The 256228-nt window shown below is 33.0% G+C and overlaps 3 protein-coding genes across 3 annotated transcripts; all 3 read right to left on the reverse strand.

Annotated features, from left to right (window-relative positions):
* Window positions 1–79565: 79565 nt before the first annotated feature.
* Window positions 79566–96489, reverse strand: LOC126888018 (uncharacterized). The gene is made up of 3 exons (XM_050656016.1): window positions 96311–96489; window positions 85188–85347; window positions 79566–80295 (listed from the first exon to the last, which is right to left on the reverse strand). Exons 1-3 carry the CDS (start codon window positions 96447–96449, stop codon window positions 80253–80255), a joined length of 342 nt encoding a protein of 113 aa, XP_050511973.1. The 5' UTR covers window positions 96450–96489; the 3' UTR covers window positions 79566–80252.
* Window positions 96490–110109: 13620 nt separating this feature from the next.
* Window positions 110110–169764, reverse strand: LOC126888533 (uncharacterized). Its single transcript, XM_050656878.1, has 6 exons — window positions 169555–169764; window positions 160116–160275; window positions 133978–134230; window positions 122299–122409; window positions 114479–114581; window positions 110110–110114 (listed from the first exon to the last, which is right to left on the reverse strand). Exons 1-6 carry the CDS (start codon window positions 169691–169693, stop codon window positions 110110–110112), a joined length of 771 nt encoding a protein of 256 aa, XP_050512835.1. The 5' UTR covers window positions 169694–169764.
* Window positions 169765–185697: 15933 nt separating this feature from the next.
* LOC126887691 (clavesin-1-like) lies at window positions 185698–220497 on the reverse strand. The gene is made up of 6 exons (XM_050655341.1): window positions 220312–220497; window positions 207623–207782; window positions 201491–201743; window positions 195809–195919; window positions 191305–191407; window positions 185698–187421 (listed from the first exon to the last, which is right to left on the reverse strand). Exons 1-6 carry the CDS (start codon window positions 220448–220450, stop codon window positions 187273–187275), a joined length of 915 nt encoding a protein of 304 aa, XP_050511298.1. The 5' UTR covers window positions 220451–220497; the 3' UTR covers window positions 185698–187272.
* Window positions 220498–256228: the final 35731 nt, after the last annotated feature.

Below are 256228 nucleotides of genomic sequence, written 5' to 3' on the forward strand. Positions count from 1 at the left end.
GAATACGTAGCAAATCAATTAATTAATCAGTAATTAATTTTTAATAAATTCTAAATGCATATTACAACTATCTACAGTTCATGTAGAAGAAGAATTTGAGTCTCGAGGGGAGTCTGACGAAGAAGAAAAGAATGAATATTTAAGCTCAGATGAGGAGTTTGAAGAAGAAGTACAAGATTCGGACACAGAATTTATTTAGTTTATAGTTTTATAATTTTCTACCTATATATTTATAATAATAAATTTGTCATTTCCTATCATATTTGCAAAATCTATTGTATAGTACGTATTATTTTCCTTTAATTAAGGAAAAGTTACTTAAAAAACTATAATATATAACAATTACTCTAACGTTTCGAGGCACAACAACATGGGTATCACCAGGTCACGTGATTTTTCTCGAGCGAACGGACTCACTTCGCTAGAACAGAGGACGCAAACAGCTATCGGTATACGCTCTTTCTCACACTGCTGCTTACCTATAGCGCTTTTCATTTATATGAACCCGTAATTTGTTTGATCACATGGCAGTTGGAAAATTTCACCAAAAAGCTGCCTTTTTTAGAATATTTATTTTTAATATTAAAAAATACCCTGTCAAAATAACAATTGTACCTCCCTGTCCAGAAGGAATATACATAGCTATGCATGTATAGTTGTATATTTTATACTTGTTAATAGTATGTACAGATTCAGATAAAATCTTCTGAAGTTAATATGCATCCCCTGAAAATAATCCTGGGACGCCCATGCAAGTATCTTGCAGAGCTAAAATCGCCCTCAAATCGCCTGGCTTGTTTATTTTCCTAATATTTGAATATTTAAATTTACTTTAAAGTCACGTCAATGATATTTTTTGTAATAACAATTTTTACCCTTTTTTTAACTTTGGGGGGGATTTTTGGGGAAAATAACCGCTACCCTCCAGCCAGACCGGCATTTTTGTATTAGGCTATTATGGAAGAGTCACCTGAAAAATTTTCAGCTTGCCTAAAATACCTACTCAAAAATGTCTCACAGCTCTTGGACCATTACAGCTCAGTAGTACCTCGACACAATTCTAAAACATTAGACCAGGGCGCATCTGTAAAAATATTAGTACATTTAGACGTTGAGAGGTGACTCAAATTTTTTTGTAGAAGTTGCTTGAAAATAACTCAAACAATAATATTTGAGTTATCCTCCCTCTCAAAAAGGTCCGGAACATTGTTTAAATAATCAAAATATCAAAAAATTAAGGAAAAATTCGATTTTTTTCTTCGTTCTTTGATTATAACTTTTAAAGTATTCATTTACAAAAAAACTTGTGCTGACATAAAAGTTGCGTAATTAAATTTCCTATAATATAAAGTTGATTACAAGTTTAAAAAATAGTCACCCTTGTTGCAAAATAGCAATAATTGCAAGAAAACCATACAAAAACAAGTATTCTCATTTTACGTTTTTCAACCATTTATGCTACACTTAGGACCTTCCTATTTCACCCAAAAAAACTTTGTAATACATTAAAACAGTACTGTAAATTTTATTAAGATCGGTTTAATAAATTTTGCAAAATAAATTTTGCAAAATAAATTTTGCAATCCAGCTTTCGCAAAAAAAAATTAATTTTTTCAAAATGTTACAGGACTGAAAATAAAGCAGATAGCAAGTTGAATTTTTTTTGTGTATAGAAGTGTCATCATCATCACTGGCTCGACAGGCCTTTCTGGGTCTTGGCCTGTTCCAGGATTCTTTTCCATTCTGATCTGTTTCGTGCTTTATTTCTCCAGTTTTTTATTTTTAAGTTTATTATAATATCATTTTCTATTTGTTCTAAATATCTCAGCTTCGGTCTTCCTCTTGTTCTTTTTCCTACTGGCATCTGTTTGAATATTTTGTTTTGTATTTCGCCTTCTTCCATTCTTTCTACATGTCCCATCCAACGCAGCCGTTCTATTTTAATAGATGTTTTGATATCAGGATCCTGGTATATTTCGTATAGTACAAAGTTGTACCTTCTTCGCCAAATTCCGTTTTCTTTTGTGCCCTTATATATGTGTCGCAAGATTTTTCTTTCAAAGGTGGCTAGCAATGTTTCCTCTTTTTTAGTGAGTGTCCAGATTTCTGAGCCGTATGTGAATACCGGTCTTATTAAGTTTTGTATATTTTTCATTTTGTTTTCCTTGCGACGTTATCTGATCTTAGTTGCCGAACTAAGCCATGGTAACTTTTATTGGCAATAAATTTTCGCCTCTTCACTTCCTCTGCTACGTTATTATCCGACGTGACTAGGAATCCCAAGTATGTAAAATTTTTTACCCCCTCAATGTTGTATTCTCCTATTGTTATATTTTGTGGCTGCCTTACTTCTGTGTTTTTACTTACCTGCATATATTTTTTTTGTTCTGGTTGATTTTAAGGCCACTGTTTTGTGCAGATCGTTCTATTTGATTGAATGCCTCTATCATTTCTCTTCTTGATCTTGCGATTATGTCAACATCATCTGCAAATGCTAGTATTTGCACGCTTTTATTAATGATTGTTCCTCGAGTATTGACTGTTGTGTCCCTCATTATTTTCTCGAGTACGATGTTGAACAAGATGCATGATAGAGCGTCTCCCTGGCGTAGTCCTTTTTTCACATCTATTGTCCATCTATTGTTTCCGTTAGTTCGTTTTGTATCCGGATTTTACTTTCTACTTTTAGAGATTCTTTTATCAGTTCTATTAGTTGTGTTGGTAGATTAAACTCTTTCATTGCTTTTATTAAGAATTCTCGGTTTATATTGTCATATGCGCTTTCGAAGTCTATGAAGAGATGATGTGTGTCGATGTTATGTTCACTTTGGTATTTGCCAACTATTTTTTCAGCGTGTGGTCTAAGTCTTTCATAAATGACGTTGGACATTGTATGCTGCATTCAGCAGCGTGATTCCACGGTAGTTTCCACATTCTAACTGATTTCCTTTTTTAGAAGGTACGTATAGAAGTGTACCGTACCTTTTATTTGCAATTTGCAAAATTAACATCGATTAACAACCACGGCGGCGCAGGAAATTTTTAAATAAACATTAATTATTGGTGCTACGCGCAGGACAGCGGATAGTTTGCTCTGATTGGCCATTCCAATGACCTTTCATAATGATTGATACATTTTAATTTTTATAACATTTCGATTTAAATAAATAAGTTTGTTTATTGCAAAATGAAAACACGTACTCTATCCTTTGAATTAACATTTTTTTTAGCAAAAACTTTCTTTTTTTATATATTTTAACTTAGAGAATAAAAGTTTATTATTTTTGAACATATTATGCAATTGTTTAAGCAATATTTCACAAACAATAATAAAATTAGTTTGATTTTTGTGGAATTAAAATATTAAAATACAACAAAATATAGAGTAAGAAAATAATATATTAGATAAAGATTGGAAGAAATTTTGGTGGAAATCAACTTGTGTGAATCGAACACCGTTGTCCTGCGCGTAGCACCAAAAATTAAGGTTTATTAAAAAATTTCCTGACGCCGCGGTAATTAATCGATTTTAATTTTGCAAATTGCAAACGAAATGTACAGTACCCTTCTATAAGCAAAAAAATGCAACTTTCTATCTGCTTCATTTTCAGTCCTGCAACATTTAAAAAAAATAAATTTTTTTGCGAAAGCTGGATAGCAAAATTTATTTTGCAAAATCTATTAAACCGATCTTAATGAAATTTACAGTGTTGTTTTACTATATCATAAAGCTTTTTTGGGTAAATAGTGAAGGTCCTAAGTGTAGCATAAATGGTTGAAAAAGGTAAAATGCGAATACTGGTTTTTGTATGTTTTTTTTTCGCAATTATTACTATTTTGCAACAAGGGTGACTATTTTATAAATTTTTAACCAATCCTATATTGTAGAAAATTTAATTATTCAACTTTTATGTTAGTACAACTTTTCTCAGAAATGAATAGTGTTAAAGTTATAATTAAAAAACCAATAAAAAATCCAATTTTTCCTTCATATTTTGACATTTGGATTATTTAAACAATGTTCCGGACCATTTTGAGTGGGAGGATAACTTAAATATTATTATTTGAGCTATTTTCAAGAAATTTCTGTAAAAAAATTTGAGTCACCTCTCAACGTCCATCTCAAAACAGATGCGGCCTGGACTACCTATCGTTCGTCCGTTTGCTGATGCGGCTATTCAAAACTTTTATTCTAAGAGCTAGAGCCGAAAAATCATCGTCATAAGTAATATGGAGTGTGGCATGTGAAACACGTCTATTGTATATTGATAATTATGACCCCTTTCAGGCTGATACCTCACTGGATACATGAAGTAGCAATAAGGGATGAAAGGGGAAAGTTAGTGTAGTCTTTAAAGGTTTTCACCTCCTATTTTGTTAAACCTCCATCGATTTGCATAAAAATTGGTGACTAGTTAGAGCATACCCCAAGAAATAAAAATGATTTGGTGCCAACTTACAGTTTTCCCTAGGGATGGATACCACACCTTCTCAGGGGTGAAAACTATTTTATTAAAAATAACCCCACAAATCGATAGAAGGACAAATTATAAGTAAAATTTGTTATATCATGTTACTAAAATAAATCAATACTTTTTGAGTTATTAAAGATCAAAGATTTGTCTGTTCATATACAATAGCATACCTAAAAGTATAATTACATATGGCAGTGAAGTTTGGCCATTGAAACAAAGAGGGCAGAAAATGTTACTAGTAATATGAATAGGACTTCTGGAGAAGAGCAGCAGGCAAATCAAGAAGAGATCGGATACTGAACGAGATGGAATGATGGGAGTAATACATACAATAATTGATGACATAAAAATAAAACAACTGGTATGGTACGGCCATGTACATAGAATGCCAGATGACAGGATCCCTAAACAGATTTTGGCATGGACATCACAAGGGAGAAGAAAAAGGGGAAGGCCGAGAAGAAGCTGGAGTGAGGGAATTGAAAAAGAATTAGAGGAAAGAGAAATCCCTCCAGGTCTATGGTTAAACAGAGAAGAATGTCGGTTAGGAGTCGGAAGGCGTCGGAGAACGCTGTAAACCGATAGTAGTAGTAGAAGATTTGTCTGTATAAGAGCACATGCGTGAAGTTACGGATGATAAAAAGAACATATTAATGAACTGTATGTTACTAAAATATTATTTTTATATTATTTCGATATTATAAATTTAGCAAAAGTATATTCGAATATGTCAAATGTACCCATTTTTGGACACCCCCAGTTTCTGGACATATTCAGTTTATATTGATAGAAAAAATTCAATTAAATATCGAGATAATATAAAAATTAATAATATTTTACTAACATACAATTAATTAATATGTTCTTTTATCATCCGTAACTTCACGCATATGCTCTTAAATAGACAAATCTTTGATCTTTAATAACTCAAAAAGTATTGATTTATTTTCATAACATGATGTAACAAATTTTACTTAAAATTTGTCTCTCTCTCGATTTGTGGGGTTATTTTTAATAAAATTGTTTTTACCCGCTGGAAGGGGTGGTATTCACCACCAGGGTAAAAGTGCAAGTTGGCACCAAATCAGTTTTATTTCTTGAGGTATGCTCTAACTAGTCACCAATTTTCATGCAAATCGATGGAAGTTTAACAAAATAGGAGCTGAAAACCTTTAATGACTGCACTAACTTTCCCCTTTCATCCGTTATTCCTACTTCCTGTATCCACTGAGGTGTCAGCCTGAAAGGTGTCATATTTGTGAATATACAATCGACACATTTCACAGGAAAAACTCCATATTACTTATGACGATGATTTTTCGGCTCTAGCTCTCCGTCTATTTCACATCATGAATGATAATGCTCATCCAAATGTCGCACGCCCAAATCGCTAAGGAAGGTATCGATGTGTTGCCTTGGCTAGCAGAAAGCAGAATCTCCCCACCTGAATCCTATCGAGGATGTATGGGAGATTCGTCAAGGAATATTCTAACGTGCTATGTACTAAGAGTATAAGTCATAAAAAAGATTTTTCGGGATTCTTCTATATTTTAAATTATATAATTAATAAGGTATTACCAAAGTAGAAAGTAAAATAGTTAATTACTAATTTATTAATCGTATTTCGTCACCATTTTCATATTTAGTTGTAATAGTTATTTCATCAGTGGTAAAAAAGACTTTGAAAAGTCCTAATAAAAAATTTTTGACTTATACTCTTAATACATAGCACTCTAGAATTATTACTCCACATATGGGTAACATATATAGGTACATGCCGCGCGCTGTTTTGTTTCGGAGAACGTCTGATAGAAGAATGGGCAAAAGTACCTCAACAATCTTATTTTGTCTATAAGAGACAGATCTGATGTAGAGCCGTAATATGCCAGCGTGGACGCCATACTGTATATTTATTTAGATTTTTTTTATATAACGACCATATATTTCGGATTACCTTATTTTTTTAATCGTACTTCTCGATATTTTTGATATTTCTGAAAGGTATTCTCGTTATTTTTGACATTTGAACACATTTTGTTGTACACACTAAATACTAGGTACTGATCACTATAAATCGACTACTATTTATTTAAAACAATTAAAGAAGAAATTATGTCTCTTTTTAAAAATATCCCTAGACTTTTCCGATGTGCCCATATTTTGTTAATACAATCTAGAATCTCACAAGATTTGGCATAAAAATAATCTGCTATAACGAGCACCGTCTTTAAAGTTGGCATCTCATATTTTTCTCACCCATATTCAGACTTTTTATATCAAGCTGATATAAGAAACGTCAGACTCAATAATTTAGATCCAAAATGTCGACAAATCGCGTTTATTTTTCTGAGAAGGTGTATTAGTCCAGTGAGCAGTGATCATTTTAGGATTGAAAAGCCACACTTACGAATTAAAAACTTTTTATTAGTTATAACTAGAGCTCGGGAAATACACATTTAAAAAACCCTAAAATATGCATGCAAATATGCTCAAAAAACAGTTGAAATATAATTCATTGAAATATTCTTTTATGCATTTATTCCATATAAATAAAAAACGAGTAATCCGTTGTTTTGAAGGTATTTAATTATTTATTTTATACTAAAGTCAAAAAATATTTACTGAAATTTCTATTCCCTACATGACAATCTATATTCATTTAGTCTTTATATTTATCATCATCATCCTTTATTATATTATTATTACAATTAAAACTATACATTATTAAAAATTATTCTAAATTTTCTACAGAAAAACTGTGAATAATTGTTTATACACGGAAAAACTTCTTTCTACTTCACACATAAAGTTAAAGGAGCAAACTTAAAATATTGTATAATTGAAGGTTCTACCAGTAAAATTAAATTATCAGTAGTAATTGCAAAAGAGCTCTGAAATTATTGAATTTTTCCCGAGTGACACTTTGACAGTTTTAATTATAACAAAGTGTCACGAGAGCAAAAATTCTATATTAATTTCAGAGATCGAGTGCAATTTGTTGCGATTATTTCATGAACAAAATTGTTCAGAACCAAAATTTTATTGTAATTTATTTATGTAAATACCATTAAACACACAGTTTTTATAAATATTTGACGATTGAAAGTCATCACTTTAATAATTTTTAAAACATTAATTGTCATTAATGTCACTGAATGTATTTTTTCGTAGCAACGAAGGGCATCTGACGTAATATACTTAACGACGGGAGATTATCAAAAATTATCGATTTAATTCAGATTTATGTAGCTTTCTATCGGTCAGAATCTCCTATGCATGAAATAATCAGTAGTAATTGCACAAGAGCTCTGAAATTATTGAATTTTTCCCGAGTGATACTTTGACAGTTTAATTATATCAAACAGAAATAAATTAATAAAAAACATTTTAATTATATATTAACAGAAATTATATCAAAGTGTCACGACAGCAAAAATTCTATATTAATTTCAGAGGTCGAGTGCAATTTGTTGCGATTATTTCATGAATAAAACTGTTCAAAACCAAAATTTTATTGTAATTTATTTATGTAAGTACCATTAAACACACAGTTTTTATAAATATTTGACGATTGAAAGACATCACTTTTATAATTTTTAAAACATTAATTGTCATTAATGTCACTGAATGTATTTTTTCGTAGCAACGAAAGGCATCTGACGTAATATACTTAACGACGGGAGATTATCAAAAATTATCGATTTAATTCAGATTTCTGTAGCTTTCTATCGGTCAGAATCTCCTATGCATGAAATAATCAGTAGTAATTGCACAAGAGCTCTGAAATTATTGAATTTTTCCCGAGTGATACTTTGACAGTTTAATTATATCAAACAGAAATAAATTAATAAAAAAACATTTTAATTATATATTAACAGAAATTATATCAAAGTGTCACGACAGCAAAAATTCTATATTAATTTCAGAGGTCGAGTGCAATTTGTTGCGATTATTTCATGAATAAAACTGTTCAAAACCAAAATTTTATTGTAATTTATTTATGTAAGTACCATTAAACACACAGTTTTTATAAATATTTGACGATTGAAAGACATCACTTTTATAATTTTTAAAACATTAATTGTCATTAATGTCACTGAATGTATTTTTTTGTAGCAACGAAAGGCATCTGACGTAATATACTTAACGACGGGAGATTATCAAAAATTATCGATTTAATTCAGATTTCTGTAGCTTTCTATTGGTCAGAATCTCCTATGAATGAAATAATCAGTAGTAATTGCACAAGAGCTCTGAAATTCTATATTAATTTCAGAGGTCGCGTGCAACTAGTTGCGATTATTTCATGAATAAAACTGTTCAAAACCAAAATTTTATTGTAATTTATTTATGTAAGTACCATTAAACACACAGTTGTTATAAATATTTGACGATTGAAAGTCATCACTTTTGTAATTTTTAAAACATTAATTGTCATTAATGTCACTGAATGTATTTTTTCGTAGCAACGAAGGGCATCTGACGTAATATACTTAACGACGGGAGATTATCAAAAATTATCGATTTAATTCAGATTTCTGTAGCTTTCTATTGGTCAGAATCTCCTATGAATGAAATAATCAGCAGTAATTGCACAAGAGCTCTGAAATTGTATATTAATTTCAGAGGTCGCGTGCAACTAGTTGCGATTATTTCATGAATAAAACTGTTCAAAACCAAAATTTTATTGTAATTTATTTATGTAAGTACCATTAAACACACAGTTGTTATAAATATTTGACGATTGAAAGTCATCACTTTTATAATTTTTAAAACATTAATTGTCATTAATGTCACTGAATGTATTTTTTCGTAGCAACGAAGGGCATCTGACGTAATATACTTAACGACGGGAGATTATCAAAAATTATCGATTTAATTCAGATTTCTGTAGCTTTCTATTGGTCAGAATCTCCTATGAATGAAATAATCTTTACAATTCCCCATCTTAATAATATTAAATTTAAATTATATTCCCTTCTTATCTTAATAATATTATTTTTAATTTTGATATCGCTCATTTCTCTTTAACACCGTGCAGAATTTTTGACACACTTTATTGGTTTCCCAAGGGTGTTAATTTTTTCATTTAATGAATTAATTTCTATACTTTGGTCTAATGAAAATGTTTCGCTTTTCTTATCTAGTAATTGGTTCATTAATATTTACAAAATTGGTTTGGATATGTGTCAAATTATTTTTTAATAACGGTTTTTTTAAACATTCACACATTTTTATAGCAGCTGAGATATCTAGATCTAAACTACCAATGACGTCACTAATTCCCTCAAAATTATCGGTTATGAAATATACAGAATTTAACCATGCTCCCCATCTATTTTAATCACAGGTTCGGGTGGTAAAGGCACATTAGGAAAATGATCTTTATACACCTGTACTCGCAGAAGGGCTTTTAAAATATTCTTGTCCATTGAAAATTTTGGCATTACACCTTCTGCTACTCTATTTAGTGTGTGCTAAACAAATAAATTTGAAAAAATATTTTTAAATGCTCTCCACCTTTGGTCATATTATGGTGCAGCATCACTTAATAATAACAAAAATTTATTGTAGAGTCCCCTTCGTCCCCTTTATTCGTCGTCTCCTTGCCTTATAAATTGTAAAATGCAAAGATTAAGGATATTAACAGAAAGTGGTTCCACGAGAATTTTCAGATTTGTTCTTTAGTTGTGAGATTTCTCATTTCTCTTTAAAATATTTTTTGTTAGCATCGTTTGAGGTAAAAAAGTCTGATAACATGCAATTTTAATAAATGCATATGCACTTATAAACTTTATTCAAAATATGCAAATATGCACTTAGTATGCATTTTGCATATTTCCCGAGCTCTAGTTATATAACGAGTTCCATATCGGACAATATTTTTCAGAAGTCCTGGAATTATTGTATTTTATCATACAGATAAGCAAAAAATACTATAAAGTGATTGAAACAACTTGTAGCATTCTTGTAGTTAGATACAAATAGAGAAGCAGAATAGATGTAGAAAGGGAAAGATTAGAGCACAGTGTGAAAGCTATAACATTGTCGGAAAATTTAAGAATCAGCTGGCATATGCAAAAAAAAGATATGGAAAACGTATTCTTTTTCTTTTCTTATAAAATCAATTTCGCTTGTTCATTGGCGCGTTGTGGCCTCTATGAAAGATTGTCAATCCATCCCTTCCACCAACGTCCGATAGTTCTATTGCTTTTGCTATTTAGTCTGAACTCGTTTACACCTTGTAAATTATATTTTGGTGTGTCCTGAACATCAGTACTTTTGTTCCAATGAGATTTTAGTTTATTAATTCCATCCCTAAGGGAGAATCAGGAAGTTCTGCAAAATAAGCTTCCTCAGCTGTTATATACTCATCATTTTGTAGCATTAAGTGGCAAATACCTAAACGTAACAAAGAATAGACGAAAAGCCCAGCACGTTGCCGGCGACATTTTGTAACAATAAATATGCCCCAAACACGGTGGCGACAGTTTGTAGCAGTCCCAAGAAAGGGCGCTATCTTTGTAGCATTAATTGATTAGAAAGAAAAAGAGCTCGACACGTTAAATGCCAAATTAAACAAAATATAGAAATATCATTGGTGCTAGGTACTTAACTTTTTGATATACCTCGGTAGCTGCTTAGTCTTCAGAGACCTAGGGGTGTGGATTCTTAATAGATGTTAAATAAAATTGAAACTCAATTGCTCGGGGGGCGCCATAAATAAAAAAAATATCATATATGTTTACTTATAAAAAAATATTAAACTAAGAATGCCTGTTATTTGAAATATCTGTACTTACCGTAAGCTACTTTCATGTGTGATTACTTTTATAAGCACGATAGAGATTGGTAAAGAAAATCTAATAATTAAACATAATTCTTACTTTATTGAAACAAATAAAAATTTAGCAAAGTTGTTATCAACAAAAAAATAAAGTCTCATTGATTCGCGAGAAACGATAAAAAAATAGCACAAGTGCCTTGATGTGTTCTTTATCCATAGTCCATCCATGTGGCAGTTACGGTGTTAAACATTGCCTTGATGTTACGGCACATTTGTTGTCACGCACATAACGACACTCAATTTTACAGACAAAGTACAGGTATTAATTATATTAGAGATGAAATTCCATTGTTCGTTTATTGTATGCAAACTTGGATACTATTATTATTATTACTGTTATTAATTAAATTTAATTTAAATAAACGAAGAACTTTTCGACAAAAGAAAACCAAAATATGTGTTCAATTCATCACTAAAAACACAAAATACGGTCGAGAATTTACCACAGAAGCCATTTGAGCCTACTTCGACTCTGGAACAAAAACTTAAAGAAACTGTACTAAATACAAACAACTAATTTTCTCCATTGAACTATTTTCAACAATTTTCTCCGTCAGCAAGGCAAGGCCTGCTGACGGAAAAGCACAAACTTCTTATTCTAGCTTTCTAGAACTGATCGCTCTTCTCGACTACTTAGAACTCCTGTAACACCCAAAACTCACTCCATCTCCATCTCCCCATTCTTCTATCCTACTACCGGTTTTATCAATCAAAAAAATTCGCCAATTTCCACTTTTATCTCAAAACGAATAGAAAAGGTTTAAGCGAACTTCAACCACGCTTTCAAAGGTAATAACTCATTCCTCGTCAAATAGGATTCACTCGCGAAATTCTGATATTCATATCTCAGCTCAATACATTCTCACGTTTTTCGCTGATCCAGCTTCTCTACAAGTATTATACTTCTTTAACAAGTATTATACAGTGCTAGTCAAAAGTCCGTACCCCCCTCGTATCTTTTGAACGGTTATACCTATAATAGTGAAATTTGGAGGGAGGAAATAAACGGACGTAAGCTTCTTAACTAGTTATGACAGGTGACGTAATAGTGACAGATGACGTTACAGAGCCACTGTGACCGATAATTTTAAATAGGACCTTACGGCAAGTGATACCTCGTTTGGAAGGTATTTAAAATATCTATTCAGTTATACTAATTTTTTTGGGTTTAGGTTAATTTTGATTTTGGTGAATAAATTAAATAAATATAATATTGTAGCTTCGAATTTAATTAATAAAAATTCAAATGTCCGCCTATGGATTTTTTGTCAATAAAGTTGACGTTTTTTAATTCTCTAGTAGTTTTTACGTCAACGTCAACCTGTTTGACAAGTAATCATAGGCGGAATTTTGAATTTTTATTAATTAAATGCGAAACTACAATTTTATATTTATTTCATTTTTTCATCAAAATTAGCTTAAACTCAAATAAAATTAGTATGACTGAATAGGTATTTTCAATACCTTTCAAACGAGGTATCACTTGCCATAAGGTCCCATTTAAAATTTTCGTTCACAGTGGCTCTGTAACGTCATCTGTCACTATTATGTCACCTGTCATAACTAGTTAAGAAGCCTACGTCTGTTTATTTTCTCCCTCCAAATTTCACTATTATAGGTATAACCGTTCAAAAGATACGAGGGGGGGTACGGACTTTTGACTAGCACTGTATAAACAACACTCAGAGCCTCTTATCTCACAACGGTATGCACTACTTAAACAAACCAACTCCAAAGCATCATATTCTCGTCGCCAGAAATCAATTATAGAAACATTTACGATTGTAATTCCCTTGATAAAAAAACCGACAACCCATTTCACGACAGAATAACGGCTAACAAAACATGATACTTTTAAAACCTGCGTTCTCCGGAATAAGAAACTTAAAAAATATTCATATGAATCGAGGACGAATAACGCAATACTACAGATTCATGAGAAATGAATCACACATTTCCACGCAATAAACAAATACAATTTCTGAAACGGATTTACCTTTACCTTACAGGGTGAAGCAACAGTATCAGGAATTCGAAAACGTTAATGCACTTTGCACCCGTTACAATTTGATGAAAAACGCTTTCCACGCATAATTTTTTTAGGTATTGAAACAATAAATGGAAGTCGCTAGGAATCAAATCTGATTAATACTGTGGATGCTCTCACAATTCGAACTTTAATTCATATATTTCAGTCATTGGTAAAAATACTCATATAACGGTGCATTATCCTGATGAGACAGGATTTTTTTCTTTTGCAAACCGAGTCTGTTTTTACGATTTTTTCCATCAGCTGGACTAAATGGTTACCATATTATCCAGAATTTATTTTTTTATCAGTTTGAAAGTAATCCACAAAAAATCCTCTTACATCCCAAAAACTGATGCTAAAATCTTCTTGGTCGATTTCTGGACACAAACTCGTTTTGGAGCCGAAAAACCAGATTCTACCACTTTAACCTTTTGTTTTGATTCAGGATCATGGCGATAGACCATGTCTCATCCATTGTGATGAATCGATGCACAAAATTTACTTTATCCTTTCGAAAACGGCCCTAAATATTGCTAAGAAAGTGGCATTCGAATGTGTTTGTCGTCAGTTGTTAGCAAATGCGGCACCCATTGTGACCACAGCTTTTTGAAACCCAATACTTCGGCCAAAATATTGCTTACGCTACCGAATGAAATGCCTAGAGATGACACTAAATCCTTTTCAGTTACTCGAGGAGTTTCCAATTCCATATCATGTGTTTTTTCTACGATTTCTGGTGGTCTTGCTGGTTTTGGGCGTCTTTGACGTGGATCGTCTTCAAGGCTCGAACGACCACGTTTAAATTGAACAACTCACTTTCTACAGTAATAATTGAAGGCGGAAGTCCTTATACACTTTTAACCTTTGTTCATAAATTTCCTTTGCCTTTAAACCTTCCAAAAATAAAAAAGGACCAGGGCGCATCTGTAAAAATATTGGTACATTTGGACATTGAGAGGTGACTCAAATTGTTTTGCAGAAATTGCTTGAAAATTACTCAAATAATAATATTTGAGTTATCCTCCCTCTTAAAAAGATCTGGAACATTGTTTAAATAATTAAAATGTCAAAAAATGAAGGAAAAATTCGATTTTTTTCTTCGTTTTTTTTATTATGACTTTAAAAGTATTAATTTCCGAAAAAAGTTGTACTGACATAAAAGTTGCGAAATTACATTTCCTACAATATAGAATTGGCTAAAAATTTAAAAAATAGTTAATTTTGTTGCAAAATAGCAATAATTGCGAAAAAAAACATACTAAAACAAGTATTCGCATTTTACGTTTTTCAACCATTTATGCTACACTTAGGACCTTTATATTTCACCCAGAAAAACTTTATGACACAGTAAAACAATACTGTAAATTTCATTAAGATCGGTTCAATAAATTTTGCAAAATAAACTTTGTAATCCAGCTTTCGCAAAAAAATTCATTTTTTCAAAATGTTACAGGACTGAAAATAAAGCAGGTAGCAAGTTGAAATTTCTTTTGCGTAGAGAAGTGTATTGTACCTTTCATATAAAATTTGCGAAACTAAAATCGATTAACTAACACGGTGTCAGGAATTTTTTTAAATAAACATTAATTATTGGTGCTACGCGCAGGACAGCGGATAGTTTGCTCTGATTGGGCATTCCAATGACCTTTGATAATGATTGATACATTTGATTTTTTATTACATTTCGATATAAATAAATAAATTTGTTTATCGCAAAATAAAAGCACATACTCTATCCTTTGAAATAACACTTTTTTTAGCAATAACTTTCTTGGTTCATATATTTTAACTTAGAGAATAAAATTTTATTATTTTCAAACATAATGCAATTGTTTAAACAATATTTCACAAACAATAATAAAATTAGTTTGATTTTTGTGGTATTAAAATATTAAAATACAACAAAATATAGAGTAAGAAAATAATATATTAGATAAAGATTGGAAGAAATTTTGGTGGAAATCAACTTGTGTGAATCGAACACCGGTGTCCGGCGCGTAGCACCAAAAATTAATGCTTATTTAAAAAATTTCCTGACGCCGTGGTAATTAATAGATTTTAATTTTGCACATTGCAAATGAAAAGATACAGTACACTTCTATAATAAAAAAAATCAACTTGCTATCTGCTTTACTTTTAGTCCTGCAACATTTAAAAAAAATGAATTTTTTGCGAAAGCTGGATTGCAAAATTTACTTTACAAAATCTATTGAACCGATCTTAATTAAATTTACAGTGTTGTTTTACTGTACCATAAAGTTTTTCTGAGTAAAATATGAAGGTCCTAAGTGTAGCAGAAATGGTTGAAAAACGTAAAATGCGCGAGTACGTGTTTTTGTATGGTTTTTTTCGCAATTATTGCTATTTTGCAACAAGGGTGACTATTTTTTAAATTTTTAACCAATTCTTTATTGTATAAAATTTAATTACGCAACTTTTATGTTAGTACAACTTTTCTCGAAAATGAATAGTTTTAAAGTTATAATTAAAAAACCAATAAAGAAAATCGAATTTTTCCTTCATATTTTGACATTTTGATTATTTAAACAATGTTCCGGACCATTTTGAGTGGAAGGATAACTCAAATATTATTATTTGAGATATTTTCAAGCAATTTCTGCAAAAAAATTTGAGTCACCTCTCAACGTCCATCTCAAAACATATGCGCCCTGGACTAAAATTCAATCACTGCACGATACTTGATTATTTCCATTGTAAAAAAATACTGTGACACATCAATACTAAATGGCTTTTAAAAAAATAATGCATTGGCAGATTTAAATAAAACTACACATACGTTCATATGAAGAGTGTATGCAACCGCAAGACTTATTGAACAACCTAGTATATTGGTATGCGGAATAAAAAAATGTATCTAGTCTGCAATTCAAAAAAATTCACAAAATGCGCTGGTCAGTTGCGCGTATGGTTTGTAACGTGTCCATTTTTGCAGTACCTATAGTAAAAGTAGAAACACACCTTAATTGGGCATACTATACAGTTTTTTATGCCGAATTCGTATTTCATTGTGGTAGGTTAATTTAATTTACCAATGTATTTGAACAGTAATAAAGAAAGATTTTTCCTTTTAAAATAGTTTTTTTTGGTACGGAGAAATTCAGTGCCATACATATTTCTATTTAAAATAAGAATTTTACATTTTGTCAAATAGTTTGGCAAGGGCGTGTGCAAAGGACCCCACCAAGTATGGTCGGGGAATTCTGTCGTGTGAGAACGTTTGGCCAGGGCGTGTGTAGACGGTTTTTTTGTAACAATATTTTTTATTCCAATTTAGGCGGAACTAATATAATTAAATACAGGGTGTAACAAAAATGCAGGTCATAAATTAAACCACATATTCTGGGACCAAAAGTAGCTCGACTGAACCTAACTTACCTTAGTACAAATGTGCACATAAAAAAGTTACAGGCCTTTGAAGTTACAAAATGAAAATCAATTTATTCCCATATATCGAAAACTATTAGATTTTTTATTGAAAATGGGCATGCGCTATTCTTATAGTAGGGACATCTCAAAAAATAATAATAGTGAAATTTGTGCAGTGCACCCATAAAAATTTTATGGGGGTTTTTTACCTTAAACCCCCCAAACTTTTGTGTACGTTCCAATTAAATTATTACTGCGGTACCGTTAGTTAAACACAATGTTTTTAAAACATTTTTGCCTTTTAGTATTTTTTCGATAAGGCAGTTTTTATCGAGATGCGGCTTCTTTTTTAATATGTTTACATAAAAATTGTATGGGAGTTTTGTTCCCCTAACGTCCGAAATGTTTGTGTACGTTCCAATTAAATTATTATTGTGGTACCATTAGTTAAACACAATATTTCTAAAACTTTTTTGTCCCTTAGTATTTTTTCGACAAACGATTTTTTATCGAGATATTAATATGTCTCAAAATATACCTAAAAATGTAAATTCATAATAAATTTTCATATTTTTACCCTGGTCCCTATAATCTTACTTACCATGTAAAAATTTGTGATGGATTTTTTAAATATTGTTCAAAATATCCCGATAAAAACTGATTTATCGAAAAATTACAAAGTGACAAAAATTTTTAAAAACATTGGATGCACAAAAATCTCTAATAGTTTTCAATATACTAGTCCTGTCGCCAGTGGGGGTACAACGGGCTCCTTAATTCAGATGGACGTATCCAAGTTCTTTTTATGTATTTTGACCAGTAGAACACGAATTTTCTGGGTAACAGTTGATCCGGATGTCGATAAGATTGTTATAAACAAAGAACTTGAGGTATCACATAACAGCGATTTTTCGCAAGACTGAACATTTGTTTGTATTTTTTTGGGTTATTCTAAGCAAAGAATGTTTTTACAAGTTTTTTCGTAGGATACATAGTTTTCGACATAAACGCGGTTGAACTTTCAAAAAAACGAAAAATTGCAATTTTTGAACCCAATAACTTTTGATTGAAAAATAAATTAGTAATTCTACTTACCGCATTTGAAAGTTCAAATCAAATTCTAACGGTTTTGATTACTTTAATTGCTGAAAATTAATTTTTTTATTATTAAACAAAGCTATAAACACATAGTGCTTGAATGATATTTTCAATGCATTTCTCATTTGAAATCAAACGAGTAGTCGCGCATACACACAATTTCTACGTAGATTACGTACATTAAAACGCATGCATTGGGCACGGGAAACACTATGTGTTTATAGCTTTGTTTAACAATAAACAAATCAATTCTTAGCAATGAAAATGATCGAAACCGATAGAAATTGACTTGAACTTTCAAATACAGTAAGCAGAATTGCCATTGTGTTTTTTAATCAACAGTTATTCGGGTTCAAAAATTGCACTTTTTCGATTTTTTGAAGGTTCAACTGCGTTTATATCGAAAACTATGCATCTTCCGAAAAAACTTGTAAGAACATTTTTTGCTGAGAATTGCTCAAAAAATACAAAGAAAGGTTTTGTTTGGCGAAAAATTGCTGTTATGTAATTCCTCAAGTTCTTTGTTTATAACAATCTTATCGACATCCGAATCAACTGTTACCCAAAAAATTCGCGTTCTACGGGTCAAAAACATAAAAAATCCATCTGAATTAAAGAGGCCGTTGTACCCCCCCTGGCGACAGGACTATACTGGAAAAAATCGATTTTTATTTTCTAACTTCAAGAGGCTTTAACTTTTTTTATGTACATATTATGTACTAAGGTAAGTTTGGTTCAATCGAAATATTTTTGGTCTCAGCACGTGATTTAATTTATGACCTGTATTTTTGTTATACCCTGTATATGTTTGATTAATAAAAAAAATTTGACAACCCTAAAAATAAACTTATGTTAAACTGACTGGTCTATGGCCGGAGGGCTTTACGGGAATAAAAATTGTTAGATATAACAACCCCGCCAGGATAATCTCTACGATATTATTTTAAAAATATATGGTAAAACGCCCGTTGAGAATTTTTCTAAAAGATTATGTTTATTTTTCGTAAAAGAAGGATCAAGAAGTGATTGATATAATAAAAATAAAGTAACAAGAAAATCTTATTATATTTTACATAGGTAGTAGGTACATAAAGCGAATATGGAATGAATGTATAATATTTTTAATAAAACGTGATTAGGTTTGGTTGTACAGTTGTTGTATAGAAAATATACCATAACCTTAACACACAAAAAATTAGACACTCTATTATTTGTAAAAATTAATATTTTTATTAAAAAAAAGAGCACTAGTTTTGATGTGACGTTCGTTTCTAATATATCTTTTCTATTACCATGAATGTTCTCAACTTATTGACTCATCATCATTTAATCTTCACTTATCCACTGCTGTTCATAGATCTCCCTCATAATTTTCCATCTATTTAATTCTTGTGCCTCTTGCATCCAATTCCCATGACAATGTTTTAGATCATCAGTCCAACATGTTGGTGGACGACCTCTGCTTCGGTAGGCATCATTACTTGGTCGTAATTCCAGTATCCGCTTTGTCCATCTGTTATCTGTCATTCGAGTTACGTGACCTGCCAAGTTTCATTTTAGTGTTGCTATTCTCTCCACTGCATCCGCCACTCCTGATCTCCATCATAGCTGGGGTTTGGGATCTTGTCTCGCAATGAAACGCCCGACAAATCACACTCCATCGCCCTTTGAGCCACCCGGATCTTTTGTAGTGTTCTCCTTGTCATGGTCAATGTTTGCGTTTCGTCAACACTGGCAAAACACACCGAAGGGTTTGTCTTTTAAGACATATTTGTATGTGAAAATGTGAAATTGTAGTTCAACTTGCCGAAGGCTGCCGAAGCCAGTCTTATATGACGGAGAAGCTCAACGGCTTGCTTATTTTCTCCTACGCGAATCTCATGACCTTGGTATTTATAAGTCATTTTTTATAAGCCATTACCTATAGTATTACCCTATATAAATAATTTATTGACTATAGTTTAATAAAAAACTTGAAAATGAACCAAAAAACAAGTTTACCAGAAAACAAACAAACCATTATTAAATCCTATATATATTATCTTATAGCATATAGGCCTGGATCTTGCGTACCAAAAAAAGTTTATTAATAGCAAGCTGAAAATTTGTTAATAGCTTAACGGTGTCTGGTCAGACAAACTTTGATGTATGGGAACAGTGGAACAGGAAGTTTTATTTTTGGAACATATTACAGGTTTCGAACGTCAAATTACGAAAACGTCTTATGTATTTTGTCGGACAGAACTTTCAATTAATTTGTTACCCTTTCATTAAACTCTTGTGCAAAAATCAGACTGCTATTTATCACCAACATAATTCCTGTCATTTGACATGTTTTACTTGTCGGACTTATTAAAATGCCTAATATATTTGTCGCACAAACATTTTTTCATATATTATATTTGCTATTGAATAAACTTAAAAGCAACCTGCTAGTTTTCACAATCATAAACTTGTCAGCATGAAACGTTCTACAATTAAAATCACATTCCATAATTAAAATTTCCGCTGTTCCAGTGTTCCCATGCATCAAAGTTTGTCCGACTAGACACCGGAAAGTTGTTACCAAATTTTCAGCTTGGTATTAATTAACTTTTTTTGGTACGCAGGATCCAGGCCTAATATAAATGGTAAACCCGATATACCTAAGCAGTCTTAGGCATCAAAGAAAATATGCAACAGTAAGTGTGCTGTAGAATATATATGAAGATATGGGAATGCGATAGTGTAAAAATAGTTATGACAATTTGTACTCTATACACTATGTATTGTTATATTTCTATTTGATATGAAAATTAAAATTTGATAATTATAGACAAAATTCAATTTAATATAAAATATTTTCAATTTTCTCAACCACGGGCATATAAATTTAGAACAACCTGTATACAACAAATTGTTATATTTAATTTTAAGAAGTGATTAAATAAGACTCAAGTGAAATCGATAATAGGTAATTATGTTTGTTCGCGGAAGGATCGATCATTAGCCGATGCTAAATAAGACTAAGTGGAAATAGAGAATAGGTCATTAAAATTTGTATATAGTAGAAAGTAATTTTAGAATGGGAATTAACTATTTTCTTTGAAATCCATTAAGCATATTTAGAAAGTTTAAAAATTGGTTTTGAGGAATACTGCGAATGAGAGTTGGTGGTGGAATTTTGATTTGTGAATCTGGAAGGGATATTCAGAAAGTAGGGGAATGAATGACAAATAGTGGCAGAATGTTTTGAGCTGTGGAGAAGTGAAGTCGAGTAGTAGACGGTAGTGTTCGAGGAGTGAGATAGCCGGTGTAGTTCCGTGAGTGTGGAGTATCTATCGTGGAACGAGAAGTAGGCCAGGTCGAGAGTAAAAGAACCTCCTTGAGCCCAGAGTGTCCCGGTAGCTGATAGCAGTTTCGAAAAAGGTAGAACACAGCATCACGACAAAAGCAGGAACGAGAGCTATTCGAGCTAGTTTTTCAAAGGAGAACATCACTGGAAGCCAGGACGAGGTTTGATCGCAGCCAAGGATAGCAGGAAAGGGTTTTGTGTGAGGACATTTTCAGTTCACCAGGAAAAGGTCAGTCTCATTTGTTTGGACATGAATGTATGGGTTTTTCGTATTAAATTCCACATAAAAATTGAATAACATAATCAATAATATCAGAAAAGCTTCATCAAACTTAAATAGAGTTGTTCCTAATAACTCCTAATAGTTAAATGTTAATAAAAACTTTCAATTGAAAACCAAAAGGAAATAAGATTCCCATTTGTAAATGTTATGTTTAAGAATAATAAGAAATAGCAAATATTAAGCATTGATTGCCTTTTAAATAAAATAAAAAATATTTTGATTATAATTGTAACCCATATGTGTATTTTTTTTACTCTTTTCTTTTCTATCCCGATTAGGAACCATTAAGAAATATTTAGAAGCCACGGAAGTAAGTAATTAATTTATAATTCGCCCTGAGATTGAAAACATATTGATATGTGATTTGGTTAATTAATTGGATTAGCATTAATACATTGATTAAATTAAGTAACATATAAGAATATTATCTCATATCAATAATCAAGATCACATCAACTGTCGTCCAACGTGGAAAGCATTGTTAAGTATTTCTAGTGGCAAATTTGAAGGATAGAAAGAGTAAAGCCGGTATTTGAAAATTTATATGCCTGTGGTAAAAAGTGAGATACTTACATTTGATAACATAAAATTTTAGATCTCTTTAGGTACAAATTTTACATAACTGATTTAATATTTTATTTTACGATATTTACATTTGATATATTTATTGACAATTTATAATATTTGGGTGAGAAAAAGTCGTCTTGGTAACATACTAGTAAAATTTCATATTTGGCGGGGACAGTACTTCTTGAAAACAAATGTCTGTGACAAGAAGCCAAAGCAAAGACAACAAAAAACAAAAAGAACATTCAAATCAAGAGAATAATTCAGACCAAGAAGACATTTTAGACACGACAATCATGGCATCAGAACAGCAAGAATTATCAGGAATAGATAAACTATTACAACTGATGCAACTCCAGTCACAAAAAATGGATGAAGCAAAAAGGACAATGGATAAAAATCAGGAAGAAACATCAAAGAAAATGGATGAATCACAAAAAAAAATGGATAAAGTGGATCAAAAAATAGAAGAAAACAACAGAAATATAGAGAGTATTAAGAAGGAAATGGTTAAAAAATAGAAGAGATTGCAGAAAAGAGCGAGAAACAGGAGTTAGAGATTAAAGAAATCAAAATCAAAATAAAGGAGGTAACGAATCGCCAGAAAAAGGAAATAGAAAATTTGGAAAATAAGTTGGAAAATGCTATTCAAGTAGACAGAGAAGAAGTGGAAAAAAGAATCACAGAAATAGAAAAACAAGTCACCGAAAACAGGACGCAACAGAATGTCGGAGAAAGAAGAGAAATGGTTATACATAGCACAGATGACGTGAAGATAAGGTTTGGCGGGGATGTAAGAAGATTACACCCAGTGCCGTTCATAAATAGCCTGAAAAAGAAAATACAACACATCGGAAATTTCGAAACAGCAAAAGAAACTATCAGAAACCATCTCAAATATGAAGCAAGCCTATGGTTCGATAGTAAAGAAGAAGAATTCGGCAATTGGCAACAATTTGAACAAAAATTTTTGAATTATTTCTGGGGAAAGGTCCAACAATTGGAAATTAACAAGGAATTGCAAAATGGGAAATACAATGATAGGATGGGTGTATCAGAAAGGACATATACTTTACAAATTTACAATAATGCAAAGCATTTACAATATAATTACTCATCGGAACAATTAGTCGAACTGATTGCAAGACATTTCGAGGAAACGCTGGAAGACCATATCACATTGCAAAATTACAAAGACATAGATAGTTTATGCCAATTCCTACAAATAAGAGAATCACGTCTAAGAGAAAGAAAATCAAGAAAGTCGCGAGAAGATTACAGGCCCCGAGAAACACAAGATTACAGAGATAGAAATCAAAATAGGAGGGACTATACAAGACGAGATTTTAATCCCAGAAGGGAAAACGAAAATAGAGACAACGGAAGAGGAAATTATGAACAAAGAAATAGGCAATGGAATGAGGACAGAAATCGAGAATACCAGAATAGAAACACCACACGCTCAAATCAAGAAAACAGAAATAATGGTAGACAAAATGAACAGGGATATCGAGAAAACCGAAACAGATCCGACAGACCAAGAGAAAATAGAAGAGAAGTAAATAATACCCAGACAGATGAATATGACGGAGAGAGACATTATGACGAAAATATAAACAACGATGAGCAACCGGCGTCTTTTCACGACGGCGCTCACTAAAAACCAAAAATCAAACAGGAATCTTTTGTCACCCCAAGGAGTTTATTAAATTGGCAGGAAACAACGAAAAGAAAAATGGAGTTAATTTAAAATTTGTGGATGGATTTATCAACGAGAAACCAATTAAAATTATGATAGACACTGGATCTGAAATAACATTGGTCAACAGAAAACTAATAGAAGAAGTTAACTTAACAAATTTAATTTATAAAATACCTAGGGTAAATTTAGTGGGCGCAAACAAACGGACATTGGCAACTATAAATGAAGGCATACGAGTAATGGTACGACTGGGCAAGAATATGTATGCACTACAATGTGTAATAATGCCGAACATGTCACATGACATGATAGTAGGAGTGGACGAATTGGCAGAAAAACATGTAGTGATAGATTTTAAAAATAATACGATGAAACTAACAGAAGAAAAAGAAAAAGAACAGGACAAGGAACATGAGAAACAAAATACGGACGAATCAGGTAAAGAACAAACAGTGGAAATGAATTTGGCAGCGAAGCAAGGACAAAGAAGAAAAAGGAGAAAAGGTCAGAAAAAGATAAAAGAAAATGAAACCTGTGGCTCCTCAAAAGAAGAGTTGAGCCCAGAAGAAGAAAATTTGAGAGTATCAGAAACAAAGGAAACCTGGGATTCCTCAAAAGAAGAGACGGGCTCAGGAGAAGAAGAAATAAAGCTAAAAAATGAAAGTGAAAAGAATATGATTGAAACAGTGGTATTTGAAGAGGAGGTATATGCAAACGAGGATGCAGAATGCACGGTAAACATGTGTGAAGAATCTGAAAAAAAAGACAGAAAATTGATATGTGGAGAAGGGAAAGAAAAAGAATTGCGGTTGATGTTAAGAAACTACGAAAATTTGATCAATGAGGAAAACAGAGTGGCTAAAAAGTACGAACATTCATTTGAGGTGAAAAACTTGGGAAATTTTCGATCAAAGACTTACCCGATTCCATACAAGTATCGACAAGAGGTGAAAGAAGAAATAAATAAAATGTTGGAAGATCAAATCATCGAAAGATGTGATTCACCGTATGTTAACCCGATTGTGATAGTAAAGAAAAGCAGTGGAGAATTGAGATTATGTTTAGATGCCAGGAATATCAACCAACACACTGTATCACAATATGAATCACCTCTAAACATCGAGGCCATTTTTGGAAGAATCACCGGGTCACACATATTTTCGAAAATTGACTTAAAACACAGTTTTTGGTTGATACCGTTAGCTGAAAAGTGTAGAAACTACACCGCTTTTTCTATTGATGGTATTGTCTACCGGTTTAAGGTAGTGCCGTTTGGATTGCAGAGTGCTTGTGCTGCACTCGTCCGAGCTCTACATACCATTTTGAATCGCCACGAAGATTTCATAGTTCATTATATCGATGATTTATTAATTTTTTCACAAGATACTCAGAGTCATCTGAAACACATAGAAATAATTCTGGAAGAATTGGACACAGCGGGATTGAAATTAAACATTGAAAAATGTCAATTTATTTGGGTTTTCAATTGGACACCAAAACAGTAAGATTATCCGAAGACAGAGTCAAGCTCATAGATGAATACCCAAGACCAAGGAATTTGAAAACATTGAGAGGTTTTCTTGGCACGATTAATTATTTTAAAAAACTGATTCCCGATTTGAGCCAAAAGGAAATCCCTCTGATAAAGTTGCTTAAAAAAGGAATAAAATGGAATTGGAAAGAAGAACAGGAGGAAGCTTTCGAAACATTAAAACGAGAATTCGCAAAAGGAACGAAAATATACCACCCCATTTACAATTTACCTTTTATACTCCGAACTGATGCGTCCATACAAAAATTTGCAGGAGTTCTGTCTCAAATACAAAATGACCAAGAAGTGCCGATATGTTTTATATCGCAAGTGACATAGACATTGGCCGAAAAGATAATAAAGGAATTACATGAGGACAATGGGCATATCGGTAGCAGAAAAGTTTGGCTCGTTTTTAGGGAAAATTACATCAGCCGACAGGATTACCGCATTGCAAAGGAAATTACCCAGAAGTGCGATGTATGTCAAAAATATAAGAGTCGGAATTTCAAAAACGAAAATGTTGCCAAAAATATTGAAGCCCGAAACAAACTAGACATTGTAGCAATAGATATGTTAAGTGATCTAATTATGACCACTAAAATGAACAAACATATTCTGGTAATGGTGGATGTGTTTTCAAAATACGTAAAATTATATAGTTGCCGCACCACAAAGGGGGAGGAGATATTAAGAAAAATCGACAATTTTATAGCCATAGTAGGAACACCAAAAAAGATTCTACTGGACAATGCAACGTATTTCCGAAATGATCGTTTCAAGGGACAACTTCGAGAACGAGGAATAGAGACAAATTTTGTCAGCATCAGGCATCCACAGAGTAATCCTTCGGAACGATTCATACAGGAAGTGACGAAATTTCTTCGCATTGCAACAGATGGTCAACATCGCCACTGGGACAGGAAAATGGCGGAAATAGAAAGGTATCTAAATACAATTCCGAGCACAGTAACAAAAGAGACCCCAGAATACATCATGAAGGGTGTATTGCCGATAAGGCCATGGGAAGACCAAGAGCCAAAAGAATATCAACTGGTGATTGAAACCGTACAGAGAAGATTACGGCGAAGTAACGAAAAATATATCCAAAGACAGGAACAAAATAGAAAAAGAAGACCAGTGACTTTCCAAAAGGGTGAAAAAGTACTCGTGAGGGCATTACGAGTATCAAATCTTCCTGGGGGCATTTGCGCAAAGTTGATGCCTGTTTTCGAAGGCCCGTATATCGTGAATAATGAAAATGGGATAAATAGTTATGAGTTGAGGCACAGGAACTCGGAAAAGATCCGAGGAATTTATAATATTCACGATGTATACAAATATCACGAATAAAAGACAGAATTACATGAAGTAGATAGTAAGTTAGGATATAAGACGTAGATTAAAGTAAGGAAATATACAGGGAGTTGGTTTTGCCCCGAGAAAATTTATTTAAAAATGCAGATAAATTTTATCGAATACAAGGCGGGGATTTGTTATATTTCTATTTGATATGAAAATTAAAATTTGATAATTATAGACAAAATTCAATTTAATATAAAATATTTTCAATTTTCTCAACCACGGGCATATAAATTTAGAACAACCTGTATACAACAAATTGTTATATTTAATTTTAAGAAGTGATTAAATAAGACTCAAGTGAAATCGATAATAGGTAATTATGTTTGTTCGCGGAAGGATCGATCATTAGCCGATGCTAAATAAGACTAAGTGGAAATAGAGAATAGGTCATTAAAATTTGTATATAGTAGAAAGTAATTTTAGAATGGGAATTAACTATTTTCTTTGAAATCCATTAAGCATATTTAGAAAGTTTAAAAATTGGTTTTGAGGAATACTGCGAATGAGAGTTGGTGGTGGAATTTTGATTTGTGAATCTGGAAGGGATATTTAGAAAGTAGGGGAATGAATGACAAATAGTGGCAGAATGTTTTGAGCTGTGGAGAAGTGAAGTCGAGTAGTAGACGGTAGTGTTCGAGGAGTGAGATAGCCGGTGTAGTTCCGTGAGTGTGGAGTATCTATCGTGGAACGAGAAGTAGGCCAGGTCGAGAGTAAAAGAACCTCCTTGAGCCCAGAGTGTCCCGGTAGCTGATAGCAGTTTCGAAAAAGGTAGAACACAGCATCACGACAAAAGCAGGAACGAGAGCTATTCGAGCTAGTTTTTCAAAGGAGAACATCACTGGAAGCCAGGACGAGGTTTGATCGCAGCCAAGGATAGCAGGAAAGGGTTTTGTGTGAGGACATTTTCAGTTCACCAGGAAAAGGTCAGTCTCATTTGTTTGGACATGAATGTATGGGTTTTTCGTATTAAATTCCACATAAAAAATTGAATAACATAATCAATAATATCAGAAAAGCTTCATCAAACTTAAATAGAGTTGTTCCTAATAACTCCTAATAGTTAAATGTTAATAAAAACTTTCAATTGAAAACCAAAAGGAAATAAGATTCCCATTTGTAAATGTTATGTTTAAGAATAATAAGAAATAGCAAATATTAAGCATTGATTGCCTTTTAAATAAAATAAAAAATATTTTGATTATAATTGTAACCCATATGTGTATTTTTTTTACTCTTTTCTTTTCTATCCCGATTAGGAACCATTAAGAAATATTTAGAAGCCACGGAAGTAAGTAATTAATTTATAATTCGCCCTGAGATTGAAAACATATTGATATGTGATTTGGTTAATTAATTGGATTAGCATTAATACATTGATTAAATTAAGTAACATATAAGAATATTATCTCATATCAATAATCAAGATCACATCAGTATATATAGGTATATACTATTTTTAACACTTTTTCTGTTTTGTAGTTTAAAAAGAGACAGATCTATGGAAAGAAAAATGCTGACTATTAACCTAATAGACAGGAAAAGAAGCAAATGGATCGGTAACAAAACAAAAGTGAGTGATGTCTCAACGCAAGTAGCAAAGCAATGGAAGTTCGCCGGGCATTGGAAGTTCGCTTATCTTAAGTTAAAATTGATTTGATGTAATTAAATGAAGTATCTATATAGCCGTCCCAGAAACGCAACTAACTCGTATTGACAACATCATTTAAAGTTATCTAATTAATAAAAATATATAATAAATGTCGGAATTGTCAATATGAATGAGTTAGATAAAATAAAATTAGTGGAAGAATTTTTTACCAAGTAACAAAAAAAAATTGTTTAATTTGGCTACCGATGATACTGTGATGATTCTGCGTTGTGGTACCATCAGTCTTTCAGTGTGTCATTAATGATGTAATATATGATTTTAAGAATGTAGAGAATCATATTATAGCATGACATTTTAATTATAACTGACAGTTCTCAGAATCGTAATCGTAATTTGGTATTAAAACAAATCAATTGTGTTTATTCCATTTATAAAAAGGTATGTTCTTTGATTTGTGTAGTTTTGTAAATTGTACAGATTATAGTCGTAGAGATAATACATAAATAATTTTGCGTTCGATTACAGCGCCATCTATCAACAACTAGAATAAATGTTATAAATGATTTTAATAACGGACGTATCTTTTTTCTGTCATTTCCAACTTAATGTGTTAGAAAGAAATCGAAAAACTGTGACGCACTGAAAGATGCCTATGAGAAGGAGAATATCACCGGAGATCAACCTTCTTGGTTTATTTCTGGACCATGTGTATCACCGGTGATACCATGCAGAGTAGATTTGAAATGACCATTAATACCTTTGGTATATAAAATCGAGCAAACAGAGTGTGCTGATGGGATGTAAGTGAACCTAATAGCATGTCGGACAAGTGGCATCAGGGTTGATTCATTTTAGTCAAGTTGCAAAAGTAATAGGAAAATAGCCAGATTTGAGGACTATTATTAAAACAATCACGCATTGTTTGCTGAATATACTATTATAAAAAGTTACCTACAAAAAAATTTATATTTTAATAGATAAAAAATATTATCCTAGTGTCTTCTTTGAAAATATTCTAAACATATAGCCGGAGCATTTGGGCAACTATTTAGTCTATGCTATGATGCCGCCCCAGTATAAAAATTCCCGGATTCCTGTTCAAAAATGCACCTTTACACAAGTTAGAAGGGTACCAGGCGAAAAATAAGAAAACTATACTTTTCTGGTTCTTTAATATACCAGGTGAATCACCGATGATCACAAGCAAATCCTGCCTAAAAGTTGTTCCGGTAGGATATTTAAGTCGTCCAGAGCGACACCTACGAATCGGAGAATTAATTTATAACCGCAGTGTGCTTAGTACCAGACATAAGTTTATTTAAGTTTATGCCGGTATAACAGCGACTGAAGCTGATGTATCACCGGTGATTCATATAGGAGCCAAATTGTTAAAATTTTATACTTTTAGAACGATTTACAAAATGGAAATATACAGTATGTCCACGGTTGGGGTGCCCAAGAGGAAAACCTTTTTTATTTTCAATTTTAGCGAAAAATGTCATTCTTGATAAAAAGTTTTGCTTGTTCTAAAATGCCATAAAATGAAATAAAATTCAAGTTTTTCAAATCCTGCTTAATTTTCTTGCCAATTTTATGTAAATCCTTATAAATTTTTGCACTAAGTCCGAAATCGTAACAATAATCTAGTGTTGACAAGCCACAATGTAGCTTAGTAACTGTCAACTCCGATAAATACTTTGCGAATTGTAATTTTTTTCGACCATGTTAGGCGTTTAATAAAGAATTTATCTTGTGATAAATTTCATTATTAAAATTGGATTAATAATTATTTAATTAATAAATAATTTGATGATTCAAGGAGAACCACAAAGTCTGGCTTTATAATCCAGAGAAGCGAAAGGGTTGTTCTCCCAAGTTATTATTGTTATAATTTCGAACTTAGTGCAAAAATTTATATGGATTTACATAAAATTGACAATAAAATTAAGCAGGATTTGAAAAAAATTTATTTCATTTTATGGGGTTTTAGAACAAGCAAAACTTTTTATCAAGAATGACATTTTTCGCTAAAATTGAAAATAAAAAAGTTTTTCCTCTTGGGCACCCCATCCGTGGACACACTGTACATATACGTCAAAATCTTATTTTGAAGTAAAATTGTGGCTTATTTGCAATCAAAATATTACTTTGCACTTAGGTGCTAGAAGAAAATAGCTCCAGAACAATATAAAGGGATATATCGCGGAGCATCACCAAGCCACAAGCCCTTAACTCTGGCCGTACTGCTCCAACAAATGCCGATCAGCGTATTCTTCTATTAGACTAAAATCCAATATAATTCTGCTTCCTAGTACTCAAATCTGAGTAAACTGACATACGGAAGACAGCTTAATTAAGACACTACCATCAGTTGAAATTACGTTAATTTTTTTAGGGTCATTAGAACTTCCTGGATACACAAAATGCAGTTTTGATGACTCTAAAAAGAAGAAACATAATGTCAACTGATAGTGGTGCCCCCTAAATCAAACTAGATCATAATTCTGTCTTTCCTTACATGTTGACGGCCATTTAAAAATTAAACTTTTAAGAGATAGGTAAGTTTTAAGGAAAGAGGTAAGTTTTAACAGATTTTTCAAAGTTCTCTGTTTCTGAAATAACGAATTTATTCCACACTTTTTCATTATACTTAACTAAGTACATAATTTTGGTTGTTAAATTAATAGAAATGAAAATTTGAAGAATACATGTCGTTACAAAAGCGCTTAGGAGACCTTCCAAATAAGGTATCTCTCTTGGACTCGGTCTGTATTAAAAAAATAGTCGCTTACGTCATTACGCCATTACGTCGACTAGTCGATGACGTAATATCCAGCACATATGCGATAGTACCTTTAAAAAATAAATGATTTTTTACCATGAAAATTAATTAATTAGAGTTACTTCATACAATAGATCGAATTTTTTCGACGACATGATTACAGACCTGGTATGCAAATTATGTTAAAATCCTTAACAGAACCCCTATTTGATCAAGAAATTCGACTCCTCTCCAAACCTGTACAGGGATTATATTTACGTATGAATTTCATATCTACATCGACCCCATTCTGCTATGAAACACAAAAGGAAGATTAGTGCTTGAGAACTGTCACATTTTTATGTTAGTGATTTCATTCCGAATACATGAGCGCATCATTCGAGATTTTACAAAACATAAAACAAAAATACCTATTTAGACATGTTACAAATTATATGAAAAATAGCTCAAACTTTTGTTTATTTTATTAACCAATGTTTTGTTTATTATTTTTTTGACGTGAAAACTTCTTTAGGGACGTTGTGCGATTTTTGGATAGGGGAAAAACATTGAACTCGCGACCGTCATTGCGACCGTCATCGCTTATGCTATATACTATTTATGTGTATGTATATGTAAATTGTATATAAGTATTAAAATTTAAACATAATATGTAAAACCTATTTTAGGATGGGAAAAAAGGATTTATTTCGCTACCGTCATCTCGTCGACGAAATAAAGTTTGTACGTATATTTATTGAAGTGAAAAGTTCTTTAGGGACGTTGTGCAGTTTTTGGATGGGAAAATGTATTAAATTGGAGACCGTCATCGCTTCGAAGAAATAAATTTTTGAAGTGAAAACTTCTTGAGGGACGTTTTGCACTTTTTGGATGGGGAAAACTATTAAATTAGCGACCTTCATCGCTTCGACGAAATAAATATTTGAAGTGAAAACTTCTTTAGCGATGTTGTGCACTTTTTAGATGGAAAAAAAGTATTAAATTAGTGACCGTCATCGCGACCGTCATCGCTTCGATTAACTTGATTTTGGAAGTGAAAACTTATTTAGGGACGTTGTGCACTTTTTGGATGGAAAAAGTATTAAATTTGCGACCGTCGTCGCTTCGATGAAACAAATTTTTGAAGTGAAAACTTATTGAGGGACGTTGTGCAATTTTTGGATGGGGAAATTGTAAAATTTGCGAACGTCATCGCTTCTGCGAAATAAATTTTTGAATTGAAAACTTCTTTAGGGACGCTGTGCACTTCTTGGATGGGGAAAAAGTATTGAATTTGTGACCGTCGTCATCACTTCGCTGAAATAAATTTTGTACGTATATAAATTACGTGTATGTATACATAAATAGCATAGGTCATACGCATCGCCTATATGATATAAGTATAGCACTTCTTTTTGGATGGAGAAAAAGCACTCAGCTCATAATTTATTTACTATAAGAAGTTTTCACTTCTGTCGGCACTCCCACGCATGCCTTCATTTTTTTTATCAAAATTTTTCTGTTGATTTTCTTTGTGTTTTAGTTTGTACCTATTTTCCAATATTAAAATATGAAAACTTTGAATTATTCATGTCTGTTGTTGGTTTGACCCATACGCCCATACGTGATCGCCATTTTCGTGCAAAAGCTCCGTATGTCCTGGTTTAGTTAGTATTTAAAGTTATTTTTAGCATTTTGAATACCTACAATAAAGATTTTTATACCGTTTTGTAGCTTTTTCCAAACTCTTTAAGTGAGTATTTATATCACATTCATGTTTTATAAAATTTATAAAATATATATAAACGAATGATAGTTGAAGGCAACGTAGAGGGAAGAAGATCCAGAGGAAGATCTCCATTATGATGGTCGGACCAAATAAGGGACTGGTTACTCGTTCTCCGAAGCAAAACAACACGCACAGGAGAGAGAGGATTCGATAGAAATAGTCAAACGACTTACATGACGCCACTACATCCTTACGAAGGAGAACAGATAGAGGAGAAGGCATTACTTACTTTATTTTTTCGTGTGCGGAAAACTATAGTTTCTGAGCTTATTATTAGACTGTGTCGAATGCTATAGTCGGCTGACTGCCCACAAGTCATCGACACTGCATCTATGCAGGACGTTTGGGCAGGCAGTAGATGTTCCATGTTCTGTATTGCTCAACAGTCACATTTGTTGTCATTCCTATTCAACGTAATATAGTCTAAGATATGATGGAACCGATCTGTTTATTCTGTCCCCCTCAGGTATACAATTTTTCGTACCTTGATCAAGTTGAGCGATTCTCTCTCAGTATTTGATCTTCTTAAGAGTTTCTCGTCTCTCACGCTACCTTTCCATGGTATGCGAAACGTTCTTCACAATGTCCACAACTCGAGGTCCATCAACTTTGGAAGATATTTTCAACGTCCATGTCTCCATGCCGTATAACAATATGGACCATACATAGCACTTAACCATGCTGTATCGGAGACTGAAGGAAGGATTGTGGTTAGAAAGTAGCGGTTTGATGTTACGATAGAATTGCAAATATTTCGAACAGTTTTGTAATCCTCCCTAATTTTATAAATAATTATACAAATTACACTGTTCATATTTTATTCTTTTTTTAATTTTTTCTTATTATCAGACTATTTGTCAACAAATGAAATAGTTTCACGAAATAAAAAAGAATATATATGCACGCCACTGGCATTGGTTTTCTACCGAATTCGTTATATTTTATAGCGCTCTTAAAATGTTTTGTTTTCGCTCTAAAAATGTAGACTCATGATATATGTCGCTATATGGAATATATCCATATCCTTATACATTGTAATATAAAATTACCTCAATAAAATGCATTATGCCGAAAATAGGGGTGAGTTCCTTTGTCAGCATGTTATATTTTAGTACAAGGGGTATGGTATAATTGACAGGTTTTATTTTTTCGGTTTGCTTTTGTAACATTAGTTTTGACTGGATTAACAAGGCATTTTTGCAAATGATGCTTGATTAGTTGATACGGGCGGCAAGTTTTAAAGATCAAATCCTTGCGCGGTTTTGTGTTATGTATTGTAAAATTAAAATAAATTGTAGATTTTTTTTAGTGGTGTAGATATTAATCTTTCAGTCAGACGCAATCAAAGTGTAGTGTAATTTGTAGTATGTGTTGAGTAAATGTCTTGTTACTTAGTAAAGTCAACTTTATTGTATTTACAAAGAGACGCTTATTGTATCCGAAAGTCTGCGGACCCTCAGGTAAATATCGATCCCACAAGCATTGAAATTTTTTCAATTATACGTGCCCTAAGATCCAAAAAGGATTGTCAAGCTAATTATGATGATGATGATTATACCTCTAGCCACTCGTTGAGTACAATATTTGTTTTGCAACATTGAAGTGGCGAAACATCTGAAGTGGCGAAACTTTGCATTATTTATTATTCTTAACACATTTCATAAGGACTATCATTGAAGAAAATGGAACTTCGCAGATACTATACGAGACGCTCAGAACAACAGTGGCCTAAGCCACAAATTGAGCATTTTTAGATTAATATACATACCAATAAAAGCATCAGCATTATCACTTTAACCGCACGGGCGATTTTTTACGGCGCGATAATTTACGGCGCCCATTGTTTGGACTACCTCCTCCACCAATTTTAGATGAAATCATTTCATTTTGAAATCATTCAGCCCTTTATAAATAATAACTATAAGTATAGTTTTCAAAATAATCTTGAAAAGTGGGGAAAATGGTGGATTTGTACTAACAAAAGTAAATGTAAATCATATGTGCTTACTTTGGGCGAGGTGAAAAGTTTAAAACTATAACAAAGCATGTACAGGAGCATTGCCACAGTGCCTATGTGGAACAATTACAGCGCCAAATTATAAGTGGTTCTTGCAAGAGGAAGGCAACTGACGATTTATCCGAGAAGCCTTCAAAAATCATTCGGAAGGAGCTTCAAAATGACCTGCCTGCAGCGATTAAAACAACGGACGTTGCATTGATAAGGACCCAGCTAACAGTGTCCGTATATATAACGTCAAACAAACGTCAACCTTTTGGGAGAAGTTACGACAAAAGTTACATCAAATTTTACCTAAAATATACGTATAAAAGACACAGCGGTGTTACGTAACAAATTTACGTTATTTCTATGTAAGCTTTTTAACGTCACAAAAACGTCACTTTTTAGGAGAATTTTCGGTATAAATGATATTTATATAAATAGGGCTTAAAATTATTGTGTAAATAAAACCACATACATGATTCTGACACATTTATTAAATATTTGAAATAAACATTTATTATATATTTGACTTTAATGTGAGAGAGACAAACGTATTAATAGCTAGAGCTACTTTATATTACAATACATAAACATACCCTTGAAGAACAAAATAAATCCTGTGCTTGAAGTAATCTTCATTCGTAAACTGCACACTTTCATATAAGGACTAGGCTGCTTCCCCATTTTTAGAAGATATTTCCATACATTTCGTTTTTCAACTAAACTGTCATTGAATAGAATTCTATTTTGTTTATCCTATTTAGGAAAAGAATGAAACGATAAATTACTATTAGGTACGCTTTATCCAAGAATCACATTGAGGCACGGCACACAACAATAATCGATTTTTTTGACAAAACTCCATACTCCATAAAAACAAACACGATTTTAATCACGGAAATGTAAGGTTAGGTATTCATGAAAGGTTCGAAATAAATACGCAATGGCGCTGCAATCTCAAACGAGATCTTATACGTGTCTATACCTACCAAAAAGCCACGTGTTAGAGACGAATAAATTCATACGCATTAAAACCTACCAAAGAGCCACGTTTCAGAAACGAATAAATTCATACGTATAATATACGTATTAAAATTTCGTATCAGTAACGTCATTTTTTGATAGATGTTACGTAACAATACAAAAAAACCTAAATTTAATGTTATTGTAACAGCTTGCTAGCTGGGGAGGAATCTCTACAACCCCCGACGAAAACTGTTTCCAACATTGCCGACTAGTATTGGACAAACTATTGACATTCTGGCGAACATGAACATTTAGATATCTAAAGGTGAACATTTTTTACTCTTTAAAGATTCAACTGATGAAATTATGGTATTTGCTTGTCAAATAGATATTGAGTTTATCGGAAGAGTCAAAAGATTGTATTTATATAGCACATTTAACTACTGCCCAAAATTTTTTTGACAGTTTTTTAATATACACAGGTATTATAACTTCCACTATATCCCATTAATTTTTTCGTTACTACCCAACAAACGTAGTGAAACATATCAAAAGTTACTTAATATTGTTAAAGAAATTTGTAACAACAAAATAACGTTGCATTAGTCATTAGACGTTATTTGTGAAATTGTTGTCGACTTTGAAAAAGGTATCCATATGGCTGTAGAACAAGTTTGGCCTTTAACTCAAGTAATAGGCTGCCGATTTCATCTTTTGCAAGCATGGTATAGAAAAATTCAACAAATTGGTCTAACAGCTGTGTACAAAGATGAAAGTTCCGTCGCCGGACAATGGCTAAGAATGACTTTTGCGCTTACCTTTCTAAATCCTGTTGAAGTGAGTGATTGCTTTGTATTTGATTTGATCTCTATTGCACCTTCGGGCGATGAAAAAATTCAGATGTATTGCGATTATTTAATAGATTATTTCATTCATAGGAGATTCTAACCAATAGAAAGCTACAGAAATAAAAACTAAACTGATAATTTTTGATAATGTCCCGTCGTCAAGTATATTACGCCAGATGCCCTTCGTTGCTATGAAAAAATACATTCAGTGACATTAATAACAATTAATCTTTAAAAAATTATAAAAGTGATTTCTTTCAACTTTCAACCGTCAAATGATGATTTTCCGTGATGATTTTCCGTGATGAACCGTCAAATGATGATTTTTCAAGTGATGACTTTCAACCGTCAAATATTTATAACAACTGTGTGTTTAATTGTACTAATTTGCACTTACATAAATATGTAAATTACAATAAAATTTTGGTTTTGAACAGTTTTGTTCATGAAATAATCGCAACAAATTGCACTCGATCTCTAAAATTATTATCGAATTTTCGCCCTCGTGACACTTTGATATAATTTCACTCCCCTTCGGGTCGTGAAATAAAACTCTCAAAGTGTCACTCGGGAAAAATTCGATAATTTTAGAGCTCTTGTGCAATTACTACTGATAATTACATATCTGAGGAGTCACTATTCCCTTTCATACACTTTAACGATTCGTTTTACAAGTCTCATCCAAACATTTTTGTTTTTGTTGATAAACTTAAACAGTTTCAGATTGAGACATATGTAAAAATAAAGAGTGTACATTTGAATGCCACAATTATTTACAGCAAAGTTAGAAATAGTAAAAAATTTATTACAAAAATGATCGATTTATATGTTAAAACGAAATAAGTCGTTTGCATTTCATTAAATGTATCTCATTTCACTGTGCTGTTTCATGACGACTTTTTTTGTGTCGTTTGAGAATGCGGAGAGGTTATAGTCTGTCTAACATGTAGGGATTAAGTAATGTAATATATAATAATTTTTTCTACAACCACTACTCAAAGTGCACTTTTCTGCACGGTTTTATGTTAGCAAACTTGATATTTTCTCACAGTATAAGATATTTGACATTAGTGTGCAGAAAAGTGACGTTTCTGTGCCGCAAAGTGACGTTTCTGTGCCGCAAAGTTCTTTTCTGCACAGTTGACTACCTCATTCTGAGTAACGTTATATTCTGTTTACATCCGTGGACTAGCGCATTCTGAGTAACGTTATATTCTGTTTACATCCGTGGTTAAACTTTAGACAAATATATAACTTATAAGACAATTATTATATTTAACTATAGCATAGAAACTAAATTATGGATGTTACAACTGTTTTATTTTACAATTTTATTCTTATTAAACATTTTATAATTATCAAATAACCAATAAGGATTTAGCAACCTGTGCAAGAGACGTCGAATGAAGTAGGTTTTGTGTATATCCGTGACTGCATAAATATGATGTCAATAATGTGTAATAATTGTTTAAATTTAAACAAATTAAGGCAGTGCATTAATTTTTTAACTGATTTCTGTGCAATTTATTTAGGTATAAGGAATTTAAATTGATTAGTAGGTATTAATTAAATACAGTTTAAAATTTATCACATAGGTACTATTATAATTAATCGTCGTTTGGAAATTGTGATTTTTATTTTTAGGAAAAACTGTGCTTGTAGAAAAAGTATAGTGTGAAACACGTGCAGAAAGGTAATTTCTCACTCGTTTGAATTGCGGCACTCGCTTGCGCTCGTACCGCAACTTTTCAAACTCGTGAGAAATTAGTACCTTTCTGCACTTGTTGCACAATATACTATTAATGTACAGATACACTAATTTTAACTTTATGTAATATGTCAGAAATTAATCAATACCTAACAAGATGTTATTATTTATTGAACCCCTCATAATAGTATATTAAGTATGGAGAACGGTAAGGGTTTTATACCGATCGAAGACAATTGTTTGGAGGAGGAGCGGGCGACGACTCCAATTATTGTCTGAGATCGGTTACCCTTAACGTTCGACATGCTTTTAACGTTTTTTGCACGATTGATACCATTATAAATTATAAAATTAAACATTTTCGTCATATTGACTAGTTTCATTCATTTTATCAAGATAGATACTTTGGTTTTTAGGTAGTAACTAGGGTGCAGAACAACAATGGAGAATTGAATTTTTATTTAGTTGTCAATAATTTTAAGTACAATTTTGATCATTATAAATTAAAATATGAGCGAAAGTGAATTTGAAGAAATTGAACGGGCTTGGGAAGGAGGGTGTTCCGCAATTATTCCCGAAAAATCCAAAATTCGTTATCAAAATACCTACCAAAGTTTTAAAAAATGGTGCGAAGGCAAGAATTTAAGTATCGAAGAAAAGACTCTATTGGCATATTTCGTTCAAAGACATATGCAGTTGAAAGCTCCTGGAAGCCTCGGGGCAGAATATTCAATGATTAAATCCACCGTTTTTCTTTATGATAGCATTGATATTTCCAAGTTTTCAACTTTGATCGCGTATTTGAAGAGAAAAAATGTTGGCTATAGGCCTAATAAAGCGAGCATTTTTACACGGGAGCAATTTGAAAAATTTCTGATGGAAGCACCGGATGAAGAATTTCTAGTTCACAAATAATTTAACAAATTGTACCATAAGTTTCAATATTAATAAATAATTCGTTAGTTTTCTTTATTCTTTCAAAAAATAAATTAAAATTAAAAGATTTTTTAACTCGACCGTAAGTGAATTACTTACCGTCGAGTTGGAGTACTTACCGTCGAGTTGCTAGTAAATGTCACCTACTGACGTAAAATCTGTCACGGTAAACAGTCAAAAATGATAAATCGTGCAAAAAATAATTTACCGAGGACCAAATTTACATATGCAGTGTCAGGTAGAAACAAAGTCGCAATTTACTCGGTATTTTGAGCGTAATCTTTCTTGGGACCGAATTTACCTATTCCCATTCATAAATAGTGAATAATGAGCATGTTATTAAATGGTCCTAGAAAAAAAAAAAGATTTGTCTTTGGGATGTTCCAAATAAACGAATATTACATCGCTTATATCTAAAATTGCTTAAATCCTAAATACTATCTTTAGCGACAGCTTTCTATGAATTGGAGTCATAAATTTGAAGTGTACTCAGCATATAATAATTTAATTGCATGGGGTTTCCGGTCTGTGGCTAAATTCAACTTCATAATTTTCTTCGTATTGGTACCCGAAATAATCGCATGGGTGGATAAATATTCTCATTCTTGAAACACACAATACCGGTTAGCATATGAATGGCGAGATTTTTTCCGACCAATTACACACACGAGTTCTGGACTAGGTGGAAAACTTGAAACTCAACAATCCCCTGCTTTTAGTTGGGGTAATATATCAAAATTCGTCAAATTACTGCAGAAACATTTTTTTTTATTTAATACCATGTTAAAATTTTAATTTTTTTTATCGACGCCAACGTTTCAAATATAGTGTGAGTACAAATATATTTTAAGTGCAATTTTAGTCAATTGTAATTTTAATAAATATTTTTTAGAATATTAGCTGTCATTTTCTGAAACACTACTATTTAATGAAAATAAAACACAAATTAATCACTCTTGAAAAACAAATTAAAAAATAAAGTTGATAATATAAAAAAGTTTATTAATCGTCACTTTTATGTTGATCTTCAAAGAGTGTAGAACTCCTGAATTTAAACTGTTATTAATTTAAAAATAAAACGATATAAAAAAAATATTTTTAAGAAACGCTTTTCTTTAGTTACGAGTGACTAAATTTAAACATATCATACAAAAAACAACCAAAAAGCAAAAAAAAAAAATTAAAAAATTTACACATTTGACAAAGAAAAGCGTGGCGCGTCTTCATCGAATAAACGGTTTTCGCACCACGCTTTTCTTTAACAAAAATGTGTGAGATTTTCTCAATTTTTTTTATTTTTTCTCTTTCGTTGATTTTTTTATATCTTTCATTTTAGTCACTCGTAACTAAATAAAAGCGTTTCTTACAAATATTTTGTTCAAGTTTTAGTCTTACACTTTTCAAACATTAAAATATATCGTCATGTTTATTAAAAGATGTATAAAACATATTATGATGTACAAACATTAAAAGTAGCCGGAATCGGCAAAAAATTTGAAACTTTATTGTTTATTTATGAAGCATAACGTAGACAATTAACGTAAAAGTGAAAATATTTATAGTTCATATAATTAGCTACAATCTGTAAAAGTTTCAAGTTTCTTCATTGTAAAAAGCATGAGAATTTAAGCATTTTCCGTAAAAATCTTTTTTTTATTTGAACAATTAAGAAACAAAAAAAATTTTTATTGACTTTTCGTGTATTGTTCCCGCGAATGCATATGTCTGCAAATTTTTAGTCATTTGTATTGAAGAAAAGGCAGTCAAATTAACGTTCAAAGATTTGACCCAAACGATTGAACTAAAGAAAAGCGTTTAATTAATTAATACGACAACACGAATTCTAATGTTAATTGTAGCACAAAACGTCTCTACTGCGGTAGTTTTCCAAGACTACGATAAAAACACGAACTTTTTGAATTCGAGTTTTGGTAATTGAAATTTGACACGAATAAACGCCGATTTATATACAAGGTGTCCCAAAAGTAGCGGAACGGTCGAATATTTCGCGAACTAAACATCGAATCGAAAAACTGAAAAATACGTTTTCAATAATTTTAAAAAACCTATCCAATGACACTAAACACCAACCCCCACTACACTCTCTGGAGGTGGCGTGGGGGGTAACTTTAAAATCTCAAATAGAAACACCCAGTTTTTCTTGCAGATTTGTATTCGTTACGTAAAATTAAGCAACTTTTATTCAAAGCATTTTTTCGAACTGTGGATAGATGGTGCTATAATTTAGAAAAACGATTTATCCTGATACCATAGGTAAATTATAGAAACGGTCTAATATCTCGAGAAATACACTTCCAAATGAGAAACTAAAAAACAAGTTTTTAATATTTTTCGAAAACCTATCGAATAACACCAAACATGACCCTCCAACCCACCCCCTGGAGGTGGGGTGGGGGGTAACTTTAAAATCTTAAATAGCAACCCCAGTTTTTATTGCACGTTCGGATTCGTCATGAAAAATTAAGCAACATCTATTTGAAACATTTTTTTAAATTGTTGATAGATGGCGCTTTAATTGGAAAAATACGATTTATTAGCGCCATCTATCAGCAATTTTAAAAAATGTTTCGAATAAATGTTGCTTAATTTTTCATGACGAATCCAAATCTGTAATAAAAAGTGGGGATTGCTATTTAAGATTTTAAAGTTACCCCCCACCCCACCTCCAGGGGTAGGTTGGAGGGTTATGTTTGGTGCTATTCGATAGGTTTTTGAAAAATATTAAATACGTGTTTTTTCGTCTTTTATTTGGAAGTGTATTCCTGGAGATATTAGACCGTTTTTATAATTTACCTATGTTATCAGGATAAATCGTTTCTCCCAATTATAGCGCCATCTATCCACAGTTCGAAAAAATGTCTCGAATAAAAGTTGCTTACTTTTACGTAAGGTATCCAAATATGCAATAAAAACTGGGGGTTTCTATTTAAGATTTTAAAGTTACCCCCACTCTACCTCTAGGGGGTGGAGTGAGGGCTTATGTTTAGTGTCATTTGATAGATTTTTGAAAATTATTGTACACGTATTTTTCAGTTTTTCGATCCGATGTTTATTTTGCGAAATATTCGACCGTTCCGCTACTTTTGGGACACCCTATATAAACAAATATATGAGCATTCAAAATTTGAAACTTTATTGTTTATTTATGAAGCATAACGTAAACAATTAACGTAAAAAGTGAAATTATGTGTAGTTCATATCATTAGCTATACAATCCGTAAATGTTTCAAGTTTTTACATTGTAAAAAATAAGAGAATTTAAGCGTTTTCCATTAAAATCGTTTTTTTTTTATTTAAAAAATTAATAAACATACAAAAATAATTTTTATTGACTATTTGTCTATGGTTCCCGCGAATGCATATGTCTGCAAATTTTCATTTATTTGCATTGAAGAAAAGCCAGTCAAATTAACGTCTAAAAATTTGATGCAAACTATTGAAGTAAAGAAAAGCGTTTAACAAGAAAAATACCTTAAAGTTTTAATGTGATACAAACCACACAAAACTGAGAAGTTTTGTAGAATTTAACTTTACATTTTTTACAGATTTCATAAAGTCGAATTTGTTTAAATCACTAGAGGATTTGCGAGAAATCACCATATTACAAACCAGTTTTTTTGTCTTACTGACAAAGAAAGTATTTGACAGAGTAAGACTCAAAGATGTAATCCATCTCTTGTACAGTTGAGTCCGCGAATATTTACCCGTGCTTCATCATTTAAAGCATACGATATAAGTCGATGATAAGTCGGAAATTAAAATTTACTAAACGCAACAGCAAGTCACTTACTGTCACTTGCTGTTACGTTTAGTAAATTTCAATATCCGACTTATCATCGACTTATTTCGTATGCTTTAAATGATGACGCACGGGTAAAGATTCGCGGACTCAACTGTATAATAGAGAGGTTCCTGTAGATATCATAAAAACCATTGAAAACATCTACCAAAACAACAAAGGGAACCTATAAGTATGGCATTGTGCATTGTGTTTACCTCCATGTACGAATGTCGTTTTTCCATAAAATTATGCTGCAAAATCTTAATGTGTATGTTAAAACAACATACAAATTAATGCGGCAATAAACAAATATAAAAATCTCTGATAAGTCAGAATATAAACTGATCTCTGTGATGCCTTTTGATCATGTGATTGCAGAGTTTTTATTCACTTTATCAATGCTATTCCAATTTCAGAGCTTCCACGTTGACCATTAATCTCTGTCCAAGTATAACATTGCGCATTATTTGGAGGTGCCGCTTCATAGATTGTAAAGTTGTAAACACTAAATTTAAAAGAATAGTATAGTTGTGACACATCTGAGGGTGATATTTGCAATATACTTTATAAATCTTACTGTTAAAGTGTAAAATATCGTACTCTTTTTATAGTCTAAACAGTTCTGAATCATAAACTAACGATACGCAATAAAAGTGCAATTTTCTGACAGCCAAAAGTGACTAAGTTGACAGTCAATTTTGTATGTAACAAAAAATTGTCTTATGCACATAGTCATTATAGACGAGTTTTGTTTGACGGTTGTATTATGTTTAAACGACTTGGTCAATTTTTCTGGTAAAACTAACAACGGTTCTTAGTGACTTAGTCAAGTTAACTCAAAACTGACAAAATTTGACTTACCGACTATTATATCGACTATATACAAAGTGTAAGGAACAACTAACAAGAACACAATTCGGATTTCGTGATGCTCTGGGAACAAGGGAAGCCATTTTTGCTGTACAAGTGCTATTTCAGAGATACAGGGATCTAAATTGTGATATACACGTATGCTTTATAGATTACCAGAAAGCCTTTTACCGAGTAAAACATGACAAATTAATAACTCTATTGCAAGAAATTGGAATTGACAACAAAGATCTGAGAATTATCAGAACATTTATTACAATCCAACGGCCAAAATCAAAATAGAAAACCCGTTGACTGATACAATTGCAATAGAACGAGGAATACGACAGGGTATTTTATCTCCACTACTATTCAATATTTATTCTGAATGGGTATTTAAGGAAACTTTAGACGGTTGTGGGAAGGGAGTATTAATAAATGGTGAATGGTTGAATAACATTAGATATGCAGATGACCCCATAGTTTTTACCGATAATCTGAATGATTTACAGATATTAACAAATCGTATAACAGAAGTCAGCAACAGATACGGACTAGCTTTAAACATAAAGAAGACCAAATTAATGACAATTAGTAAAAAACTAGGGCCGACGTAGCGCAGGCGGTAGTATGCATGCCTCGCATGCTGGTAGGCCGGGGTTCAAATCACACTGTTGACAAGGACAACTAGACATTTTTAAATGTCTATAGGCCCCAGGTCGATTCAGCCTGAATAAAATGAGTACCTTGGGTAAAACCAGGGGTAATAATAGGCGGTTGAAGCATAGCACCGGCCTGTTACCTTCCTTGTATACCGTAGGCCCTAGTTATAGCAGACTACCCTGCTATAATCCCAAAGCAGCGTTAGCGGTATAAAACGGGAGACTATTATTATTAGTAAAAAACCAATACTAAACGCTCAACTTATAATCAACCAACAGAATATCGAAAGAGTTGAGCAATATACATATCTGGGCACATATCTGAATTTAAATAGCCAATGGGACCACTCAACAGAAATTAAACAGCGAATGATAAAAGCGAAAGCAGCATACGTTAGAATGAGACCAATTTTCAACAATCGAGGCATATCATTAAAAACAAAATACCGTCTGTTGAAATGCTACATATTCACAGTTCTGCTCTACGGAATGGAAGCGTGGACACTAACTGTTGCATCTATGAATCGGCTCAAAGCTTTTTAAATGTGGTGTTATAGGCGCATCTTACGTATATCCTGGGTTGACCGAATTACTAATCTGGAAGTCCTGCGTAGAATGGGAAAAGAGTGTGAAATTCTCATAACCATCAAAACAAAAAAGTTGGAATATCTAAGACATGTAATGAGAAATTAAGAACGTTACGGTCTTCTCCAACTGAGTCTCCAAGGGAAGGTAAATGGTTAAAGAGGACCGAGAACATGACGCAAAATTTACGAAAGTGGTATAACACGACTACCACTAAACTGTTCCGTGCTGCGGTAAACAAAGTCAAGATAGCCATGATGATCGCCAACATCCGGAACGGATAGGCACTTTAAGAAGAAGAAGAAGAAGAAGAATAAGAAGAAGATCAACTACGAAACGATTCTTCAGAAAATGGTGGAGGTTCTAAAAAATCTTTATAAACGGAATTACAAAAAAACGAGTAGGTATTATTGATAACTCAAAAATAGTAAAAAATGTTGAAAGTACTTGAAAGTAGAACAACTGGATGAACTTGCTGCAATTCTAATATTGAAACAATACTGAATGTATTCCTTACACTGACATGCGGTACGGGATACCGCCAGAAAACTTTATGTCAAAGTAGCTGAAAGACTAAACCATAGTAAAATTGCAGCAGTTGGGAGTACAACACTTGAAGGTACACAGATAATGTTCTAATAGAAATATTTTATGAAACACGCTTTACAACAAAATATATTTTCGGTGCGGGGTATTTCATACCGCATGTCAGTGGTTAAGGGTAATTTTATTCAGCGATGTATACGTATTCTCATTTTATATTTTGGAATTTAATACTAAATTACTAGCGAAAAATACTAATTTTTGTAGTTTATAAAAATTAAATTTTTTAAAAGACATTATATTTTATCTATTTCTCAAAAATTCTTAATTTTAAAAATCTCAAATATTTGTTGAAGTTTAGTCTATTCGTAGTCCAGTCGGATTAGACGAATAACAGGCCTAATCTTGCATTAGGAGCTGCCCCAAATTTTATTTTTTTAATCTTTAGGGGGGGCCAATAGTAGTGTAAATTTAAAATCTCGACTGAATTCCGCCATTGCGTTAGCCGCCATCTTGATTTTAAACGAGAACTGTTTTTGCTCAATATCTCCGCCATTTTCAACTTTTCGACAAAAAGTATAACAATCAAAATTGTTAAAAATATAATTTTCTATCATTTCTATTTATACAATTTTTTCGTGCCATCGATATTTTCCGAGTTATAGCGGAAAATAGTGACAGTTATATGACAGATAATTATTGAATTATCTCGTTTATTGTTAGTTTTACGAGAAAAATGTTCATATACAAAAATAGAGAGAATCGAATTCTACACATTTTTAGTTTCTTTGATTTTTTTGCTTAAGTTAATATTTAAGGTAGTATGTATGCGATAATGGCACGAGCGTAAGACCTAATTGATTTTGTAGCAATTGTTTTTGTTCAATATCTACGCCATTTTCAACTTAAATTATTTAGAACATGATTTCCTACAATTTCTTTTTAACAATTATTTTCATGCGGTTGATATTTTCCGAGTTAAGTGGGAAAATATTAAAAAGTGGTGGGGGGACCATAATTACTGAATTGAATCTTTTTTCCGAGCTGTCCCAAATTTTATAATTCTATCCTTTAGGGGAGATCAATAGTAGTGTAAATTTAAAATCTCGACTGAATTCCGCGGTTGTATTAGCCGCCATATTGATTTTACAGAAGAACCGTTGTTGCTTAATATCTCCACCATTTTCAACTTTTGTCTTTTTCAACACGAACTAAAATTGTTGGAAACGCAATTTCCTACAACTTCTTTTTCATAATTTTTTTATGCGATAAATATTCTGCGAGTTAGGGAGGAAAATAGTGAAAGAGGAGGGGAAGCATAATTATTGAATTGTCTCATTTATTATTAACTTTACGACATAATTGTACATAAACAAAAATAAAGAGAATTATATTTTATACCATTTTTGAAACTTCCAATGAAACACCAACCAAACTAAGTACATAAAAGACATAAATAATAACTTATATGCATTAAGTTCACTTAATTTTATTAACTAGCGGGTTTTATTTGTTGAATTTGTCTGTCGATAATTAAGTTTCATGTCAGCTAACATATTTTAATATTTAAACAATTTTTTTTAAATTTTGGACCCCGTTGGGGGGAATTTTCCCATTGCCCCCCGCCTCTTAGACCCGCCACTGGTTCTCTCGAGAAATTGTAGTAAATCGTAATTGCAACAATTTCAGTCCTTATTCTTTTTGTCGAAAAGTTGAAAATGGGGAAGATATTTAACAAAAACAATTGCTTTAAAATCAATCGGGTCTTACGCTCGCGCCTTTACCGCATACGTACTACCTTAAATATTGATTTTATTAAAAAAATTAAACAGATCAAAATTATACAAAATTTATTTCTCTTCATTTTTGTAAAGGTTGAAATTTGTTGTAAAAGTAATCATAAACGAGATAATTCAATAAATCCATAATTATGCTTTAACTGTCACTGTTTCCCCCATAACTCGGAAAATATGGACTCCACGAAAAAAATTATAATAAACGAAATTATAGAACATCGTATTTTCAACAATTTCAGTTTATACATTTTTTGTCCAAAAATTGAAAATGGCGGAGATATTGAGCAAAAACGGTTCTCGTTTAAAATCAAGATGGCGGCTAACGCAACAGTTAAATTCAGTCGATATTTTAAATTTATACTACTATTGACTCCCCCTAAAGATTAGAAAAATACAATTTGGGGCAGCTCCTAATGCAAGGTCAAATGGTATCCCGACTGGGCTATCGATAAAAAAAATTTATTTTTATAAAAACTCTCTCAAATAAACAAATTTATTATTCAATCTATGCACCCCAACCACATTCAATTCTATCATATCCCAATGCCCAGTTCACCTATTTTAGAATTCCCTCGTCGAACGAGCGAAAGCGTACAAAACGTACGGAAACGGGGTCAAGAACAATACCGTAAGCTTCTTGCAAACCCCTCCGGTTATACATGATGGGAGAAGTACACAAAGCTACAACAATACTCCCGGACAAGTTGTACGTAAGCTGGATAGAACCTGTGGAAACTACTTTTTCCGCTCCCTACGCCAGTTTAATAGCCCCTGGACAAGAATACACTTGTTCGACGAGTGGATCTGACTAATGAATAACTTGGAATGTTTCAATAGCGACAGCAGAAATCAGGAAATGGAGAGGAATTCTTTAGTAATCGAAAATTAGATTTACGGTGAACAATAAGATGTGGGCAAATTTGGAAATTTAATATGAGGCCTGTGTTGATTAACGTACTCATACAGGGTAAACTATTTTTTCTGCAGCCGTTCTGAATATAAAACTTTCGGTATGATTTATTAAATCGAAAGTACCAATTTACACAACTCGTACCGAAAGTAGCTACTTTCGGGACTAATTTTTTCACTTTCGGGACGATTTTGGTAGCTAGTTAACGGCTTTGAAAATAACGTCAACTTTTTTTATGACAACGCTTGTCATTTCAGATTCGTGTGTGTGAAAATGGCCGCAACCAAATTATCTCAAAAAATAGTTAAAGTACTGACACGTCTAACATTAATTTCAATACTGCCATTTCTGTTAATATTCCTAACAATATCAATGTAAATAATTGTTATAATTGTGTTATTATTATTCATAAGTAGATTTTTCTCATGCTGAATTCACGAGAGTAACTTTAAAGTGTTTAATAAAAGTTCATAAATAAAGTTCATCGATATATTCTTTTTAACATACAACACGGCTGCAGGAAAAATATTGTACGTAACACGATGCAAAAGTGATTTTTTACCAGAATCGCAGGATTCCAGGCCTCGCCAACGGCTCGCCCTGGAAACTTTCTACTTGTCTCGTAAAATATCACTTTCGGAACTTGTTACGTAAATTACTATTATCAGATAATGAAGTATTCATATTTTTAATTAAAATAGTTTTAGTATTACGTTATAAACGCAACTTATCAAATATATTTTCTTGCTTATATTTATGATCTCTCTCTCTCTCTCTTTCTCCCTCTCTCTCTCTCTCTTTCTCTTTCTCTCTCTCTCTCTCTCTCTGTCTCTCTCTCTCTCTCTCTCTCTCTCTCTCTCTCTCTCTCTCTCTCTCTCTCTCTCTCTCTCTCTCTCTCTCTCTCTGCCAGTGCTCCCTTTTTATTTGTCTCACTAAAGTATTCGCTTTGTATCTGATTCGTTTGTAGTGGTTGTATGCCTGTGGTGTTTGTTTTATTCTGTTATTTTCTTCTCTTCACATTTTATCTTCACTTCCTCTCCAAACCACGGGGTTTTCTTCCTTAATATGTGAGTATTCGTTACTTTTCTCTCTCCAAGTGATTCTGTTGCAGGGTTGATTATGTTATCTTTGAGTTTTTGCCAGCTTTCATCGATGTTATCGTTTTCTAATATTCCATATAAGTATTCCGTGGATTCCGTATTTAGTGCTTTCACTTTGATTTTTGTTTGTGTTGGTGCTGCCCACTTGGGTGTGAAGTATTTCAGAATGATTTCTATTTTAAGTAATACTAGGCTATGGTCGCTACCAACATATATCTTCTGAGTTGAGGCATCTTACGTCGATTATTTTTGATGGGTGTATATCTCTGTTGGTTACAACATAATCTATCACAGATCTTTGTCGATGGGTGTTATTGAATGTATATTTGTGGTCAAAAAATGTGTTGTTTATTCGTGTTGTTTATTAAAAATTCGTTATTCGTGAAGAAGTTTTGTAATTCGTTATAAAAGATTTCCCTTATTTCATTCTTGTTATTTTCTGGGCCGTATACTCCGATGATGTTCAGGTTTTCCTTTTCCATTCTACTTTTTGCTGTGACAATTATTTCCGATATATTATATTGACACTATTTGATGTGATTTTGGTATTTTTGATGTACTAGTAATGTTACACCTTCTTTTGCTCTGTTTTTTTTTGTGACTCCACTGTAAATTAGTATATATCCGCCTAATCTTGATTGTCCTTTTCCTTCCTTTTTTGTTTCCTGTAGAGCGCATATATCTATTTGTTCTCTTTTACTACTTGGGTGATTTCTTGATCTCTAGTGTTAAGTGATCTGATGTTCCATGTGGTAATTCTCATCAATGTTTTTCTGTTGTCCTTATTTCTCACCATGGTCGTCTTTATATGATCAATCCGGTTCCGAGGCTTCACATTGTTTCTTTGAGCAGTATTCGTTTTTCCGATTGGTAGGTTGCTCACCTTGCCAATCAACCCTCCACATTTTATCCGGGCTTGGGACCGGCTGTGGTAACCGCAGAGCTACTCGGTCCACCCTGCAATTACCCCAGGTAGTGGTTCAGAATACTCCAAAAATTAATATAATTGATGATTATCAAAAATGGATTTAGATCAAATAGAGCCACTATAGATAACATATATTTTTACTAAGAACAATTCAAGAGAAAGCTTATGAATACGACATAGAACTATATATTATGTATATAGACTTTAAACAAGCTTTTGATAGGGTAAAAAGAGACAAAATGCTGGAAGACCTCCGTAATCCAGGTAGGTATATATATATATCAAAAAATATACCTATTAGCCTCATAAAAATGACGTTGCATGGTTCGAAAGCCGCAGTTACAGTAGATGGAGAACTGTCTCCCCTGTTTGACATCAACATGGGGATGAGACAGAGAGACGTACTTTCAACCATGCTGTTCAACCGAAAAACACCTGAGAATGAAAATGATGTAGAAATATAAAACTATACTATTGAACGTGTGGATGCCTTCACATATCTGTGCACAGAAATCAATCAGAAGAATTCCGTAAGTAGAGAAATAAATGCACGTATTTCCAGTGGAAATCGTACATACTATGCTAGAGATGACATCGAGATTATTAGACAAAAGTACCAAAATGACTATCTGCAGAACCTTTATTAGACCTGTAGTACTTTGTGAAACCTGGGTAATGACCAGAGCCTATTTTACTTAAAATCGGGCCCGAGGAACTACACAATTTTCGGGCCCCTAAATAGGATTTAATAATATTAATAATTTTTTGAAAGAATTATGTATTTAATAGAAATATAGTTGCATCAGAAATTTAAATTTTTATTTACAATAAATAAAATTTATATTTAAACAATTTAAACATTGTTTAGCTCTCTATCTCGGCTATCAAAATAAATACAGATTTGAAGTCTTGCACAGTTATACAGGTTGAAGGTTCACATTTTTTAAGATACTCAACTAAAATTCAAATTTTCATCACTGCCTACTGCGAATCCACAAACAGGGTAAATTTTCTATATTTTGCTTCGCGTTAGAGATATCGGAAAAAGTTATTTGAAAAAGAACTTCCAAATATTATTCTAACCCCACATACCAAATTGCATGACAAAATTCACACTTTTAGTTTTTTCAGTATTTGTAGTCAGGGGCCTAAATTCATCTCAGCTGTTCCGAGATGCAACTCGGGCCAGACTTTTTTAAGTTTAGGGTCCTGACTACAAAATAATGAAAAAATTAAAATTGCGAATTTTCTACTAAAATTTGGTATGCAGGGTTAAAGTTAAAATAATATTTGGAACAACTTTTTCCAATGTCTCAAACGCGAAGCAAAATATTGAAAATAACCCTGCTTGTGGAGTGGCAGTAGGCTGCGTTTAAAATTTAAATTTCAGCTGACTGAGTGTCTCAAAAAATGTGAACGTTCAACCTGTATGACTATCCAAAACTTCAAATCTGTGTTTATTTTTATAGCCAAAATATAGGGCTGTCTTCATGTTAGATGCTACACACTCTATGTATATTATGCCATTTCCTTTTGTAAATAATTGGGTTGTTAAATCATAAAAGGTTAGACCGTTATTGGACAAAAATATAATGGTTGCTATTATTCGCTGAAAAAAGTCTCTCCAATGTTCCTTTTCTTTTAAATAACTTTTTTCCATTAATGTTAAAATTTGTCCTGCTCTACTACTTCTCTTGACTAACGTACCAATTGATGAAATATGTTCAGGAGATCACTCATGTTGAATAACTGAAATTCCAGATTTAAATGTTTTGGCCAATCCCCTAGGAAAAGAGTTATTGACATTGTCGTTTTCTATAAGAGATGACGGAGATGTACTTGCGACAGGTGAAGTCGCTTGAAAATCAACTGTGGAGTTATCATTTATCATTTTCTGTTCATAAAGTGAAAGAATTTTGAAAATTTATTTTGTTAATGCAATAAAATTTTTTTTGATGATCTTTCCGGGCCCCATTGAATTGCGGCCCCGAGGCAGGTGCCTTATGGGCCTAATGATAAAATAGGCACTGGTAATGACGAAAGAAGCTGAAGCCTAACTCAGGACATTCGAGAGAAAGATACTGAGAAAATATATGGCCCGGTGCAAGAGGAAGACGGCACATGGAGAGTCAGGAGAAACGAAGAGGTTAATGAACTGTATAAAGGGTATGATATTGTAAAATTTGTGAAAAGTCAAAGACCATCATGACTGGGATATGTTAAGCGACAAGAAGATATTATGAAAATGACAAAGAAGATTAAAGTGGAAGCCGGTACGAAGGCGAAAAAAATGTAGGCCCAGGACGAGATGGTTGGATGACGTGGAGTACGAACGGAAAACCACGAATATAAGACAATGGGGAAGAAGGGCACAAGAGAGACATTAATGGAAGGACATGGAAGGAAAGACCCATCAAGGGTTATGATCCCAAAAGAAGAAGGAAAAAGAGGAAGATTTTATGCGTGGTTTTCTCCATAATTTGTTGTAGCATTAGTTTTATACTAATTATAATATTTTTTAACATTCAAATGAAAATTAATTCGTTTCGGTGTAGAAAATATGTTTAAAAATGCAATTTTATCTTTTCTGAACATACAGTTTTAATATCAAGGTTAGTTATTTTTACTGAATTTAATGTATAAAATACGTTCTTTTTAGTATGTCCCTATTAAATCTACGATTTGTTGTTTCCATCAACAGTACCTTTAAAACGGGTAATAACTCACGAAAGTTGGTCATGAAAGTTGCAGAAGTCCGATTTTTATGATATCGTATAAGAGAACCTTTATTGCCGTTACCATATCCCATAAAATGAAAAGACAAACGAGCAATTAAATCAGAAACTAGAAGCAGTAAAAGACGAAAGCATCTTGAAGCTATAATACCGTCGTCTTTGTATCACGGAGAAATTTTTGTGTTAAAACTTGGGTATATCGGTGTTTGATTAAAAAAGACAATGATGTAAATATAGATAAATACAAAATTTGGTTTACAAGGATATTTTTGTGGTAGGGTTATTGATAGAGCATAAAAAGTTGTACAAGAAGAACACTGTAACTCAAAATCGCCAAAAATGTTTGTTACAACGTTATTATATACAGGGGTCGAATTATTATTTTGCTTCTGTTTTTCAATGAGATTTTGATAATTGTTATACATAAACCTCAAAAGATTTTTGTCTTTGCAGGTGAATACAATGTTGATTATATAAAAACCATTCAGTAGGGCAGAATCCATGAAAAAGATGCCATAAGCCCATGGAGCACCTAAGATAAAATTATAGCCTTAATTTATGACTAACAAATTCGAGACTCCTTGGTACTCCTTGGTTTTTCAAATCAACTCTTACTGCTCGTTTTAGTTGACTTGAACTAGGAATAGTCAACTTTAACTGAGAATCAACTTGAACTGTAACTTTATAATATTTGTAAAAAAAAACATGTAAAAATAAAGAATAAATATTACCTGCTTGTTTAAAATGCATGTGCGCTGAGCGTTTGACATTGGAAAACACCCTAAAAACTAGTTCAGCCGAAATCCACGAGAGGTCGTCGTTGTGACTTAACATCGCGAATATAAGTACAACAAACATAGGGCTTTACATGGATTGTCATTTGCTTCGAGCTTCTGTCACATTTTGTATAATCCAAATATATTGGTGTTATAAACGGATTATACAATATATGGCAAAAGCTCGAAACAAATGACAATCGATGAAAAGTCCTATTGTAACTGTCTGAAGCCATTGTTGTTTCTTTTGTTTTCTCCATGTATACCTATTGCTTTTCCTGTTTCCTCATTCTTTATGCCTAGTCTAGCATTTAAATAGCCTATTATTAATAATAATTTTTACAATCACCATTACATACCATTAATTTTAAGAAAACATTTTTCTGATGAATTTACATTAAGATTCATTTATATAAGGGATTCATTCCCCATGTTATAAATATTACAATGGTATACATTTTCAGAGTATAATCCTATAAGTATAAAATTGCAATCGTATTTACATCAATCGCACTGTCTTCGGTATATGTATATTATTTATTTATTTATTTATTTATTATTTATTTACGGACCGAAGTCCATTAGTACATGATACAATTAAAATTTTTTACAATTAAAATGTCACACAAATTAGAAAAATAAGATCTAGTAGATACAAAATTGGTAAATACATAACAAACAATAATAAAGAATAAACTTACTTGCTCTCATTCAACAATTGAGAGCTAGAACATTTTGAAATTGACAAATACAACTTATCCTAGAACAAAGACAATAACAGTAGTTGACAAATCAGTCTTGAAATTAGAACATTAAGTTAAGTATAAATATAATTGTGTGGAAAACGCAGTAAAGTCGTTCACAAAGAAATCAATTTGCGGAGATAATGTGTTTGCTAATTTAAGAGTTTTAGAGAGATAGGAACTTGAACTATAATTTGTGCGGTTAATGACCTCGTGGAAGGTGGTCACAGAACGGGTGGTTCTTGAAGGTACATGTAGACCAATTTTATTTAAAAGTGGGATACAGAATTTATGACCATGAATTAAGTTATATAAGAAGCAAAGATCTTTATGTTGACGACGACTCTGTAATGAGTCAAGTCGAATAATTTGCAGTAAAGACTCATAACTTTGTCCAGTGAGATGCATCTTATAAGCATAATAACGTAAGAATTTACGCTGAACTTGTTCGATTTTATTAATATGACAGTTATATTGAGGTGACCAAACACATGATGCATAATCTAAATGTGGTCTAACCAAAGAACAATAAAGAAATTTTAAAGAAGGACCAGTCGTAAAGTCATAGCTGCATCTTTTAACAAAGCCAAGCATCTTTAATGACTTAGAAACCATGCTATTAATGTGTAGGTTGAAATTTAAGTTAGTATCAAGAATAACACCCAGATCTATAACTGAGTCAACTAATTGTAACCTAGTGTCCCGTATAAAGTAAGAATTATTCTCAAAGTGTCTTAGTCGAGTAAAAGTTATAGCATGGCATTTGTTTGCATTTAAGTCCATACCATTAAGTGAGCACCATTCCACAAGACCATTAAGATCTGATTGCAAATTGTAGTGATCCAAATCAGAGGTAATTATGTGAAATAATTTAAGGTCATCAGCAAATAGAAGAAATTGAGCAAAATTGAAGCTTTTATTTATGTCATTTATAAATAAATTAAAAAGGATAGGTCCTAAGTGGGAGCCTTGAGGTACACCCGATGTAACTATAATTTCATTAGAGAAATAATTCTTAATACGAACTATCTGCCTTCTATCCTATCCTATTATAGTACCTATAATAATTTAAAAATTAAAATATTTATTGTGATTATTTACAAATTCAGATACCATTTGATCTAGATTTATTAGATTGTAAAATTTAACTGAATTAGTATTCAATAGTCTTGTTTTCCAATAGTGTTGCTTGTATTCTTTTAGAACATACTCCAAAGAAAAATTGGTTCCTTATGGTAGATTTTAGATATGCTTGAAAATTGCAATTTATTGCTGTCTTCTGTATAATTCTAGTAGAAATTATTGCACTAATTTTCCTTCTATTTGCTTTCTGCTTTGAAATCTGTAAATTTCAGCAATTTCCAAAGGAACAGGATTGTAAAAATTGTCCCTTTGTGTAAAAACTTTGTTGTTTATCTTATCTATCGTCTGCTGGTTATATGCATATTTAATAAATTGTTGGTCACAAAATTGGAGACGAAAAAAAAATTTGATATTTCATCCAATAATGAAAACGTTTCGTATATGAATCGATACACATCATCACTTTTCATCTAAATGTAAATCAATAAGCTTACGATTATAAAGAAAGTTTCAAAGAATAATTTACAAGAATTTTTAGTTATCAATCTGATGAACGTAAAACATAAAAAGTTCAACTCTGGAACCATGGACTTAATAATAATTTCAGTATTTTTTTTTTGTTGAAGAAAAAAGAGAACCAATTTAGATTGTTTTGGAAGTTATTTAGAATAATGTAAAAAATATAAAAGTAAAATAGTTCAATAAATGAACGTGAAATACGGTGATACCGTGGAATTTTCCGTATCACCACCGAATTGTATGAAAATTTGTATTTAGCCTCCTATTTGTATTTGTATTCTTCTTAGCCCCTTTTACTTTTGGACTTGAGTTTCAAATTCTGTTAGTTGCACTAACAGCATTTAAACATTGCTGTTTTTGTACTTGAGTGATGACAGCCACCTTCTCGGAGGTGAAAAAAATTCGTCCAAAATAAGTCCAGAAATAGATAAACTGACTAATTTTACGCAAATTTTGATCCAATCTTTTAAAATTGACCAATTATTCTACCGTTCTGCTTTCATCTAATTCATAATTTCTAATACTGCAAAAGTCCATAAAAGCTTTCCAAACAAATTTCTTACTGTACACAGTATTTCAGAGTGTATTGGACTCGATAGTTTTGTTTATATTCCCATCATTATTGCAACCAAATCGTGACATGTTAAATTTATATTAGTTTATGTGAAAGATCAAAATTGACATGCGCATCTGTAGCAACGAAGTGAAAACAGCCTATGCGATCTGTTATCAGTGTAATGTTGCTGTAATTGGTTATTTTTATTCTTCTTATTCTTATGCCACTCCTATCGAAAATTGGAAATCGTCAAGGTTATCCTGACCTTGTTTACAGCTGACCTAAAAAGTTCATTATTGGTGCAGCCAAACCACTCTCTCAAATTCCGCAACCATTACATTCTTCTACGTCTAAACGGTTTCCATTTTCCTTCTATTTGTCCTTGAATTATATTTTAAAGTAATGCGTATTTATAACCACTCATCAGGTGACCCAAATATTCGAGTTTTCTTTGTTTTATCGTTAACAAAATGTACGGGTCTTTTCCTATCCTTCGCATTACTTCAAGGTTTGTGATTCTTTCAACCCAACTTATCTTCAGCATTCGACGGTAGCACCACATCTCGAAACTTTCAATATTTTTTATGTTGTTCTGTTTAAGAGTCCAGACCTCTACGCCGTATAATAGCGAGTTAAATACGTAGCCTCTTAGCATTCTTAATCGTAGAGGGATGCTTACATCCATGTTGCAGAAGAATTGACTCATCTTAATGAGGTGGTCCTGACAATTTCGATACGTCTTTTTATTTCAGTGTTTTGGTGTCCAGATTCGTTTATTAAAGCTCCCAAGTATTTGTAACTTGACATATATATTATATATCGGGTGTTCTACAGCATTCGCCGTTTCCCGCATCCTATTCGCCATGCTTTTCGGTCACGAATATCTTCCTCGTTGAGTTGTCTACTGTTCATTGCGTTCTCTACATCTTTTAACCATGTTCTTTTCGGTCTGCCTCTTTTTCTTCTCTCGGGTGGTGCATACTGGATTATTTTCTTGGGCCATCTTGTTGGTCCCATTCTCTGGACGTGCCCGTACCATATCAATCTTTTTTGTTCTATTCTGTCTATAATATCATTTTCTACTTCCATTCTTTCTTTTATTTCTTCGTTTGGGATATGCTGCAGTTTAGATATTCTGCAGCTTCTTCTAAGCGCGTCCATTTCTAAAGCTTGTAGTCGTTTATTTTGTCGGTCTTTGACTTCTCACACTTCCGAGTTGTACAGGACAATTCCTTCCACGATAGTTTGGTAGATTTTTTCTTTGTCTGATATTTGTAACTTGATACTTAATTCAATTTGAATGCCGTCTATACTAATATGTGCTGGTTCTTTCATGTTTTTACTGAAGACCATATATACTTGGTTTTTTTGATATTGATATTTATGTCATAATTGTTGCAAGCAATATTTATGTTTGTAAGTAATCGTTGTAATTCTTCTACTTTTCTTGCAACTAGTACAGTGTCGTGTATCGAATATCATTTACAACCTCTCCACATTTTTATTCACATGACCTCAAATAGAGTGATGAGCACGCTAATAACTGGCAAAATAGCGCAAAAGATGGAAAACGTAATACATTACGAACATAAACAAAAAAAGAGATGAAACTAGTACAGGTAGAAATCATCTTTATAAACGTATAAAGTAACATTACATTGCATAGTTTCCCACCTTTAGAAGTCTGTAACATGGGTATTTTATAAAATTCTATTATCATTCTATTATCATACTCCTCTGATACCTCTAAAGGTGGAAAACTATGTAATGTAATGTTAATTTTGTACGTTTATTACGATAATTTTCACCTCCACTAGTTTCATCTCTTTTTGTTTCGCAATGTATTATGTTTTCCATCTTTTGCGTTATTTTGCCGGTTATTAGCGTGCTTATCACTGTATATAAATTGCATTGGATTTATAAGTAAGCAAAACATTTTCTTAATAACAATTTTTGATGTTCTTAAAATAAAGGTACTTTACTCTATAACGAAATTCATATTTTTGACATAAGCACCTCGTATAAAATTGACAAAATTTGATATCTGATGGTTAGGTTTTAGATTTTAAAATGTAAAACATTTTCAATTTCTTTGTAACACGAACATGCAGCGGCTGTATAATACTCTGGATAAATCGGAGAGCACAGGAAGAGTCTATACCGGTTTCGGAGATTTTTTCCTCCTCATCAGGAGTCCCATATCCTCTTCTCTCCAATTTCCCCAGGTATCATACTTTGGGCCTTTCCTATTTAAAATTCTCTCATCTTAATTTCCTCGGCATCCTGTATGATTTAAAATTTTTGAAAATCTCGGGAGGTTGTAACCAAAGAAAGTATTCCACCTGTTGTCAATCTGGTGGTATGGAGACGATATTTATTGTCGTTTTCTGTGCTACTTCGATTGATAACTTATTTTGTTTTAGATTTTAGACTATGCAGAATAACTTTTAACTAGACTGTGCATTTTATGAAGAATAACTTTTTCCTAAAATTGATAATAAAAAAGTTTTTCATATGGATCCTAGTTATGCAAACATACTGTATAAAAGCTCACATTTTTTTTTAATTTTCAAATTGTTATGCCATATTCGGATTCAGCATAATCAAAAACAAAATAGAAACATATTTGATCGAAATAAAAAGGTAATTTTAACTATTTATAATGGGAAATAAGACACAATATTATTAAAAAATGATTTTTATTAACTTTTTATATAGGGTGTTCCAAAAGTAGTGGAACGGTCTAATATTTCGCGAACTGAAACATCGGATCGAAAAACTGAAAAATACGTGTTCAATCATTTTCAAAAATCTATCCAATGACACCAAACACCAACCCCCACTACACCCCCTGGAGGTGGGGTGGGGGGTAACTTTAAAATCTCAAATGGAAGCCCTAGTTTTTCTTTCAGATTTGGATTCGTTACGTAAAAGTAAGCACCTTTTATTTAAGAAACTTTTTCGAACTGTGGATAGATGGCGCTATAATTGGGAAAAACGATTTATCCTGATACCATAGGTAAATTATAGAAATGGTCTAATATCTCGAAAAATACACTTCCAAATGAGAAACCAAAAAACAGGTTTTTAATATTTTTCGAAAACCTATCGATAAATACCAAAGATGACTCTCCAACCCACCCCCTGGAGACGGAGTGGGGGGTAAATTTAAAATCTTAAATAACAACTCCCACTTTTTATTGCAGATTAGAATTCGTCATGAAAAATTAAGCAACATTTATTCGAAACATTTTTTAAAATTGCTGATAGATGGCGCTAATAAATCGTATTTTTCCAATTAAAGCGCCATCTATCAACAATGCTAAAAAATGTTTCGAATAAATGTTGCTTAGTTTTTCATGACGAATCCGAATATGTAAGAAAAAGTGGGGGTTGCTATTTAAGATTTTAAAGTTACCCCCCACCCCACCTCCAGGGGGTGGGTTGTAGGGTCATGTTTAGTGTTATTCGATAGGTTTTAGAAAAGTATTAAAAACTGTTTTTTGGTTTCTCATTTGGAAGTGTATTTCTCGAGATATTAGACCGTTTCTATAATTTACCTATGGTATCAGGATAAATCGTTTTTCTCAATTATAGCGCTGTCTATCCACAGTTCGAAAAAATGTTTTGAATAAAAGTTGCTTACTTTTACGTAAAAAAGGCAAATCTGCAAGAAAAACTAGGGATTTCCATTTGAGATTTTAAAGTTACACTCCACCCCACCTCCAGGGGGTGTAGTGGGGGTTGGTGTTTGATGTCATTGGATAGATTTTTGAAAATGATTGAACACGTATTTTTCAGTTTTTCGATACGATGTTTAGTTCGCGAAATATTCGATAGTTCCCCTACTTTTCGGACACCCTGTATAAATGAGTCAAACTAAATAAAATATTAGAATAATTTTTTTTACTAAGCAACAACATTTTTGTTTATGTTAGTAGTGTTTTGTATTTTGACAACGGCACCCGATTTGGGCGTCGAAACGTTAATAAAAATCTATTTTTAATAATATTGTGGCTTATTTCCCATTATAAATAGTTAAAATTGTAAAAATGCCACAAGAAAATAGCTTCAAAACAACAAAAAGGTGAACTTAACGATATTTTTAAAATTATTTATACAAACCAATTGTTATTGTTTAAACAATTAATAAACAATTGGCGGCTAAATCTGTAAGTAGATCTTTTTACTTTAACATGCATACAGTAACTGTCATCCTACTAGATACATAGGAACATTGAGCTATTACAGTCCTGGACCCTTCACTTGTTGCAATGTTTATTTTTATGTCTAGTGACGTTTACAACGTTAGAAAATGTATAAAAACTAAATATTAACACAGAAACTTGACAAATAATGGATCAGCTGTATGTGACGTTTATTGTTGTCATTTTGTTAAAGTTGTAAAAGTTCTAAAGTATTGTAATATTCTTGGTGTTTGAATGAAGTTATTTTACAGCAGAGTTACAATATTATTATTAATTAATGTATTTTTGTATGGAAAAACAATTATTTTGAATAGTTTCTTGACAGTAACAACAGGACAGGGATGAAAGTCACATCTAAGTACGGACCGGATTAGCCCATACGCATAACAATTAGGTACCTACCCATGTATCTAATAGCGTGGCACTTTCTGTATAAACTATCAAAAGAAGTTTTAGAAAAGTATAAGCTTGTTTGAATTTTCCCGAAACAATGCATGTTTTCGTTCTACATAATATGTAATATACATAATGTATTATATTGACTCCCCTATTTGTTCTTCAGTAAAAACCAACATTTTTTGACTTTTGAAAAACATCGTATATTTGTGATAATAAAATTGGAATTAATCATTTTAGGTTAGGATCTTGGGTTCAACGCATTTCAAACAGAGAAGTCTTAAACAGAGTAGGTCAAGGCGAAGGTGACTTAATGAAGATGATAAAAAAGAGAAAACTTGAATATCTGGGGCATATAATGAGAAGTAGCAGATACAGGATGCTGCAGTTAATACTCAATGGAAAGATCGACGGAAAAAGCGGAATTGGTCGAAAGAAATATTCATGGCTCCCAAACCTTCGTCAATGGACTGGCTTATCAGCAGATCAATTGTTACATGCCGCACAAGATCGAGAAGGATATCGGCAAATTGTTATGGAAGCTACCTACGCCTAAAAATTTGGGCACGGTACTTAAAGAAGAAGATTTTAGGTTGTAGACCATACAAGAAAAACTTTTGTTGTTAAAATTATACAATTTTTCCCATGTCTATGTGTATGTATGTGACACTTTCAATAATAAGAAAATCTTTTATCGAACAAAGAACATATTAATATAAAGAAAAGAATGCCGGAACAAAACGTTCCCTCCCCCCCCCCAATCTTGTCATGATATCTTCCATAATCTACCGGATATATGAATACCATAAGTTTTTCTCTTTCCGGATATTAATAATCTACGAAAGAATGCATTAAGATAAAACTGCCTCCCCTAAATGTACGACAAAAACAATAAAGAAGGTCACAACTGACGTGACATTTATAACTATGAGTCCGACATGTTGCTTTCATCCTTTGTTTCCAGTCGTGTGGTCCAATTGGGGGAAGCTTAGAAGGACTTGAGGACACTAAACCAGTAACGACTCGTAAGGGATTTCTATTATATATTTTACATTATTATATCATTAATAATTATAAAAATTATCCAAAAATTTTAGTAATATCATATTGTATTCTAGTTGCTCGTTTGAGTTTTAATTTTATGACATTTTAGTTTAGTATAGTTTAGCCTATTGTATTTTTAACACTAGAAACTGGGAGGGGCCAATTTGGCCCCTGTTGTGATTTGAAGTTATTGTAGTTTTTTTTATTTAAGGCAATAATAATTTCATATTTTATGACTTTTAATATTTTGGTATAAAGACTTATTTAACAAAAAAAATATTGTTTACTAAATTTATTAAATGGTTTTTCTAACAAATCTGCCATAGAAGTCTAAAATGGCCAGATTGGCAATGTGTAAGTTATGATCGTTTTCTGGGAAATTCGACGAGCCCTTCTTTCAAATTCCTGTCGGATGGGTAAAATTATATTTAAGTATGTTTATAGTAAATGGTTACTCTTATACTGGTACTGATCATCTACGTAGTAAAGATAAAATTGTTGGTGAACACAAGTGAACACAAAGATACAATTGTGGGTGTAGAGGACCAAATGATGCGTCTTTATACTACAAAAGTCACTTCAAGACGATGGCCTATGTACGTGTTTTATAATACTCTTAACTTGGAAGCAATAAATGTATGGATTATTTATAAAGAAATAACTGAAAATAGACTCAGTCTTTGTAAGTTTATTCTTCGGCTGTGTGAAGAATTATGGATCCCATACCTTGCCTCCCGAAATCTGGAACTACGCCTAGCAACACCAGGTCTACCAACAACTATCAGTGTTACTATCCAAAAACGCAAAAATATCAGTTGAGATTATTTTGTAAAGGAAATCATACTTCCAATCACTGCCGCGGCTGTAACAAGGCAATGTGTGGCAAATATCAAAAACTGCAAACTGTATGGTGTTCCGAATGTTTTTGATAGGCAGCGAATATGTTAAAAATAAAAGTAAAAAAAAATCAGACTTTATCGTCTAGAGTAGATTTAATTTCTTTAAACTGAGTTTTAATTGATTAAAGAACGTGGGGCCAAAATGATCCCTTCCGGCTTTCTAGGTAGGTAAGCTAAGCCCGACTTTCTAGTGTTAAACAAGATTCTAGAGCAACAGGATATCCTTGCTATTCACCGTTAAAGTTACACTGACCATGGCTGAACGAAGATGAATGAATTTAAAATACCTTTAGTATTTTAGGTAGAAACCTCTGATTTTGAGTGATATGGATGAGATTAAGAATGCAAGAAATCAAGGATTTATCGATTTAGCGAAGAACAAATCAATCAAACAAGAAGAATAACATAGCTTAGATCAATAGGTGGTACGGATATTATGAAAACATAGATTCAAACAGTTTATCCGTGAGAAACCTGTTAGGTGCGGATCCAAGTTGTGAATGAAGAGTTTTAGGCTAGTTTGTCGTCCAGTTTAATACATATCAGGGATCATCTACCACTATTCAAGACAAATAAAAAATTCTTGGTTTGGGAGCCAGTGTTGTCGACAATCTGTTGATGCCTTTGAATATAAGGCTTCCAAATTAATATTTATGATAGGTATGTTGACAGCTACTTTACCAAACTACTGCTTTTGAAAAAACTAACGTCAAGGTTAGCTATGAGCTCTGGGCGCGGATAATTAGATGGAGGTGGCTCAAGACAAAGAAGAGTGAAGGCATGTTGTTGAGACGGCTTAAACCCACGAAAAGTTGTACCACCACGGAGCAAGTAAGTGAGTAAATAAACATCAAGGGAATGTAGAGAAAGCGGTACAATAAGAAAAAAACCATTTAGTTAAAGATTATGATATTATTGGTAATAATACCTTGACAAAAAAACAGAGGTGACCTTGATTCTGGTACTGAAGAGGAGAGTTACATAGTAGTATAATTGTTTTTAACTAACATTATAAAACAGAGTATTTATAGAGTACTGATCTACTGCACTCAAGACACGGTTGAATATACCATCTTATCGACTATATTTATGATAAGATGGTATCCTAGGCACTCTGACTCACTTTTCAGATGGAGAAAAAGACCTGTCGAAATTGCGATGGCGGTGCTGAAAGGCAAACGGTTAAGCAATGAGTGGAGGAATTCCCGATCAGATCCTAGACTTTCAGGCCGTCTGATTTTTTAGTGGTGCCAAGGAGTCGATTAAATATATTTATCAACTAATATTAATTTGTAAAAAAAATAATTATTATTATTTACAATGTATTGTCACTTTTATTTATATACAAAAACTGTGATGTAGCCATACGCTAATAGTCCAAGTAATAAATCTTAAAATAGGACAAAACGTCACAATTTTTACAGAATGGATCAATTTGGTTGAAAATTTGAGAATAAGTAGTGGATAGTCCAAGGATAAAAATCTATATGATGCCGAATGGCGCTTTTACCATGGGGATGATTGCCACCCCACTTGGGGGTGCAATTTTTTATTGTATTTTGACCGCAAAAGTTGGAGAAAACATTTATTCTAAGCAAAAAACGTTGTATACCTACATTTTTTTTGATAAAATTAATAGTTTTCGATTTATTCGAAATCGAGAGTGTTACTTTTATATCGAACAAATCAATGTTTCTAATAAGTTTTTTAAAAAAATAAACAGAACGGTTTTTTTGAATTTTCTTTAAGACCAATAGTAATTGAGCTATACTTTATTATTAGCAGCTCTTTTTCGTCAAATGCTATATATTTTAGTTTCAAAGTCAAAAGACAAGAAAACTTTGCATTTTTCGGCGATAACTTGTTCAAACTAATTTAAAGTATTTAAAAATATCTATCTACAGAAATAAAAAAAGTCTCTAGCTTAAAAATTAAGTGACAGAATGAAAAGAATATCACTCCCTTTTTTTAACCGAAAAAGTGATCGGAAGCAACCCCTAATCACCACCCCAATTAGAATTAGTCATTGACCTTATTTGGTCTTCTTTAGTTATGTATTTGTAATAGGTTCTATAAGTTTGATTGGCTTAGAATAATTAGTTTTAAAAAAAATGAAGTTAAAAGCGAATAACGAATTTTTGTAGTTTGGAAAGAAATGGCATTTTCTTCAGAATATAAAGATTAACATCAGAGATACAAAAAAATGTTTAAATATAAAATTGTAGCCTATTTAATTCCCAAGAATGTGCTTTGCAAAAAATTTTTCTACGGCACAAACTAAGTGAGCTATTGTCAATTAAAACTTGTAATGACATGCAAAAACCACCTTTACCAACTCTTTCAGTCACTTGTTTTTGCGACTAAGGATTTTAAAAAGATTTAATATTAACCTTCCGATGACCAACCTTTTTTTGTTACATAGATGACCAAGGGGGGAAAATGACCCCAGGTCAAAAATGTCAAGAATTACAATTAACAAAAAATTAAGTTTTTTTTATATTTTTTTTTTATTTTTTTATGGCATGGACTTTATGTCATTCAGCCAGTCACAACATATGTGTAGTGTGTATGTTAAGTGTCTTGTTACTTTGCAAAGTCGATGTAATTAGCGTAAAACTACTTGGAATTACACATAATAGACGGTATTTTACTAAACATCAACTTCAGAATATATTTTCTATTCGTAAAATATTGGGAATTTTTTTATTTCAAAATATGAGGATATCTAGAATGATACTAAAGTCAAATAAAAAATTAATGACTTAAAAATAGAAAATACTTTTGAATTTATTAAAGAAAAACATACGCTGGGGTCACAACTTCTCCCGCTTGGTCATCCGAAGGTTAATAGGATTATAGATCTTGTAAAAACCTACAAAATTATTTTCTATCAAACTTTCTGAGATAAAAATGAAAAAAGTTACTATTAAAAAATTAACATATTTTTTGAAAAAAAAAAGAGAAATCCAATTGGAAGCATAATAATGTAAGTTAGCGGTGTTTTTAGTCATTGGCCTTATTTATTCTTCTTTTTTTAAATATTATTAATAGATTCTAGAAGTTTGACTCGCTTAGAATGATTAGTTTTAAAAAAAAACTGGAGTTAAAAGCGAATAACGAATTTTTGTAGTTTGGTAAAAAATGCCATTCTCTTGAGAATAAAAAGATTAGCATCAGAGATGCGAAAAAATGTTTTAATATGAAACTTTACGCTATTTAATTCCCAAGAACTTGGTTTGAAAACATTTTTTCTACGGCAAAAATTGAGTGAATCGTAAATGAGTATATCGAAAATAATTGATCGATATAAAACTAATACTTTCGATAGCGAATAACTCGAAAACAATTAATTTTACCAAAAAAATATATAGAACATTTTTTACTTAGAATTATTGATCTTATCAACTTTTTCGGTCAAAATATAATACAAAATTTCCACCCACGAGATGGGGTGGCAACCACCCCCATGGTAAAAACGACTTTGGGCATCATATAGATTTTGATTCTTGGACTATCCACTACTTATTCTCAAATTTTCAAACAAATCAATCTATTCTGTAAAAAATGAGAGGTGAAAAGCTTCGGTTCTTGGATTATAAATATAAATCTACTATACGAACAAACAAACTCGTGCTGCTTGTCACAAAAAATTTAATTTTTGTTAAAATAAATATAATGTAGTACTACATCCAAAAAATATTTTCATGAGTATCAGACGAACTAGATATATTTCCTTTAATTGTTGTAATAAGTAAAAACAAAAATCTTTTGGTTCTTAATTTTTGATGTTTTAATTTTTTTTTACTTTCATACTTTAATGTAAGTATCAATTAAAATTTCAATAGCTTTATCATAATGGGTTTTATTATGATACAGACTTCCATTGTGATACAGACTTTCAGCCAACAGAATGGAGAGATGACATTCTGTATCGAAGGTGGCACAGGCGCAATGAGCAATGTCAATTAAAATACATACCTTTTGACAGTTCAAAATATTTAAACAAACTGACAAATTTAAAAATTAAATCTCTCTAAGAAAACGACTGAAGACGATAGCGATATTTAAAATTAAACACCACCTGAAATAAATATATATATTTATTTAAAACAAATGAATATTTTTATAAATAAATTTAAATATATTTAGTTTGTTGTAAATGATCGTAAAAAAAGTAATTTATATTAATCGCTTTTAATTGTCATCATGATGCTCGTATTCTATATGACATTCGCTGCTAAGCGGCTCTTGTTGTATCCCTCATACTCGCATCATAGTGTCCATCTTAAATGCTCGTTGCACAATAGACTATATTAGTCTCAGCCATTGATTATGCTGCCGGGCTTTTAAAAGAGGACATATATTGTACGTCAATTTTTGTTTAAAATGAGATAGTCCCCCTGGTCTACACCAGTCGAGATGAAATCTTTATTGTGCTCAAATATTGTATGTCCTCTTAGAACGGTTTGCTAGTGACTAAAGTAGCATTAAAGACATGTCCATTAACAACACCATAAACTTAGAGCACAAATGTTGTATGTACAATAATACAATACTTGTCACACAAAATGCTGTTCACAAAATTCAAACCAAACGACTCTTTTATTGTATGTCCAAAGATCGTGTCCATATTATTGGAGGTCGTCAAATTATTATAGTATGTGTTGCATGCGTCTGCGTATGTACTACTTGTACTACTAATACTATTTTAAACCTGATTTTATGATATATTCACAATTGCAGTATGGAAATAATATATTGCATATCCATGTTTTACTTAACATTTATTATTGTATGTCCATGCAGCGGGTTACTTTTAGCTTGTTAAATGTGGTTAACATTTAACCCTAACAGAAATAGAAGTGAATAAGATATAAAAGAAAGGTGTAACACGAACTTAGCTGTATGTAATTTAGTTACTTTTAAAGTATGTACGCCGTACGGTTTGTCATGGGTAACGCAAACTTTTAAATTGATTTTACCGAAAACATCAATTTTGGACATACAATATTTTTGTCCTTTTAGCCATCGATATTTTTAGCAAACTCTCTCCCAAACTTTCGAGAAAAAGTTTCGAACCTATCTGAGTTAACACATTGGCTGCCACCATAAGAGTGTTAGGTACGTTCACCAGGTGCCAAAGTGAAAAATGCTTACAAAACAATATTTATTCATACAAATGGTTAATAATACAATGTAAGTTTACATTCTTACAAATTTTTTTGAAAAAAATAGCAAGATCACGGGTGATCCTAATGGCACTGCACTAACATATTACACACGTATGTGCCACTAGTATCACCGGTGATCGTGAACAACTTAATGCTTTTTAGTGAAACATGTCACACAGTAAAATTTTTCACAAACATTACAAAATGTAGAAACAAGTTTGGGTTTCTTTTGAGCTTCTTTGCTGCCTTTTGTTGCAACTGTTTCAGTGTAACATTGGTTACAACGTTTTCTCTTCTTCCTATTGTTTGTAGTTTTGGCGTCAACTGTAACAAGCATATGCTTTACAGTAGTAATAGGCTCAGGCATCGGACTGTAATTGACTAAACTTAGGATTAGCATTTCCCGAAATGAGATAACTTGTTGTTTTGGTGTGTTGAAGGAATTATATATTATCAAACTATTGATGACAGCCGTATTCAATAAAACTTCAATTGCAGCTTTATGGTACCAGCGAACACTTTTTCTCAGAGGTGAGAAATAGCTTGCGAGTTGATCTGAGACATCAACACCATCTTTTCCTTTGTTGTGGTCTATAATTGCTTCAGGTTTAATTATAGCTACACCATCTTTCTTATGTTCACCTGTCTCTTTCATGTCGATTCCATGTCTGGTCGTCAAGAAGAGGACATCACGTTTATCGTGCCATTTGCCTATTACAATGCCATCACGATGTTCCTTTCCAATTATCTCTCCTTTTTTTAATTTTGCGGAAAGTATATCTTCTGGAATATATTTTCTATTTTTACGTAGTGTCCCTAATAAGTGACTATTAGTATCTAATAATTGTTTTGCTAAAGGCACAGACGTATAGTAATTATCTGTTATTAAAACTCTTCCTTTTTGTAGATAGTCGTTTGCTAAATCTAGTACAATTTTTCCCGATAAATCCTGCCCTTTATTAGCCATTTTTCCGGTATACATAATCATTTTTAGAGTATAACCTATAACGGCCACTGATGGGGCCAACTATATGGTGTAGTACCCTCAGCCTACACTGAGGGGAACATGCCAAAGAATACCATCAGGGCCAGCCCTGTCTCTCGTAAGAGGCGAGAAATGGGCCTGAACGAAAGGTGCTTAGGCCGTCGTTTGAGGTGTCGAGTTCGTAGAAACGAGTGCAGGGCGCGATCCACTTGCTGCTTGCAGTAAGGGTAACGTGGCCGTCGTTTGAGGTGTCGCCAGGCGGGAGGGGCCTGATAGTATCCGAGACGAGCCATTAGTCGCACTGACCAACGGTCTACGTACTTAGTATCCGAGACGAGCCTGACGGGGGACCACTCTACTTTCGTTCTGTATAACCTCGCCAATGGTTAGGCGCAGTCCGGGAACGACAAACCCTACTGTGACTTTGGGTTAGGCAAACAGCAAACCCTGGAGGCGCTGGTAAGGCGTTTTAGCATACCCTGCGACTCTCAGGTTAGGCGACATGCAAACCCCACTGATGCTTATAGGTTAGGTCACATGTTCTTAAACGCTGGATCCAAGGGCCAGCGTGGACACAGCAAACCCAGAAGCGTGGAGAGAGTGGTACAGGAGTAGGCTCCTGGAACGGTTATCCTGTCAAACGTGCTATGCCGGTGGACCATTCCACCAAGATGTCGACCTGTTCTACCGGATAGGACTTCATCTAATAGCGACACAGGTACTACGGGGAAGGGGAGCCCCACGTGTTCGGCCAGCGTGCCCCTTCACTGGAGACGGACTCGTAGGGGCAGTAGTCTTGCTTGATAGGACAGTTTCTTCTCCTGATGCGGAGACACTCTCGGCGCGCACCTTTCCTCCCAAATGGGTGTTTGCTGAAGACTCCGTATCGGGGAGACCCCAGACTTCACCACCTGGGGGGGGGATGTCTCGTTATCCATTTGTGTTGACACGACATCCTTAGTAGGGCAGGGGGTTGATGGGTCTCCTTGGCTTCCATCGACTTCTAATCCCACACTGACGCGCAGGTGCGTCCTTCTAACGAGGGACGCGTGCGACGGTGCCGCTCACAGACCGGAAGATCGTCTGTACATAGTCCATAGTTCCTCCTGGAAAGGCCATCCAAGGCGTAGCGCCGCACTCCAATTCCTGCCACTTGGAGCACTTGCCACGGCATTTAGCAACGAGGAATGGTGTAACGGGACATCCGGGGAGGAGTGGTCGGTATTGCGGGCAAGTTGCGAGTACGGGAGGAGGCCGCATCTGTCTCCACAAAGACTTTCGAACGTTTACGGGGAGTCCTTACGGGACCAAAAGCCTCTTTTGGTTTTGGGGGGGATTACCATCCCCCCCAAACCCCCCTGGTGCGGTCGTAACTATGACTCTCTCATGGTGGCCGTTTCAAGCCATAGCGGTGACGCTTTGAAGGTATATATTGTTTGAAAAGTAGTCTTCCTCGAAAGGGAATCATACTTTCATCAACAACGAGTATTGAGCCAGGATTACATTGTTGGGCAAAACGTAATTGTGTCATTTCAAATAATTTTCTAATTTTATGGCAACGATCGTTTGGTAAAGCAGCCGTGTTATCAGCAAAATGCAAGAATCTCAAAAGAAGCTGAAATCTGTTTCTAGTCATTACAGAAGAAATAAAAGTAAAATTATACAATGGTGACTTACTCCAATAATCAGCAATTTTGGGAAGCTTGACAACTCCCATATACATAACACAACCCAAAAATTTTAAAATTTCTTCTTTATTGGTAGGTTGCCATGCATGAATTCTGGATGATCTGCTATAACGTTGTGCATTTTTTACTTGCGCAGCATTTCTGTTAGTCTCCTCTATAATAAGTTGTAAAATTTCATCATCGATCAGTTTCCTGTATACATGAAAAGGAGTTAGTTCGGTTCTATTGTGAGGATACCTATCATCATAGACATATGATTCATTACCAGGAAACTGTATATCGAGACGTAAATGAGTACAGTCAACTTCGTACCATTCATCGTCATTATTTTGCTGGTCGTTAGATTTTACCGATTGTCGTGCATTTTCATCTAATAAGCTTGAATCACTGTTAGATTCATCTTCTATATCAGATTCTTCTTCGTCACTCGGGTTGTACTCTGAACCGGATAACACACATTCATCAGAATCCTCCTCTAACAATTTGAGCAACTCCGCCTCTGTCAACTTTTTATTTTTATTTGGCAGACGCTGCATTTTACTTGTACTTGGTAAATTATCCATGATCTGAAAGACAAATTCCAATTAAAAAAAGTAACTTTACTATCACCATTTTTCATTAATTAAATGTAAGCAAAAACATTTGAGGTTATGTAAAATAAATACTGTAATATTTTGTTTATCCTTACAAATATTCAAGCAACAAGATTTTAAAACGAATAAACTACATATACTTACTTCATATAATTTCAAATTCACCAAAAAAACTGCTAATTCCGTAGAAAAACTTGATAATGAATGCCACTAATCGTTTTTACAACGCCTTATTATCAACTGACGTTACAAGCTATTTACGACATTATCGCGTCTAACAAAATAACATATGGGTTCCTAGTGTGCCACAGTAAAACTAGTTGAGCGTCCTCACAGTGCCGACCGTTATAATAATTCTGAAAGTTAAATACGCACAAGTAACACCGGTGATCCTAATGGCACAATTGTAATCTGTTAGTTAGGATCGCCGGTGATCCTTGTGGCAGCCAATGTGTTAAGGTTATTTTATTTGAAAGTAGAACATTTGGATTATACTCTGGGCTAATTAGTAAAATTCATGGAAAAGTTATTTACCACCAATTTTATTGCTGGAATCGAATTATAAGATCCTATATATTAATAATATAGGTATGCAAAGTCCGCAGATAGTGTGCTACTTTTTGTATAAACAAAATGGCGCCGACAAATCGCATTTTTTTCAATTATTGCTCTATAACTCCGAAGATTTTAACTTTACAACAAAAACACTCAAATAAAAATTCACCGCAATTAAATTTTGCATAGACATATGTTTTTCGCGATTTGCTCCGACGAAAATTTTCCTCGGAAAATGCGGGTTTTCCTAACAAAAACTCTAATTTTCAAATAAAGTTTTAGGTAAGTAATTATTAATCAATAATTAAATAACTTAGTGACATTAAAGCTTTCTTGGTATAGATTGTAATTTCAGAAGCGGGTGAAAATTAAACGAATATTTTAGCAACAATTCAATTGTTAATTAACAATTTACGATCGCAATAATAACCAAAATAATCATGATACATTGATCAAACTTATAAAGATTATAAAGAATCGAATTATAAGATCCTATATATTATTAATATAGGTATGCAAGTCCGCAGTGTGCTACTTTTTTATAAACAAAATGGCGCCGACAAATCGTATTTTTTTGCTTCTATAACTATTGCTCTATAACTCCGAAGATTTTAACTTTACACCAAAAACACTCAAACAAAAATTCACCCCAATTTAATTCTACATAGAGGCATGTTTTTCCCGATTTGCTCCGACGAAAATTTTCCTCGGATAATGTGGGTTTTCCCAACAAAATCTCTAATTTTCAAATAAATTTTTTGGGGCAGTAATTATTTATCAATAATTATATAGCTTGGTAAAATAAAAGCTTTCTTGGTATAGATTATAAATTCAGAAGCCGGTGAAAATGAAATGAATATTTTAGCAACAATTCAATTGTTAATTAACAATTTACAGTCGCAACATCAACCAAAATAATCATGAGACATTGATCAAACTTAGAAAGATTATAAAGGTGTGATGCCTATTTAATATTTTGTCGACAAAATATAATTTTTTCATTTATTTGCATAATCTTGAAATATTTAAAAAAAATTGTTATAAACAAATTAACATTTTTCAGAAATTGTTTATTATATTCTAATTTTAAAAAATAATTAAAATGCGTATTTCATAGGTCTTGAAAATGAATGCTTTAAAAAATTTTTCCAACCATTTGCAAAAAAGTTATGAAACAGCAAAGTAAATATACGATTTCTCCGCTGTTTATAATTTGTTTTAATTGTTTCAAAGCTTAAAAGTGAGTCTATGGTACAATCTAATTACTCACAAAGAATGTCAAAAATTGGTGCAATTGTTATATTTTAATCAAAGATTACAAATACTTTTTTTTGTAATTTTTAGAGCAAAAGTAGTCCTGATACAGAGTCGGAGCTAAAATGTTCACTCGAAGCGACTGACACGCAGCATACATTATTTATTAAAAGTGTAGGTCACGCAGCCGATCGTCGCTCCGAGTGAACATTTTAGCTACAGTACTGTATTAGTCGACTTTCGCGCGTGTAAATTACAAAAAAATATATTTATAATCTTTAATTAAAATATAACCATTAAACTGATAATCGATATTTTTTGTAAATAATTAGCTTGTACTTTAAACTCACCTTTACGCTTTGAAAGAGTTAAAAACAATTATAAACACCGTGATAATCGTATGTTTATTTTGCTGTTTCATAACTTTTTTGCAAATGGTTGCAAAAAATTTTAAAGCATTCATTTCCAAGATATTTGAAATGCGCATTTTAGCAATTTTTTAAAATTATAATATAATAAAAACTTTCTGAGAAACGTTAATTTGTTTATAACTATTTTTTTAAACATTTAAAGATTATGCAAAAAAATAAAAAATTTATATTTTGTCGACAAAATATTAAATAGGCATCTCATCTTTATAAGATTTTAAAGTATGATCAGTGTATCATAATTATTTTGGTTATTACTGCGACCGTGAATTATTAATTAACAATTTAATTGTTGCTAAAATATTCGTTTAATTTTAACCAGCTTCTGGAACTATAATCTAAACCAAGAAGTGTTTTAAGTCACCAAATTATTTAATTATTGATAGATAATTACTTATCTAAAACTTTATTTGAAAATTAAAGAATTTGTTGGGAAAACTCGCATTTTCCGAGAAAAATTTTCGTCGTAACAGATCGGAAAAAACAGGTCTCTATGCAGAATTTAATCATGGTTAATTTTTATTTTGGTTTTTGTTGTAAAGATAAAATGTTCGGAGTTATAGAGCTATAATTGAAAAAAACACGATTTTCGGGCGCCAATTTGTTTATAAAAAAAGTAGCACACTATCTGAGGACTTTGCATATCTATTTTATTAATATATTATAGGATCCTATAATTCGATTCCAGCAATAAAATTGCTGGTAAATAACTTTTCCCAAAAATGGCCTATTCTCCGATAATCAGCCCAGACTATTACTAAATTTAAATAACGTTTTCATTTGACGGTTTATTAGAAATTAATACTTAAACAATAAGATTCGTTAGGTTTATAAAATAACAGTTATAAATACAATCAACGAGATTCGTCAAATCTAGTGTAAAACTTTATTGATTTTATAGTCCACGTGGTGAGACCGCTCCCGTCTGAAAAAAATTTCTGATTCGGTTTCTTTGTGGATTCCTATTCAAAAATGTCCCCTTTAAACAAATCTGAAGGGTGCCGGGCGGAATTTTTGGGCAGAAATTGTTTAAACAATTTTTTTAAACAAATACAAAAGATCATGTTTTTTGCTCTACAATATATATTTTTAGATTTTTTGGGTCAATATAAACAAGAAAGGTATCTTGTAATTTTTCTCAGAAATTGATAGTTTTGGAGTTATAGGCGATTTAATATCTGAAAAAGGCGAAAATACGCATTTTCGAGGCTTAAAAACTCATATTTAAATTAGTATTTTTGAGGTTGCCAGATACTTAGATTGAAGACTGAACATTCAGCTTCAATATTCTGGAGAGTGATCGCGTCTAACTTTAATTTATACCGTTGTTTTTTAATTGTTAAATATGCGTGTTTATCCGATTTTTTTGCTGGTGCGGCGCTCTCCAAAATTCTCCTATTTTCCTCCGAAAAATATTTTTCCTAGATTCTTTTGGACATTCTAAATAAAATAAGTTTCTTGAAATTTCTCTCAAAAGTTAATACACTGAGCGGCACAAAAAATGGCCATCCCACAAAATGGGTAATTTTTGATGTCGTGAATTTTCTAAATCTGTTATCCGATTCAAGTGATATTTTTATAGTGATATTAAGTGATATTAAAGTGATATTTTTAACATTTTATAGCCTTAGTCTTTAACAATGTTGCTGTAATAAAATTATTGCTAGACAGGTAAATGATCATTGTATACCGCGTGTACCAATCAAACTGTGTTTTATTCCCAAAGTTCACCACACCCTGTGTAATATTCTAGCATTTATAAAATATTGAAATTAAAACCCCACTATAGCCGCAGGTTTTCTTAACATTCTGTTTTTGATTCATTTGCTTATGTTGGATAATAAAAAAGTTAGGTACTTTAACAACTAGCCATGTTCTTCATTAATACAGGGTGTTTCTAAATAAGTGCGACAAACTTTAAGGGGCAAATCTGCATAAAAAAATAATGGCCGTTTGCTTTATAAACACATGTCGGCAAACGCTTCGTTTCCAAAATACTGGATGTTGAATTATTTTCTTACAAATTGACGATTTATTTATTGCTCTAAAACCGGTTGAGACATGTAAATAAAATTTGGTAGGTTTTAAGATACAGTTATTGCACATTTTTTGACATGCAATTAAGGATTTTATATTCTCCATTGGCGCGCATACGGGTAGTATGACGGCTAATATTACCCGCATGCACGCCAATGGTGAATATAAAATTCTTAGCTTTATGTCAAAAAATGTGCAATAACTGTTTCTTAAAACCTACCAAAGTTCATTTTCATATCTCAACCGGTTTTAGAGCAATAAATAAATCGTCAGTTTGTAAGAAAATAATTCAACATCCAGTATGTCGGAAATGAAGCATTTGCCGACATGTGTTTATAAAGCAAATTGCCATTATTTTTTTTATACAGATTTGCCCCTTAATGTTTCTCTCACTTATTTAGAAACACCCTATATTAATGAAGAACATGGCTAGTTGTTAAAGTACCTAACTTTTTTATTATCCAACATAAGCAAATGAATCAAAAAACAGAATGTTAAGAAAACCTGCGGCTATAGTTGGGTTTTAATTTCAATATTTTATAAATGCAAGAATATTACACAGGCTGTGGTGAACTCTGAGAATAAGACACAGTTTGGTTGGTACACCCGGTATACAATGATCATTTACCTGTCTAGCAATAATTTTATTACAGCGATATTGTTAAAGAATAAGGCTATAAAATGTTAAAAAAATCACTTAAATCGGACAACAGATTTAGAAAATTCACGACATCAAAAATTACCCATTTTGTGAAGTGGCCACGTTTTGTGCCGCTCAGTGTAGTTTTTAAGTTATAAGCGATTTAATATCCGAAAAATGACAAAAAAACGCGTTTTCGGATTTTAAATCGCTTATAACTTTAAAATTATTAACTTTTGAGAAAAATGTCAAGAAATTTATTTTATTTAGAATGTCCCAAAGAATCTAGAAAAAATATTTTTCGGACGAAAATAGGAGATTTTTGAAACGGAGCGCGCCGCACCGGCAAAACAATCGGATAAACACGCATATTTAACATTTAAAAAACAACGGTATAAAATAAAGTTAGACGCGATTACTCTTCAGAATCTGGAAGCTGAATATTTAGTCTTCAATTCAAGTATCTGGCAACCTCAAAAATACTAATGTGAATATGAGTTTTTAAGCCTCGAAATTGCGTATTTTCGCATTTTTCAGATTTTAAATCGCCTATAACTCGAAAACTATCAATTTTTGAGAAAATTTACAAGATACCTTTCTTGTTCAGAATTACCGAGAAAACTTAAAAATATATGTTTCGGAGCAAAAAGACGTGATCTTTTGTATTTGTTTAAAAAAAAATTTTTAAACAATTTCTGCCCAAAAATTCCTCCCGGCACCCTTCAGATTTGTTTAAAGGGGACATTTTTTAATAGGAATCCACAAAGAAACCGAATCAGAAATTTTTCCAGACGGGAGCGGTCTCACCACATGGACTATTAGTCGAATCCAGCATATTTAAACCGCTTTTTAGGTTTCAAAACACGTACTTTTTTTCTATAAAATACATTCAATCAACTTTTTGCACCGGCACTGTGTCTAGGAGACCTTAGAGAGCAGAACAATAGGGATAACGATGATTGTTGGTCTTCAAGGACTCTCGAAACTTGATGGAACATTTTCTTGAGGCGTTAATGACCGATTTCTACGGTCGAATCAAATCTGTCAAACTTGCACAATCATACCGGCTCTCGATTATTTCGGCAAACGCCGTTATTTTAGTCATTATTTTTAAGTACCTTCGAGATATGTTTTTTCCAGATGGATTAAGCTCTTGAAAGATGACGGAAACATGCTATTTGTCCCTGTTGATGGGGAGAATGGTTTCTTAAAAGCATGTTCCGTTAATGATTAACGTTAAACATTAATTGGAAGGATAGGAGCCAACAGGACAACGTGGAATCGATTAGTAGGTCGTATAAAGTAAATGTAATTATTTTTTTAATTTTATTTTCAATCGCACTACTGATATTTCTTCAGTGAGTAAACAATCTCAATAAACATTCTCAATAAACTTAAAAAGAAGTTAAAACTTCGTGTGTAAAGTGGTATATTTTATTTTAAAAATTTTAAAGTTCATCCCAATAAATTACATATTTTACAGAACGTTTTGGGTCTAATCAGACCATCATCGTTAAAACTTAGAAGTAAGCATTTCCAGGTTTAAATGAATAAATAATTACAATTGATAAAAAAGAACTTTTTTATAATAAAACGTTTTTATTATTTATAGGAGATAATATAGAATAATTTGACTATATAAAATGCTTAAAATTCCAAAAATTACACTATAATAAAAAAGTACTTTTCGTACTTCCGGGCCTAAAGTGACAACTTCACTCCCTTGTGACAGGTACTAAAGTGTCACATTTAATCCCTCCGGGATTAAATATTGACGAAACTCCCGGAACGATTAAATCACAAACAAACGAATTTAAGGGATATTTTATTGAAAAATATAATTAATTAGAATGGTAATTAACGTTAATATTCAAATTAATATTGTGACAGTTCGTCATATTGACCAGTCTTATTGATTTCTTAAAATTTCTGAATATAAACAAATTTCCAAATTTACCTTAAGCATTAAATATTTATCATCCGGAGCCTCCCGTAAGAACTGATCTACCTGCTCAGACGTGAGAATTCTTGACTTCTTTGGCTTAAATCCCTCATTTCTTCTCTCCAAAAAAGCTAATAATTTTGGAAATTTACTTATATCAATATCTTCTCTAATGTTAATAACCGATTTCAGCATTGAGTAATGTGCCCAGAGAGTTGAGGCACAAACCGCTTTTGATTTATCATCGAAGTAGACTAACAGCGCATTTTCAGTAGGTTGTCTCACATTTTTTAAGCGGCACCACTTTTTAAAAGCATCGTACTGCTGCTCGTATAGTTTTCTAGATTTCGGTGGTAACAATTCTTCACCTACTTCGGCTGCTCTTTTATCAATATCAGATACACCTTCTTCACTCATGATACCAATAATTATCAATAACAATGTTTCTTTACAATGACACTAGTAATGACAATGTTTCTAAATTATAACTGTCACAACGCAATGTTACTATGGTAACTTATTTTAAAGACAGTTTATTAAATGAGTTGAAGAGAGAAAAAACTGATTGAAATTATTGAAATAATTAATAAAATCATACCGGAAGTACGAAAAGTATCGTATATACCTTGCGACTGAAGTACATTTAATCCTTCAGGTAAATTATGGCCCTCCCTGCGGTCGGGCCATAAACTTTACCTTCAGGATTAAATGTACTACTTCAGTCCCGCGGTATATAATGTACTATTTTATATTCATACGGTTTTGTTATTAAATAGGACACAACATTTTTCGAAAGTATATAATATCAATTTTTAGTAGGTGTATTAACTGTTAAAATTATAATTCCAAAATTACACTTGTATACCAAAGTACTTTTTATAATACCACGGTTGTTTAAAATGGTATATATAATATTTGTATATAATAATTAACTTATAAAATATGGATTTTAATTATATGAACTTTTAATTATTTATTAAAAAAATTAAAAAAAGATACGCATCAGCCGCGTTCGAACTAGGGAACTCTCGATCTGCATTCTAATGCCACTGACCCACCATCAATTTGTAGATATCGATATGTTAACGTACTTTAAAATATCATTGCATTAGTCACATTTTTAAAATAGTTTAAAAAAAAATCGATTTATCGATACAGGGTGATTGATTAGTGTGGTAAAGCTCCGTAGATCCATTATAGTAATAGATAGCAATAAATGTTAATAACAAAAATTGTAGCCAACTTTGATTACAGATTGATAATCAAAAATGGTAAATTATCAGTTTAGATAATTCAGTCATGGCTTACCTAAAATTTACCTAAGCAAAAAAATTTTGTTACCGGAATAATAACAATCGACATCAATACATGGACCTACAAACTGATACAAGAATCTTGAAAATCGGAGTACAAAAAAAATGTTATAAATTGTCAAATTTAATCAAAAATTTTGGGTTAGGATATCTTAGTTTTATTTTCTCAATCACTATCAATTTTCTTAAAATTGCCGTAATATCCCAGAAGTTCGTCATTTTTCAATTTTTCTGGGCGTATAGAGTCGTCTACTTTTAATGTCTCTAGTTTGTCAAATCTCCATTTGTACTCTAAAATTTTCTTCCTCCATAAACCTAAAAGATAAATTCTCGGTAAAACCAAATCTTTATTATCTACTATATTTAAATCATTCACTTTAAAAACCACATATTATCCATATTTTGTCAAAAATATCATTTTCATAAAGTTCTTACCAGCCTGTACTATTTTGTGAAAAAATCACACTAATAATATATCCCCGAAGGTGTGAAATTAATTAGTCTCCCGTAGGCGTTGAGTGTAAGTACAAAGCTACAATCATTTCTCCCGTATCTATTGCGTATAAATATCCGCATATCTAATGTTGTTAATTGGCGTTCCATTTACCTTTATTCCTGCTGTTTCTCCCTCAAGAGCTCTTTTCATAATTTCTTCAGAGTGTGCATTGAATAGTAGTGGTGACAATACACACCCCTGTCGCACTGCTTTTTTAATTTCGAACTCTTCTGATGTGTGTTCGTTAATGCGTATGTGTGCTTGCTGTTTATAATATAGATTTGTTATAATTCGAAGGTCATTTTATTGTAATTGTTTTGCTTTGAGTACGTTCATTAGCTTTTTGTGACGGAATTTATCGAAAGCCTTGTTGTAATCTATGAAACAGCGGGAAAAGAACTACAACAAGAAAACACGAAAAAATTAGACTAGTGATATCAAAAACAAAGCAAAAAATAGAAGAACATATAACGACATACATAGTACACATTGGGTGCGTTCGGACGACCATAGCGGCTGGCTGTCAGCAGAAATCGGCTGAGTGGTTGAATCCAGCCGTGATAGGGAAAGCTTAGTAAATCTCTCAGCGGCTGGCTTCCAGCGGTGACGTCTGACAGCTACTGCTGGCTCAGCTGTCCAGCCGCTGTGGTCGTCCGAACGCACCCATTTTATCCAGAGAATACACATAATAAAAGAAGATGATCCGGCCAGTCAGTAATCTTAAATGTTAGCCAAGAAATGCATAAGCACATAACACTCCAAAAGGAGAGATGGAACTAGAGAGGGAGTCCACAAACTACAGGTGAATCAGAGAGCTATGGAATTGATAATGCTCAACATTAAGCTCCACTACCACAAATCCCGTAAAGAAGTAAGAAGACAATCAAAAGTAACAAAGGTAATCCCAAAGATAGTACATTCTTTCACGGTTTTTGCTGTAAATTTTAAAGAACCGCTTGGATTGACTGATGACTTGAACCGACTAATTCTAAGCAACTTTTGTTCTATGGAGTTTTTTCACCAAATTATCTTTCCGAGTTATTTGCAAGTGAATATGTTCATTTTTCAACAAATAACCACGTTTTTAGACGGGTCTTCCCAAATACCTCAAAACGTAAGCATTTTGTCGAAAAAATATTCTTAGCAAAACTGTAGCCTATAAAAAAGTCAAAAAACGGTGTATATATAAGGTCTCTATACCTAGCAAAAGCAGAGTTATAGCTAATGAAAAATAGGTTATATATTCGAAAAATCGAAAAATTCCAAATAGAACAATTCAATGTGAAATGTCCAAATAAAGAAGCATTCTTGGGAAAACACATTTCAATTTTTTTAAAATGTTTTAAAAAAGCTTTATTTCTGTTTCTATAAAAAAAATTTCTAGCGTCAAATGTAAGCAAGTTACGCTCAAAAACAGGAAGATCACCCCCCAATTAGCAACTTAAATGAAATTAATCGTTACCGCTTCACAAGTTACTGTAATTATGTTGTGTTTATATGATCTGTAAGTTTTCTCGATTAAAAGTGCTCATTTTTGAAAAAAATTGGTTTTAAACTAAAATTTTTAAAAATTTTAATTTTGAAAAAATACTTTTTTTCAAAGTAACTTACAAATTGTTAGAAATACCAAAAATCTTTAGACAATAAAAATTGTCGGCTTTGCTTTTCTGAATATATTTTTTTGAAGATATTCTTCTTTAGCGGCGAATCGATTGAGGGTAAAATTTGATTGATCCCCGCGCATGCGCACACCGACAGTATTGTATTAGTGGTTATACGGGCTCTGATTGGGTGTTGAAATTTTGAAATGATCTGTCAATAATTGTTCAATATGGAGGTTATCGGTAAACAAAAATATTGTATAATATTAGTTTTTTATTGATCTGTGGACAGAAATAAAATCAAATTTATAATTATAGTGACTTATTAAATAGTTTTGAAAAGCCGCAGGTACGTAATTCTAAATGTTTCAGTTGGAAATACCTAATAGTTTCAATACCTATCTATTTGGAAAATGTAAACAAAATAATGTAGTTACCTATTAGTAGGCAATGCTTTAATTTACATAATCTGATTACGAACAAACTTTCTACAAATCTTCATCTCATATATCGTTTTCTTAATTTATATTTTGTTGTATTTTATTTCGACAAAAATCAAACTAATAATTTTATTAAATTCATATGAATTTATGGTGTAAAAGTTTAGTTTGTGTATATTCCCACATGACGTACACGCGAATTTGGTGCAGTTTGAAATGTCGTCAACTTACGTACGGCGCGGTAGACGTGAAGTGGGTTCGAGCCCCAAGCAAGTTATTATTTTTTTATTTTTTTTATAGATTTTATGATTGTAAGTATATTATTATATAATTTTTGAAGATATTCTTCTTTTTTGAAAGTGGTAGATAAGAAAGTTTGATTTTTAAATAAAATAAGTACAAATAACCTTTTAAGTATATTTACTTCGTTTAAATTACCTATTATACAGGGTGTCCCGAAAAGATTGGTCATAAATTATACCACAGATTCTGGGGTCAAAAATAGGTTGATTGAACCTCACTTACCTATATACAATAGTGCACACAAAAAAAGTTACAGCCCTTTGAAGTTACAAAATGAAAATCGATTTTTTTTCGTATATCGAAAACTCTCAGAGATTTTTTATTGAAAATTGACATGTGGCATTTTTACGACAGCAATATCTTTAAAAAAAAATTAAGTAAAATTTGTGCACCCCATACAAATTTTATGGGGGTTTTGTTCCCTTAAACCCCCCCAAACTTTTGTGTACGTTCAATTAAATTATTATTGTGGCACTATTAGTTAAACACATTGTTTTTAAAACTTTTTTGCCTCTTAGTACTTTTTCGATAAGTCAGTGTTTATCGAGATATTTTGAATATTTGTCGAATCCACCACATATTTGTATATGGTTAAGTACGGTTATAGAGACCTGTTAATAATCTGAAAATTTATTTATAATTTACATTTTTAGGTATATTTTGAAAAAGAAGCTACATCTCGATAAAAGGTGACTTATGAACAAAAGACTAAGAGACAAAAGTTTTAAAAACACTGTGTTTAACTAATGGTACCACAATAATAGTTTAATTGGAACGTACACAAACATTAGGGGGGTTTAAAGGAACAAAACCCCCATAAAATTTTTACGTAAATATATTGAAAAAGAAGCCGCATCTCAATAAAAACTGGCTTATCGAAAAAATACTAAGAGCCAAAAAAGTTTTAAAAACGTTGTGTTTAACTAATGGTACCACAATAATGAATTAATTGGAACGTACACAAAAGTTTGGGGGGGTTTAAGGGAACAAAATCCCCATAAATTTTTTATGGGGTGGACAAATTTCACTATAATTTTGTTTTAAGATGTTCCTGACATAAGAATTATACATGTCCATTTTCAATAAAAAATCTCTAATAGTTTTCGATATATTGAAAAAAATCGATTTTCATTTTGTAACTTCAAAGGGCTGTAACTTTTTTTGTGAGCACATTTGTACTAAGGTAAGTTAGGTTCAATCGAACTATTTTTGACCCCAGAATGTGTGGTATAATTTATGACCATTCTTTTCGGGACACCCTGTATAATAGAAGAATATCTTCTTACGTGCGTACAAAGTACACACACATTCTTTTTTTTGTTTTTCTGTAAGACAAAAATTACTTAAGATTCAGTGTTTTCAAATTTGCATACAGCTCGTTCAAGCCCTTTTAACTACAGCTCTTTCAAAAATAAGGACTTTGAACCGATGAAACTTACAGATGATATGATCAATATATACGCGAGTAAAAAACTTGTGAAGTGGTAACAATTAAGTTTATTTGAAATGCTAACTAGGAGGTGATTTTTCCGATTTCCTACCAAAAAAAGGGACCAACTTTATTTTGAGCGTAACTTGTTTACTCTTGATGCTAAAATTAAAAAAAAAACAAAAATAAGCATTTTTTTAAACATTTAAAAAAGTTAAAATGAGTTTTCCCCAAAAAAGTTCTTTGTTTTTTGGTTATGGCAAACCTATAATGAACCTATAATGAATATAAATAATATGAACTTATTTTTCATTAGCTATAACTCTGCTTCTACTAGGTATAGTGACCTAATATGTACACCATGTTTTTCACTTTTTTATGTGCTATATTTTTGATACGAACTTTTTTTTCGACCAAATACCCACTTTTTGAGTTATTTGCGAAAAACCGTCTGAAAACGTGGTTATTTTGTAGAAAAATTAACATATTCACTCGCAAATAACTCAAAAGTATTACCTTGGTGAAAAAACTTTATAAAACAAAAGTTGCTTAGAATTAGTCATTTTATCCATTTCCGGACTTATTTCGAACATATATTTTTCACCCCCAAAAGGGGGTGAAATTCACCGCCAGGGCAAAAGCACACATCGGCACATTATTACTTTTTTTCTTTGACTTGTTAGCTATGTGTATACCAAATTACATGTCAATCCCAGCAGTTCTTTAAAATTTAGAGGTTTTGCAATACTTTACCTTAAAGAATGTACTAAGACCGCCATGTTAAAATTCATTGCTGTTGCTGATGATGAAAGCGATAGAAATTACAACTCCAGGAAAAGCAATACCAAACGAAACAAACTAAACTTTAAATTGTTATTATTAAACTTTTGTGAGTTTTTTAATTGTTAACCAAAAATAGTACAACTGGATTAACTTACGTTAGTTGATATGCAGTTTCCATATCTGGACTACAGGGATTACACTTTTGATAAAGATCCGGTATTAAATTTTGTACGGTGTAGTACATATCCAAGTTCTGCTTAGTTTTCTCAATACTAAATTTACAGTTTGTAAGAAAAAATTCTATTGCATTATCACCTAAAAGATTTTCATTTATGAGATGAATATTGCAGAGAATAAATATAACTACATAAAAGAATCATTCTTAGGTTATAAGGATACAATAGTTTGAAAATTATTTAATAAAATAATTCACTGTAAAATGAAATTAGGGGGCATTTTATATTTCAGTTTGTTTAGACAGTACCATGAACTCTTGACCACTTGACCGGTACAACTTAGTCAAAAATTTGGCAACATAACTTTCCTCTCGTAAGTCCCTCGAGCAAGAGTGTAGTAATGCAAGCACATGTCTAGCGTGTAACTAAATATGATTATGTAGAAATGACATTGGTTAAATAAAATTTAACGACGCGACTGAAAACGTAGCCTAAACTTCTATAAAGTATAATTTTCTTGTATAATTTTGTAATATTCTGTGAAGAAAATAAAAAGGAAAAGATTCCTCTCATTGGCTGTATACCATAATAAAAAACTTACTAAGGAAGTAAAACTTCACTTGTAGATAAATGGTATACAGTCGAACCCGCTTATTGGAATAGCCTTTGTACCAGGCAAAAATATTCTTATAACCAGGATATTCTAATAACCGATCATTGGTGGCTAGTCGAAATAAGTGTATCGAATATACGTAATAATCAGCCCTATTCTGTAACTTTTAACAAATCGAATAGAAATGACCAAGTCGAATCGTAATTACCCAAAATCGGAATGTTTGATATCTATCGCGTCATTTTTGTGTTTGGATTGGTATTCTGTAACTCATATCGTAATCGAAATCTCTGGCTTCTATTTCACGCGGTTCTGAGGAGACGGCAACCGCGCATTAACCAGTGTTCTGTGACCTGTTTGTTACTCGAAATATGACACCGTTGCCATATCCTCAATGTTTTCATACTTTCTTCATACTATCCTCAAGTTTTGAAAAGTAAATAAAATATTAGTGTAAGTACTGGATGCAAAAAGCTCAAAAGAGGATAAATGGTTTTAAATTAGAGTTAATTAAAATTGATATAAAAAAGAAGATAAACTGATAAATAAAAAGATAAGGGAAACTGAATATAAGAAGTATAAATGCTTTTAACGCTCGGTTTCATAATCAGTTAAAGTGGACTTTAAATTTTAAGTTGGTACCTTTATCAATGCAATTCATACTGGTAAATGTCAACTTTAAAGTGAACTTTAGTTAGTGTTCACTTTAAGTTGATTATGAAACCGGGCATTTTAAATCAAAGATATTTAAGTTGATGATATTAATTCATAATTATTAATAAATTATTTAAAATTGATATTACTAATAATATGCAATCTTTAAGATTCGACTCCAGCTGAAATAACTGCTAAACAACTTTTCCCAAAAATGGCAGCTTTTCTATGATTTGTTTAGACTATGAGCGTTAACTGATAAATATACAAGTAGGTATACTGGTATAATATACAAATATATATATTTATCAATCAACGCATAAGAAGTCTATTAATTGAAATTGTACAAGAAATAAAAGCAAAAAAGTATGGCAACACTGCGAGCGGCAAACATTCAGATGTCACATAGCAAATAAATAAGGTTAGGAGGTCCAATTCATACTCCTACAACATGTCTAAATTAAATATATAATTATCTAAACAAATAAAACCACAGACTAAAAATGAAGCAGCTAAAAAAAAAGGTAGAAATACTGTAACTAATTATAAATAAGTAGTAATCAATTATTTTTATATATAAAATATAAACGTCAGATCAAAACAAAATGCGCTTGCGTCAACCACAATTCCGATAATCGAAATCTCATCTCGACAGGGTAAATGCTGTCGAAATGATTTCTATTCACATTACGATTGTAGAGATTCCGAAGTAGTTATGGAATACGGATTTGGACTATTTCTATTCGACTTAACCACTTCTATTCGATTTTACTGACTTCTATCATCGAAATGAGTTACAGAATAGGCTTGAATATTATTTACATACTGTGCCAATGTGTAGTTTTACATACTATGCCAATATGTAGTTTTACATACTATGCCAATATGTATATCATATATATACCTACATAATCAGTATATGTAAATGTTTTTAGGTCTTTTTACGTCAATAATACAGTAGTGTAACTACTACTTATCTATGTATGTGTTAAATACCAAATTACATTATATTATGTATGTGAATGAATACAGTAGCAGTAGGTAGTTAATATAAAATGTATGCAATATGTAGATATGTAAATATTTTCTTATTAAAATGCATATAACAAAATTACTTATTTTTTCTCTTGAGAAATTATCGGTAATTATAGCTTTTTCGTTGTTAATCCGTGTGGTCATCCTTAATCCATTGGTTGAATGGAACTTTTATTGGCGGCAAGAAATGGATGAATTTAACAAAGCCATAATTCACATCTTGCAAACAAGTAGGTAAATACTCTCTGGGTGAATTCTAAATAAACTGCTTCTAACAATTTTATAGCAGGCAACAGTGCCTTTGTGTAGACAAATAAAAATTACTTTATGACCCATGCATTTTTCGGCTAAAGATCGAATTGGTAGGTACTCGTAACAAAGTAATAAATATTTATTACCCTAAAATTATCTAATCCAGCACTACAGGCCCTTGACGACTGACCATAATACCAAACATAATTTAAATTTTTAGTAAATTGTAAAAAAAGTATTCGTTGACCTGCAAAATATGCTAATAAGCGGTATTATCTAATTAGAACCTATTCCAATAAAAGGATAAATTTATTATGGAGTAAATGGAAACGTTTCGGGAACTCGAATTTATATTCCATAAACCGGGATAATCCCATAACAGGGATTCTAATAAGCGGGTTCGACTGTATAGGGTGAGGCAGATAACTGGCCTATTAGAAATATCTCGAGAACTAAAGGCAACAGAATCACGAAAATTGGAATAAAGGGGTTTTGAATGATCTATTATGGGGGATGATCTATTAAATAAAAATATTTTCATCTCTTTGCAACTTCCGGTTATACCGGAAGTTGCTTATAACTTCGTTTTTTTAAATGGGACACCCTGTATATTTTTACATTTTTGGATTCTCTTCGATGTCTTTTTTCTTAAAATATGAGGTTTAGTAATATTATACAGGGTATTTTAAAAGATAATTAGGTTTTTTATTAATTCGTAGCAACATTCACACCCTGTAGAATTGTAGTAGGTTGACATCTAAAACTCTACTTACGTTCAAATGATTTTTAATATACTCTACTATTGTTAAGAATCATTAGTATAGCTAAATTTTTAATTTTATTATACAGGGTTGGTCGAAACTCGGAATGAGTATTTTCTGAGTTTTCTTAAATAGAATACCCTGTATTTTTGTATTGTAGTGAAATGATATTTTATAGTACTGTAACAAAAGAGAAATCTTGGACGACCGCCGTATAACAGTAAACACCTCGAGAATGACGTCATCGAATGATCTAGGCCTCGGCGGAAAGGAGGAGGGACTTCTCGAACGTACGATCCGTAGGCGGAACACGCTGATAGCTGGAGATGGGCGTCGATTGTTCCAGAATAACAACTGGGTATAAATACGAGCATATTTGTAAATACAGTTTAGTCTTAAGCTAAAGTTTGTAAAGTAAACTTGTATAAATATAAATAAAGTCGTATATAAATACGAACCGCTAGTTTTATTGTAATTATAAGTAATTACAATAGTCACGTTACAGTTGGTGTCGGTGTTCGGTTAACTTAGTGCGATATAAATAAGTGAATTACAGAGAGACTTTAAAAGACTTTTGAACTTTATTCGTCGGGAATAACCGGAGTGCGTTAATTGTTCGGTATTCGGAAAGACTTTAAAATACTTTTGGACTTTATTCGTCGGGAATAGTTAAAGTGCGTTGATTGTTCGGTATTCGGAAAGACTGTTAAAAGACATTTTGGAAAGTACGTGTGTGCCGACCAAAGATGTTGCTACAAGAACTTACAGTAAAACAGCTCCGTGAACAGCTAGAGGAACGGGATCTGGACAGCAGTGGGCTCAAGATAGTCCTACAAGCACGACTCGAGGATGTCCTCACGAAGAACGGAGAAGACCCAAAGACGTTCCACTTCCAGTCAGCAGAACAAGTAATCTTATCGAAATTAAAAACTGTTTCTGAAACGATCGATGAAACTTCTAGAAGAAGCGACGAGAAACTTGAAGAAGTTAGTAGAAAAAGCGACGAGAAATTCGAAAATGTTGCTAAAAGATTCGATGAGACTTCTCAAATAATTAAAGACGTATGTAGTCAAAACAATGAGAAATTCGAAAGTGTTTCTCAAAAGATTGATGAAACTTTTAAAGAGGTCTGTAGGCAAAACAACGAAAAACTTGAAGAAGTTTGTAAACAGAACAATGAGAAATTTGAAGAAGTTTCTAGAACATTCGATAAGATACAGAAAAGTGTAGACGACAATAAAGAAATGTTAGAAGAGAAGATCAAACAACTAGAGACTATGGTAACCAATACGAATGTTCTACCTTCAGTTAATGCAGTAGTTTTGGCCGTAGAAGAGAAGATCAAAGAATTAGAGAGCATGATAATCGACACAAAAGTGCAACCGTCAGTTAATGCAGTAGCTTTAGATCCTGTAGTGAAAGATGAACTACCGAGAGACGAAATGTTGCATAATATGAGATTCAAATTACCACCATTTGATGGAAAGTCCTCTTGGTCCATATACCTTAGAAAATTCGAAGCTATTGCGACCGCCAATCATTGGACCGAACAGGAAAAGGCTGTTTCCTTGACTGCTGCTTTACGATGTGATGCTGCAGATATATTAAGGTCAATTCCCAAGGGTCAAGAAAATTGTTACCAGACCTTGTTCACTCGTCTAGAAAAACGCTATGGAGATGCCCATCTACAACAAGTATACAAAGCACAACTGCGAAGTAGAAGTCAACGAGCAAGTGAGAATCTGCAAGAATTTGAAGCAGATGTGGCTCGTGTGGTGCGGTTGGCTTATCCAGAGGTGCCAGACAGCGTTTTAGAAGAAATTGCAGTAGATGCCTTCGTCAATGGGCTAAAAGATAATGAACTACAGAAAGCTTTACGACTAGCAAGGCCGAAAGTTTTAGATGAAGCACTTGCTATTGCATTGGAACACGAAACGGCTAGTCAAACTTCACGAGGCCATAGAGTAAGAACCATTGAAGAAAGTGACGAACACAACGATGAACGTCTGGAGGAAATGATACGGAGAGTATTAAGTAATCAGATGCCAAAGAGACGCGAGCCTAGATGTTGGAATTGTGGAGACGTAGGCCACATTCGTCGTAATTGTAAGAAGATCGTACAGCCGTCGGAAAACTAGAGCGGGTCGACACCAAGGGGCAACTGCCGACCTCGAGAACTAGAGCCCCCATAGTAACTGTCAACCTTACGTCCTCCGGTGGAATCCACAACTTATACATCGAAGGTCGTATCAGTAATAGATGTAGATCAGTTTTGGTGGATACAGGTGCAACGAGAACTATCGCACGTCCAGATGTAGTACGAGACCATAATAAATTATCACCTGCAACAGTAAAGCTTAGAACAGCGACTGGTGAGCTAATTAATACATATGGCGAGGCTAATATGTCAGTATCCATTGGCCAGACCACAGTTGAACATCAAGTATTAATTGCCGAGATCTCCGACGAATTCATATTAGGGATGGACGTACTAAGGAAAGTGGGGGCAATATTGGATGTTCAAAATGGAGTTCTCAAGATCAATGGTGAAGAGTTGCCCTTTCACGACGACAAAGAAGATGTCATCCGCTTACTTACTACATGCGACGTAACCATACCCGGTAATAGTGAGAAAATTCTGATGACCATGCTTGATGGACACTGCCGAGAGGGAAGTTTAAGGATGGTCGAAGATGTGGATAATGTCGAGTTCCTAACGGCGAAAACTTTGGTAAAAGTTCGAGATGTGATCCCTGTAAGAGTTATGAATTTAAGGGAAACTGCTATCAAGTTAAATAGAGGAGCTTTGATCGGGCAGTGTGTTCCCGTGGCTTCAATTTGCTCTGTGAATACCAATGAGAAATCATCGAAGGCGAAGTATCCAAAGGAGCTTGTTGAGATGATCATTGAAAGATGCCAAGATCTTGATCATGAACGAACGGAAAAAGTGACATCTATGCTGATAGAGTATCAAGATGTTTTTGCTATTGACACGAAGGATAAGGGAAAAACAAGCATAGTAACGCATAAAATAAATACCGGAGACGCTCAGCCAATCAGACAACGGCCTAGACGACTTCCATTTGCGAAAAGAGATGAAGCCGAAGAGATTATCAAGGATATGGACAAACAAGGGGTAATTGAACCATCGAACAGTCCATGGACATCACCAGTAGTTCTGGTAAAGAAGAAAGATGGTTCAACGCGTTTTTGTATCGACTACCGCCAGCTCAATGCGGTAACAAAAAAAGATAGTTATCCTTTGCCCAGAATAGACGATACATTGGATACTCTCTCCGGTTCTCGTTGGTTTTCCACACTCGATTTAAAAAGTGGATATTGCCAAGTAGACATGGAGCCAGCCGATCGGGAGAAAACCGCATTTTCGATAGGATCAGGGCTTTGGCAGTTTACGGCTATGCCGTTTGGTTTATGTAATGCCCCTGCCACATTTGAAAGATTAATGGAGGCAGTTTTAAGAGGTCTAACATGGAAAACATGTCTGGTTTACTTGGATGATGTAATTGTGGTTGGAAGGTCCTTTGATGAACATGCCAAGAATCTAATAGAAGTCTTTCAACGATTGAGGGCAGCGAACTTGAAGTTAAGTCCGAAGAAATGTCACATGTTTCGACGAGAAGTTAAGTATTTGGGACATATTGTATCGAGTAATGGTGTAACAGCTGATCCTGAAAAGATTGAAGCAATTAAAGATTGGCCAGTACCAAAAGATAAACATGAAATTAGAAGTTTCCTTGGCCTATGTACATATTACCGACGATTTGTCAAAGGATTTGCCAATATCTCCAAGCCCCTAACAAAGTTGACGGAGGAGGGCAAAGAATATACATGGAGTGAGGAGTGTCAAAAAGCTTTCGAACAACTACAAAGGGCTCTGATCTGTGCACCGATATTAAGCTACCCGGGACAGGCAGGAAAATTTGTTTTGGATACCGATGCTAGCAACAGTGCCATAGGAGCTGTTCTCTCACAAATCCAGGATGGACAGGAAAAAGTCATCGCTTATTTCAGCAAAGTCCTGTCGAAACCAGAAAGAAACTATTGCGTTACCAGAAGAGAACTGCTGGGTGTAGTGAAGGCTTGCGAACATTTCCATAAATACTTGTACGGCAGAAAGTTCCTTCTTCGAACAGATCACGCTGCTCTAAAATGGCTCATACAATTCCGTAATCCAGAGGGCCAGATGGCAAGATGGTTAGAACGACTGCAAGAATATGATTATGAGATAGAACACAGGGCCGGAAGAGTTCATTCAAATGCTGATGCCCTTTCGAGACGACCATGCAGTGCAAATTGTAATCACTGTGCCAAATTAGAGGAACGATTTTGCCCCGTGAGACGAACCACCGTAGTTAATGAGCAATGGCAGCTCCAACAGTTACAAAACGCCCAAGAAGATGATCCATGTATAAAAAGAGTATTGGATTGGATGCAGCAAGGTGAAAGACCTAGTTGGCAGAACATTAGTGCATGTAGTCCAGAAGTCAAGGCCTACTGGAGCCAATGGAATTGCCTGGTACTAAAAGATGATCTTCTGTACAGAACCTTTGAGAACGATGATGGTACAGAATCTAAGCTGCAGTTGATTGTACCTAAAAGTAAAGTGTCAGAAGTATTGCGTCAGTTGCATGACGGTACATCAGGTGGACACTTTGGTATTACGAAGACTCTGCAAAAGGTTCGAGAACGGTTCTATTGGGTGAACTGTAAAGATGATGTAAGAAGATGGTGCCGGAAATGTGAACTGTGTGCATCCGGTAATGGTCCAGTTGGTAAAAAGAGAGCACCCATGAGACAGTACAATGTTGGAAGTCCTATGGAAAGAGTAGCAATCGACATTGCAGGTCCATTTCCAGAAACCGATGCTGGAAATAAATACATTCTGGTAGCCATGGACAATTTTACGAAATGGACCGAGGCCTATGCATTACCGAATCAAGAAGCTGCTACCGTTGCAGAGGTACTTGTTAAATAATTCTTCAGCCGATTTGGTGTTCCCTTGGAGATCCACTCCGACCAAGGGCGAAACTTTGAGTCAGCTCTTTTCCAAAACGTTTGTAAATTGATTGGTGCCAATAAGACCAGAACAACACCCCTGCATCCTCAATCAGATGGAATGGTCGAGAGGATGAACCGAACGATGGGTAAACACTTGTCCAAAGTTGTATCTGAACATCAGCGAGATTGGGACCAACACATTCATTTATTCCTGATGGCCTACCGCTCGGCCGTGAATGAAACTACAGGTCAAACACCAACCTGCCTGATGTTGGGTCGTGAAGTTCGGTTGCCCTGTGACCTAGAGTTTGGCTGCAGACCTTCCGAGGAATATGTTGCAGGCGAAGAATACGTAGAACGCCTGAAGTTACGAATGAACAACATTCATGAACTTGCCCGACAACACATCCAGATAGCCAGTGACAGAATGAAAGATCAATATGATTCTCGCTGCAAGAATGGAAGCTTCGAAGTAGGTGATCTTGTCTGGCTTTATAATCCACAACGTCGTCGAGGCCTGCGTCCTAAACTGCAAAGACAATGGGAAGGTCCGTATGAAGTTAAGAAGAAAATAAATGACGTAATATACAGAATTAAGAAGTTACCAAACGGTAAACCAAAAGTTATTCACATAAATCGTCTTGCACCATATGCTGGCTCAAATGAAACAGAGGAAGCCCGAGTCCTCCAACAGGAGATGAAAGATGCACCACAGCCAAGTTTTAAGGAATTTATGTCAAATTACGCAGAAAGAAAGAGTGCTAGATTCGGCGTGACCACAGAAGTTCAGCAAGATCTGTTTGGTGTTCCAGAAAACGTCTCTCTAGCCCACTGTGTTGCATGAACCCGAAGATGTCATACCCTTCAAAGACAGTAGACTGCTATTTCTTCTTGAAGGGTGTATGCAGAGCTGGAGAGTCGTGTAGATTCCGCCATCCTGGGCCTTCATCTAGAGTTGCTGATCGGGACGCTCAGATCTTAAGAGGGGAGCAGTGTAACAAAAGAGAAATCTTGGACGACCGCCGTATAACAGTAAACACCTCGAGAATGACGTCATCGAATGATCTAGGCCTCGGCGGAAAAGAGTAGGGACTTCTCGAACGTACGATCCGTAGGCGGAACACGCTGATAGCTAGAGATGGGCGTCGATTGTTCCAGAATAACAACTGGGTATAAATACGAGCATATTTGTAAATACAGTTTAGTCTTAAGCTAAAGTTTGTAAAGTAAACTTGTATAAATATAAATAAAGTCGTATATAAATACGAACCGCTAGTTTTATTGTAATTATAAGTAATTACAATAGTCACGTTACAGTACTTTTTTATTTCTTAAGCATTCCCTATACCTAACTGCTTTAATTTGTGGGTTATTGGTGATTTAAGCTAAACATTAATTGCAACAAAAAATACGTAAAATTTTATTAGTTTGGCCGTGAAAATACTCAATTCCAAATAATTTTTCAGAAATAAATATATATTAATCCAGACTGGTCCTTAAAATTACCAATAATGGTTTAGCTATCAAAATACCTACGTAGTTAAGATTGTTGGTGCGATTAACAATTAAGCAGAAATTAAAGCAGTTAGGTATAGGGAATGCTTAAGAAATAAAAAAGTACCATAAAATATCATTTCATTACAATACTGAAATACAGGGTGTTCTATTTAAGAAAACTCAGAAAATACTCATTCCGAGTTTCGACCAATCCTGTATACTAAAATTAAAAATTTAGCTATACTAATGATTCTTCACAATAGTAGAGTATATTAAAAATCATTTGAACGTAAGTAGAGTTTTAGATGTCAAACTACTACAATTCTACAGGGTGTTAATTTTGCTACGAAATTAATAAAAAAACATAATTATCTTTTAAAATACCCTGTATAATATTACAAAACCTCATATTTTAAGAAAGAATACATCGAAGAGAATCCAAAAATGTAAAAATATACAGGGTGTCCCATTTAAAAAAACGAAGTGATAAGCAACTTCCGGTATAACCGGAAGTTGCAAAGAGATGAAAATATTTTCATTTAATAGATCATCCTTCAAAACCCCTTTATTCCAATTTTCATTATTCTTTTGCCTTTAGTTCTCGAGATATTTCTAATAGGCCCTTTATTTGTCTCACCCTGTATAAATTTATTAAAATTTTTTTATCTAAAATGATCCAAACTGGATAAAAGTGGGTACATCTATAGTACAAAAGTCACACAAACGTTTTCGGACCAATCGGTCTATCATCAGGTGGTAGAAACTTTAGATCCAAAGTAGTTGGAACTAGCTACATAGTTAGTTCAAAAGACCTTAATGTTGCAATAATTATGCCATTTCGGCTACAACAATGTCGACAATAAGTCGATGTTTAAAGAATTAAAAAAATGCAGCGGTATTATAATGTGGTCTTCATCTTGCCTTCAAACTGGAGTTTTCTACATAATTCTTCTTGGACACCCTGTATAAATGTTTATGTCAATGTTAATATTACGGAATAGAGAATTAAATTACCTTTCAAATAAGCTGACACACCACCCCTAATCCCTATTTAAAAATAAGGAGTGGGGGAAGTGGAAGGGAGGGAGTTGACAAATGACAGATGTTTGTACCGTAAAAATGTGTTTCCTTTAGATCAAAATTTGACCTGTTTTTTATTTTCCTAAAATCTAATAAATACTTTCAAATATCAAGGTGGATTCTTTTATTTGGCCCACTCTGTATATTATAACAAGACAAATTATGACAATTTTACTATATCTAAAACTTACTTGGTATTTCTGGAAGGTGTTTCTGTGTTTTTAACCATTCTCTTATAATTAAAATATCTTTTATTATATCATTTTTAGTCTTTCCCCATTCTTTCCTTATTAAATCTTTATCAACCTGAAGCAGTTCGTTGGTATCCATTTAAAGTCATTTAAATTTCTAAACTATATTGAACAATACAGTTACATTTACAGCTTAATATTAATAAACAAAAATATTTTAGGGGGTCTTTATATGCCATTTGATTATAAAAGTCAACAATATATATTATAATATTAAAAAAAATATATAGGGTGTCCCAAAAGTAGCGGAACGGTCGAATATTTCGCGAACTAAACATCGGATCAAAAAACTGAAAAATACGTGTTCAATCATTTTCAAAAATCTATCCACTGACACTAAACACCAATCCCCACTACACCCCCTGGAGGTGGAGTGGAGGGTAACTTTAAAATCTCAAATGGAAACCCCCAGCTTTTCATGCAAATTTGGATTCGTTACGTAAAAGTAGGCAACTTTTATTCAAGAAATTTTTTCGAACTGTAGATAGATGGCGCTATAATTGGGAAAAACGATTTATCCTAATACCATAGGTAAATTATAGAAAGGGTCTAATATCTCACAAAATACACTTCCAAATGAGAAACAAAAAAACAGATTTTTAATCTTTTTCGAAAACCTATCCAATAACACCAAACATGACCCTTCAACCCATCCCCTGAAAGTGGGGTGGGGGGTAACTTTAAAATCTTAAATAGCAACCCCCACTTTTTATTTCAGATTCGGATTCGCCATAAAAAATTAAGCAACAATTATTTGAAACATTTTTTAAAATTTCTGATAGATGGCGCTAATAAATCGAATTTTTCCAATTAAAGCGCCATCTATTAACAATTCTAAAAAATGTTTAGAATAAATGTTGCTTAATTTTTCGTGACGGATCCGAATCTGTAATAAAAAATGGGGGTTGCTATTTAAGATTTTAAAGTTACCCCCACCCCACATTCAGGGGGTGGGTTAGAGGGTCATGTTTGGTGTTATTCGATAGGTTTTCGAAAAAGATTAAAAATATGTTTTTTAGTTTCTCATTTGGAAGTGTATTTCGTGAGATATTAGACCGTTTCTATAATTTACCTATGGTATGAGGATAAATGGTTTTTCCCAATTGTAGCGCCATCTATCCGTAGTTCGAAAAAATGTCTTTAATAAAAGTTGCTTACTTTTATGTAACAAATTAAAATCTGCAAGAAAAACTGGGGGTTTCCATTTGAGATTTTAAAGTTACCCACCACCCCACCTCTAGGGGGTGTAGTGGGGGTTGGTGTTTGGTGTCATTGGATAGATTTTTGAAAATGATTGAACACGTATTTTTCAGTTTTTCGATCCGATGTTTAGTTCGCGAAATATTCGACCGTTCCACTACTTTTGGGACACCCTGTATTTAAGATATTTTTACAGTTTTGTTGTGGTAATTTGGTAGTTTTTATTTATTTTGATGATCGTTAGACTACTTTGCAAAGGTTATACTTTTATAAAAAAAATATAATTATATTTTAGTATTACTTGAACGATGTAGATCTATTTACAGGAAATCTGGGTAGAATATTATTAATATAATTCAAACAGTAGAACAATAAAAATCTTTTTTTAATAGGCTTTTTAATAATTGTCGTTTTTTTAATAAGCTGTTTTTAATAGGCTGCTTTCCTAATTTTATTACAGCTGTTTCGACAGAGTGTATTTCTCAAGTGATGTATTTTACTATGTGTCTGTACTTTAAATCTCGAACTGGTCAAGTCAGCTGTCAACTGGCTCAGGTTGGCCATTGAGAAGTGTATCTGTATTTTCTAATTTATTAATTTCCAAAGATTCTAATAAATATAGCTTTATACCTTTATTTTGAATATGAAAAATTCGATTCTTCTTCTTTAAGTGATGTCTCCGCGACGGAGGTCGACAATCATAATTCTTCTTCTTCTTCAAGTGCCGTCTCCTAATCGGAGGTTGGATATCATCACCACTATCTTTACTCTATCCACCGCTGCTCTAAAGAGTTCTATAGAACTGCATCTAAACCAGTCCCTTAAATTCTTTAACCATGACACTCTCCTTCTTCCTATACTCCTTCCGCCTCTTGTCTTTCCCTGTATTATCAGTCTTAGCATTTCATATCGCGGTCCCCTCATTACGTGTCCCAGATATTGTAACTTTCTTATTTTTATTGTGTTTATTATTTCGCATTCTTTACCCATTTCTCGCAGTACTTCCGTGTTCGTTTTCCTCTGTGTCCATGCTATTCTAAGCATTCTTCTGTAACACCACATTTCAAATGACTGTAGCTTATTTATGTGTTCTTGCTTTAATGTCCAGCTTTCAAGTCCATATTGTAGTATCGAGAACACGTAGCATCTCAAAGCTCTTGCTCTCAGTTCTAAGCTAAGGTCTTTGTTGCAGAGAACTGTTTTCATTTTTACAAACGCATTTCTTGCTATTTCTATCCTGGTCCTTATTTCTGTTGTTTGATCATTTTTCTCTGAAATCCAGGTTCCTAGGTATTTGTATTTATCAACCCTTTCTATCGGTACATTTCCCAAATGTATGCTTGTTTGTATGTTTGTTTTCTTAGTTATTATCATGTATTTGGTCTTTTTTATATTCATTTTTAGTCCATATTCTTTACAGAAATTGTTTGTTTTGTTCAGTAGTAGTTGGAGTTGTTCAGCAGAGCTTGCTATAATTACGGTGTCATCTGCATATCTTATGTTGTTAATAGATCTTCCGTTAATTACTATTCCTTCACTTTGAGATAGCAATGCTTCTTCAAAAATGGCTTCACTATATGCATTAAAGAGTAATGGAGACATAATACATCCCTGCCGAACTCCTCTCCTGATTTCAATTTCTGGACTGGGTTCGTTATCTATTACAATTTGTGCTCTTTGATTCCAGTAAAGGTTTGTTATTATTCGTAAGTCCCTTTTGTCTATGTTTTTTGTCTTTAGAATTTGGACTAATTTTTCATGTCTTACTTTGTCAAAAGCCTTCTCAAAATCAACGTAACAAACATGCACATCCACATTCATGTCCATGCATCTTTGAGCTAACACATTAAAAGCAAATAACGCCTCTCTGGTTCCTAGTCCGTTTCTGAACCCAAACTGACTATCATCTATTCCTTCTTCTAGTTTTTTGTTTATACGACCATGTATTATTTTCAAGAATAATTTGAGAATGTGACTTATTAATGATATTGTTCTGTATTCACTGCAATCTTTAGCGTTTGTATTTTTAGGGATAGCACAAAAGCTTGAGAGTAACCATTGTTTTGGTATGTTTCCTGTTTTGTACACTGTGTTAAACAAGTCTATGATAATGTCTAAGGTTTCATCATTTATATATTTTAAGCTTTCTACTGGGATTTGGTCTGGACCTACTGCTTTACCATTTTTGCTGTTTTTTAATGCCGATTTAATTTCTTCTTTTAATATCTTCAAAACCGTATCATCTTCTACTTCGACTTCCATCTGCTCTGTTCTATTGTCTTTGAACAATTCATTTATGTATTCTGTCCATCTCTTTAATTTTTCGTTAGTACTCAACACAAGTTTCCCATCTGTATCTTTTAGTATTCCCGGTTTTCTTTTTCTGTTGATCTGCGTTAATTCCTTAATTTTTTTATGTGTGTTAAAATTATCATATCTTTTCTGGTGTTCTTCTATTTCTGCGCATTGTTCTTTTAACCACTGTTCTTTAGCCTGTTTAATTTTGGATTTTATTTGTTTATCCACATTTTTGAACATCTGATTATCTTTGTTTTTATGCTGACGTCTTTCTTCCATTAAATCTAAGATTTCCTCCGTCATCCATTGTTTCTTTTTGTATCTGGTTGGTGTAAGAATTTCTTTTTGACATTTATCTATTTCTGTCTTTATTAATAACCATTTTGTCTCTGTTTCAGTATTTTGCTGGATTTGTTCTTTAACATTCATTAAACGGTTATTAATTTCATCTCTCAGGCGTTGTTTTATGAGTGGGTTTCTTAGTTTACTTGTATCGATTTTTACATCTGTTGTTCTGCGTTTTATTATTTTCATTTTGAGCCTAATTTTGGTCACTACTGGGTTGTGATCTGATCCTATGTCGGCACCTGGATAGGTTTTTGAAGATATAATTGCGTTCTTGTATCTTTGTCTAATCAATACATAATCTATTTGGTTTCTTACAATTCTCCCTTCTTGATCTGCTGGTGACTTCCAGGTATATAGTCTTCTCTTTGGTATTTTAAACAATGTATTAGTTATGACAAAATTATTGTTTTGGCAAAATTCGATAAGCCTGTCACCTCTTTCGTTTCTGTTGCCCAGACCATATCCTCCTGTACATTCTTCTACTTTTTCGTCTCCAACCTTTGCGTTAAAATCTCCCATTATAATTGTAACATCCTGCGTTTTAATGGATTTTAAAATATTGTCTAGGTCTTCGTAGAAAGTTTCAATATCGCTCTCTGGTTTGTCCGCAGTCGGAGCATAAACTTGTATTATGTTTAATTTGGGTTTATTCTGATTTAATTGTAAGAGGATAATTCTGTTGGAGTATGGAATGAAATTTACTACACCTTTGTCCATGTGTTTGTTTAGTATTATCCCGACACCATATCTGTGTGAACCGTCTTGCAATCATAATAGCTATTCGAATTTTAGAGACGGCTGCTCTGAAAATTTCATTTGACGTATCATTCTCTCAGGTTGCGCAGCCATGATATTCTACGTCTCCTTATGCTTCTTTTTCCTTGGATCATTCCCTGCATAATCAATTGGAGCAAGTTGTAGGTACCTCTCTCCATGTGTAATATGTCCGACCTATTCCAATTTTCTTATTTTGATGGTATTTAAGATTTCTATTTCTTTATTAATAGGTCTGGATCCCGCGTATGCAAAAAAAGTTGATTAATAGCAAGCTGAAAATTTGTTAGTAGCTTAAGGGTGTCTAGACGGATAAACTTTGATATATGGGAACACTGGAACAAGGGCAGTTTTAATTGTGGAACAGGTTAAAAATTTGGAACGGTCACACCACGAAAACGGCACATTTATTTTGTCCGACAGAACAGACTTAAACTCTCCGAACAGAGGTTAAACTCTCATGCAAAAATCAGACTGCTACTTATCACCAAATGGACGTTTTAATGAGTGGAACATGTAGAATATGTCAAATGACAGAAATTATGACAGGTGATAAATAGCAGTCTGATTTTTGCTTGAGAGTTTAATCTCTGTTCGGAGAGTTTAAGTCTGTTCTGTCGGACAAAATAAATGTGCCGTTTTCGTGGTATGACCGTTCCAAATTTTTAACCTGTTCCACAATTAAAACTGCCCCTGTTCCAGTGTTCCCATATATCAAAGTTTATCCGTCTAGACAACCTTAAGCTATTAACAAATTTTCAGCTTGCTATTAATCAACTTCTTTTTCATACGCGGGATCCAGACCTATAATCATTTTTAGAACATCTTTGTTTGTGACGTGTTCTGTCCACGATATTTTCAGAATTCTTCTGTACACTCACAGCTAGAATGATTCTAGGTTTGTCGTTGTTGCCGCATTCAAGGTCCAAGCTTCCATTCTATAAAACAAAGTCGAGAAAACGTAGCACCTAGCCAGCCTAACTCTTAGCTCCAACTTCAAATTTCTTGTGCAGATCATTTTTCTCATTCTGTCAAAATTTGCTCTAACCTTTTCTATTCTGATTTTGATTTCCTGTAAGTAATAACCTGTGGTGATTACTTACAAAACTACTCATACAAACCAGATCAAATAGACCGGCGCAACAACACTTTATTGACGATATAGAACATGTGAATAGATTCACGTACCTAGGAATGGATCTGGTCGCAAGCAATGAAGAAGAGCTGGAAATAAGTAGAAGGCTTGTGCTGGCAAATAAAGCCTATTTCGCGATGGGCCACATATTCAAATCGCGAGACGTACACCGGAAAACAAAACTCCTCCGGACTATAAAACAATAATCAGGCCCATAGTAAATTATGGCTGTGAAATCTGGGTGGTGACACAGAAATCTGCCAATGCATTAGATGTGTTTGAAAGAAAAATATTACGTAGGATACTGGGCCCAATAAGTGAAAATAACAACTGGAGAATTAGATATAATAGAGAAATATACAAGCAATATAGCGAATCAACTGTAGCACAGTACACTAAACTTCAAAGATTACGGTGAGCAGGGCACGTGGTTCGCATGCATGAGAATAGAATCCCCAGAAAATTGCTAAATGCAAGAATGCAGGGAAAAAGACCTGTTGGAAGATCTAAAAAGAGATGGGAAGAAGAAGTCGATGAGGATGCCAGGAACTTCCTCGGAACGCGTTCATGGAAAAGAACAGCGGTAAATCGAAATGATTGGAGAAGATTGTTGAAGGAGGCCAAGAGGTAGTGCCATTGGATGGATGGAATCACCTGATCATTGTTCCAAGGTGTGAATATTGGTCGACTCGTTGGACATTGTATCCTAATATAAAGATATTCTCGTTATTTCTTTGAGTTTTCGATACTCTTATAAACTTTGTCTTCTTGATGTTCATTGTAAGACCGCATTATAGTCCAAACTCCGCTATTCTGGTCACCATTTGAAGATTCACGATATTTTTGGCTAAGATGACAGTGTCATCCGCATATCTCATATTGTTAATGAGTACTCCATTTACCTTTATTTCAGCTGTTTCACCTTCAAGAGCTTTTTTCAAGATCTCTTGTGAGTAGACATTAAAAAGAATTAACGACAACACGCATCCCTGGCAAAAAATTTGGCAATTTTTGTTGATATTTTGACTGTATATGACAGAAGCTAGGTACTGGGTTTTTTCTGTGCTAGTGGGAAGACTAATTTTAGGGCTATGCAGTTTTTGGTTAAAACGCATTTCTACATTAAACACTAAAGGCTGTATGACACTATGCATTTTCTTGTATCATTTCTAATATCGTTTCTGATATCGTTTCTTGTATACATTTTCTTGTATCATTTCTTGTACGTACATTTGTGCCCTGTATGACACTATGCAAGTTCTTGTATCGAAAATTGTATGAAATTCGGCAAGTGATTATCATCGGCAAGTGAATAAATTATCATCTTTAATTTAGTGTTTCACCAAGGGCGATAGATCCTGATGCTGAGCCGAAGGGTTTCTATACATAAGCACATGCAAAAGAGTGTATATTTTAAAAATCTGACTATTTGAGAGGGGTGTAAGGAAATGGGTGAGCCACAAGGTTTCACAAAACACAAGCGAATATTTCGAGAAATACACCTCAGATCGAAAAACTAAAAAATACGTGTTCAATATATTTCAAAAAGGGCCTAGCCGGGTAAGATGATGAAAAGTGCCCCCAACTCGATTCGAATTCCATATAGGTCACCGTTTAGCATAATATATAGTGAAACTAACTTTCTGAAATTTTTAGCCCCCTAGGTGGTCATGTGACCCACCTAGAGCCTAATTAGGCTTTTTAGGTTTTTATTTTTATCTCAGCCGCATCGAGAACTAGCGAAAAACTTTAAATAAAAAAGTTGTAAGCTTTGAAAAGTTCTATCCAAAAAATTTTATTTTTTTAATTTTTGGCGGGAAATTTAAATTTTAGGACGATTTTAAAATTTTAAATGATTATAAAAAAATAACTAAAATATTCGTTTTCACGAAAAAAATATGTAACGTGTATTTTTGCATAACATTTCACCCAGACTTTTTTCAAATTTTTAAAATTGGTGAAACGCACCTTTAAAAATAAAAAACCGCATATTTTCGGTTTTTTTCCGTTTTTTGATATAATTTTATACATCTTTTTCAAAAAAGGTATACCGTCACTAGAATAGGTAAAAAACTGAAAAATAATTGGAGTTTGCTTAATAAAAATTTTTTGTAATGCCATCCATTTTCAAGATACAGAGCGTTGAAGAAAACAAAATTTTACACATTTTTTAAGATTTTGCCGAAACTACTGGCAACATTGTAATAAAATTTGGCAAGTTTTAAGAGGTAGTTGTTCTGCACTTTTTGACATACAATTAAGAATTTTATATTTATCATTGGCGCGCATACGGGTAATGGTCTGAACTTTTTAAAGAAAAAAGATAGTACGCCACTGACATATTTCATATTAACAATCCTTTTTGAATAGTCTAAATAAAAAATTTGTAATATTTAAAAAGTTCCGTGCGAAAAAAATTTTTATTTTAATTTTTGGCGGGAAATTTAAATTTTAGAACGATTTTAAAATTTTAAATGTGTATAAAAAATAACTAAGACATTGGTTTTCACGAAAAAAATATATAACGTGTATTTTTGCATAATATTTCACCCTGAATTTTTTCAAATTTTTAAAATTGGTGAAACCCACCTTTAAAAATAAAAAAACCGGTTTTTTCGTTTTTTTTTTTTCGTTTTTTGATACAATTTTATACATATTTTTCAAAAAAGGTAACTTCGTCACTGGAGTAGGTAAAAAATTTCAAAATAATTGGGGTTTGCAATAAAAATTTTTTGTAACGCCATCCATTTTCAAGATACAGGGCGTTGAAGAAAACAAAATTCTACACATTTTTTACGATTTTGCCGAAACTACTGGCAACATTGAAATAAAACTTGGTGGAATTTAAGAGGTAGTTATTGTGTATGTTTTGACATACAATTAAGGATTTGATATTCATCATTGGCGCGCTTAGGGGTAATGGTCTGAATTTTTCAAAGAAAAAAAGATAGTACGCCACTGACATATTTCAAAATAACAATCATTTTTGAATTCCTCATTCAATTTGCGATAAAAAGCTATCTTATCATTTTTTCATACGAGGCGCCGTTTTGCTGCAAAAAATAAAATATCTTAACGCTTCCAAAGTATTCGAATTAGTTTTTATAATAATGGATGTATGAGTTTATGTATGTAGATGTAGAAACTACTAATAGAAGTTCGAATACTTTGTAAGGGTTAAGATGTTTTATTTTTTGAATAAAAATGGCGCATCGTATGAAAAAAGCGGAAGATAGATTTTTTGTCACAAATTGAACGAGGAATTCAAAAAGGATTGTTAATTTGAAATATCTCAGTGGCGTACTATCTTTTTTTTTTAAAAGTTCAGACCATTACCCGTATACGCGCCAATGATAAATATGAAATTCATAATTGTATGTCAAAAAGTGTAGAACAACTACCTCTTAAAACTTGCCAAATTTTATTACAATGTTACCAGTAGTTTCGGCAAAATCGTAAAAAATGTGTAAAATTTTGTTTTCTTCAACGCCCTGTATCTTGAATATGGATGGCATTACAAAAAATTTTTATTAAGAAAACCCCAATTATTTTCAGTTTTTTACCTATTCTAGTGACGGTATTACCTTTTTTGAAAAATATGTATAAAATTGTATCAAAAAACGAAAAAAAAAAACGAAAAAATGCGGTTTTTTGTATTTTTAAAGGTGCGTTTCACCAATTTTAAAAATTTGAAAAAATTCTGGGTGAAATATTATGCAAAAATACACGTTATATATTTTTTTCGTGAAAACGAATGTCTTAGTTATTTTTTTATAATCATTTAAAATTTTAAAATCGTCCTAAAATTTAAATTTCCCGCCAAAAATTAAAAAAATAAATTTTTTTGGATAGAACTTTTTAAAGCTTACATCTTTTTTATTTAAAGTTTTTCGCTAGTTCTCGATGCGGCTGAGATAAAAAATAAAAACCTAAAATGCCTAATTAGGCTCTAGGTGGGTCACATGACCACCTAGGGGGCTAAAATTTTCAGAAAGTTAGTTTCACTATATATGCTAAATGGTGACCTATATGGAATTCGAATCGCGTTGGGGGCACTTTTCATCATCTTACCCGGCTAGGCCCTTTATCGAATGATACCAAACACGACCCTCCATAGTGAGGGGTGGGGGTAAATTTAAAATTTGAAATAGGAATCCCGCGATATTTCGCGAAATGAACATCGTATCGAAAAACTGAGAAGTACACGTATATAATATTTTTGAAAGTTTATCGACTGACACCAAACACAACCCGCTCTGGAGATGGGGTGGAGGGTTAATTTAAAATCTTAAATAGGAGCCCCTATTTTTTATTGCAGATTTGAATTCCATACTTAAAAATAAATAACTTTTCTTCACGACATTTGTTTCAAATTATGGATAGATGGCGCTACAATCGGAAAAAACAATTGTTGGAAATGGAAAATTAAATTAAAAATTGGAAAGTCCCTACTAAAATGGAAAACCTAACTAAACTCTTTTTAGTTGTAGGACCTAATCTGCACAACCCAATAATAGGTCCCCATAACTCTTTAATAATGCAAATTTAGTATCCTTACCCCCCTTACTATAATAGCTAGGTTATAAGTATGAATGTTTTTAATAACTATATTTCTATATAGCTGTATTAACTTAAATATGTTAATAAATAAGTAAAGAAGTTCATTCGACGGATGTTACAGAAATAGGAATGATTTCATAGATTGATCAGCGAAAATATAGGAAGAGATAAATTACGAATGTAAAGTTATTATAATGTAAATAGCCAACACCGAAATGTAGGCTATTATGTTCAAAATAAGAGAGCTAAAAGGAACTACAACGTTAACGTGATTTTATGGTCTCATATGGTCAATGGACCTCTAAATATGAAAAAACCGCGGGGTGCTACTATTTTAATGGGTGCGTTTTTAAAAAAGTGGTGAATTAGTCCCTAGGCACAGGGTGAATTAGGGTGAGTTCTGTGCACTTTTGGTACAAACACTTCTACTGTCTACAGGAAAATTAGTCCAGGTTAAATTTCCTATTGAAATTTTTTACAAAAATATATTCAAAAGAAAAGCAAAAAAAAACGCGAGAGAAAAAAAAAAATTTTTTTTCCATAACTTTTTTTCACAGGGATATAGGTATAGGCGTTGCTCCAGCAAAAAATAAGTTCCATTATTTCACTTTAAAATGAAGTTTGGTAGAAGTCTCTAGGATATATAGTTTCCGAAATAGGATATTTCAAATTTCGTCTCGCACAGCATTTTTGGGCCATTTTCCCCATTATTTCGCATAGGTACATTTTTCTGTGACTTTTTTCTACGCATTTCTAAGTATATGCAATGGTATATTTAGTAGAAAGAGAAGTCAATTACCTTTAAAATAGTCTATTGTGTAAGGTTATACGGCCCTTTTTAAGCAAGTTATTTTTTTTTTCAATATTTTATAGTTTTAATGATTTTTGATATTTTTAATGAATATTTTTTAAATTTCTTATTATGTATTTTTTTCATGTACATTTAGGTATATACATTGTGGAATAAAAAAAGCTTATTTTCTTTACTTTAAAATGGTGTATTGCAAAAAATTATTGGACTATTTTTAAACAAGATATTCATAGGATATTCAATGGTATCCGCAATTTGAGAAAAATTTTAATTTTTTTTATTTTTTTTTAAGTAAAAGAATATAATTGCACATTAAAACATAATTTCTAATTCAATTAACTTTTAATAATAACACTTTTCGACATTGTGAAATATAAAGAAAGGTACTTTACTCTTGAGCGAAATTAATATTTTTAACATACCTGGTACACTATTGATAAAATTTTACATCTGATGATTGCATCTTAGATTTTAGACTATGCAAAGCATTTTATAAAGAATAATTTTTTTCATAAAGCTAAGAATAAAATAGTTTTCCATGGTTCCAACTTTGTGGGACCTATTGCATGTGTATTTGTATATGTCACATTTTGAAGAAGCATATCTTGTTTAAAAATATTCCTAGAGTTTTTTACAATACACCATTTTAAAATAAAGAAAACAAGTTTTCTTTTTTATTTGACAATGTATATACTTAAATATACAATAAAAAAAGTTATAATGAGAAATTTTAAAATAATCGTAAAATATATCAAAAATCATTAAATGTATAAAATTTTGAACAACCATATTATATTATAAAATGTTATACAAAAATCATTAAATGTATAAAATTTTGAACAACCATATTATATCTTGCTTAAAACTAGTCATAAAGCCTTCTATAATAGACCATTTTAAGGCAATTGCCTTTTCTTCCTGTTAAAAATGTAACATTGCTTATACCTAAAGCTACGTATAAAAAAGTTACAGAACAATGTTTGAGAAGTATCAAGGAAAATGGGTCAAACTCGCTGTGACGAAGTTTGAAAAATCATATCTTGGAAACTATAAAACACAGAGACTTCTACCAAACGTCATTTTAAAGAGAAAGGATGGAGGTCATTTTTCGATGGAAATATTTCTATACCTATATCACTGTGGAAAAAAGTTATGTAACAAAATTGCTTTCTTTCATGTTTTTTTCTTGCTTTTCGTTTGAATATATTTTAGTAAAAAAAACATTTTTGACTTTAAAATATGATATTTCTGTGTTTTTTTTCTGTGATGCAATGCCAATATACACATATCCCCGTGGAAAAAGTTATGGGGCAAAAACAAAATTGCTATCGATAATTGCTAATTGATATAGTGTTTATTCTTGATTTTCTTGTGAATATATTTTTGTAAAAAAATATATTTGATTTTAATATGTGATGTTTCGATAGTAAAGGACATCGCACACATCTTATGGAAAATATAATGTCACTCAAATTCAATAAAATTTATACGAATAGATTCGTTTTAAATTAACGGTCAAATCTTATCATTGCGCCAACTCTTAATTATGATTAATTACGGCGCAAATTGCAATTAAAGTTTATCGAAATCACATTTTTGGAGTCAGTAAAACTGTCAGTTACAATCACTATTGCTCTGGGTGCTATTTAAAAGAGCTTAAACCCCGCTGGGCCTAAGCGGATTACTGAAACTAATCCGCTGATTTATGGAGTACCGACAATTTGGGTATTATAAAATATTTTTTCTCTCTCTAACTTATGTACGTATCCATTTGATTTCAGATTTATTTATATCAATTTCTGCTCTTATTATTGAAAATATGGAGTTGGCGCAATGATAAGATTTGACTGTTAGTTTAAAACGAATCTATTCGTATAAATTTTATTGAATTTGAGTGACATTATATTTTCCATAAGATGTGTGCGATGTCCTTTAACCTATAACAATTTTCCTGTAGACGTGTTTGTACCAAAGTGCATAGAACTCACCTTAATTCGCCCTGTATCTAGGGACTAAGTCACCCCTTTCTCAAAAACGCAGCCCTTTAAATGATAGCACTCCGCGGTTTTTGTCATGTTTAGAGATCCATTGACTATATGAAACAATAAAACCCCGTTAACGTTGTAGTTCCTTTCTAAAATACATAACCAATAGCCTCATCAATAGTATCAATAAAATAAAATAAAAATTGAAGCTCTTGGAGCCTATTATTGTTCTGGACTCAATAGAGTCTAGAACACTAGCGATACGCTGACTAAATGGATTAGTAGAGTCAATATTATTTTTAACTTATATAGTCGAGGAAATGAAGCTGGAAAAATGGCAAAACCTCGCAATTTTTTCGTCCAGCATCGATTTGTACAAAAATTTGGGATTAGGCTCATTTCACCCTTTAGTTCATTTTCTATATTGAGCCGTTGTACGCTTTTGGTTTTTTAAGGGTGAAAACCACCGCTAATTGTAAAAAATTATAAAATAACATTTTAAACTTTAATATTTTCAAAATTTGCTTCTTATTAGTTACATAATGATTGTTTTGTGCTTTAAGATATAATATCACAATATTTCAACCCTTAAAACCACCCTTGTTGGAGCTATATATGAAAAGTTTACTTATCCTAAAAGAATAATTTAGTCTTGAATCACTTTAAATAAAAATTTGGCGTTAGGATCATCTTACCCTGTACTTCATATTCTATATCATGCTTAATGGTGTTGATTATTTTTAGGGGTGTAAACTACCCTTATTGTCAAAAATTATATAAAAACATTGTAAACTTTAATATAGGTAAAATTTGGTTTTGACTGGTTAAATAATGATAGTTTTATGCTTTAGGCTACGGCTCCACGGGCGAGAAATTGACGCTAGCAGAAGCAGTAAAATGAAGAGTGATAAATGAAACCAACAGCGATAATACTGGGCGGCTCCAGGATGCTGTAAACTATCGCTCAAGATCGGTAAAAGACGCGTCGTCAAGGTCATGTCGCAGATGGATAAGTCCAGACCTATTTTTACAGTAATTTACAGGGGCGGAGGTAAATTGAGTCCCATAAATATATCTAAATTAAGAAGGGTCAAAATATTTAGATGGTCAAATTGAATCCCGGACATCGTAATCCTTCTAATTACCTTTTAATAGCTTTTAATTTGTAAGTATTTTATTGGTTACGCATTTATGATAATCAAATATAAAATGTAATACATACAGTGCGCTCGAATAAGTGTTACCCCCTAATTAACTTATTTATTTTTAGCACATAAGCAAAACACTGGGAAAGGTCGATTTTTAAAATAATCATAGTACATTATAGCATCAATGTTTCGAACTTTAAGCGATGCCTCTTCAGGTACAGGCATAACTTTGATTTTTTTTAAATGGGAAAGTACATCATGTGACATCTCATTTAAAAGCTTTTGAAATACTGATTACAAAAATAGATAATACTTTAATCCTATTTGAGATCGTACTCGCAAAATTTTGATCAAAATATTTTTAAACGCATTCATTATTTTCAAATCCGGAGAAAACCAATAAGTATTTTTGAAAAATTTAAACACAGAATGAAAGATTACATTAATACGGAGGGCTGAAAGTCCTTAGAATAAACAAGAAGTTTCATTTGAATGATATATTTGAAATTAAAAATCAGACTATATTTTCTCTTTTTTTTACCCCTGTGACTTATTAAAATATACATTATAGAAGTTATCAGGGGCTTTTGACCCTCGATAATACTGTAATATTTAATTCTGCGTTTAAATTTTTCAAAAATATTTATTAGTCTTCTCAGGATTGGAAAAAAAAATGAATGCATTTAAAAAGAATTCGATCAAAATTTTGCACCTACGCTTTCAAAAAGGATTAAATTATTATACATTTTTGTAATCAGTATTTCAAAAGCTTTAAAATGAGGTGTCACATGATGTACTTTCCTATTTAAAAAAAGTCAAATTTATGCCTGTCACCTGAAGAAGGATCGCGTAAAGTTCGAAACATTGATGATATAATATACTCTGATTATTTTAAAATTCGACTTGTCCGAGCGTTTTGCCTACATGCTAAAAATAAATAAGTTAATAAGGAAGTGTAACACTATAGAGCTCGATCTATCTGTATACGATACAGTTCTTTCATCATTTCAAACAATTCTTCTTTTTTATCAGTTATCAATATAATCGAGATGAATGTAGTATACCTTTTTTAACCCCTCTTACCAAAAAACCCCCGCTTACCAAATTTCGTGTTATTATCCCATGTCTGTTAGGAAATATTCAAGAATAAAATAAAACAAAAATAATGAATAACCATTTTCAATTTCGTTGCAAAACGAAAATACAGCCGAATCATATTCTAGTCCAATCAGAGAGTGCTGCAAGCACCTCTACCGGTTTCGAAACTTATTAATCTCTCATCAGGAGGCACATATGCTGCTCTCTCTGATCCAACCAAAACAAACCCCAGAGTGCAGTCCCGGATTGCATCGAACGAAATGGCATAGATGCCCTAGCGGCAACTGCTAGCAAAAAGACTAAGTGTTCACTCTAATGGCATATAAAACAACATAATGCTATTCTACACCCCACCAGAATGAAAACAATGGGAACCTTCTCTGGTTACACCTCCGAGGCTTCTACAATTTGCAAGCCGCATGGCTTGGAGGTGTAACCAGAGAAGGTTCCCATTGTTTTCATTCTGGTGGGGTGTAGAATAGCATTATGTTGTTTTATATACCATTAGAGTGAAAACTTAGTCTCCTTAATAAAATAAAAGTTTAACGTTGACATCCTGTATTTCAGTTATTATCAACTACCGATACTAAGGTAAGTTTACTAATCGACCTACATATTTTAATGTAAGGAATCTAAAGTTAACCTATAGCCCATTCTTTACCAAACACCCTGTATATTATCTACCTTTAAGTAGATTTGGCAAATATGCAAATTGGATATTTTCTATACAAAACAACGCAAAGATGTAAAATTTTGCATATTTTACAAAAGTGTGCCCATATAACTTTGATGTATAATGAAATTTCAGTTGTAACTATAGATACTCATTAAATAAATCAACAAATAGCTCAAAATCCCCAATATTTAATTTTGTTTTAAAATCTCTAGATATTATAAATTTGTCCTTGAATATAAGGGTAGAAAACCTACCAGTTTATACCTAAATTTTATATAGGGATTGTCACTTCTAAAAATTCCTTTTGTTGTATGATTAACACGTGCCGTTGCAATTGTTAAAAAAATAGTGCATCCATCGCAGGCCCTTTATCGCCGACTCTGCATGGAACCACTACAAACCAAGATTTGGCAAGATGCAGCGCTATGCATGTCGTTCTCGTGGAGCCAAGATTTTAAAGCTGTGCTGCTGCCGTATTTTTCCGGCTACTGCTAGCGTCAATTTCTCGGCCGTGGAGCCGTACGCTTAGGATATAATATCATAATATTTCAGCCCTTAAAAACCATCCTTAATAACATTGCAATTTTTATAAGTAGACAATTTAATAGATCTATGCAGAAAAAAAGTAGAATTAAAGAATTACAAAAACATTTATTTACACAAAAACACGAATTTAGAAATATATAAATGGAAATATATAAATATATATATATATATATACATTGAAAATGCTCTATAATGGGACTATTCGAATTTTCCGAAAAAAAATAGTTTTATGAACATAGCTCCTTCATTTTTGGCGATAAAATTTTTTTCAATAATATTTTTATAGGATTTTTGAAGAATAATAAGACTGTGTAAATTAAATTCCGTAAGATCCCTTAATTTTTAATTGAGGTGGGTTTAAAGGGCTCGAATAAGGGGATGTTTGCTCGTAAATAAATGTTTTAAACAGCTATATCTCGCTAACTATTCAATATAATGAAAATCTATGCATACGTGAATTTTACCTATTAAAAAAGCTACAATTTAGTAGTCAATCATTTTTTCGTATCTCCGGTATTTTCGGAGATATTTTGAAGAAAATGATAAAAAATGCAAAATTGCAAAAAATCTATTTTTCTTAAACTAATTTTTTTTTAAATTAGGCTTTTTAAATAAATCAAACTTCTTGGGTGTATTGATAATATAAATATAAAAGGAATTACAAAAAGGCGAAGACCAATTTTTAGTTACACGGGTAGTTAGGGGGTTGTTTTCACTGTTTTTTTCGCAGAGAAAAACAGGTATAGACTTTTTCTTTGATCATAAGTTGCTCAATTTTTATGATAGAAACTTTTTATTATTTTTTTTGAAAGATCTTATTATATGCTTGAAAAAATATCATGGAAGTTTTTCTGGAAAAATGCAAAGTTTTCCCGTTATTTGGCTTTGATTACTTCAAATTATGCATTTGACGAAAAAAGCTAACCTTTAACATGCTGTATCTCGGTTTGTATTGGTCGTAAAAATATTATACACAAACAATTTCGTTTGTGTGACTAAAAGATACAATTTTAATATCTACAGTCTTTTTGACTAAATGCATGTTTTTCGAGTTATTCTCAAAAAACCCTCTAAAAAAGTCGATTTTTCCGTTGAAAAACTGTTACTTTCAACCACGAATAACTCGAAAAATATTAGTTTTACGAAGAAAATGTAAAAAACATTTTTTTCTTAAAATTACATCGATTTACATGGTTAAAATGTAATGAAAAATTCCCACCCTCGAGATGGGGTGGCAACTACCCCCAAGCTTGGACTATTTCCTACCTTCTGTGAAAATTTCAAGTAAATCCATGCTGGACGAAAAAATTGCGAGCCAAAATGCTTCATTTCCTCGACTAATAATATTTTATTATTATATGGAAAGGAATGGTAAGGAGGCGCCATAAAATTATTATAATTGAAAATTGGGTCGAAAAACGCTGTTTGCTCTGCTGTTTGTTTTAGCTGTTTAACCGATAATGTTTATATCAAACAGTAAGGTTTACTGAAATATGCTTTTATTTGTAGGTTTTTTATTTATTACTTACCCTGCAGCTCTTTAATAGATTTTTGTTGACCACCATAGTCACAAGGAAGAAGTTCAATAGGTATATGTTTTGTTATTTCATCCATGGATTGATAACTGTGGACCTTAAATACAATTATGTCGTTAGCACAGTATATATCTACAGTGCTAGTCAAAAGTCCGTAACCTACTCGTATATTCTGAACGGTTACACCTACCATAATAGTGAAATTTGGAGGGAGGAAATAAACGGACCTAAGTTTCTCAAATAATCATAGCAGGTGACGTAATAGTGACAGATGACGTTACAGAGCCACTGTGACCGATAATTTTAAATGGGACTTATGGCGAGTGATACCTCGTTTGAAAGGTATTCAAAATACCTATTCAGTCATACTAATTTTTTTGGGTTTAAGTTGATTTTGATTTTGGCAAATAAATTAATAAGTATAATATTGTAGTTTCGCATTTAATTAATAAAAATTGAAATGTCCGCCTATGATTTTTTTTTCAAGAAAATGGACGTTATTCTCTAGTAGTTTTTAAGTCAATGTCAACCTACACACACCGGCAAAATTAGCCGAACACCTTAAAAATGGGACATGTTTGATGTCACGAATTTCCTAAACCAGTGGTCCGATTTGAGTGATTCTTTTAGTATGTTATAACCTTATTATTTAAGAATATAGTTGTAGTAATATTGTTGCTAGACAGCTACATATCACTGTATACCGGGTGTAACAATAATACTGTGTTTTTTTCTTAAAGTTTGGAACACCCTGTGGACTATTCTAGCATATATAAAATACTGAAATTAAAACTCGAATAAAGCCTTAGGCTTTCTTAACATTTTCTTTTTTGATTTATTTGCTTGTGTTGGAAAATAAAAAAGTTATGGGCTTTAACATCTAGCCATGTTTTTCATCGATAAATCCTCATAGTAGGGGAGGAAAGGATGCTAAATTTGCAGTTACTCGAGTGTTATGGGGACCTATTGGATTGTGAATAGTATGTGCTAAAACCAGAAAAAGGTTAAGTTAAGTTTTCCATATATTGGGGGACTTTTCATTTTTGAATTTATTTTCCATTTGAAACAATCGTTTTTTCCGATTATTGCGCGATCCATCCATAATTCAAAAAAATGTGTCGAATAAAAGTTGCTTATTTTTACGTAAAGAATCCAAATCTGCAATAAAAATTGGGGGCTCCTATTTAAGATTTTAAATTAAATTCCCCACCCAACCTCCGTGGGGGAACGTGTTTGGTGCCATTCGATAGATTTTTCAAAAATATTGAATACGTGTATTTTGCAGTTTTTCGATCTGATGTTCAGCTAGTTCAGCTGAAATCCACGGAAGGTCGTCATTGTGACATCGCTTATTAATTTATTTATTTAATACATCTATTGAATTACGGCTTGTTTATTAAACTAAGCAGATAATGATGGTAGGGGAGCCCAAGCGGGGATTTTTTCAGTTACTCGAGCGCGTTAGATTATCACATGGGGAGAAACCTTGTACCCTGTAAATGTACCTATACCATATATTGGTTCTTAACACCGGAGAATTCATTAAGGGGGACCGAGAAAAAATCTATTCTTAGAAATTTAAAAAATCTATTCGCTTGAGGGGTAAATTAAAAATTTTAAATGCGATATTTCGCGAAATGAAAGGTCGTAAAACTGCAAAATACACGTATTCAATATTTTTCAAAAATCTGTCGAATGGCACCAAACACGTCCCCCCACAGAGGTAGGGTGGGGGGTTACTTTAAAATCTTAAATAGGAGCCCCTAATTTTTATTGAAGATTTGGATTCCTGACGTAAAAATAAGCAACTTTTATTCGCAACATTTTTTTAAATTATGGATAAATGACGCTATAATCGGAAAAAAACGATTGTTTCAAATGGAAAATAAATTAAAAAATGAAAAGTCCCCCAATATATGGAAAACTTAACTTAACCTTTTTCTGGTTTTAGTACATACTATTCATAATCCATTAGGTCTCCATAACGCTCGAGTAACTGCAAATTTAGCATACTTTCCTCCCCTAATATGAGGATTTATCGATGAAAAACATGGCTAGTTGTTCAAGCCCATAACTTTTTATTTTCCAACATAAGCAAATGAATCAAAAAAGAAAATGTTAAGAAAGCCTAAGGCTATAATTGAGTTTTAATTTCAATATTTTATATATGCTAGAATATTCCACAGGGTGTTCGAAACTTTAAGAAAAAAACACAGTATTATTGTTACACCCGGTATAAAATGATATTTAGCTGTCTAGCAACAATATTATTACAATGATATTCTTAAATAATAAGGCTATAACATACTAAAAGAATCACTCAAATAGGGCCACTGGTTTAGGAAATTTGTGACATCAAACATGTCCCATTTTTAAGGTGTTCGGCTAATTTTGCCGGTGTGTGTATTTGAAAAGTAATCGTAGGCGGAATTTTGAATTTTTATTAAATTAAAAGCGAAACTACAATTTTATATTTATTTCATCTATTCATCAAAACTAACTTATACTCAAACAAAATTAGTATTATGACTGAATAGGTGTTTTCAATGCCTTTCAAACGAGGTATCACTTGCCATAAGGTCTCATTTAAAAGTATATGTCCCAGTGACGCTGAAAAGTCATCTGTCACTATTACGTCGCCGATCATAACTAGTTAAGAAGCTTACGTCCGTTTATTTCCTTCCTTCAAATTTCACTATTATAGGTATAACCGTTCAAAATAGACGAGGGGGGGTACGGACTTTTGACTAGCACTGTATATGAAGGAATACTCAAATAGTTATAACTTATAGTTCAGAGAAATAAGGAAAAAAATAGCCTGTTGGTGACACAACCCCCTCCAGGCCGAAACTAAATTTTTTGAGTAATATGGACATCTATAATAATAACCTATATATTTCCTGCAGCCGATTTTGATGATATACATAGTTATAAACAAATGAAGATCAAAAAACGGTAAATTTTCGCTTTTTTCGTCTATTACTAAGAAAATAGGCATTTTAAACAAATTTGAGAGTAAGAAACTCATAAACGGTATAAAAAACTTCAATATGGCGTTCGCTTAATATGTCTATCCTTATTGGTTGCTTAGAAAATTGCAAAATAAATCATAAATTTTGAATTTTTATAAATATTTATAACTTATGTAAAAATTAACTTAGAACCTTCTTATTAAACGGAATGCTGTGATTTATGGTGCTTAATTCATACCCTAAATTTCGAAGAAATTGGTCAAATAGTTTAAAAGTTATTTAATTTGTTTATCTCAAATTTATTTTTTTTGCAACACTGTAAGTCAGAAAATGATGAAGCTACAGTAATACTTTGGATAGTTTATGGAAGAATGAAATTTACAATATTAATTTAATTAAAAAAAGTTACAAAAAATAATTATAAATATTGCAAAATTATTTTGCAAAAACATGTGAATTAAATAAATGGGGGGGCTAACTTTGTCCCTAATTGTCCTAGGACAGTTGTTTTTCTTTCTAAATGTGTATAAAAATTCAGTCTTTCTAAATATGAAAAAATAATTTTTCTACAGGTAACGGTTAAAAAGTTATCCTAATTGTTTTTAAGTAAGCAAAAAATCAACATGTTTTTTCAAAATAATTTTACACTGTTTAAAATTTTTTTTTGTCATTTATTTTTAATAATGGTAATAGTATAAATGTTCTTGTTTCATAAACTGTCCGAAGTATGATTGTAGCCTCATAATTTTCTGACTTGTAGTGTTGCAAAAAAAATGAATTTGGGATAAACAAATTAAATAACTTTTAAACTATTTGACCAATTGCTTTGAAATTTAAAATATAATTTAAGTACAAGAAGTGTCAGCATTCCGTGTAATAAGAAGGTTCTAAGTTAATTTTTACATAAGTTATGAATATTTTTAAAAACTGTAAATTTATGATTTATTTTGCAATTTTCCAAGCAACCAATAAGAATGGACATATTCAGCGAACGCCATATTGAAGTTTTTTATACGATTTATGAGTTTCTTACACTCAAATTTGTTTAAATTGCTTAACTTTTTGATAATAGACGAAAAAAGCGAAAATTTAGCGTTTTTTGATCTTCATTTGTTTATAACTATGTATATCATCAAAATCGGCTGCAGGAAACATATAGGTTAATAATATAGATGTCCATACTACTCAAAAAATTTGGTTTGGGCCTGGAGGGGATGTGTCACGAGAAAAATCTTATTTCTCTGGACTATTAAATTATTTGATATTTTTAAAGAATACGAAACTTACGAGTTAGACTCTTACTTGTTACGTAATGTCGACATGAACCGGCCATACTACAGTAATTAATTTTTTGTATTTGTGACCTCTTTATAGAGAACATTGTACACGTGATAAGCACCAAGAGATATGAATAATTAAATACATAATTCGACATTTATTACATTATTGTCAGTAAGAAGTTTATAAATGGGATAATATCAGTAAAGTCTTGCCCAGGTATTGATGTTGCATCCGATCAGGGACATGAAAATATGACTAAAAAAACGGTAACAACGTGATTACACTAAAGTTAATATTAACAAATTACAAGAACCAGATACTGCTTAACTCTCTCATATATAATTTTAAGGAATTTTTTTTTTAGAAAAATTATTTTATTGCGTAATATTAAAACTTAACATTAGAAAATATTATTGTAAGTGTAAAAACATGAATTTTTTTTCTTAAAACCTAAAAATAGTCCGTCCACTCTAGTGGTCATGTACAAAGCACGATGGACACAGCGGCTCGTTGCAGCTTTTGCAGATGTATTTTGTTTTTTTTTGCAAGGTTTAAGGTGACATCTTCGAGCATTTGGTATATCAATTTGCTAGTTGTGGTCAGTGCTCCAAATTACTTTGTCTAATTTCAGGGGGTGCATGATGATTCGATTTCTTCTTCTTCAAAATGGGAGATGGTGTACCAGACGAAGGTATACCCCGTTTGTTCTCGTTCTGTGTTCCCAGATTTATTAATACTCTGACAATACTTGCTTTAAATTCAAGCAGATATTTTTTTGGATTTCCGTTTTTCTTGTACAAAATCCATGCATTTACAACAAGATCATCCACAAAATGCATAAAAACTCTTATGTACCAGCGTTTGTTTCTTCTCCTTAGAGGATACAGGGCTAACAACTGGTCAATCAGGTCTACTCCTCCCATGATTTTGTTATAAAATTGAACAGAAAATGGTCTGTTTACTTCTATAACAGTCTTAGTAGATTTACACCAGGGTTTTGTTTTATTCTGAGGTTCTATTCCAGCACAATTAGAAACAATGTAAAGATTCTTGTTGTCTAGCCATTTAAAAACAATTATATTGCCACCATCAGTACTTGCAACGGATGAAGTTAAAGAATAAAATGTATTTATTTCTACTAAAATAATATAAGTTAAGTACATAAAAAATGCCCTCGAAAATCCCTAAATAAATAATAAATTTTTGAAAAGAAAATAACAAAAAATATGTGAACAAGAAACCTACTACCCCTCTGAAAATTATACTCATAAAACATATCACAAGGGTGGAATTCTAAGTTACATATTGCATGATATCCACTTTAGTGGACATGACTTCAAGGTGATATTTTCAGTGAGTTTTTCAATTATTTTGAAATTATAACAAAGGCTAATTTATAAGAAAAATATTTTTTCTGCAGCCGTCCCGAAAATAAAACTTTCGGTATGATCTATTAAATCGAAAGTAACATTTTACACAACTCGTACCGAAAGTAGCGAATTTCGGGACTAATTTTTTCAATTTCGGGACGCTTTTTTTACTTTCGGGACGATTTTGGGTAGCTAGGTAACGGCTTTGGTAATAAAATCAACTTTGTATTTTATTATGACAACGCTTGTCATTTAAGATTCGTGTGTGTTTTCATTTAAATTAATATCTCAAAAAATAGTAAAAGCACTGACACGTCTAACGCTAATTTTAATGCTGCAACTTCTGTTAATGTGCCTAACAATATCAATGTAAATAATTGTTATAATTGTGTTATTAATATTTATAAGTAGATGTTTCTAATGTTGAATTCACGATAGTAACTTTAAAGTGTTTAACAAGTTTATCTATATAAATATTCTTTTTAACATACAAAACGGCTGCAGAAAAAATATTGTACATAAGACGATCCAAAAGTGATTTTACAAGACTCGCAGGATTCCAGGCTACTCGTTTCGTAAAATATCACTTTGGAACTGATTACGCAAATTACTATTGTTACCTTTTTTGCTTTTCCATAGAAACTACGGCCACTTATTTCAGGAAATTCACAGGTGGCCATCGCGGTCAGGTGATTTATTTATAGATACTAACATAAACAAACTTTGATTTTCAAAATAAATATTTTAGATGGCGGTAGTAGTTACTTGATTAGAGTCCACTGAAAGGGATTTCGTGCATTTTGCACAAGTTTCATAGAATTAAAATATATTTTTTGGAGTTAAAAAATATGTCCACTGCATAACTCATAAGCGGGTTAAATTTCAACTCAGTTAATTGGTCCAAAAATTAACGATCTCAAATAAAAAGTAAACACAGTAGCAGTTCCACATGTGCAATGGCCAACAATTAAATAAATAATAGTAAACACTTGAAACGAAACTTCTTCTTCTTCTTCTTTTTCTTTTTTTTAATAGGACTGTGTCCTGTTTCTTCTATTACAGTCTCTGCTGCGATCCGGAGCTCCAGCTCTCGTACCATCGTTTTTTGGGTCTTCCTATGGGTCGCTTGGTATTGGGCTTCTGTGTCTTCGCCCATTTCGCCATAATTTCAGGGTCCATCCGATCTACGTGGTAGTATCAACAATCCATTACCTGTTCGATTATATTGTCGTCCACTACCAATTTACATCTAATTGGGTTCTTGGATATTACCATCGATTGGGTTTTCTCTGTGGATAGTGTCAGATTATACTTTTTGACGGTTATTTAAAATTTTTGTAGTAGGCGTTGCAAGTCATCTTCGTTTTCGGCTATTAAGATTGCATCATCTGCGAAGCAAAGTATTCTCATGGTTCGGTTACCCGTTTTGTATCACTGATTCATTTTGTTAACACCACCTATAACTTTATCCATTATTAAATTAAATAGGCATATACTGAGGCTCTCCTCTTGTCTAATGTCGACATTGATTTTGATTTTTTCCGTGAACCCGTGTGTGGTTTTTATTCGTCTTTTGTTGGATCTATGGAGCTCTTTGATTGTGTTTCTATATTTCTGACTTATATTTTTCTTTCCTAGGATAGTGGGCACGTCGTTCAGTCGTTCTCTGTCGAATACCTATTTCAGATCTACAAAGCATATGAACATGGGTTTGTCGAATTCTATGGTTTTTTCAACTAATTTTCGCATGATGAAAATAGCGTCTATTGTAGATCTGTTTTTTCGGAAACCCTGTTGTTCTTCCGATACACCAACTTTATTGTATATTTTTGGGATAGAATTTTGTCAGAAGTTGTGATGTAGAAATGATTAGTGTAATTTCTCGGTAGTCCGTAGGATCTGTCTTTACGCCTTTCTTGTAGATGGATATTGTTATACTCTCCATCCATTCCTCTGGTATTGTCATGTTGTTTACAATCTTTTGGAATAATGTTATCTCTTCTACTATTTTTGTACCCCCTTATTTAATTAATTCATTTGGTATATTGTCCGGACCTGGTGATTTTCTATTTTTTGAAATTTTGATTGCCTCGTGTAATTCTTCTTGGGGGATGTAATGAAAACGAAACTTATCATTTCTAATATAACTGATTATACCATATAAAATAAAATATACTGTATTACTACTTACCCTGTCAGATAATTTTTTGGACAATAAGGACTTAAATAAAATTAATGCATTATGAAATAATGTAGGAGCTTTATAAAAATACAATGCGTGCATGCGAGAGCTGTGTATTTTCTGAAAAAAAAAATCATAAAAAAATCATTCTGTTATAAGATTCACTAAATAAAATCAAGTAATTTTATTTTCTACTGCTTTGTAATAAACCACAATTTAAGTTTGAAATTAAATTTGTCTGATGTTTTCGAACCACTTCGGAAATCGTTATCAAAATACAAAACATTAATAAGTTTAATAATAACGATTTTGAAACGTATTAGATAGGAAATTACGTAGATATTTTTTAAGTCATGTATAAATCCAATGATAATACATGCGACAAAATGACAGTTGATGCAACAAAAACAACTAGAATGCTTAGATCGTCTCAAATGGAACTTACTGAGAAAACATTATACTTCTTGTCGCTCGTCTGTCAAGCCAAATTCCTCAGGAGAGCAAAAACACGAATTTTAATTATTTAAAATAAGGAATAATCGTCCAGGAGCATCGGTATGGCGTCTATCCTTAAAATAGTGGCTCTTATTTTTATCCCTATCAGTTCGAATTTCATTATCTTAATTTAATCCCCCCATTTTTAACCTTATCTACAGTTGTGTCATAATTCGTCTAAAAATTTCTTAATGTTTAAAATAATGAATAAATAAATACTAACTGTTCAGGAGCATCGGTATGGCATTTATTCATACAATTATGGGTGCTTGGTTTCATCCCTATTGGTTAGAATTTCATTATCTTAATTTAATCCCCTCATTTTCAACCCTATCTACAGTTCCATCATTCTTCATCTCAAAATTTTTCTCTATACAAAAAAATAGGTATTAAATGAGGAGACAGCGTCCAGGGGCATGTATGCCGTTTAGTATTACAGCGATGGCTTTTATTTTCATCCCTATTGGCCCGAATTTCATTATCTTAATTGAATCCCCCGGGGGACATGAAAGGAGCCTCCACGTAGATTGTGATCACTTGTGAATACAATCGGGCGTCCCCTGGAAACGAGTAATGTCGGCTAATCCTTTCAACACCGGTGCACCAACAACACAGATGCAATCAAAATCAAAACGGTCTTTATCAAGGCCATTTTTGATGACGACCTCAATTAATATTGAAGGACTATCAGCAGGTAAAGAAGACCTATTATCTAATATGTGCAGAGAACATGGTGTCGATGTTCTACTGGTTCAAGAAACCCATAGAGGTACTGCAAGCCGCAGACCAAGGATTCGGGGTATGAAGCTCATACTGGAGAGACCACACGACCAATATGATAGCGCAGTCTTCGTCAGACCAGATATCGACGTAGCATCCACATCTCTAACAGATCAAAATGACATCGAGATCCTCACAGTGGAGATAAACTCCTGTACAGTAACGTCAATCTACAAACCACCAAACGCTGACTTTGCTTTTGAGGAACCGAATAACTTTCAATCACAGCAAATCAAATTCGTACTGGGTGACTTCAACTGTCACAGTGTCGCGTGGGGTTACAACGAAACAGATTCCAATGGCGAAGAACTAGAAAAATGGGCTGAAAGCATGAACCTAAAACTTATTCACGATCCAAAGCAGCCTGCGTCGTTCAACAGCGGAAGATGGCGCAGAGGTTACAACCCAGACAATATATTTGTCAGCGACAGAATTGGAGACCAGGTGACAAAAATCGTTGGAAGCGCCCTCCCAAAGACACAGCACAGACCAATAATTTGTCTTTCCAACGCGGCAATCAGATACGAAATTGTTCTTTTCAAGAGAAGGTTCAACTTTACTAAAGCAAAATGGGAAAAATTCTCTGAAACATTGGATCAAGAAGTTTCCCAGCTAGAACCTTGCCCTGATTCATACGATAAATTTGTAGAAATCGTAAAGCAAGTATCACGGAAATTTATCCCTAGAGGTTGTCGAACTGAGTACATAGCGGAGCTCAATGAGGAATCTAAACCCCTACTTAAAAGATACGAACAGCTATATGAAGAAGACCCTTTCTCGGAAGCGACAATACAGGCTGGGGAGGAAATGTTAAATGCGATATCCGCCAACAGGACGGAAAGGTGGTGCAAGCTGGTCACGAGTCTGGACATGAAACAAAACAGCAGACGTGCCTGGAAGCTGATTCGGAATCTTGGCAACGATCCCGCTGCTCCGGCAGTCAACATGACAGAAGTCACACCCGATCAGATAGCCCATCATCTTCTAATGAACGGTAAGACGACATCAAGAAAGAACAAGGTGAGAGCTCAACGGAATATCGGCGAAGAAAGAGATGTTCTAGGTACCTCTTTTTGTCTAGAGGAGATGAGAGGCGCGATACATCAAATGAAAGATAATAAAGCGGCTGGCCTGGACGACATTCAAACAGAGCAAATAAAGAACTTTGGACTAAAAACCGTAGAGTGGCTCGTAAAAATGATGAATTACTGCATCCGTACATTACAAATCCCCAAAATCTGGAGAAAAGCTAGAGTGGTAGCCCTCTTAAAACCAGGGAAGGATCTGGCGGATACAAAGAGTTTTAGACCTTTATCTCTCTTGTGCCACCTTTTCAAGGCCTTTGAAAGAATGATACTGAACCGGATCGCAGAATATGTGGAGACTAAAATTATTCCAGAACAAGCAGGATTCAGGCCCGGAAAGTGCTGCTGCAGCCAAATTCTTAATCTCACCCAACATATTGAAGATGGTTTTGAACGGAAGGAAATAACAGGAGTAGCGTTCATAGACCTAACTGCCGCCTATGATACAGTTAACCATCAACGGCTACTCGCAAAACTCTACGAAACTACAAAGGATTTCCGACTAACAAGGTTAGTGAAATGTCTCCTCCAGAATAGACGCTTCTACGTAACGCTCCAGTCCAAGAACAGTCGGTGGAGGGACCAAAAAATGGGCTACCACAGGGAAGTGTCCTCGCGCCGATTCTATACAACATATACACCAACGACCAACCCATACACCAACAAACAAGGCAATTTATTTACGCTGATGATACAGCGGTGGCAGCTCAGGGAAGAACCTTCAATGAAGTCGAAGTGAAACTGACAGATGCCCTGGGAGACTTAGCTCTATACTATGATAAAAACCATCTGAAACCCAATCCCACAAAAACCCAGGTATGTGCTTTCCACCTGAGAAACAAGCATGTCCGAAGGTCGCTGGAGGTGGAATGGCGTGGTCAGATGCTGGAACACAACAAGACGCCAAAATACCTTGGCGTCCGTCTGGATAGAACTCTGTCTTACCGATACCACTGTCAAGATGTCAAGAAGAAAGTAAGTGCCAGAAATAATATCATCCGCAAGCTAACTAATACAAAATGGGGAGCACAACCACACACTCTCCGCACTTCTGCCTTGGCATTATGTTTTTCGGCCGCGGAGTTTGGAGCACCAGTATGGGCAAACTCCGCTCACGCAAACAACGTCGACGTGGCTCTTAATGAAACGGTCCGTATAATATCGGGTTGCCTGAAACCGCCACCTATCGAAGAGGTATACTTGAATCCCCCATGTTCAACCCTATTTACAGTTGCGTCATTATTCATCTGTAACAAGTTCTAAAATGGCACATATTTTAATAACGACTCAACTTCCCTGTAGTGGCTCAGCACATAGTTACAGTTCTGTCGCTTTTGTATCATCTGTACACATTATTTTACAACTTGACAAAAATGTAAGCAATAAACGGGAATAGACAAAATTCGCAGTTACGTCATTCTTGTTCCGGACCGGCGATGTAGTGCCTATCTGTTTCGGATGTTAGTGACCATCATGGAAATCTGTACTTCGGACATTGCTGCACTGAAAACATTTGTGATTGTTGTATTGAACCACGTACGTAGATTTTTTAGCCAGAAAATCCTTCGCCTTGCTGGTCCACGTTTTCCTTCTACTTTTCACTAGTTACAGCAGTTCTAGGTTTACTAGTTACCGCAGATAACAATGTCAGCGAAGAAGTTAAGACAAGAATACACATTGTAAAACATATTATAATGGACTAATTAAACATCTAAGATCTAACAACATCACGAGAAAAACCAAATGCAAAGTATACAAAACTCTGATAAAACCGGTCCTTATATATGGAGCAGAGACATGAACACTGTCGAAAAGTGAAGAGAACTTCTTATGAGGTACGTTTGAACGCAAAATCCTTAGACATACATATAATATAAAAGGGGGTAAAAAAAATGGCGTATGGCGCAAAAGATATAATTTTGAACTATAATACGCATCTTACAACGAACCCGGCGTCATAACATCCATAAAGATCGGACGTCTGCGCTGGATGGGCCATGTTGAACGGATGTTGAAGACTGAAACACCAAATGACATAATGAGGCAGACACCAGTAGGGCGAAGATCAAAGGGAAGAGCCAACCTTAGATACATGGAACAAGTGGAACAAGATATGAAAACACTTAAGATTAATAATTGGAAGACCAAAGCAAGGAACAGAACAGAATGGCGGAAAATACTAGAACAAGCCAGGACCCAAAAAGGATTGTCGAGCTACTGATGATGATGAACATTAAGAGGCAGAATAGCAGACAGCCAAATAAGATAACAACGAAATTAAAGGGGCTTACGAATACCTAAAAAAGATAAAAAGTGGGTATAAACCTCAAACAAGTCTATGTAAAGATGAAAGTGGGCAAATAATCAGTGACCAACAGAAAGTCACAGAAACCTGGAAGCATTATTTTCAGATACTACTTGGAACTCAAGTAGACATGGAAGATGAAATAGGTATGATCTACGTAGAAGAGAATGGAGTAGAAGCTCCAACCATAGAGGAAGTTTTCGAAGCCATTAAGGCCCAGAAAAACAATAAAGCTCCGGGAGTTGATGAAATACCAGCAGAACTATATAAGGTAGGTGGCGACCACCTAGCAAGTCACATCCACGCACTCATCAGAGACGTATGGCAAGAAGAGAAAATACCCGACGACTGGAAGAAAAGTATAGTATGCCCGATATATGAAAAAGGAGACAAACTCCAGTGCAAAAACTACCGTGGAATCTATCTACTATGTACAGCATATAAAGTCCTCACGTATATTATAAACCAGCGGCTCCAACCACTAGCAGAAAATATTATTGGAGAGTATCAGACGGGGAAGATCGACACTGGATCAAATATTCACAGTAAAACAGATCTTGAGCAAAGCATGGGAACACGATATTGATGTTTACAACGTGTTTGTAGACTTCAAACAGGCATACGACTCAGTCAAAAGGAACAAACTATACTATATATTGGCTGAATTGGCAATACCACACAAGTTAATAAGACTCATTAAAGCCACAATGGATGAAACTCAGGCATGTGTACGAATACAAAACCACCGGACAGACTTTTTTAACATTTCGCAGGGACTAAAACAGGGAGATGGGCTGGCCCCAACATTGTTTAACCTGGCATTGGAGTATGCGGTTAGGCAAATGCAAACTGGACGAGGAAATCTACTGACCAACCGAACGGTTCAACTGGCCGCTTATGCTGATGATATTAATATTATGAGTAGAACATCAACAGGAGCACAGGAAACATATGCAGAGTTAAAAACACAAACAAAAATGCTAGGTCTGGAAATTAACACAGAAAAAACAAAAATAATGACTCAGACGAGAAGAAATATAGTCCCAGAAAACATTATACATGAAGATGACATTGAAACGGTTGAAAAGTTTACATACCTGGGAGTAGAAATATATGCCGACGGATCAGAAGATGGAGAAATAAGGAAGAGAATAACGCAGGAAAACAGAGCTTATTTTGCCGTCTCCCATATATTTCGGTCAACAAGTGTCCACCGAAATACAAAGATGAGAATCTATAAAACCTTAATTCGACCAATAACATGCTATGGCAGTGAAGTCTGGGTGCTGAAAGAAACATCCAAAAACAAACTCGACACATTCGAAAGGAAAGTACTTAGGAGAATACTAGGACCTGTGAGGGAAAACGGAATCTTCAGAAGTCGATACAACAACGAGCTTTATCAACTTTATAAGGAAACGCCCCTGTCAGACTTCATTAGATTACAAAGATTGCAATGGGCCAAACATGTGATAAGAATGGGAGAGGATAGGCTACCAAAACGAGCACTGAATGCTAGAATGCAAGGAAAGAGACCGGTTGGGAAGCCACGAAAGCGCTGGGAAGACACAGTAAACAGCGACGCACAAGCCCTTTTAGGAGTCCGTGTATGGAGAAGAGCAGCCACAGACATGCAAGGGTGGAGGCAAAAAATAAAGGAGGCCAAGGCTCAATTTGGGATGTAGTGCCGTAGAAGAAGAAGAAGAAGAAATAAGATATTCTATGGAATACAGGATATTATAGGTACGATGAGGAAGATAGGCAGGACAAGAATAGAACCATAATGTTAGGCGGATCGATTTAGAGAGACTAGCCCGAATATCAAGGGATTTAATACCGATAGACAGATCCCTAAGAATGCTCTTTAGATAGATATCGTTATGCTATATATAGGTATCGTTAGAATGCTGTATCTAGATAGGTATCGTTAGTATCCCAACACACTACAGCTTGACGATAGAATAAGTGTAGGCCTAATATAAGAAGAATAATACAAAGATAATTATTTTGTATTTAATAAATTCTAAAATTCTTCCACGCTGTATTTCTTAATATTTCATTAGTACTAGAGGTTTATGTTAAATGATGGATTTGATAAAATCAAAAAAAATATTTCTTCGATTTTCGAAGCCTATATTGGTGACAATTTTAGAAAGTACGAGACTATAAATTGAGTAATTTTAAAATCCACTGGTAACGTCAGGTATCACGTAAAATTATCTCCGACAATAGAACAAAGAACAATATATAAAATATGAATTACCCAACACACTATGGAAACGTCAATGTTACTACCAATTAGGGATGAGAAAAACCTACCGGTTATAACCTAAAACCGGTTTTTTTCCTCGGCAATAATCGTGTTTTCCAGTTGTTTTTTTGTCCTGGTTAAAACCGGTTTTCTCTTTTAAAGTAATAACCGGTGATACCCCGGATAAGTGAAAAAATACTGAATTCAGAGAAAAAATGGCAAAATTTTTCGCTCATCGCACGAAAATGAGAAATTTTCATCTGACTGAAATCGATTTCACAACACTGAAAACTGATTTCTATACTAATATAGACTGATATCGATTCGGATGCAGAATCGCAAACTAAAGGGCAATGTAAATGTAACCTGTTGGGTATTGGCTATGAATAAAAAACCGAACACCGGTTTATGAAATAACCGGTTTTTTGACCGGTTATAACCGCCAGGTTAAAATGTAGGTAGAAAAAACCGGTATAACCGAAAACAAGTGATTTGTCAACAACCGTCATCCCTACTACCAATGCTATTACCATCAGAGATAAAGTAAGAAACATAGAAATACGAAGAACAGGAGTCACGGCTTTAGTTGAAAAAATAGTCATGGACAAATGAGCTTGGACCGGACATGTTGCCAGATTGACGGATGACAGATGGACTAGAACATTATGGAATGGCGACCAAGGCAAAAGGTATATCGAAGCAGATGACGACCAGCGAGAATGGACGAATGATATAAAGTGCATCACCACAACTTAGACGCAAGAATCTCAAGGTAGATATGTAGACAATTTTACGGAGGGCCTACGTTCAGCAGTGGAAAAATATAAGCTAATTGATGATGATGATGAATGTCAAGTATAAATATAAAAATCAGAATGCTATACTCAACTATATAGACCTGGATCCCTCGTACCAAAAAAAATTTGAATAATAGCAAGCTGAAAATTTATTAATAGCTTAACGGTGTCTAGTCGGAAAAATTTTGATGCATGGGAATACTGGAACACGGGAAGTTTTAATTGTGGAACAGGTTAAAAATTTGGAAAGTCAGATTAAGAAAACGTCCCATGTATTTTGTCGGACAGAACTTCCAATTGATTTGTTACCATTTCATTAAACTCTCATGCAAAAATCAGACTTGTGTTGATCACCAACCGGGCATTTTAATGAGTGGAACAAGAAGAACATGCCAAATGGCAGGATTTATATTGGTTGTAAATAGCAGTCTGATTTTTGCATTGTAGCACTAAACGTAATAAAGAATAGAAGAAAAGCCCAGCACGTTGCCGGCGACATTTATGTAGCATTAAGTGGCAAATACCAACGCCTCGACGACGGCGCCATTTTGTAACACTAAATATGCCTCAAACACGGTGGCGACAGTTTGTAGCAGTCCCAAGAAAGGGCGCTATCTTTGTGGCATTCATTGATTAGAAAGAAAAAAAGATCGACACGTTAAATGCCAAATTAAAAAAAATATAGAAATATCATTGGTGCTACTTAACTTTTTGATATACTCGTACCTCGGTAGCTGCTAAGTCTTCAGAGACTTAGGGGTGTGGATTCTTAATAGATGTTAAATAAAATTGAAACTCAATTGCTCGGGGGGCGCCATAATTAAAAAAATAAATATCATTATATTTACTTATAAAAAAATATAAAACTAAGAATGCCGGCTACTTGAAATATCTGTACTTACCGTAGGCTACTTTCATGTGTGATTACTTTTATAAGGACAATAGAGATTGGTAAAGAAAATCTAATAATTAAACCTAATTCTTACTTTATTGAATCAAATAAAAATTTAGCAAAGTTGTTATCAACAAAAAAATAAAGTTTCATCGATTCGCGAGAAAACGTAATAGTTCAACAATAAAAAAATAGCGCAAGTACCTTGATGTGTTCTTTATCCATAGTCCATCCATGCGGCAATTGCGGTGTTAAACATTGTTCTGATGTTACGACACATTTTTTTGTCACGCACATAACGACACTCAATGTTACAGACAAAGTACAGGTATTAATTATATTAGAGATGAAGTTCCATTGTTCGTATATTGGATGCAACACTATTATTGTTATTAATTAAACTTGATTGAAAGAAAAGAAAACTTTTCGACAAAAGAAAACTAATAGATGTGTTCAATCCATCACTAAAAACACAAAGTACGGTCGAGAATTTACATTCTCTATGACCACAGCAGCCACTTGAGCCTACTTCGGCTCTGGAACAAAAAATTAAAGAAAGTGTACTAAATACAAACAACTAATTTGCTCCATTGAACTATTTTCAACGATTTTCTCCGTCAGCAAGGCAAGGCCTGCTGACGGAAAGGCACAAACTTTTTATTCCAGCTCTCTAGAACTGATCGCTCTTCTCGACTACTTCGAACTGATCTCCCTTCTCGTCTACGTAGAACTCCTGTACCACCCAAAACCATTTCCTCCCCTCACTTTTCTATCTTACTTAACCATGTCCGGTTTTACCAACAAAAAAATTCGCCAATTTCCACTCTTCATTTCAAAACAAATAGAAAAGATTTAAGCAAACTTCAACCACGCCTTCAAATGCAATAACTCATACTTCTGCAAATAGGACTTAATCTACGAAATTCCGATGATTTGTCTCAATTCAAAACTCTCCCATGCTTTTTAGCTGATCCAGGTGTTCGCACAGCTGGCCCACTAGATACCCATAAATATATTATATAAACACACTCAGAGTCTCTTATCTCACAAGGGTATGCACTATGTAAACAAACCAACTCCAAAGCATCATATTCTCGTCGCCAGAAATCAATTATCCCGGCACCTGCCACGTGGGGTGCTACCAGCACCCCATAACACATTTTTATCAAATTTTTGGTTTTTCAAGTTTGGTAACCGTGCTGTGCGTCATAGTAGCTTTCTATAATGGTAGGGGAGCAAAGTATGCTAAATGTGCAGTCACTCGAGCGCTTTGTGGACCTATTGGGTTGTGAAGAGTAGGTCCTTAAACCAAAAAAAGTTAAGTAAAGTTTTCCATTTTAGTGGGCGCTTGCCATTTTTTAATTTAATTTTCCATTTCCAACAATCGTTTTTTCCGATTATAACGTCATCTATCCATAATTCGAAAAAATGTTTCGAATAAAAGTTACTTATTTTTACGTAAGGAATCCAAATCTGCAATAAAAAATGAGGGCTCCTATTTAAGATTTTAAAGTAACACCCCACCCCACATCCATGGGGGGTCGTGTTTAGTACCATTCGATAGATTTTTCAAAAATGTTGAATAAGTGTATTTTACAGTTTTTCGATCTGATATTCATTTCGCGAAATATCGCGGGATTCGTATTTAAAATATTAAATTTACCCCCCACCCCTCTCCGTAGGAAGTCGTGTTTGGTATCATTCGATAGATTTTTAAAAAATATTGGGCACATATTTTTTAGTTTTTTTATCTGTCATTCATTTCGCGAAATATTCGTTTTTTTCTTGTGAAACTTTGGGACTCACCCATTTCCTTACGCCCGGCTCAAATCGTCAGATTTTTGAAATATACACTCTTTTGCATGTACTTAACTTACCTTATCTTAATCTGACAATTTCGAGTTTTTTTAAGGATAGATTTTTTTTTCGGGCCCCCCTTAACGAACTCCCCTGTGTTAAGAGCCAATATATGGTAGAGGTACATCTGCAGGGTACCAGGTTTCCCCCATATGCTAATCTGACGCGCTCGAGTAACTGCAAAAATCCCCGCTTGGGCTCCCCTACCATATAATATTATATAGCATAGATGTGTTAGGGTTTGAAGTGGTTATTTAGTGTCATTCTGAACTTATAGCTCTAAAATCGAATTGGGGTGTCATCATCTGGCACTTTAAGTTTTAATTTTTATTTGTATTTTTGATAAACAGGTCAAATTTACATTTTTTATTGAGATAAGTGATTTAAATTATTAATATAGACTCTATACTCACTAAATCTCATTTTTTTTAGATATTTTACTTGACTTCATTTATTATGGCTTGGTACTTGCTAATTTGCTTATAACACCTATTTCATTTTATTTTTTAACTTTAATAACATATTAGTGGCTAATAAGTTAATAAAACATGTTTTTTATATTCTTGTGTTACTAACACATTATTTTGTTTCTTAAACAAGTGGATCACAGAAAATTTTTAAGGGGTGCTGTGAGCACCCCACGTGGCAGTTGGCGCCTTGCAAAGCCACGTGGCAGGTGCCGGGTTAAAGAAGAATTTACGATTGTAATTCCCTTGATAAAAAAACCGGCAACCCATTTCACGACCGAATAACGGCTAACAAAACATGATACTTTTAAAACCTGCGTTCTCCCGAATAAGAAACTAAAAAAAATATTCATATGAATCGAGGACGAATTACGCAATACTACAGATTCATGAGAACTGAAAAGGAATCACACATTTCCACGCAATAAACAAATACAATTTCTGAAACGGATTTACCTTACAGGGTGAAGCAACAGTATCAGGAATTCGAAAATATTAATGCACTTTGCACCCGTTACAGCATGAGTGTTTAATGAAAGGGTAACAAATCAATTGGAAGTTCTGTTTTCGTAATCTGATGTTCCAAATTTTTAAACTGCTCCACAATTAAAACTTCCCCTGTTGCAGTGTTCCCGTACATCAAAGTTTGTCCGACTGGACACCGTTAAGCTATTAACAAATTTTCAGCTTGCTATTAATCAACTTTTTTTGGTACGCGGGATATAGGTCTAATATTGCTAAGTCTAGAATTTAAATTACCTCGAATACAAATCCCACTTTTTTAAACAATAACGGTGTTAACCTGGAAATAACTGAAAATTTAATACGCTCAAGATCTAGTATGTATATTTCTCCCATTGCTAAATCTTCGTGCATCCTAATTTCATGGAAAACTCTGAGGAACAAACTCAATATTCCCTTCATATCGTTGTCGTTTGCGTCTACGTCGTGATATTGAATTACAGTTAATCGATGTAATGTTGGTGTGAGAGTAGGTATACAAAGGAAAGACCTGTAACATAAATAGTCGTTATTTTTCTTACTGGCGCGGAAAGTCATACTTTCCCGCACGCGACTGCCGTTGACCCCAACGACGCAATAGCGGAATTCGGGTAAGCAGTCGACTGCGGGAAAGACACTTTCCGCATGAGCTAGGAATAATGTTCTTTCTATGGTCGTACGTTTGGAAAAAAGTCACAAGAAATAGTGTTATATCAATTTTTATTTAAGAGTAAATACAACATACAAAAATACGTAATAAGAAAATGCATGCTTTAGTCATTTGGAAAAACAAGAATGTCTTCACTTATTGCTTGGTAATATTACCTAAATGTAAACGAGCAATTCGTGGCAACTTGCAAATTGATCAGTCAGTTAAGTTGATCCTTTAGTTGTTCAATACGTTCTCTGACAAGGTTGTCAAAACCAAATTTTTGTATATAGTAATATCATAAGAGAGAAAATTTTGCCGGCAATATATTCGACTGGCATGAAAGTTTGAGGCGTCCGTCGAGTGATTTTGTCAAAATTTCCTAAGCAAAAATGGCCAAAAGGCAATAAACTTGAATAAAACCAGAAGAAAATTTTGCCGGTAAATGATTTCCTTTCGAATGATATTCGACAAGACTATTTCACGAGACAATTAATGCACCATATCAACGAAACATAACCTTTATTTATTTGTTAACAATATTAAATGTACAATTATTATAAGCTATATTAGTTTGCCCATTCTTTTCAACAAAAGCATGATTTTTTGTATTATTGACCTGTCGAATTTGGGAACTCGAAGGTCCAGCTTTATTTGTTGTTCTGAGATTTCTGATCAACTTCTGGTGGTGATTGGAATCCAGCTGTAGCTATGGTTTTAGAGAGCTTGCATTTGAGTGACCCGTTAATTTAATTAACTCCTGTTCAGAAACACCTTGTTTGAACAAGGCTGACACTCAAGGCTGACTTCAGCTTGAACAGCTGAAGATCGATGAGGATGGTTGGTTATTTTATATTTTTTTGTGTCTATTCCAATTTTTTCATCTGAAATTTTTGTCCACGGTGTCCACTGTTGTCATACGGTGTTGATTTCAAGTGGAGAGTTTTTGAAACAATATCCATCGTACCAGTTGGGGTGAACGGTAAGAAAGAGTCTGCATGATAAAATCTTTGGTCCCCTTTTTTCCATCAATTACAAAAATAATCTATCTGGGCACGAATTTTCGTTTGATGAATTTCTTACCAGCCATTTGCTGCTTGCCGAACTTTTCGAACCACCTTGATTGGTTTTGTAAAAAATGCTGTTGTATTTAATTCGGCCCGTAAGTTCTTACATAACATCAAATTCCTTCTGGAAAAAGTGAATCTTGCAGTTTACGGCCTCATTTCGTCTCCAAGCAAGTTTAAATGGGCAAAGGTCAAAAAAAATTTTTTGGGCTCTAACGGGGGTTTCCTTGTCGTAGCTTTGGATGATTTTTAATAGTTCTTCGGTGGATAACGCTTTTGAACTGAGTTTTCTTTTTTTTAAACACTTTTAAGCTGCCTCCGCTTGGTATCTCTGGCCAATCTTGCACATTTTAAAGATATTATATCTGTGAAGGGGTCGATTTTTATGCTGTACTCCGTAAAATATTTTTCTTGTACCATTTTTGCTGTAGCATGCCACATTGACTTTACAGACGACTCTTTATAGTCTTCGGCATTGCCTTTTTTCATGTTAAAGGCATAATCCTCGATAATTTTTGCTAGTTCCATTATGGTAGTACGTATAGTAGTCAAATTTCTCACCCGTAGAGACTTATAAAATTGGGTCCAAATAGAGCTTTTGGCCTCTCCGTGTTCATTGGGACATTTTCCGAAACCAATTTTTTGATTTCTTCACCTGACTGGCATCCAAATCTTAATTTTTCGTCTTGATTCATTACATCTGTCCAAAATTAATTACGCCTCAATGACGTTTGTCAAACTGACAACAATACAATTACCAGACACCTTCGTGATGGATCTGTCATAATTTTGTCGCTAAGAAATCACGGACAGGAAGGAGTTTCGTCAGTAGGAAACGTGGCGTTGCTATGACGTTTTATTAGTTAAAAATGGTCTAGTGGAATAGTCAATAAAATAAAAATAGTAAGTGGCTAAACCCGATTTCACGACAAACTAGTTTGTTTCGCGTAATTCGTCCCATACGCTACGGGATAAACTGGTATAGCCTGGTCCAAACTGAATCGTCCTAAGACCAATGGAGTCACTTCAGGCTAGGCCAAACTGGTTGATCCTGATGTAAATACGTACACTCCAGGATAAACTACTACGGCCTAGTATAAATATTCCAGTATACCTACAATGATAAACTGAATGAAATATTCTGTAACTGGAAAAATTATTATTTTGTTTTTGATAAATTTTGATAACTTTTAATAATATCCCGTCAAGTATTACGCCAGAGGCCCTTCGCTAATACGCAAAAATAAACATTCAGTGATATTAACGACAACTAATATTTTACAAATTGTCACAGAGAACACCAAGAAACGCGTTTAGCAAATATTCAGGTGAAGATGTCAATAAAATATTAGTTAAAATTATTTAAAAAGCCAGTTTGATTCATGAAATAATCTCAGCTAATTACACTCGATCTCTAAAATTATTATCGACTTGTTGCCATCGTGACACTTTAACATAATTTTACTCCATTTTGCGTCGTGAAACTAATACTGACAAAGTGGTACCCGGGAAACAAATCGATAATTTTAGAGCTCTAGTGCAATTACTACTGATAATGATTCGTCTTTAAAATTAATGGTGACAATTGATGATAAAAACAATTATATTACAAGAAATAATAAGTATTTTTATGTAAGCAATATATGTATTGTTGTGATCTTGATTATTGATATGAGATAATAATTTTATATGTCATTTAATTTAATCAATGCTTTAATAATAATCTAATTAATTTACCAGATCATATATCAATATGTTTTCAATCTCAGGGCTTTTTATAAAATTAATTACTTACATACGTGGCTTCTAAGTATTTCTTAATGGTTCCTAATCGGGATAGGAAAGAAAAGAGTAAAATAATAACACATATGGGTTACAATTGTAATCAAATTTGTTTATTTTATTTAAATGGCAATCACTGCTTAATGTTTGCTATATCTTATTATTCTTAAACATAACATTTATACATGGGAATCTTATTTCCTTTTGATTTCCAATTGAAAGTTTTTATTAACATTTAACTATTATGATTTATCAGCAACAATTCTATTTAAGTTTGATGAAGCTTTTCTGATATTACTGATTATGTTTTTTCAATTTTAAATGTGGTATTTACTACGAAAAACCCATACATTCATGTCCAAACAAATGAGACTGACCTTTTTCTGGTGCACTGAGAATGTCTTCACACAAGACCCGTTTCCTGCTATCCTTGGCTGCAATCAACACCTCGTCCTGGCTTCCAGTAATGTTCTCCTCTGAAACTAGCTCGTATAGCTCTCGTTTCCTGCTTCTGTCGTGATGCTGTGTTCTACCTTTTTCGATACTGCAATCAGCTACCGGGAACTCTTGGCTCAAGGAGGTTCTTTTACTCTCAACCTGGCCTACCTCTCGTTCTACGATATATACTCCACACTCACGGAACTACACCGGCTTTCTCACTCTCCGTACACTACCGTCTACTACTCGACTTCACTTCTCGACAGCTCAAAACATTCTGCTCTCTATTTGTCATTCATTCCCCTACTTTCTAAATATCCCTTCCAGATTCACAAATCAAAATTCCACCACCAACTCTCATTCGCAGTATTCCTCAAAACCAATTTTTAAACTTTCTAAATATGCTTAATGGATTTCAAAGAAAATAGTTAATTCCCATTCTAAAATTACTTTCTACTATATACAAATTTTAATGACCTATTCTCTATTTCCACTTAGTCGTATTTAGCATCGGCTAATGATCGATCCTTCCGCGAACAACGATAATTACCTATTATCGATTTCACTTGAGTCTTATTTAATCACTTCTTAAAATTAAATATAACAATTTGTTGTATACAGGTTGTTCTAAATTTATATGCCCGTGGTTGAGAAAATTGAAAATATTTTATATTAAATTGAATTTTGTCTATAATTATCAAATTTTAATTTTCATATCAAATAGAAATATAACAAATCCCCGCCTTGTATTCGATAAAATTTATCTGCATTTTTAAATAAATTTTCTCGAGGCAAAACCAACTCCCTGTATATTTCCTTACTTTAATCTACGTCTTATATCCTAACTTACTATCTACTTCATGTAATTCTGTCTTTTATTCGTGATATTTGTATACATCGTGAATATTATAAATTCCTCGGATCTTTTCCGAGTTCCTGTGCCTCAACTCATAACTATTTATCCCATTTTCATTATTCACGATATACGGGCCTTCGAAAACAGGCATCAACTTTGCGCAAATGCCCACAGGAAGATTTGATACTCGTAATGCCCTCACGAGTACTTTTTCACCCTTTTGGAAAGTCACTGGTCTTCTTTTTCTATTTTGTTCCTGTCTTTGGATATATTTTTCGTTGCTTCGCCGTAATCTTCTCTGTACGGTTTCAATCACCTGTTGATATTCTTTTGGCTCTTGGTCTTCCCATGGCCTTATCGGCAGTACACCCTTCATGATGTATTCTGGGGTCTCTTTTGTTACTGTGCTCGGAATTGTATTTAGATACCTTTCTATTTCCGCCATTTTCCTGTCCCAGTGGCGATGTTGACCATCTGTTGCAATGCGAAGAAATTTCGTCACTTCCTGTATGAATCGTTCCGAAGGATTACTCTGTGGATGCCTGATGCTGACAAAATTTGTCTCTATTGCTCGTTCTCGAAGTTGTCCCTTGAAACGATCATTTCGGAAATACGTTGCATTGTCCAGTAGAATCTTTTTTGGTGTTCCTACTATGGCTATAAAATTGTCGATTTTTCTTAATATTTCTTCCCCCTTTGTGGTGCGGCAACTATATAATTTTACGTATTTTGAAAACACATCCACCATTACCAGAATATGTTTGTTCCTTTTAGTGGTCATAATTAGATCGCTTAACATATCTATTGCTACAATGTCTAGTTTGTTTCGGGCTTCAATATTTTTGGCAACATTTTCGTTTTTGAAATTCCGACTCTTATATTTTTGACATACATCGCACTTCTGGGTAATTTCCTTTGCAATGCGGTAATCCTGTCGGCTTATGTAATTTTCCCTAAAAACGAGCCAAACTTTTCTGCTACCGATATGCCCATTGTCCTCATGTAATTTCTTTATTATCTTTTCGGCCAATGTCTGTGTCACTAAATATAGTTCCTTTCCGTCTATTCTCTTAAAATATATGTTATTTTCTGCTTCCGCTCTTCTTTTCTCTCTTTCCTCTAGGTCTTCCTGGTTTGTCCTTATCTCATTTAACGAATATATCCCTTCTTCTTGTATTAATCTATTTAGTCCCACCTGTAGAGTAATTGTTTCCTTTTTTCCGGTGTCCTCATCCCGTGTTAGAGCGTCGGCTATTATGTTGTCTTTTCCTTTTATATATCGGAACTCAAAATCATACTCCTGTAATAATAGAATGCCTCTATGTATTCTATTATTTACTAATCTATTCTTCATGATATGTACTAAAGCTGCATGGTCTGTTTCGATTGTGAATTTTGCTCCCAATAAGTAAAACCTCAATTTGTTTACGCAATATAGTACACTGGCAAACTCCAATTCTGTAACACTATATTTTCTCTCATGTGTTTTAGTCACTCGAGATATAAAACATATCGGTACTTCTTGGTCGTTTTGTATTTGAGACAGAACTCCTGCAAATTTTTGTATGGACGCATCAGTTCGGAGTATAAAAGGTAAATTGTAAATGGGGTGGTATATTTTCGTTCCTTTTGAGAATTCTCGTTTTAATGTTTCGAAAGCTTCCTCCTGTTCTTCTTTCCAATTCCATTTTATTCCTTTTTTAAGCAATTTTATCAGAGGGATTTCCTTTTGGCTCAAATCGGGAATCAGCTTTTTAAAATAATTTATCGTGCCAAGAAAACCTCTCAATGTTTTCAAATTCGTTGGTCTTGGGTATTCATCTATGAGCTTGACTCTGTCTTCGGCTAATCTTACTGTTTTGGTGTCCAATTGAAAACCCAAATAAATGACTTCTTTTTGAAAAAATTGACATTTTTCAATGTTTAATTTCAATCCCGCTGTGTCCAATTCTTTCAGAATTATTTCTATGTGTTCCAGATGACTCTGAGTATCTTGTGAAAAAATTAATAAATCATCGATATAATGAACTATGAAATCTTCATGGCGATTCAAAATGGTATGTAGAGCTCGGACGAGTGCAGCACAAGCACTCTGCAATCCAAATGGCACTACCTTAAACCGGTAGACAATACCATCAATAGAAAAAGCGGTGTAGTTTCTACACTTTTCAGCTAACGGTATCAACCAAAACCTGTGTTTTAAGTCAATTTTCGAAAATATGTGTGACCCGGTGATTCTTCCAAAAATGGCCTCGATGTTTAGAGGTGATTCATATTGTGATACAGTGTGCTGGTTGATATTCCTGGCATCTAAACATAATCTCAATTCTCCATTGCTTTTCTTTACTATCACAATCGGGTTAACATACGGTGAATCACATCTTTCGATGATTTGATCTTCCAACATTTTATTTATTTCTTCTTTCACCTCTTGTCGATACTTGTATGGAATCGGGTAAGTCTTTGATCGAAAATTTCCCAAGTTTTTCACCTCAAATGAATGTTCGTACTTTTTCGCCACTCTGTTTTCCTCATTGATCAAATTTTCGTAGTTTCTTAACGTCAACCGCAATTCTTTTTCTTTCCCTTCTCCACATATCAATTTTCTGTCTTTTTTTTTTAGATTCTTCACACATGTTTACCGTGCATTCTGCCTCCTCGTTTGCATATACCTCCTCTTCAAATACTACTGTTTCAATCATATTCTTTTCACTTTCATTTTTTAGCTTTATTTCTTCTTCTCCTGAGCTCGTCTCTTCTTTTGAGGAATCCCAGGTTTCCTTTGTTTCTGATACTCTCAAACTTTCTTCTTCTGGGCTCAACTCTTCTTTTGAGGAGCCACAGGACGCCGTCATATTCATCTGTCTGGGTATTATTTACTTCTCTTCTATTTTCTCTTGGTCTGTCGGATCTGTTTCGGTTTTCTCGATATCCCTGTTCATTTTGTCTACCATTATTTCTGTTTTCTTGATTTGAGCGTGTGGTGTTTCTATTCTGGTATTCTCGATTTCTATCCTCATTCCATTGCCCATTTCTTTGTTCATAATTTCCTCTTCCGTTGTCTCTATTTTCGTTTTCCCTTCTGGGATTAAAATCTCGTCTTGTATAGTCCCTCCTATTTTGATTTCTATCTCTGTAATCTTGTGTTTCTCGGGGCCTGTAATCTTCTCGCGACCTTCTTGATTTTCTTTCTCTTAGACGTGATTCTCTTATTTGTAGGAATTGGCATAAACTATCTATGTCTTTGTAATTTTGCAATGTGATATGGTCTTCCAGCGTTTCTTCGAAATGTCTTGCAATCAGTTCGACTAATTGTTCCGATGAGTAATTATATTGTAAATGTTTTGCATTATTGTAAATTTGTAAAGCATATGTCTTTCTGATACACCCATCCTATCACTGTATTTCCCATTTTGCAATTCCTTGTTAATTTCCAATTGTTGGACTTTTCCCCAGAAATAATTCAAAATTTTTTTTTCAAATTGTTGCCAATTGCCGAATTCTTCTTCTTTACTATCGAACCATAGGCTTGCTTCATATTTGAGATGGTTTCTGATAGTTTCTTTTGCTGTATCGAAATTTCCGATGTGTTGTATTTTCTTTTTCAGGCTATTTATGAACGGCACTGGGTGTAATCTTCTTACATCCCCGCCAAACCTTATCTTCACGTCATCTGTGCTATGTATAACCATTTCTCTTCTTTCTCCTACATTTTGTTGAATATTGATTTCCGCAATCTTTCTTTCCATTTCTTCTCTGTCTACTTGAATAGCATTTTCCAACTTGTTTTCCAAACTTTCCATTTCTTTTTTCTGGCAATTCGTTAACTCCTTCATTTTATTTTGAATTTTCATTTCTTGTTCTTTCATGTGGTCTTTCATTCTCATTTCTTGTTCTTGCATGTGATCTTTAATTTTCATTTCATACCTTCCTATGCGTTCCTCCATTTTCTTGTTGTTCTCTTCTATTGCTTGTTTCATTTTTTGTTGTGTTTCATCCATTTTTTGATCCAATTTTTGTTGTGTTTCATCCATTTTTTGTTGTGTTTCATCCATTTTTTGATCCACTTTATCCATTTTCTTTGATGCTTCATCCATTGCTAGTTTTGTTTCCTCCTGATTTTTATCCATTGTCCTTTTTGCTTCATCCATTGCTTGTTTTGTTTCTCTTTGATTGTCATCCATTGTTCGTTTTGCTTCATCCATTTTTTTTGACTGGAGTTGCATAAGTTGTAATATCTTTTCTAATTCTGACAATTCTTTTTTTCCTGTTTCCATGATTGTTGTGTTTAAAATATCTTCTTGGTCTGAATTATTTTCTTGATTTGAATATTCTTTTTGTTTTTTGTTGTCTTTGCTTTGGCTTCTTGTCACAGACATTTGTTTTCAAGAAGTACTGTCCCCGCCAAATATGAAATTTTACTAGTATGTTACCAAGACGACTTTTTCTCACCCAAATATTATAAATTGTCAATAAATATATCAAATGTAAATATCGTAAAATAAAATATTAAATCAGTTATGTAAAATTTGTACCTAAAGAGATCTAAAATTTTATGTTATCAAATGTAAGTATCTCACTTTTTACCACAGGCATATAAATTTTCAAATACCGGCTTTACTCTTTCTATCCTTCAAATTTGCCACTAGAAATACTTTACAATGCCCTCCACGTTGGACGACAGTTGTTGTGATCTTGATTATTGATATGAGATAATAATTTTATATGTCATTTAATTTAATCAATGCTTTAATAATAATCTAATTAATTTACCAGATCATATATCAATATGTTTTCAATCTCAGGGCTTTTTATAAAATTAATTACTTACATACGTGGCTTCTAAGTATTTCTTAATGGTTCCTAATCGGGATAGGAAAGAAAAGAGTAAAATAATAACACATATGGGTTACAATTGTAATCAAATTTGTTTATTTTATTTAAATGGCAATCACTGCTTAATGTTTGCTATATCTTATTATTCTTAAACATAACATTTATACATGGGAATCTTATTTCCTTTTGATTTCCAATTGAAAGTTTTTATTAACATTTAACTATTATGATTTATCAGCAACAATTCTATTTAAGTTTGATGAAGCTTTTCTGATATTATTGATTATGTTTTTTCAATTTTAAATGTGGTATTTACTACGAAAAACCCATACATTCATGTCCAAACAAATGAGACTGACCTTTTTCTGGTGCACTGAGAATGTCTTCACACAAGACCCGTTTCCTGCTATCCTTGGCTGCAATCAACACCTCGTCCTGGCTTCCAGTAATGTTCTCCTCTGAAACTAGCTCGTATAGCTCTCGTTTCCTGCTTCTGTCGTGATGCTGTGTTCTACCTTTTTCGATACTGCAATCAGCTACCGGGAACTCTTGGCTCAAGGAGGTTCTTTTACTCTCAACCTGGCCTACCTCTCGTTCTACGATATATACTCCACACTCACGGAACTACACCGGCTTTCTCACTCTCCGTACACTACCGTCTACTACTCGACTTCACTTCTCGACAGCTCAAAACATTCTGCTCTCTATTTGTCATTCATTCCCCTACTTTCTAAATATCCCTTCCAGATTCACAAATCAAAATTCCACCACCAACTCTCATTCGCAGTATTCCTCAAAACCAATTTTTAAACTTTCTAAATATGCTTAATGGATTTCAAAGAAAATAGTTAATTCCCATTCTAAAATTACTTTCTACTATATACAAATTTTAATGACCTATTCTCTATTTCCACTTAGTCGTATTTAGCATCGGCTAATGATCGATCCTTCCGCGAACAACGATAATTACCTATTATCGATTTCACTTGAGTCTTATTTAATCACTTCTTAAAATTAAATATAACAATTTGTTGTATACAGGTTGTTCTAAATTTATATGCCCGTGGTTGAGAAAATTGAAAATATTTTATATTAAATTGAATTTTGTCTATAATTATCAAATTTTAATTTTCATATCAAATAGAAATATAACAGTATATACCTCAGTTATAAATATTATTATTTACGTTTCCATGGAGTGCTTTGGTGATACTTAGAGTTGCGGAAAATCTTTACCTCCTTGCACTTACATTTGTTTGTGGGACAGTTTTGTTGCAGCTGCATTTGACAAAACGTTGTCTTGATCCAACTCAATCTCTCGTAGCTTCAATACCGTTAACCTGAAAGCTTTACCTCTCTGAAATACCGTTAAGGGTTGCAGCTACGAGAAATTCAATGGCAGCTACGTACGTCGTTGCTCCCGCTTGGCGGCGCTAGTGTAGTTGGGGTAAACGTTTTGACAGTTCTTTAAGCTTGTATGGTAGTTTTGTTTTAATTATTGCGATTTAATAAATTAGGACAGAAAAAAAATACGGATCTTGAACTGTTTGTGAATTGAAAAACGAATTGAGAAGAAATGCAAGAATTACTGGAAAAATGTTATTCGCATGACAGAGAGGGAAAAAATTTATTCCTTTGTAAATTTATTATTGAACTAAGACATTTAAACTCCAGCGCTACAGATTGAGGTAAGACATATGAAAAAATAAACGCCTGATGAGTCATCTCCTAAAATTGTTCTTAAAGATAATCCATGAAAGAATTTCCAAGCTGTGTGAAAGTCAAATTTCGAACAACCAGTACGGGTTCAGAAATGCTGTCGGTACGAGAGAGGCTTTGTTTTAAATACAGTTCTTATTCCAGAGATACAAAGACGTCAATTGCAACGTATACGCATGTCTGGTTGATTACGAGAAAGCGTTTGATCGAGTACAGTACGCCAAGATGATGCAAAAATACTAAAATAAGCAGGAATTAACAACCAAGATCTGAAAATAATTAGAAATCTTTACTGGAATCAGACTCTGCAAACCTCAGAGTTGACGGTGAACATACACAATATGTGAAAATCATGCGTGGAGTGAGGCAAGGCTGCATTTTATTCCCCCTAATTTTTAATTTTTACTCTACTGAAAGAATATTTATCGAAGCTATGCACGAAATTGGAAAAGGTATTCTACTAAACGGGTACCGGCTAAATAACATCAGGTATGCAGGTGACACCATAGTGTTTGCGGACAACCTAGAAGACCTACAAGTCCTCATGAAAAAAATCACGTATTACAGTCAACAACATGGACTCAATATAAACGTAAAGAAGACAAAGCTTATGATCATTAGCAAGAAAAATATAACAGAAGGTCAACTCTACATCAACCAAACCCCTGTAGAGAGAGTGAGGCACTATAACTACTCCGGCACCATAATAAATAATGAAGAATGAGACAAAGAACCAAGAGATAAGAGCGCGCATCGGAAATGCTAGATCAACCTTCAACCGTATGGGGGTCTTTTTCAAGAGCCACCTTTCTCTTGGTGTAAAAGTAAGAATGCTGAGATGCTACGTCTTCTCTGTCCTTTTTTATGGTGTTGAATCATGGACCTTGAACGAAGATATGCTCCGAAAATTGGAAGGATTTTAAATGTGGCTATATCGGAGAATTCTTAAAATTCCATGGACTGATCGGGTCACAAATGAGGAGGTCCTTAGAAAAATGGGGAAGAACCGAGAGGTACTAACCACCATCATATCTCGAAATTTGGAACACTTTGGACACATTATGCGAAATAAATCCAGATATGCCCTCCTACAAACCATCCTACAAGGAAAAATATTTGGAAATTGAGGTCCAGAAAGAAGAAGAACATCCTGGTTAAGAACCTCAGAACCTGGTTCAACACAAAATCTGTGCAGCTTTCCGCGTTGCTGCAGATAATGTGAAGATTGCCATGATGATCGTCAACATTCGTCACGGATAGACACATCAAGAAGAAAAAGAAGATAACAAAATAAAAGACAAATAAATAGTATTTAATGTTTTTGCAGTCGAATCAAGGGGCAATACGTAATCTGTTTCAACAAAATATTTATTGCAGATACGTGCATTTATTGTCGGCACATATTTATCTCTTCCTATTACTACAATCCACTTTTTCCTCATCAGATTATCTTTGGGAAATCTTTGACCTGATATTCTAGATAAGCACAAAGGTATGGGACAACCCCGAGGCATCTTATTTTCCCAAATTAAATTTACGCAGCGAAATAAATGCAATCTTTACTTAGAAATATATAGATTTGGACAGTTGACGTGACCTCCAACTACACTAGCGCCATCTACGTTGAGCTTTTCAGATTAGCTGCCATTGAAGCAGGATAATATTTTATCAGATTCAGCTACAACAAAAACTGCTCCACATACAGAAGCATGTGCAAGAATTCAATAATACTCCGCAATTCTAAGTGTCATACAGGCACTCCATTGAAAAATAAATAATAATTTTTATATTTGACTTATAACTATTCATTTTATAAAAAACTTATTATTTCTTATAATAAATATGTTTGTTTTTTTTTACCAATTCTCAGTAGTTTTAACGATGACTCATTATTGTTTTAATAAATATGATTATTTTTCTAGTCACATAGTATTTTATTCAGTTTAGTATTTTGGCTTTGTAGGTATACTCTACTACAATCACAATAAAGATGCATTAAAATCAAACAAACCAAGACATGTTGAATGTTACGAAAAGCACTCCCAAATGACAATGGACAATGTATATACATTGTAAATCCCAAATCATGATTTACAAAGTAAGTACATTGTAAATCATGATTCGAGGGCTCTCATCACGTTAAATTTGACCTGTCTTGGTTTGTTTATTTCCAGTGCATCTTTATTGTGATTTTAGTATATGTGTATACCAGATCGCACTAGTTTATCGTTAAGGGCATAGACGCAAAATGTCGCCTGTCAAAACGTTCAATGTTTTTTAAATGTATTCATTTTATTCGAATCCTAAGAAAAGTAATAAATATTTTTGAAAAATTTAAACCCAGAATGAAAGACTATATTATTACCGAGGGTAGAAAGTCCCTTAGAATAAACGAATAAGTTTCTTTTGAATGAGATATTTAAAACTAAAACTCACAATAAATTTTGAGTAATCACAATGTAAATGAGTATTTACATCAGCATCAACTAATTTGAACTAGGCTATTACCAGTTCAACCATCGCGTATAGGACGAATTAGCCTAGGCAAAAATGGTTTGTCCTGAAACCGTGTTTGGCCTATAACATATTTACACAAATATTTAAATCAATGTCAATTTACATAGTTGAGAATGCTATTACTCTAAAACCAGTAGGATCTTTAATACAAAAAATATGTTCGACCGTATTATTTTTAATTAGTTAATCGACGTAGGTATTAGAGGCCTAGTTTTTCATAGTTTCATCATCATATTTGAACTATTTTATTATTATTATATATATAGTGGCTAAACACCCCTTAGGGGTTACGCCGCTTACGCTCTCTAGATCTATGGTTTGAGGTAGATCAGTCCTTAGGTTCGTTATTTAATTTTCTCGGTTATTTTTCTCCACTCTTTCCTGTCTCTGGTTTTTTCTTTCCAATGTCGTATGCCGCCTTGTTGAGATCACTTAATACTTGTAACCATGTAGATCTTGGTCTTCCATGTCTTCTTTTGCCAGCTGGTGTCCATTCCAATATTGAGAATATCGTCGTAGTTGATCCGGATCTCCATATGTGTCCTAGCCATTTTGCTCTTTGTTGTTTTATTTTACACACTATGTACTCCTTAATTTTTTCCAGTAGCTCAAGGTTCGTTCTTTGTCTAAATTCATTGTCACTTATTTTTATTGGTCCTAATATTGCTCTTAGCATTTTTCTTTCTTGTATTCTAAAGTTTTCCTCTTGTTTTTTTGTCATGCTAAGGGTTTCGGCTGCATACATCATCGTCGGTCGAATTATTGTTTTGTATACTTTCATTTTTGATTTCTTACTCAATAACTTATTTTTAAGTAATTTTTTATTTGCATGGAAGCTCTCATTTGCTGTAATAATCCTTTCTTTGATTTCGGTTTCTCTTTCTCCATTGTTTGTTATTAATATTCCTAAATATTTAAATTTTTCGACTTCTTCAAAAGTGTATTCTCCTACTCTAACCTTTCTCTTTTCAAAGTTTTTGTCAAATCTCATTATTTGGTTTTTTCTTGGTTTATTTTTAATCCCATTACTTTTCCTTCTGTTACCATTTCGTTTAACATTCGTTCCATTGTTTTTCTATTTTTTGTTATTAGCACAATATCATCAGCGTATGCTATTATTTTTCTGAAGCTGTTTACTTGTGGCATTTTTATAATCAACTATTTTCTATGCGAAATAAGCCACAATTTTACTAAAAAAAATGAATTTATTAACTTTTCGAAGCCCAAATCGGGTTTCGTTGTCAAAATACAAAATTCTTCTAAAATAAACAAAAATGTTGTTGCTAAGTAAAAAAATTCTTCGAATAATTTATTTAATCTGACTCATTTATATTGGCAATTCAGACGTATATTATACATTTTAAAGTAGAAGACTTTAAAATGATATTACCAATATTTATGAGTTGCGTTTCTGGGACGAATTTACTAAAAGATAGTTCATTCGATTACATGAAATCAATCCCAACTCAAGAATATCCGTCGCAAAAAATCATAGCATGTGATCTGTCTTTAAAAACAACCAAATGCAACGATGACAGTAAAATTCTCGCGTTAGAGATTTCATAGTAAATCACGAGGGAAAACCAGGAAAAAACCTCGTGTTACTATCCCGACATCGTAAGTATTTGGTCTTACATTTAATTTACCTTCAAAACTAATATCAAACTCTGATTTTAATATGTTTAAATTATAAATAATATTAATAATACATAGAAATACAGTAAGTAATATTAAAATATAAAATTTGTACTAACTCGATATGTTATTGACTTACTAATCGTGGTATTTTCTTTCTATTGACTTCCTTTTTCAGTATGGGTAACCACATCGTACTGCACTCTACCAATATAAATGAGTCAGATTAAATAAATTATTCGAAGAATTTTTTACTTAGCAAAAACATTTTTGTTTATTTTAGAAGTATTTTGTATTTTGACAACGAAACCCGATTTGGGCTTCGAAACGTTAATAAATTCATTTTTTTTAGTAAAATTGTGGCTTATTTCCCATAGAAAATAGTTAATTAATGCTATTATTTGTCCTTCTCTCGTTCGGAGGGTACCTTTGTTGATCTTCCTGACGATGTATTCTAGGGCAAGATTAAACATAGTTGCTGCTAATGAATCTCCTTGTCTCACGCCTTTGTTGATGGCAAATTCTTCTGTGTCGCTTACTTGAGTTTTTATACTAACTACAGTTCTACTCATTGTCATTTGTATTAATCTTCTTAATTTATTTTGTATTCCCATTTCTTTCAAAGCTACCAATAATTTTGATCTTTTTATGGTATCAAATGCTTGCTGAAAATCTATAAAAAGCAGTTCAATTTCTATTTTATGTCCATGAGCTTTTTCCATAATTTGTTTAACCGTATGTATGGCATCTGTTGTAGACTTTCCCTTAACAAATCCGCATTGATAGTGTCCTATGATAGCGGGATTGATTGATAGCGGGTAGCAAGTAGGACGGGTAGCTAGTAGGAACTCTTTAAATTATTGAAGATAGTCCTATCAGGGAAAATGAATCAATCCCTGCCCCTCGCAGATTCCGGGGGTTACCTGACCCGGGAAACTAGTACCTGTTTAGGGTCCCTTGTCCAGGGTTACGGATGAAGTCCACAACGGCAGAAATGGCGGAGAAGCGGAGCTTCGGTACGTTGTGGATGGCGGAAGTGGCAACCCTCGATTATAGGGGTAATACAGAATCAAAACCGTAGCGTCTGATCCAGAATGGACGGCTACGAACAGCGTCTGACCCAGAGTGGGCGGCTGATATAATACTCACCAACCCGTCTAGCCAGCGTGGTGTTTTAAGGCTACTCATCCTTCCAACTACTTAGAAATGGCGAATACTAAAACGAACGGATATGGTCCCCAGGTGGGTACGGTATGTTATGCCAAGTCCCACACACAGAAAAGGGTCTGCCTCGTGGAATCTGGGGGAGGCAAAAATTCGCTTAGTACACACAAAATGCACATCGGAACATATAACATCAGAACGATGAGGACAGTAGATAACCTAGAAGAGTTGCAAGAAAAACTTAAGACCATAAAATGGGACGTAGTAGGCTTGTGCGAGACAAGGCTTAAAGGCGAAAAACGACTCTACTAAAATCAGGGCACAATTTGTACCAATACAATTCAGGAAATAACCAAGGTATAGGAGGCGTAGGCTTTTTGGTACATAAAAGAATTGAAAACTTGGTAACTAAATTCCAAGCGATTTCTAATAGAGTTATTTATCTGGCAATAAAACTAAATTGTAGATACAGCATTCAAATAATCCATTGTTATGCGCCAACTTCTTCTGCAGATGATGAAGAGGTAGAACAACTTTATGAAGACATTACAAGAGCCAGAAACCTAGAGAAATCATATTACGTAATAATTACGGGAGATTTCAACGCTAAAATAGGAAAGAACGAAAATAACGACAACGAATATATTGGAAAGTTTGAACTGGGAAGTAGAAATCACAGGGGAGATATGCTCGCAAATTTCCTCAGCAAAGAAAAGCTATTCTGCTTAAACACATTCTACAAGAAAAAGATGCAGAGAAAATGGACGTGGCACAGCCCAGACGGCAAAGTAAAAAATGAAATTGACTTTATACTTTCTAACTTCAAAAACATTGCTAAAGATGTTACTGTACTAAATTCTGTCGACACTGGTAGTGACCATCGATTAGTTAGGGTGCGAATAGAAGTAAATACTAAATTCGATAGTAGAAAATTATTAACACAGGATAAATTACCAAACAAAGAAGCACTCGAAATGAATCAAGAGGAATATCAAAGTGAACTAAAAAAGAAACTAGGACCTTTACCAGTATTCAACACGAAAAATATAAATGAAATAAAAGAAAAATTAACGAATGACATAACATCAACTACAAAAAAGATCTGTGGTAAAAATAAAAATCCGAGAAAAACGAAACTTAAACAAACAACACTGGAATTAATGGAAGAAAGAAGAAGAACATCTAAAGAATTACCAGAATATAAGGCTATCAACAAAAAAGGTAAAAAGGGAATAAAGTCAGACTTGCGGGCTTATAAAACAAAACAAATATTGCAAACCATCGAAGACAATAGAAACATGAGAGTATTGAAATCAAATTTAACTAAAGGAAAATCGAAGATAACTAAAATCAAAAACCAACAGGGGAATACGGTGACGAAAAAAACTCAAATAATCAAGGAAATACAAACGTTCTACAAGAATCTTTATACATCCACTATACAGAACCCCGGAACAGACCATAGAACAATTCTAAACGTCGGCTCGGAAACTCTCCCTAAAATAACTTCTTCGGAAATTAGATATGCCTTACAGCAAATGAAGAATAAAAAAGCTCCTGACGAGGATCATATAACGTCTGAAATGATAAAAATGGGTGGCAACACCGTTGTAGAGGTTGTGGAAGTCTTGCTGAATAGGTGTCTAATAGAGAAAAGAATACCCAATCTGTGGGAAAACGCCGAAATAATACTTTTACACAAGAAAGGAGACACTACTAATATAGAAAACTACAGGCCTATAAGTTTCTTGTCACATTTATACAAATTGCTAACAAGAATAATAACCAACCGCATAACACAAAAACTTGATTTATATCAACCGGTTGAACAGGCGGGAATTCGAAAAGGGTTTGGTACTAACGATCACTTACAAACCATCAGAACACTGATAGAAAAAACCACAGAATATAATGTACCCTTACATATGGCATTTATTGACTTTCACAAGGCTTTCGATAGTATTGAAACCTGGTCCTTTTTGTCATCCCTCAGGGATGCTCGAATAGACTCACGGTACACTACACTCACTAAAAACATTTATGAACAGGCCACATTCCACATCAAAATCAATGAAGACCAAAAAACCGAAAAAATACGCCTTGGTAAAGGTATTAGACAAGGTGATACTATTTCACCATAACTTTTTACCTTAGCATTGGAAAATGTATTCAAACAGCTCGACTGGGAGGAAAAAGGTCTAAACATTGATGGTGTACGTTTGAGTCATTTGAGGTTTGCGGACGACATAGTATTATTCAGTACAGATATCAAGGAACTGGAGCAAATGATGAAGAAACTAAACCAGCAGTCAAATAAAATAGGTCCCAAAATGAATCTTCAGAAAACAAAAATAATGAGTAATGTACAAACTAATCTTGTTATTGAAAAACGTTAGTCTTGAAAATGTAGACCACTATATATATCTTGGACATACCATCAAAATCGGCAAAGAAAACCAAATAGCCGAAATAAAAAGACGCATACAATGGTCTTGGGTAGCTTTCGGCAAGTTAAGCTTTATCTTGAAGAATAGAAATATACCAATGTGTCTAAAACGTAGAGTTTATGACAAATGTATCTTACCTGTAACTACATATGGACTGGAGACCATGGCCTTTACAAAAAAAAATCTTAGAGCCGCTCAGTACAACTCAAAGAGCGATGGAGAGGGCCATACTAGGATTTAGTTTGAGAGACAAAATTCGAAATATTGACATTCGTGAAATAACAAAGATTACTGATGTCGCAGAACGTATAGCAAGGCTCAACTGGCAATGGGTCGGACATGTTGCCCGAGATAATCCCGAAAAATGGACACAGAGACTAACAAACTGGAGACCAAGAGAGAACAGGCGAGGAGTAGGCAGACCGCAGAAGAGGTGGGCAGATGATATCAAACAAGTCGCGGGCAAGCAGTGGATGAGAATTGCCAAGAGTAGAAATCGATGGAAGCAAATGGAAGAGGCCTATGTCCAGCAGTGGACGAACACAGACTGAAGAAGAAGAAGAAGTGTCCTATGATATTCGTGGTAGCTTCGGTCAGTCTTCGTTGTATTAAGGCGGACATGATTTTATATGCTGTGTTTAATAGCGTCAGTCCTCTGTAGTTATTACACATCTGTTGATCCCGTTTTTTATACATCGTGATAATTTGTCCTTTGTACCATTCTTCCGGCATTTTTTCTTCGTTCCATATGTATTTTATTAAATTGTATAATTTATCTTTTAATTCTTCACCACCATATTTTATAAGCTCCATATTGATACAGTCCGGTCCTGAGGCTTTACCATTACGGCTGCTATTAATAATTTCCTCAACTTCCTCTTTTGTTGGTATTTCTAGCTGGTTTCCTAACATCATTGTCTCATCTTCTATGTTTTCATTTAGGTCTTGATCTTCTTGTTCTGTGAATAATTTTTTAAAATATTTAGTCCAAATTTCTTTATACTCTTCATCGTTTTCTGATACTTTTCCATTTTTATCTTTTATGCCTTTTATCTTTCCTTTAAAGGTTTTGTTCTGCTCACTATTTTTCTTATAGAATTCTTTCGTGTTTCTGTTCTTACTTTCTTTTTCTATTTCTTTTATCTTATCATCCAACCAGTCACGTCTAATTTTCCTTATTTTTTTCTTACATTTATGTCTTATTTTATTGTATTCTTCCCTATAATCCTCTCTATTTGTTCTTATCCACATTTGCCTCATTTCTACCTTCTTTTTTAGCATGTTATGGCATTCTTCGTTATACCATTCTTGTCTTTTTTTGTTTCTTTTTATACCTATGTATGCATCCGCTGTTTCATTTATACATTTTTTTTATATTTCTTCAGTCTGTTTCTATATCCTTTGTAGGTTTAGATTTTCCTTCAGTTTTTTGTTCATGTCATCAGCATATTTAATCCTTATGTCTGGGGCATTCAGTTTTTCTACATGCCATTTATTTTTTTGTCGTGTTTTTTAGATTTCTTTTGACTTTTTGTCTTACCTTTGCAGTCACCATAAAATGGTCTGTGTCTGCATGTGCACCTCTGTAGGTTCTCACGTCTGTTACCGATGTTTGCTTCCTTCTTGTAATCAGCATATGGTCTACTTGTGACAATGTTTTGGTCTGGGCAAATCCACGTCACTTTATGGTATTTAGGATGTTCAAATGTTGTACTAACGATAATCATATTGGTACTAGCTGCTAGGTTACATAATCGTTGACCATTGTCATTAGTTTTTTCGTGTATTTTGTGCTTACCCGCTACTTGGTTAATGTAGTCTTCCTTACCTATTTGGGCATTAAAATCTCCCATTACCAGTATTGTGTCTTCTCTAGGTAAATTCTCTATTTCTTGTTCGAGTTCCTCATACAATTTGTCTTTTTCCTCCGCAGCAGCACTTTCAGTTGGGGCATATACGTTTATGATTGATATATTAAATGGTTTGGCCTTAAATCTCAGGTAAGCCATACGTTAATTTATTCATTTAAATTGCATAATATTATTTTTTATTTTTCCCATAATTATGAAAGCAACTCCATATTGACCTTGTTTTTCATGTTCCGGGTATTGTAGTGTGTAGTTTTTTCTATATATTTCTCCTTGGCCTGTCCATCTAATTTCTTGAATCACTGTAATATCAATTTGGTATCTTTCTAGTTCTGAGAAGATCTCCTGCATTTTTCCTGGTTCAAGCATTGTTCTGATGTTCCACGTACTTATTTTTAGTTGATCACATTTTTTCGTTTTTTATTATATTTTTTTCTGTTCGTACGTTTTATTTTATCTAATCTGTTCAGGTCCTGATTTATCAGTTTTTTGGCGTGTCCTGGTTTGCCCTTTCCAGTTCATTCTTCTCTTTGTTTCATTTCCATATAGTCCCCATCAATACTTAATTTTTGATAACCTACTCTAGTGTTATTACCGTTTTCTTTTCGAAATTTTGCAATTTTCGGTATTTCTTGTTGTATTTTCATCCCTTTTTGCGTTAGATCGTTATTGATGTATATTTCCGGCTTTGATTTCCTTAGTTTGTTTTTGTTCTTCATAATTTTTATTTCTTCATTTTTGTTTTTTAGTTTTACAAGACATGTTTTGTCCCCTATTTTATAAGCTTCTTCTATTTCTACTTTAATAATTTAATAACCTAATTACCTTTCCACGAAATTTGCCATAACCTCGTTGACTACATTTGGGTTATTTGTATCCATCGGTTACCCCTGGACAATAACATTGTCCCTGGACATTGCCCTGGACAATAACATTGTAACAACCCCGGTTGACCCTGGACAATAACATTGTTAGCTTTTCTCTCTTTCTCGAACTGTTCTACCTTAATTTTCACTATCTTTAGTTCGTGTTTTATTTCATCATTTTCTTTTTTTAGTTGTTGGTTAATTTGTTTGAATTCATTTATTTCTTTTTTTAATTCTCTTAGGTCATTTCTATATTCTCGTTGTTCTTCTTTTATTACTATTACCTTCGTTGTTAGTTGTTGTGTTTCATCTGTTAAATATTGCATCATTTTTAAAAGCTGATCTATTTTGTTTTCATCGCTATTCACCATTTTTATTTCTTTTTATGTATTTTTACTCTATATTATAACAAGCGGTAAGCTCTAGTTCCCCGGTCGTCCCGTCAGAAGCTCTAGAAATTCTCAAGCAATAATTGAGTATGATTTTAAATATATTAAAAATTCTTTTTTCTTCGAAATCTTGTTTATTTAGTTTATTATTAATTGATTGATTTCCTTTCTTCGATTTTTAAAACTTTTTAGAAAACCGGCAACGTCGCTTTTAATTTGATCAAGACTTGTTCTCTTAACTGTTGTCAGAAGAACTGGAATTTATAAAATGTCGTTTGTTTTGATTAAAATAAAATGTTCTATAACTTACTAATAGGACGATTTTTGCCACTACTTTTTGCACTGTATATATAGTTTCAAGGGCGTCGCCAGCCGGTAAGCTAGGGGGGGGGCACCATAAAAGAGAAATATCAAAAAAGAAATGTTTTAATAAAAAAAATAGAAAACTAACAAAATATCTATATATAAAATCAATTAAAACATAATCTTCTAGGGTTCTTTGCGAATTCGTTGGTCACTTTGTTGACGAAATCGTTTAAGTTTTTGAAAATATGTTGCCTGTGTACACTCATCATAGCGAGGCCATTGAGTCGAGCTTCAGACATGGTGCTCCTCAACCAGGTTTTGATTCTCCTAAGGCTACTAAATGACCTTTCAACTGTACAAGTCGTACAAGGTAAAGCAACAAGGATTTTCAAAGCCTTCTTAATTTCAGGAAAAAAATCTTCCGTTTCCTTAAGGATTTCCACAACACTCATACTCAGTTTGATAGATTCTGGTTTTTCCTCCCATATTTTTTTCCAAAGCTCTATCTCATTTTTAATATTTGTAAGACCGTAAAAATTTTTGAATTCCTCGCAACCTTCTTCAAGTTCTTCCAAAGAAATGTTTTTCATTTGCGCAGGATGTAGTTTTGTTAAAGTAAATGATGGTCTATTTTCTTCAGAAAACCTTATTTGAAGGGAATTTATAATTGAGTCCAAATAAGGAATTGTTATGGACCTACGCCAAAATTCTGAGGGGCTTTTTGCCGTGTGGTTGCTACGGTGTTGTTGTCTTTCAGCAGTACGGGGTATTGAATTCATATCTTCCGCCAATCCAATTTTTTCCGCAATAGTAGTGGCATCTCTGAAAATTTCTTCTGTAACTTTTTCGGGTTGTTCACGGTGATTTTTGATTAGGTTTAAAATACGACCAATATGCTGGGATGCCTGAACCGCATCCAAAGAGACTGATTGGAGCACGTTTACAGTGGGTTCTAAAAGAGCGGAATATTTGGCTATCAACACAAGGCTAAAAACAAACGAAACTTTGGAAGCTGCAGCATGGAGCTGATATGCACGTTTCCTTGTCGCATTATTGCCATCTCGAGACAGGGTTTCTAGTGCCTCCATTATAGCACAAAAATTCTCTTTAAAAACTCTGATGCTCTTGTATTTCTCGCTCCATCTTGTTTCGCACAACTTGGCAATATTGGCTACTAATTTTCTTCTTAGAACCGATTCACGAAAAAATGTAATTATATCTTTGATGGTCCCAACTGTATTCCGGATGTCAGGCAGAGCGTTCAGGTCATTGATAACCAGGTTGAGCTTATGTGACGAGCAATGAAAAAATAGTGCTTTATTGTATTTTTTACGCAAAATAGCCTGAACGCCACCTTCTTTTCCAGACATCGTAGAACAACCGTCGAATCCCAAACCAACGCATTTATCTGGATCGAGATCCTCTTTTGTCAGAAATTCGTCTATTGCCGTGGCGATCGATTTTGCGTCCAAAGCTGTAAGCTCAGCAAATCCGAGGAATACTTCTTCAATGTTTCTGGTTTCCTCATCAAAATATCTTATGCCAACTGAGAGCTGTTCCTTACCAGATATATCCGCTGTTTCATCTGCTAAGATACTATATGCTTCCGATTTCTTCACATTCTTGATTATAGCCGCCTTAATAACATCTCCACAAATACTGATAATCTGATTCTGGATATCCACCGATCGGTAACTTGCATTCTTTTTTCCACACTCAAGATGGTTTTTTAAAGTCGTGTCTCCTGCGTCAATCCGCATCTTATACAAACCTTCCAGAATTCCATCACCATAGTTTGCCCCTCTTAATGCTAGGTCTTGGGATCCGCAAAAAGCAATGCAGGAAATAATCGATCTTATAATTTTCCGATTTTTTTCAAGACTTTCCTGAGAGTATTTGTTAATTTGCACATCCACCGGCATATTCGCAAGAAATAACCTAGCTGCTTCCAATGCAGTCTTATGAAAGTGAGTATCTGCGTGTTTTCTGCAATATTCATGAATATCTTTGAATTTACAAAACGGCCTTATAATGAATGAACCTAAAACACCTCTAACGGAGCTCAGATTGGGTGGAAATAGTGTACAGAATTTACAAAAAGCTCCTTTTTGTTGGCGGGAGTATGCTAACCATGGTGAGTACATTTGCAACCAGGAATGATTGAATTTTCTTTTTAGATGCTGATGCTGGGCATCTTGGGCAAAGTCGTACTGTTTAGGTGGTATCCAACAGTTTTCAAGTAATTCTTTTTTCCGCTCGGTTGATAAAGTCGCAACTCGACCTACAAATCGACCGACGTCATTTTCATTGCTATCATCTATTGTTGAATCCACATCTACCTCATCATCCAAATCTGTAATAAATACATATATTATTTCTTATTTCTTACTGAGAGAAATAAGAATAGAACGTAGCTGCGTCTTGTGCTTGCTTAAGGTACGTTTTTACTGGAGCGTAATTTACTGGATTATTTGTAAAATAGCTGCTAGCAGAGGAAATAGAGGACGAAGAAATGTTAGAAATGTAAAGTGCTCCAAGATTAGAAAAACATGCAATATTTAAAAGAAAACAAAAAGAAGGATACTTCTTATATCACAATATTGTGATAAACAACCATTTATTAGGAAATTATTAAATGAGACATACTTATAAAAACAAGCTTCACTTCACAAACTGCTAAAAATCTCTCAAATAAAAAACTCTGAAACAACGAAACACGCCAACAAACCACACAAGCAGTACACCGCAATCACCGCTTAGCTTCAGCGACGATCTTTCGGCGATGAACGCTGTAAAAACGTACCTTTAGATACGGACAGATGCACAGACAGACATATAAACCCCCTTTTTTTTTTTGCCGAGAGTGAAAATTCATGCGACCGTTAATCCTTTAACTCCGACCAATAAAACCATACCTTTGGAGCAACTTGGCTTAGGCGAAGTCACAGAACTATTGCAAGAACGTGCACTAGCACTGGTGACACTGCTGGTGATTTTATCAAAATTCTGAAGATTAGAATCTGCTGTTGTCGTCCCTTTTTTATGACTAGTTTGTCCATCGCTGTCACTACTGTCACTCTCACTTCTTTCTTCAGGTTTTTTTCTTTTCAAAGTTTCTGCAAAGAAAAAATAAATTGAATTTATACCTTGGGCTCTCACAAACCTACCCATCCCCCTGTTTTTATCTCCCTCCCGACCGAAGGATATTTTTTTGCCTCCTATATATTCAACATACATATACACCGAATACGGCAAATACATATATAATACATATATATACATATATACCATACTTACCAAAAAACTTCCTGATATCCATGTATTTAAGTTAAACTGCAACTGAAAAAATGTAACGTAAGACAAATCCCACAAGGCACAAATACCACGTTTAAATCAATCACACTTCACTTATATCTACGCGAAAGCGGCTGTAACAAAACTAAAACAGGTCCGTTCCCGTTCCGTTCATCCGCTGAAGGTCGAGAAGTGGAGAGGATTTCATTCGCGAACCAGTGTTGCCGCTGCTTTCGGAAGTTCTTCGCTCAAAGTCATAGATAAGTAGTACAGCACGATAGAGTTATCGTTTTAAATATCAGGGTGACCGGAGAGCACGTTAACCTCTAGGGGGGGGCAGCTGCCCCCCCCTGCCCCTCTCTGGCGACGCCCTTGGGTCCTTATACAATTTTTCGCATGTATTTATTTCGCACTATTACCTCCAAAATCGGGATAAAATCTGGTGAAAATGTTAACACTTTTATTTCGCACAATGCGTTGTTGCCACCCGGAAGATAACTTCATTTTTATTTTTATTTATTATTATGTTGTTTTAAAAAGTAATTAAGTGGATCTAGACTTACACTATATCATGAACCCGATCCATTTCTGGAGCACAGGGGTTGCAATTTTGGTACAGCTCTGGCAATAAAGTTTGTATAGTATAGTACATATCCAAATTTTTCTTTGTTTTCTCAATGCTGAACTTACAATTAGTAAGAAAAAATTCTATCATATTATTGCCTAGAATAAAATAAGTTTATTATGTTACATGTAATATTTTTTATATCAGTAGAATTGTTAAATTAAACTCATACTTATACTTGAATTAATCTTATAAATACGTTGTTATAAAAACACTACATCAGAATAAACCGAAAACTTTTCTGGACTCTTTGTTACGCACGAATTCGGTTTAACTTAGGATGAATAAAATATCACTAATTTAGATATTACCAGAGAACGGCAGTTCTCGTCAGTGGCGCACAATACCCCTACATGCGACACTATATATACACGAAATTTTTGATTTTCTAAATCTGACTGGATTGAAAATTGGGCCAAATTCAATCTTAAAGTTTAGCGAACGGCTCCACGAGCGACAAGTTTACGCCAGCAGTAGCCGTAAAACGAACGTAAGGTTCCGCGGAACGGAATAGGAATAGCCGAACTGAACCGACTACAGACTTTTGCGTAATCGGTTCAGTTCGGCTATTCCTATTCCGTTCTGCGGAGCCTTAAGTTTGTTTTACGGCTACTGCTGGCGTAAACTTGTCGCTCGTGGAGCCGTTCACTTAGGAAAAGACTCGCCCATTCATATGCCAACTCTCCATTTTGGTCCAAGGGTGAGGATTTTACGGCGGTTCCCATTTAGGGTCTATTTTTCGTCCCCAAAACTCCCGAAAATTTTAAAAAGGTAAGTCAGACCTTTGCGGCTTCTGATGGTACTAATCATTACCTTTTCAACTCATGCCTAAATTTGAAAATCGGTTATACATGGTGAAAGTGTACATCTGTATATCCATGTTTTTATATGTGAACGTTGGGGAAATTAATTTGAAAGATAATTAGGACTTATTTATTATAGTACGAAACATAATTTGTACAAAAAAGTACTCATTTCTTCTTAAAAATATTATTATCGCCACAAGACAAACACATGAAATGTTTCACAGAATGAGCAACACAAAGTTTTTACACAAAATACAGTTATGCCAGGACTTTCGGTCTTTTTTCTCTGACATAAGTAACACCGACGTGTCCCGTAGCTCTGTTAGCTCCATGTGGAACATCAGAAACGTCCAACTCAGGATACGAAATTTTCATCATTTGCACCCAAAAGTCATTTTTTCAAAAAAGCACGTGGCGCACAAAGAGTTTTAAACGCTGTAATGGGTGGAATACGTTTAGAATTGAATTTAATACGAATAAAAAAATGGACAAAAATTATTAAAAAAGATAGGTGAGAAAAACGAGGTCTGGGGTGCAGGTGCACCCCGAACCACCTTACGAGGGTTAAATGACTTACAGTTGTAGTAGTAAGTTCTAGTTCATCGTCATTCTCATTATCGGGAACATTGGACACCTGTTCATTTTCTTTAAAATCAATAACAGAACTACCTAAGTTTACTTCAGGATTTTCCGTATATAGGGTTGCATCAGTCTCTAGGTAGACCAAAAAATTTTCAACTCCATGACTTTTGCAAAGATTTTCCACAATATTTCTTCTCCATTACTATCGCTTTTTAAAACACTGCACCTAATCAAACACTTTTCAATTGTTTTGGTTGAAACGTCTCTCCATGCTGCCACAATCCAAATTAAGGCGTTAGTTAACTTCTCTAGTTCAGCAGTTGATAAAGAACGTTTTATAGATTATTACGTTCTTCTCATGAAAAACTTTCTATACAGAAATTTTTTAATTATTCTTTGGTCTCACAGTTGACAATGTGCTGTAATATTAAGTGGCAAAAATATTATCGATATGTTGGATGATAACTGAATATCCAGATGGGATGTTGCGTTATCTAGGAATAAGAAAATTTTCCTTTTTTAACCTTGCATTTTTCTGTCAAATTTGTGCAGCCAATCTGTCATGATATCTCTGGTCATACAGGTCTTATTGTTGTATTACGAGTCGACTTAAAGTTTATCAACATTAAAATTTTTAAAACTTCACCCTTTCCTTAGCAGATTTATACCTTATGCCCTTTTTATTACGAAATGTAAAAATTTTATTTTGTAAGGCTTGATAATACAGACTAGTCTCGTCAGCGTTATAAACATCTTCAGGTTCTTCTTCTTCTTCTTGTGCCACTCCTATCGGAGATTGGAAACCATCAAGGCTACCCTGATTTTGTTTACAGCTGACCTAAAAAGTTCATTAGTGGTGCAGCCAAACCACTCTCTCAAATTCCGCATCCACGACATTCTTCTACGGCCTGGATTCCGTTTTCCTTCTATTTTTCCTTGCATTATATTTTGAAGTAATGCGTATTTATGACCTCTCATCAGGTGACCCAAATACTCGAGTTTTCTTCGTTTTATCGTTAATAAAATTTCTGGGTCTCTTCCTATCCTTCGTATTACTTCAAGATTTGTGATTCTTTCAACCCAACTTATCTTCAGCATTCGACGGTAGCACCACATCTCGAAACTTTCAATATTTTTTATGTTGTTCTGTTTGAGAGTCCAGGCCTCTACACCGTATAATAGCGTGTTAAATACGTAGCCACTTAGCATTCTTAATCGTAGAGGGATGCTTATATCTCTGTTGCAGAAGAATTTTCTCATCTTTATGAAGGTGGCCCTGGCAATTTCGATACGTCTTTTTATTTCATTGTTTTGGTCTCCAGTTTCGTTTATTAAAGTTCCCAAGTATTTATAACTTGATACTTTTTCAATTTGAATGCCGTTTATACTAATATGTGCTGGTTGTGTCATGATTTTACTGAAGACCATATACTTGGTTTTTTTGATATTAATGTTTATGCCATAATTGTTGCAAGCAATATTTATGTTTGTAAGTAATCGTTGTAATTCTTCTACTGTTCTTGCAACTAGTACAGTGTCGTCTGCGTATCGAATATTATTTACAACCTCTCCATTGATTACGATTCCTTCATTTGCTTGCAAAAGGGCTTCCTGACAGATGCTTTCACTATATACATTAAACAGCAGTGGTGACAAAATGCATCCCTGTCTTACTCCTCTACGTATTTCTATTGCTTTTGATATCTCGTTTTCTATTTTGATCTTCAGGTTAATAGCCACTTAATAAATTTAGCTGAAATATCGTCAAGGTTAACATTTGCAGCTTTTCCAGAGCTTGCTCTATATTTAATGTTATGTCTTAAGCAAAACTTGTCAAGCCAACCATTGGAAGCTTTAAAATAAAGTTCTTTCTTCTTTAATTATCGGTCCAGATAATTGAATATTCCTACTTATCACTTTACAAAATTAATCGTACACTATAGTATCGATGGCAACACCTTCAGTTTTAATCCTCTTTTTTGGTTGAACATTTCCACTTTCACTATACCACCTTGCCTTTTCCAAAGGACTAAGTCGGCCTTTTTCTTTAAAACGTCACCACTAACTTTAGCTTTTCCGATTTCTGGAGCCCCAATTTTAATATTTTAATCACATTTACCTGACTCTCCGTTGTTGGCAGGTAAAATTACAATAATTACTTAGAAAAAGTGAAGACAAAGCTCCCGTGAAAAGGAAAAACCTAGTAACTGAGTTTTGATAACTTTTCAGGAAACGAAAAGAAAGAAAAGTATATCGCCGTTTAATAGAATTATATTATTTTTTGTTTTTTTTTTCGTTCAGTGGATTTCAAGTGTATGTCCCTGTAACTGTAACTTAGTTTTTTCCAAATATTTGCAGTTTTTTTAATTCTATGTCACTTACTATTTTTGAAATGCAAAGAAATATTGATTTTGCTGCGGAAAAAGCTAGTATGCTTACTTAGTTCCTAATTCATACTATTTTTGCCAAGGAAAAAACTAGTAGGTACTATATTACACTTGCTAATATGATACTTTATGATTGCTTTAAAACTATGTAAAATCAAGTAGTTAGGTACATTTTGGTTTTTAAAAATAAAAAGTAGGTAAAGTTATAATTTTTACATATATTTTATTAGAAAAATTACAAAAAGTTTTTGAATTCAACATTTAATTACATAAAACAAACAAAAATAATAAAAACTAAACTCGATTATTTAGTAAATCATTTGATGTTTCAGAAACAGGTAGTTTCTCCCAAAAGAATCTTTTTTGGCTTAGCATTGCAGGAAGAAGCTCTGTAATTATTTTTTGTTTTTTTTGAACATTTACACCCCTATCTTCAGTTTTGCTCTCAGGCATTTCCAGATTAAATTTAGGTTTTAAAAAGTCAAAATTAATAAATTCGTTTTCAGTATGACTTTTCTTATAAAACATTTGTCTTGACCCTTTTCTAAATTGTACTACTTTAATCACGTTAAGTTTTGAGAAATTTTCATCTTTTTTTGTTCTTTGTTTTACACCGTCTTTAAAGCGATAAAAATCATCATGTTTCATTAGTAAGGTTTTATTTTTTCTAGAGGCTTTTAATATTAGCTCATTTAAGTCGTTCATTTCATAAATGTTGGATCTCTTTTTCCATAGCTTGCCAATGTTTCCGTGGACACTGTCGGCTCTCATAAAAGAGTGCCCAGCTTCAAAGTATTTTAAAGTAATACTGTTTGGACCCCAGTTAGAATTGACAATTACCACAAATGACGTAAATAATTTCCAGTTTTTATTTTGGGCACTGCAGTTGTCACACCAAAATTCGTAGTGCTCTACGTTAACTGAGGATCTTTGAATAAGCCCGCAATATGCTGATGCCACATCTTCCGCCGAGCGACCACTTATAGCTTCATGCCACAAAACGCAAATATTTTCTTCATCTTTTGTTAACGAAGCAAAAGTTTCATTGAACACAACTAATTTACTAACAAAGACAGATTTTTTTAAAGATAACTTTGGAAGTAGTAACACTTTTTGCATATCCGCGCAATAAACTTTAAATGAGTCTGGATAGTCGTGCTGTCTGTCATTATCATACGCTTTTCTGGCAGCAATATATGCCATATGGTGATCATTAAACGTATTACATTGATCACAAGTCTCTGGAATTGTACATATTTTTTTGTGCTCTTTTTGATGTACGCAAATGTCACACTCATCTTGATTTGGTTGATCAAATCCAATGTTAAGTGAATTAAATTCAGTTCTATATCTGTCATAAGATATTTTTTCATGAGTTTCACAAAAATGTTTCCACATATCAGTAATAGATAGCTCTTGAGATAAATATCTTCTATTGGGAGCATGTTGCAATTTATAGTGTGATATTTGCGGATTATAAGATTCAATATGGTTTCTTATTAGAATGGGATCCTTCTTGTTAGATGGAACAGACGAGCCTCGTTTATCCTTAACCAGTTCTAACCCCATAGATTGTTTATATCTGTTTTTGAAGTCCGTTATCATACCATCAGTTTTCATTCCATGTGTATGTAAATACATTTGCTTACACACATTCATTTCAATACCATCATCCTTGAGCAACGAGTATGTAAGGACGTGTTGACGTTTATTTTCACTATCTACTTTTCTTCTCTTAATACCCCCAATCTTTATACTGGCATTAAAATATTGACTTCTCTCGCCAAAACTCATTTTCCAAAATGACTGGCAAATATTTTGTCTTCTTTCTTCTGATAAAAATTCTCTACATTTTTTTTTACAATTACATGGTTCTAATAACTGATATTTTTCTAGATGCCTCTCAATTTGCTCTTTCGCTGTTCTTGCTCTTTTTTTTCTGTTTTTCTCGTATCCTTCATCGGTTTTATCACTGATTTGTGCTTCTATAAAAAACGTAGATATTAGTTAATTCATGTGAAACACAAAATACAAAGCATTTTTACCTGGCAGAGTTTCCTGGTTTATATCTTTCAATTGTTTATCTACTAAACCTTCATTTTCCATAACAGTGCCAACTACACTTTTTTCATTTTCAGTTTGAAAAAATTTTGCTATTCTCCTTTTTTTCTTTGTCTCATAACTTATTTCTTCAGATTCTTGTGGGTCATAACTAGGGTCTAAATCTGAGTCATCGTCAACTGTGTCATCTAAAAAGTATAAGTTTGGTCTAATTGTTTATAATAATTAATATTTTATTTAGTAACCTTTATTATGCTGACAAACGTCTATAACATCAACCGATTTTTCTTTGTGACATTCATTATTAACATCCGTATCATTTTGACTACCATCCTTTGTTCCATCAATTAATGGTAGCGGTTTTAATTCGGTATAAACTTTTGTGTTTTCTTCCTTCCTAATATCTCTTACTAAACATATTGGTTGAATATCATAAAAATGGTTTTCATTAGTAGAGGGGTTATCATTATCACTAAAAATAAAAAAATAAAAATCAAAAATGCTAGCGACAAACGTCCATATTATTATTATCATTGTAATAATACTCCAAACCAAAAGCTTTTGAGTTCGAAGGCTCTTCTGAATAAACTGTTATGCTTAGTTTATTTGATTTTTGTTTATAAATTACTCTAAAAATAATGATAATACACATATTTTAACTTCTGAAGTTTAGAATTAAAAATTGCTACATTTGCTATAAATACACAATGTGTTTAAGAAATACTTTTTAGTATACGAATATGAGCAAGATAATTAAAATAATTTCCACGAAACATAGTCAATAGAAAAATGTTTTGGTAATTGAATATCCACTGCACACAAATATAACGATTTTTGTTACATAAGTAATGGTAACCTAAATATTTATTAACAATCAGCTGACATGCGAATTTTCTAAATATCAACTAAATTAATTTGTTGTAACCTATCACCTTTTACAGTAATAAATAAGTCGGTTCATATTATTTTTTGTTTCAAGAAATGTTGATTTATTCAGAATATGTTAATTTTATAATCAGAAGTCCGTATAAATAAATCTAGAAACCTACTTTTGATTTTGTAAGCCGTCCATCATCAGGTTATCAACCAAATAATCGTCTTTCACAGTATCTTGTATCGATTTCAAACAATCTTGACCAAAGGACGCAAGTTCACTATACCTATAACAAAAAGAATGCATTCGTTACAGCATTTCTTTTGAATTATCTACCATTTTACTGATTGTTTGTTTTTTGAAAATCAAACAAACAAAATTGTACTTTGTTTGTAATGTAAAAACTAATACTCACCGCTTTTCAAGATCACCCACTTCCTGAACACAAACTACTTTATTTTCCTTAGCCAAAGCCATTATAATGTTTTTTCTTTTAGACATAGTTTTCAAAACTTTATATAATTAGATTAAAACAAATTCACCACCAGACGAGTATATGTAGGTATACACAGTTGAGACTGGCTCGACAGACTGAATAATTTAACGAAGTGCATTGGAAGAACATAGTAAAAGATCCTTCGTTTTCGCGCCAAAGCGGAATTAAATTGGAAATACCTAGCATACACACTTTAAAATAATTCGCCGAGTTTAAATGACCGGAAAAAATATGGATATATCTAGTAAATGACTTTGCTAGTTTTTTGTTTAGAAATATGACGTTTTTGTCTTTCGGCTTAAAAATGGTAAGGTATGTTATTAGGAACTTCCAATTTAAAAAAAATATTTATATATACACTTTTCAAAGGAAATATTTAGTAAAAGCCTTTGTTATATTTTTCCTTCTGAAATAAGTAGAAATGTATCGTTCACTGTATAAGTTGCTATGTTTATTCTAAAAAAATAACAAGATGCTAGGTTTTTCCAACCAAATTTATTGAAATTACCATTTTGCTAGGATTTTCCATATGAAATAACTTTCTTAAAAATGCAAGTATTTACAAGTTTTAAGTACCAGTCGATAAAGAGCTTCATGGGGTTTCACACAATTGATACTAAGCATAAACCTAGTAAGTCACTTTACTAGGTTTTTCCTTTTCACGGGAGAAAGTTTGTCTAGAGTCGTCGTGAAGAGGGTCCGTTTTTCGGAGGTGTCTTCCTCAGTGGCGGTTATCCCTTTAGGTCAATTGGTCAATGACCTCCATGTAATAATTGTACAATCAAACGATTATAATGTAATTATTTCCTTAAAAAAAGAAAATATTCTGTATTAAAAATGTTCGGAATACAGTAGTATCGTTTAAAGTTAAATTTTGCTTTTATTGTATTGACTTTTTAGTCATTTTGTTGTTGTAAAATATAGCGACAAAGATGCCGCCAAAAGATTACCGATAAATAAACATGAAATACGAGCTGTTTGACGGTATCGAAAAGCCAAATTTATCTTTGACTGAAACTACCGCAATATTACTCTTAAACAGCCAAATACGAATATTCACGATGGTCAAGAAATTTATTTGACCTCACTGTGAGAATACAGCACTGGGAATCCGAACGTTCACGAAAATACGCACTATATGCAAGTTGGTAACAAATCGTGGTCATTGACCGTAGACCGTAGGTATGTTGTTGAGACTAAAATCTCTCAGTTTCTATCTTATCTACGGTTGAAACGTGACTATCTACGCAGGGAGTAAGATTAGTTCGGAATTTACAAAGTTAAGTTAAGTGCGTTCGTGAGATTAATATTATTTTATTATTTATTTATTTTACATTTTATTTATTTATTACCGAACTTGAAATGATGTATGATCGTGAAGATTTTGATAAAAACAGCGTGATTATTTCAATTCTACAGTTATTCATAAATAACAATTTATCTGATACCTTTTCTGAATGTGTAAAATTATTGAACGTTTTATGTACTTTGCCCATGACTACAATGGAAAGTGAACGTTGCTTTTCTACGTTAAAATGCATCAAAACGTTTTTAAGAAATACTATCGAAGAGGACAGGTTGTGTGCTTTAGCTATGCTAACTATGGAGAAATCTTCAATTCGAACGATCACAAATTTCAACGAGCAAGTGATCGATCATTTCGCAAAATCTAAGGCCAGAAGAATCGATTTACTTTTTAAATCCGCATAAAAATGGAAGTTTTTATTTATTTTAGATTTTTGAGTTTAAGTAGTTTGTTGATACTCTGGCTGTTATAATTACATATTATATCATACTATTTATCTGATTTATTTGACAAGTAGTAATGAAGACTTGTTCCTTTTACTTATTTCATATTTACTTGTCAAATAAAGATCCGCTTAAATTTAAACAACATATTGCAAAATAAGTTATAAGAAACCAATACAGATGATGGAATAAGAAATTATTTAAAATGGGATTTGTAGGTCTTGTTTTTCCAAAAAAATATGGAAAAACCGGATATGACCTCCCCCTTCACTTACAGACCAGCCGCCACTGCCACATATTATGAAATGTTCGGTGGCCTAAAAACTGTCCCTTCAACTGATATTTTCATTGTGGAGAAGTGTCCGTTAACAGAAGTTTTACTGTATTAAATTGTATATTAAATACCTAACTACTTTACTTACTTGGTACTTCTGGAAGGTGTTTCTGTGTTTTTAACCATTCTCGTATAATTAAAATATCCTTCATTACATCTCCTTCTGTTTTCCCCCATTTTTTTCTAATTAATTCGCGATCGACCTGAAGAAGTTGCTTGGTTTCCATTTAGAATATCAAATAAAAAAAAATAATAAAAAAAGATAGATAAGTACGTCCTAAGTGAAGTCTGGCGTACTACTTTTGTTGTATATTTATTGTTTAGATTATAAATAAAATATATCCAAATAAGGTTATTACTTGTATCCGTTCTCACCTTTACGTTTAGCTAATAAAATACACAAAAACACACAAAAAACGCCAAATATTGGCGTTTATGTCTGCTTTTAAATATTATTTTAAAACTTTTAATGTTTATAAAAAAGGTGTGATGAAAATTACAACTCTTTATTAGCTTAATTAAATATATCTAACTAACACGTGGTGTTTTTTACTAAAAATGCGTACCATGATTGTCATTAGATTAGTTTGGATACGCTATACTTAGAGTATCTCTAGAGTTTCTCTTATTAGAGAAATTCTTTCCTACGTTATCATAAAATGTTTCCACATACATATTTATATTTCGTTATTGATAAAATAAAAGGTATGCCTATACAAGTCGTTCGTTAAAAGACCTTGACAATTTTTTATTTAATACTTCACCTAATTTATTAGCTTTGACAGACTATTTTCGATCTCTGTTTGCTAAAGATAACGATAACGAACCATTAACACCTGAACTGACAACAAATGAAGAAATAAATATTGAAAAAGCAGATGTAACGGAAGCATTAAGGAAATTAAAAATACCAGTTGCTTTCTATTATCCAAGTAAGATTGAAACCAATTCAAATAAATACCTCTAATTCCGTAGAAATTTAGTTTTTCTTATCAAAATGTGATTTGCACAATTAAAATCTTTGGCATAATCACAAAAACAGTGTGCAGATTATTGGTTAGTGCTTGATAAACCTCATGTAGTACAGAAAATATGGCATCAGTGGTGCATTTATTATTTAAAAAGTGATATTGCGATAAAATGTTGTTTTTAACGAGAAAGAACATAAGTCGGGCTTTTATGAGTCTCTCAATAATTTTGGAGAGTACCGGTAGTAGTGCAATAGGTCTATAATTGCAGGTATTAGATATTTCACCACCCTTATGAAGAGGAATAACTATATCTGTCTTTAGGCACTCTGGAAATTTACCTTTCTCAAACGAATCATTAATTAGATGGATGAGGATTCCCAACACATTTTCTGGGAGATTTGAGAATATTTTTATGGATAGTCCATTGGTACTACACAAAGATTTGTTTTTGATACTATGTATTGATTGTTTGGATCAGTTCAGATTTATCAACCGGTCTTATAAAGAATGAATTCAAACCTTTCTTGAATTAGGGAGATAGGAAATGGAATCTTGTTGTGACAAAATAGTTGATGTTATACATATTTTTACTCACATTAAAAAAGCATTTATTTATATTTTCAGGGTTTGGAAGGGAAAATATTTGAGCTGTGACTTTGATTTCGAAGATTGTTTATTATGGACCAAGTTTCTTTTGCAACACTTTTAAAACTTCTCAGATGATTTTGATAGTACAACTTTTTGGCTGATTTGATGTTTTAAATAGATTGCCCTGTACTTGGTGATATACAGGGTGAATTTTAGTGCGGGATCGGTCGATAATTCCATTGCGGTATAGAATATCGAAAAAAGTTATTTACAAAAAATGTAGGCAATGATATTCTCTAGGCTTGGAAAATATGTCCATTTCTACAGGGTGATCAATAACTGCGTGGTATAACAAATATATAATTTTTTAAATGGGACACCCTATATATTTTTTTCATATTTATATTCCTCTCATAATTCTTGTTCATATAATATAGGGTTTTGCATTACTATACAGAGTATTTAACAAGTTATGACCATTTTTATTTCGAAATTCCTATGAGATTAACACCGTGTATATAAAGAAGTAATTTGTAAACAATAATTTGTTTTACATAATAAGATAAACAATGTACTGTAGTTTTTAAGTTAAGTTAAATTAAAATCATTGACAACTATTTGTATACAGGGTGAACTACAAAAACAAATTACGGTTTTCTTAATTTTTTAAATGTATCACCCTATATTTTATCTTTTTAAAATATTGTGTTTATAATACTCTTTCATTTTTATATAACATTCGATATACCTAAACTCATTACTTTCCGAGATATATTAAGTTGTCTTCAAATTTCGGGAATACATTCATTTTTTCTAGTAGAAATAAGTTAGTATTGAGTGATAATTAAACAAAATTATTTTTATTCGATAAACAACTAACACAAAATATAAACCATAACAATATGCAGTGAATATACCAATAAGTGTGATATAAGAAATTATCATATTTCCCTAATATACAAGAATCGTATAGTTCCTACAAAAAAAATTTGTCTTGTATATAACAATATAACAAGATTATTTTTATTCAATAAATAACTCACATAAAACATAAATCAAAACAATATACAACGGATGTAACAGTTTTTAGATCGTTATATCAACAGTACTCTAAGCCAAGAAGTTTTTAGTAAAACATTCAATGTTATAAGCACTTTTAAACTACAAAACAAAATTACGATTTTCTCAATTTTTTTAAATAGATCACCCTATATTTAATTTTTTAGGAATGTTGTATTTATGATACTCTTTCATTTTTATATAGCATCTCCTGTACCTAAACTTCTTAGTTTCTGAGATATTTTTAGTTTTCTCCATTTACCGGAAATACATTCAATTTTTAATAAGTAGAAATAACTTAATAAATAAGGATTGTGTAACAGTTTACACCGTCGTGTAAAAACCTCGACCGCCAAAAAAAAAATGTGGGCTAATCAAATAATCGCAAACAATAGCACCTTTGACATTTATAGATCACCTAGTTTGACTATGAGTGTTAACAAAGTAGGGATTTCTTGATGCATATTAATGAAAATTAGTATGAAAATTATAGTATTAATAACTGAGCGTCACAATCTGCAATTAGGAATGTGTTACTAAAAACTTCTTGGCTTAAAATACTCTTGATATAACAACCTAAAAACTGTTACATCAGTTGTATATTGTTTTATTTTATGTTTTGTGTGAATTGTTTATTACATAAAAAAATTTTTGTTATATTACTACTCACAAGACATATTCTTTTTGTAGGAATTTTACGATTCTTGTATATTAGGGAAATAATATGATAATTCTTTAATATCATATCTATTGATACATTTATTGCATATTGTTATGGTTTATATTCTGTGTTAGTTATTTATTGAATTAAAATAATTGTGTTATATTATTATCACTCAATACTAACTTATGTAATTTTAGTAGAAACATTGAATGTATTCCCGAAATTTGAAGTAAACTGAAAATATCTCGGAAACTGACGAGTTTAGATATAGGGAATGCTATATGAAAATGAAAGAATATCATCTTTAGAATATCATCTATATCTGTAGTACTGATGGTCTATCGATAAAAATTTTTTCTAATCTCCCAGAAAATGTGTTAGAAGTCCTCATCTCACTAATTAATGATTCCTTTGAGAAAGGTAAATTTCCAGAGTGCCTGAAGACAGCCATCATTATTCCTCTTCATAAGGGTGGTGAAATATCTAATACCTGCAATTATAGACCTATTGCACTACTACCGGTACTCTTCAAAATTATTGAGAGACTCATAAAAGCCCGACTTATGTCCTTTCTAGTTGAAAACAACATTTTATCACAAAATCAGTTCGGCTTTTTAAATAATAAATGCACCACTGATGCCATCTTTTCTGTACTACATGAGGTTTATCAAGCACTGAACAATAATCTCCACACTGCCACCGTTTTTTGTGACTAAGCCAAAGCTTTTGATTGTGTAAATCATAACATTTTGATAAGAAAACTAAATTTCTACGGAATTCGAGGTATTTCTTTAGATTGGTTCCAATCTTACTTGGATGATAGGAAACAACTGGTTAGAGCAAATGATACAGACTCTAGTCTCAAAAACATTGTATGTGGGGTACCTCAAGGTTCAGTATTGGGTCCTCTACTTTTCCTTATCTTTATTAATGACATCACTAGTTTAAAAATCGATGGAAAAATCTTTCTTTTTGCTGATGATACCAGTATCACTTGGAGCAACTCAAATATTGCAACTCTTCATGCTACTATAACTTCTGATCTACTTACAATAAAAACCTGGTCTGACTCTAATTTACTCTCGTTTAACGTAGATAAAACAGTAGCATTGTCTTATAAAGGAGTCCTTCAACCCTTACCTCTTAATAACAGCCAGATCAGTACCGTTGATTCTGTGAAATTTCTTAATATTTTTTTAGACAGCAACCTTAAATGGTCCCACCATATCGATTTGTTAAGGAAGAAACTATCCTCAGCTTGCTATGCTATAAGATCTGTTTCGAATGAACTCAATTTAGCATCTTCCAAAATAACATATTTTTCTTTGTTCGAGTCACATCTTCGTTATGGTCTTCCTTTTTGGGGTTCTGGTACAGCTGCCCAATTCGATGTTATTTTCAAATTACAAAAAAGAGCAATTAGATATCTGTTTGGCCTCAGAAGAACAACACATTGCAGAAGTTACTTCAAAGATCACAGAATTTTAACCCTTCCATCTTTGTATATTTTAGAAACTGTTTGCTTAATTCGTAAACATCTACATGTCTTTCCACCAAGACCTAATCATGAGTACTTCACGAGAAATTCTACGTTTGACGTCTATATGCCGACCCTGTCCTCTGAGTTAGTAAAGAAATCTATATTATATTCCGCAAAAAAACTTTACAACCATCTCCCTCTACAACTTAAATCTGCAGCATCTTTCCCCAAATTCCGTAAACTGACAAAAGCCTACCTATCTGAAAGACCATATTATTCAGTAGAAGATTTTCTTAATCAATAACTAAGAAATTACAGTACCCTTTGCACAAGTAGTATTTTTATTATCATTTTTTTTGTCTATATTTGGGTGTCATATGCAGCAGCTTAACTTTTAAACTTATTAATTACTAGGTAGACTATGCATTTGCAATTTACTTAACTTTTGCAATTGACTACTTCTGTTTAACTTCATTATTATTGTTATTATTGTAAATATATTGACGATTTATGTAATTTTAGTAAATTGGATTGTTATTGTTTTGTTGTCTTGACTTTTTATAAGCTTTGTCGATAAAATTGTACAATTTTTCATGACAATAAAGTATATTTCTATTCTATTCTATTCTAGTACAATATTTCTAAAAAATAAAGTATAGGGTGGTCCATTTAAAAAATTTGAGAAAATCGTAATTTGGTTTTGTAGTTCACCCTGTATACAAATATTCGTCAATTATTTCAGTTAAACTTAATTTAAGAACTACTGAACATTGTTTATCTTATTATACAAAATAAATTATTGTTTATGAATTATTTCTTTACATACATGGTGTTAATCTCATAGGGATTTCGAAATATAAATGGTCATAACTTGTTAAATACTCTGTATAGTAATGCAAAACCCTATATTATATGAAGAGGAATTATGAGAGAAATATAAATATGAAAAAATATATAGGGTGTCCCATTTAAAAAATTATATGTTTGATATAAAGTTATTGATCACCCTGTAGAAATGGACATATTTTCCAAGCCTAGAGAATATCATTGCCTACATTTTTTCTAAATAACTTTTTTCAAAATTCTTTACCATAATGGAATTATCGACCGATACCCCACTAAAAACTCACCCTGTATATTCAGTAACAGAGACGTTGGTCGTAAATTTCTTGATGTACAGGGTTATTCACTATATTTTGACCCCCCTGTAAACTGCTTTATTTATAGAATTAAAAAAAAATGTAAAATACAAAAGTTATTCGATTTTTAAATTATGATTTTTTGACATATATATCGTACTATATAGTGACGTCATCCATTTGAGCGTGAAGACGTAATCGACCATTTTTTTAAATGGGAATAGGGGTCGAGTGCTAGCTCATTTGAAAGGATATTCAATTCCCTATTCAGGAATATAAACATTAACATGATTAATTATACAGGGTGTCCAAAAAATTTTTTTTAATTAAATTAATTAACACGAAAAGAAGAATGTATGTAATTTAGTTAATTCAAAATACATTCTATTGCTGTCAGAAAACAGAAATAAATGTTTCTTGAACAAATAAACATTACTTTTCACTTAAATTCAATGTTCAAGCTGCCACCTATCTGCCACTTGGCAGTTTGAACATTGAATTTAAGCAAAAATCAATGTTTATTTGTACAATAAACTTTAATTTCTGTTTTCTAACAGCACTAAAATGTATTTTAAATTAAATAAATTACATAAATTCTTCTTTTTGTGTCAATTAATTTAATTAAAAATTTTTTTTGGACACCCTGTATAAATATTTACCTTAATGTTTATATTACTGAATAGATAATTGAATTACCTTTCAAATGAGCTAGCAGACGACCCCTATTCTCATTTAAAAAATAGTCAATTACGTCATCACGCCCGGATGGATGACGTCACTAGTATGTCATATATGTCAAAAAATCATGTTTTAAAAATCGAATAACTTTTGTATTTTACATTTTTTTCTAATTCTGTAAATAAAGCAGTTTTCAGGGGGGTCAAAATATAGTGCATAACCCTGTACAGTAGTGAACGCATCTTCTTGGCGGATATGCGGACCCCTCCCAGTAAGCACAAGTACGTACATAAGACAAACTAAGTACGTACTGATGGGTCATAAAGTGTGTACAATGTACGTACTTTGCTGTACGAAGTACGTACTTAATACGTACATAAGACGTACATTTTCCAAATTATGGTACATACCAAGTACGTACTGAAGGTACGTACCTAGTAGGTACATATTTAAGGTACACTATACGGTGATGAGCGCACTAATAACCGGCAAAATAACGCAAAATATGGAAAATATATTAAGTTGTGAGATAAAAAGAGATGAACCTAGTGGTGTTAAATGTAGCGATAGTAACTTGTAGATTGACATTATATTGATTGTTTCCCACCGTTAGACGTATCGGACGATTTTGAGAAATGCCACTGTCACAGTGACAGTTTTAGTTGACATACTCCTCTGATACGTCTGAAGGTGGGAAACAATCAATATAATATCAATTTATATGTTACTATTGCTAAATTTAACAACTCTACTAGTTTTATTTCTTTTTATCTCACAATTTAATATTTTTTCCATCCTTTGCGCTATTTTGCCGGTTATTAGTGAGCTCATCACTGTATATTATACATATTATGTATGTACATACTATACACACTTATGATGATTTATGTAAATAAAAGTAAATATAGGTGAATATATCTTTATTATTTTAAAAAATTAATAAACTCAATTTTTATTCTGATTCCTTTCCCTTGAAAGTTTTTAAGCGATCCCCAGCTCTCCTCAACCATCGTCCAATTTCTTGCTCGTCCACCTTCTTATCACTACATTTTTGACTTTTTATTGCCGCTTGTATAGAGAAAAAATATCAAATTATAAAACTGGATACTTTTGATAAAGAATATTTTATCACAACCATCATCAACTGAAGCATTAATTAAACCATGGACATACACCCATATAAATAAATAATACTGCTAATGTATGTCTGCCTTGTGTGTCTCCGAAAATCATTTAATTTTTGCAACTGCTTTAAATATTTATAAATTTAGAAGTGGGGTGTTTTTTACAATAATTTAAAAAATCTGTTTTAAGACTAATGTCCCTCTAGTACCTACCCTTAAATGGTTTATTTTAAGCCCAATAAATTTACAGTTAAATGTATAGTACATATCTTTGTTACATAATGCATTTAATTACAGTCAAATATAGTTTCAATACAGTCAAATTTACGCAGTATGCAAATGAAAATTCTTCGTGTCAGGAAAACAAATCCTATTAGTGTAAACCCCTTCAATGTCACATTTACTGCAAGACATGTAACCAGAATGAACTTTAGTACATGTAATATATGCTTTAGCAGGAGCATCACAAATAAAACCTTTAATTTTAATAAAATAAGTTCTACTTTCATATTTCATACCATTATGAATTATTTCTATGGCATCTTTTACAAATTTTTCTAAAAATAAATTACAATCTTTGGGTTTCTCATAAACGTGATATATACCAACTATATCAACTGGCCCCTGTTTCGGATATAAACTGCATAAAATTGGATACACTTGACTGGATGAACTTTTTGAAAGTGGAAGACCGTCTATATTAATTAAAAGTTCTACAGTATCAAGACACTCTTTTCCAGAATACTGAGACAGTAGTTTTTGCAAACAATTTCTCAATCCAAAATGAACATACTGACCGAAATTTATTGGTTGTAGAATAGTTTTCCTTGGAGTGTGTAACAGAGTTCTAGCATCTAGGGGTAATTCAGGATGATATGGTTTTAAAATATTTAACAGGTCATTAATAGGCACATGTGTAATATTATGTTTACAGCACCATTCTGATAAGCTACTGGTAAGACTTTTAATATATGTAGTCCTGTACATGTATCCTGTATATGTATCCTCCATAGTATCACTAATACATTTTTCATCTTCTAATAATATATTCTCATATTCAAAACAGAGTATGTCTGAAAGAGAGTGTGGTAATGGATGATGTTCTAAATTTTCAAAAACATCCATTGAATTTTCATTAGTGTCTGTCATATCCATAGTTTTATTATCTAAACTAGTATTTCACTTTTCACTGAAATATTAAAACTAGATACTTTTTGCACATTCATTTCCTTAAATCGTTTCAATTTCTTTGTAGCCTTTTTGTAATGTTTACTATTTGATGACATGTCTAAAATTTCAAATAGATACCTAAATGAATTAATTGTTAAAATTACCTTTTTATTCACTAATATGAAAAAAAAAATTCATATTTGAAGTACAAAAACAAGCAAAACTTATGAATCTTAAAGTTTACCAAATGGTTTTGTTTTAAATATAGTAATTTTTTATTTAATTTTATTTATCTAACTTCCTCACCCACAAAATACATTTTTCGGTATGACTATATAAGTTAAAAAACACTCACCTCAATAAGATAACAGGAAACCACACTATATAAGCTCCAACACCAAAAATAAGTAAAAAAAAAATCAAAATGAATTATCACATCCAAACTGTACTCGAGCTCGAGGTGGAAAGTTCCTAACCAAATAAATTAGGTTAGGTTAACATAACCTAACATAATAAATATGCTTTAGCTTTTCTTTCTCATGGTACATACTTAAGACGTAATAGTACGTACTCTTCTGTACGTACTGGTATGTACTCCAGTGTACGTACTTAAAACGTATATTTTACATCATGTACGTACAGTACCAAAATTTTACATACTCAAAACGTACTGTGCTGTTTGGGCTTTGGTAGCCCAGGGTTTGCGATGCTTTAATTAAATATAAAATCTTAAAAACATACATCTAAGTCATGATGGAGATTTTTTTTTAAATTAATTATTATTAATTATTTCATTAAACTATTTGCGACCACAAATACAGAGTGGGCCAAAGAAAAGATTCCACCTCGATATTTGGCAGTAATTATTAGATTTTAAGGAAATAACGAAACAGGTCGATTTTTGATCTAAGAGGGACACATTTTTACGGTACATATATCGGTCATTTGTCAACCCCCTCCCTTCCACTTCCCCCACCCCTTAGTTTGAAATAGGGAATAGTAGTCGTGTGCTAGCTCGTTGAAAGATTATTTAATTCTCTATTCAGTAATATAAACATTAACATAATTATTTATACATGGTGTCCAAGAAGAAAAAATAATTAAATTAGTTGAGACAAAAAGAAGAATGTATATAATTTATTTAATTTAAAATACATTATACTGCTGTCACAAAACAGAAAAAAATGTTTTTTGATAAATAAACATTCATCATCATCATCATCATTGGCTCGACAGCCCTTTCTGGGTCTTGGCCTGTTCCAGGATTCTTCTCCATTCTGATCTGTTTCGTGCTTTTTTTCTCCAGTTTTTTATTTTTGATAAATAAACATTGCCTATCGCTTAATTTCAATGTTCAAGCTGCCACCTGCTACCCATCTGCCTCTTGGTAGGTTAAATAATGAATTTAATCCTTATCCGGGCAACACATTTTACTTACGTAACCTTGCAACTCGGGTCCGTTGGACCCACCAATGTTCGTGAATGTACTATTCATATTTACCCATATATTTCTAATATTCTTTTTTCATTTTTAATAAAGTTAAATTTAAATTGTCTAGATTAATAAAAGTTGTTACTATAGTATGCGGTCTACCTTGAGGGTGCGATCTACCTGAAGGATTTGCCATATTTTCATGCCATACTTATCTGGTTTGAAGGCATATACTGCTTGAAAGGACACCTACCTCGATACGTAACACGTTGCTCATCTACCGTTATGTTTTTTCCTGATAAGTAGTATTTCTGAAAGTTTTGTTTGACTTGATTCCACACATCGCGTATTGCTGCTAATTTGTCGTTCCTCTTTCGTTCAGACTTCGTGTCCTTATCGTCAAATCTAACAAATCCTAGCAAATTTTTTAATCGTTTTAACCCCATGGTAGCTTTAAATATAGTAGGTCCATAAGACTTACTCCAAAGTATATCTACATTATGGATGTTGGCACTCAGGTGTCCTGCAGCCTGCAGTTAGTAGTAGTCCAATAAAGGCATATAGCTCTGTAGAGTCGCAATATTTTCAGTTCTTTATCCCCAGGACTTTTTCGACTTCTTTATTTGTACACTTCACTATTTCATTTATATTTTTTTCATTCACAAACAAACAAAAGGAATCAACAGGATCATCTACACTTTGACCAGGGGCTAACATTACTTTGTGCGTTTTACTTTTTTTATGTCGCAAGATCGTAGACTTCCTGTCGGTTGTGGTTGACTCTTCCAGTTAATTCCATCCTTAGTTTCAAAAATTACACACTCTGAAATCTGGGAACTTGTAGCTACACACTCTTCTTCATTATCACTCAATACTACTTGCTGATCATCCTCTTCACTTGCTTCCGAAAAATGATCTTGAATTTCAGAGCCACTGTTAATGTCACCTACTTCAGGAGATTCTTTATCATAGGAATCCCATAAATTATTTGGAATATCTTACAGTTCTGCAGCTGATAATTGTTTTCGGGACATTTTATTCGCACTATCTACTTTCACTGTAATTCAATCTAATTTTAGGAGCTTAGTTGTCTACACTAATATCGATATCAAACGATTGATACCAGATGCATTATTTATTTCAAAATATGTATAGGTACCTACCTAACAATATTATTGCCTTCCAACAATGATGATCACTTTTTAAAATGCATTTATAATAGATATAACACCTATTGTAAGCATCTCTTTGATGTTCACATCAAAGAGATGTTTACATTGTTTGTTATAGGTTTAGACTTTATTATTGGATTTCCGGAATCATAAAAATAGGGGAGGGCAATTAGAATGAAAAGATACAATGTTTCGGAAAAAATCAAACAAGGTTATATTTTTCTAAAACTTTTTTTGTTAGTTTATAAATATGTTAACGTAAAAAGTTCTACTGACAAATTTCGCCGCTAATTGTTTATTAATTGTTTAAACAATAACAATTGTTTTTTATAAATAATGTTAAGAATATGGGTGAAATCAACATTTTATTTTGATAAAAAATGTTTTTATTTTAGTTTTCATTATGCTGAACCCGAATCTGACATTACAATTTGCAAATTCAAAATGGCGGATTCAAAATGGCGGATTTTTTCCTAAAAATCCTTAAAAAGTAGTTGTAAAATCCGAATTTTTTTTATAAAACGTGTTTATTTACATATATGTGGATATTTTTGAGAGGTTGCTGAACCTGAATCAAATTTTGATAATTTAAATTATAAAATGGCAGATCCAAAATGGCGGATAACTTAAAAAATAGTTGTAAAATAATAATTTCTTTACAAAATGTATTTATTTCTACATATGTATATTTATTTTTGAGAGCTTTGATAAACCTAACTTAAATGTTAACATTATAAACTATAAAATGGCGGATCCAAAATGCGGATTTTCTAAAAAGAACATAAAAAAGAACATTTTTCTAAAACATTTATTGTCTTTATTTTTAACAGGTTGTTGAATCTGAATTAAAGATTAAAAATTTAAATTTCAAAATGGCGGATCCAAAATGGCGGATATTTAAATGAAAAAGAAGTAGAATCCAATCAAACAAATTTCAGTTATGAGTAAAATACCTATATTTTTCATAATACTGAAAATTGTTATTATGGAAAGTTGTTCAGAATTAAAAACGATGTGTCAATATGCAATTACACTCTTCTAATCGAAATATTGTGAACTATAAAGGTACATATTTATTGCGCGAAATATAATTTTTTTACATACCTCGTATAATATTGATAAAATATAATATTTTATATTTGCATATTAAGTGTTAGACCATGCACAGCTATTTATGACGAATAACTTTCTTCATAAAATTAATAATAAAACAGTTATCATAAATAATAAGTGAAAATTTAATGATGTTGGGTATAATTAATTTGAAACAATATTAAAAAAAAAACAAATTTTCGATTAGAAGGATATAATTACATATTGGAACATAATTTTTAATTCCAAACAATTTTCATTATAAAAATTTTTGATATTGTGAAATATAAAGGTACTTTAGTCTTGAGTGAAATTCATTTTTTTTGACATACCTCGTACAAAATTAACAAAATTTGATATTTGATGGTTGCATCTTATGTTATATACGATGCAGAGTATTTTATAAAGAATAACTTTTTTTCGTAAAACTGATATTAAAAAAGTTATCAATAGGTTCCAAGTTACGCAGACATACTGTATAAGAGCTAAAAAAAAATTTTTTTGTTAAACATTTATTATTGTTGAAGCTTATTATTAAATGTATTTTAAGTAAATTTTACACAAAAAAGTTTTGATCGCTCTGTATATACATTTTTTCGTCTGGTAATTTTCGGTTTTTGTATTACATTTTTGTTATCTTTCTTAGTTTTCTCAAAAAGAAATTGTTTATTTCATTTTTAAACTAAAATAATTCAGTGTTTTTTAAGATTATATCCTAAGCTTTAAAAAAATTTCAAAAAAATTGTATTAGCTTTATTCAAACTTGAGTAATACCGTCTTAAATTGGTGGGAATTCTGTAAAACTACGAAGTTTTCAAAAATTACATTTTTTGAGACATCGTATCATTTGAATTAAATTCTTAAGATTTTTTTTGAACGAAACATCGTTTAGTAAGATTATTGAGAGGTAAGTTGTGCAAATTTGAGAGTTTTATAAGTAAAATTGTATTAATTACACATTTTTAAATCATTTTTAAACAAAGTTCATGTAAGGCTCATTTTCCGCCCACACCGTACTTATGTCCATACATTTTATTTCTTTTTATTACAACCATAAGATAGCTTATTTGATCTTCTTTCATGTCCAATTTGTAAATTTTCTTTTGATCCATTAGTTAAAGAATTACATTAAAAAAACTCAACCGTGCACTTCTTCCAACGCTAGTTTACAGTGCGCCAATGTGTGTGAGAAGGGTGACTTTAGCGTTATAAATAAAAAATTACAGAAGCTAGAGATTTAATTTTAGAAAAATCTTTATATAAGGTTTTTTTGTAAAATTTTCTGAATTTTTCAATAGTCAAGTCAGTTTTTTTCTAAAAATTATATTTTCGGAGTTATTTGAAAAAATATCTAACTTCGCTGTTCATTTGTTTAATAAAAAATGAAGCACCCACTTCTCGAGTAGAACTTTTTGATATGTTGTTTATTAAACATTTCTTAATGAAATTACAGAAAGTTTTATCTTGTTTGATTTTTTCCGAAGTGAAAATCTAAATGCACTCCCCTAAAAGCTCGTTTAGATAATCCACGAACATATTGCCTGACTGCCAGATTAACTTCTTTAACAAAGATTTAGACTTTAGGTATAAATACAAATAGGGTCCGACGGGCCCGTGTTGCCCCTTTACGTGACAAAATTCTTTCGACGCAATAATTTCAAAAATGATAATGAATATTTTGAATAGCTCATGACTATGTTGAAAGAAACATACTTCTAAAGAAATTCATTGATGCATAAAACTCAATAAAAATTTTTGTATCAGTTTATGATAAAAGGATTGGCGTCTCGGGCCTGTTGGACCCACCTTGCCCGGATAAGGGTTAAGCAATAAACAGTGTATATTTATCAAATAAACATTTTTTTCTGTTTTCTGTCAGCAGTAGAATGTATCTTGAGTTAAATAAATTACATACATTCTTCTTTTTATGTAAATTAATTTAATTTAAAATAATTTTTCTTGGACACCCTGTATAAATAATTATGTCAATGTTAATTATACTAAATAGAGAATTAAATAAACTTTCAAATTAGCTAGCATACGACTCCTACTCCCTATTTAAAAATAAGGGGTGGGGAAGTGGAAAAGTGGGGGTTGACAAATGACATATGTATGTACCGTAAAAATGTGTCCCCCTTAGATCAAAAATCGACCTGTTTCGTCATTTTCTTAAAATCTAATAAATATTGCCAAATATCGAGTGTTTTCTTTGGCCCACTCTGTATATATACGTCTAAGTAGTGATCAATTTTTTTTAAATGAATTATTATTAATTTCATTAGCACTATTTGCGGCCATTTTTTTGACTGGCAATCTGTTACCAATATATTCTCCAATCCTTAAATAGGATCGCGTACTAAACCGTACTCGTTCGACCGTTGTCGAACTAAAAGTTGTAATTCTTTTTAAAGTAAGAAAAAAAGAATAAAGTTCCAAGTATACGTTTTTACATAATGATTTCCTCCCCTGTAGGCTTACACCCTTGCCTGATTTGATTAATCCTTTGTAGTATTCCTATTCAGATTTTCGAAGGGGAATAATGTTCCTAATGCATGTAAAGTAATTCATCGTTTTGTGAGAAATCTTGGCATTCCTTGAGTTGCCTGTCTTCAACCTCTATTGTATAAATTTTCTATTTAACTTTAGATGCGATGATCAGCTCCCGTCAAAAGTTTTGTGCACTTGAACAACTTGACGACTTAACTTTCGGATAGATTTACTTTTTTTATAAATGACTTGTTTTTATTCAGATTTTTCTGAACAGAGGATTTAAAGTTTGATATATTTATTTTTATGACAGTATGCTTGAAAAATATACATGCTTTAAAGTTGCAACGTTTCCATTCAACTCCAATATGTGAGGTCTCAACCTTTAAATTCCAACCACGTGCGAAAAGTCCTGTGCTGCACTTACTGGGTAATCTCCAAGAATATTTGCAAAATCACTAAATATTATTAAAAATATGTAGTATATAATAACAATTTTCAACACTTAAATGGTTTTTACCCAAAACATTTTGGTGGCTCAGGCATGCACATTATTGGCTTTTATTAACACTGTTGATGAATTTTTTAATCCGAAGACGTTCTGTGATTTCATGTAACCCTTATTTAGGGAATTTTTAATAGACATTTTACAAAAAATCTAATATTTTAATTTATGTGCCTCCTGATGCAACACTAATAAGTTTCGAAACCGGTAGAGGTGCTTGCTGCACTCTCTGATTGAACTGGAATAATGATGCGGCTGTAGTTTCGTGTTGCAACGAAATGGAAAATGGTTATTCATTTTTGATTTACATGTTTACTGTTATTGGAGTACGAAGGAAACCGTTGGAACTTTACCGCGCTGAGCAGATGGGACATGAATTATAAATTATGAAATTCCCTCATCTTCCTTACTGTCAGCCTCCGTTATGGCTTGCAAATTGTAGAAGCCTCGGAGGTGCTACCAGAGAAGGTTCCCATTGTTTTCAGTCTGGTAGGATGTGGAACAACATTTTTTGGTGTTGTTTTATGTGCTTCTAGATTTAAAACTTAGTCTTCTAATATTATGGAATATTCCCACAAGATATTATGGGAAAACATAAAATGAAGAATATGTATAAAAGTAGAGTTCCCAATCCACACGTGAAAATAGGGAATCTGTTGAAAAAAATAAACACAGAAAAAAACTTTATTAAATATTAAAAATGTGCTTTATCTGCTTTCAGTTTACTTGCTGTATATGTTACCGGCCAAACCCGATTTCAGGACAAACTAGTTTGGTCTAGGCCAAACTAGTTTGTCCTAAGCGCGTTAGGATAAACTAGTATGGCCTAGGCCAGACTAGTTTGTCCTATCGCGCGAAGGCCAAACTAGTTTGTTATAGGCCAAACTAGTTCGTCCTGAAGTGTATGTTTTTATACCAGGATAAACTACATAGATTTGCCTAATTTAATCTAGTCGAAAGTAATTAATTACAGTTTGGTTGCTAATTTAAACTTAAGTTTAGAAGACACTATGTATTAAGATTTAAAATACTTTTAAATTATTAGGGACCCGTCGGGAGGAAGAAAGAGAGGAAGACCTGCTGTGAGATGGAAAACTCACATAGGAAATGCTATGATATATAGAGACCTCAGAGATGGCGACTGGGGGAATAGCGTGCTATGGAAGACGAAAACGGCAAACTCATAATGAGAAAAAGCCAAGAAGAAGAAAGTAATGCCGCCAATTAGTACGGCTTAATATAAATAATAAATTAAATAAAATACTTTGTTCTTGGAAAAATATTCATTTTTATTAAAATTATAATTATTCATAACAAACAAACAATAATATTGAGTTATACTTGCGGTCGAAGGGACAGACAGCCTAGGTCAAATTTCTCAGCTCTAGTACCATCCTTGGACTATAAGCTTTCATTTGACACCTCATTTGTCATTCTTTCTGGTATAATGACGGAGGAGTTGAGTTCACAGAGAGACAGACAGACAGACGGACGAACGGATGGACAGACGGACGAACGGATGGACAGACGGATGTGGATAATTCAAGGTTTTCACATTTTTTTAAAATTGGTGCAAAACAATTTTAATTCTTACTCGATTTTATTCGTAAATTTATCCTTATTTTTATTTTTGGAGAAACACTCATTCTTTTATTTATTATTTTTTATATTATATAATTATTCAAGAATATATTGATTTATAGCATGTATCAATATATTCATTTGATGTATAATATGCTACAATATATATCGATGTATAATTTTTTTTTGACATCCCTGTTGGGACGTGATTTGGGAATTACCCGCATATAAAAGTCCTTACATGTTCGCTAAATTATTTTCAAGTCGGCTAAATTGTTTTAGGCTAGGCCGTACTAGTTTATCCTGAAGTGTGAGTCTTTATTATATCAGGATAAACTAGTTTGCAAACTAGTTTGGCTTGAAGTGTGTGTATTAATAACAGGATAAACTAGTTTGGCCTAGGACAAATTAGTTTGGCCTACGCGTGATATGACAAAATAGTTTGGAAAATAGTTTGGCCTCGACTAAACTAGTTTGTCCTGAAATCGGGATTGGGCGGTAACATATTTATATACTAACATATATTATTAAATAATGTCAGCTAAATCTCCCACTAGATTACATAATTATAATATAAAACCAGTAATTATATTTATTATATTTGAAACTATTTTTGTCCTCTTATACATAGATTTTTATATTTATGTAATCGATAATACTTAAATTAATCTGTGTCGATCTTTTTAAAATTGCCATAGTAACCCAAGAGTTCATCATTTTGCAGTTTTTCTGGTCGGAGCTCTTCGTTTACTTTCATACTCTCGAGCTGGTCAAATCGGTCCTTATATTCAAACATTTTTTGTTTCCATAATTCTAAAACAGGTTTTAATGTTTTAGTTAAAATATGTACAAAATATACAGTGTGTCCCGAAAAGATTGGTCATAAATTATACCACACATTCTGTGGTCAAAAATAGTTCGATTGAACCTAACTTACCTTAGCACAAATGTGCTCATAAAAAAAGTTATAGCCCTTTGAAGTTACAAAATGAAAATCGATTATTTTCAATATATCGAAAACTATTAGAGATTTTTTATTGAAAATGAACATGTATCATTCTTATGGCAGGAACATCTTAAAACAAAATTATAGTGAAATTTGTCCACCTCATAAAAAATTTATAGGGATTTTGTTCACTTAAATCCCCCAAACTTTTGTGTACGTTCCAATTAATTCATTATTGTGGTACCATTAGTTAAACACAACGTTTTTAAAACTTTTCTGCCTCTTAATATTTTTTCGATAAGCCAGTTTTTATTGAGATGCGGCTTCTTTCTCAATATATTTACGTAAAAATTGTATGCGGGTTTTGTTCTTTAAACTCCCCAAATGTTTGTGTACGTTCCAATTAAACTATTATTGTGGTACCATTAGTTAAACACAGTATTTTTAAAACTTTTGCCTCTTAGTCTTTTGTTCATAAGTCACCTTTTATCGAGATGTAGCTTCTTTTTCAAAATATACCTAAAAATGTTAATTATAAATAAATTTTCAGATTATTAACAGGTCTTTATAATCGTACTTATATACAAATATGTGGTTGATTCGAAAAAATCTCGATAAACACTGGCTTATCGAAAAAGTACTAAGAGGCAAAAAAGTTTTAAAAATAATGTGTTTAACTAATGGTGCCACAATAATAATTTAATTGGAACGTACACAAAAGTTTGGGGGGATTTAATTGAACAAAACCCCCATAAAATTTTTATGGGGTGCGCAAATTTTACTTAATTTATTTTTAAGATGTTGCTGGCATAAAAATGCCACATGTCCACTTTCAATAAAAAATCTCTAAGAGTTTTCGATATATAAAAAAAAAATCGATTTTTATTTTGTAACTTCAAAGGGCTGTAGCTTTTTTTGTGTGCACTATTGTATATAGGTAAGTGACGTTCAATCAACCTATTTTTGACCCCAGAATCTGTGGTATAACTTATGACCAATCTTTTCGGGACACCCTGTAGGTATATCATAATATTATACTAAACTTACATACATAGAAATCGGCCCACTTAAAAATTTGATCAGTTTTGATGTCTAATATTTCCTAAACCTGTTGGCCGATTTAAATGATTTTTTGAACATGTTATAGCCTGATTTTTTAACAATACCACTCTAGTAATATTGTTGCTAAAGATGTAAATTTTCATTGTATACCGGGTGTACCAATCAAACTGTGTTTTTTTCTCAAAGTTCGCATCACCCTGTGGAATATTTTAGCATTTATAAAATACTGAAATTAAAATCCAACTATAGTCTCAGGTTTTCTTAACATTCTGTTTTTTGATTCGTTCGTTTATATTGAATAATAAAAATGTTAGGTACTTTAACAACTAGACATGTTCTTCATCAATACACGATGTTTCTAAATAAGTGCGACAAATTTTAAAGGGTAATTCGGCATGAAAAAATAATGACCGTTTACATCATTAACGTATGTCCGCAAATATTTCTTTTAAGAGATACGGGATGTTGAAATTTTTCTTACAAACTGGCAGATTATTTATTGCTTTTATACCAGTTAAGATATGCAAATGAAATTTGGTGGGTTTTAAGACGTAGCTATTGCACATTTTTTGACATACAATTAAGAATTTAATATTCACCATTAGCGCGCATGGTGAATATAAAATTCTTAATTTTATGTCAAAACATCCGCAATAACTATCTCTTAAAACTCACCAAATTGCATTCGCATACCTCTACTGGTTTTAAAGTAATAAATAAATCGTCATGTTTGTATGAAAAATTTCAACATCCCGTATCTCGGAAACGAAACATTTTGCGGACGTACGTTTATAAAGCCAATTATCATTATTTTTGAAGCCGAATTACCCCTTAAAGTTTGTCGTAATTATTTAGAAACACTGTGTATTGATGAAGAACATATATGTCTAGTTGTTAAAGTACGTAACTTTTTTATTATCCAACATAAACGAATGAATCAAAAAGCAGAATGTTAAGAAAACCTGAAGCTATAGTTGAGCTTTAATTTCAGTATTTTATAAATGCTAGAATATTGCACAGGGTGATGCGAACTTTGAGAAAAAAACACAGTTTGATTGGTACACCCGGTGTACAATGAAAATTTACCTGTTTGGCAACACTATTATTACAGTGGTATTGCTAAAGAATTAGGCTATAGCATGTTCACAAAATCACTTAAATCTGCCAACAGGTTTAGGAAATATTAGACATCAAGAATGACCAAATTTTTAAGTGGGCTGATTTCTATGGACGTAAGTTTAGTTATACTCGATCCGCTGATGCCAGTACAAACTGTGCAGGGTGAGGCGGATAAACGGCCTAGTAGAAATATCTAGATAACTAAAGGCAACATAATCATGAGAATTGGAATCGAGGGGTTTTGAAGACTGATCTATTTAATGAAAATATTTTTATTTATTTGGTACTTCCGGTTATAACGGAAGTTGCTTATACCTTCGTTTTTTTTAATGGGACACCCTGTATATTTTTACATTTTTGGTTTCTACTCTATGTCTTCTTTAATATGAGGTTTTGTAATGTTATACAGGATAGTTTAAAAGATAATTACATTTTCTTTATAAATTTCGCAGCAATATTCACACCCTGTAGAAAATGGTAGAAGGAGCAAAGAAGTTGGAAACTGGCGACCGTACGAAGCGAAGAGACGAAGAGGAAGACCTCAAATGCGCTGGAGCGATGACACCAAAAGAGTCGCAGGACCAATGTGGAAACGCCTCACACACAACAGAGATGAATGGCGAGAAATGGGAGAGGCCTTTATTCGACATTTCGAATAGAAAAAAGGCTATAAAAAAAATTCACACCCTGTAGAATGGAAGTAGTTTGACATCAAAAACTCTATATATTATGTTTAAATGATTTTAACTATAGTCTACTATTGTTAAGAATTGTTAGTATAGCTAAATTTTTAATTTTAGTATACAGGGTTAGTTGAAACACGGAATGAGTATTTTCTGAGTTTTCTTAAATACAACACCCTGCATTTTAGTATTGTAATAAAATTATAGTTTATGGTACTTTTTATTTCTTAAGCATTCCATACCTAACTGCTTCAGTTATCAAATCAGTCCTATCAATCTTCAAATCTTCAAAACCCCTTCATTCCAATTTTCATGATCCTGTTGCCTTTAGTTCTCAAGATATTTCTAATAGGCCGTTTATCAGCCTCACTCTATATTATAGCAAAGGGGCTAGCCAGTATAAACTGTGTAGTTAAGATGACGAAAAATGCCCCGTTTCTTGATTCGAGTGCCATATAGGACACCTTTTTGCACATATAGGGAAACTTACATTCTGAAATTTTTAGCTCCCTAGGTGGTCACGTTACCCACCTAGAACCTAATTAGCCTTTTCAGGTTTTTTTTTCAGCCGCATCGAGAGATTTGAAATTTTAAAATCGTTCTAGAGATTCAGTTTTCCCGCCAAAAATAGAAAAAAATCAGACATAACTTTTTGAAAGCTACTGAACATTTATTTGAAGTTAATCGCTAGCTCTTGATGCGGCTGAGATAAAAAATAAAAATTTCAGAAAGTGAGTTTACCTCTATGTTCTAAAAAGACGCCTATATGGAAGTCGAATCGAGTTATGGGTATTTTTCCTGATCTTACCTGGCTAGGCCCTGTGGTAATTATTTTTTACTACGTTGAACATTGGTTAAATTTTGCAGACTAATTTGTAATTCTTACCTGCCAATTCATTAACAGATTTTTGTTTACCGCCATAGTCACTTGGCAAAAGATCCAATGGAATAAATTTTGTCAGGTCGTCAATCGTTTTGTGGCTATACACCTAAAAGATTTATGTGTTAAATTAAAACAAGACAAATAAAAATGTTTTGAAATGAATCTGCACTAATGCATAACCAAGATAAAAAGACCAAGATGGTTACACCAAGACAAAAAGTAAAATGGAACCACCAACTAGTAAAAGGATCAAATATGAAAATTGAAATCTGAAGAGAAAAGAATGGACAAACATCCAAGAGATAAGAGCGCACATCGGAAAATCTAGATCCATCTTCAAGCAGATGAATGCCTTTTTAAAGAGCCCAAATCTCTCTCTTAATAAAAAAGTAAGAATGCTGCATTGGTACGTCTTCTCTGTCCTTTTTGTGGTGTCTAATCATAGACTTTGAAAGAAATACGTGCAGAAAATTAAAGCATTTGAGATGTGACTGTACAGGAGAATACTTAAAATCCCGTGAACTGGCCGAGTTACAAAGGAGGAGCAGAAGAATAAAGACAGAGGTACTGACCACAATCTTTCTTTCGTTCTTTCTTTCCCCCTTCCTTGTACCCTATCAGGGTGTCGGATTTGGGATCGCTATTTTAATTTACATTCACCCATCTCTTCCATTCTTTTCTGTTTTTCGCCATTATTTTTAATTCCTCGAGTGATTTTCCTTTAACTATTCCCACCTCTACTATTTGCTGTATCCATGTTTTCCTTGGTCTGCCACTTTTTCTTTTTGCAATGTTCCTTGCTTCGTGGATTCTTCTCGAAATTTTGTTGGGTTGCATCCTCATCAAATGCGCATACCAATTCATTTGTCTCTTTTTTAGTTTATTCATTATGGGTTCTTGGTTGGCCATTCTCCTAATACTCTCGTTGCTTAATCTATCCCATTTTGTCTTTCCAACTATCCTTCTTAAATGTCTCATCTCCATTGCATTTATTCTGCTCTTATGTTTTTCCAGAATTGTCCAGTTTTCACTTTCCTAGAGCACAGTCGGTATCACTATTGTATCATATATGTTTATTTTTGTCTCTCTTGCAAGTTCTCTTTTCCCCAGTATTGCGGCTAAGGCATAGTATGACTTGTTTGATTTCTTTGCTCTATTTGTTATTTCCCAGTCTATTTTTCCTTCGTTAGTAATGATACTTCCTAGGTATTCGTAAGTTGTAACTATTTCCAGTTCTGAGTTTTTACATTTTATCTTTGCCTTTTAAAAGCCTAAATCTCTCTCTTAATAAAAAAGTAAGAATGCTGCATTGGTACGTCTTCTCTGTCCTTTTTGATGGTGTCGAATCATTGACTTTGAAAGAAATACGTGCAGAAAATTAAAGCATTTGAGATGTGACTGTACAGGAGAATACTTAAAATCCCGTGAACTGACCGAGTTACAAAGGAGGAGCAGAAGAATCAAGACAGAGGTACTGACCACAATCAAATTTTGAAATTTAGTTACCATACTTTCAGTTACAGATATACCCTCCTACAAGCCATCCTGCAAGGAAAAATGTGTGGAGAGCTAGGTGCAGAAAGAAAAAGAAACCTCGTAAGTGAAAGAACCTCGGAAGCTGGTTCAACCCAAGATCTGTGCAGGTTTTCCGCGCTATTGCAGGTAAGATAAATATTGTCAAGATGATCGCCAAAAAAAGTTAAGTAAAGTTTTCCATTTTAGTGGGGACTTGTCTATTTTTAATTTAATTTTCCATTTCCAACAATCGTTTTTTTAGATTATAGCGCCATCTATCCATAATTCGAAAAAATGTCTCGAGAATAAAAGTTACTGATTTGTACGTAAGGAATCCAAATCTACAATAAAAAATGGAGGCTCCCAGTTAAGATTTTAAAGTAACCTCCCACCCCACCTCTGGTCGTGTTTGGTGCCATTCGATAGATTTTTCAAACATATTGAATAAGTGTATTTTGCAGTTTTCCGATCTGTCATTCAAATATTCGCTTTTTTCTTGTAAAATTTTGGGACTCACCCATTTCCTTATGCCCCGCTCAAATCTTCAGATTTTTGAAATATACACTATTTTGCATGTACTTAACTTACCTTATCTTAATCTGACGATTTTGAGTTTTTCTAAGGATAGATTTTTTCGGCCTCCTCTTAACGAACTCCCCTGCATTTAGAACCAATATATGGTAGAGATAGAATTTCGGGGTACAAGGTTTTTCCCCATGTAATTATCTGACGCGCTCGAGTAACTGCAAAAATCCCCGCTTTGGCTCCCCATTACTACTGGCTTGTTTTTAGTATTGACGCCCAAATTAGTATTTAGTAAAGGCGCAAAATGTCGCCCGTCAAAATTTTTAATGTGTTTATTTTTTTCGATTCCTGAAAAAATTAATGAATATTTTTGAAAAATTTAAATGCAGAATAAAAGATTACATGTTACCGAGGGCCGAAAGGCCCTGCAAACTTATGTAATTTATATTTTAATAAGTTACAGGGGTGAAAATAACAGAGAAAATTTAGTGGGACTCTAAGGAAAAATTATAAGGGATTTACAGCCCTCGGAAATTATGTTTCATTTTGAGTTTAAATTTTTCGAAATTAATTATTAGTTTTCTCAGGACTCGAAAAAAATGGATACGTTTAAAACACATTGAAAATTTTGACAGGCGACATTTTGCGCCTTTCCCCTTAAGTAGGATGAGAGCTTTTTTTCCGATTTTTCTCTATTTTATATGTTTCTTATTGGTGCACTTTTCATTGTAAATGTGCCCATTACAATGAATTAATTACAACAAAATGTAAATTTAAGTTAGTCCTGCCACAAAAAAAACTTTTAAACTCTTTTGAAGCAATATGGAACTTGCACTAAAAAATTTTTTTGCATAAAATTGTTAATTTATGTTTAAAAATGTTATATTCAAAATATTACGTCTTAACAATGAATAGTGTACGTACAACATCTGATCAAAGTTCCGCGCCTAAAATTTCCGTTTCAAACAACTTCAAAAGCGCGAGCTTGGGTCTGACGTCACAGGCCACATTTATCGTTTTCGCCCGTTTGCTTTGAATGCAGTTTGCCATTGTCAGTTGTGCGTGTCGAATAACTGTGACTTTTGCTCGGTATTTATGTTATTGTATTTAGTGTAGTTTAGTGTATTTAGTGTGTAATATACTTTGTCAAAATAGAAAACAAATCTGCGCAATATAAGTACTGTATAGTGCCTGGATGCACCTGGATGCATCAAAAAGTTCTTTTTTATGAAATTACTTTTGTCGTTTCTTGTGTTGAAAAAAGAAACAAGTAACTTAAAAATAAACAAAACTTAGTAATAAAAGTAAGAGTAACTAAAAAGTATTGGTGCTACTAGAGTATGCGGTCTGCAGTCATGTTTCTACTATAGCTTGCGGTCTACCGAGGGATGCTGTGTGAGTATACCCTATTCCACGAACATACGCCTGTTTTGGATTACTTCGACAACGAATATTTTACTGTGCAAAATAAGAAGAACGAAAGTAAATTGCAAATTACATTGTTGTTTATTGGAATAATTATTAGCTCCATTTACTTTCGTACTTCTTATGTTGTACAGTAAAATATTTGTTGTCGAAGTAATCCAAAACAGGCGTATGTTCGTGGAATGGCCCATATAAGCTGAGATGATAAAGATATTAACTTGTAAAATTGCAATAATGATTCTTCTTATTTATGCGTATTATTAACTTTGTAAAGAAGGGTTTTGTTGGCTATCGGTACGTCTGCTAATCACCATAATCTTTTCTCAGAAGGCTTTGAACACAATAATGAAAGGTTTCAGTAGGTACTAATAAACATTACAATCAAATATAATAAACTTCATAAAAATTTAGTTTCTTTATTATTATGCAAATTACACCGTAATCTTTTCCAGGATATAAGAAATCCTTCGATTAGAGTTAGGTAGATGAAACCCACGGGGAAAACCGTTTACAATACATATAATGGTACCAATTTCAGTTTGAAACTAAGCTGATTGGGGAACTACTTACAATATATAAGATAAACATAAATAATACGTAGGAATTTTCAATTAAAGACGATTAACATGAACTGTTGTACTTAATCGCTTTCTTTTGAAAACCCCTCGTGAGTAATAATACTTATACGTTATAAACACATAAGAGTAAATAAACTGATTGGAGAACTATGCAAGAATACAAATAATAGCTGGTAATATCCATTTAAATACGATTAAAATGTAATACACCCGTAATACCTAATCGTAGACTTAGATGACTGTGGCCTCTGACGTCAGACCAATAGAAGGACGTTCAAGAGCCTCCTAAGATATTTGAATTTTATAGCATTTTCAAAGCGCCGTAATTAGCGTACGGGTTAAAAATATTTGTTTTTTTTCGCATGCAAGCGTTTTAAGATCATGTTACCTTATGTTTTTTAATATTATTTTAATATTTAAAAATTTATGCAAGTTCCCTATTATGTAGTGCTGTAAAAACTTACCCTTTCTGATAACTTTTTGCTTAGTAACGATTTGAGCAATGTGATTGTGCTATGAAAATATCCCGGAGTGTTGTAATAATGTATTGCTTGTAGTCTAAAACTTTGCACATTCTAAAATAAAAGTAAAAAATTATTTATATATTTTAGTCGTGCATAATGCTATACTAAATAAAAAATATTTTTCTTATGTACGAGCCCCTTCCCATATCAGTTGGCCCACTTATGGAATTTGCAGTTTAAGTCGATTACCATAAACAAATTATGCTCTGCAGGTTTTTGTAAGTTCATATATTAATTAATATGGCATTTTTATTAATATTTATTAAAAATATTACCCTTACGGTTTTTATGTATTTTCAACAAGACATAAATGGATAAAGGTCATATATGTCACATTTTTTGAAAAAATTGTTTTATTAGGTTTTTGTTCTTCTAATATGTTGTTTTACCTTTTGAAATTTTAAAATAACCTATTTTTAGCTAAATAAAAATAACAGGAAGGTATTAAAGCAATATCTCCCACTAGATTTTCGAATTCTAGTGGATAAAGGTATTATGTCCAAGATCGCATTTGGACATAATACCTTTATCCATATGAAATGTGTAAATATGGAGAATTTTTTCTACTATTTTGAAGATCTGCTTACGAACCTCTATGTACGTAAAAAGCAAACAAACACTTCAAATCAAAAGGTTAATTTTCGTGTTGCGTAAAATGGATAAGAGTGGACGAATTTGGCTTCTATCTCTATAAGACCTAGATACCTTAATGACTACATGCCATTTCAGCAAGTAGATTTAAAAAAAAACTGAATATAGACCAAGAAAACTGGAAAATAAAACTGGTAGTTTGAGTTTGGAAAAACTGGGAAATTTAAGAGACCGAATAAAATTTGTTCCCGAAGAGTATAGATGGTTTTATGAAAACGCGATAGAGGAAAATAAAAAAAAATCCCAAAAAGAAAAGAAAAACCTATCTACTAAGAAATATGTTTTTATTTATTTTACAGTTTGTATTATAATTTTTTTTGACAATCAATGACCATTTTGATACTTAACTCTTTTATCCACCCTTAACCTTTTTTAATTATTTTTACTATGTGGGTAAAGTAATATGTCCACAAAATTTAAAATATTAGGCTTAAGGTAACTTTTTTAAATTCAATTTAAAGTGTGAAAAAAGTACCTTCAAATACCTGTTTAAAAAAGTGTAGCAATGCTAATTTATAAAATAAATAACTAACTTGGGACAAAATACATTAACATTCTAATTACTCAAAACATTATTTTGTGACATATGACCTTTATCCACTTATGTCTAAAAAAAATTTCATTAAACCCTGGATATGCATTCACTTACGTCAACATACATTGACGTAAGTCAAATATAGAGGTGGCTATGGAAAAATGACATCAAAACAATAATATTGTCAGTTAATGTCAAATGTAATTTGTAGTATTGTAAAGTTTTTTGCCGTTTGTGGATTGTACAATGGGTCGAGGTAAAGTTATCGATGAGAAAATTTATTCAATCATTATAATATTTTTTAATTCTGGAAAATCCAATTCGGAAATCGCGAACATGTTGCAATTGTCACGGTATAGTGTAAGAAATATAGTCAGAAGATACAAAACTACAGTTTCGGTCGTCACAAAACCTAGAAATGTACGAGAAAGTAAAATAACCGAAGCAGATCGAAGGGCATTAAGACGCATCATTATAGTGAAAAATCTACGAGCAAATTATATGGAGTTAAGCCCATATGAAACGAGTCTTTGTACTGGAGTGGTAAAAATCTGCCTTCCTTAGAGCCTCCTTGACAACGGGTAGACCTAGAAATAGTGCTATCGGGGGATGGAGGAAGACAGATTTTAATCAAAACGAAACCGTAGATTTTGTTATTTTGTTAATGCCATACTCTGCATATAGTACAAAGATTCGTTTCATATGGGCTCTCTGAACCGCAAAGTGGAATGTTTTCCTGGCGGTGCCTTTTGGTATGTTATACCTGGGTTAAGCAGAAAGCTTGAATTGAGTCGAAATTCATTTCGCTTATTCCCCGTTAGAGGGCGTTCTATCCATACTGCGATATAAATTATTTTAATTTTTATCGACAATCTACGGTCGGGGTGGTAAAAATCTGTCTTCCTTAGAGCCTCCTTGACAACAGGTAGACCTAGAAATAGTGCTATCGGGGGATGGAGGAAGACAGATTTTAATCAAAACGAAACCATAGATTTTCTTATTTTGTTAATGCCATACTCTGCATAGAGTACAAAGACTCGTTTCATATGGGCTCTCTGAACCGCAAAGTGGAATGTTTTCCTGGCGGTGCCTTTTGGTATGTTATACCTGGGTTAAGCAGAAAGCTTGAATTGAGTCGAAATTCATTTCGCTTATTCCCCGTTAGAGGGCGTTCTATCCATACTGGGATATAAATTATTTTAATTTATATCGACAATCTACGGTCGGAGTGGTAAAAATATGTCTTCCTTACAGCCTCCTTGACAACAGGTAGACCTAGAAATAGTGCTATCGGGGGATAGAGGAAGACAGATTTTAATCAAAATGAAACCGTAGATTTTCTTATTTTGTTAATGCCATACTCTGCATAGAGTTCAAAGACTCGTTTCATATGGGCTCTCTGAACCGCAAAGGGGAATGTTTTCCTGGCGGTGCCTTTTAGTATGTTATACCCGGGTTAAGCAGAAAGCTTGAATTGAGTCGAAATTCATTTCGCTTATTCCCCGTTAGAGGGCGTTCTATCTACGGTCGAAGTGGTAAAATCTGTCTTCCTTAGAGCCTCCTTGACAACAGATAGACCTAGAAATAGTGCTATCGGGGGTTGGAGGAAGACAGATTTTAATCAAAACGAAACCGTAGATTTTCTTATTTTAAAATAAAAATAGACTAAGATGGTCAAAAGACCATAAAGATTGGACTAAGTCGCAATGGATTCAATACAATGGAGTGATGAGTCCAGGTTTGAAGTGAGTGTTGGAGACAGTAGGAGTCGCGTCATTCGCAGGAAACATTGGATGGAAAGAGAAAAGTTAAATTTCCTGCATCTGTCATGATCTGGGGCAGCATGTCGTCTAAAGGCGTGGGAAAGTTACATTTTATCGATGGGATTGTATACACAGACAAATATTAGAATATTTTAGAAGAATATCTTTTACCGATTATGGAACACCGTTTAACATCAGCGGAAGATTTTGTCTTCCAACAGGACAGCGCCGGTTGTCATACCTTAAAAAGGAGTTTCAAATGGATCGAAGACCATGGCATACCATTTCTGGAATGGGTTTCTAACAGTCCCGACTTGTCCCCGATATAGACTTTGTGCCGCGAAATGGAAAAAGCTTTGAGAAAATATCCTGCCAGGTCCGTCAACGAATTGAAGGAAAAATTGCAAGAAATATGGAATTCGTGTACCTTAGAATTTTTCCAGAACTTGGTAAAAACGATGCCTAGAAGAATTATGGATGTCATTAAAAATATAGGAAATGTAACTCAGTGGTAAACTTTCACATTTTTTTTTTGTTAATATTACATATTCTATGCGTTGTTTAAATTTAATATTATTCTGATTAATCAATAATTTTCATTACTTTATAAAATTAATACTCCATTAAAATGTTACTTTCTTAAGCCGTACCTTGCATTTGTTAGAGGAGTCAATTTTATTTCTTTAATGTATAGTGGGGATCAGTAGAAGCTTAAGTTCAAGTTTTTGGGGTCGCCACCCTTGTCCCCCGGCCGCCATCTTGGAAATTGTGTGCAAAGGGGTTTCGCGCTATATCTCGTAAACTACCAACGCTACGGAAAATCTAATTAAACATAAAATGTAGCAAATTAAATTTTCTACAATTTTATGTCTATTACTTTTTATCGTCAAGTGACCAACAAAAAATATATAAACAAAAATATGTAAAAAATTTTTAACAAGACTCGTTTTGGAGGTTATGACTTTTTTTCAGTTCATTTTAAAATAAAATAACATTATAGCAATTTTGTAGAGAATTTTTCAGTGAACAATTTTCACTATAAATTTGTTTAATTCTATTTATTTATGTAGGTGTTACAGCGCTCCAAACTTGACCAGATTCTCGAATGATCATAGGGATATAATAAAAACGAAAGCTAGGCTTACTTTTCTATCTATATATATTTTTTATTCATACATTGTATTATGATTTTAACATTCCTATGCTATTATTAATTTGTTTTTGACCTTTCTACCCACTATAAAACTATAACCCGAAGCATATATAGAAACGGCCCAAGAAGTTGTTTGAGGACAAATTCGCCGGTTCAGAAGAAGAATGACGCAACCGCATATTGCAAAATTCTTAAGAAGAGCAAAAAACGAATTTTTGTTATCAAAATCATAAAGTATGATCAAAATTAGCCATTCACCACACCGTGGTCAGGATCTCGAGATATAAGCGTTTTTTGGAGTATGCCGCTTGTTTATGAAGTAACATAACTTTTTTCCTATTATATATTTTGACTTAAAATTTTCCAAAAAACTTCTTCATGAATTATATTTTATTGTTGTGTTGGTTAAAATTATAAACTAAAAAGTTTGTCACTCAACTTTTTTAAGTAAACATGAAACTAACAAAAGATGATAACAAAATGTTTAAAAATTAACAACTCCTTTTCTAATATGTTTAAATTTTTGGAACAAATCCCATTGTTATCTACATACTTCAGAGATAAAAGAGTAAAATTTTCAAAAGGAAATATTTACAGCGACCAAAGATACAGCGAGGTAAATTTGAAAAATCATCAAAATTGATTTTCGGCATTTTTGTATAAAATTTGATTTTTGAACATGTTCCACCAAATCTAGATAAAAATAAACTTCATATTCGGATTCAGCGACCTCGAAAACATAAAAATAGACCGAAATTGGTCATTCACCTTAAATTTACTGCATAAAGATTCCTGCCGCTCGACTAATATTTAAATAGAAAAGTATTTTTTTATTGTATTCCTATGAGAATTCGAGAATCTGGTCAAGATTTTAGCGCTGTAAAACCTAGATAATAAATAAAATTAAACAACTTTATAGCGAAAATTGTTCATTGAAAAATCTTCTACAAAATCTCTATGATGTTATTTTATTGTGAAATGAACGGAAAAAAAGTTATAACCTCCAAAAGGAAACTTCTTACAAAATTTTCTCATATTTTTATTAATAACTTTTTTGTTGGTCACCTGACGATAAAAAGTAATAGTTATAAAATTGTAGAAAATTTAATTTTCTACATTTTATATGTAATTAAATTTTCTGTAGGCTTGCTAGTTTAGAAGATACAGCGCGAAAACCCTTTGCACCCCTTTTCCAATATGGTGGCCGGGGGACAAGGGTGGCGACCCCAAAAACTTGAACTTAAGCTTCTACTGAACCCACCTACAGATTAAAAAAATAAAATTGACTCCTCTAAGAAATGCAACCTAAATGTAACATTTTAATGGACTAAAAATATTTTCTATAATTAGGAAATTCAAAAATGTTTTTCGATGCCTTAAAAGTTCTAAAATTTACTCTGCGCTTTTATTCTTGTTCCCTAAAATTTAATTTTGTTATCAATCTAACGTTGGGCCAACTGACATGGGAAGGGCCTCGTAATCTGGGTACATTTACCATCAAAACGAATCTATAATCTTACCTCAAAAATAAAAGCAACCTGCTTTAGTACAACCGGTGTTATTTTTAATACAATATCTAGTTTAAGATTTTTACAGTCTATCACAAATATTTCTCCCATTGCCAAATCTTCCTGAATTCTAATTTCGTACATATTTTTTAAAACATGTGCAAATATTCTTGTTATATCTGCGTTAGCTGAATCTACATTTTCGTACCGGAATACTGTAATCCTATGTTTTGATGGAGTGAGAGTAGGAATAAACGCTGCAGTTCTGAAAATCCACCAAAATCATAGAGCGTATATTACACAATATATTCAAATCTAGTAAACGATATATACAGGGTGTCTTGAAACTCTCACTACAAATGATTACCGGAGATTCCTCAGATGATTTTAAAGAGCCCCCGCAAACTGCAAACTTTTTATTTTTTTTATTATAGGTTATTCACTACATGCAATAAATAAATAAAAAAAAATTATAAGCATGTTAGTTGTTTGTCCAAAGGGGTGTAAGTATAAAGTTGGATTTGTTATCCAGTGATAACAAAGACTCCACTAGCTTCTTAAATTATTGAGCTGTGCCCTGAAAGGGTAAGTAGTTCACTGCACTGCACTGCACGACACTTCACTTCACTGCTGCTTAGAACCTATGTGGTAGCTCCAGTGGTTTGTGCCTCCTCAATCTCCGAGTCTGCTCACTATTATCCAGCAGGTTTAGTGTAAAATTATTAGGGTGGTTTTCTAATTTTACCAGATAGCGGCTGCTGTATTCACTCACTGTCTCCTTTACTGTGACAACTTGAAGATCGTCTCTGATTTCTCTGTTAGGTATAAACCAAGGTGCATTTGTTATGGTCCGTAGTACCTTCGACTGGAAGCATTCCAAATCTCTATGTTTGAGTTTGCAGCCGTACCCCATAGTTGTACACCATATGTCCATATTGGTTTTAAGGCTACTTTATACACCAATAATTTGTTTTTTAAACTAAGCTTTGACTGTCTTCCCAATATCCAATAGTATTTGCTGAATTTCAACCCAAGTTGTTTTCGTTTGTTAAAAATGTGCTTTCTCCAGGTCAGTCCTTTATCCAAGTGTATCCCTAAATACTTAACGCTGTCGGATTGAGGCAGATCTTGTCCATGTAGTGTAACAGGTGGCACTGTACCTCTGCATTTGGTAAATGTAACCTTCACTGATTTTTCTTCATTGACTTTGATTCTCCAGTTTCTTGTCCAGGCCTGAATTTTCACTAGATGTTGGAGAATTCTTGCGGCTATGACTGGGTCTTTGTGTTTAACCATTATCGCTTTATCATCTGCAAAGGAAGCTGTGATTGTTTGGTTGCATACTGGAAGATCAGCTGTGTACATAAGATAGAGAAGTGGACCAAGAACACTACCCTGTGGTACCCCTGCCTTTATCAATATGATTTCTGATGTTGCCTGCCCGTATCTTACAGTAAAATATCTTTCTTTTAGGTAGGATTCCATAATAATATACAGTGTGTGGGGGAGTGATTTTTTTAATTTAAATAGTAGTCCATCATTCCAAACCTTATCAGAAGCTTGACTCACATCTAAGAAAGCAGTCGTACAGTAACTTTTTTGCTCAAATGCTTCATTTATTTCGTCCACTACTCTGTGGATCTGTTAAATTGTGCTCTGATCCTTTATGAATCCGAATTGGTGTTCAGGAATCAGGTGGTTTTCTTCTATTATGGTAGTCAGTCGGGTTATGAGTAACTTTTCCAGGAGTTTACCAAGGACTGGCAGCAAGCTGATTAGTCTGTATGATGTTACTTCATTTATTGGTTTTCCAGATTTTGGAATAAGTATAAGCTCGGCAACTTTCCATTGGACAGGGAAGTGTCCTAATCGTACCACCGCGTTGAATATTGTTGTTACTAGCACAATCCCTTTTCTTGGAAGTTCTTTAATAAGACGGCCTTTGATCAGATCAAACACTGGAGCCTTATCTGGATTTAAGTTTCTTCTGATTGTCTCATGTACCTCTTTGACTTTGAAGAGTTTTGGAATTTGGGACATTTGATACGGAGCTTCAAGAGTTTCTTTGATTTTAGCTTCTATTTCTGGCGTATTTTGCGATGGAAGAGGTTGAAAGACTTCCTCCAGATATTCTAGACTTTTTATTGGCCGATAGTTTGGTCGCCTTCTTAATCAGTACATAGAGGTAAGGAGATGCGCACATTACAGCGATTCAGTCTCTGCCGACAAAAAAGTTTTATGGGCTTCCCGATCGCATTTAAATTAAAAACTCGACCTACTGTCGGCCGACTGTTTAACCTTTGGATGACCAAGCGGGGGAAATTGTGACCCCAGCGTATGTTTTTCTTTAATAAATTCAAAAGTATTTTTAATTATTACCTCATTATTTTTTTATTTGACTTTAGTATCATTCTAGATATCCTCATATTTTGAAATAAAAAAAATTCCCCATATTTTACGAATAAAAAATATATTCTGAAGTTGATGTTGAGCAAAATAGCCTCTATTATGTGTAATTACAAGTAGATTTACGCTAATGACGTCGACTTTGTAAAGTAACAAGACACTTACTCAACATACACACTACACATGACACTAATACTCATGTTGTGACTGGCTGAATGACATAAAGTCCATGCCAAAAAAAAAAAATTAAAAATAAAAAACAAACTTAATTTTTTTGTTAATTGTCATTTTTGACATTTTTGACCTGGGGTAATTTTTCCCCCCTTGATCATCCGTGTAACAAAAAAAGGTTGGTCATCGGAAGGTTAATCAGTATTGGCTAAGTACAAAGTGCGCACACACGACGATTGTTTTATCGGCCAGTAGTTTAGTTTGGAGAATTCTCGAATACTTTTAGGATTCGGAATGTAAATGACGGTTTGAATTTTTAAATACAGTCGTGTTTAAGACAATGAAAGAATGTAGCCCTTTGGTATCCTTTCAGAGAAGTACAGAACTATAGTAATATAAACAAAAATGCAAATTACCTAATATCCATTCCATTGTTTTAAGTCACGTATGTTGATAATATAAATAGAAAGAAACAAGAAAATAGCAGAAAATGGATAAGAAAATGTTGCCTTTCTTAAGAAAATGTATTAGCGTGTTTTGCTTTGACAATATAATTTGGTATTTCCACGATTCCACGCCAAAATTCCCATTAAATTTTCGTAGAGAAAAGAATAGAAATATCGTTTAGGGCTACCGAAATATCGGTAGCTCTACCGAAGTTGGCTCCTTCTTTTTCTTTACTCTACGTACCTCTGCTCTAAAGAGTTCTATAGAACTGCATTTAAACCAGTCCCTTAAATTCTTCAACCATGACACTCTCCTTCCTCCTACACTCCTCAGCCTCTTATCTTTCCCTGCATTATCAGTCTTAGCATTTCATATCGCTGTCTCCTCATTACTTGTTCCATATATTGTAACTGTCTTATTTTTATTGTGTTTATTATTTCGCATTCTTTGCCCATTTCTCGCAATACATCCGTGTTCTTTTTTTTCTTCTGTGTCCATGCTCTTCTAAGCTTCCTTCTGTGACACCAGATTTCAAATGACTGTAGCTTATTTATATGTTCTTGCTTCACTGTCCAGCATTCAAGTCCATATTGAAGTATCGAGAACACGTAGCATATCAAAGCTCTTACTCTCAGTTCGAATCTAAAGTCTTTGTTGCAGAGAATTGTTTTCATTTTTTCAAACGCATTTCTTGGTATTCCCATCCTTGTCCTTCTTTCTGTTGGTTAATGATTTTTCTCTGAAATCCTGGTTGCTAGGTATTTGTATTTTCAACCCTTTTAGTTTAGAGAAATAAGATTTTTCTCGTGACACTTCCCCCTCCAGGCCGAAACCAAATTTTTGAGTAGTATGGACATCTATATATATTATTAACCTATATGTTTCCTGCAGCCGATTTTGATGATATACATAGTTATAAACAAATGAAGATCAAAAAACGCTAAATTTTCGCTTTTTCCGTCTATTACCAAAAAGTTAAGCACTTTAAACAAATTTGAGTGTAAGAAACTCATAAATCGTATAAAAAACTTCAATATGGCGTTCGCTGAATATGTCCATCCTTATTGGTTGCTTAGAAAATTGCAAAATAAATCATAAATTTTGAGTTTATAAAAATATTCATAACTTATGTAAAAATTAACTTACAACCTTCTTTTTACACGGAATGCTGATACTTCTTGTAGTTAAATTATATTTTAAATTTCAAAGTAATTGGTCAAATAGTTTAAAAGTTATTTAATTTGTTTATCCCAAATTCATTTTTTTGCAACACTACAAGTCAGAAAATTATGAGGCTACAATCATACTTCGGACAGTTTATGAAAGAAGAACATTTATACTATTACTATTATTAAAAATAAATGACAAAAAATAATTTTAAACAGTGTAAAATTATTTTGAAAAAACATGTCGATTTTTTGCTTACTTATAAACAATTGGAATAACTTTTTAACCGTTACCTGTAGAAAAATTATTTTTTCATATTTAGAAAGACTGAGTTTTTATACACATTTAGAAAGAAAAACAACTGTCCTAGGACAATTAGGGACAAAGTTAGCCCCCCCATTTATTTAAATCACATGTTTTTGCAAAATAATTTTGCAATATTTATAATTATTTACTGTAATTTTTTTTAATTAAATTAATACTGTAAATTTCCTTCTTCCATAAACTATCCAAAGTATTACTGTAGCTTCATCATTTTCTGACTTACAGTGTTGCAAAAAAAATAAATTTGGGAAAAACAAATTAAATAACTTTTAAACTATTTGACCAATTTCTTCGAAATTTAGGGTATGAATTAAGCACTATAAGTCTCAGCATTCCGTGTAATAAGAAGGTTCTAAGTTAATTTTTACATAAGTTATAAATATTTATAAGAACTCAAAATTTATGATTTATTTTGTAATTTTCTAAGCAACCAATAAGGATAGACATATTAAGCAAACGCCATATTGAAGTTTTTTATACTGTTTATGAGTTTCTTACTCTTAAATTTGTTTAAAATGACTATTTCCTTAGTAATAGACGAAAAAAGCGAAAAGTTACCGTTTTTTGATCTTCATTTGTTTATAACTATGTATATCATCAAAATCGGCTGCAGGAAATATATAGGTTATTATTATAGATGTCCATATTACTCAAAAAATTTGGTTTCGGCCTGGAGGGGGTTGTGTCACCAACAGGCTATTTTTTTTCCTTATTTCTCTGAACTATTTCTATGGGCCCCATTTCCCAAATACATGCTTGTTTGTTTTATTCTTAATTATTATCATGTATTTGGTCTTTTTCATATTCATTTTTAGTCCATATTCTTCACAGAAACTGTTTGTTTTGTTTAGTAGTAATTGGAGTTGTTCAGCAGAGCTTGCCATAATCACGGCGTCATCTGCATATCTTATGTTGTTAATATATCTTTCGTTAATTATTATTCTTTTACTTTGAGATAGTAATTCTTCTTCAAAAATTGCTTCATTAATATGCATTAAAGAGTTTTAATGGAGACATATATATTATATATATATATATATATATATATATATATATATATATATATATATATACATACTAACTCCGATAAAAGGCGAAAAACTTTTTTGGTTAATCAAGTAATTTATTATTCATCGTATAAAATTTTTCACTCTATCTATCAATGGGAATTGGATGCACCCAATACTCTCGGAATCTTTTCTTGGTTTTCTTCCTCCGTTGTACGAGAGCAATAATCACATAATATCTCGAGAATTTTTTTATTATGCAACCACTCACTTCAACAGTCAAATACGAACTTCAGTAAATCGTTCGAGAATAGTTGGTTGACAGTTGTTGCTAGTCTGCGCCCCCTTCACGAACTCGACTGTTTAGTTGGCTCTGTATGTGCACTAACAGCCCAACCCGACCAAACTATCGGCCGATAAAAAGTCTGCAGTTTGTGGGGGCTGTAAGACAATTTAACGCCATTCATCTAGTCCGAAAAGGCTTCCTAAGCTAGCTACAGCTCCTTAAAGATGGCGTCTTGTAATTGGTTTTTTTTAATAGCTTCAGGACGCTGCTATTTAAAAAAACTATAACTGGTATTACAGTAAAAATAAAAACATCAGCCAGAGAAAATCTACTTACCCTGTGTTATAGGCTGCTTCAAGATCCGATTTACAAGGATGAACATTCCTATACATTTCTGGTATGAGGGAATATATCGTGTAGTACATATCCAAATTTTTTTTAGTCTTTTCAATACTAAATTTGTTATTTGTAAGGAAAAATTCAATCATGTTGTTGGCTAAAAGTCGAGTTATAGTCAGATAATGTTGATAGTTATCCCTAAAGTAAGATATTCATCTTCGTGATACTATCGAAGCCGAGGTATTGAGTTTATGTTTATGTTTGTAAATTTGTTATATTAATATAAAGATAGAAAAAATAACCAAATGCAATGATGGCAATAATATTCTCGTGTTCCTAGTGATCCCATAGTAAATCAGGAGGAAAAAATCAGGAAAAAAACCTCACGACACTATCCCGACATAGTAAGTATTTTTCGTCTTACATACATTTAGTTCACTCTCAAACTTAACACCAAGCTCTGATTTTATATGTACATATATTATTTTAAAATATAAATAATAGTACATTCTTTCACGGTTTTTGCTGTAAATTTTAAAGAACTGCTTGGATTGACATAAAATGTGGCGTAAGCATAGCTAACATGTCAAAGAAAAAAGGGATGGTGCCGGTGTGTGCTTTTGCTCTGGGGGTGAGTTTCACCCCATCTCGGGGGTGAAAAAATATATGTCCAGTCCAAGATAAGTCACGAAATGGATAAACTGACTAATTTTAAGCAACTTTTGTTCTATAGAGTTTTTTCACCAAATCAATACATTTCCAATTTTTTGCAAGTAAATGTGTTCAATTTTAACAAAATAACCACGTATTTAGACCTTTTTTCGCAAACAACTCAAAACGTAAGCATTTTGTCGAGAAAATATTATTAGCAAAACTATAGCCTATAAAAAAGTGAAAAAAAAAACGGTGTATGTGGTAGGTCTCTATACCTAGCAAAAGTAGAGTTACAGCTAATGAAATATAGGTTCATATTCGAAAAATTCCAAATAGAATAATTCAATGTGAAATATCCAAATAATAAAGCATTCTTGGGGAAAAAACATTTTAACTTTTTTAAAGTGTTTAAAAAAAGATTTATTTCTGTTTTAAAAAAAAATTTCAAGCATCAAATGTCAGCAAGTTACGCTCAAACTAAAGTTAGTCCCTTTTGTTTTGGCAAAAAAAATCAAGAAGATCACCCTCCAATTAACAACTTAAATGAAATAATCGTTACCACTTCACAAGTTATTTTACTTATCCCTTACACTCCCGAAACTATGTAAGTTGACATATAAAGTTGTTCAGTCTATTTTTCAATTTATATGGGAACAAAGAGATTTTTTTTTTCTTCCTTATTGGCTTTGGATTACTTGATCCATTCAGCCACGATAGATAATAAATTACTGTTTGCTACAATATTCCAAATATAATACATTGCATTACATAATACATTAGGTACATGTGCGCACATATAATACTTATGCACGCACATACATACATACATATGTAGAAGTGGAAACATTTAATTGACCAGTAGGTATACTCCTCATTCATGGCCCTAACCAACTTAAATTAATTTACAAATAATTAAATCGACAAAAAAAACTACATGCTAATACTAAATACTAATACTAAATGCTAATAAATATATGTTTTTTTTTAAACAGCGATAAGGCTTCAACCCGGATCAACCCCGCGGAGGTTTACACCCTCTTTGTGTTTTTAATTTTTTTTTTTTATTTTTTTTTTCTCTTTTTTATTTTTTTTTTATAATTTATTATACTTTTTTTTATTTTTTTTTTTTTTTTTTTTTTTTTAATAAGATTTAATTTTTTTTATACATTTTTTTGTATACATATTTTTTTGTATAATTTTTTTTTTTTTTTTTTTTAATTTTTTCAATATAAACTTTTATACAATTCTATTCTTATTACCTCCCTGCAAAATCTACTTAATGAACTTTCACAGGGAGACAATATTACATAATAAGGATAAACATAAAAAAACAATAATTATTGCTAAACACATTCAACCGGACTCATTCAGTGCAAGTTAAATTTTCCTATTAGTCCTTTTTAAAAACTCCCAGATGATTTGTTTAATTTTAGAATTTCTACGAGACAAATATAAAAGAGAAGCATTATTTTGTGGGAAAGGTATTTCTTCTTGAACCAGATTGTTCATCAAAAACTTAATTGCAACATCATTATGTTTGCATCCAAACAACCAATGATTAATATCGTCAACATATCCATTGCAATCGCAAAGATCTGATTCGGATAGGTTAAATCTATAGAGGTATGACTTGACAGTGGCATGATTAAAGAGACATCTAATAAACATGGCATATATATTTCTATTGGGATAACTTCTGATAGCAAAAGGCTCAGTAGGCAAACTAGGATGAATTTTGGTGTAGAGATTGTTGCTTCGATTGCAGAAAGCGTGCCACTCAATATCCCAATTTTGTTTCAAACTTTTCTTGCGAGTAGCTGTTAGATCGCTTCTATCTAGCCAAGTTATTTCCGATCCTTTTAAGATTGCCTCTTTAGCAAAAAAATCTGCTTTTATGTTACCGGAAATACCAATATGTCCTTTTACCCAGACGAAAGTTACAGAAGTCTGTTTTTCCAGTAGCTTTAGTTGGTTTTCTAAAATTTTGACGACAAGGCTATTTTTATATAAATGTTTACGTGTGTTTTCTAGAGCTAATAACGAAGATCTTGAATCTGACATAATTACAACTTGCTTGTTAGAAATTTTTTTGTTGACAGCCCATTCTAGAGCTTGATAAATCGCGAACATTTCTGCAGAGTATATGGAACATTGTTTATCTAACTTGAACATCAAGGATTCTTGGTGATCCGGAATATATACAGCACATCCAACTCCCAATCTTGATTTTGAACCATCCGTGAAAATCCTGCATGGATTATCAAGCTTGGCTATATGTTGCTGAAAGTCAACTGGATTCTCACTGTCAAAATTTGGGAACCAAACACTAACATTGGCATAAGATATATTAAAACTCGATTTAAAGAAAGTTAATTCACCTGGACTGTTTAGGTGCTGAGAAACGTTCGAGTATACTACTGCTAAAATAGGAGAATTCCTGTTGTGCCACCATTTGTCGACAAGATTAGAAACAGAGATGTCACATATTTTTTGTAGTAGTTCAGTTTGGTTGTAAGATTGGCATTTAAGAATAAATTTTTCAGCCAAAAATAGTCGTCTTAAATGTAAAGGAGGCTCCATGGATTCAGCTAAAAGATTCTCTATAGGCGTAGACTTGAGCGCACCTAGAACTAACCGCAGAGCCTTATATTGAATGCGATCTAGTTTTTTAAGGCGACTGTTTGTGGCAGATCCATATAGAATGCTTCCATAGTCGAGAATGGATCTGGTATATGCACGATAAAACATTAAATTAATTTTAGGGTCAGCACCCCATCGATGGCGATTAACTACTTTAAGAATATTTAAACTTTTCTCACATTTTATTAAGCTCTTATTAATGTGTTCATCCCATGTTAACTTGGTGTCCAATGTAATACCAAGATAAGTGTAGTGCTTATGAACGGGTATACTTAGGTTGTTAATCATGATGCTGGTCATAACTGGTAAGCGATGTCGCGTAAAAAACACCACCGCTGATTTATTTGCAGTAAGGTCAAATCCTTGTTTAAAAAAATACTCTCTTGCATCACCCAGTACCATCTTAGTTGAATTAATACTTTGTTGGTACAACTTATTCACATTGTAAAAGCAGAAATCATCTGCATATTGTAATATACTGCATCTAATTCCTATACTGTGGAGATCTAGAGTGTATAGATTAAACAACAAGGGACTGAGGACTGATCCTTGTGGTAAACCTTGATGCACTACTCTTGGGCCAATCAATCTATCATTACATCTAATAAATACCTGTCTATTAAGGAATAGGTTTACTAATACATAAGCACACAAAGGTGGAATACCTATGTGCTTCAGTTTTTCGAACAATAGATTTAAATTGACGTTGTCATAAGCCCCAGAAATATCAAGAAAAATGGCAGATAGATAATTATTATTTGAATATGATAATTGAATATCAGTTGTTAATTGAGAAACACAATCAATAGTTCCCTTGTTCCTACGAAAGCCATACTGAGACACTGGAAATATATTTTTGTTCTCACACCACCATTCTAATCTGCTTTTCATAACTCGTTCAAATGTTTTAAGCAAACAGGACATGAGAGAGATAGGCCTTAAGTCGGTACGCTGGTTTAGTTTGGGTATAGGAATAACCAGGCATTGTTTGAGGGCGTCACAATGATCTCCTTTAAGTAGAATATTGTTGTATATTTTGCACAAATAATATATAGCAATTGCAGGTAGGTTTAATAGCATACTATAGTTAATGCCGTCAATACCAGGGGCTGTATTTTTAGAACTCTTGATATTTGCTTTAAGTTCGTCAGCTGAAATGGGGGTTAGTAAAAAGTGGTCATTAGTAGAGATGCTCGGCATACATAGTGGTAAATGGACATAATCCGGAGAGATTTTTGTAAAGAGCCTTTCTACCATACATTCATCATTAGCGGTGTACTTTTTGTTACCTTGAATTTTGTTTACCCTTTTCCAAAGCTCTGAAGGTGAAGTTTGCCTAGTAAGTGAGGAACAAAACCGAGCCCAACTAGATTTAGCTTTTGAGCGGAAAGTTCGTTTACATATAGCTTCATTCTTCTTATATTCCGTGAAGTTTGAAAGGGTAAGATTAGATTTATAAATTTTAAAGGAATTTTTTCTAGCGTTAGAAGCAGTGAGGCATTCATCATCCCACCATGGTGGCGATTTGAAAGATTTGACTGACGGTTTGATAATTTTGAAAGATTTGTTGGCTGCATCAGTAATAGAATCTAATAAAAAGAAAATCATTTCGTTTGTTTGGTTTTTATTTGGTTCGTGTCTGAAGGCACTTTCTACGTTGTTTCTAAAATTATCCCAGTTTGCATTAGACATCGACCATTTAGCCGAAGATATAAAAGTTATATTTACAATTTTCATATTCTGCACAGAAAGTCTAATTGGAAAATGATCTGATCCATAGGTATCTGGAAGAACAGTCCAGTCAAAGGATGGACATAAACTAGAGGATATAATAGTAAGATCTACAACAGATTTCATATTCCCTGGAGGAGTAGCTCTAGTAGCCGACCCGTCATTAACAACAATTAAATTAGGAAAGAAATCTAATGCTTCTACTAGTATATTACCATCGACGCAACATGAATTTGATCCCCATAATCCATGATGTGCATTAAAATCACCGGTAATAATACAATCATTGCTAATTTGAGAAAAAAGACTAACGTAATCTTGCACTGTTACTCTAACATTTGATGGACGGTACACACTCAGGATAGTATACATTTTTTGGTCAATTTTAATATCTACACCACAAACTTCTAAATTAGGATTGAAATTGTTAACAAATGAAATGGGATTATAAATAATGTTATTTGCTAAAATTATGGCAACTCCTCCATATCCTCTAATTCTACTTTTATTAACTACATTGAAATTATTGAAGCAAACAGTATCAGATGGTTTTGACCAAGTTTCTGATAAAAGACCTATGTCAAAACGTTCTTCAAACAGTAATTGCTGTAAAGAATATCGGTTCGCATTTAGCGAACGAATATTCCATTGAATAATTTTAATACTTTTGTCAGCCATTAAAATTATGTAAAAATATTACCTATAATATCTTTAATTTTATTTTCTAATTCAATTTCGTAATTTTTAAAATTAGTTTCTACATTTGATGAAGAATTACAATAGTCAAGGATACTCTGTTTGATTAAATTTTTGAGTGAAGCACTGAGCTAGCCTATAAATATATCAAATTCATTACGGGGCTCATGGTTTCCAAATTGAAATACAGATCCCGAACAGAAACTGGTCGGGTATTCCCTACGCACAGGAGGAAAATTAGGAGTTGTATCAGTAGTCTTCCTTTTTTTGGGGGGGTTATCGTTAGGGGGGGCTATATTCAGATGATTATTATTTTTATAAGTAGTGGTGGAATTCGAGGGTTTAGGGGAGGAGCTTTTTAATGGAGGAAAGTCTGTGTCACAGGTCATTAAAGGTGCAAATTTATTTTTTTGGACTAAACTGGAATAACATGGATTTTCAAGAGCTTTTTCGGCTTCTTTAAATGAAATATTTAAGTTAGCCATAGCTTCTTTAGTCTTTTTTTGTTTTAAATATTCGGGACATTCTTTAAAAACTGACTGGTGGCTACTATTTTTACAATAAACGCAAAATGTAGTACATTTATCGGGACAATCAGTGTTACCTTCATTACCGCACTTCTTACATCTTTTTTTTGACTTGCATTGAGTCGTTGAATGGCCATAACGAAGACAGTTGAAACATTGCATAACAGGACTAACATATATTTCAACTGGACAGCTAACTTTGTTGATGTAAATATATTGGGGAATTAATTTACCTTCAAAGCTAATAATAACCATTTGTCTAGGAACTCTTTCTGATACACCGTCACTTTGAACTATTCTAGTCATTCTATGAACTTTTTTTATTGGAATATTAGATTTAATAGTATTAGGTAGTGCACTCTCAGTTAGAGTAGTGTCCACTCCGCGAACGAGACCCTTTTTTTCCGTTAAATAATTTGGAATATATGCAATTAGGTTATTTTTTCCGAAAAAATCTTCAACTACTAATTTATTCGCAACAGCACCTGAATTGACTTGAATTTTAATGCGATTTTTACCTACACTAACAATTTCAATAATATGTTTATCATAACTAGATAGCGAAAGTAGTTTTTCTCCAAGTTTCATTGGATGCAAACGACCGATACTCAAATTTATGTGTTGAACAAATATAAAAAACGGACCAGTATCATTTAAACTAAATCGATTAGATGAATTAAATTCCTGACTTTTTTGAATAATATTTGTTTTATTTGAAGTAGATGTCAAGTTTATGGTATCATTAGTACTTTTACTAGTATCATTTAAACATTCACTATGAGAATTATTCTGATTTAAATCATTTGTCTGCATAATTATATCGCTCTCATCTGTGAACCCAATATTTTCTACACCAGGATCTGGTGGATCCTTTCCATTTTTGCCCACGGACATCCCGGGGCACGAGCGACGTTCAAATGTAAGTATATAAAAAAATTTCTACTTACAGTACAGTTGTCAAATAACAAAACTTAAAATATACGGAAATACAAACAAAATCGGCTAAACACTCTGTAGAATCTCTTGAAACACACTTTAATACTTCACAATCGATTTGAGTTGAATGAAAAAAGACTTTAGAACTAACTAAATCTACAAATTTTCCGGAGGAACTCTTAAATTTGTCTAAACACTTTGACAGTTTTTTTGACGTTTTTGAACAAAGAGATATACTAATTTTTTTCAGAATTTTGGTATGTCACTTTGACAGATTTTATTGATACTCACGATTGTGTTTTCCAGGTGTATATGCATGACATGCACAATTGTGTGACTGACACATTTGTGAGTACTGGGAGTGTATGACTACTCCCCCTAGAAAACAAAACAAATAAATTATAACATTTTACAACATTTATTAGTAATATTAAGTACACATAATATTGTCATTTATTACAAATGTTAATAACTAGTATATTTTTAACACATTATTTGTTGTGAAAGTTAAAAAAACAATTTTGATTTTTGCTCATACAGAGATAAACTTTACATTTGCTACATGAAACTCTTGACCTACTCTTACAGGATTCCAATCTGCAACATAAAGGATTTTTTAGATCTTCCAAGACAGGCCAGTGATTAAAACCATCATAGTTATCTTTTGTCAGTGCAAGGTAAAGGTGACGGTCTCATTTTCTTTGGACGAGGGTCTACATGTTCATCTTCTGTGTCCACGTTTTCTGTATTTGGACTTTTCGTTCCACATAACAAATAATCTGCTAGTTCTAAGCGAAAGGATAATAAATCTTTAATATCTTTTGATTTGTATTGGTTACTTCGGTAGTCGCGACGGTATTCCATCCAACTGTTAACAATAGCTAAATCAAATAGATGTAGGATTACCTTTAATGTCCATTTGCGAGTTTTGAAGAAAGTTCTATAACACTCCATCATCTGATCGCAGATATCGACTCCATCCATCTTTTCGTTGTAAATTTTAATTACGTTTGGACATGGAACCTCTACACGACTAGCACTAGCTTTATCCCATCGTTTGACTAAATGTGTGGGTTCTTGGCCAAAAGCCGTAGATGCCATTAAAACGGATTTATTATCTTTCCATTTAGTGATACATATCTTCTGATCACTGCTAACAACCTGCTCAGAATCGCCTCTTTTCATCTGATTATCTGTTTTAAATGTAAATCCTTTAAAACGATTGTTCATAATAGTTCCTGTGCCATGTATTTGTAGCTCAGATAATTTGAGCAACAAAGGTATCGTCGAAAAATATCTGTCGAAGAATACAAAGCTATTAACCGGTAACGTTTCCACTAGCCTAAGGATGACTGGCGGTCCGAGTCCCAGTTCTTTATTTCTTAAATTGGTACTTGTTCCTTGATATATTTCAAAATCTAGGACAGTACCATCACTTTTTGATAAAACGAAATTTTTTAAACCCACAGGTCTTGGTTTATTTTTTACATATTGCCGAAGAGCACATCGACCAAGAAACGGAATTATCTGTTCGTCTATTGAGAATGCAGCTTCAGATTCTCTCTTTAATTCCCGACATCGGCTTCTGACTAAATCGATCATTGGCTGAACTCTCCACAGACGATTATTTTTTTTAATTTCTTGTGTTACCGTGCATACATCCACAATATGAAGATTGACTCTCAAGAGTACAACCTATCTCTTGGAATTGCATCCGCAATTACAGGAAGTTTAAAGCGACTGCTCCAATATAAATGAATTCGAGGAAATTTTAAACAACCCATCACTGCATGGATTCCAAAAATTTTTTTTATTTCTTCAGAAGTTACTTTGGGTTTAAGTTCCCTTCCGTGTTTTTGTAAATAAAATTGTGCAGTACGTTCTGCACACAGTTGAAAAAATGAGTTTCCTAAATACTTTTCAAAGTAACACCATGGTGTTAAAACTTCAGTCGGATCTGGAAGTATTGTTTCGGGTATATTTTCATTTTTAAATGGATTAGTTGTACCCCAATTTAGCATTGATGATTTTTGGAGATTTTGTACAGTACTGGGAACTGCTGAATCATTTTCGTCTCCACTTTCATCAGATTTATCACTTTCTTCAATTTCATCATCTTGTACAGACAAATTCTCCTCTTCAGACGGTACCCAATCATCATCATCATCTCCGAGTTCAATTTCCAAATCGGAATCAATTTCATCCAGCAGTTCGTAGATTTCATCTGGATGAGCAGCCAGTCTCGCCATGTCAACTTTTCTAGTTGTTCCTGAAAAAGAAACCCTTGTTACCAGTTTTGTTCACTGAATCATTATTTATTTTTTTTACATTGTTACACCATTTACTCCCGGCCTACATAAACGTGAAACACTTCAAAACTTACATTGACACCGCTCACTCCTGACCCTCACAAACGTGTTGTTCTTCAAAACACGTTTGTGGATTTGTAACCTCAAATTAGTATTGAATGATTTTGTCTAAATAGGTAAACATACACAATTTGTGACGACTATCCACCAAAATAAATATTTTAAAACAAATAAAAATGTGTACTTACGTCTAAAAGCCATATTAACACACTTGACAAAAGTTGTTACCATTCACTAAACAATATCATACGAATCTAAGCAAATTTTCGGTAATCTCCCGCGACAATATGATAGACACGTGCACCCACTATCGTGTCGTAGAGCAGCAACTGGTGCAAAATGATATTTTAAACCTAATATCACTTATAAATAAGACGCTCACAATTGTGAGTGTATGGAGCGTAAGGGTTATGTTGAGTTTATATGATCTGTAAGTTTCATCGATTCAAAGTGCTTAATTTTGAAAAAATTTGGTTTTAAAATAAAATTTTTAAAAATTTTAATTTTGAAAAAAATGATTTCTTTCAAAATAACTTAAAAAATGTTAGAGATACCAAAAATCTTGAACAATAAAAAAAGTCGGCTTTACTTCTCTGAATATTTTGTATTCTTTTGTTTTTCTGTAAGAACAAATTGGTTAAGATTCGGTCTTACTAAATTTGCATACACTCGTGATAAGTGACTCGTTCAAGACCTTTTAACTACAGCTCTTTCAAAAATAAGCACTTTGAACCGATGAAACTTACAGATCATATAATCAATACATACACGAGTAAAAAACTTGGGAAGTGGTAACAATTAAGTTCATTTGAAATGCTAATTAGGGGTTGATTTTCTCGATTTCTTACCAAAAAAAGGGACCAATTTTATTTTGAGGGAAACTTGTTTACTTTGGATGCTAAAATTTTTTTTAAAACAAAAATAAGCATTTTTTAAACACTTTAAAAAGTTAAAATGAGTTTTTCTCAAACAAGTGCTTCTTTTTTGGTTATGGCACGTTAAAATATTCGATTTGGAATTTGACGAATATGAACCTATTTTTCATTAGCTATAACTCTGCTTCTACTAGGTAGAGTTACCTAACATATACACCATGTTTTTGACTTTTTTACGTGCTATATTTTTGATAAGATTTTTTTTTTGTGACCAAATACTTTCTTTTTGAGTTATTTGCGAAAACCCGTCTGAACACGTGGTTATTTTGTAGAAAAATTAACATATTCAGTCGCAAATAACTCGAAAAGTATTAACTTGGTGAAAAAACTTTATAGAACAAAAGTTGCTTAGAATTAGTCATTTTATATATTTCCGTACTTATTTCAAACATATATTTTTCACCTCCAAAAGGGGGTGAAACTCACCCCTAGGGCAAAAGCAGACATTGGCACAATATTACTTTTTTCTTTGACTTGTTTGCTGTGTGTATACCAAATTTCATGTCAATCCAATCGGTTCTTTAAAATTGAGAGGTTTTGCAATATTTTACATTTAAAGAACGTACTATAATGATGTATCCTCGATATGTTTCTGATTTACTAATTGGGGTATTGTATTGTCTTTCTATTGATTTCCTCTTTTAAAATGGGTAATGTAACCTCATTCGTCTGAATTCTGCCGAGGAATTTGCCATACAATTGGTTTCATTAAACATATTTTAGAGCAGCTTCTTTGATTTTTCTCTTAATTTAATTTTGATTTAATTATGGTAAATGAAACCAATTGTGTCGCAACTTTCTCGGAAATATGCAGTAGGATGTAGTTACATGCTGGTTACTTACAGTAGAATGTGGTCCATATTAAAAGACGAAATCAATAGGGAAAAAATACCATGATTAGTAAGTCAAAAGCATATTATCAAGGATAAATCATTTATATTTTAAAATAACATACATATAAAACAAGAGTTTGGTGTTAGTTTTAACAGTAAACTAAATGTAAGACCAAATACTTACCATGTAGGGATAGCATTATGAGGTATTTTCCCAGATTATTTTTTCGTGATTTACTATCGGATCACTCGGAATACGAGAATTTTAGTGTCATCATTGCATGTGGTTGTCATTTTAATTAAAAACGAATCACGAATATGGTGACTCTAATAGTTCGGATCCCGCGTATGAAAAAAAGTTGATTAATAACAAGCTAAAAATTTGTTAATAGCTTACGGGTGTCTAGTCGGATAAACTTTGATATATGGGAACACTGGAACAGGGGCAGTTTTAATTGTGGAACAGGTTAAAAATTTGGAACCGTCACACCACGAAAACGGCACATTTATTTTTTCCGACAGAACAGACTTAAACTCTTCGAACAGAGAATAAATTCCCATGCAAAAATCAGACTGCTATTTATCACCAAATGGGCGTTTTAATGAGTGGAACATGTAGAATATGTCAAATGACAGGAATTATGACAGGTGATAAATAGCAGTCTGATTTTAGCATGAGAGTTTAATCTCTGTTCGGAGAGTTTAAGTCTGTTCTGTCGGACAAAATAAATGTGCCGTTTCGTGGTGTGACCGTTCCAAATTTTTAACCTGTTCCACAATTAAAACTGCCCCTGTTCCAGTGTTTCCATATATCAAAGTTTATCCGACTAGACACCCTTAAGCTATTAACAAATTTTCAGCTTGCTATTAATCAACTTTTTTTTCATGCGCGGGATCCAGACCTATAATGGATATTCAAGAGCTAAAGTTAATTTCATGTAATCGAATGAACTAGCTTTCAATAAAGTCGTCACAGGAACGCCACTCATAAATATTGGCTAGTCATCTACTTTAGAATGTATAATATATCTTGTTGATATAATATGTCAATATGAATGACTCAGACAAAATTAAATTATTAGACGAATTTTTTCACCGATCAACAAAAACAAAATTTGTTTAATCCATTATTTTTTTTTTGTTTTGATAACGATTTCTGAAGTGAAAAGAGAAACGTCAAATGTATTTAATTCCAACTTTAATTGTGGCGTATTCCCAAAGTAAATGGAAAATTACATAAGAGGCCACAAGAAAATAGCTAAAGAACAATAGTAATCTATAATATGAAATACATAAGTTACATAGCAAAAAATATAGCTATAAATATCAGTTGCAAATACATAGGAATATTTGTTATGTACTTACTTGGAATTTCCGGAAGGTGCTTTTGGGTTTTTAACCATTCCTTTATTATATCAATATCCTTTAAAACATCTTTTTCCGTTTTTCCATAATTTTTTCGTATTTCATTTCGATCCGTAATAAGAAGATTAGTAGATGACATTTTGAAAAGTAACAGTGAACTGTTGAGAGTTGTTACCTATGCGAATTGAAAATATAGTTTAAGCTTCTAACATATTTACATATTTATTTTACCTCAGAGTGTCAATAAAAGTGGGGACAGTGGCGTTGCAAAATGAGTTGTATATTGAAAAAATAATTAGTAGACATAATATTCGTAAATTATTTATAAGCCTTTAAAGTGACAAATTTTGAGCTAGAATATAAATAGGCTATTGATTATGTACTATAGAAAGGAACTACAACGTTAACGGGGTTTTATTATTTCATATGGTCAGTGAATCTCTATATATGACAAAACCGCGGAGTGCTACCATTTAAAGGGGTGCATTTTTGAGAAATGGGCGAATTAGTCCCTGGGCACAGGTTGCATTAGGGTGAGTTCTATGCACTTTTGGTACAAACACGTCTACATAAAAATTGTTCCTGGTTAAATTTCCTATCTAAATATCACTTTTTAAAGTCAATAATACTTTTTTTTACAAAAATATATTCAAAGAAAAAGCACAAAGAAACCCAACAGAAAGAAGTTTTGTTTTTTGTCCCATAAATCTTGTCCACGGGGATATAGGTATAGATCAGGGGTGGGCAAAAGCCGGCCCGCGGGCCGCATCCGGCCCTTTCGCTTATTTTATCCGGCCCGTTGAAAAATCCCACAAGCATTTTTTTAATCTCTTTTTTGTTAAAACTAACAGTATTAATGTGTGTAATGTTCATATAAATAATGAAATATGTACCTAAATAATAGAGAGTATTATAATTTCGAACAGTTGAAACTATATTCCTACTTTACTACATAGAATTGAACAATCACTTCTCTCACTCTTCGAGACAGTGATGTTTTGGTTTTTTTTTTCCATTTTTTCTTCGAGTTTACCCTTCACAATCAGCTGCAACAACTCATACTTATCATTTCTGTGCCCTAATACGATATCTCTTCTTTTAATGATAGTCAGAAGTTCTCTATCTCTTCCCATTATGTGCAGCACCATTTCGTTCGTAATATGATCGGCCCAGGGTATTTTCAAAATTCTTTTAAAAAGCCACATCTCAAAAGCTTCAGTTTCCTTATTAAGTCAACATTAACAGTCCAAGCTTCGGCACCATAAAGAAGAATAGAGTGGATATAGGCAGATATTTTATCATCCGATATCAGATTTGCAGATTGAGTCTTTGGTTACTCAGAAATTTCCCTATATTCAAAATGGCTGCTTTTCATAGCCTATTCTTCATCGAATTTTTAATTTCGGATTTAGATCTTCTGTAATACCGAATCGTATTATCCACATGTTCAATATCTTCATTTTTTATCTGGATCCTTGTTATGAATGATACAATGGACCATATTTCTTTAAAAATTACGTGACATATTTTACTGGGCACAAATTGTTTGCATGCACACCCCAGTAAGATAATGTATTATTACTATTATCTATTGTAAACGGTAAAGTTTCTTTGTCCAAATGCTTTAACATATTTTTGTCAATGATCGAAAACATCTACCACAATAAAAGTAAAAGTAGAAGATGAACTAACTGATCCAATTGAAGCTGGCAATGGCATACGACAGGGGGATTCCCTGAGTTATTATTATGTTTACCCTTATTGTTCAACCTAATCATGGATAAAATAATAAAAAAGTAAGAACTAAAAAAGGATACCAAATGGGAGAAAAACAACTTAAAATAATCTGCAATGCAGAAGATGCAATACTAATATCTCAGAGTGAAGATAATTTACAGCGGATTATGCTGCACCAATTTAATATAACCACCAGAAACATGTTAATTCCCTAAAAAGAACAAAATGCATGGTTATAACAGCACATCCAATAAGATGTAAATGGGAGCTGGAGGGTTATGTAATAAAACAAGTGAGTGAGTTTTAGGTGTCACAATATCTAGCTACGGAAAACTCGAAACAGAAGTGGAAGATCAAGTGAATAGAGCAAACAGAGTCGCAGGTTACCTGAATGACACAATGTGGACCAATAAAAATATCGGAAAAGAAATGAAAGGCAGAATTTACAGTCATCAGACTAATATTGACATACACGGCAAAAACACGACCTGACACAGAGAGGGCAAAAAGATTGCTCGAAACAGCGGAGATGAAAACCCTTCGAAAAATCGATGGCAAGACACTATGGGACGGAGCTAGAATTATAGATATACGACGGAGATACAAGGTGGACAACAGTTATAACCGGGTAAGAAACAGAAGAGTAGAATGGAATGACCAAATAAGCCGAATGACCACAAATAGAGCACTATAAGGATGGCGAGAGACGGTTCCTCAATAGAAAGGCGGTCAGTGGGAAAACCAAGAAAACTATGGAACGACAACTTACTGGAGGCACATTTAAAAACCAGCCAGAGTCATGTCTATACAAAAAGAAGAAGAAGAAGTATTTTTGTAAAAAAAATTTCTTGGGCAGGGCAAAATTCGACCAAAAATATTCGCATGTGCACAGTGTAGGTAGGCGGTACAGTACTCCGGCCCGGGAAACATTTTGAAAATTTCATTTTGGCCCGCGCTTAAAAGTATTTGCCCACCCCTGGCATAGATATTGCTTCACAGAAAAAAAAATTACATATTTTCTCTTTAAAATGTTGTGTGACAGAGGTCATTAGGATTTACAATTTTCGAAATATGATTTTTCAAAGTTCGCCACTCACAGCAATTTTGGGCAATTTTCCTTGTTATTTCGCAAATATTGTTCTGTAACTTTTTTCTACGTAACTTTAGGCATATGCAATGGTACATGTAAGAGGAATAGAAATCAATTACCTTTAAAATGTTCTACTGTATAATGTTGTACGACTTTTTTAAAGAGGTTATCTTTTTAAAAATTTTATACTTTTAACGAGTTTTTATATTTTTTACGTTTTTTTTTTTAATTTCCAATTATAACTTTTTTTTTCTACATTTATGTATATATTATATAATAAAAAAGAAAGCTTATTCTGCTTACTTCAAAATGGTGTATTATAAAAAATTGTAGGATTATTTTTGAATAAGGTGTGCTTTTTCAAAATGTAATAAGTACTTGCAACGATTTTTGATTTTAGGATTATTTTTTAAATCTCTCATTATAACTTTTTTATGTGATTGTGTGTTATGATTGAATCTTATTTTTTATAGGTAATACTTTCGATCCACTTGACTCGGCCGGGCAAACTTCAAAATATGGATTAATTCCAATATTTACTGTCAAAGCTCCTGCACCACAAGCTTTGCTTGAAAAAATAGCATGTAAATATACCAAAGGATATACAAAAAACTGCAGTTGTAGGAAGATAGGAATTAGTTGTTCAATATTCTTCAAAGGGTGCATGTGCATGGGTACTAATTGTGGGAACTCTATGATAACTGAGGTGTCAAAGGAAGATATTGAAGCTAATGCTAACGAAGAGATGGACTTTGAGTTTGAAATTTTTTTACATGTGAAAGTTTAAATAATTTTAACTAGAGTGATGTTTTCTAAGACTAATGTTTATGTAATTTTAAATAATACAGGTAAAAAATATCAAAGAATCACTCGGTTTCCATTATTTAAATATAGATGATACACCATTTTAAAGAACAGAAAGTAAGCCCTCTTTATTGAGCAATATATAGTATATTCCTGCACAAGAAAAAAAAGTTATAATGAGAAATTTAAAAAATAATCCTAAAATCAAAAATCGTTGCAAGTACTTATATTATAAAATTTTGAAAAATAATATCTTATTCAAAAATAATCCTAGAATTTTTTGTAATACACCATTTTAAAGTAAACAAAATAAGCTTTTTTATTATATTATATAATATAATATAATGTATCTAAATCAAGAAGAAAAAAGTTATAGTGAGAAACTTCAAAAATAATTGTAAAAAATGTAAAAAATAATATTTTTTTTATATTAGGTATTATATAAAATATAATATATAATATTATATTATATATACTATATATAGTATAATATTATATAATATATGTATTATTTAATAATATTATTTTATTTTTATATTAAATTATAAAAAATCGTTAAAAGTATAAAAGCTTGAAAAACCATAATCTCTTAAAGAAAAGTCGTACAACGTTATACAGTAGACCATTTTAAATATAATTCATTTCTATTCCTCTTGCGTGTACCATTGCATATACCTAAAGTAACGTAGAAAAAAGTTACAGAGCAATATTTGCGAAATAACAAGAAAAATTGCCCAAAATTGCTGTGAGTGGCGAAATTTGAAAAATCATATTTCGAAAACTGTAAATCCTAATTACCTCTACTAAACAACATTTTAAAGAAGAGTTATGTAGGTTTTTTTTCTGTAAAGCAATATATATACCTATATCCTCGTGGACAAAAGTTATGGGACAAAAAACAAAATTCCTTTCTTTTGGGTTTCTTTGTGCTTTTTCTTTTGAACATATTTTTGTAAAAAAAGTACCATTGACTTTAAAAAATGATATTTAGATAGGAAATTTAACCAGGAACAATTTTTATGTAGATATGTTTGTACCAAAAGTGCATAGAACTCACCTTAATGTAACCTGTGCCCAGGGACTAATTCACCCATTTCTCAAAAACGCACCCCTTTAAATGGTAGCACTCCGCGGTTTTTTCATATATAGATGTCCATTGATCATATGAAATAATAAAACCCCGTTAACGTTGTAGTTCCTTTTAGCTATCTTATTTTGAATATAATCAATAGCCTAAAATAAAGAAATTTTGGTACGAGAAAATATATTATAAACTAAGTTAAAAGGGAATTCGGAATAGGTCGATATAAGGCGGGGCGATCTTCCTTCTTGTCCTCCTAAGTGCCTTCTCTATTGAGTTGGCGATCAATCTAGGTTTGACGAAATAAGCTATTTCCTATTGTGTGGGTTCAATGTCTGATCTTTCGTAGCCACGCTTTTTTCTTTCTTCCTATTTCCCTTTTACCCTCGATCTTGCCTTCTAATATTACCTGGAGCTGTTCAAATTCCCTATGGCGCATTCTATGTCCTAATAGATATGACGTCTATTTAATTGAGGCGCTTGTTTTATAAAGGGCATAAGTCCAAAATACTTAGTTTTGAGAAAAACGATAAAACTATTTAGTTTAGAAACTTGGTGACCTATCAAATTTTGTTCTACAGCTGAAATGTAGAAGGAGACTATGGTTCATTCCACGAATATACGACTGTTTTGGATTATCGCGCCAACGAATATTTTAGTGGGCAACATAACAAGTACGAAAGTAAATGGCTCAAATAATTATTCCAATAAACAACAATGTAATTTGCAATTAACTTTCGTTCTCCATATTTTGCACAATAAATTATTCGTTGTCGAGATAATTCAACACAGTCGTATTATCCTAATAAAATAAAAAAAAGTCAAAATGTAAATTCGTACAGGTTAAAACAAATTTTATATCAAAGTTTAGGTGGGTACAAAAGATATTTTCAAGAAAGTATCCAAATCATACAAGGGGATCATTGTTTAAATAATTAAAAAGGGGTCATTTTTGCAAAAAAAAAATACTTTTTTAACTGCTGAGGTAATCCACTTATCGATGATGGTCTATGGGATTTTTTTCTGCAAAGTTGAAGAGGAAATATTTCACAAAAGACTTACTAAATTAAATTTGACTGCCTATTTATTTAAATAATTGTATATAAATCTTTAAAAACAAATTTGCAAAAAAATATTTTTAGCGTTTTAAATAAGCACTATAAAATATATTTTTTTAAATATTAAGTTGTGATATGTTACCAGTATTAAGCAAAAAAAAATTGGTCCAAAAATATGTAATATTTTTTGAGATATTCAATTTGTTTTTTAAATGTTACTATATTTTCAATTGCAAAAACGCGGTTGTTGCCAAAGAAATATTCACCTGCTTAAGATCTCATTATTTTTATTTTTATGTATGTTTTCGATAAGTGTATTGATAAATTCAAATTTCAATTAAACTCCCCCCTAAAATGGCATTTGAAAATTATTCAAATTTGTTTATAATTTGTGTTTTTAATAACGTCGCGGGGATTAAGTATTGTGAAATTCCGTTTCGATAATTGGGTTTCTGGGGATTTTTTACTAATTAACAAAATTTTTTTGTCGTCCTTTCTTCTTCTTTTTTTTTGGAGTTATATCATTTCGGGTCCTTTTAGGGTTAAATTTTATTAAGAATGTCGAATCTCTGAGTTGTAGATTCTAGACCTAAAAATATTAAGATTTAACTAAAATCTCTTAAATAAAATGTGGCTACTTACTGAGTTACAGGGTGTTTTATTTAAAAAGTTAAAAAAAATTATTTTTACCAAGTACTATAAAACTATTTGACGTATCCTTATCATACTTGGCAGAAAGTGTAGCTATTATACGCCCTACTAAATTGTGATTAATAAACGTTTCTAGCTAGTTCCAGAGGCGTACGACAGGGGATAAGGAATGATTGACCCTTCCCAAATTCTACGCCACTGAGTGAATTACTATTTTAGCGGAATTTTTCGATTCTCCAATACTTTGTTTGTAAATAACTTTATTGGTATCGATAAAGTCATCAGTTTGAGAGATATTGGAAGTTTAAAATGAATGAATGAATGAATCAAAATAACTATGCCGTTTCATTTTTAACGTCCAATATCTCGAAAACTAATGACTTAATCGTTACCAGTAAAGAGTATATTATTTACATAGAAAGTATTTATTAGAGAATCGAAAAATTTCACTAAAATAGTAATTCCCTCAGTAGCGTAGAATTTGGGAAGGGTTAACCATTAACTATCCCCTGTCGTACGCCTCTGGTAGTAGCTAGAAACTTTTGTTTATCACAATTTAGTAGACTGTATAGTAGCCACACTTTCTGCCAAGTATGATGAGGATACGTCAAATAGTTTGAAAGTACTTGGTAAAAATAATTTTTAAATTTTTAAATAAAACACCCTGTAACTCAGTAAGTAGCCACATTTTATTTAAGTGATTTTAGACCAATCTTAATATTTTTAGGTCTAGAATCTACAACTTAGAGATTCAACATTATTAATGAAACTTAACCCTAAAAGGGGCCGTAGTAATATAACTCCAAGAAAAAAAAAAGAAGAGGAAAAAAAGACAAAAAAATTTGTTAATTAGTGAAAAATTCCCAGGAATCCAATTATCGAAACGGCATTTCAAAATGCTTAATCCCCACGACGTTATTAAAAAAAAATTATAAACAAATTTGAATAATTTTCAAATTCCATTTTAGGGGGAAGTTTAATTGAAATTTGAATTTATCGGTACATTTACCGAAAATATACAAGAAAATAAAAATAATAAGATTTAATACAGGTGAATACTTCTTTGGAAACAACCGCGTTTTTGCAATTGAAAATAGAGTAACATTTAAGATACAAATTCAATATCTCAAAAAATATTAAATATTTTTGGACCAATCTTTTTTTGTTAATACTGATAACAGCGCAACTTCTCCTGTAAAATAAGGTATTTTAGAGTGCTTATTTAAAACGCTAAAAATAATTTTTTGCAAATTTGTTTTTAAAGATTTATGTATAATTATTTAAATAAATAGGGGGTGAAATTTAATTTTGTAAGTCTTATTTGAAAAATTTACCCTTCAACTTTGCAGAAAATAATTCTACATACCTTCATTAGTTATTGAATGACCTCAGCAGTTAAAAAAGTAAGTTTTTTGCAAAAATGACCCCTTTTTAATTATCTAAACAATGATCCCCTTGTATAATTTGGATACTTTCTTGAAAATATCTTTTGTACCCACCTAAACTTTGATATAAAATTTGTTTCAACCTGTACGAATTTACATTTTGATTTACATGTAGTGTAATTTTATTTTACTAGACTATATGTTCGTGGAATAGGGTATGTATAGTAGAGTGACATGCGATACAGCAAAATTGGCTTTAAAAACTATTAAGGCCAAAAGTCATTTTTAAAGGCTGGGACTTGTTTCCATTATACAATCAATGAGCAAAAGACGAAATTATGCTGCTTTTCTGCAGTTTAACTATTTATTTATTTATAAAAAAAGGTTTATTATTACAAACAAGACCTAAAATACATCGTAGGACTAACTAATATAAGCTAACCGAAGTAATAAAATAAACGACTCTGTAAAAAAATGACACAAACGATGGTGGCGCCACAAGAATTATTGTATAAAGGTAATAAGTCCCGGACTAGTCCCCTTTATACGCTCAAAAAAAAATTTTATGGTGCGATATTTCGCGTATGGTGAGAGATAGAAATTTCCTTTATATACTCATCGATCCGTCGACGTTAGTTTAACAAAATGTATATCTCACTTTAATTTCATATGGAAGTGGACTTATTCCCTTTATACAATAAGCGATTCAATTCTGATAGCATTGGCCAGATGATGACGTCTGTTCATTCTTTTCAGTACTTCTTCATTCGTAGTTCTGCTGGTCCAGCTAATTCTTAACATTCTGCGGTTTATATAGGTATACACTTCTCAACAATTGAAGTGGATATTATGAAAATGTGTATTTTATTTTGTGTTCATAAGGTCAAATAGAAAAATGGAGTGATATAAATAAATATTTATTTTTACTTCGTATTTTCATACAGATGCACCGAAAGAAAGAAATTCTTTAAGAAAAAAAAAATTGAGAATAAAAAAAAATTGTAAAATTAACAACCTAAAATTTGTATTCCTGCTCAATTTCTAATATCCCGAAAAGAAAAATTAATAAACTAAAAAGGGGTAGTTCCCTGGATTGGCTGTATACCTTATAGTTAAACAAACTGGAACATGAAATAAAAACCACTTCTATGTAAAAGGTATATTTACTAAAAATTTTTTGGAATCCCAATGGATTCAATAAAATGAGTTCATCAGAACGTTTTCAAACCTATCGGTCCATCATCAGTGAATTTGAATACTTGCAAAATAGCCCCAGAACCAAACAATGGTTGTGATTATAAATAAATCTACATTATGTTGAAATAAATTTAAAATGGCTAAATGCCGATGTTCAGGGATTAAACCTTTGGGAACATGGTGAAACTCTACCCGAGGACCCAATCAACCATCTTCGGTCAACGATGACTACTAAGTGACTTAGTAGTCACTTAGAAGTCACTTAGTAGTCATCGTTGACCGAAGATGGTTGATTGGGTCCTCGGGTAGAGTTTCACCATGTTCCCAGAGGTTTAATCCCTGAACATCGGCGTTTAGCCATTTTAAATTTATTTCAACATAATGTAGATTTATTTATAATCACAACCATTGTTTGGTTCTGGGGCTATTTTGCAAGTATTCAAATTCACTGATGATGGACCGATAGGTTTGAAAACGTTCTGATGAACTCATTTTATTGAATCCATTGGGATTCTAAAAATTTTTAGTAAATATACCTTTTACATAGAAGTGGTTTTTACTTCATGTTCCAAAAATTAATAGTGTGCGGGTCCACCTCTGTGTCGCCTTAGCGCTCTAACTCTATTTGGAAGACCTCTTATTAAATTATTGATAAACTGCTGCGGTACACATTCCCAAATTGCGCGTAATGTATTAGCCAACTGATCTAAGGTTTGGGGCGGTTGAAGGAGCCTGTTTTGTTGCCTAGACATTTCGGCCCAAACATGTTCAATGTAATTCATATCAGGTGAAGACGGTGGCCACTCCATTCTTGTAGTGCCATGAGCTTCTATACACTCGTTGACAATTCTCGCATGGTGAGAGCGAGCATTATCATCAATCAGAACAAATTGTTCGCCTACTGCACCAAAAAATGGAACAACTATTGGTACTATCACTCTGTCTCGATATCGTGTAGCAGTCATTGTCTCATTAATTAAGACAACTAAGTCCGTGCGACCGTCAAAACATATGCCTCCCCACACGCAAACGAATCCACCTCAAAAAAGAGTGGTTGGGCTCTCAGATTTTCATTGTAACGCTGTCCTCTTTCCCTCCACACCAATATTCGGCCATCATTCGTATACAACTAAATCTGAACTCGTCAGTAAAGAGACAATTCCTCCAATTTTCGAAATTACACTGATAGTGTTCCATCGCCCAGTGATATCTGCATGCACGCTGCACCCTAGTTAGTCGTGGATGGGTACCGCGCCGTCTAGCCCTTAAATTGGATGCATGTAACAGTCTTCTGACAGTTTGACTGGAAATCACTCGTTCAGTAGCATGCCTGAAGATACTGTTCATTCTGGAACCCGTGAATGTTGGGTTTCTTCTTGGCGTCAGAACTACAAAACGGTCTTGCCGACGAGTTGTAGACCGTTCTCTTCCTCCTCCATGCCTGTATGTTGCAGATCCAGTCGCTACATACCGATTCCATGCACGACTTATCACACTTTGCGACACATTTAGCCTCATAGCAACCTCTTGTTGAGTTATGCCTTGTTGGATCCAACGAACTAATTGCTCGAGCTGCACTGGTTCTAAACGTCTTTGCAGCATAATGTGTTTGTGATAAATAGACTTCTTGACTTATTGACAACTGGTAAAGCCAATACGAGCACTTTTATACGAATGATATATTCATGTTTGGAACAACATTTCTCTCTTTGTACGAGATAAGGGCCGATAAGAATAGGGAGAAAAAAACGACATGCAAAAAATATTGGCAATAAATATAGCATATAGAGTATAGTACAGGCAATTATTTTAAAAATAGTTTTATATGTTAATTTTAGGAATTTTAAAATTATCCACTTCAATTGTTGAGTAGTGTATTTCGAATGAATTCAATTTGTTGTCGCCGTACTGTTTGAATACCCAGGTGTCACAACTATATAGTAAAAATACCACACATAACACTTTAGTGTTCTCAATATTGTTGTGACTGGTGGCTTGGGGTTACAGAGCATTTTACGCATGTTCATCAAACCAGACCTTGCTATTTCATTGCGTCTTCTAATTTCTTTTGAGTGATCTACTTGTTTAGTTAGTTCAGGTATCTGAAGCTTTGGAAACTCTCAAGGGTAATACCACTTTCCGTATAATTCTATTTATTTATTAATAACCGTTTTCTAAAAATAATCCTTTACTTGGCTGTGACTTCCTCCATAGAAAGTTATAGATCTGTGAAGTAAGAATCATCCAAAAAAATTGTCAATACAGCAATAACGCAAGTTGGTTGGTGTAGTTTTGCTATGGTGAACCTTTCTTATTACCTGTGTCGATTCTAACTTAGCTTCACTATATTGATGAAGACCAATACATCAGAAACATTCATTTTTTATAATATGTTGCCTTGTGTAAAAGAAGTTTGACGAAAACAACAAATATTATAAATACCCCCTCTTGAAACCCCCTGACCTCCTCTTGAGACACAGAAAAAAATTCAGATCAGTGTAATTTTTCCACACACATACATACATACAGTGTGTCAATTTGAAAACTTGCCAGTCCCTATAGTTTGGTCCTTATAGTGCTGCCGGAACTCCGTGAGCACATCGCTACCATCACGGCTAATCTAATTAGCCAAGTCTATGACCACTCCACTGTGGTTCATGGACATGGAAGCAATGTCAAACTGACATTCCACCCCAACCACTAAGCGCTCCCCTTTATGGATTTCACCCTAGGTGCAGTAAACTGTCAGGGTCACTCCAAAAAGAGACCCCTTATCAAGAATATCCCCTCGAAACATAACATACAAATCCTTGCACTCACAGATACTCTGGCGAAAAGCGATCCACATTTCGCAGGATATTCGATCATTCATCGAAACCGCTGTCAGGTTTCACGTGGGAATGGTATTCTCGTGAAACACGGAATACCACACAGAGCACATACATACCCACCAAATTTTCGTCCACCTGACGTGGACTTCCTGGCAGTAGACGTGCACATCCCCAACAACGAAACCCTCACGATAGTCTCTTACTACAAACACACGGATCAACCTCTCAACAGGCATTTGCTAGAGTATTTTTCAACGCTCGGTAAGGCTGTGTTGACGGGCGATCTGAATTGTAGACATACACAGTTTGGTGATCACCGTCAAAACCCAGAAGGCATCCGCCTCACGGATTTTCTACTAGACCTTCCTATCTCTCGAATCACCAACACTGAATACACGTTTCTGAACGCCGCTGGGGCCTCTATTATCGACCACATCCTAGTTACTAGTAACATTCTGGATCGGTTCGAGGATAGATGCCACATAGGTGACTCAATAACGTCAGACCACGTACCAATTCTTGTCAACACTGACATAATAATTACAAAACAACCCAATCCTCCAAGAACTATAAGAGACTATCGTCACGCTGACTGGACTGAATTCCAAAATTTCATCACTCAAAATCTCCCTATGTTAGGCGAACTCGATACTAACGATAGTATCGACACCAGTTCAACCGAAATTGAGAACCTCATCACCGAGGCGATCACGCACCCAATCCCACTTAAACAAATAACCTATACATCACCGGCATTTCCACAATACATCATTGCCAAAATCCAACAAAAAAGACGTCTTCTACGTCAATACAAGGCCAACAGAAATCCACTAATCAAAACAGAATACAACCGAATCTGCGCCAGGATAAAGAGAGAGATATCTGACCTAACGGCTCGCCGGTGGGAAGATGCTACCTCAAAACTGGACTACAGAGACGGTAGTAAATTCAAGCACAAATTCAAAGTTCTAACAAAACAAAAACTATCTCAACCATCTCATCTGATGGTCAACAATCACATAGTCAATTCCCCAGAAAGGAAAGCCGAAGCATTCAGAAATTCGCTTCAAAACAACTTTCAAACCCCAGACAACCCGAACTTTGATCGCTTATTTAAACTCAACACAGAATACATAGTAAATGTTACTCTCAACCACTACGTTCCAGTCTATGATCCTATCATGGACCCCCTCACAAACAGGGAAACGAAGAGCTTTTGCCAAATAGGTAAAAACAGCGCTCCCGGACCTGATGGCATCAACCGAAGGTGCCTCAAAAAACTTCCAGAGAGTATCATCCCTCTTCTAACTAAAATATTCAATGCATGTCTCAAAAACAGCCACTTCCCTACTCCTTGGAAAGTGGCCAATACCATCATGCTTTTGAAAAAAGGCAAACCCCCAACCGACGTGGAATCCTACAGACCAATCCCTTTAATCAACACTCTGGGTAAAGTTCTTGAGCTAATCCTAAAAGAGAGGCTCAATGACTTTCTCAAAAACCACAACATCATACCAAAATTTCAATACGGATTCCAGTCAGGTAAATCTACTAAACATGCATTAATAGATTTCACAACCAAAGTTACTCAAACCATCAACGATGGTTCATTCGCCATAGCCACATTCCTGGATGTGAAGAAGGCTTTCGGTCAGGTCTGGCACGACGGACTTGTTCGGAAACTTCTGGACATCGGGCTACCATTACAATTTACCAAAATTGTACACTCATACCTCCACAACCGAACTGTCAGAGTAAAAATAAGCGAGCAAAATTCCACCTCTTTCACTCCACAAGCTGGAGTTCCCCAGGGTTCAGTCCTAGCACCGCTGTTGTACATCATCTACAACAGCGATATCACCAACCAAAATATCCCAGGCACTCGGCTGTTTCTGTGTGCAGACGACACGGCTCTGCTCAAAACAACCTCTCGATACAACCCAAGACTCATCCATAGAAGAGCCCAGGCTCTGTTGGACGGGGTCGGAGAATGGTGTTGTAAGTGGAGAGTCACGCTGAACGCGAACAAAACAACAACAATTGTGTTTCGCGCCCCTTCTGTGTCACATAGAATCATAATTAATGAAGACGACCAATATCCACTGAGACTGTTGGGAGAAAGGCTTGTTGTTAGCCCGACTGCAACCTACTTGGGAGTACTGTTCACCAGGACTCTTAACTGGGACGCAGATCTAAAGGCAACTTTAGATAGGGTAAGGAACAGGGCCAGACTTCTCAACCCTCTCTCTGGACGAATTGGCAAGACACACAAGAAGACTCTCATTCACACTTACAAGACCTTTATTCGACCCGTAATGGAGTACAAGTCATGCCTCTACTCTCTTTGCACTAGAGCAAAACAAGAGAGGTTGTTGCGAGCGGAACGTAGAATCTTGCGTATATGCAACTACGAGCACTGGAGATATCCCTCAAACGAAATCCATAACATTTCAAACATCCCCAAAATCACTGAGAGAATAAACTCTCTGAACAGGAACTTCACAATCAAAGTAATCAACGACCCCCCCTCCGACACACAAGAATCTCTAAAATGTTCCTGTTCATCTTCCGGCCACGTACTCTACCGAAAGCTCAAACACAAAAAGATTCATTTACCGTCTGCTCTAATGCAAACATGCATTGACGAACTCCCGGTAGAGTACGAAAACATCCTCGAGGCTACCCCGTTAGCCTACCGTACCCACCTATAGCATATCCTCTTCCCTACCCCGAACAGAGAGAAGTTGGTTTTTTGCGGTTTCCCAACTTCATTACACAATTATACCTGTTCGTCCCAAGAAAATAGCCGCAACTATTTTCTCCACCCGAACGCTCACTGTCCACGCTGCGCTCAAAAGCCACCTCCTGACCGCCGACGAGGGACGCAGGTTCGCCTGTCGTTGTACAAGGGTTTCTAGGGAGACTGGTCGAGGGAAAAGCACGGACAGTACACGTAAATGTCTATGGAACCAACAACAATCCATCAAACTTTCTTCTCTGTTGACTTTTTAGCCTTCTGGACACCACCGTCCGGCATAACTCAGGATCCAAAAAACACCAGGATACGACACTTGCCCCAGTGTGCTTTTCGGAATGTTTGCTTTTGCTGCCACATTTTACATTCACTTCAAACCCTGAAGAGGACTAAATCCTAAACGGGGACACTCATTGAACGCATTTCTACATAGCAATATATCTATACACGCAAATCAAACAATGAGAAGAGAAGAAGGTCCCTATAGAAAATGTAAAATTATACAAAAACACGTCAAATTTATTTGTGAGGGGAACATATGTTGTAGACCAGTTTTCAACTAAATTACATCAACCCTGAGTGATACCTCATTTTGAAGGTCATTCAATTACCTTTTCAAAAATACCGCATACCTGATATTTCTGTTTAGTACTTTTGGAAAAATCTTGGACTCAATACTCTAAAAAATTTTGGAGTTCTGAACTCGATATCTTTACGGTTTTACTTGATTTTTCCAAAAGTACTTCAAAAAAATTCTCTAAATACTCCAACACTCAAAAAAAATTCAATTTTGAGCTCAATACTCTAAAAAAAGTTTTGGAGTTCTGAACTCAATACTTAGGGTAGGCGGGGGTAAAGACCCGCACGGGGTAAAGCCACGCATTAGCTTTTTGAATTTACCGGACAATATTCTAGAGCCGGCTGTTATGTGGGCGATCGGTAATGATACGGTTAAGTGTGTTATAAAATTTCATGCAGGCAGGAAGTGTATTACGTGACAAAATGAGGTTAGCAGATTTTTCGTATTTTGATCTAATAATTGTATTTATTTAGGGTAAATTTTGTTCATATAGCGATAAGATTTACTAAAAGAGTAAATTATCAGTCGTTATTGTGACAATTTAGATTTGTTTTCATATCATTTCATTGTATTTTATATGCTGTATACTTGTTGTAGAAGCAATTTATTGAAATAGTTCACTATGGGGCAAAGTTCCGCAGTAAAATAGAGGCAAAGCCCCGCATGCGGGGCTTTGTCCCATATTGAAATTTAAAGTTAGTTACATCTTATGTTATTGTATCTAATCATTTTTTTTTGTTTCTATTTCAGAAACTATAAAAGAAAAACCCAGTATGCAGCATTAACGGAAGACAAACTAGTTGAGGCTCGTGCGTTACTTGCAAGAGGTGTATCCATTAGACAGGCCGCTAAAGAAATAGGTTTTCACGAATCGACTCTGAGAGACCGACTGAAAATTGGAGGTGGGGACAAACTTGGGCGATTACTACGAGTAAAGAGATTTTACTCGTAGTTTTATGAAAAGAAATAGGCTATCCCTGCGAGTCCCCCAAAAGACAAGTGTTGCCAGAACAATGGGGTTTAACAAGGATCAATTATCTCAATATTTTGATAATTTAGAGGCTATTGTGAAGAAATTTGGCTTTGCTGCAATTCAGATTTTTAATATGGACGAGACGGGAGTTCAAACGATTCCGAATATCCTTCCAAAATATGTAGCTCCAACAGGAAAAAGAGAAGTCGCCAAGGCAGTGGCAGCAGAGAAAGGTCAAACGGTAAGCGTTGTATGTGCAGTCAATGCTTTGGGAAATTTTGTGCCTCCTTTTTTCATCTACTCACGAAAAAGAGAGAACAGGCTTTTAATTAAGGGCGGCCCATTAGAATGCGACATGGCTGTAACCGACAAGGGATATATGACTACTCCGACATTTATGAAGTGGCTAAAACATTTTCAAAAATACACAAATGGAAGCAAAGATAACCCAATTTTGCTAATTTTAGATAATCATGTATCACACACGAATCTACAGGTGGTAAATTTTGCAAAATCAAATAATATTGAGTTGCTTACCTTGTCGCCTCACAGCAGTCACAAAACGCAACCGCTAGATCGATGTATTTTACGACCGCTAAAGACTTATTATGATGCAGCTGTGGACTCCTGGAATGTCTCTCATCCAGGAGAAACATTTATCGTTTATAATGTTGCAGAAACGTTTAAAATAGCATTTGAAAAAGCAAATACTCTTGAAAATGCAGTTCAAGCCTTTCGAACTACTGGGATCTATCCCTTCAACAAAAATACTTTCTCGGAAGTTGATTTTCTACCATCAGAGGTCACAGATAAACCACCGGATGAAGAGCCAAGTAATGATGAACGACTGTTATAATATTTAATAGTGACGAAAATCAGTTAGAAGATTTTCGTCCTGTTTCAGAAAACATTCCTCATGGTCAACCATCTACTTCAGGTTTAATTGCCCCTGGAGCAGACCACGATGTATTACAGGAGTCTCAAACTGAAATTACACCCTCTATGAAGAAAGACGATTCTCAAACTAAAATAGCAACTCCCAGAGATATAATTCCTCTACCTAAAATGAAAATTAAAAGAAAAATGGTCAGAAAAGGATTGAAATCACAATTTCTGACTTTAACACTTACTAAGGAGCGTTTAGAAAAGGAAGAAGCTGAGAAGGAGAAACAACTTGCTGAAAAGGCAGCACGAGTTTTGAAAAGACAAAAGCGCCTGAAACAAAAAGTAACAAAACAACTTTTTTCCACTAAAGAACAATCATCTTCGGAATCCGATGCTGATTATTCCATTCACGATAGCAGTTCTGAGTATGATTTTCTATCCGAGGAGGAGGCTAATGTCCAAGAAGAAGAGATTGGTAACTCACTGCAGAGCAATGAATCAATAATGATGCCAAATGACTATGCAGTAGTTAAAGGTCAAGGAAAAACAAAAAATTATTTCCGTCATTACGTAGTGAAGATTATTTCTGTCTATCAAGGAGGCTGTGATGCAGTATTTCACAGGCGTTTAACAAATACTTACAAGTTCACAGAAACAAATGAAGAGTCTTTTATTGCTGAGGCGGATATAGTTTTAAGATTATCCAAGCCTACTGAGACGATTTCTTCAAGGTTTCATAATGCTATTGTTTTCTCGGAAGATCTGACTAGTTATAATATATACTAAAACAGTTGCTATGTACTTTATAAGAAATTATTTTTTTATTTTTCTAAGCCAAGAATGTTATTATAGATCAATAAAAGCGTTTTCATTTAATTACATTTATGAACTTTTATCACGATAAGGGGAAAAGCCCCGCACTGCGGGGATTTGCCCCATTTTATGGGGCAAATCCCCGCAAATACATTTTTGAATAAATGTATGCTTTTGTGGCTAACTAATAGTCAGATAGAGCTCATACTTAGATACTATGCTAAATAAGAAATCAGCCAAATATTTTCATATTAACTTTTAAAAAATACTTATCAGACATCTCACTACATCGATAATAGTAGATATTGCGGGTCTTTGCCCCCACCTACCCTAATATGTGTACGGTTTTACTCGATTTTTCCAAAAGCACTGAACGTAAATATAACGCATGTGGTATTTTTGAAAAAGTAATCAAACGATCTTTAAAATGATGTATCACTCAACCCCTCTTTCCACTAAAGATTTTGGGGGTTGTGTCCGCCCGCGCTAGAGGGTTAATGTAATTGAGTTAAAAACTGGTGTACAAAATGTCCCCTTCACAAATAAATTTGACGTGTTTTTGTATATTTTTAGATTTTCTTTAGGGACCAAATTATAGGGGTGGCAACTTTTCAAATTGACACCCTATAGATATCCACAAACATTTTCACCATTTTAAATAAAAAGTGAGTAATATTTCTGAGCTCGGTAACTTTTGAATGGTACAACCGATTTTCAAAATTAGACATGCGTTGAAAAGGTAATGATCACTACTATCAGAAGCCGCAAAGGTCGGACTTAAATTTTTTTAAATTTTTTGGGGTTTTGGGGACAAGAACGAAAAACAGACCCTAAATGGGAAGGGTCGTAAAATCCAGATCCTTGGACCAAAATGGAGAGTTGACATATGGATGGGTGAGCCTTTTCCTAAACTTTCGGGATTTGGCCCAATTTTCAATTCACTCAGATTTACAAAATCGGTAATTTCGTGTAGATGTCGCATGTAGGAGTATTGTGCGCCACTGACGAGAACTGCCGTTCTCTGGTAAAAGTTTTATTGAAATTTTGAATAACATATTTCTATACTACGATAAATCATAGATTTAATGTACTGATATTTATGATTGGTGTAATTGCCTGAATTAAAAAACAACGTCAGTTTACTATAATTGTATGCTCTACTAAATAACGATTTTCTTGATAGCTGGGCACGCTGTTAATTAGCAATTTATTCTAAAACTAAGTCAATAGATAGATAGATAGATACATAGATAGAGAAATGGGTATTTATTTCTAGAGGACAAAGCTCACTTACAGGAAATATGATACACAAATTAAAATGCACATTAGGGTGGTTCGAAAAAAATTTTTTTTCTTATTTCAGATCGCTATAGTGCGCAAAAGTTGCCATTGGTATAGACTTGAAAAAAGCGCTAATTATTATTTTTTTATTAATTTGTCTTCCGGTCGCGCAATGCCATCGAAGTTAGCAAAAATTGTGAAAAACCTTAATTTTTCATATTTTTTTTTTAAACAGACCAGATGGTTTTAATTGCGTTCCTATTCCATGAATTAACTACTAAAAGTATGTAAAATCAATATAAATGCACTTATTATACCTTTGTTTCATATCTTCGGGTCGCCCAACATAAATGAGTAAAATTAGTGGTTTTTGCAAAATTTCAAAGTTTGACTGTTTAGTAAAATTTAACCATACGACTTTTAGAGATGCTATAGTTTAATTCAATTACAATAATATATTTAAAATCCAAGCATATAAGATACATTTTGATATTCAAGTGGAATTCGGTCGTGCAGCTTCGTCAAAAACAGCAGCCAACCGAGAGGCGAAGCGAAAGTGACGAATGCCAGCGAAGCGCGCGCAGCCACAAATAAAGATACATCTACAAATAAAGATGTGGGAATACCTCTACAATGGAGTATTTTTGTCTTCTCCATTACAACGAACTGCCATTCCGCCACCTTTTCCAACACTTAGATGAAAATACAACAGGCCCAATAGGATATTCCAGACCAATTGGAAAGGCCCTACCTGATTGTGAAAGACTTATTGATTTTAATCCTATTGATTGTGAGATTCCAAAAGTTGACAAGCGTATTCTTAGCAAGCACCAATAATTGTACTTGCTTGAGATATCAGAAGTCATCAAGTCAGGAGATTGTTCAGAAGACTTTGTAGTGGGTACGTGATCCTAGCCCAACGTCACATTCAAGATGGCTTACTACTGCAAACCGAGTTTTGCGTTTCTACATCAGTGTGTCCAACCCTTCTGAAAATCTGAGAGAGATTGTCACATTCATTCTCAAATGCTATAATATGCCAATGTGGTTTGCCACAAAAATAAACCACAAATTAACAGATGGGCCTAGACATGATTACAAAATCATTAAATCTTCAAGGTACTTACCAGAAGAGCTTCTTCAAATTGTTGATCCCGTTTTACAATGGAATGATTACTTTACCCATCCCGAAAATTTACTTTTGGCTATGGTAACTGATGACAGAAACCATATCCGAGAGCTGGGCTTTAGGCGTATCATGAAGGAAAAGCAAGCAATATCTGAAAGTGACTCATCAGAATCTTTAAACCACCAAACTTAAACTTTGAAGCTAAATACTATTCCGAAATTATCAAATGGAACACCAGTACACTGACTCCCCTCTACTGCTAAGAACATTGACTAACGAAGAGATAAAACAGTATGTGAGTAATGACTTTAAGCCTGTTATGAGTATAGATACTTTGTCATGCCATACACAGGCAGTTGAAAGATGCTTTAAGGTAGTGACCGAAGCTTCAAGTAAAGTGCGTGGACACAGTTCCAGAGACGGCTATATTAGAACCACATTATTGCACCGCTGAGCGATGCCAACGATTAAAATCAACAACAACTGGTAGTCTTTCACAATCAGGTAGGACCTTTCCAATCGGTCCGGATATCCTATAGTGCCTGTTGTATTTCCATCTAAGTGTTGGAAAAGGTGGCGGAATGGCAGTTCGTTGTAATGGAGAAGACAAATACTCCATTGTAGAGGTCTTCCCACATGTATCTCTATTTGTGGCTGCGCGAGCTTCGCTGGCATTCGTCACTTTCGCCTCGCCTCTCGGTAGTCTGCTGTTTTTGAGGAAGCTGCGGGACCGAATTCCACTTGAATATCAAAATGTATCTTATATGCTTGGATTTTAGATATATTATTGTAATTGAATTAAACTATAGCATCTCTAAAAGTCGTATGATTATATTTTACTAAAGAGTCAAACTTTGAAATTTTGCACAAAAACTACTAATTTTACTCATTTTGTATTATGTTGCGCGACCGGAAGATATGAAACAAATGTATAATAAGTGCATTTATATTGATTTTACATACTTTTAGTAATTAATTCATGGTATAGGAACGCAATTAAAACCATCTGGCCTTTTAAAAAAAAATATGAAAAATTAAGGTTTTTCACAATTTTTGATAACTTCGATGGCATTGCGCGACCGGAAGACAAATTAATAAAAAAATAATAATTAGTGCTTTTTTCAAGTCTATGCCAATGGCAACTTTTGCGCACTATAGCGATCTGAAATAAGAAAAAAAAAATTTTCCGAACCACCCTAATGCACATAGATATATGGTGAAACTAGATATATGTGAATAAAATCTAACTAAACTAGACGACAGCATAGTGGAGTCAATGAAGGTTTTCACCTCCGATTTCGTTGAACCTCCATCGATTTTCATGAAAATTGGTACGTATGTAGAGGATACCTCAAGAAACAAAGGTGACATGGTGCCAACTTGCGCTTTTACCCTGGGGGTGGATGCCACCCCTTCTCGGGGGTGGAAATTATTTTATTAAAAATAATACCACTAATCGATAGAGGGATAAATTATAAGTAAAATTTGTTATATAAAGTTATTTCAATAAATCAATAGTTTTTGAGTTATTAAAGATCAAAAGTTTTGATTTTTCCTGAAAAAAATCCATGTTTTAAAGCAGTTTTTCATAAATAACTCAAAAACCATAAGTTTCTTCAAAAAAGTTGTTGTTACCAAAATCGAAGATAATATAAAAATAAATAAGCTCCTTATTCGAAAAATCCTTTATTACATATACAAAGTGAGTTATATGCAATTGAATGTAGATTTTTTTCCGCGAGTACTCAAATCTTAGTATTCAAGCTTAAATAACAGGAAAACGATGCACTTTGTTAAATAGAGATACTAAACATTTTAATAAAGTACTTAAAGGTAACTATCAAAAAGCTATATAAGAAGTCGATAGCATCAAAATTAAGCAAGTTATGATGGAAATAAGAGGACCCTTTTAAATTTTATAGGGGAGAATGGAAAATGAAACCTAAGTCATTTCCACAAAAATTAAAATTTATAGTAACCCATTTAAAACTTGATTTATTTTAACATGAGTAATAACTTCAACAATTTTGACCGGTTTAGAATGCATATTTTTGAAAAAAAAATACGATTAAAAAAAATTAGAATTTTTCAAATTTTCGTGAAGTTCATTTTCTTTTGATAATAACTCCAAAAATACTCGATATACTTAAAAAATGGTAGAGAACAAAATTTTAGTTTTAACTTTATTTAACCTTTTTCTTTTTTTAATATTTTTTACGATAAAAAATAACCGAGATAGAAACATTTAAAACGGAAATTTTACTGCGAGAACCATGTAACCGGGGCCCTTTCACCTTGTATTAAAAAAAAAATAAAGGATTTACAAAGTTATGTTTAATACAGTATTACAGACCTTTTACTTAGCTTTGTAATGGTTTTTGGATAATTCTCATATTTCAAAAATTAACGGAGTTATTTACAAAAAACCAATAACATTTTCTTTTAAAAAATTTTATAGCGGAGATTTTGTATGTATACAGGTTGTGGGAAGTCCAATTAGTCGTTTGTTGTAGGAGATATGAAAAAAGTTTATTTAGGTGAGATTGGGGCATAGATAATGTCAGAATTTAAATACATTTCCAAATATACAGGGCCACCCATATTGACAGGGTCAAACAAAATTATCTTTTGTTTAATGGAACAGCCTGTATATTTTTACATTTTTGGATTCTCCTCTATGTTTTATTTCTTAAAATATCAGGTTTTGTGATGTTATACGAAGTAGTTTAAAAGATAATTACGTTTTTTTTTCAAATTTCATAGCAATATTCACCCCCTGTATAATTGTAGTGATTTGTCATCAGAAAATCAATTTATGTTCAAGTGATTTTTAATATAGTCTATTATTGTTAAAAATTATTAATCTAGCAAAACGTTTAATTTTAGGTAATACAGGGTTGGTCGAAACTGAATGAGTGTTTTCTCAAAGTTTGAGAGTATGAGTTTTCTCAAACGGAGCAGCCTGTAATGCCTGTAATGAGCATTGTAATGAAACGGTATTGTATGGTACTTTATTATGTCCCACCCTGCCAGTGAGAACTGAATTTATTTTTGAAATTCCTAACTTTATATCTTTAATTAATTTAAATATTGTAAACGATTACAAAACAATCAAATTAAATTGAAATGAATAACCAGTGTATATCTTCCACATTTACTTCATATTTAACGTAGCCTGTACCATAACATTGAACAGATTATTATCCCTGTATAGCAGCGATATACCATGAATGTGAATTCATACTTGAGAAATGTCCTATATCCAGTCTCACAAAAAAAGGGATTCCTCAAACATAATATATATGCAGACAAAATCAGCCAAAGTGATCTGCGATATCTAATGAAAGGTATGTTCCGTTTGTTTGTAGAATTATAATTAATTAGATTTGCTTTAATTACTAAAATAAATAAATTTTCAATTATATTTTATGTATTTGTGGAAAAGGAAACCTAGCATTAGTGGCCACATTTCTATAACGGCCAATTGTTTTTTATTTTTAGTGGCCGTTATTGACAGGTTTTACTGTACCAATAATATTTTATTAAATTACGAAACATTATTTAAATAAAAAATTTATAAACTTGATAAAAGAAAGTTTGCTTAGAATTTACTCCTCTATCTAATTATGGGGTTATTTTTAATAAAATAGTGTTCACCCATGAGAAGGGGTAACATCCACCCCCAGGATAAAAGCGCAAGTTGGTACCACATCACTTTTGTTTCTTGAGGTATGCTCTAACTACTTACCCATTTTCATGAAAATTGATGGAGGTTCAACGAAATCAGGGGTGTAAACCTTCAGTGACTGCCTTTTTGGAAATACAGGGTGTCCCGAAAAGATTGGTCATAAATTATACCACAGATTCTGGGGTCAATAATAGGTTGATTTAACCTCACTTACCTATATACAATAATGCACACAAAAAAAGTTACAGCCCTTTGAAGTTACAAAATGAAAATCGATTTTTTTTCATATATCGAAAATTCTCAGAGATTTTTTATTGAAAATAGACATGTGGCATTTTTATGGCAGCAACATCTTAAAAAAAAATTAAAGTGAAATTTGTGCACCCCATAAAAATTTTATGGGGGATTTGTTCCCTTAAACCCCCCAAACTTTTATGTACGTTCCAATTAAATTATTATTGTGGCACCGTTAGTTAAACACAATGTTTTTAAAACTTTTTTGTCTCTTAGAACTTTTTCCATAAGCCAGTGTTTATCGAGATATTTTGAATATTTGTCGAATCCGCCACAGATTTGTATATGGTTAAGTACGATTATAGAGACCTGTTAATAATCTGAAAATTTATTTATAATTTACATTTTTAGGTATATTTTGAAAAAGAAGCTACATCTCGATAAAAGGTGACTTATGAAAAAAGGGCTAAGAGGCAAAAGTTTTAAAAACACTGTGTTTAACTAATGGTACCATAATAATAGTTTAATTGGAACGTACACAAACGTTTGGGGGGTTTAAAGGAACAAAACCCCCATAAATTTTTTACGTAATTATATTGAAAAAGAAGCCGCATCTCGATAAAAAATGGCTTATCGAAAAAATACTAGAAGACAAAAAAGTTTTAAAAACGTTGTGTTTAACTAATGGTACCAAAATATTGAATTAATTGGAACGTACACAAAAGTTTGGGGGGGTTTAAGGGAACAAAATCCCCATAAATTTTTTATGGGGCGGACAAATTTCACTATAATTTTGTTTTAAGATGTTCCTTCCATAAGAATGACACATGTCCATTTTCAATAAAAAATCTCTAATAGTTTTCGATATATTGAAAAAAATCGATTTTCATTTTGTAACTTCAAAGAGCTGTAACTTTTTTTGTGAGCACATTTGTATTAAGGTAAGTTAGGTTCAATCGAACTATTTTTGACCCCAGAATATGTGGTATAATTTATGACCAATCTTTTCGGGACACCCTGTATAAAAGAATAATTTTTTTCGTGATTGTCAATTTGCAAGTTTTCTGATTTTTGGTTGCTATAAGGTTTGAAAAATTAATAAAAATTATAAATCATACACATAAATGTTAAAAAATATTTATTTTACTTAATTAAACGAGATTGCTTGAGCCGGAATGCTGAAATCTGCATTTTTATCATTAAAAAAAAAGGTGGATTTCACCCCTAAAATGCAGAAAGCGCAACTTGGTGCCATATCACTTTTGTTTTTTGAGGTGTCCTCTAAGTACTCAACAATTTTCATGAAAATCTATGAAGGTTCAAAGAAATCGTGGGTGAAAACATTCAGTGACTACACTTTCAGAAATATAGAAGAATAAGGTTTTCGTGATTTTCGACTTGTTAATTTTCAGATTTTTGGTTGCTATAAGGTTTGAAAAATTAAAAAAAATGTAACTCATGCACATAAATATAAAAAAAATATTTATTTTTCTTAATTAAACGAGATTACTTGCGCCATAATGCGGAAATCTGCATTTTTTACAATTTAAAAAGTAGGGGTGTATTGCACCCCCAAAAGGCAAAAGCGCAAGTTGATTCTATATAACTTTTATTTGTTGAGGTATCCTCTAACTACTTACCGATTTTCATGAAAATCGATGATGGTATAACGAAATAGGAAGTGAAAACTTACAGTGACTGCACTTTCAGAAATCTAAAAAATAATTTTTAAAAATGGGGTGTATTTCACCCTTAAAATGCAAAAAAGCGCAAGTTGGCACTATGTCACCTTTGTTCCTTGAGGTATCCTTTAACCACTCACCAACTTTTATGAAAATCGATGGAGGTTCAACGAAATCTGAGGTAATAACTCATATCCACCTTCATTAACTCCACTAGCAATCTTGAAAAATATTAATTGAACAAGCTAAAAATGCGAGGATTTTGATAACGAAAACTTTGTTCCTTTACGCATTTAAATTCACAATCATGCAAAATTGCTATTATGAAAAGTTGTCTAGAATTAAAAACGATATTTAATGTGCAATTGTATCCTTCTCATTTTAATATTGCGAACTATAAAAGTACTCTTAAGCGAAATTCACATTTTTTTACATAAATAGAACAAAACTGATAAAACTCAAAGTTTTCATCCTAATAAAAATATTAGAAAATATTTTAAAATATATTTAGTTGAAAACTTATTGGACCATTTTCCTGGTAACACCTCCATGGCTTCTAAAAATTGCAAACCAGATGGATGCTGAAGCGAAGAAGATGGATGCTCTTCTAACTGGATGAAGTGGATGCAAACAGCACAAAACACAAATGCATGGAAAATACTAAGGGAGACCTATATCCAGCAGTGGATAGACCCGGGTTGAATGATGATGATGATGATGATTAATATACAAAATACATTATTCATTCAGTACACAGCTCAAATAATAAAATGTAAGCTGCCATTTAACATTACCCACATTAACATTAATAAATAAAATTTATTTATTTGACATTTCAATTTGAGGTTTCTGTGTCAAACGAAACAAAGACTTGTAGATTGGTACAGCCATTTAGGGGTCTGATCACAAGAATTATAGCCGATGTCAGCCGAAGTCACGCACTAGTTTGAAATAATATGAGATTTTCATTTGCATTTTTACGTTTATTGGGTTAAATGAGTTTTTAGCAGTGCTTCCATTGTAGAAATATATCGCTATCTAAAATTGTTAAAAGACCCTACATTGCTGTCCCGACATGTAAGTTGACTTTGAGGTCGGTTATCTCGAAGATGGTTTGAGAGATCAAAATGCCAGTTTTCAGATGTGGATTCACGAGACAAAATTACATAAGAATCTATCGGTAGATCCGCTCCAAGTATTGTAAGGGCGACAAGCACACGACTTTGCGAATTTTTAAACGAAAACAAAATTTTCTTTGATAAATGCAAATTGCAGTACAAAATATACTAAAAGCCGAGTAGTTAACTAGCATAATATCCTCACATAGTTTGGCTAATCATTACATATTATGTAGACCGTAATCATTACATAATATATTATTATGGCTTACCTTTAATCCTTAACCGGAAAAGTCAAATTTTTTAACAAAAATGAAAAGGCCTCGTCTCACAGATGATTATTTATAATTATATTATATTTTTTTCTACGAGCGTGCAAAAATGTCTACTTTCGCGCACGCATTTTAGTTTAGAAAGTTTCACTTTTCCGCACGCGTGTGTTACTTTTCCGCACGCGTGTTACTTTTCCGCACGCGGTTTTTACTTCTCCGCACGCGTGTTAATTTAGATATGTTAATATGACCTTAAAGTAATTATAATACATGCAATAAACTAATATTTAGATATTATTTACTAATTTATTTCAAATATATCTTATTGCGTTCCTGTTTTAAAGAAATTAATGCGACAATTCGATGAAATAAAATTATTTTGACATAATATTCGAAAGTCAAATCGGTAGACAATAACAGTCGTTTTGAATCATCGTCATGGAAACCAAAATCGTCGTCATGCTAACTAATTATATTGAAAGTTTGGTTTTGACAACCCTGTCCAAGAATTAATTTGTGTATGTATTTTTATATTAATTAAATTATTTGATTAAAATTTGGTAATTTTTTAAAAACTCTTAGAAAAAATATTGTTCCTAACTCTTGCAGAAAGTCTCTTTTCCGCACTCGACTGCTTGCCGAACTCCCGCTTCGCGTCGTTCGGCAAACTGTAGTCGCGTGCGGAAAAGAATGACTTTCTGCACTTGTTAGGAAAATAACTATTGTCATTTTGTTGTAAGATACTACTATTGAAAAAATCCTATTCAACTTTTTAAAAATGTGATAAATAATATATAAATGCCGTTAGTTTATCAACAACGACAGTAAATTGCACGAAGTATAAAGTAAAAGAATAAAAAACCGCCAAACGCCGTAAAAATGAGTGGCGCTTACTGCTGCTCATAGATCTGATATGAATATTATGTGACGCGAAAATGTATTTTCATTTTGATGCAAAACAAAGTTCTAGTTTTATTTTAAAAGATTTTTTCATATTTGCCGAATTTGGAGTAAAACGCGCCACAAAAGAGTAACTTTGATACACTTTTAATTTTGAAACTCTTTTGTGGCGCGTCTACTTCAAATTTAGCAAATATTATGAAAAAAATCTTGTAAAATAAAACTGGAATTTTGTTTTGCATCAAAATGAAAATACATTTTTGCGCCACGTAATATTCATATCAGATCTTTTGTAGCTGGAATATTGTATGCGCCACTCATTTTTACGGCGTTTAGCGGTTTTTTATTCTTGTATCAGGAGTTTTTCAAAGTCATTTATAAATTAAATGTATGGTGTTGAATGCAATGTTTCTCGATTACACGTTTAGCTTTATAAATGGTCGCCTTTGTTGCATTATCTCCCAAATGATCTAGTGTCCATCGAATATACACTTGATTTTTTTTATATTCGAAATAGATTGAAAAAACTATTGGGATTGCCGGTAAATGTACTCGGATTGACCGTTGCCAGATCAAATTAGCCTCGTAACCACTACAACTACATAAACCATTTAGGGAATAATCGTTAATTGGATTATATTTTTTAAAGCTTGATAACTTCTAGACGGCGTAACCGATTTTTTCAATAAATATGAGTTTGAAACGTATTGACAAGTAGTATCTTATGCATCTAAGGTCAAGTTTGATAACTGAAGGTATTACAGGAATTATTGTGCTTGAAAAACCGTTTTTCCCATAAGAAATAGATTTGATCATATTTATGAAGCCTATAACTTAAAAATTCGAATTTTCCCGGATATAAGGTATACACCGTTAGATTAGTCTAGAGTCCTTCTACAAACGCTCAGTTTTGGCGTAATTCGTAGGTTGAAATTTTGAGTAATTGTCGAAAAACCAAAATTTTCAAAGTTTAGTTTTTCAGTTTTTCGGCTATACTGAGCCGTGTCTGATCGTATGTCTGACGTATGTCTGATCGTGACAGCTCAGACACCATTGGAAAGCTTAACTCAACGCTATTGATTTGGTGTATTTACTGTTCTCCTGTCTCTTCTTGAACCAAATATATATACCGGCAAAAAATATGCCGTTTTGTACTTTTCAAATCCTATAGCTGGCTTATGGGTAGTTAAAACTCACAACCTACACCGGTTCTGAATCGGTCCTCACCCCCCTTCAAACACAGAAAAAAAATTCAGATCGGGCTAACTTTTCCACACACATACATACATATCTACACACATTTTCCCTTTTTTAAATAAAAATTTACTCATACTTCTGAGCTCGGTAACTTTTGAACGGTATAACCGATTTTCAAAATTTGACATGCGTTGGTAAGGTAATGATGGCTTCTATTAGAAGCCGCAAAGAACGGAGTTAAATTTTCGAAATTTTTGGGAGTTTTGGGGACGAGAACGAAAAACAGACCCTAAATAGGAAGGGCCGTAAAATCCACATGCTTGGACCAAAACGGATGGTTGACATATGAATGAGTGAGCCCTTTCCTTAACTTTAATCTTCCGATGACCAACCGTTTTTTGTTACACGGATGACCAAGGGGAGGGGGGATATAACCCCAGGTCAAAAATGTCTAAAAATGACAATTAACAAAAAAATGAAGTTTTTTTTTTATTTTTTTTATTTTTTTTATGGCATGGACTTTATGTCATTCAGCCAGTCAAAACATGAGTATTAGTGTCATGTGTAGTGTGTATGTTGAGTTAGTGTCTTGTTAATTTGCAAAGTCGACGTCATTAGCGTAAAACTATTTGGAATTACACATAACAGACGGTATTTTACTAAACATCAACTTCAGAATATATTTTTTATTCGTAAAATATAGGGAATTTTTTTATTTCACAATATGAGGATATCTAGAATGATATTAAAGTCAAATAAAAAAATAATGAGTTAAAAATTGAAAATACTTTTGAATTTATTAAAGAAAAACATACGCTGGGGTCACAATTTCCCCCGCTTGTTCATCCGAAGGTTAAGATGGGTTTTGACCCAATTTTCAATTCAATCAGGTTTAGAAAATCGAAAATTTCGTGTATATATAGTGTCGCGTGTAGGGGGTGTAGGTGTGCGCCACTGGCGAGAACTGCCATTCTCTGGTAATAAAAAAATTATTTTTAACTATATTCGTTCTAATTGGAAAATAAGCCACAATTTAAATTGAAAAATGATTTTATTGACTTTTCGATTTCCACTTCGGATGTCGCTGAAATAGGACGTCGAATAAGAAATTTCTTTAGAACAATATTTGCTATATTGGGTAAAAAAATTAGACCTTCATAGAATGATGCTAAAAACTTACATTATACAATATTTAAAAACAAAACAAAAAGTCGTTAATTATTCCTCTTTATTGCAAAGTTTCACATTTTTTATGCAGCCATAAACGGTTTTCTAAGAAACACATTAAAATGTTCATAAAATATGCAAAGTGAGCAATTCTTCCGTCTTTTGCATATAGTTTGCAGGTGAGAAAATAATAGTCACTTCCAGAATCCGTATATTTTTGTATTTTTACATCAATAAAGGTTTATTTTTGATTTTTGGATAAAATGTGACGTGGATGCGATAGGCCAAACGATTGACAATAATTATATTATATTATAATATATATATTTTATCCAAAAATCAAAAATAAACCTTTATTGATGTAAAAATACAAAAATATACGGATTCTGGAAGTGACTATTATTTTCTCACCTGCAAACTTTATTTCTTACTGTTGATAAATTTAGACGTGAAAGCAATCACTTAAAAACGTACATGGCAGAACCACAACTAAGTCAATACACTATCGCGAGTATAGAAAACAACATCATAGTAGATTTATATAAAAAAAATGCCACCTACCTCTATCCAAAGTGTGCATTTCCTGGCCTCATTTTAGGGAGCAAAGTCGTAATTTTTCTCCGTAGGCAGACAAAGTACTTTTACTCCCTAGGGAGTCAAAGTAAACGTGACATCATGGTATGTCACCGATGAAATAAGCGATTATAAGCCTTATATTATATTCTATTTTCTATTACGAACTATCTACATTAGACGGAGCAACGCGCCACTAAAAAGCCCAAAACCGAGGAATTTTCTGCAGTAAGATGAATCGTCATGCAACTTTTTGCATTCGATTCGAGAGAGTGTCAGGCAATTTTGTGAACTAAATGTATCTCCGGCTAAAAATATTGTGAATGAGAAAATGCATTTTCAAAGAGCATCTCGAAGAGATGGAAAATAAGAAATTTAGAACTCAGGAAATATTGACGTAAATGAGTTTAGTTTTTAAATTTGGGGGTTCTGGAGGTCAGTGAACACAAATTTTATGCCGCCGATGGTCTCGGAGTTACCTGGTGCCCAGGGTGGAGCTCGTCGCCTGGGACGATCGAATAATTCGCGGAACGATCGAATAATTCGCAAAATGATGATTGGATCGAAAAACTGAAAAATACGCGTTTAATATTTTTCAAAAATTTATCGAATGACACTAAAGACGACCCCCCACTCCATCCCCTAGAAGTGGGGTGGGAGTAACTTTAAAATCTTAAACGGAAACGCCCATTTGGCGGTAAAATCGGAAAAAACGATTTATCGTGATACCATAGGTAAATTATAGAAACGGTCTAATATCTTGAGAAATACACTTCCAAATAAAAGACCAAAAAATAGGTATTTAATATTTTTTAAAAACCTATGGAATAACATCAAACACGACTCTCCATTCCACCATCTGGAGGTGGGGTGGCGGTTAATTTTAACCCTCTACTGCATGAATTATTGCAAACATGAAATAAAAAATATTTTTATGTATTATGATTTTTATTAAGGCATAGAAAAGGCATTAGTACATTAAAAATAACTTTTTAGGCCTATATATATAAAAGTTTTTTTGAAAACCCATATATGGTTTCATATGCAATAACTACAAACTGGAAGATTTTTTGAAAATCCATATATGGTTTCGCATGCATTATACGAACATATTTTAATAAAATGTTAACATACAAAAATACGTATTAGTTATGAAATTGTAATAGACGATTCCTTTTTTCATTATAACACAAAAATACTTTACACTTTATACATTTGGTGTAAGTTTTTTTTGTATATATTTGACACTGTTGGCGAAGTTTTTGCCATTCTGGCATGTGTCCAATGTTGTCTGTACGCACAGAATTTAATGGTATCTCCTGATGTCGTGCGGGAGTTTTTCTTGCTCTTTTCGTTGGTGTTGGGGTCCTTCCATTGGTTAACACAGGTGGAGTTCCTTGACGACTAGACGTTGGAGTTCCTGGACCACCAGACATTGGAGTCCCATTTTGTGCTACTGGACGACCTCTCTTTCTTGGTAGTGACTTTCCAGATTTACACAAATGTTCAGAAACGGCTTGTTTGAAGTCAAATAATGGCATATAGCAATTTTCTTCATTTTTTCTACGCCAAAGTATCCAAGCGTTTACCACACATAGATCCAACATATGAAAAAAAATTTGTTTATACCATTTTCTTGATCTTAGTTGGATTCTGTAAAGCCCCAGCATCGAGTCTAATAAGTCCACTCCTCCCATAAGCTGATTAGAAACTTCAACAGCTTGAGGGCATGGAATCTCTTTGTATGTTTTTTCTTTTCGGAAGAATCTACGTTTTGTGGTTCTAGGTTCACTACCAACGTAAGTTGATAACATATTTACTGGCTTGTTATCGAACCAATTTGTTAGACTTATGTTTACGTCTTCAACAAGGGCAACTTTTTCTACAATGAAACCACGTTCTTTTTTCTTTAGTTCTTTTTCGGATGGGATTCCTGAATTTGAAACACAGTTTAATCAAACCGTACCTAAAGGCAACAATCCATTTTTTGTAAGATAAATTTGCAATTTTGGACTGTTAAACCAATTATCGAAAAATATTTTATGATTAACGTTCTTCGGCACTGTCTCTGTCAGTCTAGTGACAACATTTCCACTGACTCCTAAATCAGGCGCTCCATTTGGAAAAGTATTGCTTTGTTCACCAGCAAAAATGTCAAAGTCATAACTAAAACCTGATACACCACTAAGTACCTGATTTTTGTATCCCCACTTGTGAGGTTTTGCCGGATTATATTGTTTGAGGTGGTGCCGGCATTTCGTAGGGATAATTTGATCGTCCACAGCTAGATGTTCCTCCTTGGGAACCAATAAAAGTCTTTGTTTAATCTTGTCTAATAGAGGCCGAATTTTGAACAGTTTATCATGGCCTGGATTACCAACAGGAACGGAGTTACTATTATCACTAAAATGAAGGTTTTCCTTTATAATTTCCCATCTATTGCAGGTCATAGATTCAAATACTTGTGGTTGACCTACAGTTGCACTCCAGTAAAGCCTCGATGATGGTAATTTCACCAATGACATAAATATTACAGTTCCTATGAATTGCTCCATTTCGTTTTCGCTAATATTGGCAGGTTTGTTTATGTTATCCTGCAGGGCTTTTATGTTTGATTGTTCAACAATCATGGATATTAATTCTTTTGGAAACAAAAACAAGAAAAAATCTGCAGGAGTTTCTAACTCAAGGATACATTCTGGCAGCTCTGTAACGCCTTTAAATGGATAATCACTTTTATTAAAATGCTTCAAATGACCTGATTTCCATAAAATTTTTTCAGGTTTCTTTTTTTGTTAACAATTCTATTTATACCAGAGCAACCAGGTAGATTTTCATCCAAATTGCTTTGTTCATTGCTATCACTATCATCAGACTGGGAATGACGACTTCGAGGAATATACTCATCATCCGAATCAGAACCTAATTCGTCTTCACTTAGTTCTTTATTATCAGGAATATACTCATGATCTAAATATGAACCAACATCGTCTTCACTTAGATCTCCATCATCAGGAATACAGTTAACGTATCTAGACGAGCCATAAAACTTCCCAGGGTCCATTCTGAAAACAAAAACCAAATGATAATTTTTCTATAAATGCTGTAACTAAAGTAAGATTGAATGCATTCGAAACCATTTATGGATTTTACTGATTTATACCAATTTAGACGGAATGCATACGAAACCATATATGGTTTGATAATAGATGACATCATAAACCTACATTGTAAAGTGAAATTCGATGTAGAAAAAGATTTATACAATAAAAAATAATACTTACTTTCTCCAAAAAATTGTTTCCCACAAATAAATTCACTATTTCGATAAAAAATATTACTTCAAAGTGGACTCTTACACAAGCTACCGTACATTCATTACATGTGTACGAATGAATGAGGTTATAACGATCTTTCTCTTGACTGGTAGGCAACCAAACATACATATGGATAATATTTATAATGAGTATTCGTTATGATGCAGTCGGAATTTTCTATGGGCAGTAAATATTATGCATACTACAATACTTCGAAATTTTAAAACCACAAAAGGTTTCGTATGCGGTAGAGGGTTTTAAGATCTTAAATAAGAATCCCCATGTTTTATTGCAAATTTTGGATTCCTCATGAAAAATGAGTAATATTTATTCGAAACATTTTTTAGAATTGTTAATAGATGGCGCTAATAAATAGTGTTTTTCGAATATAGCGCCATCTATCCAAAATTCGAAAAAATGTCTTGAATAAAAGTTACTTATTTTTACGTAAGGAATCTAAATCTGCAATAAAAAATGGGGGCTTCTATTTAAGATTTTAAAGTTACACCCCACCCCACTTCCAGGAAGTGGAGTGATAGATTTTTGAAAAATATTGAACGCGTATTTTTTAATTTTTTGTTCCAATCTTCATTTCGCTAATTATTCGATCGTTCCGTCAATTATCCGGTCGTCCCAGGCGACGAGTTCCACCCTGGGTACCAGGTACCTCGGAGACCATTACCGTCATGAAATTCATGTTCAGTGACCTCTAAAACCCCCAAGTATAAAAATTGAACTAATTCCCGTCAATATTTCCTAAGTCAGTTAAAAATCTCCTAAATTTTTTATTTTCCATCTCTTCGAGATGCACTTTAATAATGCTTTTTCTCAAATACAAAAATGTATGCCTGAGGTCAATTTTGTTCACAAAATTGCCTGGCACTCTCACGAATCGAATGCAAAAAGTTGCACGACGTTTCATCTTACTGCACAAAATTCCTAGGTTATTGCTTCGTTGCCTCGTCTATATTATATTTTAAAGTTTATTTATAAAACATCCTGTATTTTTTAAAATAGTAAAAATCAGTAAATTGTTATTTTGATTTAACAATTTTTTTCTGCAAACGTGTTAAAAGTGCAACTTTTAGCACTCCATAGTAGCGTTAAAAATGTCACTTTAAAGCATTAGTGCTTTAAAAATGTTAAGGCACTGCAGTTAAAATTGAAATGTCAAATTTTGAAAAAAAACGTCAAAATATTTTTTATATTTCATTTATTAACATTAATATTAACAGTACGACTTGCGCAACTTGAAAACGGTTTTTTAGAAGGTTTTTTTAAAATTTAATATAAAGTGTATTATTGCATTTTTCAAACGTTTGTAGAAAAAAACTATTAAATTTGTTAGAATATACAACAATAAAAGTAGATGTTATTCTACAGGGTGTAACAAAAATACAGGTCATAAATTAAATCACATATTCTGGGACCAAAAATAGTTCGATTGAACCTAACTTACCTTAGTACAAATTTGCACACAAAAAAAGTTATAGCCCTTTGAATTTACAAAATGAAAATT

This window comes from Diabrotica virgifera, chromosome 7 (genome assembly GCF_917563875.1).
Source record: "Diabrotica virgifera virgifera chromosome 7, PGI_DIABVI_V3a".
NCBI lineage: Eukaryota > Metazoa > Arthropoda > Insecta > Coleoptera > Chrysomelidae > Diabrotica > Diabrotica virgifera.

Excerpts from the sequence above, each read along its gene's own strand:
- LOC126888018 (XM_050656016.1), bottom strand. The coding sequence starts at position 96,449 with ATGGATACCAACGAACTGCTTCAGGTTGATAAAGATTTAATAAGGAAA. Across the intron at positions 85,348-96,310 it reads ACACCTTCCAGAAATACCAA|GTGATAATGCAATAGAATTT; the intron begins GTAAGTTTTAGA and ends AAAATCTTTTAG. Across the intron at positions 80,296-85,187 it reads GAAACTGCATATCAACTAAC|GTTTATGGAGGAAGAAAATT; the intron begins GTAAGTTAATCC and ends TTTATCTTTTAG.
- LOC126888533 (XM_050656878.1), bottom strand. The coding sequence starts at position 169,693 with ATGGAAACCAAGCAACTTCTTCAGGTCGATCGCGAATTAATTAGAAAA. Across the intron at positions 160,276-169,554 it reads ACACCTTCCAGAAGTACCAA|GCAATAATATGATAGAATTT; the intron begins GTAAGTAAAGTA and ends ATTTTATTCTAG. Across the intron at positions 114,582-122,298 it reads CCAAAAAATTATCTGACAGG|GTCCACAGTTATCAATCCAT; the intron begins GTAAGTAGTAAT and ends ATTGTATTTAAG.
- LOC126887691 (XM_050655341.1), bottom strand. The coding sequence starts at position 220,450 with ATGTCATCTACTAATCTTCTTATTACGGATCGAAATGAAATACGAAAA. Across the intron at positions 207,783-220,311 it reads GCACCTTCCGGAAATTCCAA|CCAACAACATGATTGAATTT; the intron begins GTAAGTACATAA and ends CTCGACTTTTAG. Across the intron at positions 191,408-195,808 it reads GCAAAAAGTTATCAGAAAGG|GTGTATAGCCACAAAACGAT; the intron begins GTAAGTTTTTAC and ends TAAATCTTTTAG.